Consider the following 288,358-nt stretch of genomic DNA (forward strand, 5'->3'; position numbering starts at 1 on the left):
GTTCCTCTGTCCCTCATTCCTCCTCACTTGTCCCTCATTTTGGTCTGATTTATATAGTTGTATATAAAATGCAATATTTATCTTTCAAAAAGTGTTTCCTAGTGCTAAACCTTTCATCCAATTTCTAAATTGCTGCATTTGTAAATACCAAAAGCCAATATAAAAGGAATTGTAGCGGTAAAAAAGCATTTGTGGGTTTAACCAATCGTTTTTTTGTACAATTTCCCTTTTAAGGGGGGCGTAGCGGGGGGTTGTCCTATGCCTACATACTTTTGCTAATAGGTGTCCCTCATTCCCATCTCAGAAAGTTGGGAGTTATGTAGAAACATTGATCACAGGGTAAATACATGATCCTCAGAAAAATAAGAAGGGCTTTCTAGCCTGTAAGCCAAACACTACCATTATGCTCTGTTAGCATCCACCACCAGTTAAGATGTACCTATCTTTGTGAGTCTGTAAGCAGGATGGGGGGTAAAAAATAAATATAGCTGACCTCTAATCTGTATTTGTGCTGTATCCTGGTGATCCTAGCCCCCGGGAATCATTTTTATGGTTTTACCCATAACACTTAAAGTGGATGTAACATGAAAGCTGACATCTTGCCAGCAAATGCTTCAAGGTAACTACAGCTACATTTAAACATCCATATTAACCATGTCCATGCTATGTATGAATGAAAGCAAGCACAGCTAGCCCAGGGGCATAAAGAAGTCATTTTTATGGTTTTGCCAAAAATACCTAAAGTAGATGTAAAATGAAAACTTACATCTGAAAATGCTTCATGGTAACTGTTCTTAAACAACTATTAAACGTGACTATATTTTGAGATAGTCTGAGATAGTCAGAGATTTTGAGACCTCCTATTGTCTTGCATGATCAAAAAGCTGATATTATCTTTATGACTGTGGTCTTTTTCTGTAGCTGGCCTTGGTGTAAAAATGAACCCTTTCTTTTACGTGCCTCTTATGAGTTCCTAATTGATTAATAGTCCCCAGCGCCATCTCCCTATAAATTTAGATAAACTTATGTGAGAAGGAAAGGAAGGCACGGGCTCTTACCATTTCTACAGAAGTATCAGGCAGTTTACCACAACATGGAAACTAGGGCAGAAACCCTCACGCCTACACTTTTCCGTATAGTAATACTAAACCCACATTCTAACATGAACTCCAGGACAGTGGAGCATGAGTGTGCATATAACTCTTGCTCCCATGTTACATCCCTCACCCAATTGTTCTTCTAGCTTCTGGGGATATTTCTCCTAATCCTGGTCCTCCGCTATCTAACTTTCACCCACACACTTGGCGCCTTCCTTCCTGATGCAATCCACATAGTTTTCATACCCCTGTCTCCAAGAACCAGTCTCCCCTACTTCTGTGTATTCTGGAACACCTGCACTGTCTGTAACAAGCTCACCTCTGTCCATGACCTTTTCAGCTCCAACTCCTTTAACTTAATTGTCATTATTGAAGCCTGGGGTCAGAAATCTGCCAGTGCCTCTCCAGCTGCCCTCTTCCATGGTGGCCTCCACTGGACTCACTCAGACCTAGTAGGTGAAAGGGAGGTGGAGTCCGAATCCTATCCCCATAGGATAGTTTTCAAGTTCTTCCTTCTCCTCCCTCTCTATCCCTCACCTCCTTTGAGGCATGCTTTATTTGTCTTTTTCTCTCCTTTTTTGAGGATTGCTGGGATTTATTGGCTGCTTAGACTGATGTCTTGACTCCTTGACACCTTCTCTGCATGGTTACCCTACTTTCTCTCCTCTAAAATACCCACTATCGATCTTGGTGGCTTTAATATCCCTGTTATTTCTAACCTCCCCGGCTAATGCCTGCCACACATGGATTGGAATTTCGCCAATTCAGCAGCAATCCATGTATGGGCACCTTGGTTGTGTACCGCCAGCCTGTTGGGTTTTTCCTGAGCGATTAGTGCCACCGGCTATAGCTGGCAACACTAATCATTGTGTTCTACCAACAGAGTATGCTCTCCGCCAGCAGAACACAATATTGCTGTAGGAGAGATTCCCCCATCAATGCAACCAATCGAGTAATTGGTGTAAGGAAAGAAAATGGCATAATCTATGGCCTGCCTAACTCTCAACATTTCAACTTAACTTCATCTTTTGACTTAACACAATGGATATACACTCCTACTCAATCTGATGGTAACACCCTTGACCTTGTATTCCCCTACCTCTGCACTGAATGCAACCTTCCCAACATCCCTTTTCCTTTCCCTGATTAAAACCTTATCAGTTTCACACTCCCTTTTCTCTACACTCTTCTCTCCAAGCAGAAAACAGTCACCCATAGAAGTCTTTACCATTTTAACCACTTCTCTTCTCTATTCTACCACTGATCACCTCTATGACGCTCTGTCCTGCCCTGAACTGGCTACTTCTGTTTACAATAACTAGCTCTTATCCTCTCTGAACACAATTGCTCCCCTCGCTACATACAGAGTTGGGCTCTGAATGCTACAGTCCTAGCAAACTGTCGACTTTAGAAGTCTCAAAAACTTCACCCTGAATAAATCTGTTCTCCTGAATATGATTCCTCCCAGACCGTTTTCATCACTTTTATTAACACCCTGTGCATACTGTATGTATTTACGTTTCTACCATTTGCCATATCCCTGTATATTGCGTTCCCCAAGATGCATATCTAAAAGTTTTTTCAAATTTGTGACATTCCCTGCTGACACCATCAATTGTGAAAGGGAGTTCCACATCCTTACCATTCTAACATTAAAGAACTCCCTATGCAGTTTAAGGTTAAACTACTTCTCTTCCAACTTACTTGAGCAACCACGTGCCTTCTTGATTGACCTGAGACTTAATAGTTTCCTCCCTATGCTAGAATCACCATTTAGATATTTGTATATTGCAATCGCATCTCCTCTTAAAGTGGTTGTAAAGTCACTTGTCATGTCCCTACAATCCACTCTGTTAACACTCTGGTAACAATATGTGCCCCACTGTATGTCCTTTATTAAAAAAAAGCTGATATCTACCTTATTCACTCACATGACTGGCCAACTCTCTCCTTTCCTGGGCTGACAGCTACAGTGGGAGGGGCCGAGAACTCCCGCTGATGTCAGCTGGGAGGAGGGGAGGAGAGGAGGAGAGAGGTGGCCAGTTACATGAGGGCCGGGAGGCGCTCTGAAAAAAGGTAGATGTTGGCTTTTTTTAATAAAGGACATACAGTGGGGCACATATTGTTACCTAACAGAGTGGATTGTAGGGGCATTACATTATTATGAAAGCAGCAGGAGGGGAGGATCAGGAAGAGGGCGGAGCTGACAGGCAGGGAGGGGAGGGGGGAGAGGATGGAGGAAAGGTCAGAGGAGACAGAGGCACGTAAAATGACCACGGTGTCAGGGCTCAGCAGCCATGATAAACCCTGGTCCATTTACAGGGGGGGAGGGCAACACCAGGCAGGATCAGCCAGGTATTTCAGGTGATAGAAGGGCCAAATTACACAGCACAAGCACTGTTCTGTATAACATTCTTTAAAGGAACAGAATTCATTTTTTTTAGGGTTACAAACATTTTAAGTGTCTCTTCTACAGGGAAAATAAGTTTAATGTGTGTAGCTGTTCCTCATAACTGAGATCCTCTAGCCCCCTTATCAGCTTTGTTTCCCTTCTCTCCAGTTTCAGCACATCCTGAGGGTTACATATTCAAGATGTGGTTGAACCAGAGTTTTGTACAGTGGCAGAATTATAGTTTTTAATAGTAGTAGATACCCTTTTCAATGCATGATAGTAGTCTGCTGGCCTTGCTGGCTGCAGCTTGCCATTGCATGCTATTGTTGAGCCTGTGATCTACTAAGACCTCCAGATTCTTTTCCATCCTAAATTTCCCTTAAAGGTTCTCCCCCTAGGATGTAAATTGCATTCATAGGTCTTGTAAAGTAGCTATATTGTGCTGTGAGGTTGTTGCCCTGCTTAGGTTTATACCATCAGCAAACACAGAGACTGAACTATTTATTCCAACCTCTATATTGCTTATGAACAAGTTAAACAGAATTTGCCCCAGGAGAGAGCCCTGGGGCACCCCTCTCAATACTCCAGACCATTCAGCAAATACACCATTTATCACCACCCTTTGGACACGCTGCTGTAACTAGTTTTCTATCCAGGTATATATATACTATCATCAATGGCAACTGACCTCAATTTGTACATTAAGCAATTATGGGGCAGTGTATCGAATGCTATTAGAAAGTCCAGATATACCATGTCTACAGGCCTTCCTTTGTCCACATTACAGCTCCCCTCCCCATAGAATTTTAAAAGGTTGGTCTGGCAAGAACGATCCTTCATAAATCCATATTGGTTGCTACTAATGATACTATTTTCACTCTTATCATACCCTCCACTAGTTTACATACTATTTATATTAGGGTGACTGGCCTGTAATTTCTAGGAATGTGCCTGGGCCCATTTTTGCATTATGGTACCATGTTAGTTTTTCGCCAATCAGCTTGTACCATTCCAGTCAGTAACATGTCCTTGAAGATTAGGACTAGCAGTCTAAAAGTAACCTGGTTATGTTCTTTGAGAACTCTAGGGTGTACGCCATCTGGTCCTGGTCTTGTCTAATATTCCCATCCTTTTCCTTAGTAAAAACCAAGATCGTATTTAACACAATTGCTTTCTCCCGGCCACTTGTAACCAAATTCCCCTGACTATCCTTCATAAGGCCAATATTGAAGTTTTTTGGGATTCTTTTTACTCTCCTCAGCTATGTGTCTCTCGTGGTCTATTTTCCCTGCCCTAACTACGCTCTTACATTTCTTATTGAATTCTTTGTAGTGTTGTTATGCTGAAGGTGACCCCTCAGCCTTATATTTTTTAAACAAAGATTTTTTTCTCTTTAATTTGCCTCCTTACACTTGAATTTAGCCACTCAGATTTAACTTTAGTTCTTTAAAATTTGTTTTCAATTGAAATACACTAGTTGATGCCATTGACTAAAAAGTTCTAAAAAACACTCCCACTTTTGCCCTATGTTTTTTATTTCAAGAATATCTTCTTATTTAATGTTGTGGAGTATGGAGTGCAGTTTAGTAAAGTTGGCTCTTTTGAAATTTAGTGTTCTTGTCCTACCCCTGTGTCTCCTTTTCTTATTATTTAAGCTGAATGTAATTACCCTGTGATCGCTGTTTCCCAAGTTATCCCTTACCTCTACATCAGCATTCAGATCTGTGTTTTTGAGATTAGTAGGTCAAACAGAGCATTATTTCTAGTTGGGGCTTCCACCAACTGACACATGAAATTGCCCTGCAAGACATTCAAGAAATGGCGAGCCTTAGATAAGTGAGCAGTTCCATCTGCTTAGACAATATCCGGATAATTGAAGTCTCCCATGATAATAACATTGCTTTGCCTTGCCACCATTTCTAACTGTTAAAGGAGATTGGTCTCCTCTTCATCCTTCATGCTAGGATGACTGTAGCACACAGCCACTATTAATTTCCCATTTGTTTTTCCCCTTGGAGCTCCAGCCACAAGCATTCCACCTCCTCTTTTGTCCCATTAGTAATGTCATCCCTTATGTTCACTGGCAACTCACTCTTGCCATACACGCACACCCACCCCTCCCATCTCTTTTCAACCTTTAATTCTCTACCTTGTTCCCCACTGCCTTCATTCACCAACATATTTATTTGCTGTCCAGGACATTTATTTAAAAATCAACAGATGCAATGCACAACAAAATCTTCACTATACCCATACCTAACTTATCATCCCTACCACCACATTCAATACTTTCATCTTTTGACCCTATTACTACAAAAGAAGTTACCAAACCATTCTCAGACACCCACCTAACCACCTGCCCCCTGGACACCGTTCTGCTAAACTGCTAAAACCAATGGCCAATGGCCTATTCCATACCCACACTAGTAGACCTTTGGCTGCCTTTAAAACTATTGACTGCCTGGTCCTCCTCAAAAAATCCTCTTCCTTGGCTTCTAAGGCTCTGCTTTCTCTTTTTTCTCATACCTATATCTAAGTTTTCTTTTGTAATACTTACATCACTATCTCCTCCTTTTCTCTTCCTCTTTCCGCAGGATCCACCAAGACGTAGACTCCTTCTAAGATCTATCTACACCTCTCCTTGGGCAGTTGATTACCTCCAATGTCTTCCAATACTAATTCTATGCTGATGATACCTAAATCTATCTTTCTACTCCTTACTTTCAGTCTCCTCAAGCATCACTGATTTACTAACTGACATATTAATATGACGTCTCACCATTTCCTAAAACTAAATCTCATAATATTTCCTCTTCTCTGTGTGCTCTGTCCCCTGACTTTTCATGAAGATCACTAGCACAGTCACTCCTTTCATACTAGGGTGCTAGGTATAATCCTGGACTCTAACCTCTCCTTTCAGACCCAAATTCAATCACTGTTAAATGTTTCCTCCTTTACTTCCATAACATTTCCAAATCACACCCCTACTTAAGCAATGGCACTATCTAGTTACTATAATTCACTCCTGTGTCATTTCTCGCCTTGACTATTGCAACTGCCTCCTTATTGTTCTGACTCTACACAGGCTATCCCTTCTTCAGCCTATCATGATTGCTGCTGCCAGGCTCATCCAACTTACAACCACTTAGCATTTGTAATTCCTATCAGCCAATTCCTCCACTGGCTTACCCTCACTCAGCGACTTAGATTAAAAGTCCTAACATACAAAGCTATCTGCAACTCTGCCCCAAGCTACATTGCCAACCCAGTCTCAAAATATCACCCAAGCCATCCTCTTCCCTTCTCCCAAGACCTCTTGCTTTCTGGCTGCCTTGTCACATTTTCTCTTGCTTTCTTCCACAATTTTTCTAGAACCCATTCCATTTTCTGGAACTCCTTGGCCCAGACACTTCTGCTCTCTCCTACTTTGTCCACCTTTAGGTGATCTATGAAAATCCATCTTTTCAGGGAAACTTATCCTGCCTCTACCTAACAACTGAACTTTTCTTTTCTTCTTCAATTCATTAGCACTCAGCTATTACCTTTTATATCACTTTGAAAATTGCAAGGAAGGGGACTTTAAAGGTGCCATAACACATATGTCATAAAAATATACATTTTTATTATACATCAACTTATAAAAAAACTTATCAATACACAAAATGTTAAAATCATACAAGAAATATCATATACAGAATCTTATGTTGTTGACAAATGCTCATCGCCCAACATTTTTCGACTTCTTCAAGAGCTGCAAAGCATTGTACAGTATGTATTGTCACAGCTATAAAAACATAAATACAGGGTATTAGGATACAGTTTTTCTTGCACATATTTCAACAATCATGTTATAAATTAAAAAAAAAAAAAAAAAAAAAAAAGGAAAGGAAAAAAGAGAAGAAAAATACTCCAAAAACAAATCAATTTTACAATGATATCAATCAATATGTCAATTAACCACACAGTAAATAACAATACACCCAAGGAACCCTTTGCTGACACTGCTTAATTAATCTCTTGAATATTGATGGTAAGCATTCCTTGGATGTATTGTCCTTTACGGAGTGGTCAATTGACATATTGATTGATATAATTTTTTTTTATTGTTTGGGAAATTTATATTTTACGATTGTTGAAATAAGTGCAAGAAAAACTGTGTCTTCAAGTGATTGTAAACTTCTTTCTTATACTTATACCTATAGTTAAGCCTATAATAAGTTCCTTCAGAATCCTGTGCCATAAACGGCAGCTCCTCCGCGCATGCGCGAGAGTGACATTATCGCAGATCCGACCAGTCGTACTCCGACCAGTCGCATACTAGCAGATTATGGCTTTACCTTGCAGGTCAGAAAAAAAAAGGTTTACAACCACTTCAATACCCTGTATTTATGTATTTAAAGTTGTGACAATGGATATAATGTGTAACCTGGGGGACAGGTAGAAGGTACAAAGCTCCCTGGGATGAGCAGTCTTTCAGGCACAGATACCAAATCCAGTGAAATAGTGACAAACAGTGCAGTGTTTATTTATGATATATACAAGTCTATATACAGGTGCTGTACAGTGTTCCAAAGAACAAATAGGAACAAAAATAGCCAAAACAAAACCTAGCCGTGTCTCGACACTAACTAAACAATATTTACAGATCCTAACTACCAGGCTGAGCAAGCCTACAGCTTGTCAGCTTCCACATACCTTTTTGCTCTCCTACACAGAAGTTGTCTGAGTATCCCAGGCCAAGAGCAAAGGCTGTCTGCTCAGGTGAGCTTAAATTAGCCTGGGGGAGAGGACCAAGACCTGAACTGGACCATGGATCAGAGATCACTGAACGTGTATGAGAGGAGCCTGGGAGATGTATAAACCCCCGTATATTGAGTGTGTAGCTCAGTAGAAACGTATTGTCCGTTTGTGCAAACGCTGAAAGAAAAGACGTCCAAAGCCCTAAGAAGGGTAAACATATATAGGTATTGGAAGTCTGTTGTTGGAAAGATGCGGTACTTCAAGTGAACCCCACAGCCATCTGGGTGTAGGCCATCTTCATATGCAGTGATTTAAGGGCTGTTTTAAAAATCCTTAAATACAGGTGGATTCTTCACTCATATAGATGTTTTCAACATAGAGAGAGAAAGACAAAAGGATGCCCTTACCAGATAAGGTGGACTCACAGGCCCTTGGCGGTGAGTCAAATGAGCTTGTACCGTCAAGCGGTATAGGGTGGCGATCTGTGAGAAGATTTTGTGTGGAATCCCGTCAGAAGTCCTCAAATGATGTACCAATTTGGGATCAGGAACCTCCAAGGATCGGCTTCGGTCGCCGGTTGATCGTTTCCTCAGTGGTCCATCCCATGAGCGAGTGAACAAGGAAAAGAAGAAAACTTCCACATAGTGTAAATCCTTATTTTTCAAAAAAGCGTAATAGCACTTTATTCAGGAATACACTCCGAAAAATTACAAGCGAGGGCAGTAAAAACTCGGTTAAAAATCCAAAATAATAAAAAGAGGCATAAAAAATGGTATAAAAACAGCGCAGTGAGTAGTGGTGGGGTGTAAACATAGGAACCCGACGCGTTTCGCCCTCAAAGGCTTCTGCTGGGGTATGGATAAGCCCCCCACGGTCACCTGTGACGCTGCCGAACCCGGAAGTCATCCTGTGTAACAGCGCTAATCAGCTGTCACACTCCATTCAAAAAAGATTATATAAAGCGCAGTTGTGTGGGGGGCTTATCCATACCCCAGCAGAAGCCTACCCCCTTAGTGCACTCCATTGACTCTATGCATTTTCTTGACATCTGGCGCCTGAGACACCCTACGGACAGAGAGTACACTTTTTTCTCGCCCCCACATAATACCTTCTCTCGCATAGATTACTTTTTCGCCTCCCCAGCCCTAGTTTCTGTAATAAACACCCCAGACATCTATGATGCCAGAATCTCAGATCACAGCCCCATTGCAGTTCATATGACCCAGACCACGGCCTCAACTCCTTCCCCTACATGGCGTTTCCCTTCATATTTAGCGGATAATGAAGACTTCCGACACGTATTGCACCAAACATGGGAAGAATATATCTCCACAAATGGAGCACATATATCTGACCCAAACCTCTTCTGGGAAGCGGGTAAAGCCTTCCTGCGGGGTAAAATCATCTCATACACCGTTCAATTTAAAAAGCACACCCGACAACAATATATGAAAGCAAGTGAAGACTTACGTGTAGCCCATGAAAAACTGACACTGAACCGCACTCTAGCTAACATACAGGAATGGAGGCAAGCCAAAGGCGCCTTTGATCTCTGGGCAGAGCATCACGAAGCTGCTAAAACTTCATATTCTACTCTGCACTTTCACAGGTTTGGCAACAAGGCAGGCAGATTGCTTGCTAGATTATGTTCGAGACCAAGACGTCCTACACATATCCCAACCTTGAAAAATGCCTCCAGCTCGCTAGTTGCTTCGCCTGCCGAAGTCAGCAAACTACTTGCAGACTACTATACAGATTTGTACCGAGCAGACCCAGCAGATCAAACTGCCATGGAAGCTCTATTAGCCAAGATTCCTCTGCCCAGACTTCAAATGTCGCAACTGGAGGTACTAAACGCACCAATCACTCTAGAGGACATACAACACACGATCAAATCTATGGCCTATGCCAAAGCCCCAGGTCCCGACGGATTCACTGCTGAATTCTTCAAACTCACAACTGACTTTATCCCCCACACCCTTAAGCATGTCTATGCAGCCATGTGGGATGGAGGTCCATACCTCCCCACAGGAACACAGGCCCATATCAAATTAATTTCCAAAAAGGGGAAAGATCCTCTACTCCCAGGCTCCTACCGTCCAATTTCATTAATAAATGTGGATGTAAAAATCCTATCTAAAATAGTAGCGTCACGCTTAGCTCTCCTGCTCCCGTCCCTACTACACCCAGCCCAATCTGGCTTTGTCTCAGGACGATCAGCTACACTAAACATCCGCAAGGTCTTAATGGCTCTAGAATATGCTAAAACCCACCCCGACCAAGACATCGCAATTATGTCCCTAGACGCAGAAAAAGCCTTTGACAACATTGGTTTCTCATGGCTATTCACGGTAATGGAGAAATTCGGCTTTTCAGGACAAATCACAAAATTCTTATCAACAATATATGCTTCCCCAACGGCGCGCCTTGTCACTCCAGACTTTATATCAGACACCATCCCTTTAGAGAAGGGAACGCGACAGGGATGCCCGCTATCCCCGTTATTATTCAACATCGCGATTGAACCCCTGTCTAGAATCCTCAACTCAACCGAGGGAGTTAGTGGCATCACTATGGGTAACCAAACACTTCGCTCTGCGCTATTTGCGGACGATATTTTATTGTTTTCCACTGACCCCGTATCAGATTTTGACAGACTGAAACAACTCTTTGCGGCCTTCCGAATCTGCTCTGGCTTTCGAATAAACTTTGATAAGAGTGAAATCTTAGCATTGCACCCACGCCTCTATACTAAATGGGCACACATGTCCCCGCTGGCCATTGCATCTCAATATATTACATACTTGGGCATAAACATAGGGCGTGACCCATCCTCATTATATGTACTTAACTACCCTCCCTTGGTTGCCAAAATAATCAGGGAATTGGAGGCTTGGGGTGCCCTTCCCCCTTTGGGAGATGCCACCTCTTTAAAATGATCTCATTTGCACGTCTGCTGTATCCCATGCAGACCATACCTCTATTACTGAGGCACTCAGATGTACAAAAACTTCAGAAGGCACTGACAGCTTTTTCTATGGTCGGGCAAAAAAACGCGCATTGCGCTTCAAAAATTATGTCTCCCGAAGGGCGAGGGGGGGGCAGGGCTCCCTAACATTCGTTTCTATAACTTAGCTTGCTTACTCAGACAGGGCCTAGATTGGTTAACGGGAGGTTCCAAATACTCCAATCACGACCTGGAAGATTCTATGGCTCACCCTTACAGTCTTATAGGCATCCTCCACTCTAATCCTAACCACCTGCCTTGCCACCTCAAAACTAGCATACTTTTCAGAGATACTGTCATCGCATGGAGAGAGGTCAGAAAACTACTTGGACTCCCCTCTAGCATTTCTAAATACCTGACAATACAAGGTAACCCTATGTTCATACCTTCTACTCTACATAAAGCCTATACCCAATGGCAAGCCAGAGGCCTCACAAAGATAATTTCAATGTACCAAGATAAGCCATGTTCATTCATGCCGCACCAATCCTTGATGCGAGAATTCTCCCTGCCGACAACTCACGGCTTCTACTATCACCAACTTACGGATTTTCTGAGAACATGTTGTGCTCCTGATTCGGACCCCTTTAAGCCATCCTTCATTGACAACATAATACAAAGCAAAGAGTACTCTATTTCCACCATCTACTCCCATCTCATTCAACACCAATCGTGGAAGTATCGCCTCGCACCCTTCCAAAAATGGTCTCATCTCCTGGGGGATGAAGACCTACCCGACAAAATCCTTGACGGATATAGGCTCATACGTAAGCTTACAATTTCTGAGACCTGGCGTGAGACCCAATTTAAGATCATCCACAGAGCATACTTCCCTTTCCGTTTTAACAAAGAAGACCCGTCTCAAGCGCTGTGCCCATGGTGCTCTCTGCCACGACCCACACTGCTACACAGGCTCTGGGAGTGTCCTGTTGTTACCAACTATTGGAATGATGTGGTTGCCTACATCAACAAAATCAGTCATATCAACCTACACAGAGACTGCCTACTATGCCTATTCAGCATTACGCCTTCAGCTTCCTCCTCGTCTTCACTGAACTTTCCTAACATACCACACTGGGCTCATATCTGTCTTCTTGTAGCCCGCAGGACGATCATGTCCCACTGGATCACGACATCACCGCCTAGCCTACCTGCGGTTATAAAAGCTTTGACATCATTATTTTACTTGGAAAGATTGGATCTCATCACGTCAAACCTCCGATTTACCCCACGATTTTTCAAACGCTGGAGAAGGTTTCTAGAAGCCACATTTCCTCAACGGACCATCCAAGACATAATGCATCCATTTCGTTACACAGAGTGGTACCTGACGAGAGATATTTCTAACTCACTTGGAAAACTTAAACTACCTCCAGTGTCTGACCCTTCTTCATTCAAACCACCTTAAACTGTTTAAGCTGTCTACATTTGCCTACAGCTCCTTGGCATCCACCAACTTCATATATTCAGCCATGGGACTTTCTTCACCCGAACAAATTGTTTTAACCAAACCATGATGTAGGTTATTTAGTTAGACATGTTCAAAAGTTGCCTCCATTCCCTAAAGGTACAAAAATTTACGATAGACCAGATTTGGCAATTTCCTGCCTAACGTTAGCGATGGGCCGGCAAAAGTGAATTGCATTCTCCCTTCCCCCTTCCTTTCCCTTTCCCTCTCCCCCGTCTTCCCTATAATTGTCTTTAGGTATAACATCCAATATGTATCAAGAACAACTGTATATCTTTGCCTTATAATTGCATTGTAAAATGTTTTCTATGGAAATACTTTGAAAAAATCAATAAATATTTAAAAAAAAAAAATAAAATAAAATACAGTACTTGTTTTCATCATTTTTTTTCATACTTACCCTAGGATCACATATCCACATATTGTGCGGGCCGCGTTTGTGCAGGCATGGCAGCCCATTTAAATGAATGCCTGCGATTCTGCAAAAAAAAAAAAAAAAGTGCATGTACCTTTTTAAAAAAACGCAGCCGCTGGGAAATTGCATGATCTTTTTGGTCATGCAATTTCCCTGAGGTTCCTGCACCCCCATTTCCTTTTACCTCACAACATGCCAAGGACTTCACCCTGAGGTCTGAAATGCTACCCCACCAAGCCACCTGAGGGCCCTCCTCAAATGCCCAGGTGTAAGGAGGGCTACTCTGGGTTTGGAAATTGAGATTCACCTTGCTGTCTCTGTGCCATCTGTTTTTAGGTTATCCTATGTTCCCTAACTGTCTCTCCCAAGAAGTTATCAGCAATAAATCTACAAAATAACTAAAGTGCTTGGTGCTTAACCTATTTACCCTGCCATAAGCCATGGCTTTCTGTGCTGGGAGTGAATGCAGCCAGGAGCTACAAGAGAGTAAGTAGACTGGGGCATTCAGAGATGTTAGCCTGCTGAGCCACACGGAGGTCATCCTACACTGACTCTGAGATGAATAGTGCTACATAAATCTTATAGGAGATTTTACTAATTAGTAACCCCTAAGCACAGCTGTAGTGCCAGACAATGTACCCTGCACCACGTTACAAAAAACAACAAAAAACTTTTGGAGACTGTTGGAGTACTGAGCCGTGAACTACATATTTTCTATTTTGATCTATTTGATATTTATCTTAGATAGATAGATAGATAGATAGATAGATAGATAGATAGATAGATAGATAGATAGATAGATAGATAGATAGATAGATAGATAGATAGATAGATAGATAGATAGATAGATAGATAGATAGATAGATAGATAGATAGATATAGAGGTTCCCCTCAAGAGCCTAAAGTGCTTTTCATATTTTTACTGGGTAGCATATTCTTTGAGAAATGTAATCATCACCAAGAAAATTGTAAGTGGGATTCTGAATAGAGACTAGACAATAGAATCTTTAAAATAGCTCCAGTTCAATTTCATGTTTCAATACCTCTGCACAAATCCTGTGCATCTTGAATTTCACGATGCTAGATGCCATTTGTCATAAATTACATTTCAACTTATGCTTACAAAGGATCATAAAAATATATCTGGAGTGTGCAGAGCCTAATTGTCATGGTTGTTCTGACCTCAAAAATCCATTTGGAGTACCCTTAAAGTGACCTTGGCAGCCACGTGAAATTACTGACCGTGGATAACTCCTTTTACTGGGCAAGTGTTACAAATAAATACCAAAGTAATTGTGTGAAATCTTCTAGGCTGGCATTGCAATGGCAATTTCATTCAGCAATATTCATTCACTGAAAGGAAATATGCCAAAAATGCATAGTTGCTACGATATTAAAATATTTTTCAAGGACACCTTGGTGCCAGGCAGGTGTATGTCACAGATGTTGTCATCTTGGAGGACTATGGAAAGCTGTGTATAAAATTACAAAATGTATATTACATTGCACTATACTTTCCTATAAATATTGCTTGACCATACTGTATGTTTCATTCTGAATTCACAGAAGATATAAAATAAACAAATTAATGCAGTTTTGTATTCATTAATATACTGTTAGATGTATTTTTTAAATGCCAGTAGTGTAAATATCTGAATTTGACTTATTGCCATCTTCTTGCAGTCCCTCTACAGCAGAGCTCAGAAGGAAAAACAGCACATGCAACATGCTGATAGCAGGATAAAGCACAGTGACAGATGGATGAGCTCATTATTTTATCTCTTCTTTTTCATTGTCACAGGCTGCAGGTGGATCCATGAAAGCTTAGGCTACTTTCACACTGAGGTGCTTTACAGGCGCTATAGCGCTAAAAATAGCACCTGCATAGCGCCTATAAAGAGCCTCTCCTCTCACTCCAGTATGAAAGCCCGAGTGCTTTCACACTGGAGCGGTGAGCTGGCAGGATGCTCAAAAAAGTCCTGCAAGGAGCATCTTTGAGGTGCTGTAGGAGCGGTGTATACACCGCTCCTACAGCGTCTCTGCCCATTGAAATCAATGGGCAGCGCCGGCGAAGCGATGGCAAAGCGCCGCTAAAGCAGCACTTTGTGGGCGCTTTTAACTCTTTTTTGACCGTTAGCTAGGGTTAAAAGCACCCCACTAGTACCCGAAAAGCGCCGCTATTTTTAGCGGCGCTTTACCGTCGTTTTTGTGGCGCTTTTTGGCCGCTAGTGTGATGCTTTTAACCACCGCTAATGGCCGAAAAAGAGCAAGTGACGCTTTACCGCCGACGCACGCCCACCCCAGTGTTAAAGTGCCCTTAGGGTTAGAGGAAATTGGTTAAATGGCTGGCTGTCATTCAACACAGAAGGCTCATAACATCTAATAGTGGAAAAGTACTGCGAGAGACAGCTCTGGACTGGAGGGGAGGATGAAGCAAAAGGGGCTTTTTTCAGAGGCTATTTTTGTTTGTTTTTTGCTGGAGTTTTGCTTTAACTTCAATTCCAGAGGTCTTGTTTGGAAGCAAGCTGGGTCATTTGTTTACTTTATTTCCATTACCAGGAGTCACCACCGCAATTCCATGTGCCATCCAACTGTAACGACCAAGACAAAGAGAAATTATGGCATTACTCCCCCACAAGGTATTCGCAAGATTGTAGAATTAAAAAACAACTACACTATATTATCAAAAGTATTGGGACACCTGCCTTTACATGCACATGAACTTTAATGGCATCCCAGTCTTTGTCCGTAGGGTTCAATATTGAGTTGGTCCACCCTTTGCAGGTATAACAGCATCAACTCTTCTGGGAAGGGTGTCCACAAGGTTTAGGACTGTGTGTATGGGTATGTTTGCCCATTGACACTAGACATGCATCTCTTTCTTTCCTTCCATCTGTCTTTCTTTCTCTTTCCTTCCTTCTTCCTCCATCCCCCTCTCTTTCTTTCTCTTTCCTTCCATCTGTCTTTCTTTCTCTTTCTTTCTTTCTTTCTTTCTTTCTTTCTTTCTTTCTTTCTTTCTTTCTTTCTTTCTTTCTTTCTTTCTTTCTTTCTTTCTTTCTTTCTTTCTTTCTTTCTTTCTTTCTTTCTTTCTTTCTCCCCCTCTCTTTCTTTCTTTCTTTCTTTCTTTCTCCCCCTCTCTTTCTTTCTTTCTTTCTTCCTTTATTTCCATTCTTTTTGTCATTCTTTCTTTTTCTCTTTCCTTCCTTCTTCCTCCATCCCCCTCTCTTTCTTTTTCTTTCTTTCTTTCTTTCTTTCTTTCTTTCTTTCTTTCTTTCTTTCTTTCTTTCTTTCTTTCTTTCTTTCTTTCTTTCTTTCTTTCTTTCTTTTTTTCTCTTTCTTTCCTTCCATCTGTCTTTCTTTCTCTTTCTTTCCTTCCATCTTTCTTTTTTTCTCTCTTTCTTTCCTTCTTTCTTTCCTTCCATCTGTCTTTCTTTCTCTTTCTTTCCTGTCCATCCATCTTTCTTTCTCTTTCTTTCTTTCTTTCTTTCTTTCTTTCTTTCTTTCTTTCTTTCTTTCCTTCTTTCTTTCCTTCCATCTTTCTTTCTTTCTTTCTTTCCTTCTTTCTTTCCTTCCATCTTTCTTTCTTTCTTTCTTTCTTTCTTTCTTTCTTTCTTTCTTTCTTTCTTTCTTTCTTTCTTTCTTTCTCTTTCTTTCCTTCCATCTGTCTTTCTTTCTCTTTCCTGTCCATCTGTCTTTCTTTCTCTTTCCTTCCTTCTTCCTCCATCCCACTCTCTTTCTTTCTTTCTTTCTTTCTTTCTTTCTTTCTTTCTTTCTTTCTTTCTTTCTTTCTTTCTTTCTTTCTTTCTTTCTTTCTTTCTTTCTTTCTCTCTCTCTTTCTTTCTTTCTTTCTTTCTTTCTTTCTTTCTTTCTTTCTTTCTTTCTTTCTTTCCTTCCATCTGTCTTCCTTTCTCTTTCCTTCCATCTGTCTTAACCCCCGCTAGCGACCCAAAAAAGGGTTAAAACCGCCCGAAAAGCGCTGCTGCAGCGGCGGTTTGCCGCGGTTTGGCGTCGCTGCCCCATTGTTTTCAATGGGCAGGGGCGCTTTAGGAGTGGTGTATACACTGCTCCTACAGTGCTCCAAAGTTGCGGCTTGCAGAACTTTTTTTACCATCCTGCAAGTGCACCGCTCCAGTGTGAAAGCACTCGGGCTTTCACACTGTAGAGACAGGAGAGGCTCTTTACAGGCGCTATGCAGGCGCTATTTTTAGCTCTGTAGCGCCTGTAAAGCACCTCATTGTGAAAGTTGCCTAAAGCAATATTAACCCCAAAACCAAAAATGTAATATATGGCAGCTTACCGATCATTAGATATGGTGGCTGCTTCAGTTTTCTTTTCTTTGGCTTTTTCCCCCCTCTGTTTTCACCTGGTGATCTGACCAGTAACACACCTCCTGTATTAGTGACATACAACTCTGGAGGAATGCACAGCTGTGCCCCTGGGGCAGAGGTACAGCAGACAGCAGTATTGCCAGTCTGGAGGGAGGGGAGTGTTAAATGTATTAGCAGATTTAAATACACTAAACACATTGAAGCCAAACTCCAGCTCACATTTTATAGTCAGTTACAGCAAACAGTTTTTTGTCCTTTTGGGATAAATGTTTTGTATTAATAAATAAAAGCTGATCATTTTAATCACCCCTGCCAGTGTTAAGTGGTTTGTCTTATCGATGTAAACTGATACATTCTGCTGGAGAGCTTGTGCTTTTGAAAAACAATAGATTTGATGGCTGGATCACCAGGTGAAAATAGAAGAAAGAAAGCCTAATAAGGGAAACTAATACAGTCATCACATCTAAGAATTGGTAGGCTGCAAAATAATAATTGTTTGCTTTTGGATTTATTACCACTTTAAATTTGCATTTTATACATTAAACAGTAAACAGATACAGATGTTATCAACTCAAAACACATGAGTGGCAATGGGTGCTAAAAATGTGTGAAGTGTGACAGGACTGTTCCTTTGTCTCAAAGAGACACCGATCTCTAGCTATACGTCCAAAAAATGTTCGCACTCAATGGCACTCATGGGTAAAGCTGAGAACATCTGTATCTCGTTTTTGTTTCATGTATAAAATGCATGTTTCTTATTATCAGTTCATATTGCCTGAAGGAGAGGCCAGTGTGCTTCGAAAGCTTGCACTACAAGTTAGCCAATAAATGATACCACCCTATGTAGCGATACTGATGCCTCCTGTATGCCATTTTTATTCAGCTAAAGGGAAATTTTGTTTTGGAATAGAATACCGCAAGTCAAGCATTTTGCTTGCAGTTGCGACGCGGCCCCATTCACTTGGGGAGGTACAGCCTGTCAAACGCCTGTTGTATAATTGTTGCTGTGTTGCGCAGTGACTGCAGTGGTTAGCTGTTTGTCATTTTAATTTGTGGCTTGGCGGTTAGGGGGGGAACCATGGCCCAACTGCCTAATTTTACAGCTCCCTGGCCACTCGTGTAAAATCAGGCCTTAGGCTAAACCTAACTCTGAATCTCAGACCCCTTTCGCCTCCCATTAATTTCTTGTGGGACATTAGGAAAAGTCCCGTAAGCAGCACCTTTGGGGCGGTTTGGAAGCTCCCAAAACGCCCTGCCCATTGAAATGAATGACCAGCAGTGCCTGAAAAGCGATTCAGAAACGCCGCAACATGGGCGCTTTTAACCTCTTCTTCAGCCGCTAGCGGGGGTTAAAAGCGCCCCGCTGGTGGCCGAAAAGCACTGCTAAAATGAGAGGCGCTTTACCGGTAATGCACGGCAGCCCCAGTGTGAAAGGGCTCTCAAGGTCAGCTACAATTCTATCACACAGTGCCATCTTAAGAGCATTATAGGCCCCCGGGCAATACAGTGCACTGGGGCCCTGTCTACACAATTATGCACGATAATAAAAATGCAAATTATCAATAAGGCTATATTTATTGGTACTTCCAACAAAATCAGTGTTTAAACATTAACACAACGTTTGGACAATATAACACGAGCTTGAAAAGCAAGAAATTGAAAAACAAGAGATTACAGATTGAAATGGGACAGTACAAAAGCACTAATTATGTGTACGAGTGTAAGCGGGAGATATTTGTGGGGGGCACATGGGGGGGCACAGAGTAAAATTTGGGGGGTCATGGCCCCATCAGGCCCCACGCTGGTGACGCCATTGACAACACTGGCACAATGTGGCAGAATGATGCTTGGCTGGTGGGGCCCCCCAGGCAAGTGGGGCCCCCGGGCAACTGCCCAGCATGCCCATGAGAAAAGACAGCCCTGCCAGCGATCATTTTGACTGCTTGCCGACCATATAACTTACATATACGGTGACAAGGAGGCTCTCCTGTGCCACATCATGTGCTAGGTATGGGATCCAGTACTTCTGGGTAGGGGGTGCGCACGTGCCACTGGTACCCTGGCTGTGCTGTGATTAAACACAGCAGATGCAGATCAGCAGGTGCTGGCCAAAGGGTGATGGCCGGAACCCGCCAATCACACAGCACAGAACCCTGCCTATGTAAACATTTTCTTTTCCCACAAAGCAGGCAATAAAATCTATTACTTCACTCAGTAAAAACACCTAACATAGTACACCAAAACACTGGTTAGGCACACATTCAACCCTTTGATCACCTCAGATATTTAACCCCTTCCCAGACAGTGTTAGTACAGTGACAGTGCATATTTTTAGCACTGATCACTGTATTAGTGTCACTGGTTCTTAAAAAGTGTCAAAAGTGTCAGTTAGTGTCCAAATGTCCGCCACAATATCATTATCATTATTAGTAATACATAAATAAATAAAAATTCCAGCATATATCCCATAGTTTGTAGATGCTATAACTTTTACCCAAACCAACCAATATACACTTTTTGGGATTCTTTTTTTACCAAAAATTTGTAGCAGAATACATATTGGCCTAAATTTATGTAGAAATTAGATTTTTTTCAATTTTTTCACTGTTTATTGTTTTCATTTTATATGTTTTATAGCAGAAAGTTTTTTTTACAAAATTGTCGGTCTGCTTTTGCTTATACAGTAGCTTAAAAAAGAAAAAATGCAGTGGTGATCAAATACCATCAAAAGAAAGCTCTATTTGTGGGGGGAAAAAAGGAAGTACATATTTTTTGGGTACAGTGTCACAGGACCGCACAGTTGAAAGTTAAAATAACGCAGTGCCGTTTCGCAAAAAATGGCCTAGTTATGGTCATGGTAAATCTTCTAGAGGTCAATTTATAGTGATAGGACATAAGATAATATTACTGTGGAAAAATACACTCACAGGCCGCTTTATTCGGTACACCTTGCTAGTACCGGGTTGAACCCCCTTTTGCCTTCAGAACTGCCTTCATTCTTCATGGCATAGACTCAACAAGGTGTGGGAAACATTCCTCAGAGATTTTTGTCCATAGTGACATGATAGCATCACACAGTTGCTGCAGAGTTGTCGGCTGCACATCCACAATACAAATCTCCCTTTCTACCACATCCCAATGGTGCTCTATTGTATTGAGATCTGGTGACTGTGGAGGCCATTGGAGTACAGTGACCTCATTGTCATGTTTGAGAAACCAGTGGTGAGATGATTTGATCTTTGTGACATGGTGCATTATCCTGCTGGAAGGAGCCATCAGAAGATGGGTACACTGTAGTCATAAAGGGATAGACATGGTCAGCAACAATACTCAGGTAGGCTAAACGATGCTCAATTGTAACTAAGGGGCCCAAAATGTGCCAAGAAAATATCTCCCACACCATTACACCACTACCAGCCTGAACCACTGATACAAGGCAGGATGGATCCATGCTTTTATGTTGTTTACGTCAAATGCTGACCCTACCATCTGAATGTTGCAGCTGAAATCAAGACTCATCAGACCAAGCAACGTTTTTCCAATCTTCTATTGTCCAATTTTAGTGATCCTGTGCAAATTTAGTCACAGTTTCTTGTTCTTAGCTGACAGGTGTGGCACCCGGTGTGGTCATTTGCTGTAGCCCATCCACTTCAAGGTTCCTTTTGTTGTGTGTTCAGAGATGGTTTTCTGCATAGGTTTGGTTATAACGAGTGGTTATTTGAGTTACTGTTGGCTTTCAATCGTCTCAAATCAGTCTGCCATTCTTTTCTTACTTCTGACATCAACAAGGCATTTTCGTCCACACAACTGCCGCTCACTGGTTATTTTCCCTTTTTTGGACCATTCTCTGTAATCCCTAGAGATGATTGTGTGTGAAAATCCCAGTAGATCAGCAATTTTTGAAATACTCAGACCAGCCCATCTGGTACCAACAACCATGCCAAGTTCAAAGTCACTTAAATCCCCTTTCTTCACCATTCTGATGCTTGGTTTGATTTTCAGCAAGTCATCTTCACCATGTCTAGATCCCTAAATGCATTGAGTTGCTGCCATGTGCTGATTAGCAATTTGTGTTACCAAGCAATTGCTTGAACAGGTGTACCTAATAAAGTGAGTATATATAGACAATGAAAATGCTTGGAGTTGACATTCAATGTAATCATTGAAGATCCCTGAGATTCATAGGTAGTGAGTGTATATAGACCAGTGGCGGCCCGTCTATACAGGGCGCAGGGTCGCCGCCCCCCTGATCCATGCGCCCGCCCCTTAAACTACATGCAGGGCAATTAACGCATGGATTTCAACGCATTTTTTTTTAAGCACATGATTTGAGCCTGAGGCTCTAATTGACTTAAAAAAGGGTGGGCTTGGGGCTCACCCAGTTGTGTGACAATAGCGAACTAATATTCTCTATTGTCTTCCTGATTCTCCTTCTGGTGGTGATCAGTGCCTTCCTGTCTGTCTCCCGTGGGGGTGGGGGGTTCGCCGTCCTCCCGTTCCTCTCCCGTGTGGGGGGGGGGGGAGGTGGATTGCCGCCTTCCCATTCATCTTCTGCAGTGGGGGGGGCATTGGTTTGTGCACCAGCCACCACTAATATAGACAATAAAAATGCTTGGAGTTGACATTCAATGTGCTCATTGGAGATCCCTGATAGGTATGTAGCACCCTGATGTCTAGGCAGGGTTGCTAGCAAATTTACCTGCCAAGTGATAGTTGACTTGGCCGATTGATAGGAGGTCAATTGATTTCACCCTATTTCTGGAGTTGCTGCACTTCTCTCTTCTGTCACTAGATGGCCAGGTATCTGGTGGCATTAGATAAGACAAGGGCATTGCAAGGACAGATTATTATTATTATTGTTATTATTATACAGGATTTATATAGCGTTGACAGTTTACGCAGCGCTTTACAACATGAGGGCAGACAGTACAATTACAATACAATTCAATACAGGAGGAATCAGAGGGCCCTGCTCGTTAGAGCTTACAATCTAGGAGGGAGGGTCAAGTTATACAAGAGGGTAACAGCTGTGGGGGATGAGCTAATGGAGAAAATAGTGCAGTTGTTAGATGGAGGCAGGATAGGCTTCTCTGAAGAGGAAAGTTTTCAGGGATTGCCTAAAGGTGGACAAATTTGGAGACAGTCTGACAGATTGGGGTAGGGAATTCCAGAGTATGGGCGAGGCTCAGGAGAAGTCCTGGAGGCGGATATGGGAGGAGGTGATCAGGGAGCTAGAGAGCAGGAGGTCTTGGGAGGAACGGAGATGGCGATTAGGTTGGTATTTTGAGACTAGGCTAGTGATGTAACTGGGCGCAGAGTTGTGGATGGCTTTGTAACTTATTGTTAGTATTTTGAATTTAATTTGTTGGGCGAGTGGCAGCCAATGGAGGGATTGGCAGAGAGGGGTAGCAGACACTGAGCGGTTTGTAAGGTGGATGAGTCTGGCAGCAGCAGTCATGATGGACTGAAGGGGGGGTAATCTATTTAAAGGTAAGCCAATGAGAAGGGAGTTGCAGTAGTTGAGGCGAGAGATAACCAGGGAGTAAATCAGGAGCTTTGTGGTTTCATTGGTTAGAAAGGGACGTAGTTTAGAGATGTTGCGGAGGTTGAGGCGGCAAGCTTTGGAAAGTGATTGAATGTGGGGCCGAAAGGAGAGTTCAGAGTCCAGGATAACACCTATCACCCTGACATGTGGGGAGGGGGGGATGGTTGTGCACGTGGGGGAGGAAATATTATTAGCTCGGTTTTGGACAAGTTGAGTTTGAGGAAGTGGTGTGACATCCATATAGATATGTCGGTTAGTAAGTTAGTGATGCGTGAGGAGACTGATGGGGTGAGTTGAGGGGTGGAGAGATAGATTTGTGTGTCGTCAACGTAAAAATTATATTGAAAGCCGTGAGAGGCTATCAGCTGACCCAGGGAAGAGGTGTAGATTGAAAATAAAAGAGGTCCAAGAACAGAACCTTGGGGGACCCCGACGGAAAAGGGAAGAGGAGTGGAGGAAGTAGAATTGTAAGTGACACTGAAGGTGCGTTTGGATAGGTAGGATGAGAGCCACTGAAGAGCACAGTCACGAAGACCGAGGGAGTAAAGTTTTTTGAGGAGGAGGGGGTGGTCAACCGTTTCAAAGGCAGCTGAAAGGTCCAGAAGTAGGAGTACAGAATAGTGTCCGTTGGTTTTTGCAGTTAGTAGGTCGTTTGTGAGTTTTAGAAGAGCAGTTTCTGTAGCGTGTTGAGGGCGAAATACAGATTGATGGGATCAAGAAGGTTGTTCTTAATGAGGTGGTCACTCAGTTGGTTGTAAACCAGGCGTTCAAGGAGTTTAGAGGAAAAGGGGAGCAAGGAGATAGGGCGTAGGTTGTTAAGATTGGTAGGGTCCAAGGACGGCTTTTTAAGTATGGGGGTGGCCAGTGCATGTTTTAGAGCATTGGGGAAGGTGCCAGAGGTGAGGGAGAGATTGAAGATGCGGGTTAGAGAGTGTAGGATGGAGTCAGAGAGCGACCGGAGCATTTGAGAGGGAATAGGGTCCAGTGGACAGGTGGTTAGGTGGGCGATAGAAAGGAATTTAGCAACTTCGTCTGTAGTAGCAGATTTGAAAAAGGGGAGTGTCGGTTGTAGCTGTTGACATGGGGTCTTAGCTTAGATTAGGAATAGATGGGATGGGGTGTCTCAGCCAATGGGCAGGGATTTCCTTAGATCCCTTGGCCTGCTGGGAGAGCCTATTTATTTGGGTAAAGTCAGGTGATCAGGGTTCTGTGCCACCTGAACAGCTGTCTGGGTGGACGTGTGTTGTACTGCTCCGGGCTGCTAGGCCAGAGCCTGAGGCCTATCCTGAGGACATCTGGCTGCTAGGCTGTCTGAGGGCCTATCCAGAAGCAAGAGAGCAGTGTAGGGTTGGGATTGCGGCTTGCAGTCCAACCAGAAGTTATGGTTCTGTCGGCTGGAGAACCTTTTGTGGTCGGAGGTAGAGGGGAAGCTGTCGCCACTAAGGGACCACCCACCTTATTACCAGGGACCACCGTGAGTAGCTGAAGCAAGTACCAGAGCAGTATTCTGACCAACCGGGGACGGTGAAGAATTGGGAAACTTCAGCAGGTGTCAAGCCAGGGACCCAGCCAGCGGAGGTGACAATTGCAGAGCAGTCTTGTGTGCCAAGCCAGGGACTGAGCAGGCCAGTGGGGTGACGCTTGAGGAGTGTCTGTGAGTGCCAAGCTAGGGAACCAGCAGGGACGCGGTGGTGACGCTTGAGGAAGATACTCAGTGAGAAGATTGAAAGAGCTCAGGAGATCCAGTGGCAGTGGATCAGTGGGTCTAAGTGATAGACTGGTATACATAGAAAAGGTTTGGGACTTTGAATGAGGCCCACATAGACATGTGCCTCCATCCCTATTCATTTGCAAAAAGGAGAAGGTTTGGGACTTTGAGTGAGGCGTGTATACCGTTGGTCGGTGCAGTGAACACAGCCCTGGTATGAATACATAAACAAGATAAATGCACATGAAAGCGATCTTTATTGGATTATCTGTTAGTATTTATAACCATGTTGTAGTGTGACATTTACTCAATAAAATTCCACAGCAATGATACAGCAAAAATTCACAATAAAATTGAGCAATACATTATGTACATGATAAAACACTAAAGGGATTGCTGCACAATATGCTCTATGCGTTTCGTGAAAACATTACTTCTTCAGGAGCGGGCACAATCCAACTATCTATAAAGAACACATATGTAAGCATCAGTGTCACTATATCTCAATAGTAATGAAATTATTAGACCAGAGATGAGCAATCTCAGAAATTAAATGTTTAGTTACAAAAACAGCTCCCATTGTTAGTGCCAGGTGCTGACTACCAAAGCTACCCCCATGGGTGTCCACCACGGGAACTGAGGGGGCCATATCAGCACACAATAGATTGCAGTGTGAGGACCACAGGATAATTGTAGATATCCATATTACATCATTGATAATAAATTGGTTGTCCAGCAGGGATTCATTAAAAATAATAATAAATATATATAGTATTTATGATTGTACCATAAAATTGTAGATTATCAATATATGAATGAATGGTTCAACCTACAGTATATGGGCTTCCAAAGGAATTCTAAAAAATGATGATTGGTAAATATATAGTATGTTTATTTGGACCACAAAAATGTGGATTATCAGTACAAAGATGAATAATTGGACCTATATATGAGTAAACTACAATAGGCTATCAGCCAATGAGAAAAATGAAAAATAAGTGATTATTATAAAAATTATTATAAAAAATCATTATAAAGTTGCAGTGTGCATAGTGTAAGAGTGGCCCTTAAAAACATGGAGCCATGTTAACCTGTGCCGCTGTGGTGGACACCCATTGGGGTAGCTTTGGTAGTCAGCACCTGGCACTGACAATGGGAGCTGTTTTCGTGAGTAACTGCACAATTAATTTCTGAGATTGCTCATCTCTGGGCTAATAATTTCATTACTATTGAGATATAGTGACACTGATGCTTACATATGTGTTCTTTATAGATAGTTGGATTGGCCTGCCCCTGAGGAAGTGATGTTTTCACGAAACGCGTAGAGCATATTGTGCGGCAATCCCTCTAGTGTTTTATCATGTACATAATGTATGTCTCGATTTTATTGTGCATCATTGCTGTGGAATTTTATTGAGTAATTGTCACATGTTACAACATGGTTATAAATACTGACAGATAATCCAATAAAGATAGCTTTCATGTGCATTTATCTTGTTTATGTATTCATACCAGGGTTGTGTTCACTGCAGCGACCAACGGTGTACACGCCTCACTCAAAGTCGCAAACCTTCTCCTTTTTGTAAGTGATAGACTGGGAGCTCAGAAGATCTAAAAAGGAGATTGTGGAGGAAGTGAAAGAGTTCATTATAACCTTTGTTAGAAACTGTTCAAGATTGTTGCTATAGGAGACAGCATGTCTACACATGCAGATGTGCTGTCTGGCTGGGAGCCTTTCCCTGCATGGCTGTCTACCTACCTACCTTGTTTAATAAAAATAATAATAATAATAAGGTAAACAGAGTAAGCGTAGTCAAAAGAAGCCAGAGTTTAGTAAACGGATCGGGTTAGGTAACAGGTCCGGTCTGGTAACCGGACCGGACCAGGGTTGTGTTCACTGCACCGACCAATGGTGTACACGCCTCACTCAAAGTCCCAAACCTTCTCCTTTTTGTAAGTGATAGACTGGGAGCTCAGTTGAGTGAAGATCTAAAAAGGAGCTTGGGGAGGAAGTGAAAGAATTCATTATAACCTTTGGTAGAAACTGTTCAAGATTGTTGCCATAGGAGACAGCGTGTCTACACATGCAGATGTGCTCTCTGGCTGGGAGCCTTTCCCTGCATGGCTGTCTACCTACCTACCTTGTTTAATAATAATAACAATAATAAGGTAAACAGAGTAAGCGTAGTCAAAACAAGCCAGAGTTCAGTAACCGGATCAGGTAGTCAGCCAAGCAAATGTCAGAGAGCCAGAGATAAATGTAGTAGTACAGCAAGCAGGATCAGGAGCCAGAAGGAACGTCAGCCGAGCAAGTCTTCAACAGGAACACAGGAGAAAGTCCCTGTGATGTTAATAAAGGCGAAGGCAGTGATCAAGTGAGCCGGAGTCTGCCAATTAACATTACAACTACTAAAGGGTGTCCTGGCCCTAACCCCCCTCCCACAGTTCTGTTTAAGAGAAAATAAATCTCTTTGCATTCAAGAAGTGTCTGGCGACCATTAATCTACCTTACATTGAACCCACCATGCCTCGTAACCCACTCTACACAGAAGGATGTCAGCTGTCCCTAACTCTGGAGGTCACCATTAGGCCTGGAGAGGCCCAGGACTTGGCTACAGGTATTTGCAGTATCAGACTCCGAGAAGATGCACAGTACTGAATGCCAGCTGTCTCTTGAAACTGGTGTCATTCAAACCTATTATGCAATAGAAGCCTTTGCCATATAAATAGGCAGGCTTATGCTTCTTCCAGGGTGAAGTTTGTGGTTCAGTGGTGGAGCCCACTTCCCCTATGATCCCCTATGATCATAAGAAGGGGTATCATTTTTCCCTACACATTTGCGTGACACTCTAAAAAAACAGACATAAATGTAAAATCAAATCACAGATGGGAAAGAAATAGAACAGGCGCCGTCCACTCACGTTTGCCAATTTTTAAATGCTAACCTATTTTTTTTTATAGCAACGTCTTCTAACTGTGGACAGTTTAAATAATGAAGATGTTTATTTTGGCAAGTGAAAAAATAAATACATAAAATCTAGACATGGAAAAGGTTTCCTGGAGCATCATACAAAGGAAAAAAAAAAAAAAAAAAAAACGTTGCTGTGAAATTCAAGTTCCAGGCTATGTGATAAACACATAATGGAATTTCCTATTGAATGGCTTTAGGGCAATACATTCAGGCACAGCTCTATTTTGATGTTCGGCAACAACTGTGTTTACTTTTGAGCTAGGAGAAGCTTTTGTGTCTAAACGTTGTTCAGTAAGTCTCGTCCCCGAGTTTAGTAGGTAATCGCAGCGATGGAGTCTTCGGGAGCAGATGACGAGTTATATTTTCCCAACCAATTTGAATTCACCTTGAAAAATTGAAACGCATCCTCTTTTTTTTTTTTTTTTGCTATGCCAAAAAATTCATCGGCATCCCTAGCAAGATACGGCCTGGTGTCCTAGGAGCTGACTTCACAACAAGTAACGCAGAGTTGATATGACATCTGGAAGCATCCTAGCCTCTGAATGTCATTGAAAACAAATCGCGCTGCGGAATTAAGGTTCCTTTGCATCTAAATGTTTACTGCTGTCTGTGTCTTGACTCGCTCCCTGACACATGAGCTATGAGTTGAAAGGCATCCGAGGCTCCAACACAATTTTTGCATTGCTCTTCAATGTGGCCTCTGGGATTGAAAAAGGGCAAATCTATTATACCGTTGCCATGGCAACCCTGGCACAACTGCTGATAAAGAGCGTCTGATGTTTGGTAAAGCCCCCGTAGCATGGTACAAACCATTCAATATGAAAAAAAAAAATAGGGAGTGCATGGAAGATAAGGGTGTGTGATTAGGCTGCACGCACGGGTGCAGAATGAAAGCAGGAGCCGAACTAGGTTAGATGAGAGGAATAATACGGAAGGGATGTCATGTATCACCATGGTGGATGTGCAAATAATTTAATGCCTCCAGCAATTTACTGTACCAAGCACAAATCATCACACAGATGTGATGAAGGCAGCAGAAACAGAAAGAATAAAAAATAAAAAATAAAAAAAATAAAATAATAATAATCAGCATGCCTTCATTGTCTTTCCACCAATGAGATGTGCTTCAAAGTGTTTTATTTTAGCAAGTCTTCAGCAGTAAGCTTGTAGCACAAATGTGAGTGTTGTAAGATTAAACACCTTACTGCACAGCAAACCCAAAACCTGATGTGCTAAATAGAAAAGAAATCCTTTAAATTATTATTATAATATTATTGTTATTATACACGATTTATATAGCGCCAACAGTTTACGCAGCACTTTACAATGTAGAGGGGGAACAGCACAATTACAGTACAGTTCAATACAGAAGGGACAGGAGGGCCCTGCTCGTAGAGCTTACATTCTGCTCTAAATTGGGGATGTCCATATATATTGTGCATATTTCAGAAAAAAAAAAGATTCATGTAAAATGGAGCTGATAGAATATTAATATAAACAAACTATCACTCATCAATGCGTTTTTTACTAACATTTGAAATGTATTTAATATTTTTTTGTAAAAATATTTTTTAAAGCAGACAACATACACTATATTGCCAAAAGTATTGTGACGCCTGCCTTTACCCACACATGAACGTTAATGGCATCCCAGTATTAGTCCGTAGGGTTAAATATTGAGTTGACCCACCCTTTGCAGCTATAACAGCTTTGAATCTTCTGGGAAAGCTGTCCACAAGGTTTAGGAATATGGGAATGTTTCACCATTCTTTCAGAAGCACATTTGTGAGGTCAGGCACTGATGTTGAAGGAGAAGGTCTGGCTCGCAGTCTTGGCTTTTATTCATCCCAAAGGTGTTCTGTTGGGTTGAGGTCAGGACTCCGGGCAGGCCCATTAAGTTCCTCCACCCCAAACGCGTTTATCCATATCTTTATGGACCTTGCTTTGTGCACTGGTCTGAATCATTTGGTGGAGGGGGGTTATGGTGTGGGGTTGTTGTTCAGTGGTTGGGCTTGGCCCCTTAGTTACAGTATAGGGATTTCTTAAGGCGTCAGCATACCAAGACATTTTGGACAATTTCATACTCAACTTTGTGGGAACAGTTTGGGGGTGGCCCCTTCCTGTTCCAACATGACTGTGCACCAGTGCACAAAGCAAGGTCCATGAAGACACGGATGAGTGAGTTTGGGGTGGAGGAACTTGACTGGCTTGCATAGAGTCCTGACCTTAAGCCGGTAGAACACCTTTGGGATAAATTTGAGTGGAGACTGCGAGCCAGGCCTTCTCATCCACATCAGTGCCTAAACCTCACAAATGCGCTTCTGGAAGAATGGTAAAACATTTCCATAGACACACTCCTAAACCTTGTGGACAGCCTTCTCAGAAGAGTTGAAGCTGTTATAGCTGCAAAGGGTGGACCAACTCAATGTTGAACCCTATAAACCAAGACTGGGATGCCATTAAAGTTCATGTGCATGTAAAGACAGGCGTCCTAATAATATTGGTAATATAGTGTATATTTAAATGTACTGTAAATGAACCACTTGGTGACTACCTGCCTTCAATGTATTGCGGGCAAGTGGCTGCTGTAGGCAAAGCAGCTAAACCCTACTCCTGGGTTTAGAATGCGTGCACGAGTGCCGCCCCGCTCATCATCCACTGTAATTGTACTCAATATACACTTATTGGGATTTTTTTTTTAAATCAAAAACATCATGATCATGAAGGAGGTTAAATCTTCTGGAGCTCAAATGGTTGATATCTAAATAGCAAATTTAGTTATATTAGTATTTTCAAAGACTAAAGTACATGCATGGCTTTTTTATTGTGTGAACCCAACCTACTATCTTTAAATTATAATTCCCATATGAGACAGGTTGCTCAATTTATAATGGAGTGTGGGTATTGCTATTCACTCTCTGCTGTACATCGCAAACAATGTCCATATAATGGCTTGCATTTTATAGCCCATTCATAAAAGGAAGGCTGAAGTGTGGAGCCTACAGTGTTCTTGAGTTCTTTCCATTTGACGCAGTAGAGAGAAAGCCATGACTGAAGGAAATCTGGTTACCTGACTTTGACAGCTCACATAACCTAGCTTTTCTGACTGTTTACCTTCCATTTATCCATTTATGCTCTTCAATTTCCAGAGGCCAACCAAACACTAGGCACATTTTTAAAAAGAACAATTCTGTTCTATATAAATGTGCAATGTTTTTAAGTAGTGTTATGGCCGTGGTAAGGCCATACCAGTGCCCCCCATAGTATTCAAATAAAAAAAAACATTGATGGACATCATACATGTACAACCCGCTTGTCCTGCCGGTGTCAATGCTGGCAATAAAATGTAATCTGCATTATTCCAAGGAAATTTTAGATTAATCAATATGCTAGTCACATAAAAATATTTAACACAGTTTTCTGAAGGAATGGTATTTATACCAGTATAAAGCAGTGTTTTTCAACTTTATTGAGAAATGTATATAAAATATATGTATAATATATAAAATCTATAGTCATAGTTTACTATATCTCAAGTACTTGTGGACATGGAATACCACCAGTCCCATCTGTGTATAAATGATCTTCAAATAATCTTTTGTGCTTTTATGTAGCTAAAAGCACATTTTATATAGTGCCTTGCAAAAGTAATCCCCCCCCCCCCCCCCCCCCCTGGCATTTTTCGTGTTTTGTTGCCTCACAACCTGGAATTAACATGGATTGTTTGAGGATTTGCATCATTTAATTTACAGAACATGCCCACAACTCTGAAGATGTTTTTTTTTTTTTTATTGTGACGCAAACAGCAAATAGGACAAAATAACAGATAAAGTCAATGTGCATAATTATTCATCCCCCTAAAGTCAATACTTTGTAGAGCCACCTTTGCAGCTATCACAGCTCCAAGTCGCTTTGGATAAGTCTCTATGAGCTTGCCACATCTTACCATGGGGATTTTTGCCCATTCCTCCTTGCAAAACTGCTCCAGCTCCTTCAAGTTGGATAGTTTGCACTTGTGAACAGCAATCTTTAAGTCTGACCACAGATTTTCTATTGGATTGAGGTCTGGGCTTTAACTAGGCCATTCCAACACATTTACATGTTTCCCCTTAAACCACTCATGTGTTGCTTTAGCAGTGTGTTTGGGGTCATTGTCCGGCTGGAAGGTGAACCTCCGTCCTAGCCTCAAATCACACACAGAGTGGTACAGGTTTTGCTCAAGAATATCCCTGTATTTAGCACCATCCATCTTTCCCTCAACTCTGACCATTTTCCCAGTCCCGGCTGCTGAAAAACATCCCCATAGCATGATGCTGCCACCACCATGCTTCACTGTGGGGATCATGTTCTTTGGGTGATGTGATTTGTTGGGTTTGCGCCAGACATAGCGTTTTCTTTGATGGCCAAAAAGTTCAATTTTAGTCTCATCAGACCAGAGCACCTTTCTCAATACATTTTGGGAGTCTCCCACACGCCTTTTTACAAACTCAAAACGTGCCATTTTAATTTTTTGATGAAAGTAATGGCTTTCTTCTGGCCACTCTGCCATAAAGCCCAACTCTATGGAGCGTACGACTTATTGTCGTCCTATGTACAGATACTCCAGTCTCTGCTGTGGAACTCTGCAGCTCCTCCAGGGTTACTTAAGGTCTCTTTGCTGCCTTTCTGATTAATGCCCTCCTTGCCCGGTCCGTGAGTTTTGGTGTGCTGCCGTCTCCTGGCAGGTTTGCTGTTGTGCCATGTTCTTTCCATTTGGTTATGATAGATTTGAAGGTGCATCTAGGGATCATCAAAGATTTGGATATTTTTTTATAACCTAACCCTGACTTGTACTTCTCAACAACATTGTCCCTTACTTGTTTGGAGAGTTTCTTGGTCTTCATGGCAGTGTTTGGTTAGTGGTGCCTCTTGCTTAGGTGTTGCAGCCTCTGGGGCCTTTCAAAAAGGTGTGTGTACTGTATGTAATGACAGATCAGGTGACACTTAGATTGCACACAGGTGGACATCATTTCACTAATTATGTGACTTCTGAAGGTAATTGGTTGCACCAGAGCTTTTTATAGGCTTATGGGCTGCATATATTTTTCTAATTTTATTTCTCCAACTTAGACTATTGAGTTCTGATCCATCACATATAATTCAGGTTAAAAAAACATTGAACTAAAGGCTGTAATGTAACAAAATAGATAAAAAGCCAAGGGGGTGAATACTTTTGCAAGGCACTGTATATAGCCTTGCATCTAAACTGTTATATCAAATTTGCTTTTAGCTGATGTACCCCCCGAACTTGGTCAAAGTTGGGGGGCAGTGGTTGAGAACCTAGAGAACATGTATTCCTTTCAAATATTCAATCAGGTATCAGGAAATGTTATGCTTCTTAAAGTATATATAACCTTTTTTTATTTTTGGATAGAGTAGGGAAAGAATAGTAGGCATCTCTGTATATGCTATTTAAGGGGGAAGGGGAATTTTTTAATTTTATAGCTGTCACTAACAAAAGATGACAATATATCTTCCATTGGGGGGGCATCTGTTCCACAGAAAACTGTTTAGGAGGAAAATTTCCTCTAATTTTTGAGAGATTCCTTCAATATCCGGTTGCATCTCCACGACATAGACAGAAGAAATAACTGGACAAGGGTTTTAATCCTTTCCTACTCTATCTACAAAAAAAAGAGTTTTGACTAAAAATAAACTTTAATCTAATTGGGTGGTTCCAATATTACAATAAAAATGTTCTTTATAGTGAACAACTAGCTCATGTATTCAAGGGCAACTAAAAACTCATTTAAAATCAAGAAATTAATTATTTTTTTAAATAGTGGACATCAAAATAAATATACAGTATACAGGCGGTCCCGGTGAACTCCATGCCCAAGAGGATTAAGGCAGTGCTGGAAAATAATGGTGACCACACAAAATATTGGACCAATTTGGACATTTTCACTTAGGGGTGTACTCACTTTTGTTGCCAGTGGTTTAGACATTAATGGCTGTGTGTTAAGTTATTTTGAAGGGACAGCAAATTTACACTGTTATACAAGCTGTACACTCACTACTTTACATTGTAGCAAAATGTCATTTCTTCAGTGTTGTCACATGAAAAGATAGAATAAAATATTTACAAAAATGTGAGGGGTGTACTCACTTTTGTGAGATACTGTATATATTCTAATCACCCTATAGTGGGGAAAACATAAACTTTAATGTTCCGATCATTTACAAAATGTAGGTATATTATTTTCTATTGTGGACACCAACATTCCCTTTGCACAATTTCTGCACGATCTGTCAATTTTTAAATGACTACATTATGCTAATAGAGGAAAGCTTTGAATTCACAAATGTATGAGCAGAAGGCTTGAATATTTGAAGGGATTTTTTTGTTCTTGCACTTTTGGGAAATAAATGCATTGTCAAGCTGTAGCACATCTAAAAAGTGCTAGGGGATACACCACCATTTCATCAGCACTGGGTGGATGATGGTCCGCAAGCATCCAAAAAGGGATATCATCTTTTATCACTACTGTGTATCGTGCAGGTCCAGATGGAGGATAAAACATGCATGAGTTGCCCGCAGCTCTGAAAATAATTATACTCATTTGCCAGAAATGTAGAAAGTGCATCCAACCAAGTCACCACCCATCATAGTGACACTCCGTTTGCATACTGATGAACTAGGGAGTCAGAGACAATGGAACTGATATCAATAATAGCAGAGGGGGCTGGGTGTCATTAATGGCCCAGGATTAATGACACCATCATTTTATATTACACTGAGTTTCACTTATGCTGCATGTCCATGCCTGTAATATTTTTGAAGGATTTTTTTTATTTTAAATTGAATTAATGTGCCCAAGCTGATTTTTAATATACTTTTATTATTTATATTTGATCATTTCTGTTACCTTTTGGTCTTTTTTCTTCTCTTTATTTTATTAATTTTATATTAGTATATTTTTAAGCTGTTTAAACAATGGAAGGACATGCCCAATACTAGCAGCTCTAAGGATTTGTGGTCAAACTGATATTGCTTTAGTGCCTGTAAAGGCTGAATACAACAGGGTGAAATATGCTTAAGGCCTTGTTTCTACTTCTAACAAACAAAGGAGTCTGGGAGACATACTCTCACTAAACTGTACAATCCCATAAAGACTCTTTCAAAGAGTTTGCATTGTTTGTAATGATAAATATGGGACACAAATTGTAGAAGGAAGCATTGGTTTGTGTCTTTGAACTAGAAGATACACACATTTAAAGCTTATCTAAACCCAAAAACAAAAAATGTATATATTGCAGTTTACCAGTCCTTAGGTCTAGCTGTTGCATTTATTCTCCTTTTTAGACTTTTTTTTTAATCTTATTTTGACTGAGTAATCCTTCAAATAACACACGTTATGTTGCCAAGTTGACTAAGCTTACTCTTCTACTGTATCTTTGGAGGCAGCCTTAGTTGTCACCAAGGCTGGACTTGCTGGGCAGCTACTCAGCACAGGACCCAGAAGAGAGCAAGTATTACTACAGAGGCGGCTACTACAGTGATTCTCCGCTTGCACTGGGATCAGCCATGTTTGGAATTTGCATGCTTACAATGGTCCAAGCTGTAACCAATATAACAATGCAAATGAAACCATATCTGGTACTCTAAAGCTGAACCTCCTCTTTTGAGGTCTCCCGTTGGCACTCCTGGCCCCTCATCTCTATCCAGTGCTCCAATGGGGCACTCATGTGTGCTCACTCCCAAGCCCCGCTGCTGCATCCATTGACACAGACAGCAAGACTTAGCCCCGCTCCCTCGTTACTGGCTTTGATTGGCAGCGCTGGGAGCCAATGGCTCTCGGTGCCCCAGCAAGGCCAGTGAGACCCGGAAGTGAGGAGAGAGGAGAGCTGCAGACGTGCACAGAGCTGGATTGAATGAGGGCTCAGGTAAGTATTGGGGGTGGGATGAAGGGGGATGCTGATGCCTTAAAGTGTTTGTCAACCCAAAAAATATATATACGGATTCTGGTCCCTTAAAGCAGGTTACACAGCACAGTGATTGTGCTGTGTAATCTGCCCCACTCTAAACTGTAAAAAAAACCCTGAACCTGACACTTCCTGTATACCCTCTCTGCGCTAACCACGAAAATCAGGGCTGCTCAGCCCTGATCACCGTGATCAGAGTAGATCCCTGCATCATACGTATCTGTCCTCTCAGCTCTCCTCTCTCCCCCCTCACCCCCTCCTTCCTGCCTGTCATCTCCCTCTGTGTCTGTCTTCGGCCCGGCCCCGCCTCCCCGCCGCTATTCTTGTAAAATAAAAAGCTAAAATTGTCACTGCCAGCCTCTCTATTCTGTCAGAAGTTTTCAAAAACAAGCGTTCTAAAAACCAAATTTAAGCTGTCTTCATGCTGGTCACGTGACTGGTGGCAGCTTTACAGATACAGAGCCTCTGCAGAGGAGACGAACGGCCACGTGATCTCCCTGGCTGATGTCAGGGGGAGATCACGGTCCCTCCCGCAGGAGCAATCCATCGGAGCTGTAAAGCGGCCGCAAGTAATGTGACTGGCCTGAAGAAAGCTCAAATTAGGTATTTAGAAAGCTAGTTTTTGAAAACTACTGACATAGTGTGCTATGCCAGCCTCCAATAGAGGGGCTGGCATAGTCTTATATAGATGGGTTAACAAACCCTTTAATGCAAGGAATGCATTAAGGTAAAAAATGTTTACACTGTAGAACCACTTTAACTACCATAGGTGTAATGCCCTGTACACACGGTCAGATTTTCCGATGGAAAAAGTGAGATCGGATTGTGTTGTCCGATCGTGTGTACAGGGCATTAGTGTACATTAAAGTGGTTGTTAAGCCACTCTAACCTGTATACACCATCAGCACTGCTATTCCTATTGCAGTGTCCCCCTCTGTGTGTGATTTATAGAAATAAATGCTGCAAATACCTAATTTCACAGCCGAGATTGCGATCACATGGCTAGGCAGCTCTTTATTTTTCTCCTCTGAGAGATGCAGCGGGCGGGGCTGAGAGAGCTGGCTGGTCATGTGATCGCAATCTCGTCCTTCTGACGTCAGCCGGCGAGATCATGTGACCTCCCGCAGAAGCAATGTCTCGGAGCTGTAAAGCGGCCGCGAGTCATGTGACCGGCCTGAAGACAGCTCTAAAGAGATATTTAGAATGCTCATTTTTACAAAGGACTTGCATAGTGTGGTATGCCAGCCTCTAATAGAGGGGCTGGCAGTGACAATTGTAGGGTTTTTATTTTTAATCATAGCGGTGGGGGGGGTGGGGCAGGGCAGAGACAGAGACACAGAGGGGGCCTTGACAGGCAGGAAGGAGGGGGTGAGGGGGAGAGAGGAGAGCAGAGAGGACAGCTACATATGATGGAGGGATGTACTCTGACCACAGTGGTCAGGGGTGAGTAGCCCTGGTTATCGTGGTCAGTATAGAGAGGGCATACAGGAAGTGGTAGGTTTAGGGGTTTTTTTTACAGTTTAGAGGGGGGCATATTACACAGCACAGGCAATGTGCTGTGTAATCTGCTTTAAGGGACCAAAATCAGATTTTTTTTTTTGGGTTAACAAACACTTTAATGATGTCCCTCTTTATCGTTTAAGAATTTTGTGTGGTATGCTTACATTAGGAATTAGCCTCTCTTTTGTATCTTTTAGTGTGTGGTTATGAACATCTGTTATCAGAGGGCAATATTGCACTGTAAGGTTGCTTTTAGGCTCCATGCACACAAGTGTTTTTTTAAGCTCTTAGAAGCTGTTATTAGCATTTTTCTCTGCTTCTAGAAACTAAATAGTTTTATTCTATGTGTCCATGCACACTACTTTAGGCTGTTAGCATTTTTTGAGCTTCAGCATCTAGGAGCAGAAAAAAAATAGTTTTTGTTGAGTTTCTTGGAGCATTCTTCCAGCAGAAACACTCCTAAGGCTCCATGCACACTAGAATTTATTGTAAGCTAAGAAAATGCTGGAAAAATCACTGGATAAAAAATTCTGGTAATAGCTTTTGGTAGCTGTGTTTTAGCAGCGTTTTAGGAGTGTTTAGGAGCATTTAGGATGGTTTAGGAGCATTAGTGTTTTATTGGCATTTTTGTTTTAAAGGAGAAAAAAGCTTAAAAAACGCAATTAGCAGCGTTTAGGAGCATTTCTGCTAGAGAAACGCTCCACAAAACTCTACTCTACAAAAAAATGCTAATAGCTTCCAGGAGCTTAACCACTTGCTGACCGGCTCACGCTGATATACGTCGGCAAAGTGGCATGGGTGTGCAAAACAACGTACCCGTACTTCCGCCGCGGGAGGGTGCCCGTGATCGTGGCACAGGGAGGCAGAACGGGGAGATGCCTATGTAAACAAGGCATTTCCCTGTTCTGCCTAGCAACATGACAGGGATCTACTGCTCCCATTGTTCGGGAGCAGTGAGCTCTGTCATGTTCTAGTGAGCCCATGCCTCCTACAGTTAGAACATGATGAGGGAACACAGTTAACCCCTTGATCCCCCCTGGTGTTTAACCCCTTCCCTGCCAGTGACATTTACACAGTAATCAGTGCATTTTTATAGCGCTGATCGCTGTATAAATGCCAATGGTCCCAAAATAGTGTCAAAAGTGTCCGATCTATCTGCCGCAATGTGGCAGTAATGATAAAAATCGCAGATTGCCACCATTACTTATATAAAAAAATATTAATAAAAATGTCATAAATCTATCCCCTATTTTGTAGACGCGATAACTTTTGCGCAAACCAATCAATATACCCTTATTGCGATTTTTTTTTTTTTTTTTACCAAAATTATGTAGAAGAATACATATTGGCCTAAGCTGTGGAAGAAATTTGGTTTTTTTTATGTATTTTTTGGGGATATTTATTATAGCAAAAAGTAAAAAATATTGCTTTTTTTTCAAAATTTACTTTTTTTGTATACAGCGCAAAAAAAAAAAAAAACGCAGGGCTGATCAAATACCACCAAAAGAAAGCTCCATTTGTGGGGAAAAAAGGATGTAAATTTTGTTTGGGTACAACGTCGCATGACCACGCAATTGTAAGTTAAAGCGACGCAGTGCCGTATCCCAAAAAAGGGCTTGGTCAGGAAGGGGCTGAAGTGGTTAAAAAAACACTAGTGTGCATGGAGCCTAAACGTTACTAATATCGTTTTTTGAGCTTTTTTCCCCCTTTTTTTTAAAGTAACTGCAAAAACGCTAATAAAACCCTAACGCTTCTAAATGTTTTAAACGCTCCTGATACATTACTACAAAAAGCTATTACCAGCATTTTTTATTCAGCGTTTTCTCAGGTTAAAAAAAAAGTGTGCATGGAACCTTACTGAGATCTGTTTGGTTTGCTTTCAGCATATTTACAAATGTGCAAATTTAAAAATTGAAACATTTTTAAATGTAATGGTTATTCATGCAGTTGCACTAATAAAGGCAGTGTTTCAGAAACAAGGATGATGAGGCAATATATTTTACTAGCATAAGTAAGAAATATAAATAATAGTAAAATTAGCAATAATAGCAAAAGCAAATTACCACAATAATACAAGAAAATCTATTATTCAAAAAAATCTATATTATATATTATAAATTTAACTTAGGGGACAAGTTTAAAAAATATATACATATAATTCATAGGAAGAGTTTTTATCACTCTGGGTAAGGGACCTGGATAATAATTATATCTTGATAAATAGTTATACCACGATTAGCAAGGGCAGCCATCACGTACCACTAATGGAACTATAACTTAGTTTGTTATATAGAACTTATATGATTTCTGAAAAACTATATAAGTGTTTCCCCTCAGTTTTTCTAACATCATTTTGACACTGTTCAAGTATGAGTGCCCTTAATCATTAATTGTGACCATGCCCTTCAGTCTTAGCATTCTGGACACAAATCACCTGGATGTTGTCCTTAATATTTAATAGCACCTTTCAGGTAATCCTACACATCCTTATTTTCATGGATATATATTCAAGTGTCCTACCATGACCTAATTCAGTTTATAGCCATCTCTGCCAAAATACACAGTTCACACAAATGCAGAATCTTGACGTTCCATGCTGATGTAGTAAAGAATCCAATCATCTCAATAATGCTGTCTTGTAAAAATGAAAGTGAACCTGTCCTTTGCTTGCGCTGGCATAGCAACATGTTTTCTCTGAAGCCAGCTCCCACGTCATCTAATTTTATATTCCCGTCACATTCTGCCACTCCATTACCGCAGGGATTGAGGAGAACACATCCATTGTAAGCTCTGAGTCAATCCCAGTCAGAATTTACATAGGGGTTAGTTCTTCTCTACTTTCACACAGTGGAGGCCCATCCATAGGAGGCGCAGGGGCTAATTCATGCGCCCGGCCCCTAATCTACATCCAGGGTGCCGATGGGGTTTTCTTTTTTAGAAGCACGTGATTTGAGCCTAAGGCTCTAATTGGCTTCAAAAAGGGTCAGCCCACCCTGTGTGACAATAGTGAATTAATATTCACTAATGTCTACCTGATTCTCCTCCTGGCCAATCAGGAAATGGGTCCTGAGACCCGTCATTCGGTTGGCCGAGAAGAGAAGCTATTCTATTGGCCAGTGAAACTGAGGAAGAGGAGATGCAGGGTGAAGCCACTGCCCAAGCAAGAACTGCCCGCGACTTAGATGGGGTAAGTGCAGGGCTTGTGACCAACCGACCAGGGGGTGCCAGTGACCTGACCGACCGGGGGTAAAAAAATATACCTCCAGCCGTCACTGCCTTCCCATGTGAAGGTACAGGTGTGTGATCTGCCAAATGCTAAGCACCATGATGGAAAAAAATATGTCACGTGGCAAGAAGGAGAGTGAGTCACATGATCCACTGTACCTGGAAGTACTGAGTACTTCTCTTTATTTCCAGCAGTGAATAAATTAACGTATTTTGTATGTAGTAGGGGGCCAGGCATAAAAGTGAAATTGTTCTCTGTCATTTACAAAATCCAAATTGATTTGATAAAACTTTCAGTATTTTAATTTCCTAATATATAAGTAATGCCCCCCCACTTGTACCTCAATATTTATAGTTTTGGCAGATTATACCATACATATACAATTTACACAGTTTTGTGTTATTTTTTTATAATGTCCTTCACAAATGGGCATTTTGTACAATCACATACTGTATTATTTTCTTGCATAGATACTTAATGAAAATGTAAACTTTTTATACTTGAAAGCTTTTACCTATTATATCAATGTATAAAACATGGGGTAACATTTAATTAAAATTCAATAAACTAGGAGATTAGGCTTAAGTAAACAGAATATATTAATATATTATTATGGCAATTCAGATTTGTATTTGGTTTATTGTGTTTTGAGGTTTTTTTTTGATAATCGATTATTTGTAAAAGAGTTGAGTCTTAACATTGTCTGCCATTCATTTGACATGAAACTCAGCAAACAGGATACCATAACTTCTAAATCTCATTTAGTTTATGCATTTAAAATAATTGAATGGATGTCCTGAAATTGTTTATTCTTTTTAATTAAGAATGTTTTCCCAGGATAATGACTGTGCACACAAAATGTTTTTAGCTAATTATGCTATAGTAGAAATGCAGTGTTGGGAATTAATATGATGGCTTGCTTGTTAGGAGTGACAGCATTTGATGAGTTATTTATTTAAAGAATTATTCCACCCAACATTGAATTGTTAATAAGGGTGGGGTTTTGTTGTGCTTAAGAAAAAATAAATATATATATATATCAATATCTATCTATCTATCTATCTATCTATCTATCTATCTATCTATCTATCTATCTATCTATCTATCTATCTATCTATCTATCTATCTATCTATCTATCTATCTATATCTATATCTATATCTATATATTTATTAATAAAAGATATACGCTATGAGATACGAGCAAGAAATGAGATACACACACACCACTCTGTTACTCACTATCAGTCTTTGCATGGGTTTAGTTTAGAGCATTGTGGTACCTTTAAAGTGTTCATAAAGCTGAACAATGAACTTATCCTTTTTGCTTCATTCTGTTTGATAAGTGTTTTTCCATTCCTGTTAATCATGCCAGAAAATCAGGTGCTGCCCTTTGTGCACTCTGCTGTCTTATCTTGAACAATGTGATCAGTTATGCTGCGTACACACGGTCGGACTTTTCGACCGGACTTGTCCGACGGACGCCGACAGACCAAATCCGGCGGACAATCCAATCGTGTGTGGGCTTCACCGGACCTTCAGCAGACTTTTCCAGTCGCAAATCTGACGGACTTTAAATTTGGAACATGCTTCAAATCTTTACGTCGTGACTCCGCCGGACCCAGAAATCCGCTCGTCTGTATACTAGGGCAGCTATTGGCTACTGGCTATCAACTTCCTTATTTTAGTCCGGTGTACATCATCACGTACGAATCCGTCAGACTTTGGTGTGATCGTGTGTATGCATTTGTAGCAAAATTTAGGTTGGAACATTAGGAAACAATATTCTACCTTTTACAGTACCTTCATGACTTGACTATGTGCACTGTAGACATCTGTTTAACATCCCTACAATAACTTATCAGGTCTAACCTAGCTAAAAGCCTTCATCACCAAGAAGCAATTGCTACTCTACCCACAGCACATCTTCATTGTTGACTGAATATGATGATTTTGACTGGATCAATGAAGGAGCCTCTAATATAGAGATATGCAACTTTTGGTTTGGGATCACCCAAGGAGTTCCATAATTAAAGGAGAATTTGGGGGTTATAAAAAAAAAGCAAACATACATTACTCACTTCTATGTGCTGCAACATTACTTTGATGCTGCAGCTGTCCATCACAACTCTAATGCCGCGTACACACGGTCGGACTTTTCGTCTACAAAAGTCCGACAGCCTGTCCGACATACTTCCGACGTACCTTCGGCGGACTTGCGGCAGACTTTCTTACGAACGGACTTGCCTACACACGACCACACAAAAGTCCGACGGATTCGTACGTGATGACGTACACCGGACTAAAATAAGGAAGTTCATAGCCAGTAGCCAATAGCTGCCCTAGCATGGGTTTTTGTCCGTCGGACTAGCACACAGACGAGCGGATTTCGGGGTCCGTCGTACTTACGACGTAAAGATTTGAAGCATGTTTCAAATCTAAAGTCCGTCGGATTTGAGGCTAAAAAAGTCAGTTGAAAGTCCGGAGAAGCCCACACACGATCGGATTACCAGCCAGCTTTAGTCCGTCAGCGTCCGTTGGACTTTTGTAGACGAAAAGTCCGACCGTGTGTACGCGGCATTATGCCGCGTACACACGGTCGGATTTTCCGATGGACAATGTCCGATCGGAGCGTGTTGTCGGAAATTCCGACCGTGTGTGGGCTCCATCGGACATTTTCCATCGGATTTTCCGACACACAAAGTTGGACAGCAGGAGATAAAATTTTCCGACAACAAAATCCGATCGCATCAATTCCGACCGTGTGTGGCCTGTTCCGACGCACAAAGTGCCACGCATGCTCAGAAGAAATTCAGACACGGGACAGCTCGTTCTGGTAAACTTAGCGTTCGTAATGGATAAAGCACTTTCGTCACACTGCAATGTTCAAAATGGTTTAATACAGCGCACTCTCTTCTTCTTTATAATGTGACAAGAATTAAGTCGTTTTGATGCTCATATTCACACACACTTCTCACAAACTTTTTTCGTTACTATTTATCGGGATTCCCTCAATATATTTTGATTTCTCACATCTGACAACATATTTTTTTTTTAGGTTTTTTTACTTTAATGTAGAATCTTTTTTTGTGTTTCTCTTTTTATTTTTTTTTTTTGGTGATTTGGATTTGTATTCCCGAAAATGTTTGTGTGTTTTTGGTGACAAGTTCCCACAACACCACTAATATGTTGTTCTATTTAATCTGTAGGAGATTGTTTGGTGTTGTTGTCCCTTGTTAATTTCACATTGTACTTTAGAAATGTACCTGAATCGTCACCAACAAACTGTCCTTTTTGGATGAAAACACACACAGGAGAGTAGAATTTCCCGAAAAATATTTTATTAAGGGCTCACAACTAAACAATGAGGGAGGCAACGCTGGAGAAACTGCAGAAGTGGGTGAAGCCTTGGACCCCCAGGGCAGACATCAATTATTTAAAAGTAAAATTGGTGGCCTGAGGAGTCCTTATCTAAGGGAGGGCAGTCTGGTCCAGAAGTCCCAGAGATCCGGAAAGCAGCAGATGACATGTGTGTCCCCAGGCTGTGGTCATACGAGAGACTGCATCTTCTGTCAGACCAGACTGAACCCAGGGCCATCACTCTTTGGTCTTTCTTCCACGCTTCCTTACAGGCTTTGGCTGTGGTGGTGGAGTTGTGGCAGCAGGAGGAGGAGGAGGAGGATCGTCCCTCTCCATGACATCTGTCTTGTGTGTCAGTTCCCCACTCTCCCCCTTACGTAGGACTTTATAAATCAGGTCCTCAGAAATCTTGCGTTGGCCCTCCTGCATGCCCTGCAATTTTGTGGCAGCCATGCAGGCAAAGGCCTCTTCAGGACTGGGGAAGGCTCGGAGGGACGCCGAAGCCTCCTGGATCAGCCTGTATGCTGAATCCTGCACGGGACTCGGAGTGGCCTTCCTGGCCCTTTTGTATGGCAGGCGGAGGGGAGGAACCTGAGACTCAGTCAGGCTGCGACTGGTCCCAGGCTTCTCTTGGCTGACACTTAGCCCCGCCTCCTCCTGGCTGCCACTAATCCCCGCCTCCTCCTGGCTGCCACTAATCCCCGCCTCCTCCTGACTGCCACATTCCACAGCCTCCTCCTGGCTGAGGTCTTCCTGTGTATGAAAAAGGGACATAGTTTTAGTTTTTTATTCATCAATCACACACAATTTTCACCTTCTGACTGCTGCAAATTGAATGTTAACAAATATAACAGACTATCCTTCTGAGCCCAGCAGTTTTCATTCTTGTCCCAATTTTGGGTGCCCACTACTGTCTATTGATATGTAAAACACTTTTTTCAATCAGCAATTAGTGATCAATAATAACATCTAATAAACATCATTTATTGATTGACCAGAAATCTGTAGAAGAATGCTATACCTGACTCCAGCTGGGCTCCTCCACTTCTTCCTGGCTGGAAGGCCCAGGTTGGACATCGGAAGCCTCAGCTGGGGTGGAAGGAAGCGTGGAAGGAAGAGTAGAGAGGGATTCCCTGACTTCAGTGTGGTCTGACAGAAATCGCAGTCTCTCATAGTACCACAGCCTGGGGACATAAACGTCATCTGCTGCAGCTCCGGATCTCTGGGAATCTGTGACCTTCTTGCGCTCCCTAAGATAAGTGCTCCTCAGGCCACCAATTTTAGCTTTTAAATAAGGGATGGTTGCTGTGGGGACCACTGGCTTCACCAACTCCAGCAGTTTCTCCAGCGCTGCCTGCCTCTTCTGTTTGTGATTATAGTGGGGGTGTCTCACCTGCCACAGACAGGGCAGCTCCCTGTACTTGTCTATGAACAGGGGCAGGAAATTGTGGTCGTTGAACCCATCCATTTTCTATGCAAGACACAACACAAGACAAAGCCTAATGTCAGGCCAAACTCCCCTAATCTTGTTACAATATAGGCTTCAATTTCGAAGCAGTATAGGGCCAAGTTTAGATCCTACCTTCGTTAGCACGATCGGCGTCTCCGATGCTCCTTCCTCCGCTCACAGATCGTACGTAAGACGCGCGCGTTACGATTTATACACACTGCGCATGCGTATAACTCCGCCCGCCCCTGACGTTCTTTCTATTCTATTCCCCGCCCCTTTTCGTTTGGCGCAGTGGAGGAAGAGCACATGGCGGAGAGACAGCAGGATCCTGAGAATTGGAGCAACGAGGAGGAGGAGGAAAGGCCAGATCCAGAAGGAGATTAAAGGACTCAAATATGTCCTTTGGGGAGATGTTGGAAATGGTGGACATCCTGAAGAGGGCCGACTATGATGGAAAGTATGGGCCTTACCCCAACCCCAATGTCCGAAAGGCCAAGATCATGGCGAAAGTGGTCAGGAGTCTGCACCGGAAATTCGGGGTACGACGATCGAAAGATCAGCTCAGGAAGCGGTGGTCGGACCTGAAATTACGAGAACACGAGCAGTACAGAAAGATCTGGAGAGTGCTGCAAAAAAGTAAGTATTTGTACTGTGTTCCTATTCTTTATGTTTATGACGTTCGTGCTGCTCCATGTGCTTTTAGGAACTGTTGTACAGTTTAAAATGGCAACTTTCATGTTCATGGGCCCATTATTCGTTCGGATCACACATTTTTTTTGCGGACTAGAAAATACCATTGTTTAGGCCATATGCATTTGGCCACCATTTTGAGGCCCTATACTTGTCTTCAAAGAATTGGGTTGTGTAGATGGCTTTGTTACTAGAATGAAATGCAAACTAGATTCTGTGTAAGGAGAGGACACTCAGCAGCTGTTTTCACATCTGGACACTGGAGCACTAGTGTGGGACCCCAGAACACCATTTTTATTAGGGGGGCCACACAGGTGCTCCAGTGTATACTATAGGGGGGGCTACATCTGTGAAGCTTGTACTAAACAGGTAAAGTATTGCAGCTTGACAAAGGGCACTAAAAAAGCTACATCTTGGAACTCTGCTAAAATATATCATTGTACCCCACTTCCAAGCAATGTTTCATCTTTATATAGTTCTGCCATCAAATATCTGTGTGCTAATTATACCATTTTTGTTTTACATAGGGGAGAAAAGACTCGGAGGACACCCCTCATGTGAGGAGACCAGAGCCCCCCCCCCTCTGGAAGAAGGTGAAATCCCCCCAACACAAGATGAGCAGGAGGATGAAGACGTGGTGGAAGTAGTCACCACAACAGGTGAGTGTCTGCGACCACAGGCTCAGATAAGAGATGGATGGCGGCATATTTTTTACACCTAATTTATTTTGGGGTTCCTCTCTTTTTAGGTGATCGTGAGGTTGTGGATGAAGATCCTTTCATATCCGAAAGTGCCCAGATTGTGATCGGGGAGATCATGGGGTGTAATTTACAATTGGAAAACATCAAGCAAAACATCAATGATGTTATTCCAAAATATAAAAACATCATTGATGTTTTGGGGCGAGTTTAAAGCCCCTCCAAATCACTTTCTTCTTTTGTCTGCTACAATGTGCGAAATGTTTTTGTGATTTTTCCCAAAGCCAAATTTGGAGGATGCACACAGTGTGTCAACATGTGCTATCTGCCATCACGGGAGATCAATGGGCGCGTTTTGGGGGTGCAACCCCTTCCTCAATAATAAAGTAGCGGTGAGGAAGGGCTTTCTCCCCCAAAACACGTCCCTTGATCCCCCGTGATGGCAGCTAGCACATGTTGACATTGTGAAATTTGTGTGCATCTTCCAAATTTGGCTTTGCCAGGGGTGATTTCCCCCCATCTGAACGCAATATCAAACACAGTTCCTAAATACTCATGTCTGATATTGCCTTCCAGTTCTACCAAATGTGAACTTTGTAAGATCAAGATTTGTGTCTTTCTTGTTGGTTTTACACATGCCTGTTTTCTATAAAATGGACATTTTGATTTTGGATAATGACACCACAAAAATTGTTATACAACAAACATGTTGGTTTGTCAGAAAAACCTTTGGTAAATGCACATGTGATTGTGCAGGTAATAAAAAGATTGTTCATCAAGAATGTGTGGATTATTGTCTCAATGCTACAACACTTTTGGGGTGATGTAATTGTTGTTTTATGAGAAAATGGGGGTTATTTCCTAAGGGGAAATCCACTTTGCACTACAAGTGCAGTTTCAGTGCAGTTGCAAGTGCACTTGTAGTGAAAAGTGTCTTTGCATTTAGTAAATAACAGCCAACAGTGCTTTGTATAAGGTTACACAATCACGACATTTTCTGCACTCCACACATTTCTGTCAGGGTCAGCTCAAACAAACACAAGCAGTAAATGTCCACAAAGAAGAGCCTGGGGGGAGATGCCTGTCGAGAACTTCAAGTCCTGCAGACTTCTCCCTGTGGCCAAATACCGCAAGGTAGCGACCAACCTCTGCTCCGGAGTGATGGCTTGCCTCATGCAGCTATCCTGCCTGCTGATATAGGGGGTCAGCGAAGCCAACAAACGGTGAAACACGGGGTCCGTCATCCTGAGAAAGTTCCTGAAATCATCAGGATTATTCTCACGGATCTCACGGAGCAAAGGCATATGACAGAACTGGTCACGCAACCAATTCTTGGTCCATGAACTCCTCCTCACCCTGTTCATGGACTGGACTTGTGTCAAGGTCAGGACCCCAACACCAAGCCCCCGCACAGCACGAACTCTACGAGGAGTACGCATACGAAACATGGCTAGAAAACGGTCGGCTGCTCAGAACGAAGTAACAGAACGCACTGAAGAACAGCAAGGCCTGTGAAGAGCGACCTGAAAAACAGCAACGAGCAGGCAAGATCACACAGAAAACTCTGATACGAACTGACTGCACGCACTGAAGAGCAGATACAAACCCACAAGCACAAACTGAACGTCAGAAAACGATCTGAAAGCCACGAGTCTGAAAAAGCGCGAATCGTCTCTCACCAAACTTTTACTAACACGAGATTAGCAAAAGGAGCCCAAAGGGTGCCGCGCTTGGTTCTGAACCGGCCTTTTCTAGTCTCGTCGTACGTGGTGTACGTCACCGCGTTGTTGTCGATCGGAAATTCCGACAACTTTGTGCGACCATGTGTAGGCAAAACAAGTTTGAGCCAACATCCGTCGGAAAAAATCCTAGGATTTTGTTGTCGGAATGTCCGAACAAAGTCCGACCGTGTGTACGGGGCATTAGCCTGAGAAGTGATCGCTCAGCTATTGGTCTTCTTGGAGCAGTGACTGTCAGTCACCGCTGTCTGTTCTGCTCCTCCAGCATTTACTGGAGCATTGGAAGTAGCTGGCTTAGGCTCTCATCCACATGATGACAGCCACCAGCTGTCATTCAGGCAGCTGTGTGGATCCTGACAATATAGTTGGGATCCTTCCAGAGCCTGGAGCAGCTCTGTGAAGTCAGCTGGCATCTTTAGCCTACTGTCTGCTGATTCTGGGTCACAGGAAAGTACAAGTAAGTGCACTTCTGTGACCCAGTGCCAAAAGAGAGGCATGACCAAAAAGCTTTGGCCATACTTCTCTTTTATTTATGAGGTTTTCAGATTACAAATAGTGCATTGGGCTTCTGAGATAAGTGTGTACTTTAAGGCTCAAAAAAATATTACATTGAGACTTGGGAGTGCCTCTTACAAAAAGCCGAGCACCAACATGCATGTCCTTTATTCATTAGGTACATTTCTTTTTTTTTCGGTCTTGGCTTTACAACCAGAATTAACTTAGTTCTTTTTGTTTTAGTAGGCGCCATTTTTGTGGGGGTTGTTGTGTGAGCATCAATATGCAGTCATATTGATATTCTATAACACTGCTACAACACACACTGGAGCATGCCGAGCTTGAACGTCTGTGACACAGAAAGAGATACAACAATAAACACAAATATGACTGTAGCTCCTCTTTAAAGTTCTAGCCAGCAGAATCAAAGTTGCCAAATATCAATGGACAGGAACAAGAGGTTTCAGTGTGGTCCCCACAACAACTCCGCTTTGCTGCTCACATCAGAAACCCACTAGAAACCTCTACTTCTGAAAAACAAAATTCTGCTGCCTGTGATCAATCAACTGTATCTTTGAAGGTTCTCGTTCATCCAGCTAATGGTATATAGAGTTGTCAGTCAGCCTCATTCATTTGGACTTGTAGTCCAACTGAATGCGACTTCATACTGCTAGCTACAGCAGTCTATTATGTTCTCTGCATTCTGATATATATATATATATATATATATATATATATATATATATATATATATATATATATATATTTTTTTTTTTTTTTTTAAAGGATACATTTTACTGCCCAGAACAACCAATCATGTTCTAGATGTCTAGATGTACAGTGCCTTGAAAAAGTATTCATACCCCTGGAAATTTTCCACGTTTTGTCATGTTCCAAAAAATAAGGTAAATGTATTTTATTGGGATTTTATGTGAAAGACCAACACAAAGTGGCACATAATTGTGAAGTGGAAGGAAAATGATAATTGGTTTTCAACATTGTTTACAAAAAAAAATCTGAAAAGTGTGGCGTACATTTGCATTCAACCCTCTTTACTCTGATGTACTCCTAACTAAAATCTAGTGGAACCAATCGCCTTCAGAAGTTGCCTAATTAGTAAACAGTGTCCACCTGTGTGTAATTTAATCTCAGTATAAATACAGTTGTTCTGTGAAGCTCTCAGAGGTTTGTTAGTGAGCAAACAGCATCATGAAGGTCAAGGAACACACCAGACAGGTCAGAGATAAAGTTGTGGAGAAGTTTAAAGCAGGATTAAGTATATAAAAATGATGCAAGCTTTGAACATCTCACAAAGCACTGTTCAATCCATCATCCAAAAATGGAAAGATTATGGCACAACTGTAAACCTACCAAGACATGGCCGTCCACTCAAACTGAAAGGCTGGGCAAGGAGAGCATTTATTTAGAGAAGCAGCCAAGAGGTCCATGTTTACTCTGGAGGAGCTGCAAAGATCCACAGCTCCACAGGACAACTATTAGTTATGCACTCCTCAAATCTGGCCTTTATGGAAGAGTGGCAAGAAGAAAGCCATAAGAAGTCCTGTTTGCAGTTTGCGAAAAGCCATGTGGGGGACACAGCAAACACATGGAAGAAGGTCCTCTGGTTAGATGAGACCAAAATTTTACTTTTTGGTCTAAAAGCAAAACACTATGTGTGGCGGAAAACTAACAATGCTCATCACCCTGAACACACCATCCACATTGTGAAACAGGGTGGTGACAGCATCATGTTGTGGGGATACTTTAATTCAGGGACAGGGAAGCTGGTCAGAGTTGATGGAAGATGGATCAAGCAAAATACAGGGCAATCTTAGAAGAAAACCTGTTTGAGTCTGCAAAAGACTTGAGACTGGGGCGGTTCACCTTCCAGCAGGACAAAGACCGTAAACATACAGCCAGAGCTACAATGGAATGGTTTGGATCAAACCATATTCATGTGTTAGAAAGGACTAGTCAAAGACCAGATCTAAATCCAATAGAGAATCCATGGCAAGATTTGAAAATTGCTGTTCACGGAAGCTCTCCATCCAATCTGACAGAGCTGCTTGAGCTATTTTGCAAAGAAGAATGGGCAAAAATGTCTGTAGATGTGCAAAGCTGGTAGAGAGATCCCCAAAAAGACTTGCAGCTGTAATTGCAGCGAAAGGTGGTTCTACAAAGTATTAACCCAGGGGGGCTAAATACAAATGCACGCCATACTTTTTCACATATTTATTTGCAAACAATTTTGAAAACCATTTATTATTTTCCTTCCACTTCACAGTTATGTGCCTCTTTGTGTTGATGTATCACACACAAAAAAAAAAAAAAATACATTAACGTTTTTGCTTGTAACATGACAAAATATGGAGAATTTCCAGGGGTATGAATACTTTTTCAGGGCACTGTAAGTCTGCCACCTTCACTGGGAGTAAGACTCAGTCATAATAATTGAATTGGGCAACCCAAAGATAGACATCTTTTTCCTATTTTTTATCAATCAAGCTACTGTTTTAAGCACTGACTTTCACCCCAGACAAAGCAAAATAAAAAAACTTTGGAAAGGTATTTAAATGTGAAATAAGCCCTGTTTTAATGCACAGCCAGACAGTGTTTGGCATATGTATAACTGATTAATCATACGTCACTTAGACAGGCCTTTAAAAGTCCAATGTTATTCAGTTTTAATAGGCATGCAGTATGAGGCATAAAATTCTAATTTCCGTAGTTGATGAGAAATACTGATGTTAATGTCACTAATTAATAATGCTATATTGAAGTAAGAGTTAATGTTCTTCCTAAATCAATATAGGGGAGAAAACCTTCTGAGTAAATATTGCTCTATCCATATGGCTTGCCCAGAATAAGATGACTCTACCTTTGGCTAATTCCTTATCTCTTGCATGTTCTTATATATCTTGAGAAATGTCATGTGCATTCATGCAATTTCCAGAGGTGTATGCATCCTATTCAATTTACCAAAAACTTTTAACAACGTCTCAAAGTTATTTTTGGCTCAGTGAAGCTCAAAGCATATGACAGGTCCAGTCAGAGCTTTTGACTAACGCAATTCTTGAATATGAAAATGTTAAACCCTTCAAACTTAATCGTGCGCTTCCGTCAAAATTTAAAGTAAAGCCCTAAAATACAGGTATAAGGGGATATAGGTGGCATACTGTAGTTTTGCTGCATCAGGCCACTTCACAGTAGAGTCCCCTTGTTGCTGTCAGTTTGCGCTAACATGATGAGCTAAATATCCTAATCCTAAAATGAACCTGTCACTCTGCCAATTCAAGGCAAACTTAAATGTTCTGTTAATAGTCCACATCCTCACCACTGAAACTTAACTTGTGTTCTTTTGCCACCCTGGTTTGCCTGCTGGAGCCCTGAGAATGAACCCTATGTAAGTTCCATGTTGGTCTTACACAAGTCTAATGACCTTCATGCCCCATATGAGAATGTTTAGAACTGAAAATGGGCTGTTCAGGCATTAAAGTAGAACTTTTTTTTTCATTTTAGGTAGAGCAAGGTGGGTATAACCGCTGCCACATTTTTGTTTGGTGTGTGTTGGTCAGCCATGTCCTCTCTGGCAAATGCAGTGTCAGCCTTCATCACATCAGGTGAGTCAGTATTGATGGAATCGCAAAAGGAGGAAGAGGATAGTTCTGGGTCATATATGTGGGCCTCCGTGCACACGAGGACACGTTCCTCAATTATGCACGCATGTCCAAAGCTAGGTGAAAGTATATTTGATGGTAAATTCAATCCTAAAAAAAAAAATGTCCCTCCCCCAAATCAATACCAGGCACTTAGTTCTGTAATTGATTTTAAGGGGAACCCCCACACTCAAATTTTTTTTAAAAATGGCGTGGAGTCCTCCCAGATCCATACCAGCTGGGTCTGGTATGAATTTCTAAAGGGAACCCCGACGCCAAATAAAAAAAAAAAAGTGTGGGGTCCCCGCAAAATCTATACCAGACCCTTATCCGAGCATGCAGCCTAGCAGGCCAGGAAGGGGGGGGAACGAGCGAGTGCCCCCCCTCCTGAACCATAGAGAAAATAAGGCGGTAATCCCCAGTGCCGCACATTTGTTGTGTGAAAGAAACAACCTCAGCCTGGGCTCCCGCCACGCCATGCCCCCAGCATGTTTTACTCCACTCCTGGAGCTTAGTCATGGGGATCATACCAGGCCACATATCCTCAACATGTGGTAGTGGTGCTTTGTGGCGGGGGCTCTGCCCCCCCCCACCCTAAAGCAGCTTGTCCCCATGTTGATGGGGACATGGGCCTCTTCCCGAGAACCCTGGGTGGTGGTTATGGGGGTCTGCTGGTAGGGGGCTTATAGGAATCTGAAAGCCCCCCTTAACCACTTGCTGATGGCCTTCCGCATACATACTGCGGCAAGGCGGCTCGGCTGCGCAGAGTGACGTACAGTACATCGGTCTGTGCATGTGGTACTGCGGGCACGCGTCGTGGGAGTCAAAGTCCGCCGGCCACCCGTGATCGCGGTGAAGAGAGGCAGAACGGGGAACAAGGCGGATCCCCGTTCTGACAGGAGAGAGAGATCAGCTGTTCCTAGTGATCAGGAACAGCGATCTCTCTCTACTCCCAGTCAGTCCGTCCCCCTGACAAATAAAAAAACTTCCCTAGGGAAAGCTTAACCCCTTGATCGCCCCCTAGTGTTAACCCCTTCCCTGCCAGTGTTATTTATACATTGAGCAGTGCATTTTTATAGCACTGATCACTGTATTGGTGTCACTGGTCACCAAAAAGTGTCAGGGTCAGATTTGTCCGCCGCAATGTCGCAGTCACGCTAAAAATCGCTGATCCCGTAATTACTAGTAAAAACTATTTAAAAAATAAAAAGTCCCTAAATCTTTCCCCTATTTTGTAGATGTTATTACCTTTGCACAAACCAATCAATATACGCTTAGACCCCTTTCACACTGGGGCCACCGTGCGTTAGTGGTAAAGCCTCGCTCGTTTTAGCGGCGCTTTTCAGCTGCTAGCGGGGCACTTTTAACGCCCGCTAGCGGCCAAAGAATGGGTTAAAAGCTTCCATGTCACCGTGCTTCTGAATCGCTTTTAAGGCGCTTTGGAAGCGCTGGCCATTCATTTCAATGGGCAGGGCATTTTGGGGAGCTCCTAAACTGCCCCAAAGATGCTGCCTGCAGGACTTTTCCTAACGTCCCACAGGCGTACCGCCCCAGTGTGAAAAGTCACACTGAAATGAATGGGAGGTGATTTTCAGGCACTTTACAGGCGCTATTACTAGCGTTAAAACGCCTGAAAACTGCCTCAGTGTGAAAGGGGTCTTATTGTGATTTTTTTTAATCAAAAATATGTAGCAGAATACATATTGGCCTAAACTGAAGAATAAATTATTTTTTTATATTTTTTTTGAATATGAATTATAGCAGAAAGCAAAAAATATATATATATTTTTAAATTGTCAGTCTTTTTTTGTTTACAGCACAAAAAATAAAATCCGCAGAGGTGATCAAATACAATCAAAAGAAAGCTCTCTTTGTTGGAAAAAAGGACATCAATTTTGTTTGGGTACAACGTCGCACAACCGCGCAATTGTCAGTTAAAGCAACGCAGTGCCATATCGCAAAAAAAGGCCTGGTCATTAAGGGGGTAAATACTCCTGGGGCTGAAGTGGTTAAGAAAGGGGACCCCCAGATCCCGCCCCCCTATGTGAATGAGTATGGAGTACATAGTGCCCCTACCCATTCACCCAAGGAAAAGCAGTGTAGTGTAACAAAAACATGAGGCAGTTTTTGACAAGTCCATTATTAAAAATGAATAATGTCTCCAACTTCAATACTGATGTCTTTCTCCTCCTCCACTGATGTCTTTTTTTTCCACCGCCACTGACCGGAGAAAAAATAAATAAAATACTCCTCCACTGATGCTGACTGCTGCCGTTCTGTCAGCTCTGGTGTTTGACATTCTTATATAAGGACGGGGCGTGGCCGTGATGTGACGTCGCCTGGTGACCCCGCCACCCTTGTGACGTCACAGACCCATAATGAGAAAAGAAGGTAGGGTCTCGGGGTGACGTCACAAGGGGGCAGGGTCTCCGGGTGATGTCACCCCATAGCTATATAAGAGCTGCCAAACACCGGAGCTGACAGGACGCCAGCAGCCAGTGTCGGTGAAGGAGTGTTTTTTACATGCTTCTCAAGTCAGCGGCAGCAAAGGAAGAAGACATCGCTGGAGGAAGTGGAGAAAGAAGACATTGTGATTGACGTTGGAGCTACAACGGGGACTTTCTTCATTTTTATTAAAGGACTTGTCAAAAATCATCTCTTGTTTTTTGTAACACTACTGTACACTGCTTTTTTTGGTGAATGGGTAGGGGTACAATGACTAAGAATTCCAGTCCTCGTGGTACAGCTCACAGATCTCCTGCCAGGCCCTCTCCTTCTTGGACAGGTCCTTGTAGTTGACATCCTTAGTGTCATAACTGGACGTACCCGCACCAGCTGAATAAGCTCCTCATTATCCAGCCTGGATCGAGTCCCCCTGTTCCTCCTGGGTGCCATTATCACACAATTTATTACAGGTCTGGATCACACAAGGTCACTGTAGATGGCTTCCTCCTCCTCCTCCTCCTCCTCCTCCTCACCACAACACACCACAGCAGGGGCTACAGGAGCAGGGGGTGGGAAATATGACCATGTCGGATGTCAAGATGAAGTCAGATAGTTAAGATAGTGATTACGACTTCAATGTTATTCAATGGACTGAAATTGTGCCCAAGTTGGATCAAAGTAGTGCAGGAACCTTTTCCAAAGTCGTACTGACACAAGTTGGAACAGTTAAGGTGGCTTTCATAGGGAATCATTGATTTATACGTGTCATGCGACATGTACTCTTAAAGTCAGGGTGTATGTTGCACCAGTTGGAAATGGGCCTTAGCCTTAAATAAACGTTTTTTTAACCCTTTCATGACTAAGCCTATTTTTGACATTTGGTGTTTACAAGTTAAAATCCGTATTTTTTGCTAGAAAATTACTTAGAGCCCCCAAACATTATATATATATATATATTTTTAGCAGAGAATCTAGAGAATAAAATGGTGATTGTTGGAATATTTTATGTCACACGGTATTTGTGCAGCGGTGTTTTAAACGCAACTTTTTGGGAAAAGGGACACTTTCATGAATTTTTAAAAAAACAAAACGGTAAAATTAGCCCAAATTTTTTGTATAATGTGAAAGATGATGTTACGCTGAGTAAATGGATACCAAACATGTCACGCTTTATAATTGCATGCACTCGTGGAATGACGACAAACTACGGTACCTAAAATCTCCATAGGCGACGCTTTAAAAAATTTTTTTACGGTTACCAGGTTAGAGTTACAGAGGAGGTCTAGTGCTAGAATTATTGCTCTCGCTCTGACGATCGCGGCGATACCTCACATGTGTGATTTGAACACCGTTTACATATGCGGGCGCTACTTCCGTATGTGTTTTCTTTGCTGTGCGAACTCGCGGGGACGGGGGCGCTTTAGAATTTTTTTTTCTTATTTATTTTATTTATTTTTATATGAATAAATTGTGTTTAAAAAAAAAAAAGTTTTGATCACTTTTATTGCTGTCACAAGGAATGTAAACATCCGTGACAGTAATAGGTGGTGACAGGTACTCTTTATGGAGGGATCTGGGGTCTAAAAGACTTCAAAGTATTCAGATCGCCGTTTTCGGCCATTCTGAATACTGTGTATATTTTAAAACCAACCCCATTGGCAGCCGAGTAAACAGGAAGTGACGTCATGACATGGCTTCCATGTTTACTATTAGGAGGCAGGAACAAAGCCACTCACGACTTCGTTCCAGGCCAATTGGTTATCGGGCCTCCTGATGGAACGGGAGGCCCGGTAAGAGAGGCGGAAGGCGGGGGCGTCCCCTCCCGCTCCTTCGGTATAACAGCCGAGCGGCTTTCAGCCGCATCGGTTGTTACAGCTGGAAAGCCGATCGCCGGCTCTAAAAAACAGCCTGCAGCTGCGGCATTATCCCGGTATAACCCCGGAAAGCCGAGTACGCACATTTGCGTACGCTCGGCGGGAAGGGGTTAATCTGTAGCAATCCTTACTCCTAATCAATGTGCCTTACATTTTACACTATTGTTTAGCAGCTAGCATTTGTTTACATGTCAAACACTTAGGGGTTGATTTACTAAAGTTAAATAGGCTGTTCACTTTGCAAGGGAAGTTGCACTTTGCTATAGAAGTAGCCCCAGAACTTAATCTATGTGGTGAAGTTTCACTTTGCAAAGAATATCCAATTTCATGCAAGGAAAAAAAAAAACAAAACAACAAAAATTTTTTTGCACGTGATTGATTGGTGGAAGTCAGCATATTTTCATCTCATTCACTAAGCTCTGGGGCAAATTCCCTTGCAAAGTGCAACTACCCTTGAAAATTGAACATATTAGTAAATTAACCCGTACATTTCAGTCCTGATCTGGGCAACAGTTCTGCTACTTCTGATGCCATCATGGTTCCATGTGGGAACTGGAGTGAAAATCTTTAAGGACATCAGCACTTCTCTACTCCTCCCTCTAATAGTACGGCATGGGTCTGTGTCAAACCCATACCTCCCAACTTTTTGAGATGACAATGAGGGACACCTATTAGCAAAAGGTACATAGGCATAGGACACACACCCCTGCCACACCCCCTTAAAGGAGAATTCTACAAAAAATGATTAGGTAAACCCACAAGGTCTTTTTTTTTCCACTACTATACTTTATATTGGCTTTTGAAACTTACACATGCAGCCATTTAGAAATTGGATTAAAGGTTTAGCACCGGGAAACACTTTTTGAAAGATAAAAAGTGCACTTATATACAACTATATAGATCTGACCAAAATGAGGGACAAATGAGGAAGAACACGGAACAGAGACTTTGTTGCAAATCAGGGACAGTCCCTGGAAATCAGGGACAGTTGGGAGCTATGCAAACCTATTGAGTGTTTTGCAAAGAAAATCTCCTTCCTGTCTTGTAACTATGTCACAAGTTGCCAACTTGAATGTTTGCAGCAATCCTTTAGCTGCATCTTAACCACTTGACGTGCTTAGACTGAAAGCATCCTGGACTTTAGGGGGCTAAAGCAAGCTCCAGACAATAACTAAAAACACAGATGAAATACATACAATGGTGCAGTTTAATGTTTCACTGGATCTGTATTTCTGTCTATTCAGGTCTGAAATCTATACAGCTCTGCCACATAGCACAGCCCTGTCTGGTAGGGCAGAAGATCTGATTTCTCCCTGCTGTAGTTAAGCAGAACTAAACTATCCTATAGGGGTCTCCAAACTATGGCCCTCCAGTTGTTCAGGAACTAGAATTCCCATCATGCCTCGTCATGTCTGTGAATGTCAGAGTTTTACAATGCCTCATGGGACGTGTAGTTCTGCAACAGCTGGAGGGCCGTAGTTTGGAAATTCCTGCACAGCAATAGAATATGCCATCTTAGTCTCTGTTTGATTTGCAGTTGCCATGGTGCTGCAAGTGATCAGTTATGACACCAGCCATTTGATGGCTTGACGGTTCAATTGAGAGCACAAGAAAATGTGACAGTTATCATTCATGGCATGCGTTGAATGTAGTTGTTTTGGGAAACAGTTAAAAGGCTAGGTTTAGCACCATTTTAAAAAAGAAGTATCGGGGTTTTTTTTTTTTCAAGAATCATACTTACCCACTGATTGCTTGGTTTTCAGAGCTCTGTGAGCAGAGAGCTGGTGCCTGTCAGTCACGGCTCTCTGCTCTACCCCCCCCCCCCGCGCGCTCACTGCATACTTGCCAACAGTCCCGATTTTCCCGGGACAATCCCAATTTTGGCACCCTCGTCCCGATCAGAGCTCGTCCCAATTAAATTCCCGGGATTTTGCTTTTTGTCCCTGTAAATCGGGAATGTTTTAGCAAAAACAGCAGGCGGGCTACAAGAAGATGCCATGAGGACTAATCCCCTTGTGTTCAGTGGATTGTATTCCCCTTGTATTCAGTGGCCCCTCCCCTCTCCACTGAATACACGAGAATCCAGGTGTTGTAAAAAATCTCTTGACCTATGCAGAAGCTCACGGTGCAGCTCCGTCACTCATACAGCTGTTGGAGGGGCTTTACCGCGCATGCGCAACTTAACTGCCGTTAATCGCGCATGCGCGAGAGCTATCCGCAGTCAAGGAAAATTATGGTCTCAAGCAGCGGCCATACAGAGGTGGAGAGATGGTTAGAACATCAGCACCAGCCCCGCCCACCCCACTAACCATGTCCATGGTTGAGAAAAATTATTCACTTGAGCGGGCGGGCAGAGGCAGAGAGTTGGTGGGAGGGGCTGCGTTTAAAGGGCAAAGTGTCAGATGGGCACAGTGGCTGTGTTTGATGGGCAAAGTAACAGATGGGCACAGTGGCTGCGTTTGATGGGCAAAGTGGCAGAGGGGCACAGTGGATGCATTTGATGGGCGCAGTGGCTGCGTTTGATGGGCACAGTGCCTGTGTTTGATGGGCACAGTGACAGATGGGCACAATGGCTGCGTTTGATGGGCAAAGTGACAGATGAGCACAGTGGATGCATTTGATGGGCACAGTGGCTGTGTTTGATGGGCACAGTGGCTGCGTTTGATGGGTAAAGTGGCAGATGGGCACAGTATATGTGTTTGATGGCAGAACAATGTACATAGACAGTGCTATGCACGGGGGGCCCGCTTCAATCATCCTGACACCATAAAAACCATGGTGCCAGGATGATTGAAGTGCTAACACCAGGTGTTTGGAGTATCTTTATCTGCTGATTGTTAAACTCTGGAATACACATTTCTATTGTGGTGTAGGATCTGGGGCTGCTGTCCCTCCATCCTTCTCCCCCCCTTCCTCCTTTCCCTCTCCATCCCTCATTCATCTCAGACTCTAACCACACCCCCTTTGAGCCATGCCCATTTAAGCCACATCCACTATTTCACGTAAACCACGGTCATCGTTCTATGCCATGCCTACAAAAGCATGTCCCCGCCCCCTAATTATAATGTGACTCTGCCTACAGCCACAAAAATTTTCCCTAAAAATTTTTTTACAATGTTGGCAACTATGTCACTGGAGTGCGGCCACAGGAGTGCTGGGATGTGGGGGGATGGGAGTGGCTGTTTCGGGCTCTCAGAGGCTCATTGAGAGCATGAACCAGGTTCCGGTCCAGGGTTGCGGGCAGATCTTGCCTTAGACTGAACCGGCTCTGTGACATCAGCCGAAAGCAGGCTTCAGCCCGCTGTCTGCTAAAAACAGGTTACAGGAGTGCAGAACATACTTCTGGGGATTCTTTTGTGATCCACAGAAGAAGTACGAGCTTTGGCTGTACTTCTTTAAGTAACATTTACAGGCCTAAAGAGCTAATTTTTCTGTCACTGTTCCTTGTTAGCAGATAAGTATTGCGGCACAGATGATTGTATTCTTGTACTGCTTTTCCTTCTTTTAGTCTGAGCTTTGCTGTACAGTGATGGCAAGAAGCTGATGCCAGGTAAAAAAAAAAAAAACCTATATCAAATCTTTCATTAAAATTGAGCTGAAATTGTGTGTGCCTTTTAATGCTGCATGGAGATGAGTTTAAAACTGTTCTCACACATAAGTGAAGTTATGACATAATGGCATCTGCTTGGCATACTGTGAATAGAGCCTAATTTAACTAAAATCTTCTGATAGGACATTTTATATTTTTATTGTAAAAAACTGAATATTCCCAGACTTTATTGTTTATAAACTTTACAAATGTCTCTATGGGAAATCTGAAAAAAAAAAGTTTATAATAAAGGAACTTATAGGAAGCCAGTATGTGGCATCCATCACACAGATTAATTTATTTGACGTTAATAACTAATGAGAAAGAATAGGAATTTCCAGCTTTTCCATAGAGCTGCCTAAAAAAAGCCCATTAGGAATTGCTATCCTTTGTAAAACAACAAGGGGATGTACAGGAAGGAAACCATTTTTATCACAATATATTTGTTTAATAATCACACAGAGGAAATATCTTTATTTGAAATCATTAAAACTTCTACTTTTTAATGAATATTTCTGCTACGGCAATCTGTTTTCTTGACAACACTGCAGGTATACTGAATGTTTCTTGCGCCTACTTTACTGCCATAATTGTGTATGCAAAAGAAATTTTAATGTCACTGGTGCTTCAAATGAGCTCCTTGGAGATAGCTATTTCCCGCACAGTCCCAGATCAACTTTTCTTGGAGAAAAATGTGACTTTCTTAATATTAACCTTATTTATCATGATATTGCAAGCATGTTTGAGAAAGCAACGTCAATACAAATTGTTCCAATAAAATGCCTGAGAATATTTTAATTGAAACGTTCTTTATTTTATAAAAAATATATTCGACGCCACAGTGTTATAAAAATTTTCTAATGGAATTTTTGTATTGAATTGCCTATTTCTGCACATGCTGTAAAGAGTTAATCCATTCTCGGAATATGTTGTTATAAGCCTAATTATTTTACATGTCTTCATTTCATTAATGAATTGATGTTTTTTTACATGCTTCTTCTTCCCTATTGGTTTTGTTTAAACCTCCTGGTGGGAGAGGATAGATTCATTTTCTAGAGTCTTAATGAAACTGTATGCTACATTAGATGTATCCATTTGGCATGCACTACCAACAACCATTATGCATAATGAGACTCTTTTTTTGCAATTCTCAAACTAATACAGGCCTATAATATTTGTCTCTGAACGTAGTAAGATGTGTTATTATTAGTTGTCGCATGATTCTGAAACACTCTACAAAATATTTATTGGTTAGAAGCTATTCAAAAACTGCAAACATGTAAGCTTTACTGGACACTCACCAAACATGGAAACTTTGGATGGAGACAGGGGCAATCTAGGCATAGATTTTTAGAGGGGTTACATAGACTTCATACTAGGGTGACAACATTATCAAGATGGCAGTCACCTACTTTACAGGGGCTGGGCCAGCATACATCATCTACTGGTGCTTCTGTAGCCTGCAGCATGTTCTCTGTGGTGTATTTGTGGTAGAACTCTGACCAGGCTATGGAGAGTCAAACATTTACATATTTTTAACATGCCGTGAACGGTGGTATCTGTTCCCGTCTCGTTTGGCACATCTTCACCCATCCGCTCCTGGCACTTGTTTTAGGGGTAGACATGCCTTATGCTCTCCCGATTGTGGACAAAAGTCCTTAATCTTTTACAATTGTTATTCACCTAGCCCTTCCCAAGAGATCCGTGGTGTGTCCTGCTACAGCTGAAAACCCCGGGCCTCACCAAACCTCAGTTCAAACTGGCTACCTATGTACTGTACTACTGGCGGCAAAACAAATAATAGTGAGAGCTTGAAAATAACAGTTCATACCCTTTACAGAAGTCCGCTGCTGCTTATACTTTTTTTTCACAAATGAGAAGCTGTCTAGCATTTTTCTATATACGTACGAGAAATTTCCTAAAATATGGACCCCGTGGATCCAATATGCTCACTCTTCAATACCAACAGCCAGTTATATACATTGCTATGAGCGCAGAGACCCCCTATGGTTTCTGGTTAGGGTGCTCCTAATGTCCTTTTTCCACTTCCCTTTTTGTTTCCCACCCCCCTCCACCTTTTTTCATTCTTCTACTTATCTGGGCTCTTTCGTAGGGATAATTTCTACTTAAAGGGCTGCTGCACACAAAAGTTTTTTTTTTTTTAATCTTAATGCATATTCATTAAGATAAAAAACCTTCTGTGTGCAGCAGCCCCCCTAATACGTACCTGAGCCCCATCTGCATCCAGAAATGTTGCACGAGAGTCTCGGATGCCCGGGACTCTCTCTCCTCATTGGCTTAGACAGCAGAGGGGCGCCATTGGCTCTCGCTGCTGTCAATCAAAGTCAGTGAGCCAATGAGGAGATGAGGGGGTGGAGCCGAACCGCAGAATAGACACACAGAGCATCGGCTTGGCTCAGGTGTCCCCTTAGCAAGCCGCTTGCTGTGGGGGCACTCAGCAGGAGAGAGGGTCCAGGAGCACCGAGAGAGACTGCACTTCCAAGTGCACTTACAGTGTACTTGTAGTGAAAAATGGATTTGCCTCGTAAATAACCCCCTAAGTTCTTTCAGTGCCCACTTAGTGGCTTCTATTGCATCCTGATGATTGATAATTGTGTATAGGGATGCTTCGTCCACTGTTGTTTTATTAGTGACCTTTATTAGTTTAGGTAAATTTTTAGGTAGTTTTCACATTTTGCCTTTTATTGTAGTTCCTTCTCCTTTAGTATGTCTATATTGGTGATTTGGATCATCTTATTTCATTGATTTTGTGGATTTTAATATCATGCCATCTAACTCATCTATCATATATATATATAAGGAATCGACAGCATTGTGTAAACCACCTATATATACACTATATTGCCAAAAGTATTTGGACGCCTGCCTTTACATGCATACACACTTTAATGGCATTCCAGTCTTAGTCCTAGTCCGTAGGGTTCAATATTGAGTTGGCCCACCCTTTGCAGCTATAACAGCTTCAACTCTTCTGGGAAGGCTGTCAACAAGGTTTAGGAATGTGCCTATGGGAATATTTGAGCATTCTTCCAGAAGTGCATATGTGAGGTCAGGCACTGATTTTGGACGAGAAGGCCTGGCTCGCAGTCTCCACTCTAATTCATCCCAAAGATGTTCCATTGGATTGAGGCAGGCCAGTCAAGTTCCTCTACCCCAAATTCGCTCATCCATGCCAAAAGTAATGGGCCACCCCTCCAAATCATTTGGTGGAAGAGGAATTATGATGTGGGGTTGTTTTTAAGGGGTTGGGCTTGGCCAGTTCCAGTGAAGGAACTCTTATGGTGCGTACACACGCTCGGAATTTCCGACAACAAATGTTCGATGGGAGCTTGTTGTCAGAAATTCCGACGGTGTGTAGGCTCCATCGGACATTTGCTGTCGGAATTTCCAACAACAAAAATTTGAGAGCTAGATCTCAAATTTTCCGACAACAAAATCCATTCTCGTTAATTCCGAGCGTGTGTAGACAATTCCGACGCACAAAATTCCACGCATGTTCTGAATCAAGTACGAGATGGGAGCGCGTGGTCTGGTAAAACTAGCGTTCGTAATGGAGATAGCACATTCGTCACGCTGCAAATTTTGTAATCTTTTAATTCAGCGCATTCTCTTCTTTATTTTGCTAGAATAATGAAGTTGTTTTGCTGCTGATATTCACACAGAGTTCTGACAAACTTATATCTTTATTATTTCTCGTGATCTCCTGAATAATATTTTTTATTTTTTTTTGTCAGATCTCCATAATAATGTTTCAAATTTATTTTTATAGTGATCTTTTTTATTTATTTTTTTATCAAGATCTCCTGTTTTTTAATTATTTTTTTTTCTAGTGATCTCCATAATATGTTTTGTCATTTTGTGTGTCAAGTTACCACAACACCATTAATTGTAAAAGTATGTGGCGCTCATCTAGATGTACCATTCACAATGATAAATCAATTGCAAAGTAGCCAGAAAAAAACTGAGTACTACCTTATCATAACAAATATATGTTGCCTATAGGTGATACAGCAACACATACATACTACGAGGGAGTAAGTATAGCCAATATGTCTGTTATATTCACATAAATGATATGCTGCAGTGCACACTCCAACCTTCTCATGTGGAGGAAGTAACTAAACAAATCTCAAGTGTTTAAATACTAGTGGTTGGTCTGGATAAACCATAACTAAAAATCACCTGTGTAAAATATTTCTATAAACTTAGTGAATGAAAATTGGTCACAAAAATGATGATGAAAAAATCTTGACATAAATTAAATTTCATAAATAAATACAATGTACATAATAGTCTACACTATTAGGTGATTGAGTGAAAAACAAAGTGACAAAAATACGCATATAAAAATAGTGATCATTAAAATTGGGACACACTTTAATATCCCTTCCACCTAATCAAATAACTATAAAAATAAAAATAATAAAATCAAAAAACAATCGTGACAAATATAAGTGATCAAGTCCAAAAATAAGTGATGCTTCATGCAATGCGACTTTTGATATCCATATAAAATCGTAGCATGCCAGTAAGGTGACTTTGTGCTGAATTCGTTCACTTCACAACCTGGTGCAGCACACAAATGTTTCCCCCAGCCTCTCCCTGGGATCCCTTTGATAAAGTCACGTGCTGTGACGCAACGCGTCAGGGTAGGAGGAGCCAGGTGCCGGCGCTTCCCGGGGACGGCCGAACCCGGAAGCTCCTTTCGTTCTGTCAATTGTGATTTGGAACTGTAAGTTACTACATTATTTAAATAAACGTGTATTTGAATTACTTCACCATGGGAGCATCTCCTTCTTATTGTCATTTTTGGGATTTATGAGAGCGGTGGTGCCCAGTATAGAAAGCCTGACCCACGTATACCTGTTGGAGGAGGTGAACAGCTTCTAGACCCTGCACTTAAGCATTTACCATCTGCTTGATTTGGCCCATTGGGGGCCGCAAATTGAGGTGAGAGGCTGGGGGAAACACTTGTGTGCTGCACCAGGTTGTGAAGTGAACGAATTCAGCACAAAGTCACCTTACTGGCATGCTACGATTTTATATGGATATCAAAAGTCGCATTGCATGAAGCATCACTTATTTTTGGACTTGATCACTTATATTTGTCACGATTGTTTTTTGATTTTATTATTTTTATTTTTATAGTTATTTGATTAGGTGGAAGCGATATTAAAGTGTGTCCCAATTTTAATGATCACTATTTTTATATGCGTATTTTTGTCACTTTGTTTTTCACTCAATCACCTAATAGTGTGGACTATTATGTACATTGTATTTATTTATGAAATTTAATTTATGTCAAGATTTTTTCATCATCATTTTTGTGACCAATTTTCATTCACTAAGTTTATAGAAATATTTTACACAGGTGATTTTTAGTTACGGTTTATCCAGACCAACCACTAGTATTTAAACACTTGAGATTTGTTTAGTTACTTCCTCCACATGAGAAGGTTGGAGTGTGCACTGCAGCATATCATTTATGTGAATATAACAGACATATTGGCTATACTTACTCCCTCGTAGTATGTATGTGTTGCTGTATCACCTATAGGCAACATATATTTGTTATGATAAGGTAGTACTCAGTTTTTTTCTGGCTACTTTGCAATTGATTTATCATTGTGAATGGTACATCTAGATGAGCGCCACATACTTTTACAATTAAGACATTGTACATTAGGGTGGGTGAGGACACCCCTTATGTTGGCAGCTGTTCTAATTTTGCTACCATTGTCCATTAAGCTGTGAAATTGTGGTTTTGCGCACTTGTTCTTTGCTATTTTAGTTTGTTACCACAACACCATTATTATTTTATATTTTTTAACCTCAAGTAGATTGGTTGATGTCCCTTGTTAATTTGACATTGTCTTTTTGAAATGTACCTGCTTACTCACAAACCGTCCTTTTTGAAGTAAAACACATAGGCAAGTATTTGTGAAAAAAAAATAGACATTTATTATGGGTCATAACAAAATAAAGAGGAAGGCAATGCTGGATAAACTGATGAAATTGGCGAAGCCTTTGTACCCCAGGGCACACATCAACTATTTTACAGGCAAAATTGGTAGCCTGAGGAGTCCATATAATAGTGAGCACAATCCTGTCCAGGACTCCAAGAGATCAGGAACAGCAGCAGATGACATATATGTCCCCAGGCTGTGGTCATACAACAGCCTGCCTCTTTTGTCAGACCAGACTAAACCCAGGCCATCACTCTCTTGTCTTCCTTCAACGCTTGCTTCCAGGCTGTGGCTCTGGTGTTGGAGTTGTGGCAGGAGGTGGAGGAGGAGGAGGATGGTCCAACTCACATAGGTGGGTTTTGCTTGTGAGTTCGCCCCTCAACCCCTTATTTAGGGCCAGATAGATCACTTCCTCACAGAAGAGGCATTGGCCCTCCTCCATTTCCTACATTTTGCAGGCTGTCATGCAGGCATAGGCCTCTTGAAGATTGGGGGAGGTTCTGAAGGTTCATTAGCCTACCAAATTAACCCAAGTGCTGCCTCCTCCACGTTACTCCCGTTCCTGGGCCTTTTGTTTGGAAGGCAGAGGGGAGGGACCTGGTATTTGGTCAGGCTACTGGGCCCAGCCACCTCCTGGCTGCCACTTACCCCCGCCACCTCCTGGCTGCCACTTTCCACAGCCTCCTCCTGGCTGCCACTTTCCACAGCCTCCTCCTGGCTGCCACTTTCCACAGCCTCCTCCTGGCTGAGGCTTTCCTGTGTATGAAAAAGGCACATAGTTTTATTTTTTTGTTCATCAATCACAAACAATTTTCAGCTCATGACTGTTGCAAATTGAATGTTAATAAATAGAAAAGACTATCATTCTGAGCCCAGCATTTTTCATTCTTGTCCCAATCATTTTTGGTTACTACTGTCTATTGATATGTAAACCACTTTGGTAAATCAGAAATTAGTATTCAATAATAACATCTAGTTAACATCATTAATTTTACGACAAGAAATTTGTTGAACAATGCTATACCTGGCTCAAGCTGGGCTCCTCCACTTCTTCCTGGCTGGAAGGCCCAGGTTGTACGTCGGAAGCCTCATCTGGGGTGGAAGGAAGCGCTGAAGGAAGAGTGGAGATTGATGGCCTGATTTCACTCTGGTCTGACAGAAAACGCAGTCTGTCATAGTACCACAGCCTGGGGACATAAATGTCATCTGCTGCAGCTCCTGATCTCTGGGAATTCTGCACCTTCTTGCGCTCTCTATTATAAGTGCTCCTCAGGCCACCAATTGTTGCCTTTAAATAGGGGATGGTTGCCGTGGGGCTCTGCGGCTTCACTAATTAAAGTATAAAAGGGGTGTTTTACCTGCCACAGACAGGGCAGCTCCCTGTACTTATTAAAGAATAGGGGGAGAAAGTCATTGAAGCGATCCATTTTCTCTACAAGACACAACACAAAACAAACCCTAATGTCAGGCTAAACTCTCCTAATCTTGTCCTAATATAGGCCTCAATCTATAAGCAGTATAGGACACTGATGCCCCAAGTTAAAATTGTACCTTCGTTATCACGATCGGCACTTCCGCTACTCCTTCTCCCACTCACAGATTGTACGTACGATGCACGCGTGTTACACTTTATATACACTGCGCATGCGTGAAACTCCGCCTGCCCCTGACCTTCTTTCTAGTATATTCCCCACCCCTTCTCTTTCGGTGCAGTGGGAGAGCACATGACGGAGAGACAACAGGTGCGTCATAATAGCAGCAACGACGAGGAAAGCCTGGAGCCACAAATGTCCAAATCCCCAAGGAGATATAAGGCCTCAAATATGTCCTTTGTAGAGATGGTGGAGATGGTGGACATCTTGAAGAGGGCCGACTATGATGGGAAGTATGGACAGTACCCAAACCCAATTGTGAGAAAGGCCAAGATCATAACTAAAGTTGTGAAAAGTCTGCACAGGAATTTTGGGGTACGACGATCCAAGGAGCAATTGAGGAAACGCTGATCAGACCTGAAATTAAGGGCACAGGATCAGTACAGAAGGATCAGGAAAGTGCATCTAAAAACTAGTATTTGTCCTGTGTTCCTATTATTATTATTACTTGCATGCTGCTCCATGTGCTTTTCTTTACTGTTGTACAGTTTAAAATGGCAACTTTCAGGTTTGTGGGCACAGTAATCGGTCGTAGTAAACATTGTTTGTTCGCCCACTAATACGATGTTTTTGGCAGAGGCAGGTTAACTACATTTGGTCATGCCTATTTGTAATAAAAGAAGTTTATTACATTGTTGTCTAGATGATTTTGTAACTAGAATGAAATGCAAACTTGATTAAATGTAAGGAGAGGACACTGAACAGCTGTTTACACATCTGGACGCAGGAGCACTAGTGTGGGACACATAACAACCTTTTTATGGTGTCCCACACAGGTGCTCCAGTGGATACTAGGTGTCACGTACCTGGTAGGTTGTGAGCCTGAAGTGCAGGAAAAGACCTCCCTTACAGCTCCCACTCCCGTTCCCCTGGAATGGAGACAGAGGGCCAGGAGTGAAGAGTGGTATGGGTGCCTGGCAGGATCAACAGTTGCTGAAAGTCCAGTAGTGGTGGCACCCTCTGGAGTCAGTAGTCTGAGGAGTAGACTGAGGACAGAGACTGGAATGCAGGACTGGAACCAGGAACAACAGCAGGTAATAGCAGACTGGAAGCTGGACTGGAACAACAGCAGAAGATAGCCTGGAACACTGGACTGGAACCAGGAACAACAGCAGGTAATAGACTGGAACGCTGGACTGGAACACAGCAGAAGATAGCCTGGAACGCTGGGCTGGAACACAGCAGAAGGTAGCCTGGAACGCTGGACTGGAACCAGGAACAACAGCAGGTAATAGACTGGAACGCTGGACTGGAACACAGCAGAAGATAGCCTGGAACGCTGGGCTGGAACACAGCAGAAGGTAGCCTGGAACGCTGGACTGGAACCAGCAGAAGGTAGCCTGGAACGCTGGACTGGAACCAGGAACAACAGCAGGTAATAGCAGACTGGAAGCTGGACTGGAACCAGGAACAACAGCAGGTAATAGCAGACTGGAAGCTGATGAACACAGCGGAGGGTCAACAAGCCAGTGGTCAGTAACGTTTGGACAGCAGAGGTACCAGGGGTAATGCAGAGGGATGGTCAGGCAAGCCAAGAGGGTCTGGTGCAGGCAGATAGCAGGATCGTCAAACAGGAAGCCGGGTCAGATAACAGGAAACACAGATCAGATCAGGTAACACTCACAGAACGCTGTAGAGCAGACAGCGGGGATGGAGTGTGACAGGCAGGTTTAAATAGCCCGCCTGACACCAGCGGGAGTGCGCGCGCGCGTGCCCGTGCGTGACCGCACCCGTGAACGCGCGCACATGCGCAATGGGACCCGTGGCCGGGTTCCCGTGCGCCTGGGACGCCGGTTACTGGCAGGATCTTCGTGACACTAGGGGTGTCTCCATGTGTACAAAAAAGGTAAGTATTCCAGCTTTAGAAAGGGAAAAAAATAATGTCTTCAGCTTGGAACTCTGCCAAAACAGACAATTGTACGACACTTCCAAGCAATGTTTCATATTCCTATTTCTGGCCTCATATATCTGTGTGCTAAGTATACCTTTTTTTTAATTCACCTAGGGGAGAAAAGACTTGGGACATCTGAGGACACCGGGGACCCCCAACCTCCTAAAGAAGGGTAACTCCCCAGACCACAACCTGAGGATGAGGAGGGAGACGTTTATGAAGTGGGCGAAATAGTGACCACAACAGGTCAGTGTCTGAGACCACAGCTTTAGGTAATAGATGTATGCCTGCATATTTATAATACATGGTGTGTTTTTTTTTTAGGTGATGTGGATGTTGAGGAAGAAGAATCTCATTTCACAAGTGCAAGTGCCCAGATCCTCATCGGGGAGATAATGGGGTGTAATCGGGATTTAGACAAGTTAAAGGAAAACATCAATGATGTTCAACAAAAAATGAAGAACATCATTGATGTTTTAGGCAGAATCTAAAACACACAAAAATTGTACCTTTTGTCTAATTTTGTATTTTAAATCAAGTTTTAAAGTATTTTAAAAGTCAAATTTTGAAGATGCACATAGTGTGGTTTATTTACTAAAGCTGGAGAGTGCAAAATTGGGCTCACTTCTGCAGAGAAACCTATCAGCTTCCAGGTTATATTGCCAAAGCTTCATTGAACAAACTGAGGTTAGAAGCTGATTGGCTACCATGCACAGCAGGAATAATGAAATAAGTATAGCACTATAAAATGTCCAATGTGAAGGCCGTTAGGCCAATCAGTTCCAAAAATGTATAATAAGGAAGAGTCAACCATGCATATGACAATGGGCAGTCTTCAAAAAAACATTTCAAAACAAGGACATCTGGCATCCAGAATGAAGACAGACACACTCCCACCGAGAGATGAAAAAGGGGGATACAGCAATTTGTGGGACCATTCACAAACATCATCTCTCCGGGCCACGTACAGCCACTCACCACCCAAGCCTTAGCCGACCCAACCCGGCGTATGCCCCTTTGGGTCCACCCTATCTGGTAAGCCTTTTCATCTCTCGGTGGGAGTGTGTCTGTCTTCATTCTGGATGCCAGATGTCCTTGTTTTGAAATGTTTTTTTGAAGACTGCCCATTGTCATATGCATGGTTGACTCTTCCTTATTATACATTTTTGGAACTAATTGGCCTAACGGCCTTCACATTGGACATTTTATAGCGCTACACTTATTTCATCATTCTTTCATTTTACACCTTGCTGGTTGTGTTAGCTGCTCTTGTCTTTTTGTTCGTGCAGCGCAGAATTATTTTGTATATATACCATGCACAGCAGCACCAGATTGTGAGCGCTCCAGTTTTAGTAAATCTCCCCCAGTGTGTCAACATGTGCTATCTGCCATCACGGGATATCAAGGTACGCGTTTTGTGGGTGCAACCCCTTCCTTGCAACTCAAGTAGGTGAGGGGAAGGGGTTGCACTCCATTGATTCCCCATGATGGGAGCTAGCACATGTTGACATTAGGCATGGGATCAGGAGGGAAATCCCCATTTTGAGTCCCAATTTGTGTGCATCTTCAAAATTTGGCTTTTACAGGGGTGACATCACCCCATCTGATGAAGGCAAGATCAACACAGTTTTGACATAATAATGTCTGATATTGCCTTCACTTTTTCAAAGTTGAACTTTGTAAGTTCATGAGTTGTGTATGTTATGGTTTGAAACATGCCTGTTTAACCAAAAAAAGGATATTTCTAATGTCAACAAAAAAAAGTTATACATCAAAGATGTTGGTTTATTAAAAAAACCCTTTTCTAACGCACATGTGAATGTGCCTTGAGTAAAATGTTTTCTACTCAACGATGTGTGGTTTCTTCTTTCAATTCTCAATACCAGTTTTTGGAGTAAGTTGGTGTTTACAGTGACAATGGGGGTTATTTACTAAAGGCAAATCCACTTTGCACTACAAGTGCACTTTCAGTGCAGTTTCAGTGCACTTTCAAGTGCACTTGCAGTGCACTTGTAGTGCAAATTGGATTTTCCTTTAGTAAATAACCCCCACAGTGCTGTAAAATTTTCCCCAATCAGGACATTTTCGGGACTCAAAACAATTAATTCATGGTGCTGAAAAGGATGATCTTTTTTTATCATTAATGCATTACATACATTAAACAACATAACAGTTAGCTGAAGAAGAGATTGTTACCTCATGTATCCTGACTCGGTTAAATTGATGATAGGCAACCCCTATCCTCATATTGATTAGTGGTTCCAAATTAATAATAACTACTGCAGTAGGGAACAGACACAAAAGATACGCTCAGCATCTTTCCAAATTACTGTTCTGCTTTATTATGACGCAATTGAAGGTTTTTATGCACATGATTACGTAGGTATCACATTAATATTACAATTGTACATTTATGGTAACAAGGGGCGTTACATAGGCAGGCTAATTCTAATCAGGACTCGAAAGAATGTAAACATTTACTGAAAACATTATTAGTGCCGTGTGCACAGTGAGGTTCAAAATTACATTTGCACTATTGAAGAAAACGACCAAAAAGAAAAGCCCATTGGAGAACCTAGGAGACAGCTAAAAGAAACACAAGCAGTAAATCAAATGAAATATTAGTTCTGTTTCAAAAATAGATTTATTTTAAAAATGTCTCAGACATTTACTGGCATATCAATGGCCCCCCTACCCGCAAAGTATTCCATATATTTTTGCCACACTCCGCGTGCGCTTTGGGGGAGCAAGCCAGGATGGCCAGGTTCAAGTGCCATCAGGGTTGACTGATTGAGAAATCCGACCTCAGGGCCAACTGAGGCCACATAGTTTGTAGCATTTTTCCTAAAAAAATTGTGCATAATAAGCATGCAAGTACGATATGGTTTAGTTTATATTCCGCCATGTTGATTGCAGTGAGGAATAGGCGGAACCAGCTGGCCATTATGCCACAAACATTCTCCACCACTCTTCTGGCTCTGGCCAGCTAGTAGTTAAAAACCCTCTGGTCCAGGGTGAGGGTCCTCATGGGGAATGGCCCCATCAGGTGTTCTGCAAGCCCAAACGCTTCATCAGTGATGAAGACGAATGGGAGCCCTGTCACGTTATCTTCTGCAGGTGGCAATCCCAAGCCACCACTCTGGAGCCTTCTATAGAACTTGGTCTGGGCGATGACTCCACCATCCGACATCCGGACATTCTTCCCCACATCCACATACAAAAACTCGTATGTCGCCGACACCACCGCCAACATCACTATACTATTAAACCCCTTATAGTTATAATTGTAAGACCCCGAGTTGGGGGGTGGGACGATGTGGACATGTTACCCATCGATTGCCCCTCTGCAGTTGGGGAAGTCCCACCGCTGGGCAAATCGGGAAACCACAGTCTGCCATTCCTGTGGTGTTGAAGGAAACTGTGAAGTCAAACAATAAAAAAAAAAATAGTACTTTTGCACATAACATTGCAAGCAGATTAGACACAAACATTCTTCGCCAACATAAGTATAACATTTATTTTAAGGAGTATTTAAAGACAAAAGTATAAGGTCCACTTATCAGATTCCTCACCACCTCTGATAGCCCATTGTAAAAATTTTAGGGGGGAGGGAGATGTTTTGAACAGGTAACCCTCTCCACTTCATTGAGAGCTGAATGCATAAATAATGTGTGTTACTTTGGCCAGCCCCTCCTTACTTACACTATTGGCAGACCACTGGACAGGTAAGAAGTGTCATAATAAAAAACAAAAAAAAACACTGTACAAATGGAAGCACATTTTTACATTCTGCAATTACCTATCATGATAATAGGAGAACAAAACTTTACACAGTACCATTTGAAAGTATTCAGGCAGGCCCTTTCACTACATGCTTTGGTGAATTCATCCATAAATATGACCACAAAAGAAGTAGGTACAGGCATACCCCACTTTTAAGTACACAATGGGGTTTGTTTACTAAAGCTGGAAAGTGTGAAATCAGGCTCACTTCTGCATATAAACCAATGAGCTTCCAGGTTTTATTACCAAAGCTTAATTGAACAAGCTGGGGTTAGAAGCTCATTGGTTTCTATGCAGAAGTGAGTCTGATTTTGCACTTTCCAGCTTTAGTAAATAAACCCCTTTGTGTACTTAAAAGTGGGGTATGCCTGTATAGTGTGTATGGGTTTGGCAAAGTCAGCCGATAGAGTATTGGTATCGGTTGACTTAGCGGTTGGGGGGGAGGGAGGGTTCCAAGTGATTTTGGGACCCCAAAAAAAGCCTCTTGCACTCTGCCTGAATTTAAGGATAGAAATAACATTTGTACACATTTTAGGGGGTGTTTAGGGTAAAGCACTACAATGAAGATGACAAAATACATTGTTAAGTGACTAGGCTAGGTGTGTATGGGCCCAGGATAGCATGCTGGGGAGGTTAGTGAAGGCAAATATGCATGAAGGACAAAAAAGGAGCATTAAAAACTTCCAGCATACATGAGGATAAAGAGGACATTCACAGCATTTTACAATCATGGTAATTAGGGAATGATGAAATAAATACAATACATTCGCAAACATTAAATACATAGAATGTGATGTTAAAGGAGAAAACTTACCTTAATATAGTCCTTCTGCAGGACCTGAATTATGGCAGAACAGGTCTCTGGAATAATGATCCCCAGGGCATGGGGGGAGATGCCTGTCGAGAACTTGATGTCCTACAGACTTCTCCCCGTCGCCAAGTACCGCAACGTGGTGACGAGCCTTTGTTCAGGAGTGATAGCTTGCCGCATGCAGGTGTCCTACTTGGTAATATAAGGGGACAGCAAAGCCAACAAACAGTGAAAAACAGGGTCCGTCATCCTGAGATAATTCCTGAAATCATCAGGATTATTCTCACGGATCTCCCGCAACAAAGGCATATGAGAGAATTGGTCACGCTGGAGTAACCAATTCTTCGTCCATGATCTCCTCCCCGCCCTGTTCATGGACTGGGCTTGGGTCAAAGTAAGAACCCCAACACCAAGCCCCTGCACAGCACGAACTCTACGATGAGGACATACCCGTAACATGGCTAGAAAACGGTCGGCTGGTCAGAACGAAAAACAGAAAGGCCTGAGAAAAGCGAGCTGAAAATCAGAAACGAACGGACAAGAACGCACTGAAAACCAGATACAAACTGACTACACGCACTGAAAAACAGATACGAACCCACAAGCACAAACTGAAGAGCAGCAACGGACTGAAAAGCACGAGGCTGAAAAGCGCGAATCGTCTCTCACCAAGTTTCTACTAACACGAGATAAACATGAGATTAGCCCAAAGGGTGGCGCACTTGGTATTGAACTTCCCTTTTATAGTGCCATCGTACGTGTTGTTGTACGTTGCGCGTTCTGGGCAATCGGAAGTTCCGACAACATTTGTGCAACCGTGTGTAGGCAAGACAAGTTTGAGCCAACATTCGTCAGAAATAAATCAAAGATTTTGTTGTCGGAATGTCCGATCACGTCTACGCGACATTAAGGTGTCAGCATACCAAAACATTTTGGTCAATTTCATGCTCCCAACTTTGTAGGAACAGTTTGGGGATGGCCCCTTTCTGTTCCAACATGTCTGCATACCAGTGCACAAAGCAAGGTCTATAAAAACATTTGCGATTTTTATCATGCGACATTATGGCGGACACATCGGACAATTTTGACACATTTTTGGGACCATTGGCATTAATACAGCGATCAGTGCTATAAAAATGCATTGATTACTGTAAAAATGTCACTGGCAGCATAGGGATTAACACTAGCGGACGATCAAGGGGTTAATTGTGTTTCCTAGTTCATGTTCTAACTGAAGGGGGGAGGGGACTGACTAGGGGAGTGACAGATCACTGTTCATACTTTGTATAAACAGACGATCTGTCACTTCTCCCCTCAGAGAACCGGGATCTCTGTGTTTACACACAGAGATCCCGGTCCTCGCTGTGTTACGAGCGATTACGGGAGCCCAGCGGTCATCGAGACCGCTAAGGCACTCGCATCGGCTCCGGGCACGCGCACACCCCTAGTGACCACCAGAGGGAGCGACGCTTGCCTGTGCCATTCTGCCGCAGCACAACTGCGGCGGCTGGTCGGCAAGCAGTTAAAGGGACCAGCACCACTTTTCCCTGGATGAGTCCTGTGGGAGTTTAAGGCACCCTAGAGGACAGGAGGAGTGTGCACAAGGACTACAATCATACAAAAGCCACCCTGAGACTTGAGAATTGCATGTTGGGAGTAACACATATGTAGTTTGATCTTACATGCGTTGTAGGTCAATTAAATAAGATGAACACAGTGTGAGCACAGTGGTGGAGCACAGTGGTGGATTGGAAGAAAGTGTAATTATATATGAAATTCATGTGGATAATCTGAAGTTAAAGAATTATTTATTTTCATCATTACAGAAAATGTGTTAACTGAGCATTATTTTACACTTATTTAGTGAATATATTGTGACAAACCCAGCTGGGACAGAGGCTTTTGGAGGGGACTAGGGGCTAGTCTCCTACTCACTGATTATGGCCCATGGAGGAGACTAGGGCGTTTGTCTGCTTCTCCCAGTCAGAGCATGGTAACGGGCTCAGTTCAGCTTCTGATCCCATGAAGAGAGCAGATCATTCTCTAATGATGGGCAACAACGTGATGAATGCTGACAGCGAGGCTTGGATTAATTCTCTAAATAAAACATTAAAGCTTCCCTTCTGGAGTGCATGGAAAGGAGTAATATTAATCTTGCACAGGTTAATGATCAGAGGTAGGGATGAGCCTAACACCCCCAGGCAAAAAATTTGTTCGAACAAGCGAACACTGTTAAAGTCTATGGGACACGAATGTGAAAAATCAAAAGTGCTCATTTTAAAGGCTTATATGCAAGTTATTGCCATAAAAAAAGTTTGGGGTCCTGCCCCAGGGGACATGTATCAATGCAAAAAAGTTTTAAAAAAGGCTGTTTTTTCGGGAGCAGTGATTTTAATAATGCTTAAAGTGAAACAATAAAAATGTAATATTCCTTTAAATAGCGTGCCTGGGGTGTGGCCTCAGTATGCCTGTAAAGTACCGCATCTTTCCCATATTTATAACAGTGCCACAGCAAAATGACATTTCTAAAGGGAAAAATTGAATTCAAAACTGCTCGCGGCTGTAATGTATTGTTGGATCCTGGCAATATAGGTAAAAATACCAAAAATACAAAAAAAAATGGCATAGATGTCACCCCCAAAATCCATACCAGGCCCTTCAGGTCTGGTATGGATATTAAAGGGGAACCCCGCACCCAAATTTTTTATATATATTTTATATATAGTGCCCCCAGGCACTATATACTCTGAACAGCAGTATATATATATATATATATATATATATATATATATATATATATATATACACTATATGGCCTGCCCTATATACTCTGCAGAAAATTGGGCTTAGGTGTTGGTGGTACCAAAACACTGTAAGCCCTCACAGTTACCCTTGTTGGGCGTAGGAACGGGCCCTGCTGTGAAATATTATATCAAGAATTGTAATTACATGCCCCTGTTAAACAGGGGCAGAAAAATTGGGCCTTGGGCAGTGGTGGCGGTGGTGCCACAACACTGTAAGCCCTCACAGATACTCTTGTTGGGTGCAGGAACGGGCCCTGCTGTGGAATATTATATCAAAAATTGTACTTACATGCTCCTGTTAAACAGGGGCAGAATTATTGGGCCTTGTGTGGTGGTGGTGCCACAGCACTGTAAGCCCTCACAGTTACTCTTGTTGGGCACAGGAACAGGCCCTGTGTTTAAATATTATATCAAAAATTGTAATTATATGACCTTGTTAACCACTTCAGTCCCAGAAGGATTTACCCCCTTCCTGACCAAGCCCTTTTTTGTGATATGGCACTGCATCACTTTAACTGACAATTGCGCGGTCCTGCGACGTTGTACCCAAACAAAATTGATGTCCTTTTTTTCCCACAAATAGAGTTTTCTTTTGGTAATATTTGATCACTTCTGCGGTTTTTCTTTTTTGCGCTATAAACAAAAAAAGAGCGACAATTTTGAAAAAAAAACAATATTTTTTTACTTTTTGCTATAATAAATATCCCCAAAAAATAAATAAAAAAACTAATTTCTTCCTCAGTTTAGGCCAATTTATATTCTTCTTTAGGTAAAAGAGGAGCAGCGCTGTGAGAAATGTTCCATGTGATGAACAGAATTAGTACATAGGTAAAAAACCAAAAAATTGGGATAGGCTCCAAGTTCATAGGTTCATAGGTTATATAAACAACTGGACTGTCCTATTGAGAACCAATCTTGATGGTAAATACGGGACGTGAATATGGGAATCAATGAGTCCTTCACCACACCACTGTGATAATAAAATTGTGCGCTTACCAAATGGCAAGCTTAGAAGAGCTTGCGACCTTAACCCGGTCGGGGCCTTTCAAGGTGGAACCATCAAGGAGAGACACACCACTTGGTTTGAATTAGGCACACTGTTCTTCAAGTTACCACTCTAAATGGAGATGTGACCCCAGGCTAGGGATAAACCTCCAAGGAGGTATACCAGAGAAAAAAGGAAAGCAACATAGCGTAATCCTGCTTCCACTTTTAATAAAATCAAAAAGAAATGCACTTACATGTAAAAGGATAACAATAAAACATTAGAGCCGGCCGGCTAGAAAGCGAACGCCCGTCCTGTAGACTGTAGACGGTAAATGCAGCACGTCAGCACGTCAGCACGCCCGACGTACGTTTCGTCACACTCTGACGTCGTCTGGGGCACGGGCGACGCACTGACGTGTCGCATTAATATACTGAAGCAACATAACCAGACCTCATACTGAGGACGGGACCGGAAATCACCTTGCGTTCCACCAGTTTAGGGCGGATGGCACAAAAACGCCATCTTAAATGTGGGAATGTGCGTAACATTCTATAACGATTTCCGGTGTAAACAGAGGAAAAACAACTTCCGTTCCTAAATGTAATTAACCACAGTAAGTGGGATTCCTCATTATCGAAAGTGTAAATAGAAATATATTAATTAAAATTAAATATTAAATAAATGAATTAAAATCAAGCAACTTATTCCAACGAGAAAATATGAGTGGGAATAAAGGGGAATAGAGAAATGTCCCATCAAATCCCATGCCGCGTAGCTAATAGACAGGAAAATCATTCGCTGCATATATAGGGGCGTCCCAGAGCCTTTCATAGCTCTGTGAACGCCCAAAACTGTATAAATAAAATGACTAATCAAATTGAGGATAGATATACCTAGAGGAAAGGAAGGTGATTTCTCCCATCTCTGGAGAGCATTAGGAACACCATATACAAGCAGAGGGATATATACATTGTGAAATAAACCAAATTGGGAGAATAAATAAGTACTATTTAGCATTTACTAGTCCCAGATCCACGCAGGTACTAATATGACACATACCCCCTTAGACGGACACAATTCTTCAATGAAGCATCTACCATCCCAACAGAGGTACAAATCCAATATGTCTAATTAACAGTGTAAAGACCATTCACTAGAGGCATCCAGGAACACTAAAGGAGTGGAAATGAGTACAAGCCGGAAGTTCGGAGAATCATGCATTATTCATGAATTATCGATAAAGGCGTTAGTGTCAGTGTCAATATTAAGCCCATAGGGGGCATAGCACTTGATTTTATGTATCCAGAGCATCTCAAGTTTTGAGATGCTCCTAACCAAGGAACTACCTCTCCAATGGGGACGATATCTATCGATTCCTAAAAAAAGTGTTTTGGAGGGGTCTTTATTATGTGTGGTCAGATAGTGCTTAGAAACAGAATGTTTCGGGAAGCCATTCAAAATGTTAGTGATGTGTTCGTTTAGACGAATGGAGAGTGGTCGCCTGGTCCTACCCACATATTGTAGGCCGCAAGGGCACTGCAGTAAGTAGACGACCCCCTCCGTTGTACATGTAATGAAGGGCCTAATATCGTGTTCCTCGTGAGTGCTATTAGAGGTGAATTTCTGGGTTCGTCTGGATGTTACGGAGTTGAGCCTGCAGACACGACATCTCCCACATTTATAGTACCCCTTCAGATTGTCAAAAAGGCCCTGAATGCCTCTAGTGGGTGGGTCAAGAACATTGGGGGCCAATCTATTCCTAAGTGATGATGCCCCTTTAAAGATCACTTGTGGTTTGTCTGGAATGACAGTTCTCAGAATCGGATCATTCCCCAATAGATGCCAATGTTTTTTGAGTAGGCTTTTTATATTTTTATGCTGTATAGAATAAGTGGTGATAAAGAGGAGAGTGACAGACCTTTCTCTAGGGGGTGCTTTTTGAATAAGTAACTGTTCCCTATCGATACCCTTAACGACATTCAGAGTTTGGGTTAGGAATTCCCTATTATACCCTTTTTCCACAAAACGGTTCATCAGGACTCCAGTTTGTTCCAGGAATTGTGAGTTATCCGTACAATTCCGTTTGAGACGTAGGAATTGGCTCTTAGGAACGGACCGGAGCCAAGAGCTATGATGGCAGCTGCTCAAAGGAATGTATGAGTTCCGGTCTGTTTGTTTGAAATAAGTAGAGGTTACAAACCGGTCCCCTTGTATGTCAATATTGAGGTCCAAAAAATGGATATTGGACTGACTGGCTTCAAAATTAAGTACAATGCCTCTATTATTGGAATTAAGTTCCTCCATAAAGAGGTCAAGGTCACTGCGACTGCCATCCCACAGGAGGAGGATGTCGTCAATGTACCTGGCCCACAGTTTTAACTGGGGCCTCTGGCAAACATGGACGACATCCTCCTCCCACAGGGCCATAAATAGGTTCGCGAGACTGGGGGCATATTTAGCCCCCATCGCGACTCCACGGTCCTGTCGAAAAAAACATTTATTAAACCAAAAATAATTGTGGGACGCGGCGTACCTTAAAAGTACCAAAATAAAGTTGATTTGCTCATCGTACAAGCCGGAGTTTGCCAGAGGCCCCAGTTAAAACTGTGGGCCAGGTACATTGACGACATCCTCCTCCTGTGGGATGGCAGTCGCAGTGACCTTGACCTCTTTATGGAGGAACTTAATTCCAATAATAGAGGCATTGTACTTAATTTTGAAGCCAGTCAGTCCAATATCCATTTTTTGGACCTCAATATTGACATACAAGGGGACCGGTTTGTAACCTCTACTTATTTCAAACAAACAGACCGGAACTCATACATTCCTTTGAGCAGCTGCCATCATAGCTCTTGGCTCCGGTCCGTTCCTAAGAGCCAATTCCTACGTCTCAAACGGAATTGTACGGATAACTCACAATTCCTGGAACAAACTGGAGTCCTGATGAACCGTTTTGTGGAAAAAGGGTATAATAGGGAATTCCTAACCCAAACTCTGAATGTCGTTAAGGGTATCGATAGGGAACAGTTACTTATTCAAAAAGCACCCCCTAGAGAAAGGTCTGTCACTCTCCCCTTTATCACCACTTATTCTATACAGCATAAAAATATAAAAAGCCTACTCAAAAAACATTGGCATCTATTGGGGAATGATCCGATTCTGAGAACTGTCATTCCAGACAAACCACAAGTGATCTTTAAAGGGGCATCATCACTTAGGAATAGATTGGCCCCCAATGTTCTTGACCCACCCACTAGAGGCATTCAGGGCCTTTTTGACAATCTGAAGGGGTACTATAAATGTGGGAGATGTCGTGTCTGCAGGCTCAACTCCGTAACATCCAGACGAACCCAGAAATTCACCTCTAATAGCACTCACGAGGAACACGATATTAGGCCCTTCATTACATGTACAACGGAGGGGGTCGTCTACTTACTGCAGTGCCCTTGCGGCCTACAATATGTGGGTAGGACCAGGCGACCACTCTCCGTTCGTCTAAACGAACACATCACTAACATTTTGAATGGCTTCCCGAAACATTCTGTTTCTAAGCACTATCTGACCACACATAATAAAGACCCCTCCAAAACACTTTTTTTAGGAATCGATAGATATCGTCCCCATTGGAGAGGTAGTTCCTTGGTTAGGAGCATCTCAAAACTTGAGATGCTCTGGATACATAAAATCAAGTGCTATGCCCCCTATGGGCTTAATATTGACACTGACACTAACGCCTTTATCGATAATTCATGAATAATGCATGATTCTCCGAACTTCCGGCTTGTACTCATTTCCACTCCTTTAGTGTTCCTGGATGCCTCTAGTGAATGGTCTTTACACTGTTAATTAGACATATTGGATTTGTACCTCTGTTGGGATGGTAGATGCTTCATTGAAGAATTGTGTCCGTCTAAGGGGGTATGTGTCATATTAGTACCTGCGTGGATCTGGGACTAGTAAATGCTAAATAGTACTTATTTATTCTCCCAATTTGGTTTATTTCACAATGTATATATCCCTCTGCTTGTATATGGTGTTCCTAATGCTCTCCAGAGATGGGAGAAATCACCTTCCTTTCCTCTAGGTATATCTATCCTCAATTTGATTAGTCATTTTATTTATACAGTTTTGGGCGTTCACAGAGCTATGAAAGGCTCTGGGACGCCCCTATATATGCAGCGAATGATTTTCCTGTCTATTAGCTACACGGCATGGGATTTGATGGGACATTTCTCTATTCCCCTTTATTCCCACTCATATTTTCTCGTTGGAATAAGTTGCTTGATTTTAATTCATTTATTTAATATTTAATTTTAATTAATATATTTCTATTTACACTTTCGATAATGAGGAATCCCACTTACTGTGGTTAATTACATTTAGGAACGGAAGTTGTTTTTCCTCTGTTTACACCGGAAATCGTTATAGAATGTTACGCACATTCCCACATTTAAGATGGCGTTTTTGTGCCATCCGCCCTAAACTGGTGGAACGCAAGGTGATTTCCGGTCCCGTCCTCAGTATGAGGTCTGGTTATGTTGCTTCAGTATATTAATGCGACACGTCAGTGCGTCGCCCGTGCCCCAGACGACGTCAGAGTGTGACGAAACGTACGTCGGGCGTGCTGACGTGCTGACGTGCTGCATTTACCGTCTACAGTCTACAGGACGGGCGTTCGCTTTCTAGCCGGCCGGCTCTAATGTTTTATTGTTATCCTTTTACATGTAAGTGCATTTCTTTTTGATTTTATTAAAAGTGGAAGCAGGATTACGCTATGTTGCTTTCCTTTTTTCTCTGGTATACCTCCTTGGAGGTTTATCCCTAGCCTGGGGTCACATCTCCATTTAGAGTGGTAACTTGAAGAACAGTGTGCCTAATTCAAACCAAGTGGTGTGTCTCTCCTTGATGGTTCCACCTTGAAAGGCCCCGACCGGGTTAAGGTCGCAAGCTCTTCTAAGCTTGCCATTTGGTAAGCGCACAATTTTATTATCACAGTGGTGTGGTGAAGGACTCATTGATTCCCATATTCACGTCCCGTATTTACCATCAAGATTGGTTCTCAATAGGACAGTCCAGTTGTTTATATAACCTATGAACCTATGAACTTGGAGCCTATCCCAATTTTTTGGTTTTTTACCTATGTACTAATTCTGTTCATCACATGGAACATTTCTCACAGCGCTGCTCCTCTTTTACCTAATTTTGTTATGTGTGTATCTCACGTTTTAGCAGCTGCTTTATATATTTGATCACTTATTTGTCACATTAGATTGGGTTTAATTTATAATTTATTCTTTATTTGTCAATAGGTGGTTTTGCATTATTTAGTTTAATATAGCGCGGTGATTTGTCCTGTTTTTTCTGCAATTTATATTCTTCTACATGCTAAAACCAATGGCCACTACTCCATACTCATACTTTTAGACCTCTCTGCTGCCTCTGACACAGTTGACCACCTACTCCTCCTCAGCAAATGACACTCCCCTGGCCTCCGTGATTCTGCATTATCCTGGTTCTCCTCCTACCTATCTCAGTGCACTTTCAGTGTCACTTACAAATCCATCTCCTCCTCTCCCCTTCCTCTTTCTGTTGGGGTACCCCAAGGCTCCGTCCTTGGGCCTCTCCTATTCTCACTCTATACCTCTTCCCTGTACCAGTTGATAACCTCCCATGGCTTCCAATACCACCTCTATGCCGATGAAACCCAGATCTATCTCTCCACTCCTCAACTCACCCGCTCGATCTCCTCACGGATCTCAAACTCTAGTGCCATACTCGCACAGGTACTCATTGATGGCCCTCTACTGTGTGTGCAGCTGCTGCAGCATTGCCAAAGTTGAGTTCCACCTGGTGGGCATGTCACAAATGAGGCGGTTGGTGGGCAGGTTGCATTCCCTTTGAATGTCAGCCAGCCGAGCGCTGACATTGTATGACCGGCGGAAATGACCACAGACTTTTCTGGCCTGCCTCAGGAGATCCTGTAAGCCTGGGTACCTGCTCAAGAACCGCTGCACCACCAAATTCAGGACGTGTGCCAAACATGGAACATGGGTCAAGTGTGAGCGGAGAGAAGGTTGGTGCCATTGTTGCATACAAATATTCCTGGTTGAAGCTGGCATGGCTTCAACCACCTCTGAGCCTGCCCCTGCAGAGCTAACAGAATCTCTGCCCCAGTGTGGCTCCTGTCCCCTATGCAGACCAACTCAAGCACCACATGGCATCTTTTAGCCTGACTGCTTGCGTAGCCCCTTGAACGCTTGCAGTATCTCCACTAGTGTTTTGGAGGCGTGGTGGCGGAACAAGCTCCAACAACACTGAACCCTGTCCTGCATCCTGCCCAGCTGCCAGCAGCGTTACCCAGTGCGCCATGAAGGAAAGGTAATGTCCCTGCCCATGCCTGCTGGACCATGAGTAAGCAATAGTATAAACCTTACTACTGACCGCCCTGTCCAATGAGGCCAAAACATTGCCTTCCACATGCCAGTAGAGAGCCAGAATGGCCTTCCATGAAAAGAAATGGCGTTTTGGAACAATTACTATAACTTATTTCAAGAATCACCTTTCTCTGCGATACTGAAATTCTGAAGTCATCACAAGACCTTGGTGTAATAGAAATGTTACTTGGTTAATCCTTTCATTGCCAGGCACTACACTCCACTTTATGCAGACCATTTTGCACTTTTTCTTCTTTTTATTTTTCACAGCTTTCAGCGCTGTAAAAGACCCTCCAAATCATATAATTGCTGAAAACACAAGACCAAATCAGTTATTAAATAACAAATGTTTGTCAATTTTAAATTGTGCTTTTTTGGTGAAAATCAAAGGTACATAAAACTGTAAATAAGCAACTTATACTTGAGATCTGTTGGTGTTGGCTTTGTTGGTGTGCATTGTGATAACATGATACAGGTATACATTTTATTGTAATGTAGGATGCTACAATACAGGGCAACATGTGGAGATGCACTGACATGCATTGAGTTAAATGACTGTAAAAAAAAAAAAATTAAGCACTGCTGTGTGTTGTAAAAATGCACTGTAGTGCATGTGCAGAACACACACCAATATGCATGTTTAGCACACCATAGATCCCTCCCTGATGTGTCACTTTTGACTTAAGGAAAGTGATTGAGTATACAAGGCCCTCAATCTCATTCTCCTCTGCAATGAACACAGGCAGGGCTGAGACAAGGGGTGGGCAAGGCTGCCCTGGGCGCAATGGTTTACTGTAGGGATGAGGGTGCCCTCTTTCTGTTACTAGGCTGACAGAAGTAGTGACAGTGGCAGTGATTTTGACAAGCGAGTGACTGCTAGGAGTAGGGTCCCCTCAGCTTGCAAATCATGAATGGGGGAGGGGGACATGGTTTGACATCTTTGCCCTGGGCACTGGATTACCTTGACCCAGCACCGAACATAGGAATGCTCTATAAAGAGCAATCTGTGTTCATCCACAAATAGGAGATATAGTAAACACATGACAGATGTTTACTATGTTGTCCATTATAAAGGAACACAGAGTGCTCTGTGGGGGGTTAAATAAAGGTGTGGCAATCGCAAGTTTGTAAACATAAAACAGAACCAAGCAGATGGTCCCCGGATACACCCTCATGGCTCAATCCGCTCCTCGCGGAGTTCCACACTATACCTGATCCGAGCTTATGGGCAACAAGGGGTATTAAGATACTCGACCATATATGTAGACGGGGCTATCATTCCCTTTAACACTCTCAAACAAAACCATGACTTACCCAACTGTTACTTCTTTAGATATCTACAGCTTAGACATGACTTCTCTTCCCAATTTGATTCTCAACCACTATCACTCCTTTACTCCACTCTAGAATCCCTCCTCCGGAATGATGAGCTGGTAAAACCCCTATCACCATATATAAGGCACTACTACCATCAATGCATTTTGGGCTTGAAACTCTCCAGGCCAAATGGAGGGTGGACTTTCCTAAACTAGACACAGAGGATTGGGAGGATATGTGGGAATACCCTTTTCTCCAATTAGTGGCAGTTAAGGACCGCTTAATACAATCCAGGATTCTACACCGGGTGTATTTAACGCCGCAACGGCTGAACAAAATTTATCCTGGGGCCTATCCTAGCTGTTGGAAATGTGGTAATCTAGAGGCCAGTTTCTGTCATATGTTGTGGTCCTGTCCCAAAGTGCACGCTTTCTGGTTAGAGGTGATGCAATTTATAGCCTCGTTGTTAACAAACCCTATCCCGCTGACTGTACCAGGCTGCTTGCTGGGCCTGGTGGGCTCTTTAGCGCACCGCACAGCAACTAAGACCCTCATAGGACTTCTGCTCTTTTATGCCCGTAAAGTAATATTACTAAAATGGAAACAATCAGATGCGCCCTCTCTGAACTCTTAGAAAGCCCTGGTCAATTCTACAATACCATTATATAAAGCCACATATCCCTCCCGTGGGTGTACTGCTAAATTTGACAAAGTGTGGAAACTATGGCTTGACTTTGGCTCTACTAATGCCGCTCAAGAGTAGATGGTATATCTGACACCCATTGACTTCTCCTTCTGTGCTAACACTTGCTAAGATCCTCATGACACCCCTATAGTTGAACCCTTAGTATCCTAGGTCTTGTACCAGAGTTCCCTATTGGGGAACCTCACCTCTATTGAAGGCGAGTTGCACATTCTCCTTTCATAATATCTTCGAATGGAGTGGCTGAGCAGTGATATCTAGTTTTATTCTCTTTTTTTGTTTTGTTTTTCTGTCGCTAACAGCATTGTTTTAGGCAGATAACTTGTTGTTAGGTACCGATTTACGTGGTACTTTCTGAGCCGGGGCATGCCGCAAGGCTCTGTTTTTGTAAATCTATTAAAAATCAATAAAGAGAATTTAAAAAAAAAAATATATGAGAACATGTTTAACAACTCAATGCACTGCTCAACACCCTGAAGATCTGATCCAACCCCATTCCCCATCATGAAGATCCAATCACTCAAATGCGTCAGAGAGGTGGTGGTCATGGGTTGGTGGTGAAGGGTGAGAATCTGACATCACCAGGGAGGGCCACAGAAGAGTCGAAGACACAGACAGTTTAGAGGACACGGAGGGCACAGGGAAAATTGGAGGACACAGAGGAAATAAAGGGGATCGCAGATCAGAGGAAACAGAGGGAAGCTGCTGTGCTTAGAGAAACCCCTGTGTACAGACTGTGGGCACATAGCCAGATGAACAGCGAGGGCAGCAATGAAATGGGACGCCTGCCTTTACACGCACATGAACTTTAATGGCATCCCAGTCTTAGTCCGTAGGGATCAATATTGAGTTGGCCCACCCTTTGCAGCTATAACAGCTTCAACTCTTCTGGGAAGGCTGTCCACAAGGTTTAGAAGTGTGTTTATGGGAATGTTTGGCCATTCTTCCAGAAGCGCATTTGTGAGGTTAGGCATTGATGTTGGACGAGAAGGCCTGGCTCACAGTCTTCACTCTAATTCATCCCAAAAGTGTTTTATCGGGTTGAAGTCAGGACTTTGTGCAGGCCAGTCAAGTTCCTCCATCCCAAACTTGCTCATCTATGTCTTTATGGACCTTGCATTGTGCACTGGTGCACAGCCATGTTGGAACAAGAAGGGGCCATCCCCAAACTGTTCCCACAAAGTTGGGAGCATGACATTGTCCAAAATGTCTTAGTATGCTGACGCCTTAAGAGTTCCCTTCACTGGAACTAATGCCGCGCACACACGAACCGACTTTTCGACCGGACTGGTCCGATGGACCGGGTCCGGTGGACGACGATTCGACCATGTGTGGGCTTCATCGGACCTGCAGCGGACTTTTTCAGTCGAAAATCTGACGGACTTTAGATTTGGAACATGTTTCAAATATTTACGTTGGAACTCCGCCGGACCCAGTTCCTATTGAAAAGTCTGCTCGTTTGTATGCTAGTCTGACGGACGAAAACCGATGCTAGGGCAGCTATTGGCTATCAACTTCCTTATTTTAGTCCGGTCGTACGCCATCACCTACGAATCCGTCGGACTTTGGTGTGATCGTGTGTAGGCAAGTCCGTTTGTTCGGAAAGTCCGTCGGAAGTCCGCCGAAAGTCCGCTGGATAGAGCGTCGGACCAGTCCGGTCGAAAAAGTCCGCTCGCGTGTACGCGGCATTAGGGGCCAAGCCCAAAAAACAACCCCACACCATAACCCCCCCACTAAATGATTTGGACCAGTGAACAAAGCAAGGTTCATAAAGACATGGATGAGCGAGTTTGGGGTGGAGGAACTTGACTGGCTTGCACAGAGTTCTGACCTTAATCCAACAGAACACCTTTGGGATGAATTATAGCAGGGACTCTGAACCAGGCCTTCTCATCCAACATCAGTGCCTGACCTCACAAATGCGTTTCTGGAAGAATGGTCAAACATTCCCATAGACACACTTCTAAACCTTGTGGACTGCCTTCCCAAAAGAGTTTAAGATAACAAAAAAAACCACACAAATTGCTTTGTGTGGAATTCAGTGCTAAAACCTGGTTGTTATAACAATGGTGTGCAGATACTCATGTATCTTATAAGTATTATAGAGGAAAGACCTCAATGTAATGAGTGATGCAAATGAAGGTTATAAAAAACAGAGAAAAATTCAAAAAGAAAGTTCTGGGGGGAGAGAACCCCCTTGGGTAAGTCTCTGGTGTAGATGCTGCAGTGGGTGGCGAGGCTGCTTCAGACACTGGCTGGGAACCCTAAAGATTTGGGAGAAAAGGGCATAAAAAGAAATAAGAAGCGCCAGACAATTCCTGGTGCAGCATTATTTTAATATAGATAAACAAATAGTTAGTATAGTATAGATTACACTCACATAGTGCTACAGTGGGTTTGGGCTTACCAGGTCCAGCCTGGGAACAGAAGTTGCCGGTATATGCTTAAGAAAGCCACAGGTGCCATGAATCAGCGGGGAGCTGAAGCCTCAAGGAACTTCGGGTAGACGCCGGCTGGGTTGCTCGGCGTGGAAGTGATCTGAAGCTGTAGACCTGGGAGCCGCCTACCACTGTGTTTGGCCAATCAGAACACATTTCAAAAGCACGCCCATGCCTACTTCATCAGCTGTAGCACTATGTGATTGCAATCTATACTGTCAACTATTTGTTTATCTATATTAAAATAATGCTGCGCTAGGAATTGCCTGGCGCTTCTTTTTTTGCCCTTTTTTCACAGAAGAATTGAAGCTGTTATAGCTGCAAAGGGTGGGCCAACTCAATGTTGAACCCTACAGACGAAAACTGGGATGCTATTAAAGTTCATGTGCATGTAAAGGTAGATGTCCCAATACTTTTGGTAATACAGTGTATATTAAAATTAGGAAACATTTTTGTTGAGGTCCATACACCTATTAGGAATTTGTAAGGATGTAATAAAAATTATTTTACAATTTCATTTACAGACTTACTTCAATTTAAATCTAATTAGATTTAAATCTAAATTTCTCATATCTTGGTCAACATTTAAAGAGAACTATGGAGTAGAAGAGTGGCTCTTTTATTGTTATACCATTGCTTTGAATCCAGAGAGTAGAAATCTGCTAGCTACTAGGGATGGGCCGAACAGACCCCTGTTTGGTTCGCACCAGAACTTCCATACACCGCGAAAGTTCGGACCCGAATAACGAACCCCATTAAAGTCAATGGGACACGAACAGCAAATCAATCAAAAGTGTCCATTTTGAAGGCTTATATGCAAGTAATTGGGCATACAATGGTTATAGGGGTCCGGGTCCTGCTCTGGGGAACATGTATCAATAAAAAAAAAGTTTGTGAAAAACGTCATTTTTAAATGAGCAGTGATTTTTTGATTTTTAAAGTGAAAGCCTAAAAATGAAAATTCCTTCCAATATAGTGCCTGGGGGGTCTCCTTAGTCTACCTGTAACGTGGCAGATCTGTACCAATCTGCTGCAGCAATAATTGCATTTATAAAGCCAAAAAAATGACATTTTCCCTGCAAGCTGCCTTTATTTTGCTCAGCAACAGCTGGGGAGCCAGTGTGCATGATGAGGCCACAATGTAGTGCACTGGGAACAAGATTAGAGATTTTTTTGGATACATTCTGGTGTCACTTTGACTTTGTATAGCAGTAACGGGTGCGTAAAAATTGGTCTTTGGGTGTGGGTGGTGCCTTTCCACCGTAACCCTATAGAGGTGCTCTTGATGAAGGCAAAAAATTGCAATGATATGCATATGGTTGGTGTTTTTGCCACGTTTGATGTGCCTGAGACACAGTTTGCAGATAGCAACAGTGCAATCTGCTTCAGATGTGCTGAAAAAGGCCCAGACAGCTGAGCTTTGGGTAGTGGGCTGAGAGATAACAGCTGCAGAATGTGATGGAATAGGGTGGCTGCTTTTTAATCTTTTTTTTTGTGTCAGCCTCCTTGGGGTTGTGCCGCCTCATCTTCAGTTTCCTCCTCTGCTCTATCTGGTACCCAAGTCGCATCAGTGACCTCATCATCATCATTATCATCATCTTCATCCCCTCCATCTTCATCATTACCACTGGAGACAACTTGGCAATACGGCTTTGGGAACATGAATGCCAATTTGTCTACCAGTGTTCCTTCCTCTCTCTAGGCTCATGTTCCTGTCATCCTCAACCTCAGAACCAACATCTGAATCCAGTAATGGCTGGGCATCATCAAGGAACAAGTGGCTGACGCTGTGGTCAAATAACTCAGCTGACTCCTCAATGGCTGATGTTGGGGTTATGGCAGGAATAGATGTGGACAAGGAGGCAGGTTTATCCACTCTGGCAACTGCAGGGGACTGCACACTTGTCTCTGCTATCTAAACTGTCCCTACTCTAGCTATACACTAATGTAAAAATTATTGGCATGGTCTCACTACACTACACTGAAACTATATGAGCTGTCCCTACTCTACACTAATGTATGTATGAATGACATAATCTCTCTACACTACAGTGAAACTATCTGATCTGTCCCTATTCTAGCTGCACACTATGCAAAGCTGAATGATGGTCCTCCTCACTACACTCACACTATCCCTAGACTGACACTAAAATAATATTCTATACTTACAATTGAAACAAAATAGCACAGTATAGCACACTAACTAATAGCACTGAACAGAGCCCTGTTCTATCTCTCTCCACGCCAAAATCACACTGAAAATGGCTGCCCTTGAAAGAATACTTTTATACTGTGGGGCGGGAATGAGCCATGATTGGATAAATCATGATGACAGTGTCCAACAAGATTAGAGATTTTTTGGATACATTCTGGTGTCACTTTGACTTTGTACAGAAGTTATGGGTGCTTAAAAATGCTGTTTTTTTTAAATTTTCCTTGCATGTGATTGGCTATTCTTTGAAGAGAGTGAAGCTTTACCTCTTTTACTAAGATCTGGAGCAACTGCGAGGTGCACAGTCTACTTGCCTTTATTAAATCAACCCCTCATGTTCAAAAACTAGGAATTACTTTAAAAGTATAAATCTAACCAAAATCTACACACTTTGGGTGACATTACTGTATTGGGTTTTTATAACATCAGGAAACATTTTCTAGTGATAAATTTAAATCATAAAATTACTAAATGAAAATTCTCCTCATAAATATGTTTCCAGCAAAAGACGTTTGCTCTGAATTTGTAAAGAGCACTATATAAATGTCTATATTAATACAAATCCATCAATATAAAAAAAAAATAATAATTCAGTGTATGTGAGGAAGAGGAAAAAGTAATAAAAATTGGGAATTCTTCAAATTGCAGTCAATTAACATTGTTATAGTAGCTAAATACTTACTAATTATGATTTAAACATTTCTCATAACCACATTCTTCCTGTTAATCATTTTATAATTAAAATTATTTCTACGTATAATTAGCATCTTAAATCTGGATTTAACTGCTGTTTCTGTTTAGTTAACATGGTGTGATTAGCTGTAATTTATGTCTGCCTAGTGAACCTTGTCTTATAATTCTCATTGCCGATTCCCTCTTGAAAATTATGAAATGTTTAGTTTTGTAGGAACTTTTAATATCTGTTCTTTTTATTATGTATGGATCAGAAACTGGTAGATCATTTTCAACAAACTTAATTTTTTAGCATATGTTATGTGTGATATCAGAAATTATGTCTGGGTTCACACTTTTCCATATGTATGTGCATTTCTGTGTTTCTTCACACATTAATGTGAGTTGCATAAAGCCAGCCCATTCAAATAAACAGGTTGTTGACATAGCAAAAGTACATGCAAAGCTTATGTGCATCGGAGCGGCAATAGCTTAGTGTGTTGGGGTGCCATTCACAATGGACAGCACTGTACCACACTAAGAAACGTAATGTGCATTACCATACTTTGCTTTAACGTACACATTACTGTAACACATAGCAGTGGAAAAGTGTGTTTTAGCCCTAAGATTATGATAATTATAATCTAACTTTGTCCTGGCCTAAGCATGTTCCATTATTAAAGTGTATCTATAGCCAAAGGGAATAGCAACCCTGTCCAGTTTTTATTGATGTGTCCCTGCTGGAGAGATTTACCCTCCCCATTTGCCCAAGATGTCATTGGGGCTGAAAATTAAGGAAAATCAAAAATTTAGAGTTGTCACCAAAAAAGGGTTAGATGGGAAACCTTCTAATGGGAACACATCAGGGCATTTTTTCAGGGGGAACTTGGTGGAACTCAGTTCCACCACCTCTGGCTCAGACCCTTTGGTGCCTGCTTACCACAATCACTTGTAAACACAGAAGTCTGGTTTCTGTGTTTACAAGTGACAGCTCTGCACTCTGTATGTAATGCAATCCTGGTATTTAATGCCCCTTTAAGACCCTCCTACTATTTTTGTGAAATTTGACTGAACACACCCACTATTTGATGTGATTTGGAGGGTGTGCATAGGGGGAGAGGTTTTGTGAGGCTGTGGTTATGTTCCAGCACCTATTGTTTGAGAAAAAAAGCCCTGGAACACATGTTACGGTGATGACTGTCTAAGTGGTGAATTACTCTTACTTCCTTTTCTGTACATGGGACAGGAAGTGAAGGGAAATCTTTCCAATTTCTTTAATGCGGTTGTATGCAGAAAAACATATTTTTACATACAACATATATTTCATATTTTTCCACAGAATAGAGCTTTTTTTGGTGGTATTTGATTACCACTGGGTTTTTTATTTTTTATTATATAAATGAAAAAAACAAACAATATTTTCTACTATTTTCAAAATTTAGTCCAAAATTGATCAATCCTGATGTACTGAACATCTCATTTCTTGAGGCCCTAAAATGCCATGACAGTACAAATAACCCCTCAAATTACCTCTTTTTGGAAAGTAAACAGTCTAAGGTATTTAACCAGTTATACTGCAGCAGGTTGGCCCGGCTGCATGATGCATTGTAGCTATACGCCGGGCGAGCTGCCGCCTAGGGGGAGCGACGATCGGATTCGCTTAAGAACCGATCAGTCTCCAGGCCCAGGCCAATGATTTCTGGCCTGGACCTGGTGATCGGTCCTGGCGAATGAAAACCTTCCCCTGCCTGTGTAAGTGTAAATACAGACAGGGGAAGTGATGTCATCTCTTCTCGTGGAATCCTTTTCGTTCCAGAGAGAGGAGAGAAGACATCTCAGAGTAAGTGCACCAACACTACACTGACACCAGTACACGTAGGTACACTTGTCACCCCCTGATCACCCCCCCCAGTTAACCCTTTCACCCCCCATCACTGTGTAACCCAGTGCAGTGTTCATATTTTTTTTTGATCATTGTACTGGTGTCATTAGTGACAAAAATCAGTGATAGGGTACTTAGTGGTAGGCCCAGATAGGTCTAGGGACCCCCCCTTAATAAAGGTTTAACCCCCTGTCACCAGTGATCATTGTATTAGTGTCACGGGTGACACTGGTTAGCTAGTTATTTTTTATAGCGCCAGGGCACCCGCCGTATATTACCTAAATAAAGGTTTAACCCCCTGATCACCCGGCGAGTGATATGAGTTAGGTTTTAGTGTCAGATAGGGTCTGCGTCACCCCAGGCAGCGTCAGATTAGTGCCAGTACCGCTAACACCCACCCACACGCACCATACAACTCCCTTAGTAGTATAGTGTCTGAATGGATCAATATCTGATCTGATCAGATCTATACTAGTGTCCCCAGCAGTCTAGGGTTTCCAAAAACACAGTGTTAGCGGGATCAGCCCAGATACCTGCTAGCACCTGTTTTTAGCCCCTCAGCCCAGCCCAGCCCACCCAAGTGCAGTATCAATCGATCACTGTCACTTGCAAAAACACTAAACACAGGTGGAAGCGTGACATCGATGCGCAATTGGGTGTGCGCCTGATCCTCCACGTCACTCTAAAGAGGAGGGGGAAGGGGAGGACCCCAGGAGCGCATCGCAGCTCCTGGGAACTGAGCAAGACGGCCAAAATGGCCAAACCAGCTCTCCTCCCAGCCCAGTAGAATACACATAGGAAGTGTGACAGAGAACACACTTAGTAGATAACAGTATTAATCGGTATCATAAAATAGTGAACTACCTCAAACCTATACTGATGTAAATTGAAAGTTGGCAATATAAGAATAATTAATGCTTTAACATAAATAGACACCTAGATTAATAGATGGCAATGGGGAGTACCAACTCATAGGATTACACGTAAGTAGTTTTGGGAATCGGGCTATACCCCCCCTTTTCTCTCTTCCTTCCTCCCCCTCTATACAGATCTACCATATAAGCTCTTTTAATATACATTTTTTTTTATATCTATAGACACCTACTGCATACCTGCTCCTGAAGAGTGGCGGTCGCCACGAAACGCGTTGAGCCAATAGATGCCCCCCGTGTCTACACTACATTAGTATCATTCTATTACCGTATTTATACCAATTGGACTGTACCAACACATTCTAGTTATAATTACTTATTATGGAGATACACTTCAGTGAATCTGGCTATCTACAGTTTGTATCAATATGAGCCAATCATGTTGTTCTATTATGGAAGTGTGAGCTAATGCTTGCCCCCATGTATTTAAAATTGCATTGTTGATTTATTCTACATATCAATTGGATTTTACTAGCCTACCCAGCTTATAATGAATTATTTTAGAGACCCATCTTCTATGGAATTGCTGTTTACAGTATGTACAAAATGAACTAACCATGTCATTAACTGTATTTTTGCTATACCTTATGTACAATTCAAGACCTGTCTCGTTATGAATAAGGGTTTTTACTATTATTATGAACCATGTTAATATTATTTTTACTTTGGTTATAATTTATATATTAATAAATCATTTCATGCCAATTGATGTTACGTTATGCTTCCATGCAATGTGTTTTGGTTCTGCTATATTGGTTGCTTGCCAAATTCATGGTTTTAAGTTGCTATCTCCTGGAGTGCATGTTTCGTATAAAGTCCCGCCATTCCGTTTTCCTTTATTTGTTCAAATTATTGGGGATGGAGACGCTTGGTTCTACCCACCTGGCGTCTCATGAAAAGTCCCACTTTGTTGCTCTGTTTTCTAATATGTATCCATATTAAGGGATGGAAACATGCACCCTTACCTTTCTACATTATTTAACTTGTTGGTACTCCCCATTGCCATCTATTAATCTAGGTGTCTATTTATGTTAAAGCATTAATTATTCTTATATTGCCAACTTTCAATTTACATCAGTATAGGTTTGAGGAAGTTCACTATTTTATGATACCGATTAATACTGTTATCTACTAAGTGTGTTCTCTGTCACACTTCCTATGTGTATTCTACTGGGCTGGGAGGAGAGCTGGTTTGGCCATTTTGGCCGTCTTGCTCAGTTCCCGGGAGCTGCGATGCGCTCCTGGGGTCCTCCCCTTCCCCCTCCTCTTTAGAGTGACGTGGAGGATCGGGCGCACACCCAATTGCGCATCGACGTCACGCTTCCAGCGCCGACGCGCTCTGCGTCACTTACCATGACGTCCGCGCGCCACCGCTGTGTATTCCATCTGGCTTCCTACTCGAGGTGATTACCGCCTGATAGCGGGCAGCTGACGCTGCTCAGCTGTCTGGCGCCGTCGCCTCCCATTGGCTGCCTACGTGGCGTGGTGGACACCCACCATCACACCGGAGTACATATACTCCCTCCAGTCCAATTCCAGTCCCCGCACGGTGGTCATCCCCATGGCATCCAGGCACTTTCAGATCTACATTGCCCACACTTTTCTTTTTAGGTAATATTCATGTTTTTTCCCCTTTTGTTTCTTTTCTCCTCTGTGGGACGGTTCCCTTCTACCACCTTTGTACTGTTTTATTTTGCCATTTTTTCTCCGTTTTCTCACTGACACCTGCACACATATCTGCCCCATCACTTCCCCAATTTATATTCCCACTGTCTCTCTCATATATATATATATATATATATATATATATATATACCATTTACCCCTTCTTTTTATAGATGACTACCACGTGGACCACATATATATTTTGACACTATGATGATACATCCCTGGTGACTGTTATTTGTTACTGGATCTCCACCGCTGTGTACTGGGCCAGTCCACCTCAGCTCCCGGGAGCTGATGTTCTGTCAGTCGGCCCCCAGCCCTCCATGCCCATGCCCAAACTCATAGGATTACACGTAAGTAGTTTTGAGAATCGGGATATACCCCCCCTTTCTCTCGTCCTTCCTCCCCCTCTACACAGATCTACCATATAAGCTCTCTTATTATACATGTTTTTTTGATATCTATAGACACCTACTGCATACCTGCTTCTGAAGAGTGGCGGTCACCACGAAACGCGTTGAGCCAATAGATGCCCCTCGTGTCTACACTACATTAGTATCATTCTATTACCGTATTTATACCAATTGGACTGTACCAACACATTCTAGTTATAATTACTTATTATGGAGATACACTTCAGTGAATCTGGCTATCTACAGTTTGTATCAATATGAGCCAATCATGTTGTTCTATTATGGAAGTGTGAGCTAATGCTTGCCCCCATATATTTAAAATTGCATTGTTGATTTATTCTACATATCAATTGGATTTTACTTGCCTACCCAGCTTATAATGAATTATTTTAGAGACCCATCTTCTATGGAATTGCTGTTTACAGTATGTACAAAATGAACTAACCATGTCATTAACTGTATTTTTGCTATACCTTATGTACAATGCAAGACCTGTCTCGTTATGAATAAGGGTTTTTACTATTATTATGAACCATGTTAATATTATTTTTACTTTGGTTATAATTTATATATTAATAAATCATTTCATGCCAATTGATGTTACGTTATGCTTCCATGCAATGTGTTTTGGTTCTGCTATATTGGTTACTTGCCACATTCATGGTTTTAAGTTGTTATCTCCTGGAGTGCATGTTTCATATAAAGTCCCGCCATTCCGTTTTCCTTTATTTGTTCTTAACATGGAAGGGGTGGACCTCAACGACCAGTTGTTGGTGCCGTACCTAATCGCCCGTAAGGCCAGACGCTGGTACAAAAAAGTGTCTGTATACTTATTTCAATTGGCTCTACTGAACGCTTTTGTGCTATACAAAGCTTCAGGACGAACTGGATCCTTCCTTAAATTCCAGGAAGTGATCATCACAGACCTTCTGTTTCTGGACGGTGCTATGCCCCACCTTCCCAATGCAAATGCAGTGAGCCGGCTGCATGAGAGGCATTTTCCGTATGTCCTCCCTGGTACCCCTGCCCAAAGAACACCCCAAAGAAGATTTTGTGTCTGTAGAAAACGCGGATTTAGGCGTGACACCTGCTTTTATTGTCCCTCCAGTCCTGACCAACCTGGTCTCTGCATCGGTGACTGTTTCAAACGCTACTACACACTAGTGGAGTATTAGCGTAGGGTACAGCACTGCACAGTCCTAGGACACACTAACACAGGGTCTCGAAAGATAAGATGGCCATCACATTTTGAGAGACCCTAATATGGAACGTTCACAGTTTACAGTTTTTATAAAAGTGCAAAAAAAAAAACACGCACACAAAAACACAAAAAAAAAATAAATAAAAAAGCCAAAAATAGTTGTCCTCCTCTCTCTCTCTCTCTTGTTCTCTCTCTTATGTTCGCTCTCTATTGTCCACTCTATTGTTCGCTCACTATTGTTCTCTCTCTGTTGTTACTGTATTTTAGAACTGTAATGTTTTATTTTTACTATGTTTTATTGTATTTGCTTTGCAGGTATGGTATGTCTTACTTTTATACTGTAATGTCACTTTGTTTTATTGTTAACCATCATTTGCTTAGCAGGTACGCCATTCGGCTGCAGCACTGATTTATTTATCTAGACAGCAACAGCGTTTGCTCCCACAATATGTAAATCAGCGACTCCAGCGTTGTAGGAGATGATTTCACCACCACAGTTAAAAAAAAAATGGTGCATGTATGCTCATCATTAGAAGTGAGTGGATGAAGGGCGGTATTCTAATAGTGGACATACCCACCGATCAATCTCTTTTTTCGTTCAGCCCACAGGCTGCATGAACAAAAGAACATTGCAATGTATGCCCAACAAGGATCAGCGACGTACTGGTATGTTGCTGGACTTTGAGTGGTTATACCAGAATGATGCCTGCAGGTTTAGGTATCATCTTGGTATCATTCTTTCCAGCCAGCTGTCGGCTTTCATGTAAAAGCAATCCTGGTGGCTAATTAGCCTCTAGACTGCTTTTACAAGCAGTGGGAGGGAACATCCCCCCCACCATCTTCCATAGTTTTCTCGGGCTCTCCTGTCCCAACAGGGAACCTGAGAATGCAGCCGGTGGTTATGCCAGCTGACCATGGAGCTGATCAGAGACCAGAACGGCTCCAATCATCTCTATGGCCTAAGAAACCGGAAGCTACGAGAATTTCATGACTGATATAAACACTATTGGGAAAGTATTTTATCACACCAATCTTGGTGTGGTCAGATGCTTTGAGGGGAGAGCAGAGATCTAGGGTCTAATAGACCCCAATTTTTTGAGTACCTGTGCTATTGCTATCATAGGGGATATTTACATTCCCTGAGATAACAATAAAAATGATTTTAAAAAAATTAAAGGAACTGTTTAAAAATAAAATAAAAAAGCAAAATAAATAATTAAAAAAAAAAAAAAAGCACCCCTGTCCCCCCGTGCTTACACGCAATGGCGAACGCAAGCGTCGGTCTGATGTCATATGTAAACAGCAATAGTACCATGCATGTGAGGTATCACCGTGGAGGACAGATCAAGAGCAGTAATTTTAGCAGTATACCTCCTCTGTAAATCTAAAGTGGTAACCTGTAAAGGCTTTTGTAAAATTTTGTAAAATTGTAAAAATGTAGTTTGTCGCTGCTGCACGTTTGTGCTCAATTTTGGTGTGACCGTGTGTATGCAAGACAAGCTTGAGTGAAATTTGCGAAAAACCATCATAGCTTTTTCCGATGAGAATTCCGATCGTGTGTACACGGCATTAGAAGGCCTGAAGGCGGTGCTTGGTTTTTGGGGTCCTGTACACGGCTAGGCTCCCAAAAAGTCTCACACATGTGGTATGCCCTTACTCAGGAGAAGCAGCAGAATGTATTTTGGGGTGCAATTTCACATATGCCCATGGCATGTTTGCGTAATATATCAAAATAAAAAATAAAATTTGTAATTTCCCCACAACTTGTGGCAAAATATAAAATATTCCATGGACTCAACATGCCTCTCAGCAAATAGCTTGGGGTGTCTACTTTCCAAAATGGGGTAATTTGGGGGGGGGGGTTGTGCTATTTTGGCATTTTATGGCCTTCGGAACTGTGATAGGTAGTGAGGAGTGAAATCAAAAATTGACACCTTTAGAAATCCTTAAGGCGGTGCTTGGTTTTCGGGGTCCTGTATGTGGCTATGCTCCCAAAAAGTCTCACACATGTGGTATCCTCGTACTCAGGAGAAGCAGCAGAATGTATTTTGGGGCGTAATTTCACATATAACCATGGCATGTGTGAGCAATATATCTTTTAGTGACAACTTTGTGTATTTTTTTTTTTTGTCAATTTTCAATCACTTGTGACAAAATAATAAAATACTCAATGGGCTCAACATGCCTCTCAGCAATTTCCTTGGGGTGTCTACCTTCAAAAATGGGGTCATTGGGGGGGTTGTACTGCCCTGCCATTTTAGCACCTCAAGAAATTAGATAGGTAGTCATAAACTAAAAGCTGTGAAAATTACAGAAAATGTACCCTAGTTTGTAGACGCTATAACTTTTGCGCAAACTAATCAATATACGCTTATTGAAATGTATTTACCAAAGACATGTGGCTGAATACATTTTGGCCTAAATGTATGACTAAAATTATGTTTATTGGATTTTTCTTATAACAAAAAGTAGAAAATATCATTTTTTTTCAAAATTTTCGGTCTTTTTCTGTTTATATCGCAAAAAATAAAATTTGCAGAGGCAATCAAATACCATCAAAAGAAAGCTCTATTTATGGGAAAAAAAGGACGCAAATTTTGTTTGGGTAAAATATTGCATGACTGCTCAATTACAAGTTAAAGTGGCGCAGTGCCAAATTGTACAAAGTGCTCTGGTCATTGAGCAGCCTAATATTCCGAGGCTGAAGTGGTTAATAAGAGGCGTGGCGAGTTTTTTTGAAGTTGTAATTTTTGTCACAGTTTTTGAGGAAATTAAAAAATTAAATTAAATTAATTTTTTCCACAATTTACTTTTTACATACTGTCACCAGTTCAGTACAGCATCATCATATGATTGGTGTGGCAGTGATTAGGGATACTGACTGAATTGAACTGAATTTTTAAAACTTTTTATGTCTTTTTTTTCTTTTTCTTTTTTTTTTTTACATCCTGTCACCAGAGTAGCTCAGTGTCACCATAATGATACTTCACTGCTTTTTTACACTGCTATTGCTTATACAGTGATGCTCATTATAAAAGCAATAATTTTATGGGGTTCCCATCCCTGAACAGCTTGCTTATGGTTGTAATTTGTGATCGGCTACAGCTATATACATGGTACAGGTAGCTAGGTACCATGTGATTACTGTGGGCCAATCACAGATCACAACAGTAAGTAGGCTGTTTATGAATGGAAAGCCATTCACGATAGGTTGTTTACATTGTTATCATGTGATTGCTATGACTAATCAATGACTAATCATGATACCTGATTGATTATCGGTAACACTGATCTGCTGTGTTACCGCTGTGTTAGGAGCCACACGCTCCTAAACCAGAGCAGTCACAGTTACGTATATATGCATGACTGAATCTGCTCATGCCCCCTTGCCATAGTAAATGTACTGTGGTGGGGCGGCATGTGGGTAAGACACTAATAGAGTTTTGTTTCGAAAAGTTTAATTATAAAAAATCTAATTTCATTTTCTACATAGACAGTGTATGTGGTTTTTGTCATGTCATCGAATGCACTGCTAAGAATTTTTATACAGTGTTTGGCCAGCTTTAGTGAATGGTTTATTATGTTTCTGGGGCATTTCAAAATGAGGTTGTAGGTGATTGTAGGATAGACTTGAGAGTCTGTAATATTGCTACAAAACCATAGGTTACCTGTTACATTGCTGCATAAAGACTGAATATGCTATAAAGTGTTTTTTAAGAGTATTTAGACATGGCTGAACTCTAGTATTCATACCAGTGCGATTTATTTTATGATTTAGAGCTTCAATCTACCACTCTTGTTACCAGCCTTGTTCCAAAATATATACACATGAACCAGAAGTGACTGCTGATGATGTCCTTCTGGTTCGCTTGTTGGTTTCCCAGTGCATTCTGGAATAACTCATACCTGTAATACTTCCAAAATGAAGCGAAGCTAAAGCTGAATAATAGCCTCTCAAAGGCTTCAGGTGCTGTAAGCGAGCTTTGTCATAGACTTTTATGGAGGCTTTGGAGATGCTTTGAAGCACCAAAAAAGCGACATGGGAAATTATTATTATTATTATTATTATACAGTATTTATATAGTGCCAACAGTTTACGTAGCGCTTTACAACTTGAGGGTAGACAGTACAAATACAATACAATTTGATACAGTAGGAATCAGAGGGCCCTGCTCCTTAGAGCTTACAATCTAAGAGGGAAATCATTTTTGAAGCAAAAGCAAACACAACAGTGTGAACAGGACTGTAAGGTAATCATTTTATTTAGTGACAGGTGCTTTGATTGGCATTCAGAGTGCTGCAAAAAAGTGTTTCCAATGCCACATTTTGAAGCAAGTGTAAACAAACCCTAACTTGCTACCTGTGCTTTCCAGTTAATGCCAGTCCCTCACATGTGGGGAAAAATACTTGTAACAGCTTAAAAGAGAAGTAAAGTTTTTTTTTTTTTTTTATTCATTCTTACCTAGGTGGATGCTGCATCTGAGCCCCGGCATCTCTGCACTGAGAACCGAGCAACTGAACACCGCTCATCGTTCGGTTTTCAGAGCTGCCCGGGCAGAGCGCTATAGACTGTCAGTCACAGCTCTCTACTTGCTCATTTGAGCACTGGGCTGTGGAGGGATGGGGGCGGCCGGCTCAGGCTCTGAGCGTCTCGCTGAGAGGTCCAGGCACCTGGCGGATCCAGACTTTATTGTCGTGACGATGCGGTGCCTGGACTGACATCCAAGATGTCAGCAGAGAGCAGACTTCAGCCAGCTCTCTGCTGAAAACGGGTCACAGGAGTGCAAAACAGACTGCACTCCTGTGATCCATAGAAGAAGTCCAACCAAACAAGCTTTTGCTGGACTTCTCCTTTAAAATGCATGTTAGGGCAAAACAAAAACAAAAACACATGCAGTAGGTCTCTGCAATACATGCAGATTCCATATGATCCTTAGTACAGTTGTCCTTTAATTAAAGCTCCCCCTACCCTGTAGTGAGCCCACCCGGTTAAATACTTATCCCTGGTCTTTACTTCTTCCTGTTCCAGTGATATTCACTGGGTGGCCCTGTCTGGTGCTACATAGCCTTTCTGTCAAAAAAGGGTCCTCATTCTACTTTCCAGGCCTATTTGTTAAGATATGTTCTTTAACAGAAAATTTAAACTATATGCCTTAAAATTTTTTAAGAAACATGATGGAAAACTTTTGTTGTTTCTCACCTGATCAAACATTTTTCAATACGTTGGTATGATGGTGGCTCATTAAAAATTGATGTAACAGTACTGTGCATGAGTGAAAAAAGAAGACCAGTGGTCTATCAGTGCACTCCCTATGTGACTGATATCTTATTCCAAGAGCTGTTAAGCAGAGGGGACGACCAAAATCAAAAGAGATACCTGTAGCAGTTAAACTACAAATCTTTGTAAAGTCATAAGGCAGCCAAAATATGGTAGAGCATTTCAAATGTAAAAGTCACATCAAAAATCATTAAGATAAACAATGCAATAATAACCTTAAATATGTACTCACTAAAACTACAAAACAGAAGCGAAAATTTGGATCTTCCAGTCTCAGTAGACAAAAATAGTCTTTATATGGAACTATTCTACATATGGTAGAAAGTCAAAACCACTATGCTTTCAAACACACTGAGACTTTTGGCAAAGTCCATCATTTCTAGAAAGCCAGTCAAATCTTACACCCCCTGGTCATCACTACTCTATAACAAGCTCTGATCATAATTCAAAATGAGATCTCTTAGCAGTAAAAGAAAGGCAGATGGCACACACTGTAAGTCGCTTTTGGTGGGAATGGGTGGCCGGGAGGGAGAATGTAACTGTTATGAGAATCTGCACAGCTAACACCTTGTAAAAAGCACATTTCAATGCAAACACATTTCTAATGTGAGCATGATAAAAATGATTAATTACAGTTGCTTTTCCCTGTACATGAATGAGCATTCCACAATGTGATGTTGTTAATGGTACTAAATAAATCAACGTATGATAAAAGAGAAATCTGAATTAAATTAGCTAGGCTGTTTTCATTTATGTTATACCATAAAGGCGCGTAATGTTTATAATAATTCTTTTTCCAGGAGAAGAGCAATATATGGGGAGATGGAACACAAGAGAAAACAATGTGTGTTCTAGAACAGGATGCTATCTTACTTAGCATTATGGGATCATACAAGACAAATGAGGTATTTCTGTGCCTGAATTTCCATTAATAATGTCCAAACTACCCTCTCTGCTCTGTAATTACACTTCTTACTACTCTGCAATTTCTAAACTACGTAAGTAGCTACTTGATTTTGTAAAAGACATTAGAATGGCCAAAATTTGTTAAGATAAAACTAAGGCTGTAGTAAATTCAATTTTGATGGCATTGTATTTAGAGATTATGCTGGCCTCGCTAAGTGTAAATTACATTTATTTATCACCTTCAATAGCACTGTACTGGTGAAAGGTTTGGCAGCTACAACCAGATCTGTTGTTAGTCTATTGAGATCCTGCCATGGGTGGCACACATTAGCCTGTTGTAGGCTAGCAAGACTCTTTAGCAAGGCAAGTAAAAATTTAAAACATGACATAGCAACTATTTAGAATTAAAGCCTGTTTCTGGGAAAAATGAAATACTCCATCCAAATTTCTAACACAAAACTGGTACCAGGGTCATGCACTACCACCTGACCCTGCAATATCACTTATAATAATCTGTAAAAAACATGCGTCTAAAGTTTGTGATTTAGGGGTCAATTCACTAAGAGTTAAAGTGTTTGTAAAGCTTAGTTTTTTTTTTTTTTTTAATAACAAACATTTTATACTTACCTCCTCTGTGCAAGGGTTTTGCACAGAGTGGCCCCAATCCTCCTTTTCCGGAGTCCCCCCGTGGCGCTCCTGGCTCCTCCTTTTCTCGAGTGCCCACACGGAGAGCCGCTTTACATGGGGGAACTCGTGCAGGCACGCTCCTGAGTCCTGCTGCTGCATCCATTGACACAGACAGCAGGACTCAGCCCCGCCCCCGGCTCTCATGTCACTGAATAGCTCCTGCTGCTATCAGTCTATCCAATGAGGACCCGAGACATCGGCTGGAGCTGCTGTGCTCGTCTCCATCACTGGAACAATCAGGCTCAGGTAAGAAGAAGAGTTGGGGGGAGGTCTGGGGGGTGCTGCAGCACAAAAGGTTTTTCACCTTAATGCATAGAATGCATTAAGGTGAAAAACCCTGAAGGTTTACAACCCCTTTAAATAATGGATAATAAAATGCAGTAAAATACTGCATGCGGTAACAATTGTGCAAGTGTTCAATTCACTAAGAATTTTGAGTTAAATATTGAATGCTGTATTTGTTTGATTTTGCGGTAATTACTGCATTATTTAATTATTCATTGAACTAGTTGCTAAGGAGCGGGCCAGGAAGCCATATGCCACGTTCTTAACAATGGATGACTCATCTGCTGTCAGTCGCTGACAGCTGAATATAAAAAAAAAATTTGACAATTAAAAATGATGAAAAAAAACAGCGTCTTCCCCCCCAAATGCATACTAGACCTGACCCATGCCAAAATGAAAAAAAAAACAATGGTGTGGGGCCCCCAAAATCCATACCAGACCCTTATCTGAACATGCATCTGTCAGGTCCCCCCCCGAACCATACCAGGCCACATGCACTCAACATGGGGGATGGGTGCTTTGGGGTAGGGGGGAGGGCTCTGCCCCCCCGCGCCCCAAAGCACCTTGTCTCCATGTTGATGACCAGTGGTTGTGGGGGTCTGCAGGTGGGGGGCTTATTGGAATCTGGAAGCCCCCTTTAACAAGGGGGCCCCCAGATCCCAGCCTCCCAAGTGAATGAGTATAGGTTACATTGTACCACCTACTCATTCACCAAAAAAGTACAAAAGTGTATAAAGACAGGAGGCAGTTTTTGACAATTCCTTTGTTAAAAAAACAAAAGATAAATGTCCCCTGATGTAGAATGATGGAGATAAAACCAGCCTGAATTTTTAGTCCAGAGAGGTTGCTATAAATAGATTAGCAGAGAGCTTGCCTTGTCACAGCACTGCTCTGCAAGTCTCGTGCCTATGTGGAGAGGGGGTGTGTACCTTTCCTCCAATCAGCTGTCTTGGCTGTATGCCAAGAATCCACTCCTACTGCTGAACAGGAAGTGAAAATCTCTAATACGATGTGCACTTTCTAAAGAATATATAAAGCTGAAGACAGCAGATATGCATGTACTGTAAAACTTATGTAGGGAGATTTGTTTCATCCCTCATCTGAGTAAGTTCACTTTACTGGGTATATGTGAGAGTTTACATCCACTTTAAGTTCCCTAATTTCCTATGGGCCTAGGATTAAAACCACAATTTGTGAGCTTTGACATGTATAAGGCTCTCATGAAACAATTTACATTATTTAATTGGACAGTAGAAGGTGGTCTGATATGCTTTATTTTTAATCAACAATTGTATACAAGCCAGCAGGTGGACCAAGCCTGCCTTTTAGTTACACAAAGTCAAAGATTTTCATTGTGCACACTTACAACCTTCCAGCTGTCGGTGTCCTACCAACCAGTGGTGGCTGGTGGTCTATTTTTTGGTGGGGGGGTGGCAATCTGTCCACCGGCAATCCGTCCGCTGACACCCCATCCCAGCAGTTGGGTCTCCTGCACACACTCCGGGTTGCTCATTACCCCTTCTAGGGCTAGACTTCCCCTGGGCGTCGGCTTCACACTGCGTCTTCTCCTTCCTTGGCTTCACGGTGGGGCCTGTGTCTACTCCTTCCTCCTCCTCAGCGGTCAATAGGATCGCTTCTTCTCTCGTCCAATCAGATCTCAGAACCTGCTTTCTGAGACAGAATTGGCCGGGAGGTGAATCAGGAAGACAATAGCGAATATTAAATTTGATTTTTCACATAACTGGGTGGGCTCTGCGCTCCGAGCCAACCCTTTTTTGAAGCCAATTAGAGCCTCTGGTTCTAATCACGTGCTTCTAAAAAAAAAAAAAAAACCATTGGAATCAATGCGTCTGGCACCCTGCATGCAAATTAGGGGGCCGGGTGCATGAATTAGGACAACGCCCCTGTGCCCCATATGGACGGGCTGCAACTGCTACCAACTAATGATATCATCAATTGATAAGGAGGACATCGGGTGCCTGCATAGCATCTTTGCCACTCTCCTGCCCCTCTCCACCAGCAATGGCATCACGTTAGCTGAGAAACATTGCAATACTAGTCAGTACCAGTGTGCAAAGGTGTACATGCTTTGGAAGAATAAGTCACATTGGTGTCCTGCATGCATGGATGTTGCTATGTTACGTAAAACTATTAGTTTAACTTTTGACATTTTAGAATGGGGTGCCTTGAGATTGTACATAATTTTAAATGGTGCCTTGACGGACAGACTAACAGTCCTTTTATATTTTGCAAGGGAAAGAGGGTTGGGGCTAGATCACCCTTAAGTAGTTGCAATTTCAATAGGCAGACTCCAAGCCTTCAATAGGTGGACAGCCATACAGGGAAAGGCTCCAGCAAGGTGCCACTTTTGCACGTGCAGGTTTGCTGTCCCCTATGGCTACAGTACTTATCAGTTCCTAATTCAAACGTAACAGTTCTCTCAGCTTTACTACAAGTTGTACTTGTAGTTCTTCAGCCCCTTGAGCTCCTGGTCTCTCACTGGACCCTCTGATTCACTAACTCTGAATCCCGTGAGCTCCTCAAGGCTTTTGCGATGGTATCTCCCTCAAGCGTCACCCACGCTTCCCTGCCGGGTCACTAGCATGGCACTTTCGATACCTTCAAGCTTCACCCCTGCTAACCAGCTCAGTCCCTAGCTTGACACACAAGGCTGCTCTGCAAGCGTCACCTCCGTTGGTTGGGTCCCTGACTTGAACACCACCTGAAGTTTCCTGATTCTCCACAGCATCCGTTCGGTGAGAATACTGCTCCGGTACTTGCTTCAGTTACTCACTGTGGTCCCTGGTAAAGGTGATTCGTCCCTTAGTGGCGACAGCTTCCCTTCTACCTTCTACCACGACAGGTTCTCTGGCCAGCATAACCATCACTTTTAGTTGAACTGCAAGCGGCAGCCCCAACCCTGCGCTGCCCTCTTTCTTCTGGATAGGCCCTCACACAGCCTGGCACCCAGATGCCCCTGGGATAGGCCCAATCTCCGGCCTAGCAGACACACATCCACCCAGACGGCAGTCCAGGTGGCACAGAACACAGATGTTTATCCCTTGTGATAGCAAAAAAAGAGAAAAAAAATAAAGATACAGTGTAGAAAAAGTTTTTGTAAATAAAATAAATAATACAATTTAAAAAATAATGAAAGCGTCCCTGTTCTCCTGTCCTTACACGCAAATGCGAACACACACGTAGGTCCCGCATGCATATGTAAACATCAATGAGGTATGCTGTGAACATCAGAGCGAGGGAAATAATTTTGCACTATGCACTATCCACTTCAATCCTGTGGCAATAACATTATGAAGCTGATTTAGTTCTGCCCTCCATCTCCTGATTGAATGTTTCTCCTGTCCACTAGTACCAGATGTCAGAAGCTGGTGGACCTGTTCACAGTGACCCTTCAGATATCACTTCAATGGTCTGCACCTGAGTTGATTATTCTTTGCTTGACTTTGCAGAAGTACTAAGTATAAATATGCAATTAAGATTTCTTTTTAATTTCCTGAAATTCCATTGAAAATTTAGAGATTTCTGAAACTCTACCATGATCAATAAAAGTTAATACGACCATTAAAAAAAATTGCAGAAATGGCTATTTTATGAGATTACTCAACAAAAGTTGTTAAGAGTAGAGAAGAAAGCATTAACTTTCTATCATTCATCTGTTGAGAGTATAATGGTGTACTGTATCTCAATGTGGTGCTCCAGTTGCTGATAAGACTAAGTAGTGTTAATGATTCATACTTTGTATGGTCTTCGATTATTAGTGGTGTACCCCAAGGATCAGTGTTGGGACCTTTACCTATTATTATATTTATAAATGAAATAGAGTCTGGGACTAAAAGCGCCATGCCAGTCTTTGTAGATAACACCAAGCTATGTAGTGGAATGACATCCTTACAGGATGTCTCCAACTTACAACCCAACCTCAATGCACTGTTTAATTGGGCAACTATATGGCAAATGAGGTTAAATTTATGTCCTTGGAGGCAAAAAACATGCATGCCTCATACATACTAGGAGGAGTACAACTGGGAAAATCAGTGGTGAAGGATCTGGGTGTTCTGGTAGATCATAAGATTAATAACATGCAATGCAATGCCAAGCTGCAGTTTCAAAAGCGAGCAAAATCCTTTCTTGTATTAAGAGAGGCATGGACTCCAGGGAGAGAGATATCATTTTGCCCCTGTACAAATCATTAGTAAGACCGCATCTAGAATATATGGTTTAGTTTTGGGCACCAGTTCACAAAAAAGATATTGGGGAACTGGAGAAAGTGCAGAGAAGGGCAAACAAACAAATAAGAGGCATGGAGGAGCTCATCTAAGAGGAAAGAGAGGAACTGAAGAGGAGGAGATTAAGGGGGATATGATCAACATGTGGTCCATATAATGAACTTGGTGTAGAGTTATTCACTTTAAGGTCATCGCAGAGAACAAATAGACACTTTTTTGTCTGGAGGAAAAGAGATTTACCTTCCAAATACAAAAAAGTCTTCTTCACAGTAATAGCTGTGAAGATGTGGAGTAGACTCCCTCAAGAGCTGGTTCTGGCCAGCTTAATAGATTGTTTCAAAAAAGACTGGATTCTTTCCTAAATGCACAATATTTAACTGGATACTAATATTTATAGGTAAAGTTGATCCAGGGAATATCCGATTGCCTCTTAGGGGATCAGGAGAGAATTCTTTTTACCCTGCTGGAGCAAATTGGATCATGCTTTATTGCGTTTTTTTGCCTTCCTCTGAATCAACTGTCAGTATAGGATTGTGTCTTTGGAGGTTTTCAATTTGTGTGTGTGTGTGTTTTGTGGGGTTTTTTTCTCTGTGGGTTGAACTGGTAGGACTTGTATCTTTTTTCAACCAGACTAGCTATGTAACTATTTAAGTTAACTATGACACTATATGAGACTGCTTCATAAAGTTGTTCATATCATGCAGAAAATTGTGGACAGTAAACTTCCCCCTTAGTTGAAATTTGTCAGTCCCATTGCGCCTGTAGAGCAAAGAGAATAGTGAATGATTCTTTCCATCCCGGTCACCATTTATTTGAATAAATGCCTTTGGGTAGGCGTTTCAGAAAAATTAAGGCAAGGGCAAATAGATTCAGGTAAAGCTTTTTTCCAAAGGCCATTACCGCAATGAATGCGAAAATTAAATCAAGTTAATTAGCCAAATGGTTATGGGTTATTCACTATTATTTGGTTGATGTAACCTTTTCCAATGATGTGTACTGTATACTTAACTCACATTTACAAATATATGTATATGTTTTGTGGCTGTGTGTGAAGTACTGTTTTTGTGCATCGCGAGGACTGGCATTGTAATCTTGTTGTAAATTTATTTTACAATGACAATAAAGACCTTTTTGGCAAAATCCACTGAAGCTACATAGTTACATAGTTACATAGTAGGTGAGGTTGAAAAAAGACACAAGTCTATCAAGTCCAACCTATGTGCGTGATTATATGTCAGTATTACCTTGTATATCCCTGTATGTTGTGGTCGTTCAGGTGCTTATCTAATAGTTTCTTGAAACTATCGATGCTCCCCGCTGATACCACCGCCTGTGGAAGGGAATTCCACATCCTTGCCGCTCTTACAGTAAAGAACCCTCTATGTAGTTTAAGGTTAAACCTCTTTTCTTCTAATTTTAATGAGTGGCCAAGAGTCTTATTAAACTCCCTTTTGCGAAAAAGTTTTATCCCTATTGTGGGGTCACCAGTACGGTATTTGTATTTTAAAATCACATCCCCTCTCAAGCGTCACTTCTTCAGAGAGAATAAGTTCACTGCTTATAAAGCTGAAGACAGCAGATATGCATGTACTGTAAAACTTATGTAGGGAGATTTGTTTCATCCCTCATCTGAGGCAGTTCACTTTACTGGGTATATGTGAGGGTTTACATCCACTTTAAGTTCCCTAATTTCCTATGGGCCTAGGATTAAAACCACAATTTGTGAGCTTTGACATGTATAAGGCTCTCATGAAACAATTTACATTATTTAATTGGACAGTAGAAGGTGGCCTGATATGCTTTATTTTTAATCAACAATTGTATACAAGCCAGCAGGTGGACCAAACCTGCCTTTTAGTTACACAAAGTCAAAGGTTTTCATTGTGCACAATTACAACCTTCCAGCTGTCGGTGTCCTACCAACCAGTGGTGGCTGGTGGTCTATTTTTTGGTGGGGGGGGCGGCAATCTGTCCACCGGCAATCCATCCGCTGACACCCCATCCCAGCAGTTGGGTCTCCTGCTCATTACCCCTTCTAGGGCTAGACTTCCCCTGGGCGTCGGCTTCACACTGCGTCTTCTCCTTCCTTGGCTTCACGGTGGGGCCTGTGTCTACTCCTTCCTCCTTCTCAGTGGTCAATAGGATCGCTTCTTCTCTCGTCCAATCAGATCTCAGAACCCGCTTCCTGAGACAGAATTGGCCGGGAGGTGAATCAGGAAGACAATAGCGAATATTAATTTGATTTTTCACATAACTGGGTGGGCTCTGCGCTCCGTGCCAACCCTTTTTTGAAGCCAATTAGAGCCTCTGGTTCTAATCACGTGCTTCTAAAAAAAAAAAAACCCATTGGAATCCATGCATCTGGCGCCCTGCATGCAAATTAGGGGGCCGGGTGCATGAATTAGGACAACGCCCCTGTGCCCCATATGGACGGGCCGCAACTGCTACCAACTAATGACATCATCAATCGATAAGGAGGATATCGGGTGCCTGCATAGCATCTTTGCCACTCTCCTGCCCCTCTCCACCAGCAATGGCGTCACGTTAGCTGAGAAACATTGCAATACTAGTCAGTACCAGTGTGCAAAAGTGTATATGCTTTGGAAGAATAAGTCACATTGGTGTCCTGCATGCATGAAAGTTGCTATGTTACGTAAAAACTATTAGTTTAAATTTTGACATTTTAGAATGGGGTGCCTTGAGATTGTACATAATTTTAAATGGTGCCTTGACTGACAAAAGTTTGAGAAACACTGGTCTAGAACATATGTAGCAGAATCTCTAACCTCTTAAAGTCTAATGAGAGCCTTTGAGGCCACAAACTGACATCCTTCAATATGTAGTGGGTTGTGAGGCATAGTGGGTGCAAAGGTGATAAAAGTCATTGGGCGCCAGGCACTTCTTGGATGCAAAAGAGGTTTTATTTCTTTTAACAGTCCTTTTATATTTTGCAAGGGAAAGAGGGTTGGGGCTAGATCACCCTTAAGTAGTTGCAATTTCAATAGGCAGACTCCGAGCCTTCAATAGGTGGACAGCCATACAGGGAAAGGCCCCAGCAAGGTGCCACTTTTGCACGTGCAGGTTTGCTGTCCCCTATGGCTACAGTACTTATCAGTTCCTAATTCAAACGTAACAGTTCTCTCAGCTTTACTACAAGTTGTACTTGTAGTTCTTCAGCCCCTTGAGCTCCTGGTCTCTCACTGGACCCTCTGATTCACTAACTCTGAATCCCGTGAGCTCCTCAAGGCTTTTGCGATGGTATCTCCCTCAAGCGTCACCCACACTTCCCTGCCGGGTCACTAGCATGGAACTTTCGATACCTTCAAGCTTCACCCCTGCTAACCAGCTCAGTCCCTAGCTTGACACACAAGGCTGCTCTGCAAACGTCACCTCCGTTGGTTGGGTTCCTGACTTGAACACCACCTGAAGTTTCCTGATTCTCCACCGCATCCGTTCGGTGAGAATACTGCTCCGGTACTTGCTTCAGTTACTCACTGTGGTCCCTGGTAAAGGTGATTAGTCCCTTAGTGGTGACAGCTTCCCTTCTACCTCCTACCACGACAGGTTCTCTGGCCGGCATAACCATCACTTTTAGTTGAACTGCAAGCAGCAGCCCCAACCCTGCGCTGCCCTCTTTCTTCTGGATAGGCCCTCACACAGCCTGGCACCCAGATGCCCCTGGGATAGGCCCAATCTCCGGCCTAGCAGACACACATCCACCCAGACGGCAGTCCAGGTGGCACAGAACACAGATGTTTATCCCTTGTGATAGCAAAAAAAGAGAAAAAAATTAAAGATACAGTGTAGAAAAAGTTTTTGTAAATAAAATAAATAATACAATTTAAAAAATAATGAAAGCGTCCCTGTTCTCCTGTCCTTACACGCAAATGCGAACACACACGTAGGTCCCGCATGCATATGTAAACATCAATGAGGTATGCTGTGAACATCAGAGCGAGGGAAATAATTTTAGTGCCAGAACTCCTCTGTAACTCTAACCTGTAAAGGCTTTTAAAGCGTTACCTATGGTGATCTTTAAGTACTGTAGTTTGGTGCCCTTCGAGGTCCGGACGCAATTTTAAAGTGTAACCATGTTTGGTATCTATTTACTCGGTGTAACATTAACTTTTATATTTAACCAACAACTGGGTATTATATTGCATTTTTTTGCATTCAAATTCGCTAAAGTGTATTTTTCTCCCAAAAATTTTATTTGAAAAAACGCTGTGCAAATATCGTGTGACATAAAAATATGCAACACCCTCCATTTTATTGCCAAGGGCCTCTGCTTAAAATATATATAGAATGTTTGGGGGTTCTAAGTAGTTTTCTAGCAAAAAAAAGAAAATGAAAATTAGGAGAGAAATGTCAGAATTGGCCTGGGGCTTAAGTGTTTAATTTTTAATTCAGGTAATGTCATATTCCCAAGGAAATATCATGGATATTCTATAAATGTTGTGGTAAAAGCAGCACAGTTGCTTTTGAGTGCCCTGTTTCTATGGCCTGGGAAGCCTGATTCAATTCCAAAGGAGTACATAGGAAAATGTGAGCTAAATCCCAAAGAGGGGAGACATAAAAATAAGGAAGAAATAGAGAGAATAAATGACATTGAAGGAATGGATACAGTTTCATCCATATTTGCCATTGTATTCTACAAGCCCTAAATATTTCATTGTATTCTACAAACCCTAAATAATTAGATACCTCTGGGTTCCCTTAGTCTTTTCATACCCTAGTAGTTTCCTTGCTGTAGCTAATCCCTAATAATAATGGTGCAAACTGGTATTTTTCACTTTTTTAACTTTGGGTAAATGGACCCCGAAGTTGTCTATTGATGGGTTTCTGGTGATCCATTAGGGTCAGATAAAAATAGCATTTACATTGACTATACTGCCGTCTTCCTTGTCCCAATCAATGGTTTCCCATTAAAAAAATTTAAGAAAACACACCTTGCTACTGCTCATAGCATCAACCGCTAAGTGTCTCTTGACTATTTGTTGCCCCATGTTTACCATTTAAAATTTGAATCATTGTTCTCTGCTCAACCGTCATCTTGTGCCACTCCACAATAGCAAGTGCTAGTTCTTATTTTCGAGTAGTAGCAGTAGTAATAGATTTGAGCAGAATTAAAATTGTTTTGTTTAATTTGCACAAGATGATTTTATTTTATTTTTGTAATGAGTGACCATTACTTTTTGTATGAAAAGGAGTGAGGTTTTTGTTAAGATTATTTACTGTATTCAAATTTGTGTATGGCATATATGTATGAGGCAATCATATTTCAGGAAAAAACAATCTACATATAAAGCAGTGTTGATATGAATTTTTCTGGGGGGAGAGGTCCATGGCTTTCATCAGATTCTTAAATGGGTCCGTGACTCCAAAAATGTTAGGAACCAGTATATTAGAGGATTCTATTTTACATTCCAGCTGTGCTTGAAACTTGTGGTTTCAAACTTGACAACATGGAGAGGAACATGGAGCATGCACCCGGATCTTTCTGCAATGAAAACATATGGAGAGTGAGCTGGCTGGGACCTTTAGAGTCTACAGTGTGGCTTCATTACTTTTTCATACCACAGGCACAAAGTCAGCTTTGAGTTACTGAAGTTGAATCTGTTGTATTCCCTGCTTTAAATTAAGCAATGAAAACTGTTCTAATTGAAATGATTATTCTTAGTTGCAGGCAGAAAAGCTTCCTTATTTTTTCAGTTTATGTTAATAAATGCTGAGCCTGTGTGTGTGAATGAAATAATATCTCAGACATTTCCCTGTAATCAGCTCCCACGAGCCCGGAACAGGGAATTTGTACACAGTGCCTGTCCATTCACGAGTAATGCAAGCTCAGTATTTTAAATGATCTGTGCTAAATCTATAAAAACTATGTTTGTAAAGCTGTAAGCAAATATGTGTAATGTGCTGAACAAGATGTTCATTTTGTTTGTTTAAATATTCAGTTCTGCACTCAACTAAAAAGCTCAACAAATGAAATTGCATTATCTCCATATCAATGGATTCCTAAAAGCCATCGATGGAGATTGAGGATAAATCAGGATAATTTGTGGTGACCTTAATTAAAGCTCTGAAATGGTTTAGGGAAGCAATATATTTTAAGCAGTTCTTTAGTTTGTAATGATTTTTTGAGGTGATAGGGTCAGAGGACTACAAAGGCTGTGTACATTATGTGACAGCAAACAAGATGGACTGATATCTCACATCTTTCCTACATAGAAATTACACCTAAGGTTTTGTCAATTTGTTGTGTACATTGATCTTTCTCCTAAAATGCAGTAATAAAGGCAATCAGGAGGTCCTAATTGACAGACCTAATTGAAAGATTTCTCTGGATGCTTCAATGTGTGGGTATCTACATACATGTTTAACTGTACCACAAAGTGTCCCATCTGGTTTGCCCAGGAATTACCCAAATGTACCCCCAAACTCCGTCCAACCAACACATTATGTTACTGACTCTCTATAATATATTCATGAGTATGATGAAAACTACCAGACTACTACCCTGCCTGTGCAAGCTAATTGGGTCTTCATTGTTGCTTATTCCAGGTATTATTTAAAATGCAGCACTAGCAAATGGCACTATTAAACGACTGGCAATGGCCCATTGTCACAAGCCTTGCAAATTTGTGTTCAAATTTTCTTCCTTTCATGGCAGCAAATGATCACAATTTCAGGCAGCAATAGTAAAAAGTCAATGCACTCATTGGGCCAGACTGGCCAGGCCAGGGTTTTTGTGACCTATTCTCCTGCATGCACTATCCACTCCAATCCTGTGGCAACAACATTATGAAGCTGATTTAGTTCTGCCCTCCATCTCCTGATTGAATGTTTCTCCTGTCCACTAGTACCAGATGTCAGAAGCTGGTGGACCTGTTCACAGTGACCCTTCAGATATCACTTCAATGGTCTGCACCTGAGTTGATTATTCTTTGCTTGACTTTGCAGAAGTACTAAGTATAAATATGCAATTAAGATTTCTTTTTAATTTCCTGAAATTCCATTGAAAATTTAGAGATTTCTGAAACTCTACCATGATCAATAAAAGTTAATACAACCATTAAAAAATCGCAGAAATGCCTATTTTATGAGATTACTCAACAAAAGTTGTTAAGAGTAGAGAAGAAAGCATTAACTTTCTATCATTCATCTGTTGAGAGTATAATGGTGTACTGTATCTCAATGTGGTGCTCCAGTTGCTGATAAGACTAAGTAGTGTTAATGATTCATGCTTTGTATGGTCTTCGATTATTAGTGGTGTACCCCAAGGATCAGTGTTGGGACCTTTACCTATTATTATATTTATAAATGAAATAGAGTCTGGGACTAAAAGCGCCATGCCAGTCTTTGTAGATAACACCAAGCTATGTAGTGGAATGACATCCTTACAGGATGTCTCCAACTTACAACCCAACCTCAATGCACTGTTTAATTGGGCAACTATATGGCAAATGATGTTAAATTTATGTCATTGGAGGCAAAAAACATGCATGCCTCATACATACTAGGAGGAGTACAACTGGGAAAATCAATGGTGAAGGATCTGGGTGTTCTGGTAGATCATAAGATTAATAACTTGCAATGCAATGCCAAGCTGCAGTTTCAAAAGCGAGCAAAATCCTTTCTTGTATTAAGAGAGGCATGGACTCCAGGGAGAGAGATATCATTTTGCCCCTGTACAAATCATTAGTAAGACCGCATCTAGAATATATGGTTTAGTTTTGGGCACCAGTTCACAAAAAAGATATTGGGGAACTGGAGAAAGTGCAGAGAAGGGCAAACAAACAAATAAGAGGCATGGAGGAGCTCAGCTAAGAGAAAAGAGAGGAACTGAAGAGGAGGAGATTAAGGGGGATATGATCAACATGTGGTCCATATAATGAACTTGGTGTAGAGTTATTCACTTTAAGGTCATCGCAGAGAACAAATAGACACTTTTTTGTCTGAAGGAAAAGAGATTTACCTTCCAAATACAAAAAAGTCTTCTTCACAGTAATAGCTGTGAAGATGTGGAGTAGACTCCCTCAAGAGCTGGTTCTGGCCAGCTTAGTAGATTGTTTCAAAAAAGACTGGATTCTTTCCTAAATGCACAATATTTAACTGGATACTAATATTTATAGGTAAAGTTGATCCAGGGAATATCCGATTGCCTCTTAGGGGATCAGGAGAGAATTCTTTTTACCCCGCTGGAGCAAATTGGATCATGCTTTATTGCGTTTTTTTGCCTTCCTCTGAATCAACTGTCAGTATAGGATTGTGTCTTTGGAGGTTTTCAATTTGTGTGTGTGTGTGTTTTGTGGGTTTTTTTTCTCTGTGGGTTGAACTGGTAGGACTTGTATCTTTTTTCAACCAGACTAGCTATGTAACTATTTAAGTTAACTATGACACTATATGAGACTGCTTCATAAAGTTGTTCATATCATGCAGAAAATTGTGGACAGTAAACTTCCCCCTTAGTTGAAATTTGTCAGTCCCATTGCACCTGTAGAGCAAAGAGAATAGTGAATGATTCTTTCCATCCCGGTCACCATTTATTTGAATAAATGCCTTTGGGTAGGCGTTTCAGAAAAATTAAGGCAAGAGCAAATAGATTCGGGGAAAGCTTTTTTTCCAAAGGCCATTACCGCAATGAATGCGAAAAATAAATCAAGTTAATTAGCCAAATGGTTATGGGTTATTCACTATTATTTGGTTGATGTAACCTTTTCCAATGATGTGTACTGTATACTTAACTCACATTTACAAATATATGTATATGTTTTGTGGCTGTGTGTGAAGTACTGTTTTTGTGCATCGTGAGGACTGGCATTGTAATCTTGTAAATTTATTTTACAATGAAAATAAAGACCTTTTTGGCAAAATCCACTGAAGCTACATAGTTACATAGTTACATAGTAGGTGAGGTTGAAAAAAGACACAAGTCTATCAAGTCCAACCTATGTGCGTGATTATATGTCAGTATTACCTTGTATATCCCTGTATGTTGTGGTCATTCGGGTGTTTATCTAATAGTTTCTTGAAACTATCGATGCTCCCCGCTGAGACCACTGCCTGTGGAAAGGAATTCCACATCCTTGCCGCTCTTACAGTAAAGAACCCTCTATGTAGTTTAAAGTTAAACCTCTTTTCTTCTAATTTTAATGAGTGGCCAAGAGTCTTGTTAAACTCCCTTTTGCGAAAAAGTTTTATCCCTATTGTGGGGTCACCAGTATGGTATATTAAAATCATATCCCCTCTCAAGCGTCTCTTCTTCAGAGAGAATAAGTTCAGTGCTCGCAACCTTTCCTCATAACTAATATCCTCCAGACCCTTTATTAGCTTTGTTGCCCTTCTTTGTACTCGCTCTGGTGCCCAGAACTGGACAGCATACTCTAGGTGCGGCTGGACCAGAGTCTTGTAGAGCGGGAGAATTATCGTTTTATCTCTGGAATTAAACCCCTTTTTAATGCATGCCAATATTCTGTTTGCTTTGTTAGCAGCAGCGTGGCATCGCATGCCATTGCTGAGCCTATCATCTACTAGGACCCCCAGGTCCTTTTCCATGCTAGATTCCCCCAGAAGTTCTCCCCCTGTGGTCAAAGTCAAAAGGGAAGGTGAAAATAAGATGTGTTATAGTGTATTTAAAGTGTTTCTCTAGGCAAAAATGGAAATCCCCTTGAGCATAGTTTCTCTTACTATATTTTCAATTATAATAGGCTTCATGTTTAAACTGACATGTTATGATACATTAACTACAGTATCTGTTGATCCTTCCAGTTCCCTGCCCATTGATTGATTTCCAGTGCTGGGACAAAAACATTCAAATGGATGACCTCAAATCTTCTACTCAAGCACACGTGACATGTTACATCTTGCTGTGTGGATGACCTGTAACATACTGAATTCTGTCTGAAGAGGAAGGTGCTCCCATAGAGGGAGATATATCTAAATCTCCACTATGGGCACCTTCTATAGAGGATATATGGATATTAATCTATATATGAAAATCACCTTTGAAGGACAATGGATGAAAAAGTGGGACTGGAGGGACTGGATCGCTATCTGAATAATGACTGTAATTGCTTTTATTTAATTATCAGGTTGTACAGTGTTGTTCTAAATGCCTACCTCCATTAATTTCTCCTGAGGAAGTGGTAACGTAATGTCTAAGAAACGCATAGTGTAATAAGTACAGAGTACAAATGAGTACAGTCGTATTGGTTGAATGGATGTTATGAACCAGATTATAACTAACAATTAACTGTATTGATGATTTTGATATGCTAGAATACATGTAATCAAACAGCACTGATTATCTACAGTATATGTTTTTTAAAGATTTTGAAATACATTTCTATGATTTTTAACAATTTATTAAATAGTGACACTTATAAAGTCCTCAGGTCTGCACATCCATTAGTTTGTTTTTAAAGTATGCTTACATACAGATGTATGTCCTTAAAATGAATAGACAAATTATCTATACATCCATATACTTTTATTAGTGAAAAATGACTAGCTATGTTAGATAATTTTTCTGATGCATGAGCACTGTAATTCTAAAGAAAGTCTGCTCCAGTCCTTACAACTCTTACCCTCATCATTTTGGCTTTTAAGAGAGATTGCAATGGGGAATCATGGGAAGTGTAGTCTGAGCTGGCTGCATGTCATTTCCTGCCCCGATGTGATTCACTCACAAATCTTTGCACAAAAGTAGGGACATAGCATGGATGGTTTGTAGTCACATGACCACACACAAATTGTGATTTTAAATGGTTTTCATTAAGAGAAAGACTAATAAAGCTTAAAAGTGCTATGGGGACATTGGTTGCATTTTGCCTTTCCTCATATTTTAAGCATGAATTGGTCTTTAAATAGTGCTATGTTGTTATTATTATGGCTATTACTATGCTGGATGTGCAGTAGCCTGGTATTTTACTTTTTTTTCACAGAAACAAGAAAACAGACAGTTGGACAAAAAAGTATAATAAAAACAACAATATACCAATGTAATCAATGAAAGCAACATTTCACAAAGAGAAAAAAGAAATAGAAAATAGAAAAAAATTGAATTACAAAGAACAATAAATGAAATAAACTACTCTAAATACACCAAAGAAATCCCTATAAAGCAAATATCACCTAAGCAGCTCAATGAGCAAAAAATCACCATCATTATAATAGATGATATTACAAACTAATAATTATAAACAGTTCCTATGTTGATGGGGATAAGGGCTTCTTTCCCACATTCTTGGCCAGGTGGATATGAGGGTCTGTGAAGGTGAGACATCAGAATCTGGAAGCCCCCTTTAATAGAGGCCTTGAGATGTCCGGCTTTCCTCTGTGAATGAGGTATATGGTAGCCCTGCTTCATTCCATGAAATGAATAGTAAATAAAAACACAGACACATTTGAAAAAGTCCTTTAGTAAAAATCCCAATCCCACTATGGAGATCCAATGGCAGTCATATCATCCAGCCAGGTGTAGATCCACCATCAATCACAATGAATGACAGCCTGATGACCTGATGAACTGCTCATATTGATACTCAGTGGCAGCTGGTGGTATATTTTTTTTGGGGGGGGGAGCAGCAATCCGTCCGGTTGGGTCTCCTGCATCCCCTCCCCGTCGGTTGAATGGTCCCCGCACTTACCCCATCTAGGTCACTGGCTTCCTCCTGGCGGTGGGCGGCGGGACTCTGCGTCTTCTCCTTCCTCAGCTTCACGGCGACGTGGCTTACCCTGCGTGTCTCCTCCTTCCTCCTCAGTAGCCAATAGGACCTGCTTCCTGAGCCAGGATTGTCTGGGAGAAAAATCAGGAAGACAATAGCAATTAATAATTTGCTATTTTCACACAACTGGGTGGCCTCCAGCTCTAATTATGTGCTTCTAAAAAAAAAACAAAAAAAAAACAAAAAACTTCCCATTGGAATCCATGCGTCCAGCGCTCTGCATGTAAATTAGGGGCTGGGCACATGGATTAGGGGGCGGTCCCCCACAGTGCCCCGTATGGTTGAGCCTCCACCATTCGTGCTGCAAATGGCATTACACAGAGGACAATTGAATGTAAACAAAGGGGCAGAGGATCCTGGCTGTGGCCATTGTACAAATATGATCACAATGACATTTAAGCCAGGAGAGACAATATCTAAGACGATAGGAGAGACAATATTTATGTCAAAGGAGGCTTCTGGATTCTAAAAATGTCCCCCCCCTCGCCGCATATGTCTTCACATCCATCGGGCCAGGGATGTGGAGAAGGAGCCCCTGTCCTTATCAACATGGCAAGGTACCCTCCCCATTGTAGGGGCTTGTGGCCTGGTATGATTCAGGAGAACCCACCCTTTCCTGGCCACTCAGGCTGCAAGCTCAGATAATGGTCTGGTATAGATTTTGGGGAAACCCCACACTTTTGTTGTTTGTTTTGTGTGAGGGCACCCCTTAAAATCCATACCAGACTCAAAATAAAAAAAGCGTAGTGGTCCCTTCCAAAATCTATACCAGATCCTTATCAATAATGAGGTACTGGCATTGATTTTCAGGGGCACTCCATGTCGTTTTTTGGTACAGATTTCAAGGAAAACTCAATGCAAAAAAAAGTAAACCAGTGGAGTGTGGTTTATAATTGCATGCTCCCTGACCATAAGTTCAGGGTAGCGGCAGAGAGAGTGAACAAATTTGTCCTGCACTGTATCTAGAATAATACCCAGTATTGTTCTCAGTTCAACGCACCTGATCTAATTACGCTAAACAAATTGGAGCCTTTATTACTATTTTACCATGAAGGGACTAAACATAAACGCAAGAATATATCTGGTGCTAGGTTGCCCCCCAATTTTAATAATCACCTTAAGCTTAGTTTAAAAACCATTCAAAACATTTTTCTATGGAGCCCCCAGATTTGTAACTATGCCCCTGAAAATGAATGCAGTCTTGGAATCCTTGGCAATTTGGACCAACAAATTAAGTATTCAGCAATCCAGCTGGTTACTAGAGCATGCTGAATCATGGGAAATGTATTATTAAATAGTATGCGCTACTATATTTGGCTAAAAACTAAACTAAACCTCTTTCTGGCTTCTAATTCATGACTCTGTGAAGCATGCAAAGCTAGCAGCACTCAGAGAAAGGACATTGCTATTCTGACTTCATGGCTGAACAATTGCAAAGCAGCATATTCTGGTACTCTGACATTTTTTACATAGTTATATAGTTGCATAGTTGGTAAGGTTGAATAAAGACACTAGTCTGTCCAGTTCAACCTATGTGTGTGTGTTCATGTCGATAATCGTTTCCCATATCCCTGTATATTTTGTTCACTAAGATGCATGTCCAAGAGCCTTTCAAAACTACCAATACTTCCCACTGAGACCATTGCTTGTGGAATGGAGTTCCACATCCTTATCGCCCTGACAGTAAAAAACCCCCTACACAGCTTAAGGTTAACCTCTTGTCGCCCACCGGCTGTCATATGACGGCCAGGCGGCACGGCTATCGTTCTGGGAGAGCGTCATATGACGTCCCTTCATTTAAACAGGGAATGCGTGCGATCACGGAGACACCGCTTGCCACCGAGGGGGGTGAACAGCAATTGGGCATGGCTGTTTACTACGTGATTGGCCGTGATGAAGTCACGGCTGATCACAGGTGGTACCACCCCACTTTGCACGATCTCGAGCGTGTTGCGCGTGCACGTCAGTGGCGGCGTGTTCCCGTGGCTGCTTACCACGTGATCGGCTGTGATCCTTTCACAGCCGATCACTAAATGTCAACAAACCACGGTAACGAGATGTTACCGGGTTCTCCTCCTTACACACTGATCGTGTGTGAGAATGAGATTGCGGTAACATCTCGTTACAGCTTACAGTGCACACCAATCACACATTGATTGCCCCCTCCCCAATAAAGAGGACCTGTCACCACCCATCAAAGTACCTGTCACAGGTCATCCGAGTACCTGTCAGTCCATATGAGTACCTGTCACAGTTAATCTGAGTACCCGAGTACCTGTCACAGTCCATCAGAGTACCCGAGTACCTGTCACAGTCCATCAGAGTACCCGAGGACCTGTCACAGTCCATCAGAGTACCCGAGTACCTGTCACAGTCCATCTGAGTACTCGAGTACCTATCACAGTCCATCTGAGTACCCGAGTACCTGTCACAGTCCATCTGAGTACCGAGTACCTGTCACAGTTCATCTGAGTACCCGAGTACCTGAGTACCTGTCACAGTCCATATGAGTACCTGAGTACCTGTCACAGTTCATCTGAGTACCTGACTACCTGTCACAGTCCATATGAGTACTTGAGTACCTGTCACAGTCCATATGAGTACCCGAGTACCTGACTACCTGTCACAGTCCATATAAGTACCTGAGTACCTGTCACAGTCCAAAGGAGTATCGAGGACCTGTCACCGCCCTTCAGAGTACCCGAATACCAGTCACCAGCCCATCAAAGCACCCAAGCACGTATCTGTAGCCCATCAGAGTACCCGAGTACCTGTCACCAGGCCATCAGAGTAACCGAGTACCTGTCACCAGCCCATCAGAGTACCCGAGTACTTGTCACCAGCCCATCAGAGTACCCGAGTACCTGCCACCAGCCCATCAGAGTAACCGAGTACCTCTCACCAGCCCATCAGAGTAACCGAGTACCTGTCACCAACCCATCAGAGTACCCGAGTACCTATTTGCAGCCCATGTCTCATAGAATATACGTTGGGGTGTTTGCTTTCCAAAATCGGGTCATTTTGTGGGTAATTCCACTGTCCTGGTGCTCAAGGACCTTCAAAAGTGTGATAGGTAGGAATGAAATGAGATGTGTAATTTATGCACCTAAACACCTGAAGGTACTACTTCAATGTTGGGCTGCTGTATGTGACCAGGCTGTGTAAAAGTCTCACACATGTGGTATTGCCATACTCGGGAAGAGTAGCAGAATGTATTTTGGAGTGTAATTTTTGCTATATTGTCAGGAAAGGTTCCCTCCGCTGGTAATATCTATCATTTGGGTCATCATTTGAGATGTGTATAAATACCCGGCAAGTGCACACACACCTTGCCCTGGTATTGTCCTTGTGCTTTGACCTGCAGCCTGTTTATCTGTTTATCTGTTATCCTGATCCTGGACCTCTGAAGAGCCAGAGCCAGACTTTCCCCAGCAACGGCTAGTTGGAGCATCCGGAGGTCACTCCTTCGAGGGGTGGTACTGTCAGGAAAGATTCCCTCCACTGGTAATATCTATCATTTGGGTTGCAGTACTGTGGTCCACCAGCAGGTTTCTCCTGGCAGTTTGGAACTGTCAGGAGAGCCTTTCCTTGCTGGTATTATGTGATCTTTGGGCCGCAGTACTGGTGTCCACCAGCGGGTGGTTCCTGGCAGTATGGGGCCGACATTACCTCTTGCAATCAGGCATCACCTGAGTCTGATTGAGATATGTATAAATACCTGGCAAGTGCACACACACCTTGCCCTGGTATTGTCCTCGTGCCCTGACTTACTAGCCTGTTTATCTGTTATCCTGATCCTGGACCTGAACCCTGATTCCTGATTCCTGTATCCTGAACCTGTTTGTATCTGTTTCTGTATCCCTGGATCCTTGTCCTGCAGCCTTATTCCTTCCATCTTGTTCCCTGTCTGTTTACTCCTGGCCCCCCACTAGGGATGAGCTTCGTGTTCGAGTCAAACCCATGTTCGACTCGAACATCGTCTGTTCGCCCGTTCGCCGAATTGTGAACGATATGGGCCGTTCGCGCCAAATTCGTGTGGCGCGTCACGGCCCATAATTCACTGCGGCATCGCAGTGCATTGCTGGCTGATGATTGGCCAAGCATGCACTATGACCCGCATGCTTGGCCAATCACAGCGCCATCTGAACAGAGAGCCGTAATTGGCCAAAGCCAAGGAGGCTTTGGCCAATTATGGCTCAGGGGATTTAGCACACGCCCCACACTATATAAGGCCGCCTGCACGGCAGCCCTGCGTAGTGTGTGTTCAGGCGTTCATAGAGAGAGAGAGAGAGAGACAGACAGTGTCATTTGATTTGAGTTAGATAGATTAGACAGAACAGTCGGTCAGTTAGCTGCACTTACAGTGTATTGTGTATATATATGCATCCCAGATGTTGCATATATATATATATATATATATATATATACACTGTATTCAGTTTAGCTAGATCCGTTCCTGTTATCTTCTTACTGACAGGCAGGCTTGTCTTGTTACAGTATATACAGCTACCTGAAGAAAATTGCTGGTGTTCTTTTGATCCTATTAGTACCACAGTCAGGCAGCTAGACTATTTACAGTTAGTGCAGTGCGTCCTGCTCACAGTGTTCAGCTAAAACTACAAGTTAGTGGGGTGCATCCTGCTTACAGTGTTCAGCTAAACCTACAAGTTAGTGGGGTGCGTCCTGCTCACAGTGTTCAGCTAAACCTACAAGTTAGTGTGGTGCGTCCACCTCACAGTGTTCAGCTAAACCTACAAGTTAGTGCGGTGCGTCCTGCTCACAGTGTTCAGCTAAAACTACAAGTTAATGCGGTGCGTCCACCTCACAGTGTTCAGCTAAACCTAGAAGTTAGTGCGGTGCGTCCTGCTCACAGTGTTCAGCTAAAACTACAAGTTAGTGCTGTGCGTCCTCCTCACAGTGTTCAGCTAAACCTACAAGTTAGCGTAGTGAGACCTCTGCACAGTGTTCATCTAAAGCTACAAGTTAGTGCAGTGCGTCCTGCTCACAGTGTTCAGCTAGATCCGTTCCTGTTATCTTCTTACTGACAGGCAGGCTTGTCTTGTTACAGTATTTACAGCTACCTGAAGAAAATTGCTGGTGTTCTTTTGATCCTATTAGTACCACAGTCAGGCAGCTAGACTATTTATAGTTAGTGCAGTACGTCCTGCTCACAGTGTTCAGCTAAAACTACAAGTTAGTGGGGTACGTCCACCTCACAGTGTTCAGCTAAATCTAGAAGTTAGTGAGGTGCGTCCTGCTCACAGTGTTCAGCTAAAACTACAAGTTAGTGCTGTGCGTCCTGCTCACAGTGTTCAGCTAAACCTACAAGTTAGTGTAGTGAGACCTCTGCACAGTGTTCATCTAAAGCTACAAGTTAGTGCAGTGCGTCCTGCTCACAGTGTTCAGCTAGATCCGTTCCTGTTATCTTCTTACTGACAGGCAGGCTTGTCTTGTTACAGTATTTACAGCTACCTGAAGAAAATTGCTGGTGTTCTTTTGATCCTATTAGTACCACAGTCAGGCTGCTAGACTATTTACAGTTAGTGCTGTGCGTCCTGCTCACAGTGTTCAGCTAAACCTACAAGTTAGTGTGGTGCGTCCACCTCACAGTGTTCAGCTAAACCTACAAGTTAGTGCGGTGCGTCCTGCTCACAGTGTACAGCTAAAACTACAAGTTAGTGCTGTGCGTCCTGCTCACAGTGTTCAGCTAAAACTACAAGTTAGTGTGGTGCGTCCACGTCACAGTGTTCAGCTAAAACTACAAGTTAGTGCAGTGCGTCCACCTCACAGTGTTCAGCTAAACCTACAAGTTAGTGTGGTGTGTCCTGCTCACAGTGTTCAGCTAAAACTACAAGTTAGTGTGGTGCGTCCTCCTCACAGTGTCCAGCTAAACCTACAAGTTATTTTTTTGCGAGCTCTGCACAGTGTTCAGCTAAAGCTACCTGTAGAAGTTTGGTGGTGTTTTCCTGATCCTATCACTACCGCAGGCAGCTAAAAAAGCTACAAGTTAGTTTTTTGCAAGCTCTGCACAGTGTTCAGCTAAAGCTACCTGTAGAAGGTTGGTGGTGTTCTCATACTACAGGCAGGCAGTTGATTTTGCTAGCTGCAGTATCAGTACATATATATATATATATATATATATATATATATATATATATATCCCAGCTTAGTGCAGCTACAGGCCATTAGTATGTCTGGAAGGCCAAGAAGGAGAGGCAGACAGTCACAAGCCAATAAGAGAGGGCAAGCAGGCTCTGTGTCTAGTGCTGGTCGTGGAGACGGTGCATCCTCATCAGCACGTGGCCGTGGGACACGCTTGGCCTTTTTTTCGGCAGCTGGCCGTGTTGAGCCGCAACATGCGGAAGACTTGGTCGAGTGGATGACCAAGCCGTCCTCATCCTCTCTCACCTATGCCCAGGGTACTTTGTCTGGCAAAGCAGCGGCCTCTTCCCTTGGCTCAATGTCATCAGTGACTCCTTCCCTAGCCCCACCATGTCCTCCTGAGGAGTCCCTCGAACTGTTTGACCACAGTGTTGGGTACATGCTCCAGGAGGATGCCCAGCGTTTGGAAGGCTCTGATGATGATACTGAGCTCGATGAAGGCAGTAACGTGAGCACGGACAGAGGGGGTGCCCAAGAAGGACAGCAATCTGGCAGTCATGCTCCCCCTGCTGCAGCATACTGCCAGGTTTGCTCCAGTGATGAGGAGGGAGGGGATGATGAGGTCACTGACTCAACGTGGGTGCCTGATAGGAGAGAGGAGGAGGAGGAGGCGGCACATCACCAACGAGGCAGGATGCCCTCCAGGGGCCAGCCTAAGGGCAGCACTTTGACTGCATCACACCCCAAAGCTCCACATGTGCAGGGCACTGCAGTCTCTGCGCGTTATTCAAAAAGTTCTTTGGTGTGGGCCTTTTTTGAGATGAGTGCATCAGATCGCACTGCTGCTATTTGCAACATATGTCTCAAGCGTATCTCGCGTGGCCAAAACATCTCCCGCTTGGGTACCACATGCTTGACCAGACATATGTTGACCTGCCATGCAGTTCGTTGGCAAGCGTATCTAAAAGACCCACACCAAAGAACAAAGAGGACCTCTCCTTGCTCCTCATCAGCTGAGATCTCCAACCCCACTATACCTTCAGTCCTCTCTGAGACCTGCACTGAGAGGAATGAAGGTGTAGAATTAGGTGTGTCACAGCCAAGTACTTGTGGGCAATCTGCTTTTGGTACACCGACGTCAGATTGTACCAGGCAAATTTCCCTGCCCCAGCTGCTGCACCGCCAAAAGAAGTTTGCTCCCAGCCATCCACATGCCCAGCGGTTGATTGCTAGCTTGGCAAAATTGCTAGCACTTCAACTGCTGCCTTTTCAGTTGGTAGACTCTGCCCCCTTCCGTGAGTTTGTGGAATGTGCGGTTCCTCAGTGGCAGGTACCCAAACGCCACTTTTTCTCACGGAAGGCGATTCCGGCTCTCTACCGGCATGTGGAAGGCAATGTCCATGCCTCGCTGGACAGGGCGGTCAGCGGTAAGGTGCATATTACCGCTGACTCATGGTCCAGCAGGCATGGACAGGGACGTTACCTAAGTTTCACGGCGCATTGGGTGACTCTGCTGGCAGCTGGGAAGGATGCAGGACAAGGTGCAGTAGTGTTGGAGGTTGTTCCGCCACCACGCCTCCAAAATGCTAATAATTGTGACACACCTCTCTCCTCCATCCCCTCCTCTTCTTCTTCCTCCATGGCCTCTTCCTGTGCTTTGTCCTCGGAACCAGCGGTGCTCCGTAGCCATTCAAGGGGCTACGCAAGTACGCAGGCCAAAAGATGCCATGCGGTGCTTGAGCTGGTGTGCTTGGGGGACAGGAGCCACACTGGGGCAGAGGTTCTGTCAGCTCTGCAGGGGCAGGTTCAGAGGTGGTTGACGCCACGCCAACTTAAGGCAGGAATGGTGGTTTGTGACAATGGCACCAACCTCCTCTCTGCCCTCCGACAGGGACAAATGACCCATGTGCCCTGTTTGGCTCACGTCCTTAACTTGGTGGTGCAGCGGTTCTTGGGCAGGTACCCGGGCTTACAGGATGTCCTGAGGCAGGCCAGGAAAGTCTGTGTGCATTTCTGCCGGTCATATAATGCCAGTGCTCGGCTGACGGACCTCCAAAAGAGTTTAACCTGCCCAAGAACCGCCTAATCTGTGACATGCCCACCAGGTGGAACTCAACGTTGGCCATGCTGCAGCGGCTGCACACGCAGCAGAGGGCCATCAATGAGTACCTGTGCGACTATGGCACCAGGACAGGGTCAGGGGAGCTTGTTTTTTTTTCCCCACGCCAGTGGGCCATGATCAGGGATGCATGCACTGTCCTGTCACCATTTGAGGAGGCCACGAGGATGGTGAGCAGTGACAGTGCATGCATCAGTGACACTGTCCCCCTTGTCCACCTGTTGGAGCACACGCTGCGTGGAATAATGGACAGGGCACTTGAGGCGGAACAGAGGCAGGAAGAGGAGGACTTCCTTAGCTCTCAAGGCCCCCTTTACCCAGACAGTGTTCCTGCGTGCCTGCCGATCACACAGGAGGAGGAGGAGGAGGAGGAAGATTGTGTCAGTATGGAGGTGGAGCCTGGCACTCAGCATCAGCAGCAGTCTTTAAGGGATCAGTCCCAAGAAACACATGGACTTGTACGTGGCTGGGAGGAGGTGGCTGCGGACCATGTCGTACTTAGTGACCCAGAGGACTCCGGACCGAATGACTCAGCAAACCTGCGCTGCATGGCCTCCCTGATCCTGCAAAGCCTGCGGAAGGATCCTCGTATTTGTGGTATCAAGGAGAAGGACCAATACTGGCTGGCAACCCTCCTTGATCCACGTTACAAGGGTAAGGTTGTGGACCTTATCTTGCCATCGCAGAGGGAGCAGAGGATGAAACATCTTCGGGAGGCCTTGCAGAAAGGTCTGTGCAATGCGTTCCCAGAGACTGGGAGGTTACAAACTCCTGTTTCTGGACAACGTGTTGCTGAGGCTTCGGTCAGTCAAAGAAGGAGCGATGGAGAAGGTGGCCGTCTGACCGATGCGTTCAGACAATTTTTTGGTCCGCAGCCCCAAGGTATGATCGGTTCCAGCAACCATCGCCAGCGTATGTTTTACATGGTGCAGGAATACCTAGGGGCAAGATCTGACTTGGACACCTTTCCCACTGAAAATCCTCTGGGTTACTGGGTCTTGAGCATGGATCACTGGCCAGAGCTTGCACAGTATGCAATTGAGCTACTGGCCTGTCCTGCATCCAGCGTTCTTTCGGAACGCACATTCAGTGCTGCTGGAGGCTTTGTAACCGATCACAGGGTGCGTCTGTCCACCGACTCGGTCGATCGACTGACCTTCATAAAAATGAATCAGTCTTGGATCACCACCAGCTACCAAGCACCTGATGCTGATGTAACCGAATAATTTTTTTTGAAATCTCAGATCCCTTCAAAGACTGCCTATGCTGATGCTGAGTGACTATCCCTGAGTAATTATCCTCTTCCTCCTCAATCATCACGCTGATAGCTTGTAAGAACATTTTTGGTTCTGGGCGCCACCACCAGTGCCTAAGGCCCAATTTTTCAGCCCCTGTTTAACAGGGGCCTGTAATTACAATTTTTGATGCAATACTTTGCAGCAGGGCTCATTTCTGCGTTACAACTAGAGTATCTGTGAGGGGTTGCAGTGTTGTGGCACCAGCACCAGTGCCTAAGGCCCAATTGTTCAGCCCCTGTTTAACAGGGGCATGTAATTACAATTCTTGATCTAATATTTCACAGCAGGGCCCATTTCTGCACCCACAAAGAGCGAGTGAGGACTTACAGTGTTGTGGCACCACCACCACCAAAGGCCCAATTTTTCTGCCCTTGTTCAACAGGGGCATGTAATTACAATTCTTGATCTAATATTTCACAGCAGGGCCCTGTGAGGGCTTACAGTGTTGTGGCCACAACAACACCTAAGGCCCAAATTTCTGCTGAGTATATAGGGCAGGCCCCTACTTTCAAACATCTAACTTACAAACGACTCCTACTTGCAAACGGAAGGAGACAACAGGAAGTGAGATGAAATCTACCCCTAGGAAGGAAAATTCTCTCCTATAAGAGTTAATATGGGAAAAACATTTCTCCTTTCCACTGATGCTTTCCAATCCTTGTTCCACAAAAAACCCCAAATTTTCAAAAAAACATTTGTCATTGGGACAAAAAGTGAGGTGAAATCTTCTGAAGAGGAGGAAAGACAGCAAAACAAATGTCACAGGGGTGATAACCCTTCCCTATGTTTTCCAAAAAGCTTAAAAAAGATTTTTTGGCTAGAGCTAAACACGTTAAAAATGTGCCCGTTAAAAATTACAAACAGATTCTACTTAACAACAAACCTACAGTCCCTGTCTTGTTTGCACCGCCTGTATACTGCTGTTCAGAGTATATAGGGCCTGGTGGCCCCACACCTTTCCTTATTTTAATTTGGGTGCGGGGTTCCCCTTAATATCCATACAGGACCCAAAGGGCCTGGTAATGGTCTGGGGGGTACCCATGCCGTTTGTCTCACTGATTTTCATCCATATTGCCAGGACCCGACATTACATTAAACCCGCAAGCAGTTTTAAACTAGATTTTTTCCTTTAAAAATGGCATTTTGTGCAGGGACTGTTCTAAACACGGGAAACACACGCCACTTTACAGGCATACTATAGCCACACCCCAGGTACGATATTTAAAGGAATATTTCACTTTTTTTTTTTTTTTACTTTAAGCATCATTAAAATCACTGCTCCCGAAAAAACGTCCGTTTTTAAAAGTTTTTTTTGCATCGATAGAAGTCCCCTGGGGTAGGACCCGGGTCCCCAAACCCTTTTTAGGACAATACCATGCAAATTAGCCTTTAAAATGAGCACTTTTGATTTCGAATGTTCGAGTCCCATAGACGTCAATGGGGTTCTAACATTCGTGCGAATTTTCGGTCCGTTCGCAGGTTCTGGTGCGAACAGAACCGGGGGGTGTTCGGCCCATCCCTACCCCCCACCTGCTGATCTGTTTATGACTCTGGCCTGGCTTGACTATGATTCTGGTACTCCCTTTTGCTATATATACTGGTGGGTTTATTATCACTGTTTGGTTGTTCAGTTTGTTCACTCTGTTTGTATTGGTGGTGTGTTCACATTTATATGCATTTACTTTAATAAACTTACTTTCACCTATTTATGTCTGGTTCACTCTGTCGCAGTCACAAAGTTCTGGTCACATCTGGTTTATGACATATATACATACTATGTGTTAGAAATATCTTATAAATCAGGGATAAACAATTAGCGGACCTCCAGCTGTTGCAAAACTACAAGTCCCATCATGCCTCTGCCACTGGGTGTCATGCTTGTGGCTGCCAGTGTCTTGCTATGCCTCATGGGGCTTGTAGTTCTGCAACAGCTGGAGGTCCACTAATTGCATATCCCTGTTATAAATTGACAACTTTGTGTAAAAAAAATGCGTTTTCATTTTTTTTCCACATTTTCCAAAAACTTCTGGAAAAAAATGAACCGTTAAAAAGACTCATTATGCCTCAAAGATTATACGTTGGGGTGTTTGCTTTCCAAAATGGGGTAATTTTGTGGGCAATTCCAATGTCCTGGTGCTCCAGGTGTAATAGGTGGTTGAGAAATGAGATATGTCATTTATGCTCGTAGAACGCCTGAAGGTGTTACTTCAATGTTGGGCCTTTGTATGTGGCCAGGCTGTGTAAAAGTCTCATACATGTGGTATCACCATACTCAGGAAGAGTAGCAGAATGTATTTTGGGGTGTAATTTGTTGTATGCATATGCTGTGTGTGAGAAATAACCTGATAATTTGACAATTTTGTGAAAAAAAAAATCTTCATTTTGCATAGAATTGTGGGAAAAAATTACAACGTAAAGAAACTCCCCATGCTACTTACCTAATACCTTGGAATGTCTACTTTTTAAAAAGGGGTCATTTGGGGGGTATTTGTACTTTCCTGACTTGTTAGTGTCTCAAGAAATGAGATTCACCTGATGTACTGAAGGCCTGATAAGATGTGAGCAATTTTCAATGATTAGCACCATAGTTTGTAGACTCTATAACTTTCACAAAGACCAAATAATATACACTAATTTGGGTTATTTTTACCAAAGATATGTAGCAGTATAAATGTTGGCAAAAATTTATGAATAAAAATTAATAATTAGCAAAATTTTATGACAGAAACAAAGAAAAAGGCATTTTTTCACAAAATTTACGGTCTTTTTTTATTTATAGCACAAAAAATAAAAAACCCACTAGTGATTAAATACAACCAAAAGAAATCTCTATTTGTGTGAAAAAAAAGTTTCATATGGGTACAGTGTTGCATGACTGAGTCATTCAAACTGTGACAGCGCTGAAAGCTGAAAATTGGTCTGGGCAGGAAGGGGGTGTAAGTGCACTGTATTGAGGTGGTTAAAGGGATTGTAAAGTCTAAACATTTTTTACCTTAATGCATTCCTTGCATTAAGGTAATAAAAGGTTTAGGTGTCAGCATCGCTCCCTCAGCCCCCCTTTACTTACCTGACACCCCTTTTGATCCGACGTGCATGTTGGCAGATTGTTTCTCCCCTCACTTCTGGGCCTCGCCGACACTGCTGGGGCACCAGGAGCCATTAATGACGGAGCGGGGAGGGGGGCTGAGGTCCCTTTGTCTGTGTCAATGGATGCATAGGGGCACTGGACAAAATGGAGGGGCAAGGAGAGCCAGCGGGGGACCCAAAAAGAGGCGGTTCACGGGCGCTCTAAGCAATTTTATTGCACAGAGTAGGTAAGTATAGGCATGTTTGTAATTTAGAATATTTTTTTTTACCTTTACAAACCCTTTAAACTGCTTCTCCTCCAATTTCATTGAGTGGCCCTGTGTTTTCTTACACTCCCTGAGACTGAATAGTTTTATTCCTACACTGGGATCACCATTGAGGTACTTACAGTATCTCACAAAAGTGAGTACACCCCTCACATTTTTGTAAATATTTTATTATATCTTTTCATATGACAACACTGAAGAAATGACACTTTGCTACAATATAAAATAGTGAGTGTACAGCTTGTATAACAGTGTAAATTTGCTGTCCCCTTAAAATAACTCAACACACAGCCATTAATGTCCAAACTGCTGACAACTAAAGTGAGTACATCTCTAAGTGAAAATGTCCAAATTCGGCCCAAAGCCATTTTCCCTCCTTGGTGTCATGTGACTTGTTAGTGTTACAAGGTCTCAGGTGTGAATGGGAAGCAGGTGTGTTCAATTTGGTGTTATCGCTCGCACTCTCTCACACTGGTCACTGGAAGTTCAACATGGCACCTCATGGCAAAGAACTCTCTGAGGATCTGAAAAAATAATTGCTGCTCTACATAAAGATGGCCTGGGCTATAAGAATATTGCCAAGACCCTGAAACTGAGCTGCAGCACGGTGGCCAAGACCATACAGTAGTTTAACAGGACAGGTTCCACTCAGAACAGGCCTGGCCATGGTCATCCAAAGAAGTTGAATGCATGTGCTCAGCGTCATATCCCGAGGTTGTCTTTGGAAAATAGACATATGAGTGCTGCCAGCATTGCTGCAGAGGTTGAAGGGGTGGGGGGTCAGTCTGTCAGTGCTCAGACCATACGCCACACACTGCATCAAATTAATCTGCATGGCTGTCGTCCCAGAAGGAAGCCTCTTCTAAAGATGATGCACACGAAAGCCTGCAAACAGTTTGCTGAAGACAAGCAGACTAAGGACATGGATTACTGGAACCATGTCCTGTGGTCTGATGAGACCAAGATAAACGTACTTGGTTCAGATGGTGTCAAGCGTGTGTGGCGGCAACCAGGTGAGGAGTGCAAAGACATATGTGTCTTGCCTACAGTCAAGCATGGCGGTGGGAGTGTCATGGTCTGGGGCTGCACGAGTGCTGCCGGCACTGGGGAGCTAAAATTTATTGAAGGAACATTGAATGCCAACATGTACTGTGACATCATAAAGCAGAGCATGATCCCCTCCCTTCGAAGACTGGGCCGCAGGGCAGTATTCCAACATGATAATGACCTCCAACACACCTCCAAGACGGCCACTGCCTTGCTAAAGAAGCTAAGGGTAAAGGTGATGGACTGGCCAAGCATTTCTTCAGAACTAAACCCTATTGAGCATCCGTGGGACATTCTCAAACGGAAGGTGGAGGAGAGCAAGGTCTCTAACATCCACCAGTTCTGTGATGTCGTCATGGAGGAGTGGAAGAGGACTCCAGTGGCAACCTGTGAAGCTCTGGTGAACTCCATGCCCAAGGGGGTTAAGGCAGTGCTGAAAAATAACGGTGGCCACACAAAATATTGACACTTTGGGCCCAATTTGGACATTTTCACGTAGGGGTGTACTTACTTTTGTTGCCAGTGGTTTAGACATTAATGGCTGTGTGTTGAGCTAATTTGAGGGGACAGCAAATTTACACTGTTATACAAGCTGTACACTCATTACTTTACATTGTAGCAAAGTGTCATGTCTTCAGTGTTGTCACATGAAAAGATATAATAAAATATTTACAAAAATGTGAGGGGTGTACTTACTTTTGTGAGATACTGTATATATTGCTATCATATCACCTCTCAAGCGTCTCTTCCTCAAGGAGAATAAGGTTAGTGCTTATAGTCGTTTCTCATAACTGAGGCCCTCATAACTTGTTGCCCTTCTCTGGACTCTCTCCAGCTCCAACACATCCTTCCTGAGGATTGGTGACCAGCACTGGATGGAATATTCCAGATGTGGCCGAACCAGAGTATTATAAAGTGGTGGGATTATCGTTCTATCTCTGGAGTAAATCCCCTTTTTAATACGTGCTGATAGTCTGCTTGCTTTGCTTGCTGCAGCTTGACATTGCATGCTATTGCTCAATCTATCTTCAACTAGGACCCTTAGGAGAAAATGCAGGAAAGTTGGTCTTTAGTACAAAGGATTCTGGTACAGGAGAGGTGATAAAAGAAGGCGATATGGTGGTATAAGTGAGGGTAGTATTAAGATTACAGGAATGTTAGTGTGCAGGTTACAGGGAGGGTTAGTTTGAAGGTTAGAAGGTAAGGTTAGTGTGGGGGGGCTTTAGGGTAAGGTACAACATTAAGTACTGAAAACTACCAGAGCTGATTTCTTGGCACTAATAGGTAATGTATCTGAGTGATGTTAACTTGAGGTGAAAATATGAGTTTGCACCAGAGGATACCTGAACTAAAAGGTTATGTTGGGCTGGTGGCCCTAAATCGAGATGCTACCATTCAAAGATTGATCGCAGTGGGACATCATGGTGTTCATTTTATAGTTACATGCTCTCTGTCTGTCTCAGACCTTTGATCACAGGCTCTGATAGGGAGAAGTCTTTCATCAACTTCCTTTTTGGCTCTGATAAATCATATGACTACATGCTAAGAGTAGCAAAAGAAACTGATGCTAAAAGATGTGAAAAGGTTCATCCCAATAAACTATGGGGGTCATTTACTATAGCGCCAGGAAGTACTGGGCACTATGTCGAATAATAGCACCCATTTTAGCCAAGTAAAATTTCAACAGGCGAATGTGCGAATAAAAATGAGCACTAATTTGCGCCACAGCTCTATAGTAAATGACCCCCTATGTCCTTTAGTAACATCTATCTTTCACCGTGTCCATCAGTCAATGTGGTACAGTGTCCCACTTTGCATAGTACACTTTCTTTAGCCCACAGAAATCTGTCCCTACCATTAAAGAGCTAGTTGGTTGTGTTTGACTCCTGGGCTTATGTTCCCAGTCCTTTGGAATGAATATAGTCTATAGATGTACTGGATGAGATGAGATGGGCCTTCGTTCACATCAAGCAGGTTTTTCATTCCCATACAAATCTATGTGAATGCAAAACTTGCTTGAAGTAGATCAGAAGGTGGTCAGCTGCAGTCCCTGACACCTTACCTGATAATACTGTTTGAGATTAGAATGGTGCATAGGACACAAGACAGCACTGGGTAACAGCCAGACAATTAGCATTTTCAGAAGGAGATAATAAATAAATGCTCACTCTCCTAGGAAAGTTTTTTTTTTACATTTGGCAAGGTTCAGTCTAACAGTATATTTTAAGATTGGTTCCTTGGTCCCTGGTCCCTTTACATCCAACATATTCTTGTGACAAATCCAGCATCCATATTTGACCTATCCATGTATAAGACATGTCAACATTTGATAAGTGGCTACAATTGGACTTAGATTTTTAATTTTGCTGGATTTTAAAGTGTTTTTGAATAACTTTTTTTTTAATATAGCGTAGGGAAGGGTTTTACACCCAGAAACGGTGTGTGGTACACCCAGAAGGGACGGAGTAGATGTGAAGACCAGGCTCGTGGACCAGTGGAGCTGGTGATCAAAGAAAGAGTAATAGTTCTGTTCCTAGTTCAAGGTTAATGCACATTAATATGCATAATATATGCTTGCATTTTTATTTTTTTCGCTAATTTTAAATAAACGGTTTTATGCTATAGAGGCCTTTCTTCCTTTTATGCAACATTTGTCTGGCATGAGGCTAATCAAGTGAGCTGGTGCAGTTACAGCGAATATACTGTATATCCCAAGGGGAAAAAAGTGTTATTAGACCCACTTTTGATACAAAGGGGTCAAGGAATTCTCATGAATTCTTGGGGGTGATGACACACAGGGGGTCATTTACTATAGCGCCAGGAAGTACTGGGCACTATGGCAAATAATAGCTCTCATTTTAGCCAAATAAAATTTCAACAGGCGAATGTGCGAATGAAAATTAGCTCTATTAGTGAGAAACACACATTAGTAAATTCTAAGTCGGCGCTAATTAGCACTTCAGCGTATATGCAAACGCCAAATTCCTATCAAGTTTTTATATAGTACTGCACTGTAACCATGATCCATTTATGTGAAAGAAACATTTTTATGTGAGATGTTCTCTACTTCGTGTGCATCTATTGATGTATGTTGCAATTAGTATTCCTAGTATTTTTCCTTCTTTTGCTAACGAATGCAGTTATGAATGATTATTACATAGTAATGTCTGCTATTCTGTAAAGTTACATGTATTAAACATTTAGGTTACCTATTTGTTGTATGTTGTTTTTTATTTTTTAATTTAGGTGACTATAAAGCGGTAATTATTTATATTCATTCTTTATTCATACTACACTAATATGTAGGTCTCATACTTAGCACAATGGCTTAGTGGTCTTCTCAGATGTCTCCACAGCACTCATGGTACAAGTTCAAATACCATCCACCAGCTGTGTATATTTTTTCAGTGCACAAGTGAATTAAAATAAACAAACCAAAAAATGTAATCTGCCCGTTAGTTAGTGTGTGGTGTTTGGAATTTCACACCATAATAGTATTGAATACTTACATATCATTGCATGCATTTGAAGAGTTAATATAATAGAATCAGCCAAATTTAAAGTGCATTGGCTAATTGGCATTCACCTATTTTCAGCATATGCTGCTTTGGCTAATTGGCTAATAGTAATTTGTCTTTTTCACCAATTCAATCTTTTAGTATTTCTCTGTGGGATTTGAACCCATGAGTTCTATCAAGTTAGACGTGCTGACCACTAGCCTATTGGGCGTAGCACAGTCATACACAGAAAATACATTCACTAGTGTTTGATGTTTCTTCTCCCCAAGCTGTTTCTCCTGCTGCCACCATCTTCTCCCGCTGATGTGTTCTTCCGCGCAGCTGGTCACCCACTAATAAAAAAAAGCTGCTCTTCTTGTGGCTGTCTTCTGTGGACATCCGATATTGTCACCCGGAGAGTCCGCTCCATGGCTATGTAAGAGACGCCACACAGCGAGTGACAACACAGCGGAGGAAGACTGCCACAGAAGAAGAGCAGCTTTTTTTTTATTTGCGGGTAACCAGCGGTGCAGAAGAACACAGCAGATGGAGAAGATGGCAGCGGCAGGAGAGACGGCTCTGGAAGAATACAGCTCGGGGAGAAGATGGAGGAGGGAGGGACAGCGTCTGGAGAAGATGGCTCACTGAAGAAGACAGCTCGGAGTTATTTTACAATAAAGGACTTGTCAAAAACCGGCTATTGATTTTTTTACATTTCACTGCTTTTTTGGTGAATGGGTAGGGGTAAAATGTACCCCATAAGTATTCACATAGGGGGGCAGGATCTGGGAGCCCCCTTGTTAAAGGGGGCTTCCAGATTCTGATAAACCCCCTGCCCGCAGACCGACGACCAGGGTTGTTGTGAAGAGGCCCTTGTCCCCATGAACATGGGGAAAAGGTGCTTTGGGGCATGTGGCCTGGTAAGGTTCAGAAGGGTAGGGTGCTCACTCGTCCCCCCCTATCCTGACCTCCAGGCTGCATGCACGGATAAGGGTCTGGTATGGATTTTGGGGAGCCCACATCAAATTTATTTTACATTTTGGTGTGGGATTCCCCTTAAAATCCATACCGAAGGGCCTGGTATGTACTGGGGGAATTTTGGAAATCCATACCATAATATTATTGAATAAGTACATACCATTGCATGCATTTGAAGAGTTAAAATATGGAATAAACCAAGCTGATGGACATTGGCTAACTATGCTTCTAAGTACAATGCACACTTCCAGTAGGTGATGCTGTCAGTGGGATTTGAACTCATGGCTCAAACCTTTGAGGGCAGCAGAGCATACCACTATGCTGCAGAACTGAGCACATACCTGCAGGGAAAATACATTTACTAATGTTTGATTCTATACAATAATGTTTTGCAGTTCAGGCATTAATATTATAGTAACAATCATGCCGATGTGGCATTGGCTAATAGGCATTCGCCTCTTTTCAGCATATGCTGCTGAGTCTAATGCAAGCTTTCAGTAGGTGATACCATCTGTGTGATTTTCAGCCATTTGAGCACAATTATATTGAGAACATATGTTTACTAGTGTTTGATGGTGGGACTACTTTATATTCTAGGTGTAATAGTACTCAACACAGTGACTTAGTCCCCTTTCACACTTGTGTGACCTGAAAGTTGCGAGATTTTGATGCAACTTTAAGCAATGCCTGTGTAATCCTGAGGTCTATGGATGCAGGAGTCGCAGGGAGAGGTACGCAACTTTCCCGTGATTTTGCATCAGCAATTTTGCTGCAATTCCAGGGAATGCCTGTGTAAACTTAAGGTCTATGGACCTCAACTCGCATCAAAGTCAGACCAAAGTAGTACAGGGACTACGTTGAAGTCAGTGTTACTTGAAGTCACACATGAATGGTACACATTGAAAATCATGGGGTATGACTTGTCATGCGACTCTGATGTCCAAAGTCGCACAAGTGTGACTCAGCCCGACTTTGTGAGCGATTTCAGAGACATCAGTGCACTTTCCTGCACAGATGTGTAGTGAAATCACATAGGTCCCAACTGTTCTCCTTTAACCGGGCATTTTCACCCCCTTCCTTCCCAGACCAATTTTTAGTTTTCAGCGCTGTCGCACTTTAAATGACAATTGCACGGTCGTGCGACGTTGTACCTAAACAAAATTGATGTCCTTATTTCCCCCACAAATAGAGTTTTCTTTTGGTGGTATTTGATCACCTCTGCGGTTTTTATTTTTTGCGCTATAAACAAAAGAAGAGCGACAATTTTGAAAAAACACAATATTTTTTATTTTTTGCTATAATAAATATCCCAATTTTTTTAAAAAAAAACACATTTTTTCCTCAGTTTCAGCCGATACGTATTCTTCTACATATTTTTGGTAAAAAAAATCGCAATAAGCGTATATTGATTGGTTTGCGCAAAAGTTATAGCGTCTATAAAATACGGAATAGATTTATGGCATTTTTAAAAAAAAATTATTATTTATTTTTTTTTTTTTACTAGTAATAGCGGCGATTGCAATTTTTTTTCATGACTGCGACATTATGGCGGACACATCGGACACTTTTGACACATTTTTGGGACCATTCACATTTATACAGCGATCAATGCTATAAAATTGGATTGATTACTGTGTAAATGTGACAGGCAGTGAAGGGGTTAACCACTAGGGGGCGGGGAGGGGTTAAATGTGTTTCCTAGGGAATGCTTCTAACTGTAGGGGGAGGGGACGCACAAGGGGAGGAGACCGATCAGTGTTCTTCCATTCTGGGAACACAGATCGCTCTCCTCTGAGCTGACAGGATGTGGATCTCTGTGTTTACACACAGAGATCCACGGTCCGGCCCGGCTAACGGGCAATCGCGGGTGCCCGGCAGACATCGCGGCCCGCCGGGCACACGCACCGGGTCCCAAGCAACGCGGCGGGCGCGCGCCCCCTAGGTGGCCGGGAACCCGAGGCCGTCATATGACGTCCACCCAGGATGGGAGATCCCATCTGTGGATGTCATATGTCTATGGCCGGGTAGGGAAGCGGTTAAGAAAGTGTCCTATGCCTACCTACTTTTGCTAATAGGTGTCCCTTATACTCATCTCAAAAAGTTGTGAGGTAAGAAATCGCCCCCTGAAGTTGCCCAAAGTAGTGCAAGAACTACTTTTGGGAATCGTTGTGACGTCGCACCAATTCGGACAGTTCCATTGCCATCAATAGGCACCGATTTGGCCTGCAATTTGACATGTCAATTCAGAGCTATGTGAACATGGGTAAAGTTGCATAGATATTAGAGCTGCACGGTTCTGGCCAAAATGAGAATCACATATTTTTTGCTTAGAATAAAAAGATCACGATTCTCGCAACGTAAAATCTTTCACATTACCCCCAAAAAAATTGGGCTAACTTTTTTTTTTTTTTTTTTTTAAATTCATTAAAGTAATTTTTTCCAAAAAAATGCATTTGAAAGACCGCTGCGCAAATACAGTGCGACATAAAATATTGTAACAACCACCATTTTATTCTCTAGGGTCTCTACTAAAAAAATATATATAATGTTGGGGGGTTCTAAGTAATTTTCTAGCAAAAAAAAAAAAATTTTTTTAACCTGAAACCAACAAATGTCAGAAAAAGGTTTAGTGTTTAAGTGGTTAAACTTTCCTCACTTACACAGAAGTCTATTTCATTGACAAATTGTTACAAGGTTTCTAGTTAAGTTCACTGATAAAGAATGTTCTAATTCTTGGCAGACTTCCCGGTTTTTCTCTTCCTTTCTTTTGAGGGCTATGGCTTCAGAAGAGCAGAGAGAATTCTTTGCATAGCAAGAATCGTAAAACGCTTTTTTCAAGATCGCAAAGGGGAAAAAAAAAAATCACGATGACGATTAATCGTGCAGCTCTAATAAACATGAATGGAAATCATGGGGGACAACTTTCCATGTGACTCTGAGGTCCAAAGCTGCATGAAAAGTCACCCAAGTGTGAAAGTAACCTAATGAGATTAATAACACCTTTCAATAAGGCCCCATTTGTACTTGTGCTACCTTAAAATTGCACAGCTTTGCCATGACTTGAAGCAATGTCTGTGTAATCTTGTGGTGTATGGACCTCAAATTGCATCAAAGTCAAACCAAGGTAGTGCAGGGACGAATTTGCTACACCTTCAGGATGCACAGGTGACAATAGGGCCAAATTCAAAGGTGTTATCCTTGAATCTCATTCACACTGCTGCGACCTAAAAGTCACACTATTTTGCTGCCACTTTGCCACTGCAACTTGGCCCCAACTTCTGGGCATGCATGTGCAATACTGTACCCGATATACCTCAAGTCACATGAAAATCACACCAAATTAGTACAGGGACTACTTTGAAGTCGGTGCGACTTAAAGTAGCACAGAAATTAATGGTTGTCATTGAGAATCATGGGGTACAACTTGTCATGCAACTCAGAGGTCCAAATTTGCTGGAAAATTCACCCAGCTGTGAAACAAGTCATAAATATTTTAATAAAAGGAGCTCTCATTTATACTTGCATAGTCCTTACTGATTTACATCAGCAGAACAAATGCAGGAAGTGTTGTGTGCACATGGGACGGAAGGAAATGTGTGGTGATGCCAAACAAATCAGTGAACCCCACCCACACCAAATCCAACTACCACATCCACCCCCACATTGATTCAGTACAAGTACATATCCTACACTTACCCAGCCAATGAGCAGCACCTCCTCTTTGCTAAAGAGACCTCGCCATATCCACCTCAATAGAGTTCCTGACCAGCACAGGAACTTCCGGGTGCATACAGTGACTACATTTCTGGGTCAGAAGGTGAAACCACACTTTTGATTGCAGCTGCGAATATTTGATCTCAACCACGATTAGTATTTTTTATTTTCTGATATGCAAATCTGTATTTCTACATATATTTGAAGGTAAACTTAAGGGAGTTTGATAAGAAATGGTGTCCCTGGGTTAGCAGCAGGTGAATTACAAAGACAAAAGGCCCAGTTTGAGCCCTGGTTCACACTGACAGCGGGAGGAAATCGTTCAGCTGAACTCATAATTTCATTCCTGCATGTCAGTCCCGACTGTGGGGGCAACAAAGACATCGGTGCAGGTTTCTGCACCATTATCAATACAAAGCGCACCAATTAGAATGGTGCAATTGCCACCGATTTGACATGTCAAATCACACCAATGTGAACCAGAGCTGACACATTCAAACACTGCCTATCCACCAGCTGAATTTATTACCTGCAATTCTCCACAGCGGTTATATATAAAGATTCCACCTTTATCACTTACTTGCAGGTGTGCTGAGCCCTAGGTTTACATTGGAGCGATTCGAGAGATCAAATTGCATGACAAGACACAGCCCATTAGCGGCAATGGCACTGTTCCAATTGATGCGGCACCAATTTTGTGGCGCCGCACCAATTTGCTAAAGTAGTTCCTGCACTATACTTTTGCCGATTTCAGGTGCAACTTCAATAGACATTTGTGTATGAAGCCACACGGATGTCTATCAAGTCGCACCTGAAATCTCTGACTCTGCTACTTTGAAGTCGTGCTACTTCAAGTGAAGTAGCACGATTTCAAAGTAGCATCATTGTGAACCAGTGCAAAGAGATTAGTTTTTTGGTGCACAAATACATATTGAAATAAAATATAAGAGATATTGCACTTTCCTAAAGCCACCAGCCAGAAAAGCTAAAGAGAAAAAAGTAGAAGAAAAAAAAAAAAAAAAAAAAAAAAAAAAAAACCCAACCACAACAAAGCTCAATAATGTACATTTATTTTTCCAGCAGAAAAAAAAAAAAAATTTACATTCATTTACTAACTTCAAACAAATTTGGACAGGATATATGGTGCTACATTTAGCAATAGGATTTTAAGGGCCCTGCTCATAGAAGCTTACAATCTAAAATTTGACAAAACCTTAGAGTGGACACAGCTTTAATTTCAGTGTATAATGGGCAACACATCACATTGTTATCTGCAAGATTATAGAAACATCCTTAACCATCATTCTTACAAAGCATTCCCACATAATATTACAAAAGACTTATTCAAAACACCCACCACCAGCCCACAATCCACACATACATACATTGATGACCATGTTCTGCTGGAAGCTGCATTTCGGTGTACACGATTAAACGAGATAAAAAAAAAAAAAGAGTAGGTCAGCAGATGCTTCCAAACGATGTTTGCATGATCAGACAGGAACAATACACGCACAACATTGACAGCATGGCCACATAAACCCACTTTTGATTGAAAGAATGCACAAGAATTTCATCAAATCTCCCAATATCATTCCTTCTCCCCCCACAAATCACAGCAAAAAACCTGACCTTCTCAGGCCAAACAAACCCCCCTACTGCAGGCCTTTATATAAGAGAGGTTGTATTGTTAGCACACTGACACACCTAATAGAAGTACACGCCCACCAGTATCTTTCAATCTGTCTCTTCATATATGTCTAAAGTGATTGCACCTGATGAGCAGGAACACATAATAATATTCGCAACTGTGTTTGCCCTTGGCTATGTGCATCAAATCTCCAACTACAGGACAAAGATCAAAGTCCATTTGCATCCACATAAACAAAGCAACAGTTTTCTAAGCATATATACCTGTGCAGTGTAAACCCTAAAATTTGAAATGTCCAAGTCCCTGGGCATGATTAGTGCTTCCAATGTGCTAACATTAACATCAGTCCCTGGCTGCAATAAGCTTCCAATCTAAAGTCCAAAAGTAACTTTCTTACATTAGAACCTATATTGACAGGAGACAAATAAAATGCCAGCATGAAACCCACACAGGGAGAACATACAAACTTCAACACAATTGAACCAACATCGCAGGTGCTGCTAAACAGAACTGCTACGCACTTAGCCAGCAGGCAGCCCCACACATGTTCTCTGCATCTCTGTGGTGTGAACCAGCCCTAAGTCCATAGCCAGGCTCGGTGTTACAAGCAATATACAATTTATTGGCCTAAGTATTGGGATGCCTGCCTTTAAACGCACATGAACTTTAATGGCATCCCAGTATTAGTATTGGGTTCAAAACTCATTTGGCCCACCCTTTGCAGCTATAACAACTTCAACTCTTTTTGTCCACAAGGTTTAGGAGTGTGTCTATGGGAATGTTTGACCAATATTCCAAGTGCATTTGTGAGGTCAGGCACTGATGTTGGACAAGAAGGCCTGACCTACAGTCTCCTCTCTAATTCATCCCCAAGGTGTTCTGTTGTGTTGAGGTCAGGACTCTGTGCAGGCCAGTCAAGTTCCTCCACCCCAAAATCACTCATCCATGTCTTTATGGACCTTGCTTTGTGCACTGGTCCAAATGATTTGGTGGAGGGGGGATTATTATGGGGGGTTGTTTTTCAGGGGTTGGGCTTGGCCTCTTAGTTCCAGTTAAGGGAACTCTTAAGGCATCAGCATAACAAGACATTTTGGACAATTTCATGCTCCCAACTTTGTGGGAACAGTTTGGGGATGGACCCTTCTTGTTCCAACATGACTGCACAACAGTGCACAAAGCAAGGTCCATAAAGACATGGATGAGCAAGTTTGGGGTGGAGAAACTTGACTGGCCTGCACAGAGTCCTGGCCTCAACCCGATAGAACACCCTTTGGCTGAATTAGAGTAGAAACTGCGAGCCAGGCCTTCTCATCCAACATCAGTGCCTGGCTTCACAAATGCACTTCTGGAAGAATGATCAAACATTACCATAAGCACACTAAACCTTGTGGACAGCCTTCCCAGAAGATGTTCTAGCTGCAAAGGGTGGGCCAAATCAAATTTTAACCCTACGGACTAAGTCTGGGCTGCCATAAAAGTCATGTGTGTGTAAAGGCAGGCGTCCCAATACTTTTGGCTAAATAGTGTATCTGGAAAAGACTTACAATGGTGGTGGAACCCTCCTACACATAAATACTACATTTAGACATAACTATAGGACCTAGGAGATGAGACAACTTCTCTACATGCAGCAACATGGTTGGGATTTGAACCCAGACCCTCAGAGATACTAAGCAGAAGTTCTAACCTCTAAGCCACAGAGCTGCCACGTGTGAGAGCCTCCTACACATAACTACACATAAATACACATAAATACTGAATTTCTTTGGACTTACAAGTGATGGAATTACATTACTCAAGAGTTATTCTTCTTGATTTATTCTGTGATATTTGGTGTTTTTTTGTGGGTGAGAGTAGAATATTACCCTCAAATTTTTGGGAATTACATTTTGATTTCTGATGTTGGTACACATATCACATTTTTTGGGCTCAAATTATGAATATTTGGAAATAATAAAAAGCACAAAAAATTGTGATTCATTTTAAATTTGTATCAGCATTGGTATTGTTTGTGGATTATAAAGACCTGTGTGAGTTTAGGTTAAAGATTGTTGTGAGATGAAGAATAACAAGTGAAAGTGACAGAGAAAAATATATTTTACCAAAACATCAAAACATTCCACATTGTAGCATTCTTAAAATCAAAATATTTTAAGTAGAAGCAACAATGTTGCAAAGGAAAATTTATTTCACAGAAAGATACATTTCATCTCAACATTAAAAGGTTTTTTGTGAAAGTTAGAATTGTTCCATTAGAATCAATGACTGAAACTTCATTTGGACTAAAATAGAGCAGATTTTAACTTCCAAAAAATGTTCTCTAATTAGCTCTCATTTTGGTATTTACTATACCTCCAGGTAAAAAAGACACTTGAGTTAAAATGAGAGCTACTTTCAGGTCTGAGCATGCTCAGTTGTGTTGGCACCTAGTTGTCCAAAACGAGGAATTTTTCACTTTTCAGATTTTTAAAGATATTTCAGCATAGAAATCACTTTTTCACACAGTTTAAAAGCAGATTATCTTTAAATAATATACTGCATATTTCAGTACCATTTAGGCAATTCATGCTCTAAACATTATTTCCATGTGCAATTCTCCAGGTTCTAGCAGAGTAAGGGTTTGGGCGCTATTTGTTTTCAGGGAACTATAGTAAATTCGATTTTGGGAGTATTTTCTCACCAGCGCTATAGTGAATACCGTTTTAGCGCTAATTCGCGCTAAATTGCCACGAATTAGCGCTAATTTGTGGCAGTTTGCGCGAATTAGCGCCGCTGCGCTATAGTAAATGACCCCCACAGATACACTAAGTGGTGTGAAGCACAGAGTGGCTTGTGAATATTTATGATGAGGTGGAGAGGTGGAATAATGATGGATGGAACACAGCACTTGCCACTTTAAACAAGCATGGGACACTTTATGATTTTTTGATTTTTTTTGAAACACTGGACACTTGTTTGAATGTACAAGCTAGGACTTAACCTTTGGGTGGTACAGTAGATATGCAGTTAGCTAAAGCAGGGAGGTACGCATACCCCAAGGGGTACATGCACCAAGGGCAGGGGGTACACCGTCTGTGCCAGGGGTAGGGTGGGAATCGCCGCTCTGATGCCGGGTAAAAAGGCTGCATTAATGTAGGGGCAATCTGCCGTATAAAGCCGCTAGGCACTGCTATACAGTTTTACATTTGCAGAGCTGCCTGCAGTGGAGCGGTATGAGTGTGCAGAGTGCTCTCCTGCACCAGGCCGATGTTACTCACACAGACACTTCCCTGCCAGGTGGAGATCTCCACCTGACAGGAGCCTCCTAGGCCATGCCAAGCATGATGCTATTCAGAGGCCAGGAGCACGTGATGGAAGAGGAGTGCTGCCTCTTTGACCTGCTCGGAGTGACCGCTGTTATGGACAAGTGAGTGATCAGAGGCTGATAACGTTGCTGACTGTATTGCTGTGTCTTATCTGTGTGCTCCTACTACAGTGCCTAACTTTTTTTTTGAAGGGGGGGTTAATTAATCTACATGGCTATTTGTAAAACGCAGCATGGAAGGGGTTAATGTATTTCCATTGTTCATTGATGCATTAGTGACCAGTGGCAATTAATTAACCACCTTATGATGCAGCATGAAGGGGTCAATAAACACTGACACTGGTGCCACTAATGCAGCACAAAGGTGTTAATTAATTGCCACTGGTCACTAATGCATCAGTGACCAATGGCAATACATTAACCCCTTCCATGCTGCATATTACAATTAGCATTGTAGATTAATTAACCCCCCCCAAACAGTTAAAATGATTGTAAAGGCTGAAGGTTTTTCACCTTCATGCATTCTATGGACACCAATAGGCTGCACTGATGGGCATTAAACAGGCTGAACTGATGGGCACTAATAAGGCTGCATTGATGGGTACTGGTGAGGCTGCATTAATGGACACTGGTGAGGCTGCATTGATGGACACTGGTGAGGCTGCATTGATGGACACTGATGAGGCTGCATTGATGGACACTTGTGAGGCTGCATTGATGGACACAAGTGAGGCTGCATTGTTGGACACTGGCAAGGCTGCATTGATGGACACTCTCGAGGCTGCATTGATTAGCACTGGTGAGGTTGCATTGATGGGCACTAGGGATGAGCATGCAGTGTTCGCCCGTTCGCCAGATTTAGAACATTATGGGGTGTTCGTGGGAAATTTGAGCTCTCGTGGAACGCCCCATAATGCACTGCAAGATCGCAGTGCATTGACGGCTTGTCACGTACCTTTCCGAGGCCAAGATGCTGAGAGTGGCTTCCCTTGCGGCTAAGCGCGCTAGACCCTTGGAGATGGTACAGTGGGCATAGGGCACAAAGAAGTATGAGTCACCAGCAGGTTTTAGCAGGACTTGAGTGATGATCACTGGGAAAACACTTGAAGGTGGTAAGTCCTGAGAGAGATGTAACTCTGTGCGATGTTTGGGTTTACAGTATCTCACAAAAGTGAGTACACCCTCACATTTTTGTAAATATTTTATTAAATCTTTTCATGTGACAACGCTAAAGAAATTACACTTTCCTACAATGCAAAGTAGTGAGTGTACAGCTTGTATAACAGTGTAAATTTGCTGTGCCCACAAAATAACTCAACACACAGCCATTAATGTCTAAATCGCTGGCAACTAAAGTGAGTACACCCCAAGTGAAAATGTCCAAATTGGGCCTAAAGTGTCAATATTTTGTGTGGCCACCATTATTTTCTAGCACTGCCTTAACCCTCTTGGGTATGGAGTAAACCAGAGCTTCACAGGTTGCCACTGGAGTCCTCTTCCACTCCTCCATGACAACATCACGGAGTGTGGATTTTAGAGACCTTGCGCTCCTCCCTCCACCTTCTGTTTGAGGATGCCCCACAGATGCTCAATAGGGTTTAGGTCTGGAGACATGCTCGTCCAGTCCATCACCTTTACCTCAGCTCTTTTAGCAAGGCAGTGGTCATCCTGGAGGTGTGTTTGTGGTCGTCATCATGTTGGAATACTTCCTTGCGGCCCAAGGAAGGGAGGGGATCATTCTCTGCTTCAGTGTGTCACATGTTGGCAGTCATGGTTCCCTCAATGAACTGTAGCTCCCCAGTGCCAGCAACAATCATGCAGCTCCAGACCATGACACTCCCACCACCATGCTTGACTGGTGGTGGGAGTGTCATGGACACACGTGAGGAGTACAAGACAAACTTGTCTTTGTACTCCTCACCTGGTTATCGCCAGACACACTTGACACCATCTGAACCAAATAAGTTTATCTTGGTCTCATTAGATCACATGGTCATGGTTCCAGTGTCCAGTGAAGACTGCTTGTCTTCAGCAAACTTTTTGTGGGCTTTCTTGTGCATCATCTTTAGAAGAGCCTACATTCTGGGGTGGCAGCCATGCAGACCACTTTGATGCAGTGTGCCACGTATGGTCTGAGCACTGACAGGCTAGCCCCCCCACCCTGTCAACCTCTGCAGCAATGCTAGCAGCACTCATATGTCTATTTCCCAAAGACAACCTCTGGCTATGATGATGCTAAGCATGTGCACTCAACTTCTTTGGTCGACCATGGCGAGGCCTGTTCTGAGTGGAACCTGTCCTGTTAAACCACTGTATGGTCTTGGCCACTGTGCTGCAGCTCTGTTTCAGGGTTTTGGCAATCTTCTTATAGCCTAGGCCATCTTTATGTAGAGCAACATTTCTTTTTTTCAGATCCTCAGAGTTCTTTGCCATGAGGTGCCATGTTGAACCTCCAGTGACCAGTATGTGAGAGTGAGAGCAAAAACACCAAATGTAACACACCTGCTCTCCATTCACACCTGAGACCTTGTAACACTAACGAGTCACATGACACCGGGGAGGGAAAATTGGACCCGATTTGGACATTTTCACCTAGGGGTGTACTCACTTTTGTTGCCAGCGGTTTAGACATTAATGGCTGTGTGTTGAGTTATTTTGAGGGGACAGCACATTTACACTGTTATACAAGCCGTACACTCAATAACTTTACATTGTAGCAAAGTGTCATTTCTTCAGTGTTGTCACATGAAAAGATATAATAAAATATTTACAAAAATGTGACGGGTGTACTCACTTTTGTGAGATACTGTATAATAAGTTTGAGCAAGAAGCCCGGCTGAGGCTCTAACCCGGGTGGTCAGGCACAGAGCCGGGGTCAAGCACAGGTAATCAGGTAAGTGAGGCAGTAGCAAATCCGTATTACAAGCCGGGGTCATGCACATGTGATCAGGTAGATGAGGCAGTGGGAAGTCCTTAGTACAAGCCGGGGTCAAACACAGAGAGCAGGCAGGGTAGGTGGAGTCCTTAAAGCAAGCCGAGGTCAAAGTACTGGAGAGAGTTCAGAACAGGTCAGGCTCAATCTGGGTCACAACAGGTAAACACTTGATATCAGGATGCAGAATCAGGAACACAGAGAGCTGAAAGACAATCCAGCAATTTAGCATGGAAATGAGCAGCCTTTTATAGGCCAGCAGAGGGATTCACGCTATGTGCGCTCCACCGCGCATGTGCCCGCGCTGTCAAGTTCCATCGCGCAACAGCATGCGCCGAAGCAGCATTCTACCACGCATGCGTGCGGGAAAATGCCGATAGTGGCAATTCAGGTTTCTGTCATTTCTCTGACACAGCTGCTGATTGGCCAAAGCATGCACCTGACCTGCATGCTTTGGCCAATCACAGCGCGCTCTGCTGTGAGAGCCATGATTGGCCAAAGGCAGTGTGCCTTTGGCCAATCATGGCTCAGGGGGCTAAGTCCACGCCCCACACTATATAAGGCTGCTTACATAGTGGCCGTACATAGTGTAATGAATGAGAGCAGCAAAATTACATTTCTAAAGGAAAAAATGTCATTTAAAACTGCTTGCGGCTGTAATGAATTGTCAGATCCCAGCAATATAAATAAAAATCATTGAAAAAAACGGCATGAGTCCCCCCCCAGTCCATTACCAGGCCCTTCAAGTCAGGTATGGATATTAAGGGGAACTGCACCAAAATATTAAAAAAATTGCATGGGGGTCCCCCCAAAATCCATACCAGACCCTTAGCCGAGCATGCAACCTGGCAGGCTGCAGGAAAAGGGGGGTGGACAAGAGAGCGCCCCCCTTGAATCGTACCAGGCCACTTGCCCTCAACATGGGGAGGGTGCTTTGGGGTCCCCCCAAAACACCTTGCCCCCATGTTTATGGGGACAAGGGCCTCTTCCCCACAACCCTTGTCCGGTGGTTGTGGGGGTCTGCGGGCGTGGGGCTTATTGGAATCTGGAAGTCCCCTTTAACAAGGGGGCCCCCAGATCCCGCCCCCCCATGTGAATGGGTATCGGGTGCATTGTACCCCTACTCATTCACCAAAAAAAGTGTCAAAAAAGTAAAAATGTCAGAAGACCATTTAGGACAATTCCTTTATAAAAAAAAAAAATTGTCCATCTATCGTCAATCACAGTGTTTGACGGTCCAGAGAGAAAAAAAAAACACGGCAAAACTCTGCCTCCATGGAGGCTTCCCACCAACTGCAGCCTTTTTCGCAATGACAGCTGTTATATATCTGAGGGCGGGCCACCCGGTGACATAAACGGGTCACCACGCCCCCCTCTGATGTCACATGATGTCAGAAGGGGCAGGGTCACGCGGTTATGTCACTGGGTGGCCCCTCCCTCAGCTATGTAACAACTGTCATCGCGAAAAGGCTACAGTTGACGGGACGCCTCCCATGGAGGCAGAGTTTTTCTGTTTATTTTTTTTTTAAGTCTGATGGCACTGTGTTTAAAGATGGATAGACATCGCGGGACACTTTTTAAAAAAAAAATAAAGGACTTGTCAAAAACTGTCTCATGTCATTTTTACTTTTTTGATACTTTTTTTGGTGAATGAGCAGGGGTACAATGTACTGGATATCCATTCACATGGGGGGGCCTTGTTAAAGGGGGCTTCCAGATTCCGATAAGCCCCCCGACGGCAGACCCCCACAACCACCGCGCAAGGGTTCTGGGAAAAAGGCCCTTGACCCCAAAGCACCCTCCCCATGTTAAGAGCATGTGGCCTGGTACGGTTCAGGAGGCTCGCCCCCCCCTTTTCCTGCAGCCTGCCAGGTTGCATGCTCGGATAAGGGTCTGGTATGGATTTTGGGGGAGACCCCCCGCCATTTTGTTTTAATTTTGGCACAGTGTTCCCCTTACAATCCATACCAAGCCTGATTTGAAAGAGGTAGAATTTATTTTTGGTATACTGGCTCTCCCCACTTAACAACCAGGGTCTGTTCCAATGACCAGGTCGTTAAACGAGGACCCACAAGTAATCAATATTTTAAGCATACAACTACTGTACTGTACTGTATTGTGAAAAAAAAGGTCTAAATACAAAACTCCAAGTCAATAAGGTTGTTTTAAGTACAAAACACAAACAAAAATTCTGTTCTGTACTGTACAATACAATGATGTAAAGCGTGTCGTTCGGGTGGGGAGGGCTGGTCGTAAGTCCGAACGGTCGTTAACAACTTCCCGCCCGGCCTGGCTCTTTACCACGTGATCAGCTGTGACCAATCACAGCTGATCACAGCGTGAACCAGGAAGTGTTGGTGATCGGCTTTCCTCAGTTCGCGCTGACAGGGAGAGCTGATCGGCGGCTCTCCTGTAGGGGGGGTGTGTGTGTGCACATTGATTATCAGTGCAGCCCTCATCAGAGGTGCCCACCACAATGCCAATCAGTGCCCACCCAAATCCCAATGAGTGCCCACCCAAATCGTCAATCAGTGCCCATCAAAGTGCCAGTCAGTGCCCATCAAAATGCCAGTCAGTGCCCATCAGTAACAATGTCAGTGTCCTTCACACCGATCAGTGCCCATCAAAGTGCCAGTCAGTGCCCATCAGTAACGATGTCAGTGTCCTTCACAGTTGCCAATCAGTGCCCATCAGTAATGCCTGTCAGTACCTCCTCATCAGTGCTGCCTATCAGTGCCATCTATTAGTGGTCATCATAAGTGCCACCTTTCAGTGCCCATCAGTGTCGCCTATCAGTGCCCATCAGTGCTGCCTATCAGTGCCACTTATTAGTGCCCATCAGTGCCGCCTATCAGTGCCACTTATTAGTGCCCATCAGTGCCTATCAGTGCCGCCTATCAGTGTCCATCAGTGCTGCATATCAGTGGTGCCTACCAGTGCCCATCAATTCTACATATTAGTGCCACCTCATCAGTGCCCATCAGTGCCGCCGCATCAGTGCCCATTACTGCAGCCTCATCAGTGCCCGTCAGTGAAGGAGAAAGCTAAATTTTATAACAGAAACTAAGAAAAACTTTTTTTTTCAAATATTTCGGTCTTTTTTAGTTTGTTCAGCAAAAAAATTTAAAAAACAAAACTCTATTTATGGGAAGAAAATTATAAAAATTTAGTTTGAGTACAGTGTTGTATGACTGCGCAATTATCATTTAAAGTGTGACACGTTAAACGAGGAGTATCTGTACTGAATTTATAGATAGGGAAGGGTTTTGCCACCTTTACCCCATTGGGGATATTTCCCTTCACTTTATGTCCCTTTTTGTCGATTGATACACTTGGGTACATTCAGTCTGACCATACATGGTTCAAATCTCACTCGGTTCCTGCTGAGATTCTAATCATCTATGGCCAGCTTTAGACAAAACAGGAAGTGAGAGGAGACCACTCCAAAGTGAAGCTAATGCCGCGTACACACGGTCGGACTTTCCGGCATACTTGGTCCGGCGGACCAGAGTGCGCCGGACAATCCGCCCGTGTGTGGGCGGCGGCGGACTTTTCCGGCGGACTTCTTCCCAAAAGCCCGCCGGACCTAGATTTTAAACATGTTTGAAATCTTTCCGTCGGACTCAGTTTCGGGCGGAAAGTCCGCTCGTGTGTGTGCTGGTCCGACGGAAAGCCCGCTCGTGTGTAGGCTGGTCCGACAGACCAAATGCGACACGAGGGGATGGTATTGCATCTCGCGCTCGCTGCAATAGGAAAAACAAATCTTCCTATTGCGGCGAGCGCGGGGCATACCAGGCCCTTAGGTCTGGTATGGATTATAAAGGGGAACCCCGCTACGCCGAAAAAACGGCGTGGGGTCCCCCTAAAATCCATACCAGACCCCGATCCGAGCACGCAGCCTGGCCGGTCAGGAAAGGGGGTGGGGACGAGCGAGCGCCCCCCCCCCTCCTGAACCGTACCAGGCCGCATGCCCTCAACATGGGGGGTGGGTGCTTTGGGGGAGGGGGGCGCCCTGCGCCCCCCCCCCCCAAAGCACCTTGTCCCCATGTTGATGAGGACAAGGGCCTCTTCCCGACAACCCTGGCCGTTGGTTGTCGGGGTCTGCGGGCGGGGGCTTATCGGAATCTGGGAGCCCCCTTTAATAAGGGGGCCCCCAGATCCCGGCCCCCCACCCTATGTAAATGAGTATGGGGTACATGGTACCCCTACCCATTTACCTAGGAAAAAAGTGTAAGTAATAAAACACACTACACAGGTTTTTAAAATATTTTATTAAACAGCTCCGGGGGGGGGGATCTTCCTCCGGCTTCGGGGGTCTTCTTCCGGCTTCGGGGGTCCCTCCGCTTCATCTTCTCCCGGCGTCCGGTTGGTTCTTCTCCGCTCTCCGGCCTCTTCTCCCGGTGTCGCAGGTCTTCGGCCGGCCCCTCCGCTCTCTTCATGTAGCTCTATTGCGAGCGGAGGTCCGGACTTCTGGGCTTCTTGGCTTCTTGGCTTCTTGGCTTCTCTTCTCTTCTCTTCCCCCAGATGTTGACACGACGCTCTCTCCGGCTGGACTGGTCTCTGAGGGCTGCGTTGTGACTTATATAGGCGGAGACCCCGCCCCCATATGATGTCACAGTCCTTGGGCATGCTGGGGCGGGGTCTCCGCCTATATAAGTCACAACGCATCCCTCAGAGACCAGTCCAGCCGGAGAGAGCGTCGTGTCAACATCTGGGGGAAGAGAAGAGAAGAGAAGCCAAGAAGCCAAGAAGCCAAGAAGCCCAGAAGTCCGGACCTCCGCTCGCAATAGAGCTACATGAAGAGAGCGGAGGGGCCGGCCGAAGACCTGCGACACCGGGAGAAGAGGCCGGAGAGCGGAGAAGAACCAACCGGACGCCGGGAGAAGATGAAGCGGAGGGACCCCCGAAGCCGGAAGAAGACCCCCGAAGCCGGAGGAAGATCCCCCCCCCCTGGAGCTGTTTAATAAAATATTTTAAAAACCTGTGTAGTGTGTTTTATTACTTACACTTTTTTCCTAGGTAAATGGGTAGGGGTACCATGTACCCCATACTCATTTACATAGGGTGGGGGGCCGGGATCTGGGGGCCCCCTTATTAAAGGGGGCTCCCAGATTCCGATAAGCCCCCGCCCGCAGACCCCGACAACCAACGGCCAGGGTTGTCGGGAAGAGGCCCTTGTCCTCATCAACATGGGGACAAGGTGCTTTGGGGGGGGGGGCGCAGGGCGCCCCCCTCCCCCAAAGTACCCACCCCCCATGTTGAGGGCATGCGGCCTGGTACGGTTCAGGAGGGGGGGGGGCGCTCGCTCGTCCCCACCCCCTTTCCTGACCGGCCAGGCTGCGTGCTCGGATCGGGGTCTGGTATGGATTTTAGGGGGACCCCACGCCGTTTTTTCGGCGTAGCGGGGTTCCCCTTTATAATCCATACCAGACCTAAGGGCCTGGTATGCCCCGCGACGGGGCTAGCAAGGTGTCAATCTCGCCGATAAAAGCGGCAAGATTGACATCCTTCTCTAGTCCCGTCGCACCTGAGTCACGTTCAAAATGAACGGACTTGTCCGTGTGTGGGCAAGTCCGTTCATTCTGAAAGTCCGCCGGAACTCCGGCGAAAGTCCGTCGGAAAGACGGGCGGACTTAGCCCGCCGGAAAGTCCCGGCGTGTGTGGGCAAGTCCGTCCGTTTTAAAGTCCGGCGCACCTGGCGGACAAAGTCCGTCGGAAAGTGTGCCGGACCAAGTAGGATAGAAAGTCCGCTCGTGTGTGCGCGGCATTATCCCTTATTAGACAATTGTCACTAGAACAAATTACCTCACTAAATATTTCCCTTCTTTTCCTGAGGTATCTCAAAATGTAGGATTTTCCTTTGCTTTTCCTCTTTTCTCTGCTTTTAGGTCCAAGACAATGATTACTAGGACAAGCAAAAAGGTCGAATCCCCCAAACACACACAAATAGCAACCAAAACTTGACAAGGTTGATAACACTCCTCCACTCCATTTAAAACTAAAAAAAAATGTTGGCTTTATGTACACTTTAAAGCGGGGTTCCACCCAAATTTTGAACAATATCTGTATGTATTCTCTTCCTTGCCTAGATGCTGACATGCCGTTTAAAAAAATTTAAATCGCCGTAATTACCTTTTATTTTTCTATTCTTCTTTGCACTTCCTGGTTCTCCTCCCGTGGGAGTAGGCGTGTTTCTAGCCTCTCCCAGACTCCGCACAGAATCCTGGGAGCTAGTCTCAGGCTTCCCAGGATGCCACTGAGCATGTGCGGGAACGAGCAGTGAATGCTGGGAGCACAGCATTCACCACATCCAGGAAATAAATCCAGGCTTCAAATGCCCACAATGAAGATGGAAACCGCCTGCAGTGAATAATATAAGTTATTCTCTCCGACGAAATCTGACACAGGCGGACATATTACACACAATATGTGAGTATGTAATGCTGAGAAGAAAAGTTTGTGAATGAACTAAAAAAAAAAAAAACGATAGATAGGTGGACCCCCCCGCTTTAAAGATTGTTTATGTTAGATAATTATTCAAAATGGCAGCACCCGACACTTTAAATTATCTTTAGGTGAAGGCTTTCATTTCAATCACCCATATTCTTGTGAATGTTATAATCCCCCCCCCCCCCCCGTGCTCTCCACCTCCCCCCTGTGACATAATCCCTGTATGCCCACCTGTTTGTGTAATGTCCAATGTTGGTTGTACATAAATCAGTAATATTCTAACAATACTCACAGTGAAGAAATATTATGTTTCATACAGAATCCCATACTCACAGTTTACTTACAGCTGCACCCGCCTGGTGAAAATCGTCTCTGCAGACAAAGCTTCTGCTCTCTCTCCTCATTTCCACCTCCTCGCTGTCATGGCACAGGAATATTTCACTGCACATATGACATTCATTAATGCATTAGTATGCTTTATCAGGCATGATTAAAATTTCATTGGGGAACGCAGGAGGGAAATATCTCACTTCACCTTTGTGGTGGAGAGAAAAACACACTGAACTGAGAAAACCAATGGATCTTTCTAGAAAGGAGCAAACAAACCTTTTAATGGAGGGGAACTTCATTATCATTTAGGTCAAGGATCCTCAAACTACGGCCCTCCAGCTGTTGCAGAACTACACATCCCATGAGGCATTGTAAAACTCTGACATTCACAGACATGACTAGGCATGATGGGAATTGTAGTTCCTGAACACCTGGAGGGCCGCAGTTTGAAGACCCCTGATTTAGGTAAATTGCCAACTATTATAAATATCTTTAGAATGAGCACAGCTATTAGACTGGTGCGGGTTCTATTTGAATAATTAATAAAGATATAGCTTCTAGGTCTGATTTCTGAAACAAATATAAAACGTGTGAGTGTTTGTTTATTTACATCTATTCGTCAATTATTATTAATATTATACCGAACTTATATTGTGCCAAAAGTTTGCCATCTCTTGACAACATGAGGGCAGACAGTACAGTTACAACACAATTCAATACCAGAAGAATCAGGGGGCCCTGCTCGTTAAAGCTTGCAAGGCCCCTTTCACACGATTGGACGGATCGGGTCCATCTGTCCGTTTTTCAGGTGGACTGGATCGGGCCATTGTCCTCTAAGGGGAGGCGGTGTCTGCTGACACCTGCCGGGCATCGGATCAGACAAAATCCAATGAAGAGACGTATGGAGATACATTCACCATCCGTCCCGCAGATTGGATGACAATTGGATAAAAACAGACATGCAGTCCATTTCCATCCGACTGCCTCATAGAGTAGAGCGGGTTCCATCCTTGATGCAGAGCGAAAAGTACCTGTCATCCGCTTGCTCAGCAGGGATCAGCAGAGAGATCCCGCGCTGAGCAGGCAGATTCCGCTCAGATGGATCTGTCCCGTGTGAAAGGGGCCTATGAGGGAGGGTCAAGGTATACAAAAGGTAATAACTGTGGAGTATGAGCTGATGGAGAAAATAAAAGTATAGTTGCTAGGTGGGGGTAGGTTGGGCGTCTCTGAGCAGAAGGGTTTCAGGGATCCCCTAAAAGTGGACAGAGTAGGCGATAGTCAGACAGATTAGGGAGGGAGTTCCACAGGATGAGAAAGGCTCGGAAGAAAAGCTCAAGTCGAGCATGGGAGGAAAAGACAAGGGAGCTAGAGAGCAGGAGGTCTTGTGAGGAATGAGGAGAATGATGAGGTTGGTATTTTGTGACAAGGTAAGTGATGTAGCTGGAGGCTGACTTGTGGATGGCTTTGTAAGTTGTTGTTAGTATTTACAGTAATTTGTTAGGTGAGCGGAACTAATGGAAAGATTGGCAGAGAGGAGTAGCAGACACTGAACAGTTGGTAAGGTGGATGAGTTTGCCCGCAGCATTCATGATGGACTGACGAGGGAAAGCCTATGTAAAGATAAGCCAATGAGGAGTGAGTTGCAGTAGTTGAGGCGAGAAATGAACAATGAATGAATTAGAAGCTTTGTGGTGTCATTGGTTGAGGCGACAAGCTTTGGACAGTGATTGGATGTGGGACCGAAAGTTCAGAGTCCAGAATAACACCCGGCACCCTGGTATGCGGGGACGGGTTGATAGTTGTCTCATCAGTTTTGGCAAAGAAGTCAGGTGAAGGGGCATGTGGGGGAGGGAATATTATGAGCTCAGTTTTGGATAGATTGAGTTTGGGGAAGTGGTCTGATATCCAGACTGATATGTCTGTTAGTAAATTAGTGATGCGTGTGGAGAATGATGGAGTAAGCTGAGGGGTAGAGAGATTTTGGTGTCATCAGCGTAGAAATGGTATTGGAAGCCATGGGAGGCTATCAACTGACCCAGGGAGGAGGTGTAGATCGAGAATAGGAGAGGTCCATGAACAGAATCTTGGGTCAGCCCAACAGAGAATGGAAGAGGAGAGGAGGAAGTCAATAATAAGTGACGCTGAAGATACGGTGGGATAGGTAGGATGAGAACGAGCAAAGAGTACTGTCACAGAGACCATAAGAATGGAGTTTTTTTTTTTGGAGGGCTTGGTCAGCCATGTCAAAAACAGGAGAGAGGTCCAGGAGTAGGGGTACAGAATAGAGCCCACTGGTTTTAGTCATTATTGGATTGTTTGTGAGTTTTAGAAAAGAAAATTCTGTGTAGTGTTGAGGGTGAAATCCAGACTGAAGGGTATCAAGAATATTATTTTGAGTGAGGTGATCGCTAAGTCAGTTGTAGACCAGACTTTCAAGGAGTTTGAGGGAAAAGAGGAGCAAGGAGATGGCACGTAGGTTGATCAGATTGGTGGGGTCCAGTGAAGGCTTTCTGAGTATGGGGATGACTAGTGCATGTTATAGAAGATGGGGAAGATGCCAGAAGAGAGGGAGAGATTGAACATGTGAGTTATAGAGTGTAGGATAGAGCCAGAGAGCATCTCTTTTTTTTTAATACATATATGTGAATACATAATGGTGAATGAAATCTGTGTGCTACAAGCAATATTTATCAGATGATAAAATGAAAACAAAGCACTTTTGCCCATTTATAGTTTGTAATTGCACCTGACCAAAGCAGCTGAAAACCTAGAAATGAATGTTGTGAGTTGTGGGAGTCTCACTGTGCCAGCTGAGGTTTTATAGAGTTTAGAATACAGAGCACACTTTATATTTAGCTTGTCCTGTGCTTCATACATTCAGTTTCTTTCAACAAGGATAATATACATATAGATGTGCCTTCAAGTCAGTACAAATCTCTATAATTTATTTGCATACTGATTAAACAACAAGCATATAAGAATCGAAACATGTCAACATTATGTCCAATAAGCATCATAAAGAACATTCATCAGGGCATTTGATAATACCATCAGTGACTACACAAATTTCCTGTAAAAGTCCTGAAATTTTTTGTTTGATTCCCATGACAATGTTGCGATTTCCATTTCAGGGTGGACAGATTGAATGTGAAACAGATTAGGAATCACAGTCACTTAGAATTTTGTTCAATCAGATAACAAAACAAGAAGAATTTTCCATCCTTTTAATCACAGCAGTCAAAACAATCATTAAGCTGACCACATTAATTATTAGAAATTCAAACGAACATTTGGAAAACAACTGTTTGCAAACACAATTCTACCAATGTATGTCTATCTTAAGAACATAGGTAAAAGTCTTCTAATATAATTTACATGCATGTAGTTAATATGGACCTGGATCAAAAAGTGAAGATTTGCTTACAAAGAACATCTAGAAATCTTTATAATGCCTAAGCGGTACGTTGAACAGGTTTTTTTTTTGTGCTGAATTCCTTCTGAAAAGCAGCACTTTCTCATATGACAATATCTGCAGTTAGAGATCATCTAAGGCACTGCTGCCTCTGACTGCAAGTATCATTAGATTTAGAGTAAGATTTCATGATGTCACCAAGATTGTTCTTTTTGCTACTAAATCTTTTTCATTCCTCTTCTTTAGACACAAAAATATTATAAATAATATAAATAAAGATGTCTGACATACACATAAAACATCTGAGAAAGTGCAAAATACAATAACCCGTGTGTTATTGTGTTTAAAGCTTAAAAGATAAGTTCACTTTTTTTTTTAAATTCCAGCTCCATGTACCAAATTACCAATATACCGTAAACACTCCTTACCTCAGTGTCCAGCTGTATAAAAAAATTACTTCCTGGACACACCACTGATGGTATGGACCTCATTAGCACACACCAGTGGCGGAACTACCAGGGTCACAGCAGTCGCACTTACGACCGGGCCCTGGCATTCCGCCACACTCAGGAGACCCAGCAGGGTTGCTAGTCCCACGGCTCTGAGCGGAGAGCGTATCTCTCATACAGCTCAGAGCTGACAGTTCTCTCTGCCCCCCCTCCGTCCTCCCTCCCTCCTCTCTCTCACCGGATGACACAGCCGATCTGCTCCTTCTCCCCCCTCCCCTCTGTTGTGTGTACCGTGGGAAGTCAAGTGTGAAGCTAACGAGCTCACACCTCCCGCGGTACACATATGGGAGAGCGGTGGGGGGAGAAGGAGCAGATTGGCTGTGTCATCCCATGCAAGAGAGAAGGAGAATGTGTCACCCCATGCGTGAGCGGAGGAGAAAGGAGATCATACAGAGATTGTACAATCAGAGTTTATATTGTATGGCCACCATTATACACCTAAAATTAACTAGTTGCGCTTTTGGTGGCATTTAAACGTGCCAAAAAATGTGTGCTCCCATTATGTGAATGGGGCCTGAAAGTGAAATTGGTGTGTTTACACAAGAACAATGAGGCTCCATTTACATCTGTGCATTTTGCAAAGCATGGCAGACCATAAAGAAAATGCATGCTTTGCCTTGCTTTTCAGAAACACGCTGCAAACGCACCAAAAAGAACGGTAAAAAATGCCCCACACTCCACGCTAAAAAAAAGTTCTGGAGCTTCTCTGGGGCGATTGTTGTGCATAGGGCAGCCCATTCAAATTAAATTTGAATGGGCTGCCCTATGCGTGATGAGTGAAAACACTCAAAACGCCCAAAAAAAAGCTCATGCGGGAGTGTGAGTTCCTGATACACAGAGATGTGAATAGGGCTGGACAGCTGAGTATCTCCATCCACTCCCACTATCTCCCATCCACTCCCACTACTTGTATAATGCTGGCCGTACACTATGCAATCTGATTGTAAAATCTCTGTATAATTTCCTCTAGATTTACCTGAACTAAGGAATAAGGGGACCCCCCTATCTATCCTTTCACTCTGTATCCTATCAGGCAGGCCCTTGCACTACATAGCTGATGGTAGATCCTAAGGAAATTGTACAATCGGATCAGGGTGAGCAATCAGGGTGTACTGTAGATAGAGAGATGAGAAATGAGACATGCTACATGACAAGGAGAAATATCCCATCACTCCCCCTCCCCTCAAAAGATGTTAGCAGTCTAATTCCAAAAATGCTCAAGCAGTCCTTTGGCTTCTCCCTGAAGAGAAAGCTAGACCAAAGCACCTACATGTTGGCATCTCTAGGCTCCTGGCCAACAGAATCCATAACATTACACTGGACATTTTTACTCTCTACCACTGGGGGTCTCCTCCCGCCTTACATGTGCTTTATTCCTTACCCAAGGTGCCCAAATGCTGACAGGGCCAGGGCTATCACCTAAAGCGGAAGTAAATCCATCAATTTAACGATTTCAAGTAGGGCTGTACCGATACCCCTTTTTTAAGACCGAGTACAAGTACCGATACCGATTACCAATACTTTTTTTTTAATGTCTTCTGACAGTGGCACTAATATGCAGCACTAATGACGTGTGGACTGTGTCAGTAGTTTTATATTTTTATTTTTTTTTTTTTTTACTATTTTTTTCTTACAATGCTTTCTTTCTTAACAGAACCCTGACATCTCCCTTTTGAGTCAGGGAAAGGGACTGAGAACAAAGATTCCCCAGTCCCTCTCTCTGCAGCCTCAGCTGCACTGGAGATGAACGGAGAGGAGACAGAAGCTCCTGGGGGGCGTGGTTTGGTGCCAGACTCTAATGGCCGCATAATGCCCCAGTCTCCAGAGGTGCCTCTCTCAGTTTAGCGGAGCCATCTCCCCCTGTGGACATGGGGAAACCAAAGGGGAACTCATCCCCAACTCAGTCCTGCTCACCCAGGGGAACCAAATCCCAGATGATCCACAGTATGCTGGACATCTTCCGGTCGCAGCCACGAGAAGCCCCGGCTTCATCTCGGGCCTACACAAATGCGGCGCACTCCTCCAGCCCCTCGGGCAGACACCAGGCTCACTCCTCTATTCCAGCTGCAGATCACCCCCTGAGCATCCAAGACCTGCAATCAGTGGCAGAAGATATAAAAGCCACATTGACAACGGCCATCACAGACCTCAGGAGAGACATCCAGTCCATGGCAATGCGTATGGATGACATTGAAGAGATGACATTGAAGAGATGACATTGCATAATGTAACTGCCATTCATCCACTCCAGGCATCCTCCCAGTCACACAATGTCCAGCTCGGAGACCTTCACAGATATATGGAAGACCTGGACAATCGTGGTCGGCGTCACAACATATGGGTAAGAGCCCTTCCAGAAACAATTTCCCATTACCAACTGGCCCAAGCTACTATAGCCATATTCAGTAATCTTTTAGGCAGACCCCCTGAATCCCCGATTGACTATGAGCATCCAGGGAAAGAGACAATGACCCTCCCAGAGACATAGTTTGCTGCCTGATTAACTTTAAACTGAAGGAAGAAATCCTGCGAAGGGCCAGGGATTTCTGCAACCTACTATACCAAGGCACAGATATAAAAAAATGTCAAGACCTCTTGCCCATCACTCTCCAAAATAGAAGAGACCTGCGTCCCCTCCTTGACCTACTATGCTCTAACGGAATCCAGTACCACTGGAAATTTCCCATCTGCCTCAGTACAAGGCTGCACAGCCAACTTGCAGGTACCAGAGAACTTACCTGCCTTCTGTGAGACACTAAACATACCCCGTATTGAAATACCTGACTGGAATAAAACCCTCCGCCCTCCTCTCCTCGGGAGGTCTACCTCCATAGATGCCATCCCAGTCTGTGATGAATTCCACATTCGGCGACGCAGATCCAACTCACCTAGACCCGCCGCATCCTCAGGTTCCAGGAACACCACGAATAATAGTCCCACGGCTTCTCCAGCTCACAGAAGACCTCGTCATGGAGGTCCAGAATGACCGATCCTTTTTTTTCCTTTTTCACCTGAAATCCTCAAAACCGATATATCTTTGATAGCACATCAAGCTACCCGTTTCCACGATTTTCATCAAGAGTTACCTTCACAAATGGTAAGAATGCCACCGTTAGAGATGAACTGATCCACATTTCAAATGCCACATTCACTGTCTCCCCAGTATGTTCGATTGGGGGTAAAATCTATCAATCCCTAGTGGGTCACATTCCCACACCCTCCCTCAAACTGAGATGAACAAGAAAAGGCTGTTGCCACTTGTCTTGGCTCCAATGTTCACCCACGCCTAGATACCAGGTCTCCCTCCACTCCATTATCATACTTCTACCCAAGAAGCAAGAACTCACCATGACGCTTGAACACCTTCACTGAAAGAAATGAATGGTAACCTTTGCAATGCATAATAGTCATTGACAACTTGAACATTGACACACAAGTTTAGCATGCACATGCTGTGAGATGTCTAATCTCTTGGACTATAGGCTAGTCCCCCAAGAAGTCTCCCCCTTACCATATCCTCTCCACTTCCTTACCCCCCCCCCCCCACCCAACCCCTTCTCAATCCCTCACGGCTCGTAACACTCCTTCCACTAGATTACATAGTTGGAGTACTTATGATAATGACTTCTTGTATTAATCTATAGGCCTCTTTTGAAAAACTGTTCCTTGTGATATATACTGCTTAGAGAATCCCTCTCCGGAGAGGCGACTTCACACGGAATCTAAAATAGACTCTCATTGTCACATTATCCCTTACAAACCAGCTCAAGGCAATTCATCCCTCTTGTGAGAGAATACTTTTATATTCACTTAATTCCCCTCCCTTCTTAAAAGTCAGCTTATGGCTGAGAATAGGCCTCACGACCAATGCAACCGTTAAGCTGCCCCACATTGGATACCTCTTAGATCCGCTCTGCCCCTGTAGACGCATCCTCCATGTGAATTCGCCCCATCCTCCATAACCAAGAGCATCAAATCACTCTACAGTCTCCAGATAAGGCAAAGTCACTTGGTAAGCCGAGAATGCTAGTAAAAAGGGGGGATATTGTTTATTGTTGTTGGTTCTTGTTGGAGACTGTTATATCCCCCCCCTTTTTTTTTAGCTAAACGATTCAACCATGGTAACTCTTTGGTGTGTGGGGTCGATCTTTATATATGATTTGTGTAACGTTTCCTACTTTATCGCTTAACATGCAAACGTACGCTCAGGTGAGTTGTACCGGTCCATCTCTAATACCAGCTCTCCAAAACCCAATCGTAGATTGACTGGAGGTCGACCACAAACACTAGAGATTTCATCTTAATAAGTTTCTGTACTATAGCCCAGCTGACATTCTGGTTGCCGAATGCATAGTTTATACAACGATGGTATTCATAAAGAAAAAGCATGTAAACATCCCTTGTAATAGAAAAAAGCATGACAGGACCTATTAAATATGAGATATGGGGTCAAAAAGACCTCAAATCTCATATTTATACTAAAATGCAGTAAAAAAAAAAAATTAATTGAAAAAAAATAAATAAAAAATGGCCCTTTAAGAGCTATGGGCGGAAGTGACATTTTGACGTTGCTTCCGCCCTGCAATGATATGGAGACGGGTGGGGGCCATCTTCCCCTCCATGTCAGGCTAGGGAGAGGATCCGGTAAGCGGCAGAGGGCACCGTAGAGCGGTGGGAGGGGGGCCCCTCTCCTGCCACCGATAAAAGTGATCTCATGGCGAATCCACCGCAAAGACCACTTTTATCTTGAAGCGGACCACCCGCTGAAGAAGAGGATACCTGGGTTATGGCAGCTAGCTGCTGCCATAACAACGTTACACCTCTTCAAAGTACTGATGTATAAAGATGGTGGGCGGTCCGGAAGTGGTTAAAAGGTAGGGTTCAGGGCCGACCTGTAACTTTGGCCAATATTTACAGCCCTCACTCCGCACAAGTCAGCTTTTTTAGGTTGATTTCCCAACTCCTGGCAGGTTTTTCTGCAGGATTAACTATACTCAGAGGGGCCTTTAATGTCGCCCTATACCCACTATTGGACACCTCGTCAGGTTCCACATCTCTGCCTTATAGGACCCTACACCAAATCAAATTACAATTTCAAGAGCTACTCTTGCATGACACATGGCGTACACTCCATCCCAGTGAAAAAGATTACACGTTCTTCTCCGTCCTTCATAATAAATACTCTAGAATCGACTACCCGTTTCTCTCCTAGACGGATCTTCCCTTCCTTTCTCACGCGACTATCGAACCCATACTCCTATCTGATCATCACCCATTCACTATGACATTGACCTTCCCAGACAAAAATCTTTTCTCAAAGATTTGGCACTTAGATTCAGCTCTAATAACATCGGAAACTGATATCAAAGACATTAGGAAAGCCATACACAAATTCCTCTTAGACAACGACAATAAGGAAATAGCTCCGCTCACCCAATGGGAAGCCCACAATTGCGTCTTAAGGGGAAAATTCCTTGCATTAAAAACCTAATAAGGCTTACCTGTACAGGTTTAGGAGACATTCATTTTACCTACAGGTAAGCCTTATTATAGAAAATAAGGGTATACAACTGCTTTAACCATATCCCCTCCACACTCAAGGAACACCCTCTCATTGACCCAACACTTCATTGTTTCAGGGAAACATGTAAAAAATTATACATCTCTTCCGTTCCGGGACCCTTTACTCCTTAACCCTGCCTTCCTCCCTGGTATGGCCACACAATTCCTAACAAATCAATGGCAACACCCAGAAATATTGGCACATCAATTTTTTTGTGATGGCTCTTTCTTAGAACGTCTCACGTTAGTGCCTAACCTCACCAACAACCCTCTCCCACTCTGGACCTACTTCCAAACCCGCCACTTTAATAAAGCATAAATAGATTATGGACCCCCTTGGGAGGGTATATACATTACATTGTAGGATCCAGTATTGAGTTATGTATGTATTTCTAGTCATCTTGAGATACACTTTGATATATATTTTTTTATAAATATTTTTAACTATATAAATTGTATGTATGTTTTTATCTTTATTTTTATTTTTATTTCAATTTTTTAGATTGTCATTGCATTATAATTGTATATGGTTTATACAGCAGGCTTATTATGTCAGAATAGATTCTTGTTGCTAGATGGCATTTATGTATGAGGTGCAGTATGATGTCCTTGGAGATGCACGGCTCCGTCCTGGGTTAAATGTATAGCTTGTTCAACACACGTTTGTATTATACTCTCAGATCCAGCTATGGTAGCTGGGTGTTTTTAACAAAGCTTTGGTCATTTAGTTAGATGTTCAGCGCTGATCGCTGAGATAAATGTATTACATGGGAGAATACAGCTGTAGTCTATTACTAGTCCTGTTGGCGGTCTAAGGCAAAATGGCCGCCGTCAGTATATTTTGAGCATAGAGCGCCCGTCCAATCAGATCACCCTGATGAAGGCACGTGATCCCTGTGCCGAATACGCGTAGGGGAGGGGCCAGGACGGAGCTGTCAGCACAGAGGAGCAGACGAGACGGACATACCACACCGCACGCCATACTAGCGTTCCTCGCATGTTAAGCCCTGAACAGGATGGTGCACTTACGCACCTGTGCAATGTGAGTACCCTTATGAGGGGAATTGTTTAGTTCATTTTATAATAAATCTTTGACTATTACGCTATGGAGTTTTTTCTTTCCTATATGTGAATCGTGATGTTATCTGAGCAAGTTGGAGATCAGCATCTATATACCCTTTAAGAGCCCAGGAGTGGCTCCCATGCGTGTTTAGACACTGTTTAGGTACTGTGTCACACGCTCAGAGGTGAGCGCATACGCTGTTGGGGGTCACTGGAGAGCACTGAAGCATGCTTTATATTGCTTTGTACACTGTTTTGGATGAGCATGATGGATATCAAACTTAATGAACACTATATTTATGCACTTTGCGTTTGCTATTTATGAACTTCATGAACTCTACACTTTATTGAAGGAGTGAATGCTCTTTTGATACCTGAATCAGCACTTGGATTTTATATAATTTTTTATGCATGTTGCACTTTGGTTATTTATCACAGATTGATAGTACACATTATTGTTAAGTTCTTAAGTTTATATTATTTATATATTTTTCTTATTATTGATATTTGCATTTTTTCACATTTGATTATTGATTCTTACTTTTTGGTTTGAATACTATCAATTTTTTAGCGCAGACACAATTATTTATTTATCTAAGAACTCATTTTCATTGCCCAAGATTCCCCAGCTAAATACTCAAAGACATGAGCCTGTTGGAACCACTCCCGAACAACGAATAGATATCTGACATCAATGGGATAACCCCTTACCATGATCTGCCCACCCAAGATAAACACTTACTTACTTTCATCACATGTCTCACCCAACCCCCCCCCCTCTTCTTCTTTACCAGGGGGCATGGACCTCCCACCCCTACCCAAGTGATAAGTTTGGGAAGTCCCATGTCAATTTTTTCCATCTGCGGCTTTCCAGCAATAGGTTTCTAATACACCTACTCTCCATCACCTTACTAAGATATCATACCATAACTACTTAACTATTAGCGGAGACTGAGGAGAAAACTACTAACCCACCTATCCCCTTAAGCCCCCTCCATCCCCACTCCCTCCTCCCCGCCTCCCCTCCTTCTGCCTCCCTCCCTATCCTTTCACCTCTTACATCATCTGCTAAGCCCCCATTTTACTGCTTGTGGCTAATCAGGTGTTCAAGACAGAGCACCAAGTTGGCAACATCATATTCCTTTGGATCAAATTATCATACAAATGCCCACATCATTATTCACACATATGTAATCTACCTTGATTACTTTTAGCACAAGACAGAAAAACTTGTTACGGTATTTAGTAATATTCACTCTGCGTTTAACTACATTTGATCTTTGTACCCTGCATAATACTTAATCTCCCTTTGGATTTTAGGTTTGATACTCAAGATATTCATTGTTGTTTAGATGCCTTTGACACACCTGTTTTACCCATAGCAACCAATGTTTTTTGATTCCTCAACGAGTATGATAATACTGTAATCTTGATACTGTTATCCAATAAACATTTTTTTGAAAAAAAAAAAAAAAGAAGCTCCTCTCCATTCATAAACTGAAGCATTGTAAACAAAGTTTACAATGCTCAGTTATGAATGAATAGAGTCAGTGATCATTCAGAAAAAAAAGGAGTCGGTAAATTACAGATTTACCGGCTCCTTCCACCGCTCTCCATCCTGACATCAAGGACAAAGGGGGCGGAGGAGCACGGAAATGGGCCCAGAGTGGAGCACACAGAGGGGGACAGGAGCGGAGCATGGAGGGGGGCAGGAGCAGAGCACACTGAGGGGGACAGGAGTGGAGCACGGAGGAGGACAGGAGCACGGAGGGGGACTGGAGGAGCATGGAGGAGAACACAGAGGGGGACTGGAGGGTGATTTCAATAAAGCAGCTGAAACCTGCAGGAGGGAGAGGAGGAGAATCGGCTGTCAGCTGCTTTATTGAAATCTATACAGGGGGATCGGTGTTTGTAACTCCCCCACTGATCACCCCGACTACCCAGGTATCAGATCAAGCATCGGAGCATTTGTCTGAGTACAAGTACTCGGGCAAATGCTTGGTATCGGCACTGATACCGGTATCGGTGCAACCCAAAGTTCAACTACACTGTCAAGCCATCGAATGGTTGAGGTCATAACTGATCATAATGTGCAGCATCATGGCTGGCATCATAAATGATCACTTGAACAGCATCATGGCAGTTGCACATAAAACACAGGCCAAGATGGTAGCTTCCTTGGCTGAAAAGGATAGGAGGGTTTAGTTCCTCTTTAACCCAGGTGGCGCTAGTAGCTGAGGTTTACAGATTAGCACTGGAGGCATCTACTGAGCAACTACACCAGGTGCTTTACCCTATGCTTCCCTGCACAGAAGCATTCAGGTTAGGACAGGGAGGCTGATGCAGGAGACAAAACAATTGACAGCACTCCAAGGAAAAGGAAAATTGCTTTATTGGTATAACAACTTCCAACATGAAAAACCATCAAGGTTACAGCATAATGACAGCACAGAGGGGAGCATGGTTGACGTGTTTCACAAATTTCTTTGCTTAGTCATAACCCCCACAGGACAGGGAGAGTCAGTGCTGTAAGCCAATCAGACATTACTACATTGCACAGTACACAGGGAGCTGTTAGGAAGGGAGAGCAAAAGCTGACTTCATCTTTGTATTTTGTGTTCCTACACTATCCAATCAGAATCGGAGGTAGTCCTTGCAGTAAGGTCAGATCCTGGCTGTGCTATCTGACAGGGATTCCTGGAGTAGAAAACTAGCTGTACAACATCACGATTTTGTGGCAGGTAACCCAATTCACGCCTACATATTTTTTTTTTTTTTCAAATATAAGTTTATTCAAGCGCATGGAAGGGCGGGGCCCCGATAAAACATCATGAGCATAAACACAATTCGAGGACGCAGCCTCTTGCAACATTACAACTGAAAACATGACAATCTTAACTTCCATTACAGAGTCATTCCTTTATTACTAAGGATTGTGCAAGTAGTTCAACCCTGCATTGGTGCTCAATCCGAACCGATTTACCCCGTCCCTCCTGCCATTTTCCTTTTTCCAGAACAATAGACTTAGAAGGATAGAAATAGATGGAGAAGAAGGGGGGAAGAGGTCAGAGAGAAAGGGGGGACAAGGAAAGGTAGGACTGGAAAGGTGGTAAGAGGGTAGGGGAGGGGGGGTTACATGGAGGCGGTGCGTGCAAGTGCCCTGGGGCACACCTGACAATTGATGTTGTCGATTGGTTTCAGCTGACTACATCAGTTCCTGAGCCTGTTAGAAGGTTTTGCCCCTCATCAGAGAATATATATATATATAAGCCATTTCGACCAGATTTGGGTGTATTTTTCATTTTGGTTACGGGCCGTGAGGATAAGATCCTCCATCCTCCTTATGTCTTCTACTCTTTTAAGCCACATATTCACAGTTGGGGGTCTGGTAGACTTCCACAGCAGAGGGATACATGCTTTGGCTGCATCTAATAGATGTTGGATCAAGGATTTTTTGTAAGCCTTACTGGACATGGTAGAAGCATGTAGTAAGAAAAGGCTAGGATCAGCTAAGATAGGACGTTCCGTGAATTTCTGTATCGTCTGCTGTATGGACTTCCAGAACTGCTCCAACCTAGGACAGGTCCAAAAAATATGTAGAATCGTGCCCTGGTCTCCTCCACATCTCCAGCAAAGTCCCGAGGAAGATGGGAAACGTTTTTTTTAAATTTGGCAGAGGTGTTATACCATCTGGTGACTAGTTTATAATTGGTCTCCTGCATCTTTGTGCATATGGAAGATTTAAATGTAAAATGGAGTATGTTTTGTTTTTGTCGTGTCGTGAAAGTACACTGCATATCTCTTTCCCATGCCTCGAGGGAGGGTATTTGGTAGTTATCTGGTGGTGTAATCAACAGCTGGTAGGTAGCCGACAATGTGTGAGGAAGGGCTCCCTCCTCAGAGCAGTAAATTTCATAAGTGGTCAAGGCCCTGTCAAGGTTTCCAGGAGGGGGTAGAGTCTTAAAGAAATGATTAAGCTGTAGGGCTCTCCAAAAATCTAGATGGAACGGCCCCTCCGATCTCATAAGAGCAGCAGTAGAGGGCCATTGGCCGTTTGCGATGAAGTGGGATGCTTGTGAGTAACCTATGCTACAAAGGGATCGAAAGACTGAATCCGTACACCCTGGGGTGAACTCTGGGGTTCCCAGGATCGGGCGTAACGGGGATATGAGAGATGTAAGTTTAAACCGGGTAAAAAGAGATGAGCAAATTCTCGTGGTAACACCTATCAGAGGGTGGTTCTTCATCTTCCCTGGCAATAAGTCATGACACCAGGGCGCTCTGCCCAACGGTATGGTACATTGGGCCTGTTCCAGTTGGGTCCATAATTTATTGGGCCGATGTCGGTTCCAGTCAATAAGTCTGGTCAAATGAGTTGCTTGCTGGTATTTGCGGAGATCTGGTACTGCCAGGCCTCCATGTATTTTGGATAGTGTGAGCTGTCGTTTATTAAGTCTAGGCCTCTTGTGTGCCCATATAAAGTCAGAAAAGAGGGCGCTGGTCTGGTCAAAGTACTGTGTGGGAATTTGGATCGGTAGGGCTTGTAGAAGATACAAAAACTTTGGGAGGATACACATCTTAAGGATGTTACATCTACCAAACCAGGAGTGTAACCCTGTATTCCAAGTGGTGAGTAAGGATCGGACTGTGGACAGTAGTGGAGGGAAGTTCAGGGCAAATATCTGAGACAGTTTGGGGGGCATGTACGTGCCCAGATATTTCAATTCTGTGGTAGTCCATTTAAATTTGAAACTCTCCTGTAGAGCCGTGAGAAGTCGTGGGGGCAGCCCTACACTCATAGCTTCAGATTTGTTAAAGTTAATCTTCAGGTTGGAGATATTACCATAAGTTTGGAATTCTTGGAGAAGATTGGGAAGAGAGATTACCGGGTTAGTAAGGGTAAACAGCATGTCAGCCGCGTATGCGGCAATTTTCTGCTGTGTCTCACCCATAATTACACCAGTTACATCTGGGTGGGCACGTACTGTTATCAGAAAAGGTTCCAGTGACAGGGCGAAGAGGAGTGGGGATAGCGGGCAACCCTGACGAGTTCCATTCTGGATCTCAAAGGGGGCTGACAAAACCCCATTTGCCCGAACCCGGGCTGTGGGAGGAGTGTAAATTGAGTCAATCCAATTCAGCATCCTGTTTCCCAAGCCTATGTGCCATAGCACCGAGGACATGAAGTGCCAATACACCCTGTCAAAGGCCTTCTCGGCGTCCGTACTTAGGAATATACAAGGGGTCTTATTCTGAATGACTACGTGCAGGATGTTGAGAACTTTAATTGTATTGTCCCTTGCTTCCCTGGATGGGACAAAACCAACCTGGTCTAGATGGATCAGAGACGGGAGGTATGCTTGGAGTCTAGTTGATAGCAATTTCGTAAAGATTTTGAGGTCTACATTGAGTAGCGAGATTGGCCTGTAACTCCTGCACAACGCGGCGTCTTTCCCCTCCTTGGGGATTACTGCAATATGCGCTGTCAGGGTATCTCTGGGGAAATGTGCGCTAGAGTCCAGTGAGTTAAAGAATTTGTGCATGGGTTCTCCCAGGGATGGTAATAGGGTTTTGTAGTATAAGGCCGTGAAGCCGTCCGGTCCCGGTGCCTTCCCAGATTTCATGGCTGCAATTGCTTTCTGGATCTCTTCCATGGAAATGGGTTCTTCTAATAACTCACTGCACTCAGTTGGTAGCTTAGGCATTTTGGATTTAAGTAGATACTCCTCTATTTGAGATTGAGATGTGGGTGTCTGTTTTAAGTTATAAAGGGAGGAATAGAATTCTCTGAATTCTGTTGCTATTTTCTGTGGGAGTGTAACCTTTTGGCCAGAAGATGACATAATGTGGGGAATGTAGCTCACCAAGGTCTGTTCTCTCAAGGATTTGGCTAGTAGCTTACCACATTTGTTCCCTGATTCGTATGTCATTCGTCGACAAATTTGTAAAGCGGTTTTTGCCCGAAATTGCATTAGATCAGTGATTTTGTTACGTAAAAGCGTAATTTCCGCCTCTCCCGCCGGCGTTTGTGCATGTTTGTGTCTTGCCTCTGCTAGATGTAAGTCATGCAGGAGAGTTGTCATCTGAGCCGATCGCAATCATTTGATGCGTGCCCCGTGCTTTATTAGGACTCCGCGCAACACCACTTTATGGGCTTCCCAGACAATTCCAGGGTCACTGCCAGGGGTATTATTTGTTTTGAAGTAAAACTCTAACTCTCGTATTACATCTTTAAGTACTTCTTCGTCTTGCAGGAGGCTTTCATTTCGTCTCCAGGACTTTGATCTGTCGGTGAGGTTGTCAGTCAGGGCGTAAGTCAGTAAAACCGGAGCGTGATCAGACCATGTAATGGAGCCGATCCTGGAGTCTCGAAGGGCATGTAGTTGGGCGTGAGGAAGTAGAAAGTAGTCAATCCTGGAGTATTGTTTGTGAGGAGTAGAGTAAAAGGTGTAGTCTCGTTCAGTCGGGTGGAGGAGTCTCCAAACGTCAATCAATTGTGCCTTGTGTATTGCTCTGGAAATTAATTTCCTAGCATTGGGGGTGATAGAGGAGGTCCCCGAGGAAGCATCTTCTGAGGGAATTAGCGGGACATTAAAGTCACCACCTATTATAAGGTGGCCTCTGGAAAACTCGAGTAGAGCATCTAAGATTTTGGCAATAAAGTGGTCTTGATGACTGTTGGGTGCATAGATGTTCGCAAGGGTTACCTGAGTCCCCTCGATCCCACCCCTGAGGAACAGATATCTTCCCTCTGGATCAGATATCATATCAACTCATTTCCAAGGCACCCTACTGGAGATGAGTATGGACACTCCACGGGTCTCAGTGGACCCATTAGTGGAGTGGTACACCAATGGGAAATATTTGTTTTTCAATATAGGGAGGTGTCCGCTTTTAAAATGTGTCTCTTGAAGTAGAGCTAGGTCTGTCCTATGGCGTTTTAGGTCGTGTAGCAACATGCGTCTTTTTTCTGGCACGTTTAAGCCTTTTACATTGAGTGAAAAAACATTCACCGCCTCCATGTTTCCCTAGGGTAGAAGGGGACGGGAGTCAGATATTCAGGAGAGTGGGAAGAGGGTCAGTAGGGAAGAAGAAGCAGAATAGTAAGAATAAATAAGACAGAGCGAAAATTAGGCTCTAAAGCATACCAGTTGAGTACAATAGGTATATTCTAAAATACTTGCACAATAGTGCTATGACGCTCACCAGACCAGTAACTGAGCGTTGGCCTAACTGGGGTTGTGGAAAGAAATAGCCAGCCAGGAGTTAACTGGCTACCCCTCTCAGTCCCCTGTTACGGTGGTATGTGATTTAGTTTTTGTGTTGACGGTCTTAATATAAATTAGAAAAAGGCAGAAGCTAGGTATGACATAAAAAAGGTACAGTGTTGCTATAAAATAAAACTGTGCAAGTAAATGTCTTTTCTATAATCATTTATAGATAGTCCAAGCAAGAGCTAAACAACATTGATATATTTTTTCAACCCTGTATACTTATTAAGCAATGCGTTTTAAAAAAAAATGTGATCCCACTTGCAGGCTTTAGGGTCACCCCCGTGAACAGAAAAAGGTCCCAATCAGGGATCGTAAAAAAAAAAAAAAAGGGGGGGGGGACTCCAAAGCTCTAGCCATGTCTACTGTCTCCTCTTTATCCATCTACAGTCCCCTTTCCCCTCTGCATGTATATAATAAAAGACACATTTGTTCATCACATCTCTGTACATCTGAATCATGGGTATACACCACGCCACCACCTGTGTCCATACGGGCCTATGATTCTGGGAGAGCCATCTAAGGAGTGCTCCATCCTTCCCCCCACTCCATGCCAAAACACTAGTAAGGCGTTTAAGTCGGGTCGGAGTCAAAGAAAGGAGAGACACTCGCTGGCATCTACCACCGTGGTAGTGGCCATGCCAGATTCCCATGACATATGTGAGTTCCATGGTCTATCACCGCTCGTGTCCAGTATCCCATTGGCCTCGGTATTGAGAGATTCCCTACGACGGAGGGTGACCTATTTACCTGTATGTCTCTGCGTTTCATGAGTCCTGGCCATCAGCAAGAGTTGTAGGGCATTGCAGCCATGAGTCACACATACCTCCATTACAACGATAAGTCAATTGCAAGTCTCAGCCTGTGAGCGGCGACTGGTGAGCGAACAAGAATCCCGGCATGTTCTGTGAACCAGAGAGCGTGCATGTTCTCCTGGGCCGATGCCTCTGAACATACGTTGGTGTTAGTTTGGGAGTACCCAGCAGGGTCAGTGTGAGAAAAGGGGGAGGAGGGGTCCGAACTGTGTTGAAGAGCAATTAGCATTCTCTGGGACATTAGAGAAGTTCTGAGACCTGCTAGGCAGCCGACAAAAACATGTGGGCCATAATCAATAAGTCAGGGTCAACGTAAACTGAAGAAAAATAAACAAAACATAAACTGATGCTTGGTCTGGTAGACTTTTCCTTGGTCACATCTCCCATGCGCCCTCCACGGATGATGCACGGGCTCTCCGACGAGATCTCTGCTGGCGGGGAGGTTGGAGGTTCCTCTGTGTGGCGGCTCCAGAGCGGGTCACCAGCCGAGGGGAAAACGCAAGCCAATCTGGTACCGGAATTGGTTCCGTATCTAGGAACTCAAAAAAGGCTGGTAACTCCGCCGGAGCCCGTAAGGTGAAGGAGGTGGTTCCATTGCAGAATGTTACCGCCAAGGGGTATCCCTAGCGGTACGTGCACCCTTGTCGTCTGGCTATGTCTAGGGCTGGTCTCAAGAGGTCTCATCGTTGGAGCATTGCTCTTGATAGATCCGGAAAGATTTTAATTGTGACTCCGTCGAACTCCACTTTACCATGTTCCCAAGCTTTGCGAAGGATGAGCTCCTTCTGGGTGTACCTATGGAGCCTGCAGAGAATGTCACGTGGTCTATCTGGGTCCGACGACTTAGGACCAAGAGTTCTGTGTACTCAATCCAGCTCTAACAGCGGCGGAACGGTACCCAGGACCTTTTAATAGATGGCCGTGACCGATACCGCCAGATCCTCCGACCCTGTAGCCTCAGGAATGCCCCACAGCCGCAAGTTGTTGCGGCGGTTGCGGTCCTCCAAATCCTCCAAATGTAATTGCAGGTCAATGGTCTGTGATACATGTGTCTCTTGTGAACGTTCCAGGACCATGACTCGTTGTGTGAGGGACAAGATTGTCTGCTCAGTAGAATCCACTCGTTCTGTGAGTCCGTGTACCTCCGTCCATAGCTCTTGAATGTCCCGAGTGTGTGCTTCTTCCACTCGCAATATAAGGGACTCCATATCTGACCTCGAGGGTAAGGCCTCAATGTCCGCCTTGGTAGGGAGGGCTTGTAGTATATGCCGGAGATCGTCCGGGATACCACTAAGACGCTGAGACGAGCTGGCCATATTCTCTTGGGATAACACCAGGATCTCTAATGAAGAATTCAAGGCAGGAGATGCGATGTGGGACGTTGGTAAGTCTATCGTGTCCGGCCCGGCCCGAGGCTGCACACGTGGCGATGTCGCAATGGCGCCCGGTGAAGCCGACTGTGTGTCCTTGAAATACCGTTTTATGCCACTCCTGGGGGTTAAGGATCGGGATCCGCTAGCCGATGAACGTGTCCTGTATCTTTTGGTAGATAGCATGCCGTGGATCCACTGTGAAAAGACCGTCAAATCGTGGGGTAAAGAGGGGCAATGCCTGGAGCTCTCAGAAAAGGCTTCCTCGCTCGGCCATTGCTAAGCCATGCCCCACGCCTACATATTTTAGTTGTGAATTTGTTCTGAGATCAAGTGATATCTGGTTAACATTGAACTTGTGTCAAATGATGTACATGGTTATACGGTTATGTTACTCTAAGTATCGTATGTGTGGTTTTTTTTACCCCAACATTTTGTGTGCTCCTCTCTGTATTGGTCAGGGAATGGAAAGTAGCTGTGTGTATGAGGTTGCATGGGTCTGTATATCTGTAAACTTTCTTTTTTTAATTACATTTTTTTTTCTTTTTTTTTTTTCTTTTTTTTACATACAGTGACCAGAGCAATACAGTGTTACTATGGTAACACATAAGTGAATACAATAACAAGCAAAAATTTTAAGACTTTGAATGTTGTTGATTTGTTAAAAAGAGTTATGTTATATAATTTATGTGCCCCCTAAATTTTTAGTAAATCCTGTCCTTCTGTTAAACACCAGGGCTGCTAGAATGTCGTTCCAAGGTCCAAGCCTACAGGTAAATTTGGATCAAATATTTTCTAAAATGCCTACCTAGTTCTTTAAAATTCTACCTCTGGTGCTCCTATAATTTAAGAAAGACATGGGAACCTTTGACAAGCACTTTCCATTTTATCAAGCCAGCCAGTAGATAATGCCCCAAAACAATATATTTGCATGTAAACATTTTCAGATCTGTTGTGAAACAATCTTAGCACATATGGAGATGGCATTAGTGTTGCAAGGGTTTTTTTGTTCAGTACTCTTTCCACATCTGCTGATTAAGTGGAGATGAATAGCAATAAGCTGGCAATGCATGCTAAATTCTCCTAGGCTGTAAAACCGAGATCACCTGGTATACTGAAAGCAGATTTACAGGGAGGATTGGCTGTAAGCATTTATTTCCAAACAGCAAGATATCTGTGGACGACCAGCTTTAGGGCTCATTCATACCATGCAGGCTTCCACACACTTGCAACACAGACAAAATGAGTATCAACAGTTTTTTTTATAGAAGTCCTTTCTATCATTACAGAAGTTCTTCCCAATACTCTGCTGCATTGAGTGTTGGGAAAATATCCTGCATGCTGCATTTTCTGTGTTGCCTTGCTCAGGCCCATTCAATTCCATCAAAACTGCAGCAAAGTGTATCAACTCATGGCAACACCTTTTCAGAGCTATATTTATATTAATGGCACTCATGGGTCAATACCAAGGGTGACAGGTTTAAAGGAGGCAGCACCAAGCCTAAGAATTAACCTTTTGTCATTACTTTCTCCTTATTTTGTTTCCATCTTCTGTTCTGACCACCCCTTGACATTTGAGGCTTAAGCCATCAAGAAAGGGAAGGAGGTGCAGAGGATGTTGTGAGGAGTCAGACGATTTACTAAAGTTCAAGAAAAATAAGACCCTCTTTCATTGTCTGTACAGATAAAAGGTAGCTTGGCATATAAAGCAGACCCAATGGTGTCTCCAATAACTTATTCTAATGGGGCGTACACACGGGCGGACCTTCCGGCCAGACTGGTCCGACGGACTTTCTGACGGACTTTTGACAGACTTCCGACTGACTTTTTTTATGAACGAACTTGCCTACACATGACCGGACTACTGACGGACTTGCCTACACACGACTGGACTTTCCGGCACACTATGTCCGCCGGTCTTCCCGAAGGAGTTACGATGGTCTTTCCGAATGAACGGACTTGCCCACACACGAACAAGTCCGTTCATTTTGAACGTGACTCGGTACGACGGGACTAGAAAAGGAAGTCAATCTTGCCGCTTTTATCGGCGAGATTGACACCTTGAGAGCCCCGTCGCAAGGCATACCAGGCCCTTAGGTCTGGTATGGATTTTAAGGGGCGTAGTCATCGGGTGATGTTGACCACGCCTCCTTATGACGTCACAGTCCCAACATGCCCCGGGACTGTGACGTCATAAGGGGGTGGGGTCACCGCCTATATAAGTCATTGCGGAGCGCTCACACAGCATTACAGCGGGAGAGAGCATCTTGTCAACAACGGATGAAGAGAAGAGGGAAGAAGACGACGCAGAAGTCCAAAGAAGTAGCAAAAGAGCAGCAGAAGATAGCGGAGGAGCCGGCAGAAGAACCGGACACCGGGAGAAGAGGCCAGAGAGCGGGAGAGGAACTGAGCACCAGGAGAAGAGGCCGGAGAGAGCGGCAAAGTCGGAAGAAGACTCCCGAAGTCTAAAGAAGACCCCCGGAGCTGTCTAATAAATTACTTTAAAAACCTGTGTAGTGTGTTTTTTTATTGACACTTTTTCGCTAGGTGAATGGATAGGGGTACGATGTACCCCATACTCATTCACATAGGGTGGGGGGCCGGGATCTGGTGGCCCCCTTATTAAAGGGGGCTCCCGGTTTCCGATAAGCCCCCCACCCGCAGACCCCGACAACCAACAGCCAGGGTTGTTGGGAAGAGACCCATGTCCTCATCAACATGGGGACAAGGTGCTTTGGGGGGGAGCAGGGCCCCCCTCCCCCAAAGCACCCACCCCCCATGTTAAGGGCATGCGGCCTGGTACGGTTCAGGGGGAAGCTTGCACGTCCCCACCCCATTTCCTGACTGGCCAGGCTGCGTGCTCGGATAGGGGTCTGGTATGGATTTTGGGGGGACGCCACACCGTTTTTTCGGCATAGGGGGTTCCCCTTAAAATCCATACCACACCTAAGGGACATCGTCGCCTCCCCCTTGCATTTGCCGCAATAGGAAAATGTGTTTTTCCTATTGCAGCAAGCGCGAGATGTAGTACCCTGCCCTTGCGTCGTATCTGGTCCGTTGGACCAGCATACAGATGAACGGGCTTTCCCGTTAGGAACTGAGACCGGCGGAGTTACGACGTAAAGATTTGAAGCAGGTTTCAAATCTAAAATCCGTCGGATTTCCGACCGAAAAGGTCCGTTGGAAGTCCGATGCAGCCCACACATGGTCGGCTACGGTCCGTCGGACCAGTCCGGTCGGAATGTCCGCCCGTGTGTACATGGCATAACAGTAGGTGATGTCAAAATAATTACATGACACAAGGAACTGAGCTGGTACAAAAGGGGGCCATAGACTAGGGCAACGGGACATCTAGATATGGTCCTGCATGCTTTACAACAATGCAAAGAGTTGCATGTGTAGCGGGTGTCTCACTCTATAACCCGCACTCAGATGTCCAAAATAATGGAGATGGTGACCGGGTCATTGGATGTCTGGTCTGAAATAGCTGCACTGAAGATACAGGTATCCCAGATGTTGGAGGTGATTAACCAGCTGACAGCCAAACATACTGAGCTATCAGACAATAGTGCTACGGGACAGAATGTATCCCTGGTCTCGCCTACTTATCTGAGGCCAACAAAAGAAGACACCTGTTTAAACTGTGGAGGTCTACCAGCGAGAATGTCCTAGTCCACCGAGGAGGACAGAAGACTGGTGTAGACCTCAGAGAAGCGACCCAAGGATGAAGAGAAGATCTAGGCTTTCAAGAAGAACTTTTCCTGAACCTGCAAGGAAACAATGGAGAACACCTGCAGTTTATGCCATCTCAGTAAGCATTGCTTATCAGCCTCCAAAAGGACGCCAGAAATGGCATTCCCAACGCCGGAAGCTGAAGGAAGCATGAGTCCAGTCACGCCAACCTACTGTTCCAGATGCTTCCAACAGGCCTCCTGCCCAGTTGGTAGGCCCTCTGCCTGTAATGCCTGTTCTGGTTGAAGGGATTTATACCAGAGCCATTCTTGATTTGGGTGCTCAGGTTACCTTGCTGACCAGATACTTTTACTTTGTGATGGATATCTACGTATCAAGTTGTTGTGTGATCCATTGAGGGCTGAAAAGCCTCAGAACTTTGAGACACTGGCCATTGTCTGCCAGAGTTCACAAGAAGTTCGTTGATTGTTGGGACCAACACAGATCTGGTGAAGCAGCTGTTAGTCCCTGTTGTCCCCAGATGTGATTCCTTACCTTCCCTGCCAGCAGGAGGGCCAGAGGTTTCTCCCTCTTCCGTAGAGGCAAAAGAGAAGGATCCACTGCAGGAGGCAAAAGCAGTTAAATGGGAGGAGCTAGCCAGTGAGCCTACTGTGTCATAACCAGTGAAGCAGAGGAAACTAAGAGTCATTTCCCAATTCAAGAGACCGACCTGTGACGTGTTGTTTGAGAGCTCCAAAGAAACTGTAATCTCCCCTGAAGGGACTCTTGACATGCCTGACCTGTTCACTGCTGCTTTGGTGAAGGGCAACCCTAACTCACCCCTTGGCACAACTGGTAGAGCCATTCCAACTATGGTGGCCTGTAGGTAGGGCAACCTTCCTTCCTATGTTCATTGGTGGGAGGTTCCTCTGCCAGTTTCTTATGCAAATGTGAATTGTTTTCCTGTGTATATTAACCTGTTTTCTCCGTGTGTATTCTAAAAGCATGTACCAGGTCAAGGACTGTCACTTCCTTTGGGGACCAAAGGTTCTTTGGTGGGGGGAGTGTGTAGCGGTTGTGTCTCACTCTATAACCCGCAAATCTTGCAGAGCTGGCCAGAACAATGTACACAGGCTTTCCAGTTTCTGTTAGGGAGAAAGTTGCCTGTCATGTCTGGGCTTTTTCCACCCCCCCTCCTTCCTGTTTACACTGACTGAGGTAGTGTCATATGAGCTGACACACACACAGCTCTGGATTCAGTGACCCCTATTGTGCTCCTAGTGGCAGGAAGAGGAAAACCAATCAGGAGCAGAATTACAACAGCCAATGGAAGAGATTGTACAGACCTGAGGAAAAAGTTCAGTCAGCCATGAGGGAGTGAAGAGACCAGACCTGAGGGAGACGTGCTGGCTCTTAGATGACTTCCCTGCGTGATTCAGGCCTCCGCCGTGAGTTGGGACGTCCTGCCTGAGAGAGGGGGACCCCAGGTGGATATCAAGGTGCATCTCCATCAGTGGTGAATCGTCTCAGCGTGAGGGGGCCAGTCGGCCGCCATTATACAGAGCAAAGATACAGAGACAGAGATTCTGGACAGAGTCTAACAGCCAGCTGAGGATCCACAGTGGTGAGAGGGCACCTGCCTATCCAAGTAGTAACTGCAGTATTGCTGAGTGAGTTTCTTTCCTACAGACTGCTGCTGAGACCTGTAGTTCCACGGCTGTGCATCTGCTGCACCTGAGCATCTTACAACCAAATTTTGGGTCGTTGCTTTTCTTTCCCCATGCTGTAAGGTCAGTACTGTATTACTCATACATAAAAGGAATTACAAGTGGGAACAGTTCTTTAGCTAAGGAATCCATAGCATCCTATTCTACAGTTACTGCTTTGTCTCTGTTTCTCTTGGATTACAAATAATTACACAAGTCAACACTGCAGTATAATATCTGGCTAGCTGAAGACAAACTGCAAATTGAGGAACATTCATCACTTTATTATTTTCCAAAGCTCTGCTGCTCTGCATTGGAGAATTGCTCTGAACTGCAACCTAGGGGGAGCCATTTAGTGGAATATAGTTAGAACTTGCATTGTATTACTGTATTCACTGTTGTACATTCTTTCATTGTGTATTGGTCTGTGTGCTGAGGCCTCAGTGGGAAGGTATTCAATACATGTGTTAAAAGTATTGAAGATCTATCTCCCTTGCACCTGTTCACATATACCCTCTCAGGTTGTCATCAGGTTACAAGTACATATGTATGTGCGCTGCACAATATTTTTGTCAATCATACTTTGTGTCCATTCATATCCTTGACTGTGTTTATTCTTTATTCTTTTGCCTCAGTAAACATATCTGAGTAGTTCATTGATATTGTGTGTGAGTCTCCATTTACTACCACAGCTGGTGATGTGACGGAACAAACTAAGTATGGCTACATGCTTTCTAATTTTTACAAATGATGTGACTTTAGGTGTCATTTGGGCCATATTGGGGTTTCCATTAGGGTGATAATGAACACTTCTAATCTTATTGTTAACTATACAGGCCAAAAGGTTTCTGTGTGAGCAGGGAACAATCATTCTCTCTTATGCAGTACAAGAAGACCAAGCTCCAGGGCAGAGGGCATTTTTCAGTGTAACCCTCATTGTGGACCAGTGGACATAGGAAATGTTTGACTTTTGGTCTGCTTAAATTAAATATTTTTACTTCTTCGTTATAAAAAAAATAAGCCAAACTGTATTTTACTCTTTTCAGTGCCCACCTTATAGAAAGACTTTCTGCTCAGAGGCAAGCAAGGTTATTGCGTCCATATTATTTTCATAGATCAGCAGTCCTCTTGTTCAGCTCATAAAGTACTCAACTCTTGAAATATTCCTATATTAAGCATATACCTACCTATGAAAAGGTTTGGCACAATAGACCACAATAAATATATCCTTTAAGACGCCGACCATTAATATTTTCTTCTTCTATTCTTTAACGCTGACCGTTTGCCAGGCTTACCAATTGCTGCAGAACCTCTGCATATCTTTTGTGGTGTTTGTTCTTTATCCAACAGGAAACCGTTCCCACCAGTCAGCCCAAAAGTCCCCAATCTTTTCTTGATATAGAGTAAAAAGAAAGAAACTCTCATTTCTGTGGCGGGTCTCAGTGACAAAGAGTTGTTTTCAAATCCAGGCCAATTACTCATCAGTTCTTGGAGAAAAGTCTTCCCTCTAGGCTGGGAAAGAGCAGGAGAACCATAGATACAACCATACTTAGTGCACTAGTGTTTTTTTGTCTACAAAAAAATGCCCTGCCTAAAACCATATCATCCATCCTTTAACTATCTGCTTCTAATAAGCCCAACTCATACACAAAGTCATGTGTACTCTAAAATCAACATTGATTTTTAGATAATTATAAATTATACAATGCAGTTAAAGTGCAGCATTTAATCCCATATGACACACTTTTCCTACTGGAATTAACCTACATATAGGAGCACTACTTCACAGAGAGAAACCTCGATGGGGAGAACAGAACACAAGGCTTTCATGATGTTCTACTAAATAGATCACGACTCCCCTTACTGGTAACATTGCTCTATGACAACCAGGCAGTATGATCAGCTTTCTCAGTATAAGTATAAAGGAAGCCTTTTAAGTAAGGAATATAAGATCTGTCATTGATGACTACTTTTTAAGGGTGCTCCAGGGCTACCATCTTTATCGGTGTCACAGAAAAAAATATTAGTTGTCCTAACACCTACTATGCCTATGCTTCTTCCAGGTCCGTATACATGAACAAGAAATATGTGCATCCCAGGACTGTTCAGCCTGTTTTATGCAGCTAAAAGCTAAAAGCATGTAAATGTATATCAACACAAGTACATTTAAATACAATAGAAACTGATTTAGGAAGTATAAAGGTTGCTTGTACTTTGCATGTGAACGAGGGCTATTAGTGCTACACAATATATTTTGTCACGTAGGGGATTATTTATTATAGAAAATGGAGAATAAACAGGGGAAATAATTTATGAATTAAATTTCATGCACCTTAAAGTATACATAAAGGCACAACTTTTTTTTATAGTTTTAAATAAAAAAGGATTAGAACACCTGTCAGGTATTTATTGCTGTCTGTGTCTCCATTAGGAAGAGTCACCCTCTCTATTTGTCCTGTTTACTATTATCGCCTAAAAGTGAAAGTAAAATACAATTTTGTGTTGTCCCCAGAACAGAATAAGAGGGGTATACTTCCAATGGGGACACTAGTTTTGGTGACCTGGTGATAAACAGGGATTTCTTCTTTTTGGAGGGATTTCCTCTCACTTCCTGTTTTGGCTATTGGACAGGAAGTGACAGGAAATCTCCACAGCAGGACACAGGTGGTTCAAAAAACTGACAGGGGTTATAACCCTCTTTTACTCTATACAAAAATTATAAAGAGGTTTTGCCTTTAGTTCGACTTTAAGAATTGTCATTAGGCTTACTGAAATGAGCCTTTTATCTATGGCAATATATTGCAATGGGAATGATTTCATAAAGGCAAACAGGTTGTTCACTTTGCAAAGTAATTTTTCCTTAGCTTAGTAAATGTGGTGAAGGTCTGCTGACTATTCTCTTCCAGTTATGTGCAAGCAAAACTACTTTTTTCTTTATTTTCATCACACATAATTGGGTATTCTTTACAAAGTGAATTTTATATTCAGTAAGCTAAGGGAAAATCCCTTTGCAAAAAACAGAAAATCCAGTGTAAATAGCCTATTTGCCATTAGTAAATCAGGCATTATATTTCTCATTTTACTCATTATCATGACCAAGTGACTTTATCATGCAGTCTCTCCCATTTAGTATTCTCAAACACAGTGAAATGGCTTTTATCAGTGTCTACAGAACAGATGATGTAAGAATCTACAAACATCGATTGTACTGGACCTGCTACATGCCCCAAAATCTTTTTTATAATTTAACATCTATTATTCATTATATGGTCTCCCCCACCCCTCTTCTGCTCGCCATCTTAAAAACTCTGGATGGACCCTCTGCACACTGCTGTACACCCTTTCCAGCAAACTATGCAATGAAAAACAGGGATATTTAGTTTATACAAATTGCAATACATGTTTGGGCCAGCCACCTGCGTCAAAGAAATCTCTCTTATGGCCAGTCCTACACTGCTCTGCCACTGAAAATACTAAGTGGACACCATACCACCATGGGGCTTACAGACACAAGGTGGGGGAGAGCTACTAGGTTCAGGTCTGCTCACTGACCTGCATTACAACACAGATATCCCAATACCTCTGCACACTGCTACACACCCTTTCTAGCAAACTATGCAATGAAAAACAGGGATTTGTAATGGCAGAGCAGTGTAGGACTGGCCGTAAGAGGGATTACTTTGATGCAGTTGGTGCAATATGTGTGAACGAAAAATTCCTGTTTTTCATTGCATAGTTTGCTGGAAAGGGTGTATAGCAATGTGCAGAGAGTTCATACAGAATTTGTAGGGGAACCCCGAACCAAAATTTAAAAATAAATTGTGTGGGGGTCCCCCAAATTCCATAGGCCCTTCAGGTCTAGTATGGATATTAAGGGGAACCCTGCGCCAAAATGGCATGGGGGTCCCCTCAAAAATACATACCAGACCCTTATCCCAGCACGCAGCAGGAAAAGAGGGGGGGGTGGAGAACATGTTTGAAATAAACTACTTGTCAAGTTTCTTCAAAAACTGTGTGCAAGTGTACCTAGAAGAATTGATGCTGTTTTGAAGGCAAAGGATGGTCACACCAAACATTGATTTGATTTGGATTTCTCTTTGGTCCATTTACTTTCCATTTTGTTTAAAATTTTGTTGATAAAAATATAATATTAAAATATTAAAGCGGTAGTAAACCGCTGTGTGGCTTTTTTTTTTTCTTGGAATCTGCAAGGTAAAGGCATAATGTGAAACTTACCCTAGACTGAAGCAATTCCATCGGCGTGTTTTCACAGCTGACAAAGCTTCCATCTTCACCCGGTCTTCCTTCCGGGTTCGTGGACTCTGACTTTGTGACTGGCGGGAGCCGCAATGACATCACTCCTGCGCATGTGCACAGAAGCCGCCGTTTATGGCACAGGACTCTGAAGGAGCGGACCGGACAGTCGTTCATTCAGAGCGAATGTGCTAGTGGCGTTGCCGGCAGCATGTACAGTAAATATCTCCTAAACAGTGTATGTTTAAGAGATATTTACAGTACCTATAGGTAAGCCTTATTATAGGCTTACCTATAGGTACAAATTATGCATGGGAGTTTACTCCCACTTTAACACTTCTATTTCTGAAAGCATTCTTAATTTACAGCATTTTTTCACACCTGCCTAAAACTATATTCTCATAAAGACATTGAAAACAAATGGGTACAATGGCTCCAAAGATGCTGCTAACAGGACTTTTTTTACTGTCCTGTCAGCGCACCACTCCAGTGTGAAAGCACTGGGGTCTTTCACATTGGAGACACAGCAGCAGCTCTTTCAGGGCGCTTTGCAGGCGCTATTTTTAGCGCTGTAGTGTCTACAATGCCCCCATTGCGCATTGCAACAAATGGGCCCATTGATTTCAATAGGCAGGAGCGGTGTATACACTGCTCCTTCACCGCTCCAAAGATGCTGCTAGCAGGACTTTTTTTACTGTCCTGCCAGCGCACCACTCCAGTGTGAAAGCACTCGGGTCTTTCACATTGGAGACACAGCAGCGGCTCTTTCAGGGCACTTTGCAGGCACTATTTTTAGCACTGTAGCGTCTGCAATGCGCCCCAGTGTGAAAGGGGTCTTATTGTAAATAGAGACTCACACAGTATTGGAGAAACGGTTCAAATGTGTTTACTGTATCAATTAGAACACAAAATAAGTATTTGTCAACTTTGTCAATTAGTAAGTAACACTCCTTCACACACAACTATTGTATCTATAGTTATCAAAGAAACAATATTATGATGCAAATTTCCCTTGTTTGTATATGAACACAAATATTAACCCAATCACAAAAAAACCTATTTGAACAGGTTAACAGGAGGGTAGACAACTGACACTATAGCTTCTGTGTCAGATATCTCCCTTCTGCCTCCTCAACTCACAGGCCAGTAAATCCTGCACAATATGGAAAAACAGTATACAAACTATTATGTTCAAATAGGATGGCTCCCTTTAAATGCAGTCCAATGCAATTAAAACAGATGAGGAAAAAATAGGATAATAAAAAGGTAAAAGGGTATTCCTGTCATAAACCATGAACCAGACCGAGACAGAAGTACAGTAAAATCACACTTGTTTATTAATAAAAATAAAAGGTAAATAGGGTAAGCGTAGTCAAAGCGTAGCCAGAGTCCGGTAACCGGATCGGGTAGTCAGCCAAGCCAGAGTTCAGTAACCAGATCGGGTAATCAGCCAAGCCAGAAGTCAGGGATCCAAGTAGAGGAACAGCAAGCAGGATAAGGAGCCAGAAGGGATGTCAGCGAAGCCAGTGTTTAAACAGGAACGAAGGAGATGGTTTCTTGTGATGTGACCAAGGCGAAGGCAGGAATGAAGTGAGCTGGAGATTTTTAAGTAGGCGGAACTGACGAGCAGATCCACAACAGCTGGTTAACTGTGGAGAGAGATGAGAGCTGGCAATTAGCCGACAGCTGAGCAGCCAGCTCAAAGAAGGAAGGGCTGAGCCAGTCCTGACAATTCCTTGAAATCCAGATGTCTTCAACTAGCCTCTTGATGCTGTAATTAAAGTAATCCTGGATGACAGAGTGTAGCAAATTTAGCAGGACCTTGGTTTATCCTTGTTGTATTATAAATTTCTTAAAATCCTAAGGGTGTGATCCAATGTAGATACTAGAATCAGTCATGTGAACTGGGCATAGATGTCTGCTTTCAGTGTTCGTTATAACATAAGATTTAACTTCTGTGGGACTACAAGTACTATCAGCTAAACTATGTGAAAGATGTCTTAAAGCAGTGTCCTCAACTTTGACATGGGTTATACCTGCTCACCACTCTGAAACTCAGATGAAGTTGGCAATAATGCAGACGATGAGAAGACTCCAGCCGGAACTCTCTCTCTGTGTCTTGGCCTTGTGTAATGGCGTTCGCTGCGCCACACTGCAGCCCTCTGGGATCCGAATTTCAGGCTTCTCTGAATGACCTGGAACATCCTCTGGTCCCACTGATTAGGCCACAAATCATCAGCAACTCACTGTCACACAGACCTCATGCTGGCAGGGTCAAACGGTGTCCAGAGAGACTGATCTAGGCTGCGCCAGCCCCTTTTATATCCTTTCCCAGCAATCTGTTCTGTCCATTCAGCATTCTGTTAATTGTAGTTCAGATCAATCCTGCTGGCATAGTCACTTCAGCATTCTGAACTACACATCCCATGCTGCTTTGTGCTAAATCCTATCACAGGAAAAGGAAATTAGCACATAGAGTCCAGCAAACACTAGAGGGAGCCAACCCCACATTAATAACACAGAAAATGTTTCTAGATTATAGGCATAATAGTCAACCCTGGCTACATTATTTTTTGTGACTTCTTCCACTGAACACTGATAGTTCTAATAATTCTTCCATAATACCTTCTTCATCTCACATGCTGCTGATGCTGAAAAAAAAACATAGAGCACGAAGATATGCTGCTGCTGAATGATACGCACGGGGCATTATTCAAGGCTGTTAATGTGATGAATATACAAATTATTATTTTTTCACACCCCACTTCTTGAAATGAACACATAGAGAGGATATTCACAAGTTCAATTGACACGGATAATCTAAAAAAATATGCAGTTATGCATGACTTCACATTTGCTGCACAATCTTTTTAATTATTATTATTGTGTATCATAAACCTGCCATTACTTTTTGAAGATATATTCTGTTAGAATTATACATTTTCTTTTGCAGTAGATCCCCATTGTACAAGCACTCCAAACAAAAATAAGAACCCTCTGTGCCCCCCCACAGTCCTCTTGTAAATTTTAATGTGATCTTGGTTCATGGAAGCCTCCTTTAGACTCTGTTCACACCAAGCAGGTGCAACGGAGTATGCGTGGGTTTTTGTGCTTTACTGCGGAATCTTATGCATCACGTTTAGGGCAGTCCTTTCATCTCAATGGGCTGGCATAAAAGAAATGCGCAAAAGTAGTCCCTGAAAATGGTGCTGTACTAAGATGCATGGTACTTTGTAACACACGTTTTAGCAAGATGTGTGGGGATGCCATAGAGAAATAATGACACTTAGCTATGCATCTGCCAAGGGGCTGCATGTTTTTGTGCGTTGCACAATTTTGCATGAGCTCCCACAATACACAAGTTTTAACATAACCTTTACACTTGAACTTCAGGGAAGTAAGATTAGCATTTAATTCAGCAACATATTCCTTAAAAGATTTGTATAGACTTGAACCAAATTTACCCTAGACCTCCTTCTCCCCATTAGAACACGCTCTATCATTTCTTTTTCTTTTACTTGTTCCAGTTGTGAGAAACAGCTTTTTTTCATCAGGCTTGTAAACGTTTTGCAGCAGCAGCTTCTAGTAGGTAATTTCTGTATTCAGTTTCCTAGCCTCTGTGATCCCTATGGCTGGATTACTCCTGGCTAAAATGGGTTAGCTGGTGAATGGCATAGGCTAGAACTATTTTAAAGGGAGTGGTGGTGGTAGCGTGATGGTCTGGGGCTGCTTTGCAGCTTCAGGACCTGGATGACTTACCATAATTGATGGAACCATGAATTCTGAGCTCTAGTAGAAAATCCTAAAGGTGCACTTGGGTTATGCAGCAGGACAATGATCCAAAACACAACAGCAAGTCCACCTCTAAATGGTTCAAACAAAGCAAAATTTTGGTTTTGGAGTGGCCTAGTCAAAGCCTGGACTTAAAGCCAATTGAGATGCTGTATCACGACTAGGTATGAGCCGAACCCCCCCCCCCCCCCCTTCGGTTCGCACCAGAACATGCGAACAGGCAAAAACTGTGTTCGAACACGCGAACACCGTTAAAGTCTAGGGGACACGAACATGAAAAATCAAAAGTGCTAATTTTAAAGGCTTATATGCATGGTATTGTCTTAAAAAGTGTTTGGGGGCCCGGGTCCTACCCCAGGGGACATGTATCAAAAAAGTTTATAAAAGGCTGTTTTTTCTGGAGCAGTGATTTTAATAATGCTTAAAGTGAAACAATAAAAGTGTAATATTCCTTTAAATTTCGTACCTGGGGGGTGTCTATAGTATGCCTGTAAAGGGGCGCATGTTTCCTGTGTTTAGAACAGTCTGCCAGCAAAATGACATTTTTAAAGGGAAAAAAAAGTCATTTAAAAGTGCTAGTGCTGGCTATAATGAATTGTCGGGAAAAAAAAGTCATTTAAAAGTGCTAGAGCTAGTGCTGGCTATAATGAATTGTCAGGAAAAAAAAGTCGTTTAAAAGTGCTAGAGCTAGTGCTGGCTATAATGAATTGTCAGGAAAAAAAAGTCGTTTAAAAGTGCTAGAGCTAGTGCCGGCTATAATGAATTAAACCAAATTGTACACACGCTGCGCTTATCAAAATAAAAAATAAGAAATTTCCACTAAAATATTAATAAAGTGATATTGTGCTTAACATATACAAAATCTGTTAATAACTATTAATACTATACTATACTATACTATACTATACGTTAATGTGCAATAAATTTCAATGAATGAATAAATAGGTAAAAGTGCTCCAATAAGCCTGTGTATTGCAAATATTCCACAAAGCTTGTGCAATTTTCAAACATTAATAGATAATTCAACACAAACATCCATGCGATTTAGTCTTTCATCCAAGCATATCAGTACTGCATCTATGCAATATGGTGTTAGTGCAATGTTCGAACAATAAAAAGTTAAAAAATACAAAAAAAACGCATCCATGCGATTTGGTGCTACATCATTGTGATTCTATTCAATTCAGTGCTGTGTTGCTGTGCAATGATTAAATTAACAGTCCGATTTAGTGTTGCATCCATGCATTTCAGTGCTGCATCTATGAAATATGGTGTTAGTGCAATGTTCAAACAATAAAAAGTTAAAAAATACAAAAAAACGCATCCATGCGATTTGGTGTTGCATCCATGTGATTCTATGCAATTCAGTGCTGTGTTGCTGTGCAATGATCAAATTAACAGTCCACAGATCTTCCACAATCCATTCATGTGTTATGGTGAACACAAACTAAAGTGCTGTGCACTCATACAAGTGCTCCCCCCCAGGTGATAGCCCCTCACCTTAGGGCGTGCGACCTTGCAATTAAGCTTGGTCAGAATGCGCCTTAGAACCTCTCTGGGTTCGATGTTATATGCAGGGTCCTGGATAGATTTGCACTGGTGCCTCTGTTCCTCACAGCAGTCCCGTTTGTACCTCAATATATCAACATAAAAAGGACTTCATGGTGCAGTATGTACTAAATTTATTAAAATCATAAACAAATCCCGCAATGGGTACTCACAGTAACAAGGCACTTAAGGGCGCCACACTAAAACAGCAGAGACGAACGGGCAACAGCGTCCGGTATGGGGTGGCGTGCTAATCTGTCCCAACAGGTTGTATGTATAACGTTCCGTCCTGTCTTCTTCCCCTACGCGTGTTCGATACAAGGGGTATTTCGTATCTTCATCAGGGGATGATAATCACCCACCCCATACCGGACGCTGTTGCCCGTTCGTCTCTGCTGTTTTAGTGTGGCGCCCCATCCCTAATCATGACCTTACACAGGCTGTACATGCTGGAAAACCCTCCAATGTGGCTGAATTAAAACAATTCTGCAAAAAAGAGTGTGCCAAAATTGCTCCACAGCAATGTGAAAGACTCATTGCCAGTTATCGCAAACGCTTGATTGCAGTTGTTGCCGCCAAGGGTGGCACAATCAGTTATTAGGTTTAGGGGACAATTACTTTTTCACATAAAGCCAGGCAAGTTTGGACAGCTTTTTTTGCCTTACTAAATTAAACCATCATTTAAAAACTGCATTTTGTATTTACTCGGGTTAACTTTGTGTAATAATAACATTTGTCTGATGATCTGAGTCATTTAAGTGTGACAAATATGCAAAAAAATTTTTTTTTAAATCAGAAAGGGGGCAAATACTTTTTCACAGCATTGTGTATATATATATATATATATATATATATATATATATATATATACATATATATATATCTCATGAAAGTGAGTACAGTCCTCACATTTTGTAAATATTTTATTATATCTTTTCATGTGACAACACTGAAGAAATGACACTTTGCTACAATGTAAAGTAGTGAGTGTACAGCTTGTAACATAACATATATTTTCACATAACATTCACATATTGTAACATAACGTAAATTTTCTTGCCCCTCAAAATAACACACACAGCCATTAATGTCTAAACCACTGGCAACAAAAGTGAGTACACCCCTAAGTGAAAATGTCCAAATTGGGCCCAATTAGCTATTTTCTCTCTCCGATGTCATGTGACTCGTTCGCGTTACAAGGTCTTAAGTGTGAATGGAGAGCAGGTGTGTTAAATTTGGTGTTATCGCTCTCACTTTCTCATACTGGTCACTGGAAGTTCAACATGGCACCCCATGGCAAAGAACCTCTTTGAGGATCTGAAAAAAAACATTGTTTCTCTACATAAAGATGGTCTAGGCTATAAGAAGATTGCCAAGACCCTGAAACTGAGCTGCAGCACGGTGGCCAAGAAGACCATACAGTGGTTTAACAGGACAGGTTCCACACAGAAAGGCCTCACTATGGTGGACCAAAGGAGTTCAGTGCACATGCTCAGCGTCATATCCAGAGGTTATCTTTGGGAAATAGACCTATGAGTGCTGCCAGTATTGCTGCAGAGGTTGAAGGGGTTGTGGGGTCAGCCTGTCAGTGCTCAAACCATACGCCACACACTGCATCAAATTGGTCTGCATGGCTGTCATCCCAGAAGGAAGCCTCTTCTAAAGATGATGCACAAGAAAGCCCACAAACAGTTTTGCTGAAGACAAGCAGACTAAGGACATGGATTAAAGTCAAGCATGGTGGTGAGAGTGTCATGGTCTAGGGCTACATGAGTGCTGCAGTCACTGGGGAGCTACAGTTCATTGAGGGAACCATGAATGCCAACATGTACTGAGACATACTGAAGCAGAGCATGATCCCCTCCCTTCAGAGACTGGGCCACAGGCCAGTATTCCAACATAATGACCCCAAACACACCTCCAGGATGACCACTGCCTTGCTAAAGAAGCTGAGGGTGAAGGTGGTGGCCTGGCCAAGCATATCTCCAGACCTAAACCCCATTGAACATCTGTGGGGCATCCTCAAACAGAAGGTGGAGGAACGCAAGGTCTCTAACATCCACCAGCTCCGTGATGTCCTCATGGAGGAATGGAAGAGGACTCCAGTGGCAACCTGTGGAGGTCTGGTGAACTCAATGACCAAGAGGGTTAAGGCAGTGCTGGAAAATAATGGTGGCCACACAAAATATTGACACTTTGGGCCCACTTAGGGGTGTACTCACTTTTATTACCAGTGGTTTAGACATTAATGACTGTGTGTTAAGTTATTTTGAGGGGACAGCAAATTTACCCTGTTATACAAGCTGTACATTCACTACTTTACATTGTAGGAAAGTGTCATTTCTTCAGTGTTGTCACATGAAAAGGTATAATAAAGTATTTACAAAAATGTGAGGGGTGTGCTCACGTTTGTGAGATACTGTATATATACGTAGAAACCTTTTGGCATTTTTATATTGTTACCTTTGCAGTTATGTAAAACCAGCCCAATTTGTTGTTTTTTTATTTGCAATTCGATATATACAGTACCATGTGATGTAATTGCCCCAGGTTTTCCAATTTATCTGCAAGAAGTACTGTTGTGTCCCCATCTGAATTAGATCTTCGGCAAAATCACATCATGGCTGCTGAGCCATTTCCGGGACTATGACAATATGGCGGCTCCGCTATTTCCGGCGGAACCGCCCATAATATCTTTCTGGACGCCTTAAAGATGGCTGCCGCAATACATCTGGCGACATTAATTAGTGGCTGATTACACACAGTTGTAAGAAGACTATTTATATGTATGCACGTCAGTACTACATGACCCTTTGATAACGTCCTATTGTATGAAACGTGTCGGCTGCGAATTTGGTGCTGACGCCATGCTGCTGTTTGATTCTGGGTCCACAGCGGCTTTCAGATGTGAGTTTTTTTTCAATGTCCTGTTTTTTTTTATCAGGATTTCAGTCTTGTTACCTTAGACTTTAATGCATCATATTTACATATGTGTGTTTGTTTCACATGTTTTTAAGTTGCTGCACTTTTATTTTGCACATATAACAAAGGCATATGACAGAATTGGTTATGCTGGAGCAACCAATTCTTTGTCCATGAACTCCTCCCCACCCTGTTCATTGACTGGGCTTGGGTCAAAGCAAGAACCCCAACACCAAGCCCCCATACAGCACGAACTCAATGACGAGTACGTAACTGAAATATGGCTTCAAACCGGTCGGCTGGTCAGAACGAACTAACAGAAGGCACTGAAAAACAGAAAGGCCTGAGAAGAGCGAGCTGAAAATCAGAAACGAGCGAACAAGAACGCGTTGAAAAACAAATACGTACTATAATAATACGCACTGAAACCTAGATGCGAACTGACTACATGCACTGAATTTGGTGCTGACGCCATGCTGCTGTTTGATTCTGGGTCCACAGCGGCTTTCAGATGTGAGTTTTTTTTTAATGTCCTATATGTGCTGTATGCATGCTTTAAAACGTTAAAGTACTACACTATTGGAATCTTTTTTTCAGCTCCTGGCGAGCTTTATTCATTCAGAGCTGGAGGCTTTAAAGGAGAAGTCTTAGGAGTCCCTATGCTTCAATGGTCCTTGTTTGAGCAACATGCTGATTTAGATGTTTATGCTGCTGTAACTGCAGCCGCTCGCTTTGGTGAGTTTGCATTTCATATATTGGCGGGAGGAGATCACTGAAGCACTTCTGAGAAGAATTGTATTATTAACACTGGTGTTATAATTTTAGATTTGCCATCACTTAGGACATTTTATCAGGATTTCAGTCTTGTTTCCTTAGACTTTAATGCATCATATTTATATATGTGTGTTTGTTTCACATGTTTTTAAGTTGCTGCACTTTTATTTTGCACATATAACAAAGGCACTTTTATTTTGCACATATAACAAAGGCATATGACAGAATTGGTTATGCTGGAGCAACCAATTCTTTGTCCATGAACTCCTCCCCATCCTGTTCATTGACTGGGCTTGGGTCAAAGCAAGAACCCCAACACCAAGCCCCCACACAGCACGAACTCAATGACGAGTATGTAACTGAAACATGGCTTCAAAACGGTCGGCTGGTCAGAACGAACTAACAGAAGGCACTGAAAAACAGAAAGGCCTTAGAAGAGCGAGCTGAAAATCAGAAACGAGCGAACAAGAACGCGCTGAAAAACAAATACGTACTATAATAATACGCACTGAAACCTAGATGCGAACTGACTACATGCACTGAAGAACAGATATGAACCCACAAGTACAAACTAAAGAGCAGTAACGATCTGAAAAGCACAAGGCTGAAAAGCGCAAATTGTCTCTCACCAATCTTCTACTAACACGAGGTAAACACGAGCAGAAGCAGAAGGAGCCCAAAGGGTGGGACGCTTCGTATGGAACTTCCCTTTTCTAGTGCTGTTGTACGTGTTGTACGTCACCGCGTTCTTGATGGTTGAAAGTTCAGAGAACTTTTGCGTGACCGTGTGTATGCAAGCCAAACTTGAGCGGAATTCTGTCGGAAAAACCATCCAAGGTTTTTCCGAGGAAAATTCTGATCGTGTGTACATGGCATTATTCCATCAGCACATTAGTTCTTGTTTCAATCAGGAAAGCAGAAACTATTAGTTTTCTACTGAATCCCAACCCTGAACAATCTGAGCAATCTGGTTCCTGTTTCCCCATCTGGGCACTCATGGCACCCCACTAGCAGTGTGCACAGGACAGCTGTTTATTTCTGACATGGTCCACAGCTATTCATTTGCAAGTAGCAAACAGATAAAACAAATTGCTTTCAATTGTATATTTACTAGACCAAAAAAAGACAATTCACCTGTTGGTAATTAAAGACTTCTTGTTTTGTTTTTTACTGGAGTGTACTTGTACTTGATATGGTTAATTTTATAATTGGGTCAATGTCAGTTGTACAGTATCTAGATTTGTTGTTGTTGGTTGCATTAAGAATGGATCACTTACCAGGTCCTGTAGATCATCTCTTAGCTGTGACATTTACTGAAGGTCAGTGTTTTTCTTTATGGTGTGTTTTATAAAACAGGTTGCTTTGTTCACTGGACTGAGAGTTAAATAGCAGCTTTTTGGATCTCATTAACAATAAAGGTTGCAAAATGCTACTGAAGATCAGATAGTTAAGGGAATTGAATAAATACGATGAAGGCAGCATTTCACTACCTGTTAGAACTTCATGCTACACAAGATGTGAGGGCATTGGCAGTTATATTTATTATGGCCAGTAGGTATTACAATTGTGCAGAAAATTTTGAATACATGTTAAAGGCACTTACTGTAACATGGCCATACACTGGTAGATCTTTCATTGATGGGCAATGAGAAGTCTGCTCACTGGGGTTGATTTACTAAAACTGGAGAGTGTAAAATCTGGGGCAGCTGTGCATGGTAGCCAATCAGCTTCTAACTTCAGCTCGCTCAATTAAGATTTGATTGAAAAAATGGAAGCTGATTGTTTTTTTTTTTTTTTGCAGAGCTGCACCAGATTTTGCACATTCCAATTTTAGTAAATCAACTCTCCTGAGACATGTTACAACATTCCCTTTTACCACTTGAGTATTAGCCTGTATATACCCGATAATTACCAGACCATTTTTCAGTGCTGTGATAATTTGACTGGTGAATATTCGGTAATGCAATAGTGTACTGTCTGTGGAGGGTCAGCCAGGGAAGGGTTAAGAGGGGGTTAATTTGGAAGAGCAGATACTTCCCTTACAGCCCTGTGTATTAAACAGGTGAGCTCAGAGAGACTGTGGGCGGTGTCTGAAGAGAAGAGAGCAGTTTACAGCCTGGATCAGGAGCATATCTGCCACAAAGCAAACAAGGGGTTTGCCCTGGACCGCATTTTTCAGGGGGGACGGCACCTCCCCCCCCAGGCAACTGCACTATAGCCGAATGATGGCTACAGCGCAGTCGTCAAGTTCTGGGAGGGTGTCTATTGACGCTCTCCCAGAACTGCACCTCCTGAGCGCCCACTGCAGAACGCATCTGGCACGATCTGTCGTTCGGACACAGACCAGGATAAAGAGCCAATCACAGCAGTTCTTTACCACATGACCAGCAGTGTCCAATCACAGCTGATAATGTCAATATACTTGCCAGTTATTGGCATTCCTTTCCTCACGCTGTCACAGGGGACATTTACACTGATCATCGGGGCACTGATCAGTGTCCTGATGATCAGTGCAGCCCCAATAGTGCCGGTGCTGCCTATCAGTGCCGATCAGTGCTGCCAATCAGTGCCTATCAGTGCTGCCAATCAGTGGCAATAAGTGCTGCCAATCAGGGACAATAAGTGCTGACAATCAGTTCCCATCAGTGCTGCCTATTAGTGCCAATCAGTGCTGCAGATCACTGCCGCCAATTAATGTCCATTAGTGCTGCCTGTCAGTGCCAATCTGTGCTGCCAATCAGTGCCCATTAATGATGCCCATTAGTGCTGCCAATCCGTGCCAATATATGCTGCCAATCAGTGCCCATGAGTGCTGCCAATCAGTGCTGCAAGTTAGTGCCCATCAGTGCTGCCTATTAGTGCCCATCAGTGCCGCCTATCAGTGCCCATAAGTGCTGCCAATCCGTGCCAATAAATGCTGCCAATCAGTGCCCATGAGTGCTGCCAATCAGTGCTGCCAGTTAGTGCCCATCAGTGCTGCCTATTAGTGCCCATCAGTGCCACCTATCAGTGCCCATCAGTGCCACTTATTAGTGACCATCAGTGCCACCTATCAGTGGCCTTCAGTGCCGCCTATCAGTGCCCATCAGTTCTGCCTATCTGTGCCCATCAGTGCCGCCTATCAGTGCCCATCAATGCCGTATATCAGTGCAGCTTCATCAGTGCCACATCATCCTCTGCCCAGCTGACCCCATTCTCTGCTCCACTGACCACATATGTGGCACTTGGATGAATCATGTCTCAGGGTCTGATGAGGAAGCCACAGCTGTTCACTGTGATCCTTGACTATGCCACTAAATATCCGGAAGCAGTTACTTTAAGAAGTGCCTCATCTAGAATTATTACATGGGAGTTGTTTGACATGTTCATGTTTCACATTTTCAAGGCACCCGGTTTATGTCTAAGGCTATGAAGAACCTCTGTAAAATGTTTAAAATTCAGCACTTAAAGCCTGGTTGGCAATTCCTGGCCTGGCCCCTACACAATTGGGGTCCTTGATAGGTTTTAGGTTGATCATTCTTTTATTTAGAGGTCGTATGCTATTCCAGTAACTGTTTTTATCCCTGCTCTGTCTTATTTCACTCAGGGGCAGTGGTTTGTGGACTGCTGTGACACACTGTAGGTTTTCTTGGGACTCTTATTATACTTGCTTATTTACCTGGGTTTATGGTTGATGCTTTGATGATCTATTGCTGCAGAAATTGATGGCATAGTCATATGAACTTGATGTCATAGGAGCAATATGTTTTCTACAATAGGTTCCTGGGTTCCTGGAGGACTGGGCCGACTTCTCAGTCAGTCATCAGTACTATAGAAGGGACAAACTGCATCTAAATGAGGAGGGTGTAGATGTGCTGGGAGTAAAGATGGCAAAAAAGTTAGAGGGGTTTCTAAACTAGGCGACGGGGAGGAGGGTCCAGAGGTAGAGTTAGTCAGTGCGGAACAGGGATAGAGAGGGTAAAAAAGGGGGGGGGTATGCCTGTATATCAAGAATAATGTACAAGTGTATGTGAGAGATAACATTACTAAGGAAGCTAGGGACGAGGTGGAATCCTTATGGGTAGAGCTTCAAAGGGATGAAGCTAAGGGGAAAATAATATTGGGAGTATGCTATAGGCCCCCTAACCCGAGGGAGGAGGGGGAGGTGGACCCCCTATCACAATTTGGATTAGCAGCAAGGATGGGAAGTGTTATCATAATGGGGGATTTTAATTGTCCAGACATAGACTGGGCGGAGGGAACCGCGCATTCATCTAAGGCTAGCCAGTTATTAAATGTCTTGCAGGACAATTTCGTGGGTCAGATGATAGAAGCACCAACTAGAAATAAAGCATTACTAGATCTACTGATTACCAACAATACAGACCTGATCAAAGATGTGGAAATACAGGGAAATTTAGGAAACAGTGATCTCAGGTCAATTGGCTTCAGTATAAATCACACAAATAGGAAACATAAGGGAAATACAAAGACACTGAATTTCAAAAGAGCCAACTTTCCTAAACTACGAACCTTGCTAGAAGATATAAATTGGGAATAAAATCTTAGGAACAAAGAGAGATGGGTTTGATTTAAGAGCATATTAAATAAGAGCATTAGCCAGTGCATCCCATTGGGTAATAAATTTGAAAGATCGAACAAAAGTCCTGGATGCCTTAACGCCAGTGTAAAAATGCATATAAAAGAAAAAAAGAAGGCCTTCAGAAAATCCAAGGTTGAGGGATCATCATCAGCATTCAAACTTTATAAAGAATGCAACAAGAAATGTAAGGGTGCAATTAAAGCGGCTAAGATAGAACACATAGCAAAGGAGAGCAAAAAAAATCCCAAGAAATTTGTTAAGTATGTAAACAGTAAAAAAGGAAGGACAGACCATATTGGCCCCATAAAGAATCAGGAAGGACATCTGGTTACAAAGGATGGGGAGATGGCGAAGATATTGAATGTATTCTTCTCCTCAGCCTTCACGAGGGAATCTGGGGGTTTCAGTAACCAAAACTGCAGTGTTCATCCTTGTGACCAGGGCTTTTTTTCTCAGGGAATAGGTACAGGAACTCCACCCTTCCGAGGTACACTTCATCTCTGACCCCTACCCGTCTCTGAGCACCATCCCTTGGTTCCACCACCTACCCACCTCCCACTACAGCACCTTTCAGAGAATACAGAACCAAGTATTTTGTGCTGCTCAGTAATTTCTATGAAATTTGTTAATGAAAACAAGAAAGATAGTAAAACAGATCCCTTGCAATGAGCAACAATAGACCCCACCCCAGCAACAATAGACTCCACCCCAGCAACAATAGACTCCATCCCAGAAACAATAGACTCCAGCCCAGAAACAAATGATCCCCCCAGCAACAACAGATTCCCCACACAATAAATGACTTTCCCCCAGCAACAATGGACCCCCCATAACAAAGTACCATCCCAGCAACAATGGACCCCCCACAACAAAATACCACTCCAGCAACAATAGACCCTCCAGCAGCCAGCAACAATAGACCTCTCCCTCAACAGTAGATCCCACCCAGCAACAATTGACCCCCCAGCAAGATAGGACCCCCCCCACCAGCAACAGTAGACTTACCCAGCAACAATAGACCCACCACACAAAAACAGATCCCCACCAGTGACAATAGATACCCCAGCAGCCAGCAACAATAGACCTTCCAGCACCCCTTACCAGTACACGCATTCAGTGCTGGAGGTGCTGGAACTGCGTTCCCCCGCGTTCCCGCTGAAAAAAAGCCCTGCTTGTGACACATCACAGGAAGCACCCTCATGGCTAACAGAGGACAGAATTAGAATTAGACTTGGGAACTTAACATTAATAATTTACCGGGACCAGATGGCTTGCACCCGAGGGTACTTAGGGAACTCAGTGAAATAATTGCCAGTCTACTGACTGGAATGGTACCAGCAGATTGGAGAAAAACCAATGTAGTACCAATATTTAAAAAGGGCCCAAAATACATCCCTAGGAATTACAGACCAGTTAGCCTAACATCAATAGTATGCAAGCTCTTGGAGGGAATGATAAGGGACTATATACAAGATTTTAGTAATGAAAACAGTATCATTAGAAGTAATCAGCATGGATTCATGAAGAATCATTCTTGCCAAACCAATCTATTAACCCACACGGTCAGGGGTGGGTAGTGAGGTCCCACAGGGTTCTGTGCTGGGACCAATCCTATGAAATTTGTTCATAAACGACCTGGAGGATGGGGTAAACAGCTCAATCTCTGTATTGTGGGCGATACTAAGCTAAGCAGGGCAATAACTTCTCTGCAGGATGTGGAAACCTTGCAAGAAAATCTGAACAAATTAATGGGGTGGGCAACTACATGGCAAATGAGGTTTAGTGTAGAAAAATGTAAAATAATGCATTTGGGTGGAAAAAATACGAATGCAATTTATACACTAGGGGGAGAAACTCTGGGGTAATCTAGGATGTAAAAAGACCTGGGGGTTCTAGTAGATGAAAGGCTCAGCAATGGCATGCAATGCCAAGCTGCTGCTAACAAAGGAAACAGAATATTGGCATGCATTAAAAAGGGATTAACTCCAGGGATAAATCGATAATTTTCCCACTCTGCAAGACTCTGGTCTGGCCGCACCCGTAGTATGCTGTCCGGTTCTGGGCACCAGTCCTTAGGAAGGATCTACTGGAAATGGAGCGAGTACAAAGAAGGGCAACAAAGCTAATAAAGGGTCTGGAGGACATTAGTTATGAAGAAAGGTTGCGAGCGCTGAACTTATTCTCTCTAGATAAGAGACGCTGGAGAGGGGATATGATTTCAATTTTCAAATACCTCGGCCACTTATTAAAATTGGAAGAAAAGACGTTTAACCTTAAACTACATAGAGGGTTCTTTACTGTAAGAGAGGCAAGGATGTGGAATTCCCTTCCACAGTCGGTGGTCTCAGTGGGGGGGGCATCGATAGTTTCAAGAAACTATTAGATAAGCACCTGAACGACCGCAACATACAGGGATATATAATGTAATACTGACATATAATCACACACATAGGTTGGACTTGATGGACTTGTGTCTTTTTCAACCTCACCTACTATGTAACTATGTAACTAAATCAAGTTTCATTATATGTATCATATGTGTCTTGATATATATGGTCTACTTGCTCATGATTGTTTTGCTCTGTCTGTGATGTGATCATATCTGGAACTCCTGCCCAATTTTTCTATTTTTCTATTACTTTGTATGATTTTTGTTTTGTTTTTCTATATGTGAGCCTATTGACAATATGCCTATGACAATAAAAATGTCTGACTAAAAAAAACAAAACAAAATTTAGTTAGAGTGGTCTTCTGTGCATCATCAGATAACTGATGGATTAGTGAAATGGTTCAACAAGACCCTAAAGATGATGCCTATTTAGCTGAGCAGCATCATCTTTTACATATCTTATGCCAAAACTCATGAAAGAATGAAAAGAGACACAGCATAATACAGAATGTTCTTTCTTTTTTCTAATATTGGATATTCCTACGTGCACAATGGTTGAATATAATGTTTAATGATGTAGCAGTTCTGATAAATTGTTGAATACAGGTAAAGCAAGTGCAATGTAATACCATGGCATTGATATTATGAGTATGTGTACCAATCCTATGTAATTGAATACTGGAAGTAACAATGCTCTGTAAGTTTTTCTGTCTGACTATTGTGTATGTTGTATTTTTGCACATTTTGCATGCACTAAGAACAAATAAAAAAGAGATCTGATAAAAAAAAGGCAACGCTTAAGAAAGTGGTTGAAAAAAGATTGTCGTGAGATTGTTTACTACCACATTTATTGTTTGCCATACAGGAGCATTTTTGAGCAGGGCCCTCTGATTCTTTCTGTATTGAATTGTATTGTAACTGTACTGTCTGCCCTCATGTTGTAAAGCTCTGCGCAAACTGTTAGTGCTATAGAAATACTGTATAATAATAATAATAATTTTTAAGATGCACTTAAAGTCGATTGTACACCCGGTCCGACAAAGTTAGTGTTTAAACCTTAAACCTGGTAATGCGTTCTTGTGTTGGTGCCAACTGTTGAGAGCAAATTTCTAGCAAAATGGCAGGAATCCCTTAAGATAGCCGAAAAGGTAGGAAAGGTTAATTATAAGGTCTACCAGCCTACAAAGAAAAGTCCTACCAAATCTACAGTGTGAACCTGATCAAACATTGGAAGGAAAGAGTGGCAAATAGAAATTGTATCAGCAGAGCTTATAAATATGTTAGAAAATAGTAAAAACCTTCGCGCCAGTGGTGTCGATAGCAGATAATATATATGAATTACATATACTGATGATACATCTAGTAAAAAAACATTCCCAACAATAAAGAAAATATGTGGAAATATATAAACAATCAGTGTAAGCTGCTCCCCAATTTTTGAATAATCAAAAAAATAGATAATCAAAAAAAGGAATGTAAGGAAGATAGGGGGCGCTAGATACCATATTATTCAAGTGCTCAAAATAAATAAATAAATCTCCTGCATTACCAAAAAAATGGAAATGTAAGAAAGCTAGGGGGCGCTAGATACCATACTATTCAAGTGCTTTAAATAAATAAATATCCTGCATTTCCAAAAAAATGAAAAACATAATAATGACAAATCATAATTAGATTACACATTGGAGTGCCCACAATAGTGAAAAAAATATATAGTGATTGATTGTCCACATAAAAAAGTGTTTTGAAGTGGTTGAAATGATATCTTTCAATAATATCCCAATCTTGTTGCTGTAAACGAAAGGTTTTCCATCACCAAAGGAAAATAAGAAAAAGGAAAACACCTCGAAGTAGTAGATATCTGCTTACCAGATACCAATGACTCCTTTAGTTAAAAAGAGAGTCACTAGCGCTTGTGCAGGGTTGTGCCTGCTCACATGGATGGCCGGACTGCGGTTGGTATTATAGGCATGGATCGTTCCCGTCAAGCTCATTCAAGATAGGATAAGGATACATAGGAAACAAAAACAGTCTCCATAGCGTAAAACCATTTATTAAAAAAGTAAACAAATTAAAAAGCCAAATGGCCGCTTACATTGGTGGGTGCCTACCCGGCACTGGGGCTGCTTGCATGTCAGGGTGACTTCACAGTCAGAAAAAGCCTTTCATGTCTCCTCCACGCTGGCGTGCGTACCAGCTTACACAGGGGGGCAGCCAAAGGATCCGGATGTTGTTGGGTGATAGGACATGTGACCACGTACCGCTCCTGTGAAGTCACCCTGACATGCAAGCAGCCCCAGTGCCGGGTAGGCACCCACCAATGTAAGCGGCCATTTGGCTTTTTAATTTGTTTACTTTTTTAATAAATGGTTTTACGCTATGGAGACTGTTTTTGTTTCCTATGTATCCTTATCCTATCTTGAATGAGCTTGACGGGAACGATCCATGCCTATAATACCAACCACAGTCCGGCCATCCATGTGAGCAGGCACAACCCTGCACAAGCGCTAGTGACTCTCTTTTTAACTAAAAGAGTCATTGGTATCTGGTAAGCAGATATCTACTACTTCGAGGTGTTTTCCTTTTTCTTATTTTCCTTTGGTGATGGAAAACCTTTCGTTTACAGCAACAAGATTGGGATATTATTGAAAGATATCATTTCAACCACTTCAAAACACTTTTTTATGTGGACAATCAATCACTATATATTTTTTTCACTATTGTGGGCACTCCAATGTGTAATCTAATTATGATTTGTCATTATTATGTTTTTCATTTTTTTGGTAATGCAGGATATTTATTTATTTAAAGCACTTGAATAGTATGGTATCTAGCGCCCCCTAGCTTTCTTACATTTCCATTTTTTTGGTAATGCAGGAGATTTATTTATTTATTTTGAGCACTTGAATAATATGGTATCTAGCGCCCCCTATCTTCCTTACATATAAATATGTTAGACTCATTTAGGAGTCCTCCAGTAGTTAGTTAAACCCTATAGTCCCAGTGCTCAAACCAAATGGAACTGTTTTGTAATGATTACTGTTTTGTAATGATTTTCTAAAAATCTGTAATAATTTAGAAAAACCTACTACTTAACTACCCTAAGTATTCTACTACTATAAACCTTTCAACAAGCCTTTACATTATTGCATTTGCCACTTTTGAAAAGCTAATATAAAGAGGGTAGGGTGGTTAACCTATCATTTTTCTCATAGAATTTCTCCATGGTCCATATACTGTAACGGATGGCTTTGCAGGGTGTGTCCTTTACCTACATACTTTGTGGCAAAAGGTGTTCCTCTTTCTTACTTCAAAAAGTTGGGAAGTACGATGTTAGCAATTTAGCATAGTGACCATTTTGCATGGCAATTGGTACATTTTTATCATTGTGGCCTGTCAAACCTCTAAGCCAGTGATGGCGAACCTTGGCACCCCAGATGTTTTGGAACTACATTTCCCATGATGCTTGAATACATTGCAGAGTGCATGAGCATCATGGGAAATGTAGTTTGAAAACATCTGGGGTGCCAAGGTTCGCCATCACTGCTCTAAGCCTTGTTCTCAGATATTCCTTATGCATTTCCTTTTGTAACACTATATGAGATAACACTACTACTACAGCAGTAGAGTGTATAACACACATTACTCTGGTGGCAAAAGATATCCCCAGTCTGACTGTGTTCAAGCATCAAAAACAATTCAAGAAAATCCTTGACTCATACTATTAAGAAGTTTTCATTCTGTCTCTGGCTCTCTGTTCTCTCCCCTGGCACCCCAGCCATTGTGTAGTGCCTGCTGGATTCTCAGCCTTCCTAACAGGTAAAGGAACAGTGAAAGGGCAGGGTTAGTTATGGAGCAGTAGGGGACTGATGAGGGGAGAGTTGTCTTCCTTTTCTTTCTTTCTTAGAAGAAACAGAGAGAAAGTGACTTGCTGCTGTCACTGAAGCTTTAAAAAAGACTACTGGAGAGTATAAAAGAGATTTTAAGTACAAAGGTTTTGAGATTTTTTTCAGTGCTGAATGAGTAGAAATTTTAAGGCTGATGCTACCACCACCAAGCTGTTTATTTTAATTGGTGTCGGGGGGGGGGGGGGGGGGGGGGGTCTATCAGTCTATCAATTTGTAGGTCAAAACCTTTTTTATGCCGGGGGCTACCTAACTAAATAGGCAAAAATCACCTCAATTACTATTTTACTTAAAACAAAAACAATTTAATATTCATCTACATGGGAGACACCTGCTCCAGTGAAAACCTAGTTGATGCTCATTTTAGAAAGCTCACCTTTCACTTTCTGTCCCTGGGACAGCATATAAAGTAAACTATCCCCAATGGGACACAGCAAACAATAAAACCGACAGGTTTTAAAATGCTCTAAGATGATTTTTGTTTTATATTTTGGTTTCATATTTTGATGATGGTATAGGCTGTTGAGGCTGCAAAGTTCTCACAGAATTTCACCAAAAAGCTAGCAGCACCTTAAAGCTAAGTTCACATTACTGCATGCCAGGAAGGTGCACAAATTTGTGTGCATTCCTGACCCACAGGTAACACACTTCTCTTTAGCAGATGCGCTTGGGTGCCATTATTCCTAATGGCACCCAAAGCATCAGCAAACACGGTGCCTTTTTCGGGACTTCTTTACCTTTGTTTCTATTGGTGGGGCAGCCCACTGAAATGAATGGGCTGTCTACATGCAGAAGGTTTGAACCAAGGGTAAGACTTGCAAATGAACACATGAACATGTTTGTGTGCAGTAAGGAGAAAACGATCGCCGCTACTCCCGACCAGCCCAAGTGAACAAACGATAAGGAAAGGCCTCAGCATACATGTCTCCACCACACACCCTGATGCTAAAATTCACCAGAGTGTGTGGTATGGTGGATACATGTAGGCTGAGGCCATTTCTTATCATTTGTTCATAGTTACATAGGCTGGTTGGGCTGATTGGATGAAATGGCGATCCTTTCCTCTTTACATTTACTAGCCCTCTGAATTGGTGTCAGGATAAGCTTGCACCCCATGCTCTGGGGCACAGGGTATACTTTCACCTCTACTTTGAGCGGTGTCAAAAGCAAACAGGTCACACGTTTGTGTGCAGTGTTTAACACTATGTAATATAAATGTCTAGCACTTACCCCCGCAAGAGCCATTTTGGGGGGCTTTTCTTTATACTGAAGGGCTGTTTGAGGGGCCTCTACTTCCTCCTAAAATCACAGAATGGAAGACCTTTCCTGTCTTGCTTTCTCTCATGACAGCAACTTGTATACTGACTGCAACATGGGGTGCACTCCAGTGGCGGCTGGTGAAGTTTTAGGATGGGGGGGGCGCCAGACTCCGCCCTACCTTTTGAGATGAACAAGGGATGGAGGGAGAGGGAGGGAGAGAGGGACAGCAGGCCCAGATCCTACACCACAATAGAAATATTTGTATTCCATAAAGTTTAACAATCAGCAGATAAAGATACTCCAAACATCTGGTGTTAGCACTTCAATCATCCCGGCACCATGGTTGTTATGGTGTCAGGATGATTGAAGCGCATTATTTCTATTATTACATTGTAATATAAAATGAAATCATTCAACTCACCATAATGCAGAATCAGTGGGAGCCCTGAGTGTGTCACCTGCCATGTCGCCTGCCACCAGATGCCATCAGCTGTCCCCAGCAGAGTCCGTCCTTACATCAGGTGTCCCCAGCGGAGTCCGTCCTTACATCAGGTGTCCCCAGAGGAGTCCGTCCTTACATCAGGTGTCCCCAGCAGAGTCCGTCCTTACATCAGGTGCCCTCAGCGGAATCTGTCCTTACATCAGGTGCCCCCAGCGGAATCCGTCCTTACATCAGGTGCCCCCAGTGGAGTCCCTCCTTACATCAAGTGCCAACAGCAGAGTCCCTCCTTACATCAGGTGCCAACAGCAGAGTCCCTCCTTACATTAGGTGCCCCCAGCAGAGTCCTTCCTTACATCATTGTCCCCAGCGGAGTCCCTCCTTGCATTTGTGTCCCCATCAGCGGAGTCCCTCCTTACATCAGGTGCCAACAGCAGAGTCCCTCCTTACATCAGGTGCCAACAGCAGAGTCCGTCCTTACATCAGGTGCCCCCAGCAGAGTCCCTCCTTACATTAGGTGCCCCCAGCAGAGTCCCTCCTTACATCAGTGTCATCAGCGGAGTCCCTCCTTGCATCTGTGTCCCCATCAGTGGAGTCCCTCCTTACATCAGTGTCCCCAGCGGAGTCCCTCCTTACATCAGTGGCCCCATCAGCAGAGTCCCTCCTTACAACTGTGTCCCCGGTGGAGTCCCGGGGACACAGGAGTGTCTCCAACAGAGCCCCTCCTTACATCTGTGCCCCCATCAGCGGAGTTCCTCCTTACATCTGTGTCCCCAGTGGAGCCCCTCCTTACATCAGTGTCCCCATCAGCGTAGTCCCTCCTTACATCAGTGTCCCCATAAGAGAAGTCCCTCCTTACATCAGTGTCCCCATCAGCGGAGTCCCTCCTTACATCAGTGTCATCAGCGGAGCCCCTCCTTACATCTGTGTCCCCATCAGCGGAGTCCCTACTTACATCAGTGTCCCCATCAGCGGAGTCCCTCCTTACATCAGTGTCATCAGCGGAGCCCCTCCTTACATCTGTGTCTCCAGCGGAGTCCCTCCTTAGCATTGTTTGTCAAGCCTGGCTTAAATAAAGAATGATAGAATCACCTATAGAATTCAGATGCAGTTTCCAGCATGCCTTTGATGGAAAAGTGCAATTTATGGCTGAGATCCTTTTTGCTGAACATGAGTGTAGTCTGTCTGGTACACACAAGGAATTAGCTTGAATTAGCCAGGAATGTAAAAGAGAGGGCACAGTTTGAAGTTTGTAGCATATGAATTGTTGCCTCCAGGAGATCATCTTTAGGAACAAATGTGTACTTCCGGTCTTTCTCCGTGTGTTCAGTGGAGAGGGGAGGGACCTCCCCTCTTCACTGAACACAAGGGGATTAGGCGGCGGTCATCTTTTTGTAGCCCGCCGGGCGCAGGAAGTGACTTTGTTTTCACACTAAGAACAAAGCACGTGGCCGTGTCCGGCGCCCGAAACACTATTTCTTCAAAAAAATCGTGCTTGGAGGCAACAGGAGCCGACAGTTGCCTCATCAGACCTGTGTTCATCCCAGTGATCAAAGAACTTTTCATGGACACCAGTGTCTGAGAACACACAATAGCTAGTGTTTCACAGACCCTGGGTTGTCTCATAGTTAACATATTGAATATCAACTCGACCCACAGATAACTGTCACGGGAATACTTCTCTACTATAATGCCCTGAATGTGTAATGCCCTGTACACACAGTCGGACATTGATCAGACATTGCGACAACAAAATCCATGGATTTTTTCCGACGGATGTTGGCTCAAACTTGTCTTGCATACACACGGTCGGACAAAGTTGTCGGAAAATCCGATCGTTCTGAACGTGGTGACGTAAAACACGTACGTCGGGACTATAAACAGGTCAGTAGCCAATAGCTTTCTTAATTTATTCTGAGCATGCGTGGCACTCTGTGCGTCGGATTTGTGTACACACGATCGGAATTTCCGACAGGATTTTGTTGTCGGAAAATTTCATAGCAAGCTCTCAAACTTTGTGTGTCGGAAATTCCTATGGAATGTGATGTGTGATGGAGCCTACACACGGTCGGAATTTCCGACAACAAGGTCCTATCACACATTTTCCATCGGAAAATCCTACCGTGTGTACAGGGCATAAGTCTTCCAACTTTTGCAGAGGCATATACAGTATCTCACAAAAGTGAGTACACCACTCACATTTTTGTAAATATTTTATTATATCTTTTCATGTGACAACACTGAAGAAATGACACTTTGCTACAATGTAAAGTAATGAGTGTACAGCTTGTATAACAGTATAAATTTGCTGTCCCCTCAAAATAACTCAACACACAGCCATTAATGTCTAAACCGCTGGCAACAAAAGTGAGTACACCCCTAAGTAAAAATGTCCAAATTGGGCCCAAAGTGTCAATATTTTGTGTGGTCACCATTATTTTCCAGCACTGCCTTAACCCTCGTGGGCATGGAGTTCACCAGAGCTTTACGACATTACGACATCACAGAGCTGGTGGATGTTAGAGACCTTGCGCTCCTCCACCTTCTGTTTGAGGATGCCCCACAGATGCTCGATAGGCTTTAGGTCTGGAGACATGCTTGGCCAATCCATCACCTTTACCCTCAGCTTCTTTAGCAACGCAGTGGTCATCTTGGAGGTGTGTTTGGGGTCGTTATCATGTTGGAATACTGCCCTGAGGCCCAGTCTATGAAGGGAGGGGATCATGCTCTGCTTCAGTATGTCACAGTACATGTGGGCATTCATGGTTCCTTCAATGAACTGTAGCTCCCCAGTTCCAGCAGCACTCATGCAGCCCCAGACCATGACACACCCACCACCATGCTTGATTGTAGGCAAGACACACTTGTCTTTGTACTCCTCACCTGGTTGCCGCAACACACGCTTGACAGCATCTGAACCAAATAACTTTATCTTGATCTCATCAGACCACAGGACATGGTTCCAGTAATCCATGTCTTTACTCTGCTTGTCTTCAGCAAACTGTTTGCGGGCTTTCTTGTGCATCATCTTTAGAAGAAGCTTATTTCTGGGACGAGAGCCATGCAGACAAATTTGATGCAGTGCGCGGCGTATGGTCTGAGCACTGACAGGCTGACCCCCCACCCCTTCAACCTCTGCAGCAATGCTGGCAGCACTCATACATCTATTTCCCAAAGACAACTTCTGGATATGACGCTGAGCACATGCACTCAAACTCTTTGTTCGACCATGGCGAGGCCTGTTCTGAGTGGAACCTGTCCTGTTAAACTGCTGTATGGTCTTGGCCACAGCTTTCTTGGCCTCAAATATGGCAGCCTCCTCTCTTGTTCTATTGAGCTCAATTTAGCGACATGCAATTTTCTGAAGTCTTTATCTGAATCCACAGTGTATTGGAGTGTAAAGCACCTATAGCTGTACTTGTTGTACTCAGACAGGTGTTTACCCTGGTGTTGGAAGGCATGCTTGAATTGGTTGATCAAAGCCTTCTCTGTTTATCCAAATTCCTCTTGTAGCATGGCAAGGTAGTCATAAGCTATACAAGTCTTTTGACTGAACTTGAGATTTCTGTGGCAGTTCTGCTCAAGCTCTCGGTGATGCGCTGTTTCTTTTGCACTTCTGGGACATCCCATTCTTCCGGGGCCTGCATGGCCTGCTCCATCGAGGTTTCATACTCTTCTTCCCTAGCAGGCACCAGTTGTGCACCCAAAGAAGAGTCAGCTTCCTGTAGCCTGCCCCTGAATGGATAACACTAGTCTGACAAAATTCCCCAGAGCAGTGAAGAAGTCGGCCACTATGGTAACTGAGGTCACTGGCAAGAAACTCCTTTGGTGGGTGTGGCATGACTTGAGCTTTCTAGACCTGTATCTGGCCTTTCATGTGTCATAGTGATCCTTATTGCCTTCCATGTGCCATAGTGATCCTTCCTGCCTTCCATATGCCATAGTGATCCTTCCTGCCTTCCATGTACCATAGTGATTCTTCCTGCCTTCCATATGCCATAGTAAACCTTCCTGCCTTCCATGTACCATAATTATCCTTCCTGCCTTCCATATACCATAGTAATCCTTCCTTCCTGCCTTCCATATGCCATAGTGACCCTTCCTTCCTACCTTTCATGTCCCATAGTGATCCTTCCTGCCTTCCATTACCATAGTGATCCCTCCTTCCTTTCTTCCATATACCATAGTGATCCTTCCTTCCATATAACAGTGATCCTTCCTTCTTCCTTCCTCCCCTCTCTCTCTCTGAAATCTCTCTCCCTAAAGGTTGATTCACACTGGAACACAGTGCAGAAAAGATGCATTTCATGCACATTTGCTGCACTGCATGCAACCATGCTACCCTTGTAAGACGTACATGGGCGCCATTAATCGTTAATGACAGTGTGTTTACGGCCACCAAAACTCATGGTACTGCAGTACTATACAGATTGGTGTGGTACGATTTGAAAAAGTAGTGCTATGCAGAGCGTCCCTATTCACCTGAATGGGTCACGGTTGGTGGGCAATAGTGCGTCAAGTGATATAACGCCTGCCGCAGCCATGAACCAAGGCATCACGGCTGCAGCATATGTACACCCCTAGCTGCTGCTTCTGCAGCTAAAGTGGGAGCACTTGGCAAGGTGGTTAAATGCTGTGGTTGAGCCATGGATTTACCACCCCTACAACTACTAAATGTGAAAGAGCCCTATGTGTTATGTTGCATATTTATGACATTTGAGATAAGATTTCCTTCTGATTTTTATCTGTTCAAGCAATGCTACACTGTATACAGCAACTAGGCTCTGCTTCTGTTTAATCATCCCTCTTTAAGCCACTCCCACGGCGCAACTTGACCATGACAATTATTTGCTACTATGTGCTACACACACTGAAGTACTTCTTTTTTGGCTCCCAGGGTTCCTCAGGTCCTTTAAAATCATCTATTTTAAGCTCTCTGTCTATTTTCAGTATTGCGTTGGTGTTTGGATGGGGGGATGGCAGCGGTGATGTTGGGGGGGGTGGCAGCCGTGATGTTGAGGGGAGTGGCAGCGGTGATGTTGAGGGGGGCTGGCAGCGTTGATGTTGAGGGTGGATGGCAGCGGTGGTGTTGAGAGGGGATGGCAGCGGTAGTGTTGAGGGGGGTGGAATCAGTGGCAGTGGTTGTGCCATCCTTTCCCACCACCACCTCTGCCTCTTACTCTGTTGTAGAGGTGATGGGGGTAGGGATGAGATCTATGGTGGTCGTGGGGGGATGGGATCAGTAGGAGGCAGAGGTGGTGGAGGTTGGGATCGATTGCACTGGCAATTTGTCACTTATTTTAATCAATCGATTCACCTCAGAATTCCATCACCGTGTCTCCAGGAGTGCCTTTGCCTCATGGGGACTCTTCGCAGTCGCAGAGGAGAGAGCTCCTCCCCCTTCATTCGATTGGTATCAGCTGACTTTCTTTTTCAGTGTCCACCCCACCTCCCTACATTCTCTCTGGATAGGCGGGGCGTTCCAGAGTCTCAGCTTTGCCTTCTCTCCCCTCAGCGGTCAGCGGGCAAACCCCTCACACCGGTGGGTGGCCCGCGGGGCACCTCAGATGGGCAGGCCCAATTCCGCCACTGCAGCAATCAAAGCATATTTTATTGGTACAAGGAAGCCCAGGTTTTGTTTAACCACTACCATTAAGCCCCTCCCACTATCATGTTTGGTCACACCCACTTTTTGCTGCGGCACCCATAGCTTGCCACAGGTCACTATCTCCCTGAAATTTCCCCCATTCTCAAGTTCAAAAATTGGGAGGTATGCTTAAGTGTTAGTATACTACTATGCTAAAAAAAATACACAGGAAATAAGTCGCAACCAATTTGATGGTAGATAAATGAATGTGATACAGCAAGGTAAATGCAATGTATAAATCAATAAACAGGCAACCGTTTAAAGATGCTGTACTAGATATGGTTAACTCTGTCCTACAATATAGCAACTGAACTGCAGCAATGCTAAACCAAATTTTAACTGATGTAAACAGCAATAAATGTAACAGCATTAATCAACCCCATAAAAAGTCCTCAAGTGCACTTTACAGCCCTAATAGTGGGTGGGTGTATGTGTTCCTGAAAGGGGTACCCCTGGGAATGGTGCTAAAGTTTTTGGTGCCTGCTTAGTGCTGTTAATTTGGCTATTGTTTGGACCCGTCTGTCAGGTGGTGCAAGTGATGCTGTCTCTTTAAAGTGGATGTAAACCTGATTCATGAAATTTGACCTAAGCATATATAGTGTATCTGTAGTGTTTTCTTATCTCTCTCCAAAGTCCTGTGTCCCGTGTCTTTCTGCTGTTTTCTTGCCCTGTAATCAGCATGATAACTTCTGACAAGTTCTCTGTCAACCAAGATAAAACCAGCCTGAAATTTGTGTCAAGGGAGGTTGCTAGAGTAGCAGAGAGCTTTTCTTGTCACAGCACTGCTCCGCAAGTCTCTGCCTATGTGGGGGGGGGGGGGGGGCTTAATAGATGAATCTACTACATGAATCTTGTACTTCCCATAGGGGAATGTTCCCTTAAGTTTGTTCTTATTTGTTGTTTTAGATTGATAATGGCTGTGAACCAGACCATCTCTCATTGACCTTGATTTTCTAAAGGTTATCTTGGGGTAGCTTTTTAGATGTTTTGATACTGTCTCGTCAGCCATTAAGAGATACCAATATTTTTTCATTATATCACAAATTTGTTTATGTTGACCTGAGAAGTGGGTAATCAGCCTTACCCCCGCCTCCTGTTTCTTTGTTTTTTTTACCATGAATCAAATGCATCCTATTTTGATTTTTGTCTCGATTGTAGGCTTTTTTAAGGCATTTTTTGCTGTATCCTCTTTCTTGAAGGCGCAGCTGTAGTGCCTTTGCCTCCTTTTCAAAATCTATATCTCTGCTGCAGTTCCTCCTTATCTTCAAATATTGACTATAAGGGATGCTCAGTCATCACCAATGGAGTAGGGTGAGAGCTTTCTGCATGCAGGATAGAATTTCCCGCAGAGGACTTACAGAATAGTGTAGATCCAAGGCTGCCATCTTGATTCACAAAAATTGTGATATGCAAAAAGTTCATGGTTTCCTGATGGAAATCCAATGTAAATTTTAGATTGAACTCATTTTGTTTGAGGGTTTCAAAAAAGATGAGCAATTCTTGTGTCCCTGTCCATATAAAGAAAATGTCATCAATAAAATGACGCCAAATTAGTATCTTATTAAGGAACTCCTGCATATCCTCCCTGTAAAAGAGGTTCAGCTCCCACCCACCCCAGGTACAGGTTGGCATATGATGTGGCACATTCATTCCCCATCACCGCCCCCTGCACCTGGGAGGTAGTGGGAGCCACCAAAGAGGAAAACATTACTCGTCAATATGAAGTGGAGAAGGTCAAGAATGAATCTATTGTATGGTCCAGATGTTCTCTTGCGTTCCAAGAGGAAGCCCTCCACAACGCCAACCCCCATGTCATGGGGGATGGAGTTGTAGAGGGCCTCCACATCTATTGCTACCAACCAAGCCCCTTCAGGGATATGCATCCCATCCAGGGCTTTTAAAAGGTCCAGGGTATCTTGTATTTATGAAGTTATTGCCTCCACATGGGGACGGAGTTAATCATCCACCATTTGGCTGGCAGCCTCTGTGAGGCATCCATTACCGGATACGATGGGTTTCCCTGGGGGATGAGTTATGTTCTTGGGAATCTTGGGCAGGGCATAAAGCGTGGGTGTTTCCTAAAGCGTATAACAATGTTTTTGTTTTTTTTTCACAAGAAAGCATATAACAATGTTATTTACAAACCCTTCAGATAGCCTCTTGTACCAGCTTTGGTTATTTAGAAGATCCATAATCATGGCTTTGTATTGGGTGCGATCCATTACCACCAAGTTGCCCCCCTTGTCGGAGGGCTTGATAATTAAATTGTGATTATCTTGTAGGGAATGGGCCCCGTGCCCCGCCGATGATGTCAGGCAACCGGCGGGACGGGGAGAGATAAAACATATGGCGCTTCACGATCATTTCTGACGGAGGTTATGTAAGAGAGAGCTTGTTAGCCTCTTCTCTCCCTCCTGATTATTTCTTGGGGCTTGTTTCTGCTTCCAGTCTTGGACTCGTAAGTACAGAACAATCGACTGTTTAGCTATAGGAACTAAATTATGGACAAGTGAGCCACTTTTATCAGTTTGAAGGGGCTACATTTGCTAGCACCGGAAAGGCTCTTTGTTGCTTCTGGAGGAGGATGCAGTATGTGTTTGGCTGTTCTTGCTGAATAATCCGTGGTTTACTTGTGCCTTAGGAACTACTTATATAATACATACATTATATACAACTCCCCTTTTGCTCTTCCTTTGTAGGACTGATTCGCTGGAAGGTTGTCTTTGAGCCTTTAAATATATATAACAGTGAGATTTTCCACTGCTGGATTTTTTTCCCTCTTAATGCAGGCAGCTTCCTGAATTTCAGGAAAAATCCAACTGCTGATTGGCTCTCATGAATTCCAGTATCCATTGACTTCATCTCTTTTGAAATGAGGAAATTTATTGGTCAGATTTAAATATCCAGATGACTAAGGTAATTTCTTATATTTGGAGGAATCAGATATGTTTATATTAGATATTAATTATATTATACCTAACAGTATTCAAAATAATTATTTTATATAGTTTTAACCACTTTAGCCCCAGAAGACTTGGCTGCTCAATGACCAGAGCACTTTTTTGCGATACGGCACTGCGTCGCTTTAACTGATAATTGCGCGACGCTGTACCCAAACAAAATTTATGTCCTTTTTTCCCACAAATAGAGCTTTCTTTTGGTGGTATTTGATCATCTCTTCGTTTTTTATTTTTTGCGCTATAAACAAAAAAAGAGCGACAACTTTGAAAAAAAACACAATATTTTGTACTTTTTGCTTTAATAAAAATCCCCAATTTAAAAAAAAAAAAAAATGCAAATTTTTTTCTCAGTTTAGGCCGATATGTATTCTTCTACATATTTTTGGTAATAAAAAATTACAATAAGCGTATATTGATTGGTTTGCGCAAAAGTTATAGCGTCTACAAAATAGGGGATAGTTTTATGGAATTTTTATTATTTTTTTTTTTTACTAGTAATGGCGGTGACCTGCGATTTTTATCGTGACTGTGATATTATGGTGGACATATCGGACACTTTTGACACATTTTTGGGACGATTGACACTTATATATGGATCAGTGCTAAAAAATGCACTGATTACTGTATAAATGTCACGGGCAGGGTAGGAGTTAACACTAGGGGGCGATCAAGGGTTAACTGTGTTCCCTGACTGTGTGTTCTAACTGTAGGGGGAGGGGACTGACTATAGGAGATGACAAATCATGGTCCCTAGCTATTTGAAACCTCCTATCTCCTCTCAGAACAGAACAGGGATTTGTGTGCTGTCCCTGTTCTGCCTCTCGTGCCTGCGATCGCTCATGGCCGGCGGTCATCGCGGTCATGAGCATGGGCACCCCCGCAGTGCAGCAGGCATGTGTGCCTCCATCAGCGCACGCGCGGCTGCTATCCCGCTTAAAGGAGCTGACGTAAAGCTACGATGGCTCGTGGGTTCATGGCAACCTGCCGCAGTATGATAATGGCGGCTTGTCGGCAAATGGTTAAAGAAGCCTTCTCTCCCTATGGTTGCAACTTTTGGTCTTAACCCAGATTTTGGAAGATTTATTTGATCGTCTCAAGAATTGATTTTAGATTGATTGGTAGATTTTCCTCTTGGCCTGATAATAATTCCCATGTGATGTTTTGAAATGTAAAAGAATTACTATAACTATATTGCAATAATATTTTATTGTTATCAATGATGTTAATATTATATATTCTCTTTGTAGTATTACACTTCATGCAGCACTATAAAACTCCTGAAGAAGCTCCTTTAGAGCGAAACATGTTGAGTAGAAGTGGCTGCAATGGTGTATGAATTTTATACAATTGATCATTAATGTATTGTTTTAAACATATTGTTGTTCCAATAAAATTTATATTTTTTATAAAAAATATTGCTTATTTAATTGGCACCTTAAAAGTCCCACTTCCTGTATCCTTGAAATTCTCTATTTCTAGGGATGTGGTGCCTGTCTTCGGTTTTTCACTACCCAAAACCTATTTTTTGCATATTATACAGAGCTCTACCATAATGCATGGGACTGATATAGTAAAGTGAGATGAAAAGGGTTAAATCCCTTTTTAAGTTTTTTATTTTGCTGTCTGTGTCCCCACTAAGGGCTTGTTCACATTGTGGCCAGGTGCTTGGTAGAACCGGGTGGTTGAGCAGCAGTTTTAAGGCCCCCCTGACTGCTCACCTAAACAAGGATGTGCAGTCACTCAAGGCTGTACACATGCCATGACTGTGAAGCTTTGTCATGTTCAGTAGCAGTACTGTCCATTCAAGCAACTGCCCTGCTGCACTGCAGCCGTGTCCACGGATGTGTCTTCAATCTTTCATTGTTAAAACAGGTGGTGAGAAGGCAATGTATCAACTCCTAGCAACCTGTTAAACGCTTTCTGAAAGCAATCAACCAAATATCTCTTTTTAGAAGGGCAGCAAGGGCTGACACAAGTCCAGACAAATAACAAGTCCTGCCTTCCATATGCCATAGTGATCCTTCCTGCCTTCCATGTACCATAGTGATCCTTCCTGCCTTCCATGTACCATAGTGATTCTTCCTGCCTTCCATATGCCATAGTAAACCTTCCTGCCTTCCATGTACCATAATTATCCTTCCTGCCTTCCATATACCATAGTAATCCTTCCTTCCTGCCTTCCATATGCCATAGTGACCCTTCCTTCCTACCTTTCATGTACCATAGTGATCCTTCCTGCCTTCCATTACCATAGTGATCCTTCCTGCCTTCCATTACCATAGTGATCCCTCCTTCCTTTCTTCCATATACCATAGTGATCCTTCCTTCCATATAACAGTGATCCTTCCTTCTTCCTTCCTCCCCTCTCTCTCTCTGAAATCTCTCTCCCTAAAGGTTGATTCACACTGGAACACAGTGCAGAAAAGATGCATTTCATGCACATTTGCTGCACTGCATGCAACCATGCTACCCTTGTAAGACGTACATGGGCGCCATTAATCGTTAATGACAGTGTGTTTACGGCCACCAAAACTCATGGTACTGCAGTACTATACAGATTGGTGTGGTACGATTTGAAAAAGTAGTGCTATGCAGAGCGTCCCTATTCACCTGAATGGGTCACGGTTGGTGGGCAATAGTGCGTCAAGTGATATAACGCCTGCCGCAGCCATGAACCAAGGCATCACGGCTGCAGCATATGTACACCCCTAGCTGCTGCTTCTGCAGCTAAAGTGGGAGCACTTGGCAAGGTGGTTAAATGCTGTGGTTGAGCCATGGATTTACCACCCCTACAACTACTAAATGTGAAAGAGCCCTATGTGTTATGTTGCATATTTATGACATTTGAGATAAGATTTCCTTCTGATTTTTATCTGTTCAAGCAATGCTACACTGTATACAGCAACTAGGCTCTGCTTCTGTTTAATCATCCCTCTTTAAGCCACTCCCACGGCGCAACTTGACCATGACAATTATTTGCTACTATGTGCTACACACACTGAAGTACTTCTTTTTTGGCTCCCAGGGTTCCTCAGGTCCTTTAAAATCATCTATTTTAAGCTCTCTGTCTATTTTCAGTATTGCGTTGGTGTTTGGATGGGGGGGATGGCAGCGGTGATGTTGGGGGGGGGGTGGCAGCTGTGATGTTGAGGGGAGTGGCAGCGGTGATGTTGAGGGGGGCTGGCAGCGTTGATGTTGAGGGTGGATGGCAGCGGTGGTGTTGAGGGGGGATGGCAGCGGTAGTGTTGAGGGGGGTGGAATCAGTGGCAGTGGTTGTGCCATCCTTTCCCACCACCACCTCTGCCTCTTACTCTGTTGTAGAGGTGATGGGGGTAGGGATGAGATCTATGGTGGTCGTGGGGGGATGGGATCAGTAAGAGGCAGAGGTGGTGGAGGTTAGGATCGATTGCACTGGCAATTTGTCACTTATTTTAATCAATCGATTCACCCTCAGAATTCCATCACCGTGTCTCCAGGAGTGCCTTTGCCTCATTGGGACTCTTCGCAGTCGCAGAGGCTCTCCCCCTCCTCCCCCTTCATTCGATTGGTATCAGCTGACTTTCTTTTTCAGTGTCCACCCCACCTCCCTACATTCTCTCTGGATGGGCGGGGCGGTCCAGAGTCTCAGCTTTGCCTTCTCTCCCCTCAGCGGTCAGCGGGCAAACCCCTCACACCGGTGGGTGGCCCGCGGGGCACCTCAGATGGGCAGGCCCAATTCCGCCACTGCAGCAATCAAAGCATATTTTATTGGTACAAGGAAGCCCAGGTTTTGTTTAACCACTACCATTAAGCCCCTCCCACTATCATGTTTGGTCACACCCACTTTTTGCTGCGGCACCCATAGCTTGCTAGGTCACTATCTCCCTGAAATTTCCCCCATTCTCAAGTTCAAAAATTGGGAGGTATGCTTAAGTGTTAGTATACTACTATGCTAAAAAAAATACACAGGAAATAAGTCGCAACCAATTTGATGGTAGATAAATGAATGTGATACAGCAAGGTAAATGCAATGTATAAATCAATAAACAGGCAACCGTTTAAAGATGCTGTACTAGATATGGTTAACTCTGTCCTACAATATAGCAACTGAACTGCAGCAATGCTAAACCAAATTTTAACTGATGTAAACAGCAATAAATGTAACAGCATTAATCAACCCCATAAAAAGTCCTCAAGTGCACTTTACAGCCCTAATAGTGGGTGGGTGTATGTGTTCCTGAAAGGGGTACCCCTGGGAATGGTGCTAAAGTTTTTGGTGCCTGCTTAGTGCTGTTAATTTGGCTATTGTTTGGACCCGTCTGTCAGGTGGTGCAAGTGATGCTGTCTCTTTAAAGTGGATGTAAACCTGATTCATGAAATTTGACCTAAGCATATATAGTGTATCTGTAGTGTTTTCTTATCTCTCTCCAAAGTCCTGTGTCCCCTGTCTTTCTGCTGTTTTCTTGTCCTGTAATCAGCATGATAACTTCTGACAAGTTCTCTGTCAACCAAGATAAAACCAGCCTGAAATTTGTGTCAAGGGAGGTTGCTAGAGTAGCAGAGAGCTTTTCTTGTCACAGCACTGCTCCGCAAGTCTCTGCCTATGTGGGGGGGGGGGGGGGGGGCTTAATAGATGAATCTACTACATGAATCTTGTACTTCCCATAGGGGAATGTTCCCTTAAGTTTGTTCTTATTTGTTGTTTTAGATTGATAATGGCTGTGAACCAGACCATCTCTCATTGACCTTGATTTTCTAAAGGTTATCTTGGGGTAGCTTTTTAGATGTTTTGATACTGTCTCGTCAGCCATTAAGAGATACCAATATTTTTTCATTATATCACAAATTTGTTTATGTTGACCTGAGAAGTGGGTAATCAGCCTTACCCCCGCCTCCTGTTTCTTTGTTTTTTTTACCATGAATCAAATGCATCCTATTTTGATTTTTGGCTCGATTGTAGGCTTTTTTAAGGCATTTTTTGCTGTATCCTCTTTCTTGAAGGCACAGCTGTAGTGCCTTTGCCTCCTTTTCAAAATCTATATCTCTGCTGCAGTTCCTCCTTATCTTCAAATATTGACTATAAGGGATGCTCATCACCAATGGAGTAGGGTGAGAGCTTTCTGCATGCAGGATAGAATTTCCCGCAGAGGACTTACAGAATAGTGTAGATCCAAGGCTGCCATCCTGATTCACAAAAATTGTGATATGCAAAAAGTTCATGGTTTCCTGATGGAAATCCAATGTAAATTTTAGATTGAACTCATTTTGTTTGAGGGTTTCAAAAAAGATGAGCAATTCTTGTGTCCCTGTCCATATAAAGAAAATGTCATCAATAAAATGACGCCAAATTAGTATCTTATTAAGGAACTCCTGCATATCCTCCCTGTAAAAGAGGTTCCGCTCCCACCCACCCCAGGTACAGGTTGGCATATGATGTGGCACATTCATTCCCCATCACCGCCCCCTGCACCTGGGAGGTAGTGGGAGCCACCAAAGAGGAAAACATTATTCGTCAATATGAAGTGGAGAAGGTCAAGAATGAATCTATTGTATGGTCCAGATGTTCTCTCGCGTTCCAAGAGGAAGCCCTCCACAACGCCAACCCCCATGTTATGGGGGATGGAGTTGTAGAGGGCCTCCACATCTATTGCTACCAACCAAGCCCCTTCAGGGATATGCATCCCATCCAGGGCTTTTAAAAGGTCCAGGGTATCTTGTATTTATGAAGTTATTGCCTCCACATGGGGACGGAGTTAATCATCCACCATTTGGCTGGCAGCCTCTGTGAGGCATCCATTACCGGATACGATGGGTTTCCCTGGGGGATGAGTTATGTTCTTGGGAATCTTGGGCAGGGCATAAAGCGTGGGTGTTTCCTAAAGCGTATAACAATGTTTTTGTTTTTTTTTCACAAGAAAGCATATAACAATGTTATTTACAAACCCTTCAGATAGCCTCTTGTACCAGCTTTGGTTATTTAGAAGATCCATAATCATGGCTTTGTATTGGGTGCGATCCATTACCACCAAGTTGCCCCCCTTGTCGGAGGGCTTGATAATTAAATTGTGATTATCTTGTAGGGAACAGGCCCCGTGCCCCGCCGATGATGTCAGGCAACCGGCGGGACGGGGAGAGATAAAACATATGGCGCTTCACGATCATTTCTGACGGAGGTTATGTAAGAGAGAGCTTGTTAGCCTCTTCTCTCCCTCCTGATTATTTCTTGGGGCTTGTTTCTGCTTCCAGTCTTGGACTCGTAAGTACAGAACAATCGACTGTTTAGCTATAGGAACTAAATTATGGACAAGTGAGCCACTGTTATCAGTTTGAAGGGGCTACATTTGCTAGCACCGGAAAGGCTCTTTGTTGCTTCTGGAGGAGGATGCAGTATGTGTTTGGCTGTTCTTGCTGAATAATCCATGGTTTACTTGTGCCTTAGGAACTACTTATATAATACACACATTATATACAACTCCCCTTTTGCTCTTCCTTTGTAGGACTGATTCGCTGGAAGGTTGTCTTTGAGCCTTTAAATATATATAACAGTGAGATTTTCCACTGCTGGATTTTTTTCCCTCTTAATGCAGGCAGCTTCCTGAATTTCAGGAAAAATCCAACTGCTGATTGGCTCTCATGAATTCCAGTATCCATTGACTTCATCTCTTTTGAAATGAGGAAATTTATTGGTCAGATTTAAATATCCAGATGACTAAGGTAATTTCTTACATTTGGACGAATCAGATATGTTTATATTAGATATTAATTATATTATACCTAACAGTATTCAAAATAATTATTTTATATAGTTTTAACCACTTTAGCCCCAGAAGACTTGGCTGCTCAATGACCAGAGCACTTTTTTGCGATACGGCACTGCGTCGCTTTAACTGATAATTGCGCGATGCTGTACCCAAACAAAATTTATGTCCTTTTTTCCCACAAATAGAGCTTTCTTTTGGTGGTATTTGATCATCTCTTCGTTTTTAATTTTTTGCGCTATAAACAAAAAAAGAGCGACAACTTTGAAAAAAAACACAATATTTTGTACTTTTTGCTTTAATAAAAATCCCCAATTTAAAAAAAAAAAAAAAAAATGCAAATTTTTTTCTCAGTTTAGGCCGATATGTATTCTTCTACATATTTTTGGTAATAAAAAATTACAATAAGCGTATATTGATTGGTTTGCGCAAAAGTTATAGCGTCTACAAAATAGGGGATAGTTTTATGGAATTTTTATTATTTTTTTTTTTTACTAGTATGGCGGTGACCTGCGATTTTTATCGTGACTGTGATATTATGGTGGACATATCGGACACTTTTGACACATTTTTGGGACGATTGACACTTATATATCGATCAGTGCTAAAAAATGCACTGATTACTGTATAAATGTCACGGGCAGGGTAGGAGTTAACACTAGGGGGCGATCAAGGGTTAACTGTGTTCCCTGACTGTGTGTTCTAACTGTAGGGGGAGGGGACTGACTATAGGAGATGACAAATCATGGTCCCTAGCTATTTGGAACCTCCTATCTCCTCTCAGAACAGAACAGGGATTTGTGTGCTGTCCCTGTTCTGCCTCTCGTGCCTGCGATCGCTCATGGCCGGTGGTCATCGCGGTCATGAGCATGGGCACCCCCGCAGTGCAGCAGGCATGTGTGCCTCCATCGGCGCACGCGCGGCTGCTATCCCGCTTAAAGGAGCTGACGTACAGCTACGACGGCTCGTGGGTTCATGGCAACCTGCCGCAGTATGATAATGGCGGCTTGTCGGCAAATGGTTAAAGAAGCCTTCTCTCCCTATGGTTGCAACTTTTGGTCTTAACCCAGATTTTGGAAGATTTATTTGATCGTCTCAAGAATTGATTTTAGATTGATTGGTAGATTTTCCTCTTGGCCTGATAATAATTCCCATGTGATGTTTTGAAATGTAAAAGAATTACTATAACTATATTGCAATAATATTTTATTGTTATCAATGATGTTAATATTATATATTCTCTTTGTAGTATTACACTTCATGCAGCACTATAAAACTCCTGAAGAAGCTCCTTTAGAGCGAAACATGTTGAGTAGAAGTGGCTGCAATGGTGTATGAAATTTATACAATTGATCATTGAATGTATTGTTTTAAACATATTGTTGTTCCAATAAAATTTATATTTTTTATAAAAAATATTGCTTATTTAATTGGCACCTTAAAAGTCCCACTTCCTGTATCCTTGAAATTCTCTATTTCTAGGGATGTGGTGCCTGTCTTCGGTTTTTCACTACCCAAAACCTATTTTTTGCATATTATACAGAGCTCTACCATAATGCATGGGACTGATATAGTAAAGTGAGATGAAAAGGGTTAAATCCCTTGTCAAGTTTTTTATTTTGCTGTCTGTGTCCCCACTAAGGGCTTGTTCACATTGTGGCCAGGTGCTTGGTAGAACCGGGTGGTTGAGCAGCAGTTTTAAGGCCCCCCTGACTGCTCACCTAAACAAGGATGTGCAGTCACTCAAGGCTGTACACATGCCATGACTGTGATGCTTTGTCATGTTCAGTAGCAGTACTGTCCATTCAAGCAACTGCCCTGCTGCACTGCAGCCGTGTCCACGGATGTGTCTTCAATCTTTCATTGTTAAAACAGGTGGTGAGAAGGCAATGTATCAACTCCTAGCAACCTGTTAAACGCTTTCTGAAAGCAATCAACCAAATATCTCTTTTTAGAAGGGCAGCAAGGGCTGACACAAGTCCAGACAAATAATAGGCTGCGCTGCTAATAAATGAACGTGATCATGATTGATACAACCAACTTAGTGACAATCAAGCGTAAGTAAAATATTAAATAATATTCAATAACTAAAAAATATAAATCACATGCATGATGGTGAGTAAGAATTCAGTGATCAAAACAATAAAATGAGTCCATATAATCAAAAAATTAAAGTCCTTGTGGGTACAGAAACTTAATGGATAGAGGGAGAAAGACACCCTTTCTTCAAGTGATGTATAGCGTGCAAGAAAAAACTGTCTCCCTCAGGAGCGTGATGTTGTAGGGAGTTCCTCCACCTCAAGTAAGTAAGCCCCTTACCAGATCCGAAGATCTCCTGTCACAGAGATCATACACGCAAGTGGCTGTGTCCCCCAGCCACTGGGTCTCTGTCAGCATGTGTGTCACAAGCCACCTCTCCGGGAAATCAGCCTAATGATGATGTTTCCGCTCACAATCCATGGATAAACATAAAAAAGAATGCTCCATAGCGTAATACAGTTAAATGCTACTTTATTAAATAAAAGAAAGGCACTTACAAAGTGTGCAGTTTAAATTCGCCTCTAAAATCACAAATGCGCCGGCCGGCTTTAGCTGCTGCCCGTTCCTTCCGGGTTCAGCATGGTGTGGTGGTGACGTCAGAGGAAATAACTCTGTCACACACCGGAGACCGTTATTCTCAGCTGCAGTGGCGTTGTTAGGTGGGTGCGGGGGGTGCGGTCCGCACCCGGGTGACACCCGCCAGAGGGGTGACACCCGTAGGTAGCAGCACGCACCGCTAACACTGCCCGCTGCCCTGATCTGCTCCACGGGACTTGCGCTGTGTCCCTCAGCACAGCGGACTGAAGCCGCCTCCCCTCTTTGTTTACATTCACACAGGAGGAGGAGGAGCTCGAGGGACACACAAGGCTGTGACTGCTGTGTGTATCATCCGCGCTGTTCTGAGGTCTGTAAACTTCATGTATACAATACAGTATGTGGGTGGACATGTGCAGGGGGGATTCTATACTAATGGGGGGCTCTGCACTGGGGGGTGTCTATACTAATGGGGGGGCTCTGCACTGAGGGGGATTCTATACTAATGGGGGGCTCTGCACTGAGGGGGATTCTATACTAATGGGGGCTCTGCACTGGGGGGGGTTCTATACTAATGGGGGGCTCTGTACTGGGGGGATTCTATACTAATGGGGGGCTCTGCACTGGGGGGATTCTATACTAATGGGGGGCTCTGCACTGGGGGTGTCTATACTAATGGGGGGCTCTGCACTGAGGGGGGATTCTATACTAATGGGGGGCTCTGCACTGAGGGGGATTCTATACTAATGAGGGGCTCTGCACTGGGGGGTGTCTATACTAATGGGGGGCTCTGCACTGGGGGGATTCTATACTAATGGGGGGCTCTGCACTGGGGGGTGTCTATACTAATGGGGGGCTCTGCACTGGGGGGATTCTATACTAATGGGGCCTCTGCACTGGGGGGATTCTATACTAATGGGGGCTCTGCACTGGGGGGTGTCTATACTAATGGGGGGCTCTGCACTGGGGGGATTCTATACTAATGGGGCCTCTGCACTGGGGGGATTCTATACTAATGGGGGCTCTGCACTGGGGGATTCTATACTAATGGGGGCTCTGCACTGGGGGGATTCTATACTAATGGGGGCTCTGCACTGGGGGGCGTCTATACTAATGGGGGGGCTCTGCACTGGGGGGATTCTATACTAATGGGGGGCTCTGCACAGGGGGGTGTCTATACTAATGGGGGGCTCTGCACTGGGGGGATTCTATACTAATGGGGCCTCTGCACTGGGGGGATTCTATACTAATGGGGGCTCTGCACTGGGGGGATTCTATACTAATGGGGGCTCTGCACTGGGGGATTCTACACTAATGGGGGCTCTGCACTGGGGGGATTCTATACTAATGGGGGCTCTGCACTGGGGGGATTCTATACTAATGGGGGCTCTGCACTGGGGGGATTCTATACTAATGGGGGCTCTGCACTGGGGGATTCTATACTAATGGGGGCTCTGCACTGGGGGATTCTATACTAATGGGGGCTCTGCACTGGGGGGATTCTATACTAATGGGAGGCTTTGCACTGAGGGGGATTCTATACTAATGGGGGCTCTGCACTGGGGGATTCTATACTAATGGGGGCTCTGCACTGAGGGGGATTCTATACTAATGGGACCTCTGCACTGAGGGGGATTCTATACTAATGGGAGGCTCTGCACTGAGGGGGATTCTATACTAATGGGGCCTCTGCACTGGGGGGATTCTATACTAATGGGAGGCTCTGCACTGAGGGGGATTCTATACTAATGGGAGGCTCTGCACTGAGGGGAATTCTATACTAATGGGGCCTCTGCACTGGGGGAATTCTATACTAATGGGAGGCTCTGCACTGAGGGGGATTCTATACTAATGGGGGGCTCTGCACTGGGGGGATTCTATACTAATGGGAGGCTCTGCACTGAGGGGGATTCTATACTAATGGGGCCTCTGCACTGGGGGTAATCTATACTAATGGGGGCTCTGCACTGAGGGGATTCTATACTAATGGGGGCTCTGCACTGAGTGGGGATTCTATACTGATGGGGGTCAGCACTGAGGGGGGTGTATGTACTGATGGGGCGGTCTGCACTGAGGTGGGAGGTTGATACTGATGGAGGGGGGGTCTGCAGACTCTGCACTGAGGGAGGGTTTCTGTACTGATGGGGGGGTCAGTACTTAGTGGGGGGGTCTATACTGAGGAAAGGGGGTCTGCACTGAGCGGGGGTCTGTACTGATGGAGGGGGTCTGTACTGAGGGAGGGGAGTCTGTACTTAGTGGGGGGTCTATATTGATGGAAGGGGGTCTGTACTGAGGGAGGGGGGCTATATTGATGGACTGGAGTCTGTAGTTAGTGGAGGGGGGTCTGTACTGAGGTAGTTGGTGGAGGGTGGTGACACCAATTTTTTCGGCACCGGGTGACACCAACCCTAGTGACGCCACTGCTCAGCTGGAATGTACGCACGACGCCTTCCAGGGAAAAGTAATTACTTTGAGGTGGAGGAACTCCCTACAACATCACGCTCCTGAGGGAGACAGTTTTTTCTTGCACGCTATACATCACTTGAAGAAAGGGTGTCTTTCTCCCTCTATCCATTAAGTTTCTGTACCCACAAGGACTTTAATTTTTTGATTATATGGACTCATTTTATTGTTTTGATCACTGAATTCTTACTCACCATCATGCATGTGATTTATATTTTTTAGTTATTGAATATTATTTAATATTTTACTTACGCTTGATTGTCATTAAGTTGGTTGTATCAATCATGATCACGTTCATTTATTAGCAGCGCAGCCTATTATTTGTACAGTTTGTAAGGTGGGGGTTGTCTCACATTTAAGGTTGCAGCAGCATTTTGTTGTTATTTTTGTTTTTTTTTGCTTTTTTCTTTCACTGAACACATGTGTGGAATATTTTCACTCAAGGGATAGCGCAGTATTTTTCTTTATGGTTTTACAAGTCCAGACAAGCCCTAAGGAAGATTCACCCTTTCAATTTGTCCTGTCAACCAGTTCTCTTTACCATGGTACAGACCCAACCTTCTTTTTGGTCTCTTGGACAGGAAGTGAAGGAAAATCTCACCAGTGGGGCACAAACAACAAAAACCTGATAGGAATTTTAATCCTTACCTACCACAACTAAAGAAATATACATATGTAGCACCCTGGAGTTTAGGCAGGGTTGATCCTCACAAATTTACTTGCCAGGAAATAGTTATCCTAGTTGATTGTTAGAGATCTATTGATTTCTTCCTAAGTTTGGCCTTTTTGCACTTTTCTCTTCTATCACTAGGTGGCCCGGTACTTGGTGGTACTAGTTATGAGAAGGACAACCCAAGATCAGGTTATGGGTATATGGGGTATCTCAGCCAATGGGCAGGGGTTATCTTGGATCCCTTGGCATGCTGGGAGAGCCTATATTTTTGGGTGGAGTCAGGTGATCTATGTTCTGTGCCACCTGGACGGCTGTCTGGGTGGACATGTGTCATGTTGCCCCAGGCTGCTAGGTCGGAGATTGTGAATATCCCGGGGGCATCTAGCTGCTAGGCTGTCTGAGGGTCTATCCAGAAGCAAGAGAGCAGCGCTGGGTTGGGATTGCGGCTTGCAGTCCAACCAGAAGTGACGGTTCTGCCGGCCTGAGAACCTGTGAATGGTCGGAGGTAGAAGGGAAGCCGTCTCCACTAAGGGACCAACAACCTTATTACCAGGGACCACAGTGAGTAACTGAAGTAAGTACCGAAGCAGGCACGGTGGAGAATCGGGAAACTTCAGGCAGTGATCAAGTCAGGGACCCAGCCAGTGGAGGTTATGCTTGCAGAGCAGCCTTGTGTGTCAAGCCAGGGACCGAGCAGGCCAGTGGGGTGAAGCTTGAGAAGTATCGGGAGTGCCAAGTTAGGGACCCAGCAGAGAGGCGGGGGTGACGCTCGAGGAAGATATCACCGTGAAGATTGGTGGAGCTGAAAGGATTCAGTGGCAGTGAATCAGAGGGTCTAGTGAGAGACCAGGAGCTCAGTGTGCTGAAGAACTACAAGTTGTAGTGAAAGTGAAGGAACTGTTACGCTTTGTGTTAGGAACTGTTAAAGACTGTTAACATAGGAGACAGCATTCCTGCATGTACAGATGTGGCTTTCCCTGCATGGCTGTCCTCCTATTGATATCTCGAAGTCTGCTAATTGGACTTGCAAATACTTAAGGGTATCCTGGACCTAACCCTCTTTCCCCCATAAAAGTTTGTAAGAGAAATAAACATCTCTTTTACATTCAAGAAGTGTCTGGCGCCCAATAACTTTCACCTTGCACCCACTCTGCCTCACAACCCACTACATACAGAAGGATGTCAGCTATCTCTGGCTCTGGAGGTTCTCATTAGACTGAAGGAGGCCAAAGACCTTCCTACACATAAATACATACACTTTAAGAACTACTTTAATACCATGCCAATGACTGCTACTAATTAACCGTTAAGAACTTTGAAAACCTGGACTTCAATAAGCGTTAGCTCAGAATGTTAGAATATAATTAGTTCCATTATACCAATGCAATAAATACACCTGCATGAAGGTAGCCTATAAATGTTTAAAAAGTAATAAAGATAGTTTGTGACTTCCATAAAAATAGAAAATAATTATACCTGTTGTGCTGATGATGTCTCTCAGACAAGAGGGTGACTAATGAAATGCCCGAGGTAACACAGAGACATGGGGTGTCTTATAATGTCATTATTAGAGACACTGCTGACTAGCTGGAAGGGAATTCTGATTTTTTTGCAAGCTTCACATGTACTTACAGCAGGACTGGCTCTCCAGGAGGGTGTTAGCAATGAGTAATGAGATGTTGGGCTCCATGCTAAATAATACACATTTGGAAGAGTGAGCAGAAAACTGCCACAAAATTAGAGATCACTAATATTTTTATGATGACCACCCTTGAGGAAAGTCATTGCAGGATTATACATCCAATTCCTATTGGATTTATAAAGTGAGGACGAATAGGGTTTTTTCATTTCCAGAAATGTTATTAAATTTTACATCAAAATTACAAAGAGACAATAGTATACAAAGTAGTGGGTTACAATAATAATCAAAAAAGAGGCAAAATAAAGTATGAGAAATGACAAGAAAATCATGTCAGCCAGGGCTGGGACAAGGGGTGGGCAGAAGGGGCAGCTAGCTGCTCTGGCACTGTGGTATCATGTGAGTGGTGATTTAGGGGGATTTGTGTTGGGAGGGAGTCAATTTGTGCTAGGTGGGGGGATTTGGGGGGAATTTCTGCTGGAAGGGGGGATTTGAAGTGAGGGAAGAGAAGACGTGTTCTAGGAAGGGTGAATTTTTTTTTGGGGTGGGGGCATTTAAGCTGGGGGGGGGGGCACAGATTTGTGCTGAGATGGAGGATTTCAGCATGGGGGCAGATTTGTACTGGGAGGAGGGGGTATTTATGCTTAGGGGGTAAGCATGCAGTTTAGTGCTCATTGTTTTTGTGGGGAGATTTTTGATGACACATAATGCTCATATAAATTTGGGGGGTGGGGCAGTTTGGCATGTTTGCCCTGAGCTCTAGATGATCTTGTCCTGGCCCTGAAGTCAGCTATGCCTTATATAGATCAAAAGAGGTACAGGAACATATACATGTAGGAAAATAGGACAACTTCCAAAATGACTTTGTCAGGAGTAACAATCTGGTTATGTGGATAGTCGTAATGTACGCTGTTTTAATAATCTTTAGAAGTAGCATTGAGAGTAGGGTATTTCATGTCTCAGAAAAAATGTATGGCCAGCAGTAAATAAGCCCATACAACCTTATATGTTGGTTTTGAGATGACTGCCTTGGGGTCATTGATCATGAGGCAAGGTTAGGAAGACAATTTTACAATTTTGGTTTGCATTCTGTTTCTGTGACAATGTTCACCTGTACTAATAGAGTGGTGAATCTCCCCAGTATAGACTCAGTAACAAAAACTTAACAGGAGGACTAACCCTTTGCTACTCTATCCAAAACTAAGAGTAAATGTTTTTGCTTAAATATACACTTTAAATTCAGTTTTAACCACTTGAGCTCCAGGAAGTTTTATTTATTTTATGCTGTTCAGAACTACGCTACTTTAACTGACAATTGCGTGGTCATGCAATACTGTATGCAAATTAAATTGTATAATTTTTTTCACAAAAATAGAGCTTTCTTTTGATGGTCTTTGATCACCACTGATTTTTTTATTTTTTGCGATACAAATGTAAAAAAAACGAAAATTTTGAAAAATAATGATATTTTCTACTTTCTGTTATAAAACATATCCAATAAAATCAAATTTCGTAATAAATTTAGGCCAAAATATATTCTGCTACATATCTTTGGTAAAAAAAATCCCAATAAGTGTATATTAATTGGTTTGTGTGAAAGTTATAGCGTCTACAAACTATGATGTATATATTTGAAAATTGATTTATTCTGATGTACTGATGGCCTATCTCATCTCTTGAGGCCCTAAAATGCTAGGACAGTATAGATTCCCCCAATGACCCCTTTTTGGAAAGTAGACAGTCTGAGGCATTTAGTAAGAGGCATGGTGAGTTGTAATTTTTGTTGTCACAATTTTCTTGAAAATTAAGAAATTTAATAAAATTTGTTCTTTTTTTCACAATTTTTTTACATACTGTCACCAGTAAAGTACAGCGTTATTATATGACTGATGTGGCAGTGATCAGGGACACTGAACGGTGACAGTATGTTAAAAAAAAAAAAAAGAGATACCGTATATATGAGTATAAGCCGACCTGAATATAAGCCGAGGCACCTAATTTTAACACAAAAAAACTGGGAAAACTTATTGACTCGAGTATAAGCCTAGGGTGGGAAATGCAGCAGCTACTGGTAAATTTCAAAAATAAAAATAGATACCAATAAAATGACATTAATTAATTTTAATTTGCGTTGTGTACGCACTGTGTTACTGCATGCGATGCGTTACTGCATACGCAGCTGTCATGGTTATGCAATAGAGTTTTGTCTGTCAGCTTACCTGTCTCCATGTGTTCATATCTAAAGACCAGCTGACTCTCACCTGACTGCTTTTATAAACTCTCCTCTAGCATGGCTCCACCCCAGCTCCTATCAGGGAACCCTATATTAACCTGTGCACTGGAAGCCAGCAGTGCTGATCAACCATTGTGTGTTAGCTTTCGTGTGTACTTGCTGTGTTTCCTGCGTCTGATTCTAGTTACCGACTTTGGCCTGTTCTCGACTATTCCTGTCTGCTCGTGACCCGGACCTTTGGCGTGTCCCCGACTATCCCTGTCTGCTTGTGGCCCCAACCTTGGCTTATTCCCTTACTATCCCTATCCTCCTGTTTCCTACTGTGGGTGTGAGCTGGGGGGCCCTGGGGGTCGCGACCTGGAGCCAGTTGCAGCCCAGTCCATCCTCACCACTAGAGGCTCTGGTGAACACCTGCTGGCTCTTAGACTCCGCGCCCCAGGGAATCTTACATTCTAACCCCGGTGGGATCCGTGCTGGTTTTCCAGCGGCCCTGCCTTCCTTACCACCCTGACTCCCATCCGCAGCAGTCAGCCGTAGGGTCCACTACCTTGTGGTGCACTCCTAAACCCTACAGTGTGCATCTGTCACCTAGCCTCAAGGTGACCTGACAGCAGCAATACCGCATATGTATGGGAAGTGCTAACGCAAGACATGCAGTAACACAGTGCGTGCACAACGCAGCGTGTATATTATGAGCCCTGTGACAGACTCACCCGGGACAGAGGCTATTGGAGGGGACTGAACGCAAGCCTCTTGCCCACCGATTATGGGCCCTGGCATTTGGGGGAATGGTGCTCTCTGTGAGCTGTATGCCTGGGGACCCTGGGGTTGGTGTTACTTTGGATTCAGCTCCATGTCCCCCCAAAACACACAGACTCTGGAACCCGTTATATGCCATATTAGAATGATAAGACTGAATTATACTGTTGGGACACATCCTATGAGGAGATGCTGGTGTCATCAATTCCAACTACCTGTGTTTATGTTAATTGAAGGAGCTGATCACATTGTCCTCTATACAATGTAGGAGACGGGACGACTCCTATTGGAGCTGCAGCTATTGTGTTTATACTACTGTGTGAAGCTCGGTGCCCACAAGTCTGTCATCTGGTCTGGGTAAATTTTTTAGTTAATTAGCTCATGGTTAATTATGTTAATTAGGTTACAATTGTATTGTTAGAGGAGGTTCCAACGGCATATAAAGTCTTGTAACTTTGATTCATAAAAAACTGTTCTGATGTACTCCAAGACTGGTGTTGTCTAGTTCTTGGGGGTTCCTATAGCCAGATCCATTGGACTCGTGTTCCAGAACTTAGGAAGCGGTATACTGACGGAAGCACTCAAGCGGAGTGTGGGACGTTCCGTGACATTGGTGGCAAGCAGCGGGAAAGCTTCCTGCAGTCTGGGACATCCAAACCTCCAACTGGATCCAAGATCAGCATAGCAGACGTCAGTCACCCCAGCGGAGATATGGACCTGGCATCAGAGTTCTCGGGGCTGCTGCGGATCATCCTTTCAACATACACCAGAACGGTGTCTGAGGATGAATACCTGGAGCTCAGGCAGCTGATTCGGGTGAAGCTCTGGATTGGAGCCCTTCAGCTCGCTGGTATAAAACAGGGCAAGTGCTTTCCAACCCAAGAGCAACGGGCCAGTGACCAACGGGCATTGCGGATGGCATTCCTGGGAGAGCGGCCCCAGGAGCAATGGGTGACTGAGTTGGACAGGCTGGTCCAGCAGGAGATAGAGCTGGACAATCGTTATCGGGCTCTGCAATGGCACGCAGAGGAGGGATATTTAGGGGAGATAACAGAATGCTCTCCGGAGGGATATGACTTTGGAGGCCCTGGATTGCTGTGGGAGAGCCTTGCAGATCATTTTATGTTTGGTGATGAAGGGGAACCTGACCTTGAGGACCTGCGAGAATATAGAGAGGCTATGCTCGGTCTTGCAGGGGTCTCAGAGCTCAAACCTGATCTGGACCATTTGCTAAGGAAGGAACAGCATCTGGAAAGGGCATACAGGAAACTGCTAGAACAAGTTCAGCAGCATGCCAGAGAATCGGCAGTGGAAAATCTGGAGATTGCCGCCCCCAAACCTGAAGTGCTGACAACAGGGCAGAGCTCTGCTAATCTCTGCCCAGAAATGATAGCATCTTCTGGGTTCCATGGACAGGAGATGGTGAACCTCTATCCCCAGACATCAGTTGCACAGAGATGGGATTTGATAGACTTTTCTGCTGAGGAAGAACAACCTGATGAGCCTCCAGCAGAAGAGCTGCTATCAGGGCCAAAGTTCACTGTGTTCTGCCGAGCACCAACAGTGGCTTCGGCCTTCTTGAGAGAAGAGGAAGTCGGCCTTTCTCCCACAACACTGACAGGGACATGTGATTTTCTGCCAGCAGCATCTATGGAGTTAAAACAAACTTCTCCAGCTGAAGATCTGGTAACTGAACAGAGGGTCCAAGACCTCTGTCCCACACTTTTACCAATTCCAGAGACTGGGGATTTAATAGACGTTTCTGTAGAGGAGGAACCACCTGGCAAACCCCCAGCAGAAGTGCTGGCAACCGGACAGAGGGTCCAAGACCTCTGCCCCACATCTGCAGCAATTGTGGAGGCCCAAGGTGAGGAGGTGGCAGTCTATCGCGAGCTGCAGATCAGGATCCAAGGAGAGAATGCAGTCATCACCTCACAACTGCAGCTTGATCTGGTGTCGGTGGATGGGGCTTCAGTCCCCACCTGTATACCCCAGGGATGCTGGGCAGTCGGCCCAGATCCCCAACAGCAGGATGGAGTGAGCCCAGTCCCCCTGTCTTCTCTCCAGTGGCAGAAAGGACTCCAGGGAGAAGGGCCAGTCCGGGCCTCTCCCCAGCGGCGGATATGTTCTCTGAGGGAAGCAGAGGATGGCTGGGTGGGTAATACTCTGTTTGGAACAATTTGTTTGGGGTACTGTGTGGGTACAGGCAGTAGAGGACTGGAACTATGGACTAACTTCGGAGTCAACCCGTCTGGGGTCTCCTCCTTTGTTAGTCTCCTGCCGAAAGGGGAGAAATGTGACAGACTCACCCGGGACAGAGGCTATTGGAGGGGACTGAACGCAAACCTCTTGCCCACCGATTATGAGCCCTGGCATTTGGGGGAATGGTGCTCTCTGTGAGCTGTATGCCTGGGGACCCTGGGGTTGGTGTTACTTTGGATTCAGCTCCATGTCCCCCCAAAACACACAGACTCTGGAACCCGTTATATGCCATATTAGAATGATAAGACTGAATTATACTGTTGGGACACATCCTGTGAGGAGATGCTGGTGTCATCAATTCCAACTACCTGTGTTTATGTTAATTGAAGGCGCTGATCACATTGTCCTCTATACAATGTAGGAGACGGGACGACTCCTATTGGAGCTGCAGCTATTGTGTTTATACTACTGTGTGAAGCTCGGTGCCCACAAGTCTGTCATCTGGTCTGGGTAAATTTTTTAGTTAATTAGCTCATGGTTAATTATGTTAATTAGGTTACAGTTGTATTGTTAGAGGAGGTTCCAACGGCATATAAAGTCTTGTAACTTTAAATTCATAAAAAACAGTTCTTATGTACTCCAAGACTGGTGTTGTCTAGTTCTTGGGGGTTCCTATAGCCAGATCCATTGGACTCGTGTTCCAGAACTTAGGAAGCGGTATACTGACGGAAGCACTCAAGCGGAGTGTGGGACGTTCCGTGACAAGCCCTAACACAGGCTGCTCTATGCAAGTATAGTCAACACTGGGTCCAGATAGGGGTTAAATAAGAAAATAAAAAATAAAATATAGCAGACTAAGTACTGTAAATAAACGTACTGTATATCCAAGACCAGAGATATACCGGTACTTGTATTCAGCAATGCTTGGGCAGAGCAAGGGGGTGTGACCAAGCAAGGTCACATGCTAGAGAAGAGCTGGTCATCTCCTGTAGCATGTCCGCAGTGTCTGGTCATCTCCTGTAGTATGCTAGCAGTCTCTGGTCATCTCCTGTTGTGTGTCTGCAGTCTCTGACTGTCTCCTGTAGTATGTCCGCAGTCTCTGACCGTCTCCTGTAGTATGCTCGCAGTCTCTGACCGTCTCCTGTAGTATGCTCGCAGTCTCTGACTGTCTTCTGTAGTATGTCCACAGTCTCCGACGCTCTCCTGTAGTTGCAATCTCTGACACTCTCCTGTAGTATGTGTATTAATATGCCGCTTTACTTGCTCAATTATTTGGGATTGCTGCACTGCTCACTGTCAGAAACCATGAATCAAACCGAGACAGTTAAATCACACTTGTTTAATAATAAAAGTAAATAGAACAAACGTAGTCAAAACATAGCCAAAGGTAACCAGAACGGATAGTCAGACAAGCCAGAAAGTCAGGAAGCCAGAGCTCAGCATAGTGCAACAGCAAGCAGGATCTGGAGCCAGACGGGATGTCAGCCAAACAAGTCTTTAACAGGAATGCAGGGCTGGACAGCTTAACTGCTTCAGCCCCGGGAAGATTTTAACCCCTTCCTGACCAGAGCACTTTTTGCGATTCGGACTGCGTCACTTTAACTGACAATTGCATGGTCATGCGACGTTGCACCCAAACAAAATTGGCGTCCTTTTTTTCCCCACAAATAGAGCTTTCTTTTGGTGGTATTTGATCACCTCTGCGTTTTTTTGCGTTATAAACAAAAAAAGAGCGACAATTTTGAAAAAAACGCAATCTTTTTAACTTTCTGCTATAATAAATATCCCCCAAGAATATGTAAAAAAAACTATTTTTTTCCTCAGTTTAGGCCGATATGTATTCTTCTACATATTTTTGTTAAAAAAATGGCAATAACCATATATTGATCTGTTTGCGCAAAAGTTATAGCGTCTACAAAATAGGGGATAGTTTTATGGCATTTTTGTTATTTTTTTTTTTTTTTACTAGTAATGGCGGCGATCTGTGATTTTTATCGTGACTGCGACATTATGGCGGACACATCGGACACTTTTGACACATTTTTGGGACCATTGGCATTTATACAACGATCAGTGCTATAAAAATGCACTGATTACTGAATGTGCTCTAACTGAAGGGGGGAGGGGACTGTGTAAGGAAGATAACAGATCACTGTTCACACTCTGTATGAACAGACAATCTGTTTATTCTCCCCTCAGAGAACCGGAAACTGTGTTTACACACACAGATCCCCGTTCTCGGTGTGTTAGCAGCGATTGCGGGAGCCCGGCGGTGATCGTGACCGCAGGGCACTAGCATTGGCTCAGGGGGAGAGCAGCGGCGTGAGCCCCTAGTGGCCACAGCTCGAAGCGACGTAACATAACGTTGTTTCGCCCAGCCGTGCCATTCTGTTGCAGTAACACTGTGGCGGCTGGCCAGCAAGTGGTTAAGTAGGCCAGAGAGGGAACACAAAGTCAGAGGAAGGAAGGAAGGCACAGGCAGGCGTCTGTGGTCAGTATGGAGTCTGTACCTATCATTAACATGTCGCAAACCCTCCTGGACTTGTGCCCAAGTGGAACGAAGACCACGGAGATGCTCCCCTAACGCAGGAATACTCTGCGGAACAAATGAGACAGGCAACATGGAAGGTTGGAAACCATAGTTGCCATAAATGGGGACAATTGGGAAGCAGAATTCAAGGCTCTATTGTGAACAAACTCTGCACATGGTAAGAGGTCTGACCAGTTGTTATGATGGTCAGAAATATAGCAATGTGGGAATTGCTCCAAGAACTGATTGGCTCGTTCTGCGGCCCCATTAGACTGCGGGTGAAGTGCAGAGGAGAAAGCAAGCTGAATTCCCAACTGTGCACAAAAAGCTCACCAGAACCGGGACACAAACTGACTACCCCTGTCCGAGACAATCACCTTGGGTAGCCCATGTAAGCGAAAGATCTCCCAAGCAAAAATGGAAGCCAGTTCCTTAGAAGTAGGCAACTTCTTAAGTGGAATACAATGAGACATTTTCGAGAACCGGTCAACCACCATAAGGATAATTGTGTTGCCCTGGGAGTTGGGTAACTCCAAAATGAAATCCATAGACAGGTGGGTCCAGGGCCACTCTCCATTGGGTATGGGTTGTAGGAGGCCTACTGGAAGGTGTCGTGGAGTCTTACTCTGAGCACACACTGGACAGGCGGCTACGAAGGCGGTTACATCAGCACATAGACCAGGCCACCAGAATTGTTGGGAAATGGCCCAAAAGAGTTGATTCCTCCCAGGGTGGCCAGCAGCCTTGGGAGAATGGTAATCTCTGAAGCACGGCAGTACAGAGACTCTCTGGGATAAAGCAGCGGTCACAAGGTTTCTCAGGAGGAGCATGGACCTGAGCAGCAAGAATTTTATCAACCAAAGGAGAAGTGAGACTGGTGGGAACCGTAGCCAGAATACGATCAGGAGGAATCACATGAACGGGAACCGGCTCCATCTTGGAACTGGAGGAAAATTGTCATGACAAAGCGTCAGCACATTCTTAGTACTGGGTAAGAATGAGACAATGTAATTGAAACTTGACAAGAAAAGAGCTCATCTCGCCCTTCTGGGAGAGAGGCGTTTAGCCTCAGACATGAATGTGAGATTCTTATGGTCAGTAAGAATGAGAACTGGCACAGTGGTACCCTTGAGCCGATGTCTCCATTCTTTCAGGGCTAAGATGATCGCTAACAGCTCTCTGTCACCAATCTCGTAATTGCACTCCGCAGGTGACAATTTCTTGGAAAAGTAGCCACAAGGATGCATAGTGCTCTCAGAGGTAGGATGTTGAGACAGAAGGGCGCCAACTCCAGTCTCAGAAGCATCAACCGCAAGGATCAGGATGTGCCAACACAGGAGCAGAAACAAAGGCAGCCTTGAGACTCTCAAAGGCCTTAATGGACTCCGGAGACCAACACTGTGGGTTACCGTCCTTTCTGGTCATATCAGTCAGGGTCTTGACCAGAGACGAGAAGTTACAAATAAACTTCCGATAATAGTTGGCAAAGCCAAGTAAACGCTGCAGAGGACGTAAACCCACGGGTCGGGGCCACTGTAGGAATGCTGAAAGTTTCTCTGGGTCCATCGAAAAACCAGCAGTGGAAATGACATAACCCAGGAATTTAACCTGTTCACGATGGAACTTGCACTTATCCAATATACAATAGAGATTGTTCTCTCTTAGTTTCTGAAGCACACGACAGATATCTGTGTGGTGGCTCTCCAGGGACTTGGAAAATAGGGATGAGCCCGATGTTCGAGTTGAACGTAAGTTCAACTCGAACATCGGGTGTTCGCCTATTCGCCGAACAGCAAACAATATGTGGTGTTCACTGCAAATTCGTAAGCTGCCGGAACACCGTTAAAGCCTATGGAACACTAACATGAAAAATCAAAAGTGCTAATTTTAAAGGCTTATATGCAAATTATTATCAAAAAAAGTGTTTGGTGACCTGGGTCCTGTCCCAGGGGACATGTATCAATGCAAATTTTTTTTTTTAAACCGGCTGTTTTTTGGGGAGCAGTGATTTTTTTAATGGTGCCTGGGGGGTGTCTATAGTATGCCTGTAAAGTGGCGCATTTTTCCCATGTTTAGAACAGTACCACAGCAAAATGACATTTCTAAAGGAAAAATTTCAATTTAAAACTGATCGCGGCTGTAATGAATTGTCGGGTCTTGGCAATATAGATACAGGTAATTGAAAAAAAGAGCATGGGATCCCCCCGTCCATTACCAGGCCCTTTGGGTCTGGTATGAATATTAAGGGGAACCTCGAATCAAAATTAAAAAAATTGCGTGGGGTCCCCCTAAAATCCATACCAGGCCCTTCGAGTCTGATATGGAAATTAAGGGGAACCCTGCGCTAATTTTTTTTAAAAAATGGCGTAGTGGTCCCCCCAAAATCCATACCAGACCTGATTTTAAGGGGAATCCTGCACCAAAGTTTTTTTAAAAATGGCGTAGGGGTCCCCCCTAAAATCCATACAAGACCCTTATCCAAGCATGCAACCTGGCAAGCCGCAGGAAAACAGGGGGGACGAGAGAGCACCCCTCCCCTCCTGAACCTTACCAGGCCACATGCCCTCAACATGGGCCGCAACCGACCCGCCTACATGGGAGGCTCCCGCCGTCTGACGCGTCTTCGCTGTGACAGCTCTTATATAACTGAGGGCGGGGCCACCTGGTGACCCCACCCCCCTCTGATGCACGAGGGCTTTCCCATGGCGTCAGAGGGGGCGAATCAAGGATGTCCTCTTGTAGCCCTTTCACTTCAATTTGTAATTCAGAAAACTTTTCCTGGTAGTTAACACCAAACGCCTGCAACTCTTCTTTATGGTAGGCTCAGACAAAGCAATCAACGCAAATTTTATAGGTACAAGGAAGCCAGAGCTTTGTTTAATCACTCCTTAAGCCCCTTCCACTGATAATAGCTTGGCCACACCCATATTTTGCCATGGTGCACTACGCATGCCACGGGTCACTTCCTCCCTCAAGTGTCCCTCATTCTGAAGTTCAAAAGTTGGGAGGTATGCTGAAGGGTTGGTATTTCTTGAATCTACATCTTTCACCTGCTACAGAAAAAAAACTGAAAGAAAGTATATGTTGATTCGAGAATTTTATATCCAGGGTGATAATGCGGAGCTATCCCATGCTTTTTTTAAATTAACAAAAAAATACATTTTCCTAAAACACTTTTTTATGCATTAATTTGTTATAATGTGAGTCACCTGTCATATTACTTTGATTGAATGCTTTTGTAATTGGTGCCTTCAACCATTGGCCTAAAGACTCCTGTGCAAACAATGATCTCAGAGGGACAAACACCTTTATCTTCTGATGATAAAGAAGAATTAATAAAAAAAAGACACAACACTGCAGGGAGCAGCCCGAAAGGAAGTTTATTGCAGCTATTGATTGACAGGATTTTTCATCAGTATCTAATATATGAATTATTACTCAGCCTTAATGCTATCCACATGTTATCCATTAAAATCAACTCACGGTGGCTGTGGATTCCTATGAAATATATTTTGTTCATAGACAGAAGAAGAAATACACACACATACACACTCATAGGCTTAGCTATAGCCCATTATTTGCAAATTTCCAACAAAACTGTCTGACTTATCTTTATCTATAACAACCTTTTCCCATCCATTCTTTCAACTTCTAAGCATATATAAGGTTCTTTAAGGTACATTTTTATGATCCGACCACCACAACTCTAGCTTTCATTTTAAATATTTATAAATATTAGGGCTGCGGAAATTAATGATTAATTCCTTGATTAATCATTAATTTTTTTGATCGATCAAAATTCTTTTGATCAGTACTCACCTCTCTGCCAGCTTCAGGGAGTTCCGTCAGAGATCTGGTGACGTCACGGACATCGACCTTACCGGACTCCTCCCCCCTTCCCCAAGTGCCTCCGTCTGCTAACGAAGGCCTGACAGACCAGAGCTGGTTTGTCAGGACCTAAGGCAGGTGTCCTACCTGGAGAAACAGTTGAAGTCACGAGCCGTGGCTCTACATTCTGCAAGGAGAGCGATCTAGAGCTCCGGGTGGAGTGTGGACAAGAAGATGAAGGTCCAAGTCCAGGAGGTGGAGGAGAGGTGAGCAAGGTCTAACGTTGTACGGTGCTGAAAATGATTTAGGGATCTTATCCATGTACAGTTATCTTAATGCAGCAAAATGTAACCCTTCAGTAATCCCATGGTCATCTAAAAGTGTATCTAAAGGCCAAATAGTTGGATTCTCTTGGTGGGGAAATCAACAAAGAAAAAGGAGGAGATGGCTAAATACTTTTAAAAAGGAGACAGAATCTTTTTTAGGTTTATCAGTGATGGATTGAAAAAATACCATGGCATCACTAACATGGAAACTGGGTATTACAACACTTGTGGGGCGGTGCAGCGGCAGTAAACACTTAGATTCCAGTTACAGTAGCAGAACGGTACTGAAGTTGATTGAAGTTCAATAAAACACAACTACCCAATAAAACTAACTAGTGTCAGGTGATTGTATATAGTATATACCACATTTACCACTGACTAATACAGAGTTGCAATGCAAAGAGATCAGCTAAAAGTAGTTGGATCTGTTATAATTAATCGAAATTAGTCGATTAATCGATTAAAAAAAAAAATCGATTAAATGAACACGAAAATTTTAATCAGTAATAGCCCTAATATATATATATATATATATATATATATATATATATATATATATATACACAAAATGAGTACAGCCAAGTGTCTTGGTTTTCATCGTCAACATCATCAAATTTAGGTGTAATATTTAAATGGTATGTTACCATTAGTACAAAGGTGGAAAAAATATGGTAATTTCTAAAAACATTTTCCAATCCAGCTTTTTATGTTAAGGTAGGTGGTTGTGTGGTGGGCGAAGGGGAGAAAATAGGTTGTGGATAGGGGATGGATAGGGGATGGGTTTAGGGTATGTGGCAGTCAAGGGGGGTAAGGGGTCTTCCCAGGCTCAGTCTACACTTCTTGCCCTGTAGTTTGACCAGTTTGCATACAGAGGACAGGAGCAGTCTTTCTTCTGAATAGAAAAGGAAATTTTAGATATTTTTCAACATGTGTAAAAAAAAAAAATCTGTGTTTGTGATAATGATCATTTTGCACAAATGTTCACAAATGTGTGTTTTAGCTCTGTGGTTAACTAAACCTATAACACTTGTAAGTGATGATCACATTAGTTGCAATGCTTACAAATATCAAGCTATGTATGGCTGACATAGCCATAAGTTCTTAATATATACTGTATCTTCACTGAAGCCCTTAAATAGCTCAAAGTGATGGTTCCAGTAGAATTTTACTAAGGTATATGACCCAATATACATGCTTACTATTGTATTCAACTTATTACTGCCCAATAAATTTTAAAAAATAATAATACTGTTGCTTTAAAAAAAATTACCAGTTCATATTTCAGATTGACCTTTACACTAAGTGGAGTTTGCAGATTGCAGATTTTGCAGACAAGCCTAAAAAAATGAAATACTGAATTCTTAAAGAGACTGTCAATTTAAGAATACTGAAGGCTGCTGAAAGTTATGATGTGCAGGCACCTTGTCCATATACTGCCATTCTTATCGGGTAAAGCACCAAAACATTACAGAAGACAGATGGCAGAAAAAGACCAAGTGGACCATTTTATCTACTCCAAGTATCCAATACTCTTTCCACCAAATAATACTTTCTAAGGTTCTCTTGAACTTTCCTGCTGCTAGTTTGAGGTCCTGCCCCCTTGTTCTGGATCTCAGATTCATACTGCCCTGGTAAACCTTATTCACATCTTTATGTAGTTACGGGTTTTGATACTACCCCCTTTATCTTCTTTCCATGAGGTTGTATATTAAGTTCTCCCAGTCTCTCCTGGTATGTTTTACCCTTGAACTTTGCACCATTTTTGTTGCCCATCTATGGACTTGTTCTATCTTGTAAATATAAGAGGAACAATTCTTGCTTTCTTGGCTTGCTTCTGTAGCACCCTCTAGTTAGGTATGTTCTAGAGTGAGGATTTTTCTAGAGAGTAGGAAAATTTAGGCAGGCCTAGCTGTTGGCTAGGCCTGTTTGTTTTCATTCGGGAGTGGCCTAGGGCAGGGCTGAGTGACTCACAGGTAGCATCACTATCGCCTCTCTGTTTTTTCTAGAAGATTCTGTAAGGAAGGGAGAGGTAGGGCTGCCTGGGGTACCTTGAGGTGCCTTGAGCAATCCCCAACTTGGATTGGCGGGGGCAGGCCTCCTCAAATACCTAGAGTCAGCTTAGCTGGGTACGAGTTGTCAGGTGGAAGAGTTGGAGTGAGAGAGAGTGTGGAGCCTGTCAGGACCCACATGGAGCTCCCCAGTCTGGGGGGGGGGGGGGTGACCCTGGGCCGGGGCATTCAGGAGGAGTGAGGAGATCCTGGAAGGAGAGGCACATGAGAGAGCAAGGAGAGGACAGTGGGAGAGAACACTGCTAAGAGACTCCAGGGAGGACAACTGGTCGCAGCTGGGAGGGCTGGTGAGTGAGCACAGTCAGGGGGACTGGGGAGGCACACCTGAGAGAACTGGGAGATTGCAGTTTGAGACCAGAAAAGAGGACTGTGGGAAGGGCAGTGGAGAGAGGTCATTGCAGCCAGGCCGGCTGGCAGGTCCTATAGAGAGCTATCAGGGAGTGGTAGCTGAGCAGAAGACAGTTAGCACCTGAACTATTTCTACACCACAGGGGCCAGAGGTCCCTGCCCGCAAAAGGCAGTTAACTGAGGCCTGGCTGAGTTAGTGTCAGGCCTAACCATGCAGTGCTAGCTAGTCTGGAAGAGTGAACATCTGCAGCAAGTGAAGTGCTGGAGGAGTAACGGTGTGCAGCGAGTGAAGTGCTGGAGGAGTGAAGGATAAGAGATCTTAAGAGTGTGTGCTGGAGAGAAGATTGAAGTGTATATACTGGAATCTATATAGAAGTCCCAAGCAAGTTGCACTGAATATTCCTGGCCATCCTATAATTCCCCATTCCCATCCAAGTTCAATTCCCTCAATAAAAAAACAAAAAAAACAAAGCTATGAACTGTTCTATGTCTCTGAGTGACTGAGAGATGGATGTCTGGCTGGGCAGTGTGACAGGTGAACCACTACATTCAGCAACCCCTACGGGGGCATGGCTACACTTCTTTCTGTATATATTGCAGTTTGGGTTTCATGTCTTTCAGAGAAGACAAATATCCTCAGGCAAGTTAATGTTTTCAAGGTAGTCTTCAAGAGAACACTGCATGCCTGTTCTTCTGCCTATATCATTTATCCATGTAAATTGTGCTGTCAATCAGCAATATGCAGCAGCATTTATAGGCAGAGAATCAATATTTTTTTTTTTTAAATATCAGTGTCCTTGGAATCCCACTGACAGGAAAATAGGCGTACATGTTAGGCTAAATACATATGACCATTTACAGTCCTATGGGGCAGAGACAAAAACACATATTATAAAGCAAATCATGCATAGAGCATAGTCTATAAGGAAACCTTTATATTGAGCAGACATCCACCCTTGAGCATAAACCATACTGACCTGTCATTCGCTTGTCCAGTCAGAGCCACTCAGGTGCTCATTTTGGACAGGCGTGAGACATTTAAGAGTGGTTGATGGATTTCCTAAAAACAATATCCTACACTGCCTACATTCCCATTGTGATTTATAACAAGATTTTATGTTATTATTATTAAAGAAGAGCTAAACCCTGAAAGTTGTGCACAAAAAAGGTAGGCAGAGGTTGAGGGACTAGTCATCAGTATTGGCTGTGGTCCCTCTGCTGATGTTTTCCCCATAACTGACCTTTCATGCCTTGTTCTGCATCGTGTCTCTTGTATAGAGAAACCCATCATGATAGAGGCAGGGCTTTCCTTCCTCATGTCAGAGCCTCTAGAGATCAGTGAGCAGCACAAAAGTGACCTTGCCAAATCTCTCCAACAGGCAACAAAAATAAAATGTTTAATGAACTAAGATATATACAGTATATAGGGGGTTGGCTAGCTAACAAAACAGACAGAACTTACTACACCAGGGGTGTCAAATTCAATTTCATTGGGGCTGCATCAGCATTAAGTTTGCCCTCAAAGGGCCAGTTGTAGCTGTAAGACTAGATATTCAGAGCTCCCCACCCCCTTACATTAGCTGTCAAACCCCCTCCCCCCCACCTTTAGAAGTCAAGAATCCCCCACCCTCTTGTCAGAAACCATGAATCAGACTGAGACAGAAGTACAGTTAAATCTCACTTGTGTAATACTTATAAAAAAAAGTAAACGTAGTCAAAACATAGCCAGAGTTCAGGAACTGGAATGGATAGTCAGACAAGCCAAAACGTCAGGGAGCCAGAGATGAGCGTAGTAGAACAGCAAGCAGGATCTGGAGCCAGAAGGAATGTCAGCCAAGCAAGTCTTTAACAGGAACACAGGAGAGTGTCTCTAAAGATGTGACCAAGGCTAAGGCAGAGATCATCTGGGTTGGACGGCTTAAGTAGGCAGGACTGACAAGCACGATATCATCAACAGGTGAGTCACTGTGGAGAGACAGGAGCTGGCAATTAGCCAACAGCTGAGCAGCCAGCTCAGAGAAGGAAGGGCTGAGCCCAGCCCTGACACCCCTCTTACATCACAGTGCACCCTTTCTCCCCCTTACCTTGTGCTGCTGCCAGGAAGAAGCTGGAGGCAGTGCTGAGAAGCAGAAAGTACAGGATCTGAAGGAGGAGGAGAGGTGGGCTGGAGTCAGCTGCTGAGGACTACTGAATAACGAGACTGGGAAGATGGAGATGAGGGGATGCTGCGGCTGCACAGAGAGGTACAGGTTCAGAAGGAGAAGTTCTGTCCTCCTCGTTGCTGCCAACTGGTGAGACGGGGAACAGAGACAAGCCTCGCCATGGCTGCATGAAGAAGCACAGGATCTGGAGGAGGAGTTCTGTCCTCCTCTCTGCTGCTGACTGCTGAGATAAGATGAGAGTGAAGACGAGGGGAGAGGAGCTGCAGGAGAGGTGCAAGGGGCACATCAAATGGCCTGGCGGACCACATTGGGCCTGCGGGCCTTGTGTTTGACATGTGCCCTACACCATACCCCTGTCAAAGGCCTCTGGAGCCCTACAGATTGTCCCTGGATACGATGTTCTACAAGAGGCTTTACAAAATATCAAAACACACTACAAAGAAAATCTGTTAAGAAACACATTCATTTCGTACATCTATATTTGTATTACCACACCTATAAATTAGAATCTGTAGGGCGCTCTAGTAGATAACTTATCATATGTACGGATTTTGATTGATATTATATGCAGATTTCAATAGGTTTTCTTTGCTGGTTAGAAGTGCTGGGGGATTTTGCATTTTATACTGTGCTCTTAAAAAAAATAGTATAGTAATAAATTCTTCAACACAGCCAAAATTTTTTACTTGTGAAATATATATTTTTTTGCATAGCAACTTACAAAATGCAGGAAAATGTACAGTTGCTCTATACACAATCACATATACGGTAACAACAAAAGGGAACCGCCCATATAATTTTGTCTGTTCATAATAGTGACAATGGCTGCAGGACAAAAAATATTACAAATAAATAATAAAAAGCACAAGCTGTTCATTTCATCTGCAATAAACCTGACATGGAAAATGAAAATATTTATCTGGATATATAGAATGCTGACACAAGCAATTGCAATAAAAAAAAAAGATTAAACTGCAGTATTTCCGTCCCATTTACCACACATAAAGCTGATTCACCTGAATGGATTCACTGCTAACTAGGCAACACACCGGCACGTGAAACGCGTGTGGATTTTTTTTCTCTTTGAGCCGTGAAATTTATTGTTACTTGATTATGAGTACGATGTTCCCTTGTCAGTTGTCCGGCTCTATTCTGTGTGTTTTATGAAAGCTGTGATTACCTTCATCGTTCTATTTTAGAATGTAATTATCTTGCAATGTGCTCTGCCAGTCTGAATAAATTAGTCATATTGCTCGCAGTCGCTTTAAAATGTTGTTAAATGGCGCCAATAACAGAAATGCCAGTGGTCTAATTCGCCCAATTAAAGTCAAAGATATGTGAAATTTATCTGCTGCTTCCATGGAACGTGGCGCCCGGGATTGACAGGGGCTCGACCCCTCAATAATATCTCTTTTTTTTTTCCCCCTGAAAAGCAATATATATCGCATTGTAAAAGTAGGATAAGTTGATAAAGCATGGAAATATCCGTCATGCTCTTTGTAGGAGTAATGTCATTATAATTCAACTATTTCAAGTAACTATTCATTTTCAAAGAAGTTTGTTATAATTCTCAGTGTGCATGCTGTGGCTGCACTGCCTTTTTATCTTCTCTTACTATCCTGTAGCTTATAAAAGCAAAGTGGTTAGGCTCTGAACAGATTCAAGAAGTTGGAAGTAGGTCATACCATGCTGAGGTAGTGGGTGTGCAAGCAGAGCCTGATTTCCATCACTGGAACCTGTAGACACGCAACCTTTGGTGCCCCTCTGCTTGGATCACCTCTTTGACGAAGAACATTTCTTGGTTTTACTGATCCCAATCTGGCTTAGACTATTGTAAAAATGTGTAAATAGATTTATATAAAGCAACTGACGATTGTAAAAAAAACGAGTGGCTGATAATTATATAGGGAAAACCATTCTATTTTCCAACTCTAGGTGTCTGCACCTAACTGCAACTGCTTTAAATTGGTGTTAAACGCAAAAAGAAACATTTAATATACTGTATCTTACCAATCCTAAAATGTGGTGGCTACCTTAGTTTCCTTTTGTTAGCCTTTTATTGGAACCATAGGCAGAACAATTCAAAAACCATTTTGGAATGCAATGGCCACGGCCCTTTATTGTAGGCAATATTTAAACTTATTTAATATATAACATGAAATAATTGTATTTATTTTAACTGACACCAATACTTTGTTTTACATATCCAAGAAAGTTACCATAAAATATACATATGACCATTACCTAAGCCATAAAAAGCTTGAGTTATCCAAAAACATCCAACATAACTTTTATCACCCCCTTTCGTGGGAAAGGAGCAAATGCCTAATAATTAGAGCCACAACGTGGGAGGGTGGGTGGGAGATGCTTCCTCCTCTGTCTTTCTATCGCTGACTGACAGATGATGTCGTATTTAAAAATTATAAATTTACTAGCCTTTATTTAACCACTTTCCGACCAGCCGCAGTTTTACTGCGGCAGAATGGCACGGCTGGGCGAAACGACATTATGTTACGTCGCTTCGCCCTGTGGTCACTAGGGGCACCCGCTGCTTGCCTCGGAGTTGATGCGAGTGCTCGGCGCTCGCGATGACCACCGGGCTCCCACGATCGCTCGTGACACACTGAGAACCGGGATCTTGTGTGTAACGTGTCCGCGTTCTTGACGTTCGGAATTTCCGACAACATTTGTGCGACCATGTGTATGGAAGACAAGTTTGAGCCAACATCCATCGGAAATAAATCCAGGATTTTGTTGTCGGAATGTCCGATCGTGTGTATGCGGCATGTGTGTGATTTGAGGCTAGGACGGAGGTTCACCGTCCAGCAGGACAATGACCCCAAACACACTGCTAAAGCAACACTTGAGTGGTTTAAGGGGAAACATGTAAATGTGTTGGAATGGCCTAGTCAAAGCCCAGATCTCAATCCAATAGAAAATCTGTGGTCAGACTTAAAGATTGCTGTTCACAAGTGCAAACCATCCAACTTGAAGGAGCTGGAGCAGTTTTGCAAGGAGGAATGGGCAAAAATCCCAGTGGTAAGATGTGGCAAGCTCATAGAGACTTATCCAAAGCGACTTGGAGCTGTGATAGCAGCAAAAGGTGGCTCTACAAAGTATTGACTTTAGGGGGTGAATAGTTATGTACATTGACTTTTTCTGTTATTTTGTCTTATTTGTTGTTTGCTTCACAATAAAAAAAAAAAATCTTCAAAGTTGTGGGCATGTTCTGTAAGTTAAATGATGAAAATCCTCAAACAATCCATGTTAATTCCAGGTTGTGAGGCAACAAAACACGAAAAATGCCAAGGGGGTGAATACTTTTGCAAGGCACTGTATGTGTGTGTGTATGTATGTTAATTTAATTCTTATCCCCCTATTCCTGTACTGTCAGAAAAGTTTTTTTAGGGCTTGCTCATAATAGTAACAAGGACTGCATTTGACAAGCAGTGAAGAGGCAATCTGTCGCTTTTTCACCGCCTGTTTTCACACTTATATGCAGCATCACTACACCACAACTACGTGCAATACACACAGTTGCAGGTCACTTGCAACGCAGCCCCATTCACCTGGTATCATACTTCCAGCCACAGCATGTGTACACCCCCAGTTGCTAACTCTGCAGCTAAAGGGGGAGCAGTTTGGGGTGGTAAAAACCGCTCAACCATGTGCTTTTACCACCCCCAACCTTATACATGAACGAGGCCTTGGTTCACATCTGTGCTGCTGCGTGCTACATGTAAGGCAACCCCTTCCTTTCAATGGGCTACCCTACCCCCAGAAACGCAGGGAAAGATATCCCCGACCCGCTTTTTTAAAATTGTGCTGCACCAAAAACACCCTGGGTTCACCAATGTATGGGGTACTATTAAAAATTAATGGCACCACAGCACATCTGCTAAAGAGCAGCACATTTGCCTGCGTGTCAGGAATGAGTGTGATTTTGCATGCGTTTCACAACACATAGTAACGTGAACCAAGCCCTAAGCCTCATACACACGATCAGATTGTTGGCAGGGGGTTGTCTGTTGACAGATGGTTGTCCTAAAATCTTATCGTTAGTACGCTCCTTTTGACAATTGTTGTCCAACTTTCGGCCAACAAACTTTGGATGACATGCTAGTAAATTTTCGGCGGACAACGGTCTGTTGTCAGATTTTCCTATCGTCTGTACACAAGTCCGTCACACAAAAGTTGAAAGTACAAACGCGCATGCTCGAAATCAATGCTCACCAAACACGAAATTAGCAGAAGGGGCCCAAAGGTTGGCGCTCAAGAGCTGAAATTCCTCGTAGTACGTCACTACGTTCATGTTTGTTGGCCGACAATTGTGTACCGTTAGTATGCAAGACAAGATCTTGGCACACACCCTTTTAACAAAAATTAGACACTCTGTTGGCCAACAATCTGATTGTGTGTACGAGGCTTTAGACTGGGGTGCCCCAAGACTGAAAATACTTTTAAGGGCGTCTCGACTGGAAGAAGATTGAGGAACACTGGTTTAGACCAAGATAGTGCCACCATTGTGCTGTGTATATGCTGGCTCCAGTGTTAATGTCATGTTCGCTGCTGTGGCTTTAGCTGTCTCTTCCTGCCATCTCTTGTCCCCAAATCCTGGAGAGGGAAGATAAAGAAGAACAGCTTAGTGACTTTGGATCTGACGCCAAATAAGTTCTGGATGGGTAGATATGAGCACTATATAAGTTAACTAACAAGTTAATTAATGAGCTGAAGCTATCTAATCTTTAATTAATGACCTGAGGGAAATGCATGACTTCATTAATGAAATGGGGTAATGCAAGAGTTAATTAAGGTGAGAGCAATATAGAAGTTGGTGAACTGTAGGAATTGATACTGTGCATTGCTATCTGGGACAATGTATATATTAATTGACTGGAGTACTTGAAATGCAGTATATTTTGGCTTGTAACATAGAGCTGCAACATTATTCTTGTACTTAAAAGTATTGTGCATAATTTCATAAATAAAAACATGTTGTTGTCCTTTCACACCATTGCTTTGTGGTAAGGTGCACATTAGCACAACATCTAGTAAAGTATATTACATGTGTGCGCCCCAACGCCTCCCACAATATACTGTACTACATTGCTGTGCTTGTGTTGTATTGTCCAATTTTTGAGCATTCTAGTTTAACAATGCATAGTAATGCATGACATAGCACAATGCACCAGAACCATCCAGGGTTGTTAATTGATAAATAAGTAACAAAATCTGCGCTGTGATATAAAAGAAACAAAGGCTGCTAACACATAAAGGTAATAAAACACCAAAATCAAATATAGATAAATAGTATAGTGCTAATAATTCAATGAACAATGTCAGTCCTGAATAGTGTTGGAAGAACAGTTCCTCCAACACCCAAATTTGCAGGGTGTTTGGCGGGTGCTGCACAGTGCATTTTGCTGAGGGCACACGGGCACCGCCATTAAGGGCGCACGGGCACCGCCCCTTCTCTCCAGCCACCCCCCTCTATAAATAATGCTAGGTTCATGCATTGCATAAATCTATCCATGGCCATCGCCACCACCCCCTATTCAGGCGTCTGGCTCCTTTTCGGAATTCCAGCGGCGGGGGTGTTTTTTTGAAGCACCTGATTAGAGCCATATGCTCTAATAGGCTTCAAAAAAGGTGAACTGCGAGCGCAAAGCATTGCGCTCGCAGTCCTGCCACCGAGACAGGGTAAGTGACCTGCTGACCTGCCACCGAGACAGGGTAAGTGCCGGGCAGACGGCAAGCAGGCGGGGGGGTCACAGTGGCAACATTTGATGGGCACAGTGGCACTATTTGATGGTCACAGTGGGAGCATTTGATGGGGCACATTGACAGCATTTGATGGGGCACAGTGGCAGCATTTAATGGGCACAGTGGCAGCTTTTAATGGCACAGTGGCTGCGTTTGATGGGCACAGTGGCTGCGTTTCAAGGGCACAGTGGCTGCGTTTGATGGGCACAGTGAGGCTGCAATTGTTGTTTTTTTCCAAAATTTTTCAGTTTGTTTGCACCCTCCCCAAAAATTTTGAGCACCAGCGGCCACTGTTTTGCTCCCTGATTGGGCAAAGCTTTGTCCAATCAGGGTGCAGTATAAGCTGGTTGTTGAGGAGCGGAGCCGGGAAGCCACGGCATCCTTAACAACTGATGAGTCATCAGCTGTCAATGGGTTTCCCCGCTGACAGCCAAATAAAAAAAAAATTGCCGGTTAAAAAAAGAAAAGAAAAAAAATGGCGTGGGGTCCCCCCCAGTCCATAACAGGCCAAAATATAGAAAAACAAATGGCATGGGGTCTTCCCAGAATCCATACCGGACCCTTGCAGCCCTGCAGGTCAGGAAAGGGGGGGAGTGCGAGCGCCCCCCCCCACTTCTGAACCATACCAGGCCACATGCCCTCAACATGAGGGTGATCTAAAATCAGAGTGGAGAAATTGACTTTATGTGTTTGATGACATGAAGGTAAAATTGTAACTGTACCTCAATTCCATGTTTTGATTGCACACAAGCAACAGGTTAAATCTTACTAGTTATGACAAATAATTGTATTTGTGATTTGCCATTTTTCTAAAAAAAAAATACATATGATAAAACCCTTGTGATTTCTGTTCTTCACTAATCTGGTGTAAAATAAACCAAAAGATTGACATCTTGAGAGTCTCTTAAAGGCGTTGTAAAGGTTTTTTTTTTTTAAATAACAAAAATGTTATACTTACTTCCTCTGTGCAACGGTTTTGCACAGAGCAGCCCTGATCCTCCTCTTCTAGGGTCTCCCAGCGGGGTTCCTGGCTCCTCCTCTTCTCCAGTGCCCCCACAGAGAGCCGCTTTCCATGGGGGCACTCGTGCGGGCACATTCCCGAGTCCTGCTGCTGCGTCCATTGACATAGACAGCAGGACTTGGCCCTGCCCCCAGCTCCCCCCCTTGTCACTGGATTTGATTGATAGCAGCGGGAGCCAATGAGTCAATACTTTGTAGAATCTCCTTTCGCAATTAAAGCTGCAAGTCTTTTTGGGGATGTCTCACCAGCTAGAGAGTGAAATTTTTGCCCATTCTTCTTTGCAAAATAGCTCAAGCTCTGTCAGATTGGATGGAGAGCTTCTGTGAACAGCAATTTTTAACTCTTACCAGAGATTCTCAGTTGGGTTTAGGTCTGATCTTTGACTGGGCCATCCGAACACATAAATATGCTTTGATTTAAACCATTCCATTGTAACTCTGGCTGTATGTTTAGGGTCGTTGTTCTGCTGGAAGGTGAACCTCTGCCCCAGGCTCAAGTCTTTTGCAGACCTTAACAGGTTTTCTTCTAAGATTGCCCTGTATTTGGCTCCATCCATTTCCCTATCAACTCTGACCAGCTTTCCTGTCTCAGGCCGAAGAAAATTACCCCCACAACATGATGCTGCCACCACCATATTTCACGGTGGGGATGGTGTATTCAGGGTGATGCGCAGTGTTAGTTTTCCGCCACACATGTTTTGCTTTTAGGCCATAAAGTTCAATTTTGGTCTCATCTGACTAGAGCACCTTCTTCCACATGTTTGCTGTGTCCCCCACATTTTCCCAAAACTGCAAACAGGACTTCTTACGGCTTTCTTTTAACAATTGGTTTCTTCTTACCACTCTTCCATAAAGGCCAGATTTGTTGAGTACACAATTAATAATTGTCTTGTGGACAGATTCTCCCACCTGAGCTGTAGATCTCTGCAGCTCCTACAGAGTTACCATGGGTCTCTTGGCTGCTTCTCTGATTAATGCTCTCCTTGCCCAGCCTGTCAGTTTAGGTGGACGGTCATGTCTTGGTAGGTTTGCAGTTGTGTCATAATCTTTCCATTTTCAGATGATGGATTGAACAGTGCTCCGTGAGATGCTCAAAGCTTGGGATATTTTTTTATAACCTAACCCTGCTTTAAACTTCTCCACAACTTTATCCCTGACCTGTCTGGTGTGTTCCTTGCCCTTCATTATGCTGTTTGTTCACTGAGCCTGGGTTCACACTGTTACGACACGACAGTCGTACCACTTTGGATCCGACTGCCCCGAGACTTGAAGTCCGACATGCATCCGACTTCAATGAACAGGGATCCGATTTTGATCCCCGACAATACCAGGCACTGTGTCTGGTATGAATCTTTAGGGGGAACTCCATGCCAAATGAAAAAAAAAAACGGAATGGGTTCCCTCTCCAAGAGCATACCAGGCCCTTCGGTCTGGCATGGGTTTTAAGGGGAACCCCCCATACCAAAAGAACGGCGTTGGAGTCCCCCTGCAAAATCCATACCTTATCCGAGCACACAGCCCGGCAGGTCAGGAAAGGGGTGGGGATGAGCGAGCACCCCCCCTCTTGAACCGTACCAGGCCACATGCCCTCAACATGGGGGGGTGTGCTTTGGGGCAGGGTGGCCCTGTGCCCCCCCACCCCAAAGCACCTTTTCCCCATGTTGATGAGGACAAGGGCCTCTTCCCGACAACCATGACCGTTGGTTGTCAGGGTCTGCGGGCGGGAGGGCTTATCGGAATCTGGAAGCCCCCTTTAACAAGGGGACCCCAGATCCTGGCCCCCAACCCTATGTGAATGAATATGAGGTACATTGTACCCCTACCTATTCACCTGAAAAAAAAGTGTCAAAAGTAGAACACAGCACACAGGGTGTTAAAGTAATTTAAGGCAGGTCCATCGTCTCTTCCGATCTCTTCTCCCCTCTCCGGCTCTTCTGCCTCCTCCGCTGACATCTCCTGCCTCTGCGCGTTCTTCTTCCCTCTCAGGGTCTTCTCCGCTCTCCTCTCCCCTCTGATGTCTTTTAGCCCTCTCCGGTTCTTCTCCCCTCTCCGGGTCTTCTCCGCTCTCTCTTTGGTTCTTCTCCCTCTGTCCGCTGTCTTCTGCCTCTGCTGGGTCTTCTCCACTATCTTCGTGCTCTTTTGCTGGGTCTTCTCTGCTGTCTTCTCCCTCTGTTCTTCTTCCAATGTTGACTCGACGCTCTCTCCCGCTCTAATGCCGGGTGTGCGGTGTGCCACTACTTATATTGGCATGGGGCGCCTTATGACCTCACTGCCTGGGCCCCCCTTTCCAGACCTGCCAGGCTGTGTGCTCACATAAGGGTCTGGTATGGATTTTGGGGGGATCCCTGTGCATTTTTTTCAGTGTGGGGGGTTCCCCTTAAAATCCATACCATACCAAAGGGCCTGGTATGCTTTTGGAGGGAAACCCATGCTTTTTTTTTTTTTTTTTTTTTTTACATTTGGCGTGGAGTTCCCTTTCAAGATCATCAGAGCACAAGTCGCATGCCAAAGTCAGATCAGTCAATACGGCGATCCGACTTTGATCCGACTTCATTGATATTCAATGGGCTGAAGATGGATAACAGTTGGACCAAAGTAGTGCAGGGAGCATTTTCAAAGTCGGATCAGTTAAGACGGCTCCCATAGGGAAACATTAATTTTCACACGTCATGCAACATGAGCTCCCAATGTCGGAACGTTTGTCGTACCAGTGTGAACCCAGCCTCAGGCTCTCTAACAAACCTCTGAGGGCTTCACAGAACAGCTGTATTCATACTGAGACAAATTACACACAGATAGACTCTATTTATTAATTAAGTGAATTCTGAAGGCAATTGATTCCACTAGATTTTAGTTAGAGTAAAGGGGGCTGAATACAAATGCACACCACATATTTCAGATATTTATTTGTAAAACATTTTGAAAACCATTTATCATTTTCCTTCCACTTCACAATTATGTGCCACTTTGTGTTGGTCTATCATATAAAATCCCAATAAAATACATTTACATTATTGGTTGTAAGATGACAAAATGTGCAAAATTTCAAGAGATATGAATACTTTTTCAAGGCACTGTATAGTTACACTTTAAATAAAATGGAAAGTTTTGTATTATATTAGCATTATATTAGCATTTTTCCTTGAAATGTAGGCATTCTTGTTTTAAAGGCTAATTATGTTTCTATCAGGTTCAACAATAATAAAAGTCATAAGCAAGAACTGGAAGATTGAAAAAAGATGCCAGGGACATGACTTGAAATGATATTTTTCAGATCTTGATTCTGCACAGTGCTAATTTTCCAGAACACACGCAGTAATTGGAAAGCAATTAGTCATTTTTCCTGTGTTTATAGTCAATTTGCCTAACTGCTGCATGTATTTCTGTCTTGCCCTTTCTCTTCCAGGTGTTACTGTGTTCTAACTAGGCCAAAGGCAGGCACTGCTAACCAGCTTTTTGAATCAATAAGACTTTTACAGCAAACAGTCAAAATGCACCCCTTCCCCCAGCCCAAACCAATGAAGAACCACAACGTCCAAGTATTGGTAAACCATACATGTTGTACTTGTTAGTCCCTAGACATAGTTTTATGGTAGAAGGACCTTTCTGTTATCTATTTGTGCATCTAACAGCATGGAATTGCTCTTTCTCAAGTAGGGATTAGCTGGAAGACTTTGGTAAAAAATTTTATCGGAGCAGAAACACCCTTTTGGTCAATTCATTTATGTAGAGGGTGTAATTGTGATGGGAGGTGTATTTAAAGGGTAACTCCACTTTTGTGGGGGAAAAAAAATAGCAAATAAAAAAAAAAAATATAGTGTATACAATTGCAACACAAGTTATATTGTAACTGAATGTTATTAAAAATTACGGTACCTTTCCTTTTCAATCTGCAGCCAATCTGCAGCCACTGTAATTTTCTGAGAATGCATGGGTTATCATTACTGTGATTGATCCTCCTGCGGCTCCTCTGCAGCAGCTGAAGCCGATGGGAAGGCAGAGGGGGAGAAGCCGGAAGCAGGGCAGCCACGGGGAGGGGGGTCACTGCTGTGCTGGGGAGATCAGAGCTGGGTTCGGGGCGTGGACAAGAGTAGTGGGGGCAGAGAAGGGGGTGTGTTGGAGTGGGTGCAAGGAGAGGCAGAGTGGCGGAGCATGGTACAGTGGCCAGGAGAGAGAGCAAACTGGGCTGCTGCTGTCCCTGCGGCTCTGTTTTCTGGGAGACAGCTCAGGACATGGCCCTTCCTGACAACTTCCTGAAATGCATGACTGTCCTGGCAAATCCTGGACAGTTGGCAAATATGAGTTCAATTTCAATGTGTTGTGTATCTATATATGCATGTCCATCTAACACTCCCCTCCCTACAGGCTAACAATACTGCTGTATGCTGTGCCCCCTGTTCTCCTTCATCCAGAGTGGGAGAACTCTAATGCCGCGTACACACGGTCGGACTTTTCGTCTACAAAAGTCCAACGGACGCTGACGGACTAAAGCTGGCTGGTAATCCGATCGTGTGTGGGCTTCTCCGGACTTTCAACTGACTTTTTTAGCCTCAAATCCGACGGACTTTAGATTTGAAGCATGCTTCAAATCTTTACGTCGTAACTACGACGGACCCCGAAGTCCGCTCGTCTGTATGCTAGTCCGACGGACAAAAAAACGACGCATGCTCATAAGCAAAAACTAAACGGAAGCACTCGGTCTAGTAAAACTAGTGTTCGTATTGTAGGTAGCACATTCATCACGCTGCAAAATCTGTGATCGTTGAATGCAGCGCATTTTATTTCTTCTTTACGAAGGCTCTAAAGAACGAAGGTGTTTTGCTGTTCATAATCAGAGTTCTCCCAAACTGATTTCTGGATTCTTTTTCTCTTTGATCTCATGAATGATATAGTATGCATTTTAAAAACAATGTTTCCATACTAATAATACTTTTTCCCCTTTTTTTTTTTTAGGTTTGTAAAGTTAACACAAAGAACCCATTATTATTTTTTTTTTTTATAGTGATTATTTTTTAGTTTTTAGATAAAGTTAACCCAAAGCACCGTTTTTGGTTACGTAAATTTTTTGATTTTCAAGACTTACCACTTGAACATTATTAACATTAGTAATGTATTTTTGGTGTGTTTTTTTTCAAACTCAATGAGATTGTTGTCCCTTGTTAATTTAACATTGTGTGTAAAATCAATGATTTAAAAGAAAACACATAAAGTCTTTTGCTAAACTCAAAAAAGATCCATTTATTCATGGTCAAAATAAAATAAAGAGGAAGTCAACGCTGGAAAAAGTCGGTGTACCAGAAAATTGGGATCTTGCGGAGTCCATATAAGAGGGAGCACAATCTGGTCCAAGAATCCCAGAGATCAACAGCACCAGCAGATGATCTAGATGTCCCCAGACTGTGGTCCTACAACAGCCTGCGTCTTCTGTCAGACCAGACTGAACCCAGGTCATCATTTTCTTCTCTTCCCTGCAGCCTTTCCTCCACGCTGCCCTGCAGCCTTCCCTGTAGCCTTCTTTTGAGGCTGTGGCTCTGGTGTTTCAGTTGTGGCAGGAGGAGGAGGAGGAGGAGGAGGAGGAGGAGGAGGAGGGGGGGCTGCCTCATGTAGTTGGGTGTTTTGTGTTAGCGTGCCCTGCAGCCCCTTATGGATTGTTTCCCCAAATAGGCGCTCACAAATGAGGCGCTGCTCCCTATTCATCTGAAGAAGCCTGCTGGCTAAGTAGCAGCCATAGGATTCTTCCGCTTCGGGGGGGCTCCTTAAAAAACGGGTGGCCTCTTGCATGAGGCGCAGGGATGCGTCCTGTGTGACCATCCCCTTCCTGGCCCTTTTTTTGGGAAGGTGGAGGGGAGGCACTTGGGATTCGGTCAGGCTCCTACTGGGCCCAGCCACCTCACTTGGCCCAGCCACCTCACTTGGCCCAGCCACCTCACTTGGCCCAGCCACCTCACTGGGAGCAGCCACCTCACTGGGAGCAGCCACCTCCTGCCTGACACTGGGCCCAGCCTCCTCCAGGATGATGGTGAATCCGGCCTCCTCCAGGCTGTCCATGGGCCTGGTCTCCTCCTGCCTGCCACTTTCCCCCCATTCCTCCTGGATGGACTCATCCTGTGTATAAAAAAAGGACAATAGTTTGAGTATATTTTTTTGGGTTCATCAATGACACACAGTTTGCTTCTCATGAATAGCAAATTCAATGTGAATACTTCTCTTTAATAAAAGAGTCTAATCAGACACCATAATTATTTCAAGCAGGTGCCAAACATATTTAGCCACTACTGTCAATTGATATGTATACACAATTTTGAGTGACAAATTATTTTAGACAATTATAACATCCAGTTAACATCATTAATATTAGTACAGTAAATATTTGTTAAAATAATTTACCTGACTCCAGATGGTCATATCTGGTTCATCCAGGATGGAAGACCCAGCTTGCTCCTCATCAGCCTCTGCTGGGGTGGAGGGAAGGGTGGAGGGAAGGGTTGAAAGTGATGGCCTGGCTTCATTCTGGTCATCCAGAAAACGGAGTTGATTATAGTACCACAGCCTGGGTACATAAACATCATCTGCTGATGCTCCTGATCTCCTTGATTCCTGGATCTTCTTATGCTCCCTCTTATACATGTTCCTCAAGACCCCAATTTTCTTGAGCAATGTCTCCATTGTTGCTTCCGGGATGGTCGCCTGGACAAAGGCCAGAAGTCTCTCCAGCGTTGACTTCCTCACATGCTTAGCATAATACTGAGGGTGTTTCACCTCCCACAAATTCCTCATCTCTCGATATTTGGAAATAAAAGATGTAAGGAACTCTGGATCCTTAAATAGGGGATTCATTATATCTGGAAAAGATGAAGTCACAAGACAAAAAACACTTTTATTATAGGTTTCGGCTAACCCCTCATCATCTTCTCCCTATGTAGGCCTCATCAATCTATCAAGCCATATAGGCCGCTTGCTACAAAGTCATGACCATAAAAACCAAAAAAAAAAAAAAAAAATATATCTAAAATTATCTTCGTTTTGTAACGTCCAGGTCCACTATCACCTACCACAGAACGTACGTACGACACGTGCGCAAGGCTCTTTATACACTACGCATGTGTGAAACTCCGCCTGCGTTGCCCGCCCCTGACGTTCGAAATTAACTCATGTTCTCCGCCCCCTAATTCGACGCACAGAACGTACGTACGACACGTGCGCAAGGCTCTTTATACACTACGCATGTGTGAAACTCCGCCTGCGTCGCCCGCCCCTGACGTTCGAAATTAACTCATGTTCTCCGCCCCCTAATTCGACGCACAGAACGTACGTACGACACGTGCGCAAGGCTCTTTATACACTACGCATGTGTGAAACTCCGCCTGCGTCGCCCGCCCCTGACGTTCGATTTTAACTCATGTTCTCCGCCCATTTTTTGTTACGGCGCGTAGTGGAGTTAAAGAATGGCGGAGACACCTGAAATGTTGACGACCTCAGGTAGTGGAGACAGCCCGGAGGCTGGAACGTCAGCGAAATCTATGAGGCCTAGATTTAAGGCCTCTAATATGAGTTTTAAAGAGATGGTGGAGATGGTGGCCATTCTTCACAAAGACGACTATGATGGCAATTATGGGCCGTACGCACGGCCAAATTTGCGCAAGGCCAAAATAATGGCGAAGGTCGTGGAGACTTTGCAGGCATCTTTTGGGGTCCAGCGCTCCAAAGATCAACTGCGAAAAAGATGGTCTGACCTGAAACTCAGGGAGCCGGATCAATACCGACGTATCCGGAAAGTTCTTAAAAAAAGTAAGTACTTGTCGTGTTTTTCTCTTGTGTTTATTACCTTGTATACTGCTCCATGTGCTTTTCCTTCCTATCCGATTTTTTGTTCATCGTTTTAAACGATCTTTTAATAAACCTCGTTACATATCTATAGATAGATCGATATATATATATCTAGAGATATATCTCTAGATATATATATATATATATATATATATATAGATATATATATATATCTATATATATATATATATCTATATATATATATATAGATATATATATATATATATATATATATATATATATATGTATATAGATATATATATATATCTATATATATATATACATATATACATATATAATACATATATACATATATACATATATACATATATACATATACATATATATATACATATACATATACATATATATATATATACACAGATACATATATATATATATATATATATATATATATATATATATATATATATATATATACATATATATATACATATACATATACATATACATATACATATATATATATACATATATATATACATACATATATATATATATACATATACATATATATATACATATACATATACATATACATATACATATATATATATATACATATATATATACATACATATATATATATATACATATATACATATATATATATATATATATATATATATATATATATATATATATATATATATATATATATATATATATATAAAACTATATATATATATAACTATAGAGAGAGAGAGAGAGATATATATATATATATATTGAGAGATATATATAGATATAGATATAGATATAGAGATATAGAGAGAGAGAGAGAAATATATAGAGAGAGAGAAATATAGAGATAGGTAGATAGATAGATATAGAAATGTAAAACATTCTTTTTGAAGATTTGAAGTTATCTTAATTTTTTGGCTTTACATTTAGTTAGATATTTAGAGATTTTGTTCCAGATATAGAGAGAGATCAAAAGATTATTAACTATATTTTGAGATATTGATATCTATCTATCCGATATGTCTTTCTAATTTTAAATATTGAGGTAAAATAGGAACTCTACACAAACCACTTCATTACAAATGTTGGAAAATTACTATGTACTAAAATATCTGTGTGCTAATTAGATTAATAATTTTTTGTTTCACATAGGGGAAAAATCACTCAGCCAACAACCAGAAGACAGTCCACCCCAAGCAAAACATGATTGGGAAATAAGCCCAAGTCCCATTGAGGATGTGGAGGAAGGAGAGGTGGGCGACATGGGCACCCCACCAGGTGAGTGTCTGACACACCAGCTTACGTTAATCTATGCATGGCTGCCTTTTGTTTAATGTAATTTGTCTACTCTATTTTAGGGGATCTGGTTGTGCTTCATTCAAGCAATAGTGCCACCCCCGAGGATGTGGAGGAATTAGGCTACATGGGCACCCCACCAGGTCAGTGTCTGAGACAACAGCTTGATTTATGGTAAGGTAAACTATGTATGTGTGCATATTTCTCAAGACATTCTCAAGACATTTTTTGGTTTCATTCCACTTTAGGTACAACAACAAGAAGTGACTATTTCACCTCTGAAAGTGCCCAACGGCTAATTGGTCAAATAATGGCCTGGAATAAGGACATCGATGAAATGCGGAATCGGCTGGATCGTATGCAGCAGGAAATGAAGGACATGATTGATGTTTTGGGTCGAATCTAAATGCCCTTTTTTAAACCCCCAAAACATCAATCATGTCCTTCATTTCCTGTTTTGCTGACCCCAACTTGATTTTCCCAAAACAAAAAAATAAGCCTGTTTGTGAAAATCAAAAAGCCAAAAATATTTTTTGTGGATTAGGTATAAATATTTAGATATAATTATATTTTGCTACATTATTAAGATATCATTCTATTTTTGTCTATGAACATTTTATACTAAATGCAGAACTGAATGCATAACAACCATTAATAAAAACATCTCCTTATAGGAATTAAATAAATGTGTGGTTTGTTATTTCAAGGCTCAGTATCATTTTAGTTATAATTGTAAAAAAAGTTGTTTACAGTGGCAATGGAGCTTATTTAGACATTTAAAATTACAATACAGTTGGCACTACAACTGCTCGACCATAACCTAGGAGACAGCCCAAAAGAAAGGCAAGCAATAAATATAATGCAAGATTTCATCAATAATTTTTTTATTGTCAAAAATTATATATCCTGGCCCATTGCAATGGCCCCCCTACCCATAAAATAATTAACATATTGCTGTCTAACTTGACGGGCACTTTGGGGGGCCAAGCCAGTACGGACAGTATCCAGGCCTGTAAGGTTGGCTTCTATTTGTCCGGCCTCAGGCCCAACTGTGCCTATATAATTTGGAGAATGCTTATTTAAAAAGTTGTGCAGAATGCAGCACGATAAAATGATAAAATTAAGTTTGTATTCCGCCAAATTAATGGCTGTTTGAAACAGGCGGAACCGGCTGGCCAGAATTCCAAACGCATTCTCAACCACTCTTCTAGCTCTGGCCAGCCGGTAATTAAAAACCCTCCTCTCCGGGGTGAGGGTTCTTTGGGGGAATGGCCTCATGAGGTGCTTGCTGAGAGCAAAGGCTTCATCGGCAATGAAGACAAAGGGGAGTCCTTCCACGTTATCCTCATCAGGTGGCAATCCCAGGCCACCACTCTGGAGACACTGGCAGAACTCCGTCTGGGCAAATACTCCTCCATCCGACATCCGGCCATTCTTCCCCACGTCCACATATAAAAAATCATAGTGTGCCGACACCACCGCCATTAAAACAATACTGTGGAACCCCTTATAATTAAAATAATATGACCCCGAATGGGGTGGTGGCACAATGTGGACATGTTTCCCATCTATAGCCCCTCCCACAATTGGAAAGTCCCAACGGCTGGCAAAATGGGATGCCACAGTCTGCCATTCCTGTGGCGTTGAAGGAAACTGGGAAATCAACAAGAAAACCAAAACCCAATTAATTTGGAAGCTAACATTGCAAGAAAATTAGACAATTAAAAACATTATTCCCCAGCATCAGTATAACATTCAATAATTTAATTGTTCTGAATAACTAATATGGAAAGGCACACTTATCAGATTGCTCACCCCCTCTGATGGAACATTGATTACATTTTAGGGGGTTGTGAAATCCCTAAAAAAGATTACTTTTAGGACACGCAGGAATTTAGGGACTAAAAAGGCTACAAGACTGCAGTTGTCGCACTCTGCAGGTGCAGTTGCTAACCAGCTTACAGTAAATGAGGTAATGTAAAAAGGCATTCATGTTGCAAGGAGTACACAATCACATGCAAGGGCAATTAATGAAAACACTTTGAGGCTTGCATATGATTTGATGATGGAAATCAGCAGAGCTTCTGCTCATTTACTAAAGCACTGGAACAAATGCACTTGTAGAGTGCACATGCATTTTGCAAAGTGCAACATATATTTGCTTTAGACAAATCAACACCACAGAACATTCCAGCAAATTTTAACGAGGGTGGGGGTGGGGGGGTTGTGAAATCTAGATAATTGCTCATTAGCAGCACACTATTTGGAGTGAGTTTAGGTGGGGGGGGGGGGGGGGGGGGGTTGTGAAATCTAGATAATTGCTCATTAGCAGCACACTATTTGGAGTGAGTTTAGGTGGGGGGGGGGTGGGGTGGGGGGGTTGTGAAATCTAGATAATTGCTCATTAGCAGCACACTATTTGGAGTGAGTTTAGGTGGGGGGGGGGGGTGGGGGGGTTGTGAAATCTAGATAATTGCTCATTAGCAGCACACTAAATACACTCAAACAAAATACATTCCAAATGAGTAGACTAGGTGGATATGTTCCCATCACTTCATGCTGGGAAGGTTATTGAAGGAAATATACATGCATGACAAAAAATAACAGGAAAAAATTCCAGCATGTGTGAGGATAAAAAGGGGACATTCACACTATATTGCAATGATGGTAAGTAGTGTTTGAAGCAAGAAATACATCACATTATCAAAGATTACATAAAAGAACATGTGATGCTAATAAAAGAAAAATATCTTACCTTAATATAGTCCTTCTGCAGGACCTGTATGATGGCAGAACAGGTCTCTGGGATAATGATCCCCAGAGCCTGGGGGGAGATGCCTGTCGAGAACTTAAGGTCCTGCAGGCTTCTCCCTGTGGCCAAATACCGCAAGGTAGCGACCAGCCTCTGCTCCGGAGTGATGGCTTGCCTCATGCAGGTATCCTGCCTGCTGATATAGGGGGTCAGCAAAGCCAACAAACGGTCAAAAACGGGGTCCGTCATCCGGAGAAAGTTCCTGAAATCCTCAGGATTATTCTCACGGATCTCACGGAGCAAAGGCATGTGACAGAACTGGTCACGCTGAAGCAAACCAATTCTTGGTCCATGAACTCCTCCTCGCCCTGTTCATGGACTGGACTTGGGCTGAAGAATAAACTACAGCACCAAGCACATACAATGCACGAGCTCTACGACGAGTACGTACAGGTAACATGGCTTCAAAACGGTCGGCTGGTCAGAACGCACTAAACAGAACGCACTGAAGAACAGCAAGGCCTGTGAAGAACGACCTGAAAATCAGGAACGAGCGGGCAATAAAACAAGATTTCTCAATGCCAACTGACCAAACGCACTGAAAAGCAGATACAAACCTCACAAGCACAGACTGAACAACAGTTAAAACGAACTGAAAAATACGAGTCTCACAAGCGCGAATCGTCTCTCACCAAACTTCTACTAACACGAGATAAACACGAGATTAGCAGAAGGAGCCCAAAGGGTGTCGTACGGGCTATTGAACTTCCGTTTTATAGTCTCGTCGGACTGGTGTACGTCACCGCGTACTAGGCTGTCGTACTTTTGTGTGGTCGTGTGTGTGTAAGTCCGTTCGTAAGAAAGTCTGCCGCAAGTCCGCCGAAGGTACGTCGGAAGTATGTCCGGACAGGCTGTCAGACTTTTGTAGACGAAAAGTCCGACCGTGTGTACGCGGCATAATACAGCAGGTGTTATTTACCATATCACCAGGTGAAAACTCAGGTAAAAAAAAAGCCTATAAAAAGAAAACAATTGCAGCCACCACATCTAAAGATTGGTATGCTTCAATACATATGGACCTTCACTCAAAAACACATGTACTTGGATCTCCCTTTACCACAACTGGATATATTTTGTGCCGCAGGGCAGCTCTTCCTCTTTTCTCACCTAATCAATAATTACATGGCTGCCCATCTGCGCAGGGACATTGCAGTCAAGGAGGTCCGGGACCTCTTTTTCTGCTTATGCATGTGCCATGTACTGAAGTTTCCCTTTAAAGTAGCAAATCTGAACTGGATGACCTTAATACATATACGTATTTGTATACATATTTTTTTTTTGCAGTCTTCTGGTCACTGATGTCATGGGACGTGTAAGCACTGCGTTGTCCAGTAGTATTGTAAACCAAGTAGGCATGATGATACATCTCCAGGAGGCATGTCTGTGATGCCTTGGGCTCACTGGAAGTGGTTTGGGTGATGTGTGTTGGTGTGCTCTTCATTTTAAAAACACCCCAACGAGCCTACACAAAGCTCCTGTGCTGCAGCACACCACAATGCAAGGAGATGCACTAATTTACGTTGCAGTGAGCTGCATTACCAAAGATGCGGCTTGCAGTATTTTAGATCTGCTGTGATGAGTTGGGTTAGCCATTCAGATGGGCTGCTGGAAAGGTAAGTATACAGCCTGTTTTTTGTACATAATGTACCCTGTAGATACAGTTCTTTTGCAACTTGTTTAACCGCCTCGCACCCGCCAGTCACCAAATGACCTCAAGGCGGCGCACCTTTTGTTCTTGGCAGGCGTCATATGACGTCCTCCCAGAACGACCGCTCTCGCGCACCCCTGGGGGCGCCCATCGCGGAGATTGGTGGTGCAGTGTGTCAGTCAGACACACCACTACACCGATCTTGGTAAAGAGCCTCTGACGGAGGCTCTTTACCACATGATCAGCCGTGTCCAATCACTGCTGATCACGATGTAAACAGGAAGAGCCGTTGATCTGCTTTTCTTCACTCGCGTCTAACAGACGTGAGTAGATGAGAGCAGATCGGCTGCTCTCCTGACAGGGGGGTCTGTGCTGATTGTTTATCAGCACAGCCCCCCTCGGATGCCCGCCCAGGACCACCAGGATGCCGCCAGGACCACCAGGGATTTGCAGCACACTGGACCACCAGGTATGCCACCCTAGACCACCAGGGAAATGCCAATCAGTGCCCAGGCAGCTGCCAATCAGTGCCCATCCCAAATGCCTGCCAGTGCAAGTGCAATCAGTGATGTCTATCAATGCCATCTATCAGTGCCGCCAATCAATGCCCAGCAGTGCCGCCTATCAGTGCCCAGCAGTGCCGTCTATCAGTTCCACCCATAAGTACCCATCAGTGCAGCCTTTCAGTGTCCATCACTGTCGCCTATCAGTGCCCATCAGTGCCCACCAGTGCCACCCATGAGTGCCCATTAGTGCCGCCTATCAATGCTCATCAGTGCTGCATATCAGTGCCATTCATCAGTACCGCCTACCAGTGCCCATCAGTACTGCCTATCAGTGCCCATCATCAGTGCCCATCAGTGCCCATCAGTGCCACCTCATTGATGCCACCTCATTGATGCCACCTCATTGGTGGCGCCTTATCAGTGCCCGTCAGTTAAGGAGGAAACGTACTTATTTACAAAATTTTATAACAGAAATAAATAAAATTTATTTGTTTAGCAAAAAATAAAAACCCCAGAGGTGATCATATACCACCAAAAGAAAGCTCTATTTGAGGGAACAAAATTATAAAAATTCTGTTTGTGTACAGCGTAGCATGACCGCGCAATTGTCATTTAAACAGCGACAGCGCTGAAAGCTGAAAATTGGCTTGGGCAGGAAGGCGCTGTAAGTGCCCTGTATTGAGGTGGTTAAAGTGATTCTAAAGGAAAGCTTTTTTAAAAAAAATAACAAACATGTTATACTTACCTGCTTTGTGCAATGGTTATGCACAGAGGAACCCTAATCCTTTTCTTGCTGGGTCCCCTGCTGGTGGTCTTGGCTCCTTACCCCTGCTGAGTGCCCCCAATGGCAAGCCTCTTGCTATGGGGCACTCGTGCAGGCCCGCTCCAGAGCCGCACTCTGGGGGGTTGATTTACTAAAGGCAAAAAGTCTGTGCACTTTGGAAAGTGCAGTTGCACACGGCAAGAGCAGTTGCTCCAGAGTTTAGTAAATGAGCAGAAGCTCTGCTGACTTTCATCAACCAATCATGTGCAAGCAAAAATGCTGTTTTTTTAATTTTACTTTCATGTGATTGGGTATTCTTTGCAAAGTGAAGCTTTACCTCATTTACTAATCTCTTTCCAAGGTGCACAGTCTATTGGCATTTAGTAAATCAACCCCTGTGTGTCCATTCACATACAAAGCATGGCTGCGCCCCAGCCCCCGCTCTCTCTTCATTGGCTCACTGTCTGTTATTGGCAGCAGCAGGAGCCAGTGGCTCCCTCTGCTGTGTGAGCCAATGAGGAGAGAGAGATCTGCTGCTCTCATTCACATCGCTAGATCGAGTTGGGGCTCAGGTAAGTATAAGGGGGGTTTTGGGGGGGGGGTCACCCATAAGGTTTTTTTAACCTTAATGCATAGAATGCGTTGAGGTAAAAAAAAACTTTGAGGTTTTAGAACCACTTTAATCAGGGCCTTAGAGGTTTAAAATTAAAATCAATGAATATCAATCACTTCACTCAAATTTGCATGCAAGAAAAGTTTGTCATGTTTTTGTGCAGTCATGATAGAATAAAGAAGCAATCCTATGTTTAACCTACTGAGCTTTAGTCCAATCATATCACAGACCTTTACACATATCCAGTATACATTTTGGGCCTCAATAATATACTGGATCATTTGTGTTGCCTAATTTTAAATAATATTCTTGGTATTTCAAACTTTAATCAAATTGGTTGCTGTCATTTGTATGCCAGAATTTTCAAACCCAGTCTGGCTTTAGATATTCCAGGCTAGTCCATGATGACTCAAAATAATTTCTGTGGCACTCCTCTCAATTTTATTGCAGAGTCAGGTACCTGCCAATTGTATTGACCTCATCTTTATACTTGCTGAAAATGTTGCTTATGTTTTGCTTATTTTGCGACACTTGGCAGCTTTGTAGATCTTCTTCCCTCAATGACATTCTCTACCATCATTTCTGCATATACTTATGCAAAATGGATTAGAGTATTTTCAACATTGTTGTAAGTAGCTTATAAATAAAGTTGTTTCAGCATTTATGAAAGAGCCGCATCAAACCCAACAAGGTCATTTTGTTGTTTGTAAAACATACTAATAAAAAGTACCCATCTTGATAAATTCATGTAATTTTTTGTGATAGTGAATGTTGTTATTTTATACTATTAAAGCGGATCTCTACACTCCCCACCCCATTTTTTTTTTTTTTACCCCTGCATACCTTGTTGCAGGTTCTAAACATTTCAGATACTCACCCACCTGGCTGATCTAGCATTGTCCTGCAGAATCCTCTCAGAATTCTGCCTCTGCTTGGTCCTATCTTTTTGCATGGTGTCATCAGGAGGCCCATGGCTCTTTCAGGTTTAGCCATAGGGCCTCAGAATTATGTGCCACTAGGCCTGCCCCCCTCCTCCTTTCTCAATAACGGGATATGTCAAAGCAATTACAACAAGGTTTGTGATATACAAAATATACCCATGTATGGAACAACCATGTTTACCCTGAACTAGCCAAATTGTGGAATGCTACTAAATGGTGTGCATTGGGTGTCATGCTCTTAATACACATCTTTGATAATAGCATTTTACTTTCCTTTAATCAATTACAATCCTGCTTTGGCATCCTGTCCACAATGCATTTTTATTACCTCCAATTACGGCATGCAATTAAGGCCCAATTGTCATTAAAGTGATTGTAAAGGTTACATTTTTTTTAATAAAAATAAAAACATGTTATATTTATCTGCTCTGTCCAAGGGTTTTGCACAGTGCAGCCCTGATCCTCCTCTTCTGGGGTGCCCCCATGGAGAGCCGCTTCCCATGGGGGCACCCGAATCCAAATCCCGCTACTGCGTCCATTGACACAGACAGAGGGAATCAGCCCCGCCCCCCTCTTCCATGTCACTGGATTTGAATGACAGCAGCGGGAGCCAATATCAATCTATCCAATGAGGACAGGGACAGCGGCTGGGCTCATGCGCATTGCTGGAATGATTGGGTTCAGGTAAGAAAAAGGGGGGCTCTAGGGCTAGCTGCAGCAAAGAAGGTTTTTCACCTTAATGCATAGAATGCATTAAGGTGAAAAACCATGAGACATTACAATTTCTTTAACTGCTCCTGAGTTATCCCTGACTCCTATTTTTAATATGATGCAGCTCCACTAAGGGCTTTATCTCTAGATGCTATACTATTGGCGGATTACCTGGAGCGTTACCCCAATTTAACTATGGAGAAGTGGGAAAAAGGTATAGGTACCCTGTCTGGGGAACAATGGGAGGAGGCTCCTTGAATGTGACACCCTTAGAATTTTTTTTTTGAGGGGTACGGTGTATTCTCAACAATATATAGAGTTGTATCAATCTTTGTGTGCAGAGAGGGGACTCCTCCCCCTGCCAATGGATTGGTGTAGATACTTTCTGGAAACTTCAGCACCCACCCTTTTCCTTCTAGAGCACGCCAAATCTGTAATGGAGTCCGTTTTAACCCTATCAGCGCTGGCAGGAAGTGTCAAAAGACCAGGCTGGTATTCTCCCATGAGCAATGAGAATTGCTGGTTCTTCCCCACGTTGTCAGAATGCATAATAACACAGTCTATAAGAAGTAGAAATGTTACTTGCCACTTCCCCATGGAGCCAGACTAAATCCCGATGTAGCTGTAGCCGATTGCCATGGGCGACTGCTGCAAGCATAACGCCTTTGCCCCACATTGGGGGTCAAATGTAGCAAGGTCCTGGCCTTCAGAAGCCTAATGGTGACCTCCAAGGTTAGGGACAGCTGATATCCTTCTGTGTAGAGTGGGTTACAAGACGTGGTGGGTGTAATGGAAGGTAGATTGATGGGGGCCAGACACTTCTTGAATGCAAAGTGACTGAACTGTGGGAGAGAGGGTTGGGGCCAGGACAACCTTAAGTAGATGCAATGTTGATTGACAGACTCCAAGACTTCTATAGGTAGACGGCCAGGCAGGGAAAGGTATCCAGCCAGACACCCCATCTGCATGAGTAGGAACGCTGTCTCCTATGGCAACAGTCTTGTAACAATTTCTAACAAAGGTTGCAATGAACTCTTTCACTTCTTCTCCAATCTCCTATTTTAGAACTTCACTTCCACTGAGCCCTCAGCCCTCCACAAGCGTCACCTCTGCTGTCCCGCTAGGTTCCTGACTTGGCACTTGCTAAAGTTTTCCCTCTTCTTCACCGTCCCCAGGTAGTGAGAAGTCTGCTTTGGTACTGGCCTCAGCTCACTCACTTACTCAATGGTCTCCGATGGCGAGGTGGTTGGTCTCTTAGTGGCGACAGCTTACCCTCTACCTCAGACCACAACTGGTTCCCTGGCCGGTGGAACCGTTACGTCTGGTTGGACTGCAAGCTGCAGTCCCAACCCTACGCTGTTCTCTTGCTTCTGGATAGGCCTTCAGACAGCCTAGCAGTCAGATGTCCCCGGGATAGGCCCAAGGCTTATGGCTTAGCAACCCCGGGGCATTACAACACACATCCACCCAGACAACCATCCAGGTGGCACAGAACCCCGATTATCCGACTCCACCCAAATAAATAGGCTCTCCTAGCAGGCCAAGCGACCCAAGAAAATCCCTGCCCATCGGCTGAAACACCCCATTCATTCCTAATCTGTCCTTGCAATGCCCTTATCTTATCTAATGCCACCAGATACCCAGCCCTCTAGTGAGAGAAGTGCATGCAGCAATTACAGAATTAGGGTGAAATCAATTGACCTCCTATCAATTGACCAATGCAACTATCACTTGGCAGATAAATTTAGTAGCCACCCTGCCTAAACATCAGGGTACTACATCTACACCCCTTCAAAAGGTCAGAAAAGTGTTAAAATCTTTATACGTCCATCAGGAGCTCAGAGTAGAGGGTGGAGAGGCTGCAGTAACAGCGTGTGAGAGCTGATTGGAGGAAAGGCACACACCCCCCTCCACACAGCAGAAAAAACGTGTTCTGAATAGACAAGCTGTCTGTTGAGCTCCCCCCCCCCCTTACACACACACACAAATTTATCTCATGTACCATGGAAAACTTCTCAGTGACTCATGCTGATAACATAGGAACAAAGTACCAGAGAGAAACGACATTCAGAGCTTTGGAGTGGGATAAGTAAACACTACTGATATATCAGATATATGCGCTTTGCTCAGTTTCCACTGACTGAGGTTTTCAACCACTTTAAAGCCATTGTTTCTTGTTATAATGTATCTAGTCAAGCTTGTTCTTAGCTTAGAGGAGGCAAAGCTGGAACCATAGAAAGCATTAGCCTGCATGGTCTCAGGAGCAGATGCGGAGCCAATGAGAAGAAGGGTGTACCAACAATTCCTAAATGCAGAGGAAGTGAATATCACAGCCATTCAGCAGGTAAGTAGTAGGTAAACAATTTAAATACAAAATGGCTAGGTTTGACCAGATAGCACTTTTATGTATCAGGCTGCAACTATTTATGAAAAGATAAATTAATTGCGATAGGCTCACTTTTAACAGTCATATGACCCTTACTTCCCAAAGAGTTCAGTCCGTGGAAACCACTATTTCAACATTGTTAGGCTGGTATTTCTGGTCACTAAATATATGTAATGCCAAAGAAAAAACCTCCCTCAAGTACAAGGGCTAAGATATTAAAGCAGAACTCTGGGATTTTCAAAAAATCCCCCATTAGTACACCCCCACACAAAACACTAGACAGTTATTACATCTGTGAAATTTCTTACCATTTAAGAGTTATGTCTGATTGAATTTTCAGGAAGTTAGTTTTGTGATTCAAAAAATGCAGCATCTTTTTTGGCAGGTAGGAGGTGTTAGAACAGTGATTGCATCGTATCCTCTTCTCTCTAACTGTAATCAGACTACATTTCCCATGAATACTTGGGATGGGAGTGAATGTGAGAGGTACACTAGGCTTGTACATGTAAATGTGAACTCCCCTACTTCAACATAAATCACATCCCTCATTCTGCAGCCAGCAAGCCATACATAACACATGGTATGATAGGTTACAGCTTTATAAATGCAAAACATTTTAATATAAATGCATATTAATAGAATATTAATTTAATGCATTTAATAAATACATTTAAATTAAATTAATACATTTAATTCATTTAATATAAATGCAAACCAGTGCAGCTTATCAGTGTCTACCAGTGCTGAATGTCAGGGACCACCATGTCAGGTACCACCAGTCAGGGACCACCAGTGCCGAATGTCAGGTACCACCAGTGCAGCATGTCAGGGACCATCAGAGCCACTTGTCAGGGACCACCATGGGACCACCAGTGTAAGGCTGAGAACACAGAGCGCTGATGCCCCGCCTCCCCCCGTCTGCTATCTCCGTGCTATCGTCAGTAATTACTTGTATGACACAGCGGGGATCTCTTGCTGTGTCAGGTTTTGGTTATATGAGAACACAGAGCGCTGATGCCCCGCTCCCGCCATTATTATGATTGACAGTACACTGTTCCTATAACAGGGGGGGGGGGGGGGACATCAGCAATCGGTGTTCTCATTTACCAATACCTGACACAGCGGGAGATCCCCGCTGTGTCATACAAGTAATTACCGATGATAATCCCCGCTGCACAGAGATAGCAGGCGGGGGGGCGGCGGCGGGGAAGGAGTGGAGTGGGGGGGCAGTGATTGACAGGAGCAGAGGAGGAGGGAGGAGAGAGGAGAAGGAGGACACCTTCTCCATGGGCGGCACAGACCGGGGGCTGGGAGACCCCCTCCGTCCACAACATCTCTGCTTCCTTTCTGCTCGTTTTCAGAGGACTACAATGCGGCATGCCAGACCGCTGGCTGAGCTGAGGAGAGGGATAGCAGCCAGCGGTCTTACAAACAGGATGTCAGCAGGCAATAATGGTTTTCAGCAAGTTCAACAGCCTATTACAGAGGAACTACAGAGCTCAGAAGAACATGACTGGCAAAGTTGGTGAAGGAAGGAGATCAGCAACAAGGACATGGAAAAAACATTTTGGCCAGAGTTCTGCTTTAAAGAAACGTTCTCTGCTACATCCATACATTTTAATCAACAATATTAGAAAATTAAAGAACTAGTGGCAGGCAAATTTGCAACACTGCGATATATGCATTTTCTATTAAGCTTGAGAACATGCTATAAATTATATTTAATTATTCATTATTTTAATATGATCTATCCACGTGCCTCATCTTTACCCAGCAGGAGAACAAGTGAAGCAAAACTATTAACTATTAACCAGTTTAATTTATAAGCTGAAGTAGAATCTGTCCCAAGGAGCGTGCCTGATAATGAATTCACAAACATCCTTTTTAGATGAACCTGCTAAAGAGACTAAGAACACTTAGGTGCTTGGCATCTGAGACCAAAGCTGCATTCAAAATTAGGGGGGGAGTGGTAAAGAAATAAACACAGTGGGGGTTTAGCTTAGCCAAAGACCTGTGTGTGTGTGTCTTTGTGTGTATATACAGTTGTGCTCATAAGTACATACCCTGGCAGAATTTATAATTTCTTGGTAATTTTTCAGAGAATATGAAAGATAACACAAAAACTTTTCTTTCACTCATGGTTAGTGTTTGGCTGAACCCATTTATTATCAATCAACTGTGTTTACATTTTGTAAATCATAATGACAACTGAAACTACCCAAATGACCCTGATCAAAAGTTTACATACCCTGGTGATTTTGGCCTGATAACATGCACACAAGTTGACAAGTTGACACAAATGTGTTTGAATGGCTATTAAAGGTAACCATCCTCCCCTTTGATTTGTTTGCTTGTAATTAGTGTGTGTGTATAAAAGGCCAATGTGTTTCTGGGCTCCTGACAGACCCTTGCATCTTTCATCCAGTGCTGATGTTTCTGGATTCTGAGTCAGGGGAAAGCAAAAGAATTGTCAAAGGATCCGTGGGAAAAGGTAGTTGAACTGTATAAAACCGGAAAGGGAATTAAAAAGATATCCAAGGAATTGAGAATGCCAATCAGCAGTGTTTAAACTCTAATCAAGAAATGGAAAATGAGGGGTTCTGTTGAAACCAAACCACGGTCAGGTAGCGCAACTAAAATTTCAGCCACAACTGCCAGGAAAATCGTTCACGATGCAAAGAAAAATCCACAAATAACTTCAGGTGAAATACAGTACTCTCTAAAAACATGTGGTGTGGCTGTTTCAAGATGCACAATAAGGTGGCACTTGAACAAAGATGGGCTGCATGATTGAGTCGGCAGAAGAAACTCATTACTATGCAAATGCCACAAAGTATCCCGCTTACAATACGCTGAACAGCACAGAGACCAGGCTCAAACCTTCTGGCACAAAGTCATTTGGAGTGATGAGACCAAAATTGAGCTTTTTGGCCACAACCATAAATGCTACATTTGGAGAGAAGTCAACAAGGCCTATGATGAAAGGTACACCATTCCCCTTGTGAAACACGGAGGTGGATCTCTGATGTTTTGGGGATGTGTGAGCTACAAAGGCACAGGAAATTTCGTCAAAATTGATGGCAAGATGAATGCAGTATGTTATCAAAAAATACTGGAGGAACATTTGCATTCATCCGCCAGGAAGTTGCGCATGGGATGTACTTGGACATTCCAACATGAAAATGATCCAAAACACAAGGCCACCTGTCATTGGCTACAGCAGAATAAAGTGAAGGTTCTGGAATGACCATCTCAGCCTCCTGACCTCTATATCATTGAGCCACTCTGGGGAGATCTCAGAAGTGCAATTCATGCAAGACAGTCCTAGAATTGACAGGAACTGGAGGCTTTTTGCCAAGAGGAATGGGCAGCTTTATCATCTGAGAAGATAAAGAGCCTCACATGTACCACAAAATACTTCAAGCTGTCATTGATGTTAAAGGGGGCACACATGGTATACGGTATTAAGAAGTGGGGTTTGTAAACTTTTGATCGGGGTCATTTGGGTAGTTTCTGTTGTCATTATGATATTATGATTTAAAAAGAGTAAACACAGTTGATTGATAATAAATGGCTTGAGCCAAACACTAACCATGAGTGAAAGAAAAGTGTTTGTGTTATCATTCATATTCTCTGAAAAATGGCCAAGAAATCATAAATTCTGCCAGGGTGTGTATACTTATGAGCACAACTGTGTGTGTGTGTGTATATATATATATATATATATATATACATACATACACACTATCTTACCAAAGTAATGGGGCACCTGCTTTTACATACACCCACATGAAATGTAATGTCATCCCAGTCTTAGTCCGTAGGGTTTATTATTGAGTTGGCCCACCCTTTGCAGCTATAACAGCTTCAACTCTTCTGGGAAGGCTGTCCACAAAGTTTGGGAGTGTGTCTATAGGAATGTGCGACCATTTGTCCAGAAGCACATTTGAGAGGTCAGGCACTGATGTTAGACGAGAAGGCCTGGCTCGCAGTCTCTGCTCTAATTCATCCCAAAGGTGCTCTATCTGATTGAGGTGCAGGCCAGTCAAGTTCCTCCACCCCAAACTTGCTCATCCAAGTCTTTATGAACCTTGCTTTGTGCACTGATCTAAATCATTTAGTGGAGAGGGAATTTTGGTGTGGGGTTGTTTTTCAGGGGTTGGGCTTGGCCCCTTTGTTTCAGTGAAGGGAGCTCTTAAGGCATCAGCATACAAAGACATTTTGGACAATTCCATGCTCCCAACTTTGTGGGAACAGTTTGGAGATGGCCCCTTCCTGTTCCGAAATGACTGCACACCACTGCACAAAGCAAGGTCCATAAAGACATGGATGAGTGAGTTTGGGGTGGAGGAACTTGACTGGCCTGAGAAGAAGTGGGACTACAATTGTATCATACTTACTTCCTCATGCAGAAATGTCATATTATATTCAGAATGTGTTTGTGTTTTCCTGCTGTTTTGTGAAATCCTGTAGAGGCTGTTAATTCTCTAAACTTTTCTCCAGCAGCCATCTTGGAGAAGCCTGACTCTGATTGGTACCAAGTTCTGTTGCGATTTCGTCCACCATTTTCTGTTAGCTTCCATATAAAAGAGGATCCAGCCACCATTTTGAGGAGACGTGTGTGGAATGAGTGAGGGAAAGGTGCGCTGCTTGTGAGGGAAAGCTAGGCCTTACTCAGAGACAGTGTTCCAGCCTACAGGGACAGAATAGGGATCCTCAGGAGTCCTGCCTATCAGCACTGCTGCTGTGCTTGGGATAGTAGATCATATAAGACAGTGTGTCTTCCTGTTAAATCATCTCTGCTGCATCTGTGGAACCTACTTATGGACACTAGCCTATGGCAGGTAATCAAAATGTTTCTTGTATACTACTTATGTGCCTGAAGAGAGGAATAATAACTACAGTGCCAGTTTACTGAGGTGCATTCTGTATCTTTGGTGAATGGACTATGAATCTGTTCAAGAGAACTGTTTACTACACTTTTGTAAATATAATTTTCCACTGCTGCTTATCTGGCAATTAAAGTTACTTCATTTACAATACCATACAGTGTGTTTCCTTCTACAATACAGCCACGCTATTTCCCCTGCTTACAAGTGTATATTGCAATGGTCAGAGGCTGAGGTCTGATAGTGCTGTCATTTAAAATAAAAGCCCCTAGCATTGGAGCTTATGGGGAGAATGTCCACGTTGCTAGGGACCATTTTTGATTGGAATTTTAAGCCCAGATGTACACAACCATAGTGCAGTTACTTTTTGAGCATTGCGTTTTTGTTCTTTGTTTTTTTTTTAAGTAGAGCTAAGCTTTAATATAATTTCAGGGTAAAAACCACTCCAAATCACTTCACGATTGCAAAATTAACCAGCATTCTCCATTACATTTTAGAGCTATATAGTAAACTGAAGTTCCCTACAGGTTCATTGCTACAATTCCACATTTAAACCTCCAACCCAACATGAGCCCTTTATTGTGCTTTCAAGCTATCCACACCCCATCATAGCTGAACATTGTGTGGTGTGTAACTGGAGTAATTGATAAACAGCAAGTAACACTTTTGTAGTACACAGTTTGCTGTAAGCCATGCCAAAGTAAATCCTATTTAAGAGCAAAAGAGTTAAATATGGGTTGAAATAAATGTTTGAGAAGAAACTGCTTGAAAAACAGATAAATGAGGCCGATTATTATGTGAAATAAAAACATATTTAATATAATGTGTCTTGATTACTGTGGGAATTATGTAATGAATGCCGAGGATAATTTCATGATTGCAGTAAAATAATTTGTGTAGGCTGAATTTGACTGCTCAATAATTCAAAACATTTCCCTACTGCAAGGAGACATAAAGCCAATCCACATTTCACCTTGTCTCTCGGTGCCAATTTACACCCACTATTTGCAGAGACATATTATACCATTCTTGCATTTTCCACACAAATATGAGTAAAAGCCTCAAATAAACATCAACAGTGTGAATAGGGGCAGTCAGAAGGTTAATTTGATTGTGCGGTACATGTACATCATTACTGAATGTATAATGACTTTTCCAGTAGTCATTCCAATAGCTTGTGGATGTGCTTTAGCATAAAATGTATTTAGGGTGTACTTTTTTAATGATCATGTGGTTTGTGATAGTTCCAAGTACTACCGTCTGCAATGCTCAGAAAAAGTGCCTGTCTAGCATAGAATCACGGTACACCAGGCAGCGTTCTGACCCAGATGTATTGTGAATAGCTTTCTCAATCAGGCTAATTAATGTGCACCCAGTATTAGATATTTTCTCATAATATGTGTATGCAGAGCTTTTTTTCTCAGAGAAAAGGTGCAGGAACTCACCCCCCTCGCCTAGATCATGCTTGTTTCCGCTCCCCAGGACCACCCCTAGAACTGCCCCCTTAAAGTATTCAGCAAAGAGACATCCCCACAAATTCAGCAAAGAGAAAGCCTAATCCTGCAAAGAGACAACCCAATCCAGCAAAGAGACAGTCCCAAATATTCAATACAAAGACAGTCCAATCCAGCAAAGAGACATCCGCAAATGTTTAGCAAAAAGACAGCCCAATTCATCAAAGAGACAGTCCCAAATATTCAGCAAAAAGACAGCCCAATCCAGCAAAGATACATTCCCAAATATCTAGCAAATAGACCTTCCCAAATATCCAGCAAAAAGACAGCCCTATATTTTTAGCAAAGGGAAAGCCCAATCCAAGAAAGACACAGCCCCATATTTTTTCAGCAAAGAGACAGCCCAATCCAGCAGAAAAACATCACAATCCAGCAAAGAGACAGCTCCATATATTCAGCAAAGAGACAGTGGAATCTGGCAAAGAGGCAGCCCCAAATATTCAGCAAAGAGACAGCCCGATCCAGCAAAGAGACATCCCCAAATATCTAGAAAAGAGACAGCAAAAATGCAGCAAAGAGGCATATATTCAGCAAAGAGATGGCCCAATCCAGCAAAGAGAAAGCCACAGCACAAGTCCACATCCAAGCAGCATTACCACACAGTGCACACACAGCCCCATTCAGCCGAATTGTCAATTTAATTTACCAGAAAATGTCTAAAAACTTGTTTCCAGGCAGTTTTCACAGTGGACACTGAATGTAGTCACCAATCAGGCAGGAAGACAGGCTACCCACATGATAGAACTGCAGCTCTTCCACACAGCTGAGCAAACTGGTGTAAAAAATGAGTATCTGGTCTGCAGGGAGAGGCGAAGCGGAGTGCAGATGACATCACTCCGCCTTCCACTCTCTCAGGATGCAGCTGTAACAGCTGGAACTGAGCTGTATCACCTATGCTTACTCCGTGGCCTCCCTACTTTGCTACAGACAGACCCAGAACTGGGTCTCTGGCAGCAGCACCGGGAACTGAGTTTTGGGACATTCCACCAGAAAAAAAGTCCTGTGTGTATGCATGCTATGTAATGTAGCACTTACACCTGTAGGAGCCGATGTTTTCTTGGATCTCAGTGCCCACAACTCTCCAAGCAGCACCATGCACTCCAACACACCAAGGCTGAAGGGTGGATATTTATTGCAACAATATACAAAATGGAACAATAACCAAAGAAATGGAAAATGGCAATAATCACTTAAACAAGTATGTAAAACGGGGAAAATAAAGTATACAATTGGTAATAAACTGGCAAACCAGAGAATGAAACCTATATGGGGAAAGTTCTTTCCAAGGGGCAATGCTGTGAAATTGGTGTAGTCCAGAACGTGCCTCAGACCAGGGCTATAGTCTATATAAATAAATTCCTTTCATATCACAATATACATTAATATAATACTGAGATTTTTTAAATTACCATTAAACCCGTTTCTTGTAGACCATTGGGGGCATGGGAATTCAGATACATTCAGGGTATACTGCCACCTTCAAGAGGATTTGACACTGGCAAACAGAAAAATTGTAAGTCAGCCCCCAGTATAAGCCCTCCTGCACCCAGTCTACTTCAGTGTTTTGGCAAAGAAAGTACTAAGGGCATGAACAGTCCCTTAAAGGATAACATGAAATTAATTTTACAGGAAGTACAAAAATCCTATTTTCTTTCTTGTCAACTCATCAAAAGGGACACAGCAATTCAGATACAGTTGGGAGGTCCAAAAGCAGTCCAACTGAGGGGTGCATAACACAGCAAAAACTACAGTAAACTACAGTAAACTAGAGCAAAAAACAGTCCTCCCTAAAAAGACTTAGGAGCTGTCTGAAGAACCAATGCTTGAATCTGAATGAAAGAGGAGCAACCCCCTACCAGATGAGGAAATCTGCAAACAGGACTGGAAGAGCACAGAGCATTAACCTAATACTCCAGACCAGGATGCAGAAGGTTAACACTAGAGGGGAATGATTTTTGATAAATATTGCTGGATGTTGGATAGTCAACGGCACCACATCCCTATATTGAATTACATAGATAGGAAGAGCATAATGGGATTTTTAGGGTGCCAAGAATAAATCAGGAAAAACTGATATATAAAAATATCTAATTTATTTATACATAAAAACATCAGTGCATCACCATACAGTAACCGTACTGTAGATGAACAGCAGTATTTTCTTGCTCTACATGCTTTGCCATACAATGGCTTCCTCAGGAGATAAGTACTGCATGTACGGTCACTGATATAATAAATACCCTATCAATAAAGGTTATTGGCTCAGTTGTCTAGAGGACAATGATAATTTGGAGATTTCTGGTGCACCACAGAGGGGGACACAGGAACTCCAATGGCAATGGACCAGAAGATCCAGAGTCCATAACTCAATGTTCTAACATATTCATCCGAAAGAGGAGGACTCTCAGTTGTCTTGTGTTGAAAAAATGAAACTTCCAGAATGAAATTCAAAAACTGGTAATCATCCTTCACGGGGTGGTGCCACACATATCTCTTCCCTCCAGTGTCAGGCCGCTGCCTTCAAAAACTGGTAATAATCCTTCGCAGGGTGGTGCCACACATATCTCTTCCCTCCAGTGTCAGGCTGCTGCCCTAGAGGGGAATGACTCCTCATGGAAGAAAATACTGAACTAGAGGCAGAGAGAAGCCAATCAACCAGAACTCACCAAAAACAGATGGAACAACTAAAACTTCCTGAACAGAAAAGAAAGGACCCACAACCTGATGTGATCAACAGGAAAACACTGGGGGGAATTTTACAGAAGGAACAGGTCTCAAAAGGAAGCCTAGTACAAAAAAAACAGTGAGCAAAGAAAGACCAGCCAGTCTACATGGGAAGGCTCAAGACCAAGGATCAACTCCATATGAGTCAGACAACTAGTTTCTTTAAGACGGGCACATCAAAGAATGTATGGTATTTGTACAACAATCCCACAAAGTCAATTTAACAGAAGGAGTAGGGTGCAAAGAAGACATGTGAAGCTAAAACATCCTTTCTGACAACTAAAGGTGACAATGGGGCCTGCAGCAAAATGCTGCAGAGTCAGCCTAACACTGATCACAGCCATGGGTCTAAGAAGCTCTTGATCCACCCTGCCCCAGCACAACATTAACAACTGTGGAGAAAGAACAGACGTTTACTTGATTGGGAGCAGGACAAAGTATAGTATCTGAAGGACCTTCCCCCAGTGGTTGTGGGTCAGCCAAATAAGGAGGATCAATTCCCAGGTAAAGAAGTCACATGACGTCCTCTGGATATACTTTGTCCCCAGTGGAGAGCATCTGCTGAAAGAAGAAAGGCTGTTCATCTGCTGACCATCAAGGTAGGCACAGGGCCAGCGATGATCTCCATTTCCCACATAAGATATGAGGTGCACCCAAGTGTACAAACCTTTCATTTCTCACTGTAGTGGCTACAGGTTGAAAATAACCAGTTTCAAAGGCATTGGTCACTGGTGACAGGTAGCTGCAAAAGCGAACCCATATATTGCACAAGTTGGGCCCTTCAAAAAAGGTACTGGCTAAAAGGATCCATATTGCAAACTCTTGTCACAGGAGATTGTCTGAGCATCCCATAATGAGTATGCCAGGAAAAGGCACTAGACTGAACATAAGTGCTGATTCTCAGAGAAGTAGCAGTGCTCCTGGTTAACACTGAGAATCCTGGTCCTTAATCAAGTAGGGGAAAACTAGAGCTGGTCCTTGTTGACCTTGATGTTCAGGAAGTCTCCCTGAAGAAGAGGGATACTAAGAGGTTCCATGTACAACAAGGGGCTTTTCATGTAAAAGGAATGGGGATCTTCCTTAAGAAGGGGATGGGGCAGATCTCCAAAACCTGAGTTTACATAGGAGCAAGGGGTCCAGGAGTGAGAGGAACCCAGGGAGACTGGAGACTATGCATTCTCTTGTGCGATAGCACTGGTGAGATAATAAAGGAACAAATGAAGAATCTGCCAGGAGACAAAATCAGCCCCCCAACTTGTTGAAGTGGGAAACACCTTCATGCAGAAGGCTGTTCAGAAGGGTTAGCTGACCTCTAAATTCAGTGGGGCTCTGAAGGCCTGAGAGCACCAACTGCTTGGTGTAGTTGGGATTCAGTCAACCTTTCCCTAGACCACCTACATTGAGCCAAGTGTATGTTCTGGCTGCCGCAGTGACGTGTCATTATTAATCACAGTGTTAAGTGCAAGGTCAAAGAAGGCCTGGCAAAGCAAGTCAAATGCTCTTTAGATATATCATCAAGTCCCAGAATCAGAACCCAGGACAGACCCAAACCATCACAACTTAAGAATATGGTTTCAGACATTTGCTCCATGTACCCCATAAAGTAGGCCACTGCAAACAAAGGTCTGAGGGCAGAACCAGGCAGCTCTAACTGGAATTTAAAGAGGGTTTCTAACTGCCTGTCAGTACAATTTCTAAAAGTAAGTGGTGTTCTTGTTAAGGTGGGTCGCTGCTGGATCCTCAGGGGGTATTACGAATTTCCAGCACATTCTTAGTTACTCGTATGTTCACTTGCTCATAGGGATGAGCTCGATGTTCAGGTTGAACATAAGACTCGAACATCAGGTGTTTACCCTTTGCTGAACAGCGAACATTATGGTGCGCTCGCGGAAAATTTGAGTACCGCGGAACACCCCATAATGCACTGCAATATCCAAGTGCATTGCTCTATGATGATTGGCCAAAGCATGCACTTGACCTGCATGCTTTGGCCAATCACAGCGCGCTCTGCTGAGAGAGCCAATCATGACACAGGGGGACTATGTCCATGCCCCACACTGTATAAGGCTGCTTACACGGTGGCCGTGTTGTTGTAGTGGACAGAGAAATAGCTTAAGTTAGATTAAGCAGGCAGGATATTCAGTTAGTGGCAGTGTATTTGATATATATATATATATATATATACTTTGCATCCAGTGTAGCCTATATCTACAGTGCATTCTGTGGTGTACTGTTTCTAATATACTTCAGGTGGTGTATTAATATATATATAGTCTCATATATATATATATATATATATATATATATATATATATATATATATATATATATATATACACACAAGTGAGTACACCCCTCACATTTTTGTAAATATTTTATTATATCTTTTCATGCGACAACACTGAAGAAATGACACTTTGCTACAATGTAAAGTAGTGAGTGTACAGCTTGTATAGCAGTGTAAATTTGCTGTCCCCTCAAAATAACTCAACACACAGACATTAATGTCTGAACTGCTGGCAACAAAAGTGAGTACACCCCTAAGTGAAAATGTCCAAATTGGGACCAATTAGCCATTTTCCCTGCCTGATGTCATGTGATTCGTTACAAGGTCTCAGGTGTGAATGGGGAGCAGGTGTGTTAAATTTGGTGTTATCGCTCTCACTCTTTCATACTGGTCACAGGAAGTTCAATATGGCACCTCATGGCAAAGAACTCTGAAAAAAAGAATTGTTGCTCTACATAAAGATGGCCTAGGCTATAAGAAGATTGCCAAGACCATGAAACTGAGCTGCAGCACGGTGGCCAAGACCATACAGTGGTTTAACAGTACAGGTTCCACTCAGAACAGGCCAAGCCATGGTCGACCAAAGAAGATGAGTGCACAAGAGGTTGTCTTTTGGAAATAGACATATGAGTGCTGCCGGCATTGCTGTAGAGGTTGAAGGGGTGGGGGGGTGGGGGTCAGCCTGTCAGTGCTCAGACCATACGCCGAACACTGCATCAAATTGGTTTGCATGGCTGTCGTCCCAGAAGGAAACCTCTTTTAAATATGATGCACAAGAAAGCCTGCAAACAGTTTGCTGAAGACAAGCAGTCAAAGGACATGGATTACTGGAACCATGTCCTGTGGTCTGATGAGACCAAGATAAACTTATTTGGTTCAGATGGTGTCAAGCATGTGTGGCGGCAACCAGGTGAGGAGTACAAAGACAAGTGTGTCTTGCCTACAGTCAAGAATGGTGGTGGGAGTGTCATGCATGGTCTGGGGCTGCATGAGTGCTGCCAGCACTGGGGAGCTACAGTTCATTGAGGGAACCATGAATGCCAACATGTACTGTGACATACTGAAGCAGAGCATGATCCCCTCCCTTCAGAGACTGGTCCACAGGGCAGTAGTCCAACATGATAACGGCACCAAACACACCTCCAAGACGACCACTGAAAAACCACTGATGATGGGTTTTCCCATAGCAACCACAGGCAGGGCCGCAGAGTTGTCCCTCACGAGGACTCCCCGTGTTGGAGCTGGCGGTGGTACAGGACAGCTCTAATACTGCTCAGGTGGAACAAAATGGGAAAATGGCTCAAATGGTGGAGCATGTATTATCGCAATCTAATGTGCTTAACAATGCCTTGTGCCTGATGCAGTGCTGTGTTTTGGCCTAGGCCAACAATGCCCAGGCCTAGGGTGGCACTTTGCGGGGGGCGGCAAAAAGCCGCCCCCCCTTAAAACGGCAATGGCGCCCTCTTCCCGACTCCCGCACAGCAGGGCCACCATCTGGGGAGTACAGCTTAGCAGTGCAGTGGCGCCGCGGGTGCGGAGGGGGCTAGAAAGTAGTTTAAGTAAGAGCCGTCAAGCCGCCCCTCCGCAAAGCCGTGATTCTGTCTCTGATTGGCCCTCTGCTGTGGCCAATCATGGGGAGCAAAACAGCGGTCAGGAAGCTGGGCGCAGCACGGCGAAACCAATTGGAGCCGCTCTCTCTCTTTCTTCTCCCTTCGGCTGACAGAAAGGGGAGGGGGGGGCGAGCGGGGGAGTTCTCTGCTGCTGCCGAGTTCTCTGGCAAATGGAGTAGCAGCGCTGTGACAGGGAGAGGAGAGATGCGGGCTGTCTGTGTATCTCCCCACGCTCGCCCCCCCTCCCCTTTCTGTCAGCCGAAGGGAGAAGAGAGAGAGAACGGCTCTAATTGGTTTCACCGCGCCGCCGCCCAGCTGGCCACAGCAGAGGGCCACTCAGAAGACTCCGGGGGGCATCATGGGAAAAGTAGTCCCTGAAGAGTGACGGCCCAGTGTGTCCACAGACATCATGCTACAGCCCCCAGCATGCATGCACTCTGCTGAGGGGGGTGTTAGAAGAGAAAAAGAGAGTACTGTGCTGGGGGAAGCCAGAGAGGGAGCCACGCTATACCCGCACCACCAGAGAGCCACGCTGTACACGCACCACCAGAGAGCCACGCTGTACCTGCACCACCAGAGAGCCACGCTGTATCCGCACCACCTGAGAACCACGCTATA

Source organism: Aquarana catesbeiana, linkage group LG01 (assembly GCF_042186555.1).
Source record: "Aquarana catesbeiana isolate 2022-GZ linkage group LG01, ASM4218655v1, whole genome shotgun sequence".
Taxonomy (NCBI): domain Eukaryota; kingdom Metazoa; phylum Chordata; class Amphibia; order Anura; family Ranidae; genus Aquarana; species Aquarana catesbeiana.